Below are 278,648 nucleotides of genomic sequence, written 5' to 3' on the forward strand. Positions count from 1 at the left end.
GCCACAAGGTTGGTTAATATCCCCTCTCTCCTGTATTTTCACCCTCTAAGCATCTGCTAGCTATGTCGCTGCAGCCTGAGTCTATTATAGCTTTCAGAAAAACAAATCAAACCAAGAAATCCAACTTCCCTCTGGCCTCCATCCCTGCTCCCTTTAGTCAAGCTTCTCAAGCTTATTGTTTGAGAGATACATCTCCTCAATCTTCATATCCCACTCACTCCCTAGGCCACTGGAACCAGGCTTCTGCCGCTCTCACACCACACTAAAGGGACCCTGGCATAGGCAACCTGGGACTTCCTAATGGCCTAGTCCAACTTACTCCTTAGTCTTCATCTGTCTTGATCCCTCTGCAGCACTCAACATCGTGAACCTCTCCCTCCTGGGAACTCTCTCTTCTCTCTTTGCTTCTTCTGCCAGACCACACTCTCCCAGTCATCTTTCTAAGTTGGGAGTTTTTGTTCTCAATATCCTTGGTGGGTTCCTCTTCCTCTACCTATCCCAACAATGATAATCTTCCCCCAAGATTCTATCTTGGCCCTTTTTTTCCCTCTACAACTGGCTAACAACCTGTAGATGCCAGGCAAGTAATATAAATGAGTAATGCGAGGATGGTAGATGTGTGACAATGTAGCATGTGCTGAAATTCACAAAGAAATATGCTCTCTCCTTTTTTTGGCGGGGGAGGGGGACAGTAACCCTTTTCACTATCTTTTCATTTTCCACTTTCAATAGAGTCATGGATACAAAAAATATTTGACCATCCTCTTTACTATTTACAAAAACAGAGTAAACATGATAAAAGACAACTGATATTTGGTCTCAGCATTGGGGATACAGTCCGGAGAAGTGGCCTCTGAAGGTGGCAGCTGCCAATCAGTTCTGGCCAATTGTCGCCACACAGGGCATCTAATTCCAGACTTTTTAAGAGAAGTCAGAAATATGGCTTTTATGTAAAAAGCTTTTGGTTAAGTGTTTACGTCTAATATTTTAAAAATTAACATAATGTGAAGGTCAAATAAACACGCATTCAAGCCAGTTCTAATCATCAAGGCCAATGATTTTCAACCTTGGCTCAGCACATTGTGCAACGAGCCTTGGTGAGACCTCTGCCCTCTGTACTCCTTGGCGATCAGATTCAGCGTCAGTGATTTCAACTACCACTCACAGGCTGGTATCTCCAGCCTGTGTCTTTATCTCTCCAGTCCAGACCTCTGTCCTGAGCCTCAAGCACAAATATCTAACTGAACACATTACTGGATATCTCCACCAGCATGTTCCTTATGCCTGCGCTTTTCAAACATGAAGGCGCATGTGACTCATGTGGGGGTCTTGTTAAAATGGAGATTCTAATTCAGTAGGTCTGGGAGACTGCCCAAGACTGTGCATTTCTAACAAGCTTCCAGCTGATGCCAGTGCTGCTAGTGCATGAAGCACACTTCAAGACACAACCGCCATCTGAATACAAGGTCCTTTCTGCAAGTTTGCTCTGCCGCCTGTATACCTCCTCTTGGAGGATGATATACCATCTACCCACTCATCCAAGCACGGGTTTGGGGCATAGATTGGATGCAGAGAGAATGGGAGAAGTTGAGGAGGAATCCTAAGCCCTGTACCATCCAACTCCTTGACATATATCATATTCATCCCTGTATTTACGTCCTCACTATCACAACCTTGATTTACGGTAAGGCTCCTCACTGGCGTGCCTGCTCCGGTATCCACCCCTCCAATGCATCCTCAGTGCTCCTATCAGCACGATACTTCTAAAAAACAAAATGACCTCATGTAAAGCCTGGGCTCTGGATCCAGACTTCTGGGTTTAAATCCCAGCTCTGCCTCATACTAAATGTGTGACTTTGGGCAAGTAACTTAACCTCTCTGTGTATCAGTTTCCTCATCTATAAAAAGAGGATGATAATAGAACCTAATTCATTGTGAGAGATAAATGAGGCAATATGTGCAAAGTGTTTGTAACACTCAATTAATACACATGTTAGCTGTGATGTTGGCCATGTCACTCCTAGCTTCAGGGTAGTTGGAGTGTTGAGGGTAAGGAGGAAATAGAAAGATAAAGCTGGACAGGTAGGCTGAGGCCAGATCATGAAAGGTTAGAGCCTTAGGTTGGGTTCCCTGGGAAAACAGACTCTGTGATGGAGGTTAGTACATTGGAAGTTTATTGGGGAGTGCTCTTGGGTTCTACACCTGAAGGGTGAGGCAAGGAAGCAGGCTAGGGCAGAGAGAGAAGTTGAGCTGCAATGTAGTCACAGCACACCCTCAGTCAAGCCCACAAGGAGCTCTGAGGCTGGGATGGCCCCACAGAGTCTGCCCCACAGACCACCTGCCTCACAGTGTTTTATGAAGAGTACCTGAGTTAGCTAACCACTGAAAAGAAATGATAATTATGTGATGTGATAGAGGGGCTAATTATTGCTACAATGGCAACTATATTACAATATATAAATGTATCAAATTAACATGTACACCTTAAATTTATGCGAAGTTATATGCCAAATATATTTCAATAAAAAAAAGAGTACATGTGTTATTCCATCCAAAGGGTTTGGAACATTGCCTGGCACATAAGTGATCAAGCAATGTTGTTATTAGTACCATGATTCGATTCCAACTCCCAGCAACCCTGTGTACAGCAGAGAGGACCCCTGCCTGGCCTTTTCATGCCATCCTCTCACCTTCCGGGGCTGTATCAGACAATGCTCCACTGCTATTCATAGGGTTTTCATGGCCAATTTTTTTGGAAGTCCGTGGCCAGGTCCTTCTTCCTAGTCTGTCTAAGTCTGGAAGCTCCACTGAAACCTGCCCACCATGGGTGACCCTGCTGGTATTTGAAATACCAATGGCATAACTTTCAGCATGACAGCAACACGCAGCTGCCAGTGTATGACAACCAACAGACAGACGAGTGGTGTGGTTTCCTGACCACCAGGGCTCGCTCAAACAATGTTAGCTATTACTAAAGATGCAGATTCTCAGGCTTTACCTTAGACCTACTGGATCAGAATCTTTAGGGGTTGATCCCAGGAATAGACATTTTAATAAGTACCCTCCCCCCTCCCCAGATTATTCTGATCCTCACTAAAGTTTGAGAACCACTAGTTTCCCTAGAAAACTCATCGCTTCTTTGTCCACCTGGTGAACATTTTTAAGACTCAGCTCAAATGTCACCTGTATGAACCCTTCTAGATCAGACCTCCCATCCCTCCTTTGCCTACCTCCCCCTTACCATGGGCAGACCACGATCACAGCATCTATAACCTTTTGGCTTTCTGTCTCCCCTTACTAAGCAGTGAGATCCTGCCTTGCTAGCATCTACCACAGAGCCTAGCACAGAGTAGGAGCTCAAGAGAGGATGGTCAGGTGGATGTAGATGGGCAGGCCCCTTTTGAGTCTCTTTAAAATCTCAGCACCAAATGCTGCCTACTCTAGTCTCTGAAATGGAAAATGTGGAATCCATACACTTCTATTATTTAAGACATAGTTGGAAATTTTGGAGTTTTGTTTTTTATCCTTTAAAAGTTTGAACTTTGTATTGCTTTTCACAATAATAAAAGTAATTTATGCTCACTGCATAAAAAAGAAAGCAAAAATTACCCATAATCTCACAACCCAGAGATAACTGTTAGTAACTTTTATGTATACTTCCTTCACATTTTTTCTGTGCATACCTATTTAACATAATGAGATTCTGTATTCAAATCAGTTCAAGTCCATGAATATTTATTGAGCACCTACTATATGCCAGCCAGTGTTCTAAGAACAGGGGATACAGCAGTGAGGGAAATAGACAAAATCTCTGTTCTCATGTAGCTTATATTCAAGTTGGAGGAGATAACCAAAAAAGTGAGTAAATGACATTGTATATTAGGAAGCAGGAACTGTGATGGGGAAAAACAAAGCTGAGAAGGGGGACGAAGAGTGGGGGAGGGTGTTTCAAGATTTGGAAGCAGTGAAGGAATGATCCATGAGGATATCCGGGAAGAGCATTCCAGCAAAAGGAATCATAAGTACAGAGGCCCTGGGCTGGAAATATGCCTGGTTTTCGAGGGCCAGCAAGAAGGCCACTATGGCTGGGGTAGAGTGACCAGGGAAGGAAGTGGGAATTGAGGTCCTAAGGTGCTAAAGATAAGGGTAGGGTGGGGCAGTGCAAATCCTGTAGGGCCTTGTAGGCTCCTATAAGGACACTGGGCTTTTACTCCAGGTGAGGTGGGGAGCATCTTTGGATACTTAGATGGTTTCCAGTTTTTTGCTACCATATATCGTGCTTTGTGATTTTTCTATACAAATCTCTGTTCACATCTCTGAGTACTTCTCTAGGAAAAATTTCTAGAAGTTAAATTCCTTAGTCACAGGCTACAAATAATTTGAGAATCTTGTTGCATATTGCTGAAAGGGCTTTCTAGAAAGCCTTACAATAAAAGCCCTATCCACTTACAATATAATTTAATTCAACAAATACTTACTGAGTGCCTACTATGTGGCAGACATGGTCTAGGGGCTTGAAATACATCAGTGAATGAAACGAATCTTTCATTCTAGCAATTTCACTCTTGCCAGTATTGTGGCAGAGTGCTTGTCTTGCTGTGTGCTTGCCAACACGAAGTGTTTCCATTCTTAAAAAGCTTCAAGAAACAAAAGGCAAAAAAGAACGCTCCAGTAATTTGAATGATGAAAAATGGTACATTGTTATTATGTCCCTTTGGATTTATTTGATTACTAGCGAGGTTGAATTGCTTCCCACACATTTTCTAGCTAATCAGCCAATTGTCCTATTTTTCTTTAAAAGCTCTTTAAAACCTTTGAAAATAATTTAAAGGAGGCAGGAAGTTTGGAAACATTAAAAGACAATATATATGTTGGGAAATACAGTAAGTAGTCCACAGGTCAAGTACATAGGCTTTAGAAATTGATTTGAGAGCCAGCCCTGATGGCTTAGGGGTTAAACTTTGGTGCTCACCACTCTGGCTGCCTGGGTTCATTTCCCAGTCCTGGAACCATCCCACCCGTCTGTCAGTTGCCATGCTGTGGTGGCAGCTCACGTAGAAGAACTAGAAGGACCTACAACTATGATACACAACCATGCACTGGGGCTTTGGGGAGGAAAAGCAAAGATGAAGATTGGCAACAGATGTTAGCTCAGGGTGACTCTTTCCCAGCAAAAGAAAGAAAGAAATTGATTTGAAGCCAAACAGTGGATATAATGCAACTCTCATTTTCTGGAGAGGGCTTTTTAGTCAGGAGCACATTTCTTATTTCTAGAGAACTTGAGAACTGCCCTTCTGGACAAGACCTTTCCACCAAGTATTGTGACATGAACCAGAATGGTGGGAGGCTTTTCTTCAATAATCTCAACATTCCAGTGCTACCTAAGAGCCCAGTTTATTTAACATCAAATCTGGTTTGAAAGCATTTATATTTTCAAGCTGTATCACTTCTTGAGGTTTTTTTTTTTTTTTTTTTTGCAGGGAAAGATTTGCCCCGAGCTAACATCTGTTGCCAATCTTCCTCTTTTTTTTTCTTCTCCCCAAAGCCCCAGTAAATGGTTGTATATCCTAGTTGTAAGTTCTTCTATGTGAGCCGCCACAAAAGCATGGCAACTGACAGATGGGTGGTGTGGTTCCACGACCGGGAAACAAACCCAGGCCACCAAAGTGGTGAGGGCACTGAACTTTAACCACTAGGCCATCAGGGCTGGCTCTTGAGGTTTTAAATTGCACAAATTTCCTACCCTCTGTGTGAAGCAGGACTTCCTTTAATCCATTACCCCTCCAAGGTACTGTACTCCAAGGGAGTACAGATGTGTAACAGGAAGGACACTGGACTGTGATAACAGAAAAATTATAAATCCCCCCAGCCCTCCATAAAAACATTTCCCCCACTTTTTAAAACTGAGATATGTGACATATAGCATTGTGTAAGTTGAGGGTGAACAACATATTGATTTGATACATTTATATTGCATTATGATAGCCATTGTTGTGTTAACTAACACCTGTGTTGCATCACACAATTATCATTTCTTCTAGTGGTGGGAACAATTAAGATCTGGTCTCTTAATAAGGTTAATATTTATAACACAGTTTTGTTGTCTATAATCACTATACCATGCATTAGATCTCCAGGACTTATTTATCTACGGGTTGGAAGTATATACCCTTAGACAACATCTCTCTCATTTCCCCACCCCTCAGCCCCTGGTAACCACCACTTCACTCTCTAGTTTTTCAAGTTCAGGGTTTTTTTTTTAGATTCCACATATAAGAAATATCATACAGTATTTGTCTTTCTCTTTCTGACATTTACCTTACTTATAATAGTGGTTAACTTTGAGGAGAGAGAATCAGGGGTGACGAGAGGGCATTTAATTTACCTTTTGTATCTTTCCATAGTTTGAATTTTATAACCTTAAACAAATATGACTTTTAAAACGTTCCAACAGAGGTTATCTGGGTGGGAGCTAATGGCTTGTTATTATTTTTCACTGTATCTCTCTTTATTAGAAAAAAATTGATGAATCATTTATTATTTTAAAATTTCCCCAGTTTTGTAAAGCAAAAATCTATGTGTGTGTGTGCGTTTCACGTCTGCAAGAATATCAAGCAAACTGCTAATGTGTGGGCCCTATTTAAAAACTGCTTGGGGTGCTGGGAGAGGGAGAAATGAGTTTCATTTTTTTACTTTATATACTTACATATTGTTTAAGTTCAGTATGATGAACATGTCATGTATTACCACTCTACATTTTTTCAGACAAGAAATAATAAACCATTTTTTTCCCTGAGGCTAAAAGCGAGATGTGCTTATTGTGGAAAATGTAGGAAAGGATAAAGAAAAAACTAGCAATCATAACAGTCAACATTTTAGCATGCTTCCTTGCACGCATTTTTTTTCACATAGTTGAGTTCATACACTGTATAGTTCTGTATCCTGTTTTTCTCTCAAGACTAAAACATAAGCATTTTCCTATGTCATGATAATGTCTGAATGGCTGCATCATACACCATTTTATGGCTTTGTCACAATTCAAGTGGAATAATTAGCTATTTCTGAAAGTTGAACATTTATGTTGTTTCCAGTTTTTCCACATTACAAATGATTCTCTGATGAGCAACTTAGTCATGAAATTTTTGTTTGCATTTCTAAGAGTTTCCTTGGGATAGATTCCTAGAGGTGGAATGACTGGACCAAAGAGTAGATTTCTAAAAGTGGGATTAATGGATAGAAAATATTTTTATGGACCACAAAAGGTTATACCAAGTTCTACTCCCCCCAAGAGTGTACAAGAGTCTCACCCCTCGCTTGCCAGCATTGTATATCATCCTTTTTTTCCTTTTATCTTTCCTATAGGAAAGTGGTAGGCCCCAGTGGTCTCTCCATTTTTCATTGAGAGCGAGACTGAACAGTTTTCATATGCTTATTCACCATTGGTATCACCTTTTCTGTGAACTACCTATTTCTATTTTTGCCCATTTATTGACTAGAATTGTACAGATTTTCTTATCAGTCAAAACGAGCTCTTAAAAGATATTAACACTTTGTCATATTAATTGCAAATGAAAATATTTTTTCACAAGTTTTTGGTTTTTAAAAATGTCTTGACCATACACATTTTTTTAAAGATAATTAGATTCTAACTACAGCCAAGTGCCCTCAGTTTGAGCCTGTTTCCCCTTGATTAAATTGAAGAGGTTTGACAAAGGATCTGGAAGGGCCATTTCAGCTAATCCTAAATTTAGATCTGTGAAAAAAAAATGTGTGGGCCCGATTTAAAGTTTGTTCAGCTCATACGCACTTTTAAATGATTTAAGAAGATGGGGTTGGGGGCAGGGATGGAAGCAGTTTGTGCCAGAAATTTTTAGAATTCTGAAGTAAGAAGCCAATTCTCTCGAGTCTCCTGCATGTTGGGAGGGGGAGTATATTATGCGCAAGCGAACAGAACTCTTGATGGAAAAGTACTGCTCTGGGCTGCAGATGTGTGCATGGCTTGGTTTTAATTATTTTTTCTCCTTCTCTCTGTCCTTGCTTCCGCTCCCCTCCCTTGCCACAATAAAGAGGGCGGCCAGATTAGGACTCTAAAGGGTATAGACAGCCGTTCCTCGGTCAGCACATCAAAGCCCAGATGAAATACCTAGGAGAGGAAAGGAGCAAATCTAGGATCCTTCCAAACTCCTGCCTTCGTCTGGGCTCTGGCACAGGGTTATTGTGACTGCCAAGGGTAGCTCGATAGACTTCAAATAGAAGAATGCTGCCAAAGAAACTTTGGTTATTATTCTGAGGCAAAAAAAAAAAAAAAAAAAGCACAGCAGAACGTTGCTTGCTGATGCCTTGGGACTGAGCAAATCAGTGATTGCAAAAGGGTTTAGTTTTCCGAGTATGAACCCAAAGTAAATCGGGCGATCCGATCTGTTTCCCCAGATATGGGGAGGGTTGTCAGACGGGGGCCTGTGCACTGACTGTAGCTATCCCGGGAGTATCTGCCCCACAGTATCTGGGGATTAGAGAAGGGTGGTCAAGGAGAGCGAATGGGGGTTTCCAAGGTGAAAATGGGTAGTCTGGGTCTCTAAGGTGGAAAAAGGAGCTCGAGGAGTGAGTTTCCTGTCTCCTAAGACAGCCTCGTGGTCCCGAAGGATGGCCAGGAAAAGAGGAGGCTTCGGAATGGAAGGCGGGGGAGAAGTCTGAAGAGAAATGGAGTCGGTGTTTGGCGCGCATCAGGTGGCGGAGGGGGCCTCAGACAGTGCCCGGCAAAGCCAAGGCTCTCGGAGCGGGTCGGTGTGCGGGGAGCAAGCGCGGGTGAGGAGGAAGGCCGCGCGCTGCGTTGCTGTTAGCCAAAGGATGGCGTGAGCATGGCGTGAGGTGGGGGCGGGGGCCTCGCAGGTAGAGCTGAGGAGCTGACTCCGCTCTCGCGGCGGCGGCGGAGGCGGGACCCGGGGGGGGGGGGAGGGGAGCCACGATCCCGAAGCAAGTTGGGGGGCCTGAGGTGGGCGAGGCGGGACTGAGCACCGCCGGGCGCATGGGCGGCTTCAGAGGAGGCGGGGCTGGGAGGCCCCGCCCACTTAGGCCCCGCCTCTGTCCCGCCTGGCCCCGCCTCCGCCCCTGGCTAGTCCCTTGTCCGCCGAGCCCTGCGCGCCACTAGCTCGCTGAGAGGGAGGAGAAAGCAGTTAGTTCCGGAGCCCTCCCGAGCGCGGCCCAACCTTTGCTTCAGAGATCATGGCTGCCGAGGATGTGGCGGCGACAGGCGCCGACCCGAGCGAGCTGGAGGGCGGCGGGTTGCTGCACGAGATTTTCACATCGCCGCTCAACCTGCTGCTGCTCGGCCTCTGCATCTTTCTGCTCTACAAGATAGTGCGCGGGGACCAGCCAGCGGCCGGTGGCGACAGCGACGACGACGAGCCGCCCCCTCTGCCCCGCCTTAAGCGGCGCGATTTCACCCCTGCGGAGCTGCGGCGCTTCGACGGCGTCCAGGACCCGCGCATACTCATGGCCATCAACGGCAAGGTGTTCGACGTGACCAAAGGCCGCAAGTTCTACGGGCCCGGTAAGGCGGCCGGCCAGCGGGGCGCCGAGACAAAAGAGGGGGCGCCCGCGCGGGGCTGGATCTGGGAGAGGCGAGGGGGGATCGGGGCGCCCCCGAGGGGAAGAATGGCGGCGAGCCAGGGAGGGCGGGCAGGCGGCGAGCCAGGCGGTCGTGGCAGGGCGGCTCCCCGGGTGGGCAAGGGGCACAGGGCGCTCTAGAAGGGCTGCGGGCCAGTGGGGAACGCAGATTCCCGGCCCGCGCCGCCAGCGCCGGGATGGGGGGTGGTGGAAGAGGGCTGAAGCGCTTAAGCCGCGGGTGGGTGGGTGAGATCGCTAGGCTGGAAGCGGGGTGGGCACAGCAGAGCACAGTATTATGGGAGTTTCGAAGGTATCGGGTTTGGGGGTTCCTGGAAGGAGGAGGAGGTGGTATCGGGCTGGAGAAAGGAAATGAAGGTGTCTCGAGGGAGGGCAGGAGGAGGCAGGGCCAGCCTTGGAGAAGACGAGAAGGCCGATGACGCCAAGAGTAGCCATGGTGGAATGTGAGGGTGTGGGAGAAAGAAAGCAGAGTTGGGATTAGCAGCAGGTAGAAGCATTTTGCGTGGTGGTGAGTGAGGGATGTATGTGTGCGTATTCGGTGTATGTGGCTTGTCAGGCGTGTGTGTGTGTGTGCGTGCGCGCGCGTGCGCTTGGAATGTGGCATGTGTCAGGTATGTGTGTGGCATGTGTTTGGTATGTGTGTGTGCGTGCTGTGTGTGCCAGACGGGGAAAAGCTGGAAGGTGAACAGGGGAGGTTCCATGAGGGGAAGGGAGCTTATTGAGGGAGGAATGAAGGCTGAATGTAGCGGACAATGGGAATGTGACAAGATGAGAAGGTAATACGTATTTTAGTCTATAGCAGGAGAGAAAGGACTAGAAGGCAAAAAAAAAAATTAAAAATGGAGGGAGGGATAAGTGGGAGGATCCTGAGAAACAAAAGGGGTAGGGCTATGGAGGCTGCTGGGTGTGGGGATTTCAGGAAAAGCCAACCAGAGGGGAAATGAGGGGTGGATGACTGCTGAGCTGTTGGAGGGGGCAGGCTTGAAGTGGCCTGGGAGATGAGGCTTTTCCAAGCCTGGTTGCAGATCAGAATCACCTGATGCGCTTAAGGAAAAATACAGATTCCAGGCCTAATCACCATAACCAGGGAAGAGTCTCTGTGGGGGAGGTCCAGGAATATGCATTTTAACAGGCTCCTCCAGGCGAATTTGAGAAGCGGCCAGGTTTGGAAAGTCCTGCTTTCTAGAATATTTGGAGAGGAGGAGGAAGAGATTTTAGCTTCTCCAATATGGACTCCTCTAAAACAGGGAGCTCAGGGAGTGTGTCCACATCGATGGTGCCCTCTCCCCGCTGGTCTGGAGAGAGGGACGAGTATATAGAAGGCAGCAATCTGGTCATCCTCACTCCTACTTTGTTTTGCTCTCCCAGTCCAACTAATCAAAATCAGATATGTGAAGGTTCTTAAGGAACTCTCCCACTTAGTAGTTTTTCCTTGTGGACGATTTAGAAGACCTACTTTCTGTAGGCATGTAACTGTCAAAATAATTTGAAAACCACACCTATATTATTTGTCACTTATAGTGGCACACCTAGAGGCATTATCAATAAACATATTCATGTAAATACCTGTTATTAGTGAGCTACACCATAAAGTAGTCAAAACATGTGCATGGGCCACCATCATATGATTGTAGTTTGCAGAGTCATTGAGAGGAATGTAAGCCTGTGCACAGAGCACAAAACTAGGGGTCAGGCAACCTGGATTCTAGTCTGGTTGGATCACTGACCTGCTGTGTACCTGGTGCAAAGCATTGTTCTCTCTGGGCCTTAACTGTTCCTCTGAAAAATGATAAGGATGGCCCTTTGTGAGATCTCTAAGTCTCTACCCTGCACTGTCATCCAGTGAGCCCATGAATATGTGACATCATATGTAAATGATACTTCATGTTATAAGGGATTCCTAAAAATTATTCATTCACGTGCCTATTATTCTATGCATGGCACTTTTTTAGGTGCCGGGAAGATAGCAGTGAACAGACAGGCACAAATCTCTGGTCATGGAGCTTACGTTCTAGTGAATATACATTCTGGTGAATAATATATATTCTCCAAAGACTTAATGCTCCCCTCAGACTATGTTTAAGTATTCTCTGACCATAATTTCTGAAATGGTGAAGTCCAAACCAGTATAAGTGGCCTATTTTCAAGTACTAGATGCTACCATTTCCATTAGCGGTGTACATTTGTGAAAACTGTGAAAGTTTTTTTTTGCCTTCTTTAGTGGAAATGGTAGCATGTAATGATGATCAAAAACAACCGTTATTCTTTGGAATCTTATTTGCATTTAAAGATTGATCATCAATTTTGCCTAATTTGTAAAAAAAAAAAAAAAAATCCTAGTGGATTGAGGTTTCAGGTGACCAGGCCATACCCTATTGAAACTTGATCCATTCTCATACTTGGCCTAGTGGTTACCTACAAACTTTTTAATGTAAGGGTTACTACTCAGTCTACCTTTGGGGAAACAACACATTGTTTAAAGTACACTGGATTCTTTTCGTTTACTTGTGCGATATTTAAACATGTCTAAACATCCACTTTAAGTACCTACAAAACGATTCACCTCTCAGACAAAAGTTCAGTATAATAGTATATATAATAGCATTCTAATGTTTTATAGAATTATTTTGGGGTATTGATTCAGCCTTCTTTTCCATGAAAGTTTTAGTATTTTCACAGTCTTCTCTTCAAACCCACCAAAAACAGTGACAGCTGATCTCTCTGGTATCTCTTTGTTATTGACAGTGAAGATTATGTAACATGTGGATAGATTTCTGAACCACTGATACTCTTATAAAATGATTTCTTCTGCAGAGGCCACATGTTTAATCTTTAATACAGTGTCACAACCAAAGATCTTGATAAGATACTTTCGACTCATCAAAACACATCAGAATACATTTATAAAGAAATGTTTTCATTTACTAAAGCCTTAGTGTTTATTATCTTAAGAAAACATAACTTTCACTGGTGTAGCTTAACTGCCTAGAACAGAGCCAGGCTCCAGGTTCAATGTCCTAAAGTTGAATTCTGATCCATGAATTCAGTATTATTATCCTGGATCATTCCCTACCACTTCCCCAGGAGATAATCATTTATGACTTTTTTATTAGCTATTTGAAAATCACAGGAAATGGATGATAATGTTTAACATTTTGATTTAGTTTGAGTTATTTAAAAGTTTAATGACAACAGGTCTTTCAGTGTCCACTACATAAAGATCAAAGTATCATCATCACTTATGGTTTCTGAATAGAATTTGATATTCAAAAAGGGGGCTTTGTTTGTGGGTGGGTAAAGAAGCCATTTTCTCTGTATTAACCACAGAGAAATGGACTGTCTAATAAAGAATCGGTCTTTGGTTTTGTTTTGTTTTTAAAGAGGGGCCGTATGGGGTCTTTGCCGGAAGAGATGCATCCAGGGGCCTTGCCACGTTCTGCCTGGATAAGGAAGCGCTGAAGGACGAGTACGATGACCTTTCTGACCTCACTCCTGCCCAGCAGGAGACCCTGAGTGACTGGGACTCTCAGTTCACTTGTAAGCGTTTTTTAAATTGTGCCTGGGTCAAATTTCTACCAGTAACGGGATTCAGGGCAGTACAATAGTTATTACCAGCCTGAAAGCAGCCTGAAACTGGGGAGCATTCTGATAGGCTCCTGAATCTTGGACGGATCAAGTTCATGGCTAGAAGTAATTGCAGCAGTGCTGAGTCACTTGCTGTGATTGCATACCAATTTTTAGCTAGTTCTCTGTGGAAACTTGGGTCTCTGTTTTTTTAAATTTTTGAGAGGTTTGCATAGATTCCACACTAGGATTTGGTGCATGGTGTGTAGAGGAAAGGAGAGTGGCCATCTTGGCTACAGAAACAGGGGTTTTCATAAGCCCTCACTTGTAGAGCTTGCCGTTTAAAAGCAGCCCACATTTCTGTTGAAGAATGGGAGACTTGTATTCTACAAAACAGCTTCTCTTTGAATCTAATTGAGCCTAACTATAGGCCTCATCTACAAATGATGCTTATAATCTGCCCAGCAACAATGGTGTCTGCATTTTTAAAAAGAAAGGAAAAAGGAGACACTTGTTTCCTGGCTTATGCTATGGGCCGAGGTCTTTGAGGGAAAGTAAGGATGGGGGTTAAGTTCAATTTTGAGAATTGAGGAATTGGCTTTTGTCAAACCTAAGTGTTTATCACTTTAGCAACATTTCACTGCTAAGAATGTGAATAATAATCTTTCCCAGCTTTGAAACAGTTTATAAAGACCATGACCATCTCTTTGAGGAAGACTTTTCTTTAAAATATAGTTTTCTATTTGTTGTTCTCTATAATCAGTTCAATATTACTGGCTCCTTTGGCTAAATCCAACCATTTTGTTTGAAAATAATGCTGACTTAGAGAAAGTTCTGGGTTAATAATTAGCCTGATACGGCTCTACCTTTAGAGTTTGGATCCCAAGCAGTCTAAGTATAGCTTTCATGTCTAGAGGCAAGTCTTTGTACTTTGAAAACATAATTCAACTATCTAACATAGTCCTTCATTTTTTGCATCCTAAGCATGCCTTTGTAACAATAGATTCTTCTATATGAAACCAATGAGTTGTGATTTATAACTAACAGACCTCTATTTTCTAGGGCTTGCCTTCATCAATAGGGTAAAAGTGTGATTCTCCCCCCCCCCCCCCGTTAAACTAGGCCTAGCCCCAAATACTTTTGTGACACTTCCACTACACTCAAAGCTGGTGTGGATTCCCCTTAAGGCAGGTTTCTCAGGCGCCACCCAGCTTTTGTCTCTCGCAGTCCCAGGCACCCTAGGGACCTTTGTAATATGTTCACATAGGGAAGTTCCGATTGTTCCTGATGATCATTTCACACAAAAGCAGCTCTGGTTACCTGGTTCAACAGGTTGATTACTCCTCCAATTCCTACCCATATTCAGAAAGAGGAGAGGAGGCCCTCTTGGCCTTGGACACTGAGATGATTAACTCTGCATGAGTTTGGCCGCAACTATGCAGCCATTGTGGTGGTGGTTGCTGACTCCCTCCCTTCTCAAGTCTTTTGCATCTGGTTTGCACTCTTAAATCTGTTTTCTTCAACACCTCCAGTGCTCTCCTGTCTCCTTTATCACTTCCTTTAACTACATAGAGCTTTTCCCCTATGTTGAGGGAAAATTCTGCCTCCCGATACCCTCTCCATCCACTAGACTTATCACTCCTTCCCTTCGCTGTCAAACAACTAATAAGTGGATGTCCCTAATCACTGCTTCATTTCCTCTCTCTACCTCCTTACTCCCTACAGTATGGTTTCTATCCCTACAATTCAATTGAACTTTCTTTCTCAAAGATTTCCAGCGACCTGCTTCTTGCCAATACTAACTTCACTTCTCCAGTCCTTGTTGTAAGTCTCCTGTCGTGTGCCCCCCTCCATAGTGGCTTCCTCTCCAGAGTCCCCATTTCGGCCCATGGAATCTCCAGTTTTCACTTCATTAACTCATGTTTCCAGTTTTCCTCTAAAGCATCTCATATCCTTCCCTTTCCATTCCCATGGAAACCCCCCCTACTCCTGGCTCTTGTTCCTTCACATGTGAATCTAATGGCTAGCCTCCTGGTCACCCTGTTCCTGGTCTCACCATACTATAACCTGCCCTATACACCACAATGATACCATTGTTGCCAAAGCACAATTTTACCGTGTCATTCCTTTGTCATAAACTTCAGTGCCCTTTGTCACCTATAGGATAAGTCCAAATTCCTCAGGCTGGCTTTTCACATCCTTCATATTTCCCCACACTGCTTAGCAAACCTTACTCCTACTCTACTCCTGCCAACGTGGTCTCTTTATTGCTCCCCAGATACATTCAGTCTCACCTGCATGCCTTTGTATGTGGTATTTTCATTTCCTGGAAATCCCTCCTTCCCCAAATCCTTCTAAACATTTTCCAAAGCATATTCTTCCTCCATGAATTGTTCTGCAACCCTTCTAACTCAGAATGAGCCCTTGCTCTTCTAAACACTCTTACACGCAAACACAACTCATTTTGACATTACCTGGCACACTCATTGTCAGACATCGCTACCCATTTTATATTTCTGTCTTCTGAACAAAACTCTTAATTCCTTGTTGGCAAGGACTGTGGTACAAACCACCTTTGTATCCTTCAAGAAGCCCAGAAAACACATTGCTGTGTAGATTGTAGGCCTCTAATAAATGCTTTAAAATGAAATGTGATTTTCTAGAGAGCATGAGAATGACTATTTGTTTTCTTCTCTATCTCCAGTCAAGTATCATCATGTGGGCAAACTGCTGAAGGAGGGGGAGGAGCCCACCGTGTACTCAGACGAGGAAGAACCAAAAGATGAGAATGCTCGGAAAAATGATTAAAGCATTCAGTGGAAGCATATCTATTTTTGTATTTTGCAGAATCATTTGTAACATTCCAGTCTGTCTTTAAAACATGGTGATTTCAATATTTAGAGAAGTTTTGAACTTGCTGTAAATTTTTTTAATTAACATCACTAGTGACACTGATGAAATTAACTTCTGTCTTAGAATGAATGCATGATATGTTTGTGTGTCACTGATCCAGAAAGTGAACTGCAGTGCTGTAATACAAATATTATTACTGTTCTTGTTTTATCTGTAGTTAGTACAGGCTGAATTTAAATTTGTTTTTCCTGAGAGACAGGTAAGACTTGGGTATTTCCCCCAAACACGTAGAAATGTTAAATGTGCAAAGTCCTTCAAGCGCCAAGAACAAAGGATCAACTTTTAGTCATGATGTTCTATAAAGACAGCCAATCCCTTATCTCTCAATTGACTTAACTGCATGATTTCTATTTTATCTACCTCTAAAGCAAATCTGCAGTGTTCCCAAGGTTTTGGTATTGATTACAGAGAGCTGGCCAGGAACAAAATGACATCTCAAAGCTGGGCTCAGTTGGAGGAAATATATTTACTGTGTTTCTAGACATCATCATGTCCTCTTCCTCCTTTGCACACTCAGACGCCCTCACTAACACGGTCATCTACAATGAGGATTAAAACAGGACCTGAACATTCAAAAGAAAGCTTTGGAAAAAATCAGCTTGCTTGCCTAAAAACCTAAATACATGAAGATTGTAGGACTATCTTCCCAGTCCCCATGTTCACTGTGGGGCAACAGTTATTTTACGCAATTTGACGTGAGAGAGGGGCATGCAGAACAGGAACAGGTGTTTGCGCTCCTAAGAGCCTTCACACCCAGCCCTGAAGAATGAGGAAACTACACATCAGTAGCCAAGTGGTTTTTAAAGTATATTCATAAGGAAAAATGATTCTCCTGTTGTTACAAAACTATAGCCACTGCAAGAGTAGTAGTCAAGTGTCTAGGTCTTTGATATTGGTCTTTTGGTTAACAATAAACTTAGCTTAAGTAGACTGTACAGTTGTATGAATTTGTAAAAGTATTATATGAACAACTAGTGAGGTTTCAAACTCTTGTGATTGTAGTTGAATAGTCATTGTGTTTTCTTGTGAACTGTGTTTAATGGGTTTACCTCAAATCAGAAAACAAAATGAAGTGCTTTGGTCAGTTAATAAAATGGTTTTACCCAGTATAATGTGGTGTTTTTTTTTTTTAACCTTAATCTAAAGAACCAGATTAATCACTTTACTTTAGCTTAATACTCAGAGTTTGACTTTTGAGTGATTTTTTTTTGGATTCCAAAAGAAACAAGGGGCAAAACTTCATAGAGGCCTCACACCACAAACCAAATACCAGCTTGTCTTGTTAAGAAATAGTGAAATGATGGCCAGCCGGGTGGCGTAGTGGTTAAGTTCACACGCTCTGCTTCAGTGGCCCCAGGGTTCTCAGGTTTGGATCCTGGGTGAGGACCTACACACCACTTATCAAGCCATGCTGTGGCAGGTGTCCCACATCTAAAGTAGAGGAAGATGGGCACACATGTTAGCCCAAGGCCAATCTTCATCAGCAAAAAGCAGAGGATTGGCAACAGATGTTAGCTCAGGGCTAATCTTCCTCACCAAAAAAAGAAATAGTGAAATGAATTGATTTTTTGTGACTTGTCAAATTCTGCCTCTTTAAGTCAGAACTTGCTAAACTCTCAAAGGCAGACCTCTGCCTTGAGGTCTATAGCAAGGTTATTGAGGGGTAACTTTACTGAAGGCGTTGGTACCAAGTGCCAAGGCAGAGTTTTGTTGTTAGTGTTTTAATGTGTCATCTGATCAAGAAAGTATTCAGGAATCCTTATAGTAGCAAAGTTAATTCACCTCATGTCAAAAGAAGGATATCAGATTTGCATATGCGGTTGGTTGTATAAGCACAGACAACCTATTACTCTATTAGTATTTTGCCATTTTAATGTTAAAATTGGCAGAGTTTTCTTACAAGGGATGTACTCCCTGAACCAAAGAGGGCTCACAGCTTTCCATTTTTTATGTTATCAAACCATATTGCCTGTTTTCGTTGTTTTTAAATGTGCCCTTTTCCTCTACTAGGTTTCATTCAACAAATAATTTGAATTGCCTATTGTGCCAAGCAAGCCTGGTACACCATATGCTTTGAGGAAGGGAGGGGAGAGAGAAGTTGGGTCACCTTTGCAGCCTGAAATCTCATTTAGATGTGAAGATTAGGCTATTGCTTCTACAAAGTTAAACAGGTTTGTCTGATGCCAAGAGAAAAACATCAAGAGCCTGGTGAAAGCTTCAACCCCAAATAGCCTGATTCCTCTCCATTCAGAACTAAATCAACATTGTGTTGATTACATGTAAAGGGATATTACTATACGACAGGACTTTGACCTAAACACTTCTCAAATCCAGCTAGCATATTCGTAAGCCGTATTATGAAAAAGGCGCCATTCAAGAGGACGAGGGAGTGCTTGTTACAACCACCACGTCTGTGGGGAGGTGTCAGGTGAACATCTGCTCTCCACCCGCTTTCCTCCAACTCCTGGCAGAGATACTGTTCTTAGTACCAGCATCTATGGTTCATAAGCAGCATTGGCTACGTGTTTTCAGTATCTCTCCATATCTGTGGCTTCTCTGCATAACGTCACATTCACCCTACCTCAGAAGGCCAAACTTTCACAAATCCTAGATTCAGAACAAGCATCCATACAACCCTTGCTGTTTCAGAAAGAGCTCTTGGAATCCAACAAGGACCGTTTCAGCTCTAAAGTGCCTAGACTGCACTCTAAGGTACAGTCTGCCTTTGTTAGATAATACTTAGAGGCAGTTTGCTGTACATTTCATGTGAAAATACAGTTAACTCTTGAATGGTCCCAGACTGATTACTGAGGCCCCTGCCTTCTCTGACTAGACTCCCCAGCCCACACCCACACTGGGTTTTGGATACTGTATAACTTGAACACTTCCACCAAGTGCTGAAGGAATGAGATGAAATTCCAGAGTCCATTTTGCTACTTTTTAACAGCACTGATAAAACCTTTGCTGAAGGGAGGATAGTCTTAAGTCCAAATGCCATGATTTCAATTTATCCAAAATGAAAATAAAACTGGTTTCACAAGCTCTGACAGAGCCAATTCCCATAAATGAGCATCATAAAGGGAAAAGTTGCATAGAAACAGTATTGAAACTAGACGTGTATATTTTCATAGAAAATGTTATCATAGATGTGCAACATTCTAGCCAATACATGTGGCAAATGAACAAAGACTCTTCACTATGACAATTTTATTTTTAATATATCTGAAAATTAAATATGTGTTATTTCTCTAACAATGCAAATGAGAAAAAGGAACAGCAACATTAGTGCAAAGCAGCATACTACAGGTAGAAACTTCCCCCCCAAAGAGGAATTATCAGCATTTATTTAAAAGTTAACATTTTTTAAACAGTCTTGCAACAAATAAAAATGCATTTATTTGGTTCTTATTTTCAAAATTACCAGGTTACATGGCTTTCTACCTGAGAAATTCAAACAAATTGAACAGAAACACATTGACAGATGTTCAGTTTCTTAAAGCACTATCAGTACATACAAGGAAAAACCTGAAAACATCCATTTAAAAAGACGAAGTTTAAAGTTCAGGCCTTTACTTAATAGGACATAGAAGATATGAGAAAATACTTTTGCACCACTTAAATAACAGTACAACAAGGAATAACAATGCTAATTAATAGAAAGTGATTACAATATTTTCGGTTCTTTTCATTCCTTACTAAGCCATTCAACTGAAATTACAAGATCAGTTGTTCTCTTCCTTGTCAAAAGTCTACACCAAAAAGAGGTTTACTCAAACCTAGAATGCGTTACCACAAGTCATAAAAATCCAAGGTTGTACAGAAAGTAAACATAAAACCAGTATTTTTACTTTCTTCTAGGTCCCAGGATGGTATTTAGCAAACAAAACAAAAGACAAAGATATTTTATAGAAGTGACTTAGCACCAGTTATATTATTTAAAAAAAAATTGCACATGCTGTATTCTGCAATTTCTTTTTTATGTCTGGTTACTGAGCAGCAAATTGGTTTCATGCCTAAAATCTCTGCAAAGAAAAATTATGGAAGAAATTGAGATTTTTTTTTTCAAAACCAGCATAGCTGCTTTCCATTACAAACCCGTAATGTTCTTTGTTTTAATGGCATGAAACATGAAAAAATAAGGAGGGAGGGTCTCATTGAAGGAGAATAATATCTACTTACCAAAAGTTGTCTGACAAAATACAAGCTGTTAGTAGTTTACAAGGCTACTCTGGACAACAGTACTTGGAACATTAATGGTCACTGCTAGTCCTCGGAGGAGAAAAGGCACTCGCCCCATGAGTGATTTTTCAGATTTGACAAGCCAAACCTAGTTTCGATGGCAGAGTCAGCGGCTTGAAAGTGGAATTGAATACAAGAGAGCCAACAAATCATTCATTGGTTATTATCTTATTAATAATAAACATAATCTGCTATGGTGCATTCATTTCTGAACTTTTGTACGTACTAGCATACCTCTATTAAATGTGATTAGAAGAGATCAGTGAAACCACTTGTGGCTCCTACTTTAGATAAATTAGAAGATTCTGCAGCCCCTACAGATATCAGGTTGCTCAAGAGGCTGGTTATGAGCACACATCATGCCTCGTCATTCTGGGCAACCACAAGGACTGGCATCCCACCTTGGCTCTACCAGCTGGTGCTTTTCTACAGAATATCAAGTTAAGACTGTCTGAAATGAATCATGGCATATGAAAATGTTGCCTTCCACTACTTCTGTGGATTAAAATCACCTTTTCCTGCTGCAGGCAGTCTAATCTCATTGATGTCTTCAATTGCCAAGTCAGGCATAGCTTTGTTGGGGAAAAAAAAAAAGGTCATCTACTGCCCCTGAGGTCCTAAATCCAATATAAGGTGGAATGAATCAGCCAAGCTTTCAACAAAACATGCACTGCATTAAGATGTAAGTCTTTAGGAATCTATAAAATATCTCAATTTAAAAACATATTCAAGAAGTCCAAAACCAGGAGGTAAAAAGATAAATTGCTTATGTTACGAGTTTACAAATCCTGCACACATACAATTTTTTCCCAACTAGAAAACTATGGGCTTTGCCCTTGACTCTTCCTAACTCGATGGCATTATTGAGGATTGAGGAGGCACTTGTTTCTGTTTTATAAAAGTCAGTTTGGGGATATTCAGTGGCTTTTTACAAACTGATGTCACCCAACCCTGAGTGAAAGGATTACATAACCTGAAATGGAATACTGTCATGTCCTCTCTTCCCAAGTGCCATTACTGGTGCTCCAGGATCTTTCAATATTTTCTTTTGCAAATCCCACTGGTTGCATCACTTCAATCCTGTTGCTTTTCTAGGATGGAATGACATGGGGTTCTTCAAAAAACAACTCTGCTAATGGTCCACTATCCATTTAAGCCTCAAAGGACAATCTGAGCCCCTTTTAGATTCTTCCAAGACTTTGTTTCTAAAGAGACAACTCTTCGAGTACTATGAACATATTGATAAGATTAATTTCCTTCTGGTGGGTGCTTGTGAAACCCTCTAACGTCACGGAGAAGTCTATTATATGCCCTGGCTGTCATCTCCTTTTATCTATGGTTATTTCTAGATAAAAATCAGCAAAGTTTGTTGCTGCATGTGGTGTTTCTGACCAAATCAAAGAACATGTGAAAAGATCCTTATTTGTTCACTGTTCTCCCCTTTGAAGATAAATGGTACTAAATGACATTACGACAGCTAAAGAGCCATAGAGGGCTATCTCAACTCCTCTCAATGTTAATTTGCTCCTTTGCTGGCACCAAATTAAAGTTGCAGTTGAACTGTAGAAACGTCTGTCCTTGGATAAAGAAGTTTTGCAAGCACATTGGTTTACCAAGCTTCAGAATCTGGATGTTTTGTATTTCCAAATCTTGCTAACACACCTGCAGTCATTTTGATCTATGTTTTATACTTTGGCAAGGGAAACAAGGTTTTGTATTTGACCTTGCTCAAGCTTTTAAATGTCACTCTCTTGCTCTGTAATTCCTAACTACATAGCTATATTTGGTTTTAAATTTTCTTGCAAATTGTTTATTGTGAATAAGGGTGTCCTGATCTAAGAGACCATCAAAACATTTGAAAATATAAAGAACTAGTGTAGTTGTTTCCTAAATAGCTTCCATAGTCAATGTGCCCCTGACTGCTCTGTCTAATATAATAATTATCAGAATTCAGCATGAAATCTTGAGAATTCTCATATCTTTTAAACCTTCTTGCATCCTGGTTATATTCTGACTTCCATGGAGTCTCTCTTCTTTTAGGAATATTGCCCAAATAGAAAGAATTAGCATTTTTTGGTGATGTTATTGGCACATAAGAGGGCCTATAGTTCACTTTCTGGTCAAATGTGCTATTACTAAACCTCCTCCTCTTCCTTGTGATGTCATCTAATAGCCCAGTGGAACTGGATTGGCGGTAATAGCCTTCATCAAACAAGTATTTGGGGGCTAGTATCTCCCTCTTTACGCTGTTGCTCTCCCAGTCTCTAATGGAATTGTTTTCACTCTCAAGCCATGAATATCTCACTTCATACTTGGACCTTTTGCCTGGTCTTTGAAGCTTGTATTTAGAGTATTTTTCTTCCCCATCATGTTTCCACTTTGAATACAAGGTTTGCTGACTTGACCTAATTTCTCGATTGCAAGTGACAATTTCATCAGCATCAAGAGAAGCTTTTTCTGGGAAGCTATCATATGTGGCCACAGATTTCTCTTTCTCCTCTTTGTTTATGCTAAAGGTTTCACTAAAGCATTCAGAATCACTACTAATTTCCTCTAAGAAATCTGTCAACTCCAAATCTAAGTCTGCTGACCTGTTGGGTGAAGAAGCTCGGCTTTGACTTGCGGATTTGGACTCTTTGACCTGGTCAGCATGAGTCTTTTCCAAAAGATGGCTTTTTCCATCAGTTGGGGACAGCTGATCACCAGTTTCACTGGCTGTGTCCTTGCAATGATTTTTAACCTCCTTAGTACATTCTTTGGCATAATCTACTTTTCCTCTCTTTTGTGGTTTATGCTCAAGACCATGAGTACAAATCTTTGCCCAGTAATCATCTTCTTGAACCTGTTGTCTCCTTTCCAGGTTTTGCATTTGGCTCAAACTGGCTGAGTGAGGCTTACATTTTCTCAAATTGATTTGAAATCCATTTCCCTTAGTATGGACAGCCCTCTGCCACTGACACGTGCTTGTTATGTGACTTGGTTGTAAGCAGATACGGGAATATTTTGGAGTTTGGTAATAGTTTAGTAGATAGTCAATAAATTCATCTGTTTCATAGATTTTCTGTTTCCTCCCATGGTCTCTCTCAGACAATCTGGAAGAATAGGATGTATTAAAACTGTGGTGGTCTTCTTTCTCCAGAGACCGACCTTGAATCATTGCAATCTGCAAGGCATTATGGTCAGAGACAAAACTGTGATTGTATTCATAGATTAACACTTTTCCAGTTCTTTCTTTTCTAGCTGAATATCTTATCTTTTTTCCCCCAAAGTGGTGGGAAGATTTACGTAAGCGAGCCCTAATTCTTTTCTTCATTTTGTGTTTTCGTTTATTGTCTGACTTGGCAACCTGATATTTTGGCATTTCCTCTTGATTTTGAAGATACTGAGCATTTAACTCTTCTTTCTTCAGAGTTCCCACTGTGTTCCTCGGGGCATGACTAGCTTCTGGGCCTGCAACGTCTACCTCCTGTGGATTAAACTGTGTGGATCCCTTCAAAGAAAAAGGTTAAAAATTTCACATGAAAAACTAAACAGATTAAACATTTCAAAGCAAATTGGGCTTTTGGACATTGTTCTGAAGAGCTTTCTAATAACATCTAGAATAGATCCAAATTAGGACAATATTGCACTGAGGAAATAGGAGGTACAAAATTAAATGTCAGTCTAATATGAGCCACTTTTACTAGGTCTGTGCCCATCCTTACGTTAGAAGGCACCACAGTTTACATACCTTCAAAGTACAAGACCCTGTTTTCATTTGTTCACAAATTGATGAGTCTACTTACTGTTCCAAGTACTGTGCTAGGGACTGGGGATATGAAGAGGAGTAAGAAATGTTCTACAGCCCTCCCAGAAAATCCTAGAACAAGAAAAGACTTGTTCTAGTCTTTTGGTGGTGAAATGTGTGTCTAAAAGGGTCAAGTGGCTTAAAAGATAAACTATCTTTCTTTCATTCCGGCCTCTTCCTATGCATTGCAGGTGATGGTGCCTCTGAGCCGCCCCCTCTTGCCTGCCTTAGTCAGAAGCAAGATGCAACTGGAAAATGTGGCCGTGACAATGGTTCTGTCTGTGGTGCTCTCTGCTCTGCACAACCGCAGGGCAGGTGAAAGGTGCTCCCCACAGGCCCCACCCTGCTGGAAGTTTGTACCGTGCTCCCACTGACACCTGGCACAAATCAGGGCACGACGCTTACCCATTAGCTGGGATTAGAACCTGGGGACTGCGTAATCAGTATAAGGTGTTAATGGGGCCAAGAATTAGGTACCACACACATTTAAAAAGATAGAATCTTAAAAAGGAGTCACGCTACGCGGTCACTAAGGTAAACTAAAAAATATCCAGCTAGCCTTATTATAAATGTAAATGTGAGATTTTTCTGATTCTGATTTCATTAAGTTTCACTGTCTACACTAATGAGAAAAAGGTTGAGACTGCAAAAATTAACTCAAACACTAATGCCATTTACTCTTTGTATTTAAAAACAGTGAATGTGGATTTTTAAATTAACACTTTGGGAGCCTGTCTGGCCTTTACTTTGGGACATCTGCTGAGTCTGGTTATCTTTAGGATGTCAGTAAGTGGGGCGAAAAAAAACCTTCCCAAACTGAAACTCTCCAAACAAAACAACTGCCCTGTGACGTGAGAAATTCCTTAGCAAATAGTTTAAGATGAGACTAACAGGAGCTTGCTACACAAAGGTCTCTGTTCAAGGCTCTCCCTTCTCACCCCAACCTGCTGCAGACGAACGGACAAGCAAAGTTAATGGAAGGCTACAAACCCAACACCCACACCATGCATTTCTGCCCCCTGGCATTTTCTGCTACATCCATTAGGAACTCAGAAAAGTACATACATTAGCTACATCACCCTGGGTAAAATCATCCTGAAGTTTAGAAACACAAGGTATTTGTGCCAGATGGCAGGGGTGAGACACAACTCCTTTAGAGGATCTGGGTACCCCTTCTGTAAATCCACAAGTGGGGTTATTAGAGACCAGCCTGTGGAAAACAATCCCCAGTGAATGCAATGAGTCTTCCATAGAGTCAACTTTAAATAGGCCGCTGCTTAAATGTAAACGTTGTGTCTCAGAAAGGTCAGTACCTACCAAGACTGCAGAACGACCGGGAAAGAGCCTTGCTGCAATTTTCCTCAGGAGCACCCGTAGCAACTGAAGGGCCTCCACCCGCCTCTGAGCCAGCAGGTACTTCCTCTCCTCCCACTCCTCGGAAGAGTCGGGCTCCGGAGGCGCCTCAGCTTTGGCTCCGTCCTTGTGTTTCCTGTGCCGGTGTCTGTCCCTTTCCTTTAGGGCTCGCCTCCTGACCCTGGCCTTCTTCCTCTTTTCCTGGGCTTTCCTCTCCTCCTCTTTTCTTTTTCTGGACAATGATTAAGATTCAACCATTCAGAAGGTGTTTATTAGGCATTTGCTCTCTTCCCTGCTCCTGCCCCCCTGCCAGGGGAGGACAGATCATTTAGGTTTCCAGGAATCTCTCACTGCTAACCCCAGGGCCTGACAGACACAACTGATGATAAAAGACTCTGTGACACACCAGTCTAAGGGAAAAAACACATAACTGAGTGGGGCAATTAGAAGCAGGTACAGAAGACCTTATGCAGAGACAGAGTATCAAAAAAAGGTGGCTACAGGGCCAGCCCTGATGGCCTAGTGGTTCAAGTTTGGTGCGCTCCGCTCTGGCGGCCCAGGTTCGGTTCCCGGGTGTGGAACTACATCATTCGTTTGTCAATTGCCATGCTGTAGTGACAGCTCACATAAGAACTAGAAGGACTTACAACTGAAATATACAACTATGTACTGGGGCTTTGGGGAGGGAAAAAAGAGGAAGATTGGCAACAGATGTTGTTAGCTCAAGGCAAATCTTTCCCAGCAAAACAAAACAAAGGTGGCTACAGAATTCAAAGGAGTGGCCTCTAGCCCCCAATTTCTCAAACCACAAGCAGGGACTACTGGATCCAGCTTTCACACTGATGATTTCATTTCTCTTGGGATCACAACCTTCCATGACCTGGTTTCACATAGGCAAATAAAGGTAAGTCGATCTTAAGGGTGACAACTGGTCCTTGGTACATATTACTTAACATGGTACACTGTCATAAAAACATACTGGCTTAGAAGATTATGGGCTTTTTTTACTGCTGTTTTCTGAAAATTTAAACTGTTTTGGTTAGGCCCTTACAGAAATGTGGGGAAGGGGAAAGAAGGGACAATTACCTGAGTGAGGATTTAGCCCAAAGCTGGAGGATTATCTAAACTGCATGTTCAGCCTGGAAATTTGGGGGGGGATAATTCCCTTGACTGGGTTCAACTTCTGGACAAGTTTCACAGATGTGAACTCAAGGAGCTCCTATCACCCTGCCAGCCAGAAAAGCAGAGGCATATGGAAGGGTACTCTTTGTCTCCTTTTTTGAATGGCTATAATTTACAGGAAAGACTGGGAGAATAAACATGCAAGGGGAGGGGCCAGGAGGTAATACTGGTTGTCAGAGCCTTGTAGTTCTGGCACATTCGTACCTTCTTGGCAAACCTTTGGCAATCAATAGCCCTTTCTAGTTTCAAGCTCCTAAATTGGGAAACGATAAGCCCCAAAGAAATAAGTATGGAAGCTCCTTAAGTTCACAAAGAACTTAGGCCAACAAGAAATATAGTCCCAACAAATCCACACCTTCTTGTCTATGGGTTAGTTTGATTATTGATAATTTTATGGAAGAAAACCTCTTCTAGACCTACAAAGAATTTTTTAAAATTTTAAATTGGTAGGTGAGATAAAATTTGATAAACTTTAGGTAAATTGGTAAAAGTTTTAATTTGTTAGGCTAGGATTTTCACTATAAAAGTTCCTGGCCCTATTTTTTTTCAATCATTTCTTCCCAGATATTTTAATCTGGCTAGTCCCATTATTCCTCATTACTTGTTCTCCCTAACAAACATACTTTCTTTTTAAGTCTCTTGTTTTCAACTGTTTTGTCATTTTGGTTTTATAACAGCACAGTTGAAAGACTGTAGGCTTTCATGGAGTTCTCCAATCTGTACCAATTCTTGCCGCCCCTCACCTCAATGGTACCTATCAAGTCTAGCCATTCACCCAAAGGGATAAATCCATATATCAAAAATAAAAAACCCGCTTCATTAAAGTTGGTCTCCTCACCTTTCAGCCTCTTCCTCTTCTCTCTTCTTTTCTTTTTTCCTTTCTTCCTCTAGCTCTAGTAATTTTAGCCTTTCTTGATTTCTCCTTCTTATAGCTCCTTCGCTGAAGTGTTTGGTTGTATCAAACATAACCTGCCCCCAAACAATTCAAAGTTTCATTAGAAAAGTTTGCCAGTGGCTGGGGGTATCCCAGGCCAGAGAGATAAAACTAATATGTACACGGCAATTCAAAACCAAATGAATTAAAAATATACTCTCTGAATCCCAGTACCCATACTGTCCACTGCTTCTCAGTCACTTGTCAAACAGTCCTTGTGGGCTCCAGAATTTTCTTTGGTAGAACCCTTGGGAAGCTCGCTTTACAGTCATAGGCGGCATCACAGTGCCATCATGGGCACAGGCTCTCAGAGAGGTGAGTATTTTACCTCTGGTTTGTCATAAAAATCAACCGAGTTAATGTATTTTTTTTAATCACCAGAGACAAAAATAGTCAAAAAGTGTGTCGGGGGGGAGCAAAGATGCAGGAAAATTGACCTAATGAGATACAAGATCTGACAATAGTGATTATTAAACTACTTTGCAAATCTCAAAATAAAGTGCAAGTCTGATCAAGGCACTACAAATAGATCTTCTTCAAAAATAAAAGAAGTAGCTATTCAAATATGCACAAGAATGATAAATTCACAATCATGGTTACCTTTAAGGGGAGGGAGGGAAATGTGAGGGAAGATGGGTACACAGAGGGGGGTGGTTTCTCATCTCACTGGTAACATTTTATTTTTTAAGCTGGGCAATGGTATATGGGTGGTCATTATAGTATTTGCTATATCTTTTGTCTGAATAGCTTATAATTTTAAAATGTACATTTTAACCTAAGTAGCTTCACACATAACACATATCACACACACACACACACACACACACACACACTCATACACAGGAAGCTACTTGAGCTGAAAATCCAAATGCATGCTAAAGACTGATTGAGAGAAAAAGGAAGGTTTAGCCACACCTTTTCCTCTGCTGGATTAAGACTTCAAGAAGGAGATGATCAAGCATTCAGACATCAATGAGGCGACATGATTGTATAGACAGGCTGATTTTGAAAGGAAGGGATCCAAGTTTGTTGAGATTATGATTTAGCAATTTACCTGACAGACATCCTGAAACTGTAAGTTGTGACCCCAAGAGTAAAAAGGGAGTAAACTGCTATCCTTATGGTTTCAAACTGTGTGTATTCCTCTCTCTCAGCAACTTGTCAAATAGAATAAGCATATGACATAGTTCCACAAGGGCCATGAAGAATCCTTTAACGCCCTCAAGAAGCTAGGGCAGAGCCCCAGATTTTACCAACCATCTCTTTAAAACCACAGCTGGCGACATGCCTGATAGTAGAAGAATGTTCAAATCAGGATTATTTTTCTTCCTAAATGTCCATGTATTAATGACAACACAATCTTTACATTAGCTATTGATCAGAGCCGAGTAGGGTCTAAGGAACTTTATTCTAGATGCTTTCTTCTAGCTTTTACTTAGGACCACCTGAAGAGCGGGAAATAAAAGAAACTCTGGCTACTTCTTACCTTAATGTTACATGCCAGAGCCTTCCCATCATCTCCTTTAAGCATCAGCTTCATCCCTCGAAGGGACTCCATGGCTTTTATGAAGTCAGTTGACTCTTGGTACTGGATAAAGGCCTCGAATGTCTGCAAGCCAAAGCTAAAACTCCCAAAGCTCCCACCAGTCATCACTTCTCTGTAGGGGTCAAGCATAGGGATATCCACATTCTTGATCTTCCCAAAACTTTCAAAGACCACCCGAAGGATCTCTTCACATGGCTTCTCCCCGCTGGAACCTTTCGGTGCAAACCACTTGCAGGGCAGGCCTTCGAAATATATGGAATCTGGGCTATTATCATGGTCCTGATCTTCAGCCCCATCACTCGAGGGAGCCTCCTTTTCCTTGGGGAAGTGTTCCCACTCTCCCTGGGCATCTGTAGCCACTACTTTTAAGTCTGTTTTCAAACCATTTAGCTTGATGATCTTCCCATGTAACTTTGCCTTCAGGATCTGAACCAAACTTCGTGTTTCAGCCTCACCCTCAAATAGGATGAAGTCCTTTGTACTCTTGGAGAGCCGAACTGTGGTGAACTGGTCAGGGCAAATCAGGCTCTTCAGCTGGTCAAGAACTTCCCAGTTAGAGAAGGGCCTCAGAGGTTCTGTACTCTCTGGGAGTAATACGTTGATCATCAATTTTGCTATGGGCTTGAGGTAGAGGTGCTGAGCTGCACAGAGCTCTGTTGCCTCAGAGTTATCATACACCACTGTGACCGTCATGGTATCCTCAGGAAACCTTAGAGGGTGAGAGAGAGCATTTTGATACAAATGGGGCAAAACACAGATTTGGATTCTGAATGGTGGACCTAGGTCAAATTGATAGAGGAAAGTATACTATGGAGAGAATTAAGACAGTAGCTTACATTTGTTTAATGTGTTTTAGAGGTTTCCAAGAGTTTCCATATACTACTGTGTCTCCGTTTCCTTAAATGCAAAATAGAGATAATAGGATTGCCAGGAGGATTAAATGAGTGAATGCATGTGAAATCCTTAGAAGAGTGCCTGGCACACAGGAAGTTCTCAATAAACACAAGTTATGACTATTCTTTATTAGTGGTAGTTTTACTTTATCTCATTTGATTCATGAAGCAACCTGTGAGTAGGTATTCTATGCCTGTTTTACAGATGGAGAAATTCAGATGGATTCAGGAAAATTAAATGACTTGCCCATACATTGAGACCCCAAGATTCCAAATCTCCAATCTGTTGTACAATTGATCTCAAACGTAAAGTCCCATAAAAACCTGCTGGAGGTGGCACAGAAACAGGACAAGGTTAAATACGTATATCACATTCATGAACATGCACCCAGCCACTAGTTGTAACCCATGCACCTGACTTAGCCTCCTTCGTCCAGGTTGGTTTCTAAGTCTTACATGGACATATCTACTCTTATTTTTCCAGTCTATTGACTTGAACTAAACTGAACTCTGAGTTCAAGTGAAGAGGAGACAATCTCTTCTAATGAGTGACAAAGGGACCAGAAAAACCCCAAAACATGAATGCTTGCTGGCATTTCATATTAACAAACTCGCGCAAGCTGTCCCCAGGTGAATGAGATCACTAATACTGGAATTAGGGATTTCCGCTCCTATTTGCTGACTTCAAATAGCACTTCCCAATAAAGGAGTTTTTTCTAAAAGTGGATGTATCGGAGTCTATATCTTCTGAGTTTCTCATCAATGTCAACTTCAGAGAGATTTAGACCCAAACATACATGGCCAGATGATGGAAATTCTAACACAAAATTGACTACTAAATCTTGGTTAACTTTATAGGTACATATTTCTTATAATAACTGTCCCTGAAGGACAATCCAAGTGAACTCCCTTAGGAGATAAAATTTATATAAACTATTTTTTTAAAGGCCACCAAAAGCAGTATCTAAGACATTAGGTTCTAGAAATCCTTATGATAGCAACGCTGAACTGGGATGATTTGAGAATAAACATGTTCTTTTTCTCCAAAAACATTATCTGAATAGCAAAATGAAGAAAAAATCCAGTTAGTTTGCTGCAATTTGCAACATAAATAAGAATCAACAGTAAGCTCCTTTAGGAGAAAAATTTAATTTGGTGTTAAGATATACTGAACCCCCAAATTTATCTAAAGTCAGTATTTATTTATACAACCAAATTTAAAGCAATGCTTTTAAAAAATAGTCCAGAAAAAATACACACAAAATAGTTGATCACTGCAAAGTAATCAGGTTTGTCATGCTCTCCATTTATTCCAGTGATACAGTCTTTGTTTTAAACATTTTAGAATGCTTATCTTGGATTGATTTCAAAGTGTGGGTTACATTCTTTTAAATAGCCTTGATGGAGGTCAATTTTGAAATTCTTTTATCATGGATTTGGTATTTAGGAATCACAAAAAATTACCTAGAACCAAGAATGTTGGATAAAATGGATGACTATAAAGAACAAACTGATTTTCTTAATTGGCTGATAACTCCCCTTAGAAGGAGAGTCCAAGAAAGGTTCTAGTTATTATTTTTTAATTAGTGGGTACATCGTTGGAATGTGTACAGGGCTTTTAAAGACAACAACGTTGAAGGACAACATTCATTTGAATGTTGCGGTATAACGGTTGCAAAAAGGATCCCGATTTTCCACCTCTCCGTGTCTACACCCGTTGTAATGTGACTTTGAGTTATTGCCATCAAGAGAGAGAGTCTGTTTTTTCCCAGCCCTTGAATGTGAGCTGGCCGTTTTTTGTTTTTTTTTTGCCAATAGAATGTGGCAGAAGTGACTGAGTGCCAGTTCTAAGCATAGGCGTCAAGTGGCCCTTACTCTCCTGGAACCCTACCATGCCATGAGGACAAACCTGGGCAAATCTGTTAGAGGATGAGAGGCCACGAAGAAGAGCTCACTTGTGACAGATGAGCCATCCTAGATTAGCCAGCCCACAGCCAGCCCACCAACTGACCACTGACACCTGAGCAAGCCCAGCCGAGATCAGCTGAAGCCATCACAGACGAGCAGAGCAGCCCTGCCCACCTACAGACTGCGAGAAATAATAAAGGATTGTTGTTCAAGCCATTAAGATTTAGGATAGTTTGTTATACAACAACAGCTAACTGATGACACAAACTTCTAAATTTTAATTAGTTCCAAGATACACAATTCCTTTTAATAGTTTTTACACAAATAAATAAAAATTATAAAAACCCATTCTGGGGAAAGTTTTGGGAAGAAAGAAAAAACAGGCACCTTCATGTCTTGCTAGAGATAATGTAAATAAGTTACATCTTTTTCTAGAATAATTCGGCAAAACAAACTAAGAATCATGTAAATGCTCATCCCCTTTGATCCAGGAACCTGCTCTAGAAACATCCGAGGAAAATAATTAAAAATAAGAAAAGAATATGTTCAAAGCTGCTTATTACAGTGTAATTTTGAGTGCAATTTTGTCAAAATTATACATCGAAATGAAACTCAGAAATTATGTTATGATTTTTTTGCAGTTTTAAAAAAACTTTTTACTGATTTAATCAAACTTTTAATAGATGCATTTTTAATCATTCATTTAAAATTATGACCAATATAAATAGATTTTATTTAAAATTTCATTTGCCTCTTCTACTTAAGATTAAATTCACAAAGACATTAAAAATCATCCACTTTTTGAGATTAAATATATGCTTCATATCCTTCGCAAGGGTAATTTCTACACAATAAAAGAAGTTTCTATATTTTAGCCAGGTCTCTGTGCTTTCCTGAAGTGTAATAAAGGTTCTTGTCAAATTTGGAGAGAAAGAAGTCAAATATTATTTTATAGTTTGGTGTACTGTATTTTTGCCATTTTTTTAAAGACTGGCTATCACTTCCATCTCACACCGAAGCAAAACTAAGCAGTAAACTTGACAGCAGAGGTTACAACTCGGATGACTACAGTGAACAGCAAGATGGTCTCAGTGAGCAAAGAACACTGAGCAGAGACTGAGGAAGGTGCTCGACCTAAAGGGGCGGCTGCTACTCAGCTGCAGCTGCCCTGAGGGAAGGGGCGGCCTAGGGGGGCCAGATACTCCCCTTCTTCCAGAGAGGCCAGAAATCTAGGTCCTTATGTGAAATCTGACTTTCAGATGTTGGCAATCAATTAAAACAATTTAAAAGCACTGTGAAGTGCAAGTAAACATACCCTCAGGCCTCATTGGCTTGCCAGCCCATGACCTCTGCTCTAGAATCTGTCTTTTCACAGCTGTTTCTCTAGTGGTAGGACTTTACACCTCAATTGGGAAGCATTTAAGTTCTTTTCTGACTTTCCCAAGAAGACCCAGTTACTTTTAAAAATAAAAAAACTGGCCTCCTTAAAAATCCTCAACTCAAATTCCTGTTTCCCAACAACAGCAACAAGAACAAATTAGACATTTGTTCATCTCATATCTCCCCCAGTTGTTCACAGGCTTCAGATCTTAAAGGTTTATGAATATTTCATCTGGAAACTAGACTTCTGGTGGTGAACATGATGCAGTCTATACAGAAGTCAAAATATAATGATGTACACCTGAAACTTATATAATGTTATAAACCAATGTGACCTCAATAAAAAAAAAATACTCTCCCAGAATAGAGAGGTAATCTTCCAATCCTACTTTAAAAAAATATTGAGGACCTAGTGTGTACCAAGAAGTAGGCTTTTTACATATGTCACAGCTTCAATGCTACAGCAATGTCATTGGCAACTTCTGCCAGATCACTAAAAATTAATTAGACAGTGCCTGGCACATAGGTGCACAATAATGATTAATTCCTGTTGTGATGCTTTTCCTTAAGGAGACCTCAGGCCAAAAACTAACAAAAAATGAAGAAGAAGAAGGAGGAGGAAGAGGAGGAGGAGGAGGAGGAGGAGGAGAGGTAGGAGGGGGAGACGGAGGAGGGAGAGGAGGAGAGGAGAAGGAAGGAAGAAAAGAAGGAAGGAAAGGAGGGAGGGAGAGAAGGAGGGGTCGATCTGTACTTACTGACATGGAAGAATACCCATGATACTTTTTAGAGGAAAAAATAAAAAGGAAGTTGCAGAATAATAATGCGCAATATGATCTTGTTTTTGTAAAAGTAATACAATAAAGTAATAAAAGCAATATAAACACACATGCATGGGCACGCACATGCGCACACACTCCTCCGTATATAAAGTCTGGAAAGATGTACATCAAATTGTTAACAATATTTCCCCTGGGAAATGGACTGGGAGTATAGGAAAGGAATGGACTTCCCTTTTTGCTTTGTACACTTCTTATTGCTTGAATTTTTGATTGTTTACAATAAGCATGTGTTAATTTTATATTAAGTTTTTTTAATTAAAAAGAGGAAACTCACATGATGATAAGAAACTATTAAAAGGAAGCAATTCACAACTACTGATACAAACTTGCCCAAAAAAGGGTCAAAATAGAGTAATACAGGGGCCGGCCTGGTGGTGTAGGGGTTAAGTTCGTGTGCTCCACTTCAGGTTTGGATCCCGGGCGCGGACCTATGCACCGCTTATCAACCCATGCTGTGGCAGGCGTCCCACATATAAAGTAGAGGAAGATGGGCACGGATGTTAGTCCAGGGCCAATCTGCCTCAGCAAAAAGCTCAGGACTAATCTTCCTCCCAGACATACACAAAAACCAGAGTAATACAATAGCAACTCCCTTGCCCCATCAAAGACACCCCTTTATCTGCCATCACTGTAAATGCCCATAAGAATCTGAACCCATAACCAAAGTTTGTGTGATTCATGACTGAAGCCTGGGAGATTAGAATAGGACTGTGGACAATGAAGGAGCCCTTGGCCACTTCAGTACTAGCTACACCATAGGATGCAGAAGTTATTTTTAAAAATTGCTTTATTGAAGCATAATTGACATAGGATAAGCCACACATTTCATAACATAATAAACTGCACATGTATCAAAAGTGTACATTTTGATGAGTTTTGACTTATGTATACACACCTATGAAACCATCACCACAGTCAATATTGTGACAATGCCCGTCACCCCCAAATGTTTCCTCCTGCCCCTTCGTAATCCTTCCCTCGCCCCCAGCAACAACTGATCTGGCTGCAGAATGTTTAAGTCATAACTGATTTATTTTATAGCAAAAACAGACAGATGTTTCTGGAAAATACTCATAGTTACATCCAATACTCAACTGTAACAGGTGTTTTCTTCTAAATCAGGAAACTTTCTCAACTCCAAGCTTAAATGTGCCAAATTCTTGAATCTAGTTAAAGCTGTATAGGGCCCTACTTTGCTCTTGAAAATAGGTCCAAAAACACTTGTGCTTTTCTCCCCATATAATCCCTGTTTTTAACCTCATTTAAACCAAATAAACATATTTTTAAATAATCTATTTTAAATTAGATATATTATTTAGTACATATAGTTATTTTATGAATATTTATATATATTAATAAAAATATATCTACCAAAACAGGTAGAATCACTGAGATCAAGTTCTTAGGCTATAACCTAAAATTGATCCTTTAGAACAACCTAATTTGCCCTCTAAATTCCCTTTTAATATGTCTGTTCTTCAATTGACAGTAATGGTAGAATTCAGTAACAATTTTCCCATCATTTTCACCATCACTGTCATATGCATAGATTACTTTATTCAACAAAAGTTTAAGAGCCTAGTATAAACCAAGCCCTGACAATAAGGAATGCCATAATTATGGCCTCCATGAATTATCAAAAAGTCAAGTTTTAATAAAGATTTTTAACTATTCACATGTTCTATTATGTTCCACTGTGACCTCCCTAATCCCCCCACACATACACACATCTCTCTTCTAGCAACACTACTGAACTCACTTATTCTTTAACTCCTTCGCAGAGGCAAGTGAGAGCTCCTCTAACCTTAAAAAATTATAGTTATTCAATAATGTTTACACAGTGGGCATTCCAGCAGTATCTTGTGTACATAGCTTTACCAAAGCATTTCACTCAACATGCTCCCAATGCCAGAACGTTTCTAGCAGATTCTCAGAGAACGTGGCTTCTTTCTCTAGTCATCTGTCCACCTCTTCTTCCTTGCCTCTATACCTAGTAGCAAAGCTGACTGAATAACAGTAGAATAAGAGAAGAGAGAAAAGAAATGGTCTTGAGACATTCTCTCAAGCCTAAAATGGTTGTTTTAACCTGCAATGAAAATTCAAGAAATTCTGCAGGGTCTGCATCCAAAGTCACTCCAATACCTTCTTTCATTTCAGAAGATACTAGAGAGATTCCTCCGATATATTTCAGGTTTTTTAGATCAGAAATATAACTTTAAAACTTTAAAAGCACTTGAGTCATAAGTAAAGTATCCATCATTCACTCTCTCTCGCTTTTTCTCACTCTCATAAATATTTGCTGTCAGAGTGCCAGCAAGGCCATTTGAATGAGGCACGTTTTTTTAAAAACAGTGAAAAAAATAGGACCATCTGTGCAACTCAATATCCTCTTTCAAAGTAGTTCTTTGCTTTCTTTTTTCTCCAGACTTTTGAACCTTCAAGTTAGTCATTTTAAAAACATTTAAGATGTATAAAATTATATCATAATATTTATGGTCAGCAGGGCAGCCAAAATGCAGTTGGGTCAAATCAACTAGCCAATTTCCAATTTCCTGGCTCTGCAGAATCCCAGTAAGTCTTGACCAGATAGAAATATTCCCTGGCTCTTTAGTCAAGAGGTCAGGGATGAACGTTCATGTGTTCGGACACATCATTAACCCAAACAACATTTTTAAAACTGAAGCTGACCGTATGCTCTGATCCTGAAAAATTTAAAAACCACATCACTGAAATGAGCAGCACTCAGTGTTACAATAGTAGAAATACAGCCAATATAGGATCCTCCAAGTGACTACATTCCCCAATTAAGGTGGTCCTAAAGGGCTTATTGGGGCACTGGGGGTGTTCAGGACAGAAAGGAAGGGGCTTTTGGAGACCTACAGCCATTCTGCAATGATACATTTGCAACCAGGAAATATTGGAGTTGTACTGAAAGAGAACGTCTCCTACCACCACTTAAAGAAAATCTGTTCTCAGGTAGGGTCTAGTACGGGAAATTTTGATCTTGAAATGAAGAAAACTGGATTTATGTTAATTTGTCTCTTTGGGCAACTTAATTTCCTGTTTTTGTTTCCCTATTTTAAAAGATCATACTAATGTTTCCCTTATGTGATAACGTCTGTGAAAGCAAAGTGTTTCTGAGGCTAACAAAAATAAATTAACCTAGAGCCAGCCCTGATGGTCTAGCAGTTACAGTTCAGTCCGCTCCGATTCAGCAGCCCAGGTTCAGTTCCAGGGCATGGAATCACACCACTCATCTGTCAGTAGCCATGCTGTGGCGGCGGCTCACACAGAAGAACTAGAAAGACTTAAAACTAAAATATACAACTATGTACTAGGGCTTTGGGGAGGGGAAAAAAAGAGAAAAATTGGCAATGGATGCTAGCTCAGATGGCATCTTTCCCAGCAAAAATAAATAAATAAAAGTAAAAATAAAATAAATTATCCTAAGAAAAGGTTTGCCTTGGGCCTTTCTATGCAGATTTATTTACATAATGTCTGCTAGTGAGTACAGGAGTCACTCCATGATTGGAAGGGAGGGAGCTATTTTTTAAAATATGCACAGAGCAGTTGGCAGACCTGTCTGACCAGTTTTTTGGTCTTTTTGGCCCTTCTTTAGCACCAGGAACACTTGTGGTGTAGAACACCTCTCTCTAGACACTTCCAGTCAGGAATATCACTTTACACCTTGGATTAATTTACTATAATGCTACTAAAGTAGACTCGTTGCATTCTCTTCTTCATATTAAAAAAAAAGCTATCAGGGATTTAAAGGAACGTGGCTGAGTATCTTCCGTACTTTTGCCTCACTCATTGAATAGTCAGAGTATTATTTGTGGGAGACCCATATCATGAAGTCACCGTGTTTTGCTTCTCAGTTTTATCTCCACAGACTGAAAATTACCAGCAAAATTCCTGCCCACAAGTCGCCACCTACAGGGGAAAAGTAACCTTTACAAGGGACTGTGCTTTGCACTACTAAGCAGTTTCTGAGAGCAGCAGTATTTCCCAACCTTTTTAGAATCCCAAGATAAATTTATTTGAATACAAGTCCTGCGGAATAGGATATTACTCAATACCTTATGACGAAAATGTGATCAAGGGAGGAAAGGTTGGAGAAGCCACAATTCATGTGAACTCTTCATGGTGGCCCACTGTGCGGTGGCATCCTGACCAGGGAGTACTGCCAGAGAGAAAGAGGTACAAAGTCACAAGTGGATGAAAAGTTAAACAAATAAGACAACCGTATATTTACAATTTTCAGCATGAACAGCATGTGAGATTTACACAGTTGTACTTATGGACCGTCATGATCTGGTTTTTGCACCTGTTTTAAAACAATTCTAGACATTAACATAGTCAATACATTTCTCATTTTTCATGCTTTTAGCAAATTTCTGTAGAAATTCTACATATAGAGAAATTCTACATATAGAGAAATTCTATAGAAACTCTATAGAGAGTTACTACATATTTGGTTAAATATACCCCCTCCCTGGGGACTTGTGTTTTCCAATTTTTTCTTTTTCTTTTTGCTGAAGAAGATTCACCCTGAGCTAATATCTGTCACCAATCTTCTTCTTTTTTTTACGTGAGCCACCACCACAGTATGGCCACTGACAGACAAGTGGTGTGGCTCTGCGCCCGGGAACCAAACCTGGGCTGCTACAGTGGAGCATGCTGAACTTTAACCACTAGGCCACCGGGGCTGGCCCCCACTTATTTTTTTTTTGAAAGAGCACTACTCTATACTACTAGTATGAGAAAGAGCATCACTATGAAAATCTTTATACAAATCTCTCAAAAAATTATTTCCTCAAACTATATTACCACGTCAAAGGGTAGGAATAAATTTATATGGCTCAATACATATTGTCAAATTGTTCTCCTGAAAGATTGTCAATTTATTCAGCATAGCAGGCTTCGAAACTCCAGCCCAGAGGAAAGGTACCACCTATGGAAAATGCTCAGTCTCTGGCCATCAGCCCATCCCCAGTGATGTCCACAGCATCCCTGTGTGTTAAGATTATTTGCATTTCACAGAGTCGGTTCTACTGCATGTCCAACAATTCCCTAATTACACAGTAAGACAAGAAGCTAACCCTGAACGAGAATCTTCCTGAGTGAGGGTTTATTTCTCTAGAGTAGGGGTCTGGGGCCTACAGGGCCAGGTAGGTCCCAGGACTGGGGGGAAGGGCGGGGGGACATGGAGCACTCAGACCCCAGCTAAAGGAGTCAGCACTGCCCAGCTCTGCCTTCCGCAGGTGAAACACAGACCAGGCCTTCTGGCATTGCAAGAGAAGCTGGAAATCCTGATTTTTATCGAGATCTTTTGGTTTTTCAATGTTGACCCCTAATTGCTAAAATAGAGCCTTTTACAATACTGTGCAGGCTGCAGCATATCCATCTCAGGCTGAATTTGACCCAGGGCCTCTCTTCTAGCTGGCTCCTTCTGCGCACTGAACCCAGGAATCTATTTAATCACATGCACCTGGTGCTCCCCAAGGGTTCAGGAAATTCAAAAGCAAGAGTTAAATATGCTGACAACTGGGCGAGGTTCTCGAGAAAGAGTGAGACGGGAACAGGCTCAGGGACCCAGGTAGGGCACACCAAGTGATTAGTACCGGTTTTGCTATGCCCTTCCTTTGCTCAAAAATTCTCAACATGTCCCTATTTCTCCTGCATCAAATCACAAGTTCCTTTCAAGGCTCTCCAAAACACGCCCCTACCCCACCTCACCAGCCTTATATTTCCTCATGCCCCTGAGTCCATCCCCCATTCTAGTTGGGCCAGTCTTCCTTGAGTTCCTTCAAACCTGTTGATCCCCTCAACCAAATGTCCTGTCTCCCTACCCACCCTTCAAAGCCTTGCTCACAGCCTCCCTCTTTTGTGAAATCTTCTCTGTGACAGCAAAAAGTAAAATGCTTTCAAGCTCAAGGGCTGCTGTCAAGCAGATCTGAGTTCAAATCCCACCTCTGCCATTGACCAGCTGGGTGATTTACCTAACCTCTTTGAGCTTTAGAAGATGATAACAGCGCCTACCTTACAGAATTTTTAAAAGGATTAAGAGAAGTGATGCAAGTAAAGTACTCAACCCCCGGGAAGTGATAAATGTGAGCTCTTATTATTATTATGGCAGACCTTCCTCTCCTCCTGTAAGCGGTCCAGCCCCTACACTGTCTCTTCTGAGCATGCGCACCACTGGATTCCATGTGGTCCACATTTGTTCAGACTGTGCCCCAGGCATTAGTCTACCTCAGCCCCCAGCATGGCTTTAAAGCTTCTTAAAGTTCCAGGAGCAAGTTGGATATAACATAGTACTCATATAGACCAGGGTGGACACTAAATCAGAGAGTTGCACAAGTTAGCACCGCCCTGTCTCTGAAACAACTCAGCAAAAGTCCCTGTCTCGAGCAAAGGCAGGAATGCATGCTGGGAAGATAGACATGTAGCCAGTCTCTGTGGCAGAGAGCTGCTTCGACATTTGAAACAAGTCTCTCTCTCACACACACACCCCCCACAACTGCCACCACCGTTACCTTCACATTCCCAAATCTCTGCACCTCACCCTTCCTTCTGATGACACATGAACCCGTCAAAGGCCACTCCCTTCCCCTGAGTTTATGATGCAGAAGACAAACAGGCCACACTGCAGGTGTGATCTTTGGCTGGAACTAAGTGGAAAGCCCATGACCCATCACAGGAGCCAAGATGGCCTCTGCAGGCCCTGTCCCCACCCCCCAGTGTTACACCACCTCAAGTCAGCCCCACCCACCCTCTGATATGCATGATAGCCAGGATCCCTGGGCACCAGTGCCAGCAGGCCTATTCCACTTGTCACCTTTCTCTGTGCTTAGCAAGAGTCGAGGCAAAAATATCTTTACGCAAGTTACTCCGTGCTTTGAGCTACTCCCTCCCAAACAAAAAAAGAGGGCATAGAAAAATGTGACTACTGGAATGCTACATTCTTATAAAGCAAACAACAAAACCAAAACTTGAGAGGTCCCAACTACACTATCCCAGTGTGGTTTTCTCAGCATGAAGACTTAGCCCTAGCAATCGTGCTGCACAAGTTTACACTCTTCCAACAGCATAAAGTTCCAAAGGTAGATCAGAGGCAGGCAGAAAAACAACATAAAATGGGCATGATTTTTGGAACCTTATTCTCAATCTAGAAAAGACACAGAGGAGATGAACAGGCCCACAGGATAACCAGGCCTCATGCTGGAACCCAGTTTTCCAATACAAGTCACTCCTCCGAGTTAGCAGCATTCAAAAGTTCTCTGGTACCGCTTGGTTTTAAATAAAACTGCAAAAAGCGGGAGAGGAAACGTAAACAAGTCAGCGGGTCCCAATGACCAAGACTACATGATTCCTTGGGACCAGCCCGGTGGCGCAGCGGTTAAGTGCGCGCGCTCCGCTGCGGCGGCCCAGGGTTCGCGGGTTCCGATCCCCGGCTGGCACCGACGCACCGCTTATAAAGCCATTCTGTGGCAGCGTCCCATATAAAGTAGAGGAAGATGGGCACGGATGTTAGCCCAGGGCCAATCTTCCTCAACAAAAAGAGGAGGATTGGCATCGGATGTTAGCTCAGGGCTGATCTTCCTCACAAAAAAAAAAAAAAAAATAAGAAAGGCTACATGATTTCTCCACGTTCGGGGATGGCAGTTTCTCCCACTGCATGGGCCTCTTCAACTTGCTTCTTCCACTCGCCCTGCTGCTCCCCAATCCAAGCTCAGGACCCCGCGTCCCGTGCCTTGTGGGTGAGCCTGCTTTCCCAGTCAGATTGGAAACGGTCTTATTCCACCCGCGCTGGAAACCTCAAGCGAGACTCTAGACAAGTCTCTGAAACCAAGAACCGGGTTATCAGGAGGAGCGGGGCGGTGGAGCCCTGATAATGATTAATTGAATGAGCGCAGCCGGAGCAGGGAGGAAGCCAAGTGTCCAGGCCCTTGGTGTGTGGATCGAACAGGAGAGGGTACCTTCAGTTCCCATTAGCGGGATGCCACTGCCAGCGTACCCCAGGGGAGTGCCTCAAGTGACCTCGGCTGGAGCAGCGACCGGAGCGAGCCCTTGAGTGGGTGCCAGGGCGCCCCCTAGTGCGGCCCCAGGGCAGCAAGGTCTAGGGAGAAAGGAAAGAACCAGGGGAAGAGCCTAGGCGCATCTCTGGAAAATCCGACTCTGCAGGGGCAGGTGGGGCGACTCAGGTCTCCTGCGCATCCCCTCCCCAATCCCCACCGAGGGTCCCGCGTGGCCCTGTCTGCGAGGCACCACAGCTCCCATAGGCCAGCGCAGCCAGCCGGCCCAGACGCAGCGGGACGTGGCTGCCTTCTCTGCGAGGAGAGCAGAGGGCATTTACCGGGAGCCTGAGGAGCCGCTGCGTCTCCACTCGGGCCTCCGCCGGGGTAGCTGGACTACAGCCGCCGCCGCCGCCGCTGCCGCTTTCCAGCCGCCGCAGTCGCAACCGTTAATGCTCCCAGCCGCTCGCTGCCACTGTGGCCCGCGAGGCCAGCTGTTGAATGGCTCGCGTCGAGCGCGCGGGGAGCAGAAGCGTCTCCGCCGCATCCAAGTCAGCGACGCAGGCGCGTGCCCCGGTGCCAACGCCCCGCGCGCCCCTCGCCCCGCTGCGGCCCTGGCGAGCTCGCCGCAGCCGCCTCCCGGCTCCGGCCTTCCGGCTCCCGGCCGCGGGCTCGCCGGCCTGCCCGCCCGCTCCCCTCGGTGGGCTCTCGCCAAGCCAATTGCCTCCCCTCGCGGGCTCCGCCCCCTTGCTGCCATCCCTCAACTTGCCCGCAGGACCAATGGCAACCATGGCCTAGTCCCGCCCCTTCGATTCCCCCAGGGCCAATCGCCTTCTCCAGAGGACCCATTCAAGGAACCCCGCCCCTCTCGTGCGGCAAAGCTGGAGCCAAAGTTTATCCCACTGCGCGGTTGCTCCTGACGATTGCAAGGCTTTGCCTGGCCTCCCCCACTCCCAACCCCGGCACAAAGGTTCAGTGATTTAGAGGCTGCAACTTACCCCGTCTGCCGACCTCCACGCAACCTATTTGCTTTGAATAAACGAGTATAAGTAAGCTAACGAGAGAGATACTGTTGTCCTCTTCATTCCCGAGGCAGGACTGCTGAGAAATGTGCACCCGCTTGGCCAGAACTTATCACAGGGTCAGCAAGAACCTCGAAGGTCATCGACTGACTATCCCCGCACTGGCTGTTTTTGTTTTGGGGTTTGTTTGTTTTGTCCCATGTACAGGGTCCCTGCCCTCTAGTCTGGACAACTTCCAGTGCGAGGACTCACAGGCTCCGCGGACCGCCGCTTGGGTCTCCGCCTCATGGCTTCGGGCTGAGTGAAATTGGCCCCCTGGTAACTTCTGCCCCCTCGAGGCCAAGCAGAGCCAGCTTTGCCCTTCTTCCACATGGTGGTCCAACAATTTGAAGACAAATCTTCTGGCCCCACAGTTCTTCCAGAATCTATTGCTCCAAAGACTTGGGTTCAAGTCTGTTCTTTGAGTTTACACCAATTCTTTTATATTTTTTGAAAGTGGAAGGCGAAAACTGAGTCTATCCTTCTCCCCCATTCCCCCAACCCCAGGACACAGACCCTTCTGCACAGAGCAGACCAGGGCGGTCTCGTCTCTTGTCCAGACACTAGACTTCTCTGCTCCAGCTCCCTAAGATGGCATTCGCTGTCTGGACTGCCATATCACGTGGCTGATGCATATTAAATTTACTATCAACTCACCCCTGGGCCGTTTCTCACTGCTGCTGCTATCACAAGGCTCAGTTTTCCACTTGATTAGTGGGTTAAATGTCATTGGGTTTTGTTTGGAGGAGGGGTGCTAATTTCACTCCCTTCTATCAATACCTCTGCCCGCTTATTCTGTCCTAAATATCTCTCCATCTCTGCTTGCTACCACTGCCTTGCTCAGGCTGTCATCCTGTTTGCACAACTGCCAAAGAGCCTCCTAAGCAGGCACCTTGCCTCTAGGCTTGCACCCTCCTGGCTGGCCTCCCAAGGCTCCTCTCCTCATCCATTTTACACCAGAAGCCAGTTGTCTCTAGAACACAAATACAATCATGTCAACACACCCCAACCTAAAAGCCCACCCCAGCTTCAAATGCTTTTCTACTCCCTTTCTGCCCACCCGCTTCACTTTTAGGATAAGATCCAAAATCCACGGCATAGCATATAAAACCCTTGGTGATCCGGCCTCACCTGCCCAGCCTCGTTTCTAGCTGTGCCACCTCCACCACAGAGCGCTCCCTACTTCAGGTCAACTGAACTTCCTGTTGTTTCTCAAAGGCGCCATGCTCTCTGACACTTATATGCCCTTTTTTCCTCCCCAAAGCCCCAGTGTATGGTTGTATATCCTAGTTGTAAGTCCTTCTAGTTCTACGTGAGCTGCAGCCACAGCGTGGCAACTGACAGATGGGTCGTGTGATTCTGCCACCGGGAAACAAACCCAGGCTGCTGAAGCGGTGAGAGCTCCAAACTTTAACCACTATGCAATCAGGGCTGGCTCGACACTTCTATGCCTTTCATACAAAGTCTGGAATAACGTGCTCCTTACCCTCCTAGTCCTGACCTACAATACACTTACGTATTTTATTCATTCGTTGAATACATATATCCGGAGCACCTACTATGTATCAAGTACTGGGGGTATAAAAAATGATTTTTTTTAAAAATTTGATTTGATCCATCCATCAGGTGCTTCGGAGTAAAGCCTAATGATTCTACTTCCGTTCACATTGCCACACAGACATCAGGCAGCTAACTGGAATAATTGGTTTGAACTTCAGATTCATCCAAATACCGAGACTGGGATTTTCTTCCTTGCAGAGTATCATTAAATAATATTCAAACTCTTTCCTTTTAGGTTGGCAGTTTGAAGGCCAGAGGTTGGTGCTTTTCTTTCATGTTCACTTTAACTTACAAAAACCCCAACTTGTTCAAGTGTTCTGTGTGTGTGTGAGTATGTGCTTATTGTGTGCGAGTGTTGGGTCCTTTTTCCTTTTTATTTTTCTTTTTAAAGATAAGGATCAATCAAACCAACACGTTGTACACCTCAAACTTACACAATGTTATATGTCAGTTATATCTCAATAAAAAATACATAAACAATAAGATCAGGATAGCAATTTGTAACATACTATAGATGTTAATGTTTCTGGATCTGAAGAGAAAGCACATGAACAGGACTGTATATTGTAAAAATGAATCAACTGGCATCACACAATTACAAAACTTCGGTGTCAGAAGGGACTTTTAAGTTAATTTAATCAAACCCCACCTTAGTTGCTAGAACTACTATGTGGGCAGTTTTTCAGATTCTTCACAAAGTTCTTAGCTCCCTGATCTCTGAAAGCATGCTTTGTTCTTACTGTTAAAATATATGGCTTGACTTGGTTAAGTGATTTGAAGGGCACCTGGAATGTTTCTCTGTCCAGTTTTTTCCTCTAGGGTTAGATGTGGCCTCAGGACCTCCTCTTTCAAAATGCAAATCTCACTTGTAAGAGCCACATGCCAACACTTATTAGTTATTAACACCTAGCATAAGGAAAGCAGCATATCTTAATAGAAAAAAAAATTTAGGGTACCTGTACCAAGTTGCAGTTTTCAAAGTGTTTTCACTTATTTTGTCATATTTGATTCCCATAGTAACCTGACTGAATATCTTGATTTCCACTTTACAAGGGAGGAAGCTAAGACTCATCTAGGTATTTGATGTCCAGCTCTGCCATTAACCTTGGGTAAGTGACCATGCCACTCTAGGCCTCAGTCTCCCCATCGATAAAATCAAATGAGATGCTTTCCAAGGTTCCTTTCAGCTCTGTCTATAACCCCTCCACTCCTTGCTGGCTGAGATTAGGGCACTGGGGGCCTGGGCATTTTCATGGTGGCAGGAAATAATTTTGGCACCAGAGGTACTTGTTGGAAAGGACAAGCTCTGGTGGAAGGCCAAAGCAGACAGCATAAGAGTAGTGAATATTAGAAGGAAGAAAATCTGAGCAAGGAAAGACAAGAAGCCCTGAATTCCAACCTTGCCTATTCCCTAGGTCTATAATATGACCACTTCAATTCAAATTTTGAGTTAAAAATTCCAACTTGTTTGCTTTAAGGATAAAAGAATCTTCTATGCAAACCTTAATTAAAATCTGCTTTGGCAAACTATTTTATCATATTCAAGCGATAATTACCACAATAAATTACATAAAGAAATCCATTGTGGGGGCCAGCCCCGTGGCTTAGTGGTTAAGTGCGCGCGCTCCGCTGCTGGCGGCCCGGGTTCGGATCCCGGGCGTGCACCAACGCACAGCTTGTCCGGCCATGCTGAGGCTGCGTCCCACATACAGCAACTAGAAGGATGTGCAACTATGACATACAACTATCTACTGGGGCTTTGGGGAGAAAAAGGAGGAGGATTGGCAATAGATGTTAGCTCAGGGCCGGTCTTGCTCAGCAAAAAGAGGATTAGCATGGATGTTAGCTCAGGGCTGATCTTCCTCACAAAAAAAAAAAAAAAAACAAAATCCATTGTGCATCCCCTGCTTATTGCATATAGCAAAAGGTCAGCTAAGCTAATGACTATGTATGTGCTTAATCATACTAAGCCAATACAGGCTTTACGCTTAACGTAAAAGGAATTTAAGATGCCAGGTGAGAAGTGGTGATCTTTAAACTGGTTACGCAAGAAACTGAAAGCTAATTCCTAAGATGACAAGCCTACTTAATAGTCTGTCCTTTTTGGACTGATTAAAAACATGCTTAATTACAGTAGAATCAGTTTTGGTTCACAGACATCTAATCACTCTTTCAGTAAATGGCTCTAAAGTCAGAATAAATAACACTAACCTACTTTGCTGAGTTTGTACAAGGATTAATTAATTGATTTTAAAGAGTTTTAAAAGTTTTAGAAAACAGCGGCCTAGGAATCAGGAGACCTAGATTTAGTCCAGACTCTGTCTTCAGTAGCTGCATGGCCTATAGTGATTTATTTTAATTCTCTGGGGCTCAGTTTTTCCATCTGTAAAATGAGGGGGAATTGGGCTAAATAATCTCTAACATTTTAATACTCTAGAGCACACCATCATTATATCCTTTTTAAAAATACCTTAAAACAACAATAAAAATTTTGGTTTTCCTAAAATTGGATTCCTAGAAAATTTTCCAAAATGCCCTTTGTTCCCAAACCCAGCCACTTAGGCATACTGACCCCAACAAAACTGTCCAAATATGAATAGAGCAAAATATAATAAAGATACACAAAGAGGGAAAATAATAGAATCTAGACTTTCACATTCATGAACAAGCAAATTGAAGCCATTTCGTCGTCATAGCGGACCCGTACTTTCCTCTTCCCATCTTTTTTCCATGTTTTTCTTTTCCAAGGATTTTATTACTCTGCCTCTTCTCTAAAACGAATCTGGGGCCCTCATTACTGGCTCTAAAAACACTATGACTATTTATAAGAGGACTTGGGAAGAGATGTTTTAAAAGGAAAATGGCATTATACGGAGAGGAAGAAAAGCAGAATGCAAAATTGTGCATATCATATAATCTCAACTGGGCTTGAAAATAGTGCATATCCTAAAGACTGGATGGCCACACATGGAAAGGTTAATAGGCTGGGCTCTGGCTGGCAGGATTGAGGGTTAGATTTTCCCCTTCTCTTTAGCATGTTGGTGTTTTTTTTTTTTTTTTTTTTTTACACTTAATGAGCATGTATTGTGTTGGTTATTGTGTCTTACCATGTGTGACCTTGGCCAAGTTATTCAACCCCTTTGAGACTCAGTTTCCCGTCTATAAGATGGGAGTAATACTACCAAAGGACCTACCTCATCGAGTTATTTTCCAGATTAAATAAACTACTCCATGTAAGTGTTAGAACAATGTCTGGCACATTATAAGCTCTCACTATTAGCCGTTATTTAAAATGTTAAACATTTATTGTAAATATAATGTATGCATGTGGTAAAAAAATTACAGAAGACTTTAAAATAAAAAGTAAAATGAAAAGGTAGAAATATGTTTCCCCCTGTTTAATCCGCAGGCTCATTCCTAGAAGTAACCACTGTTAACAGCTTTTTATGTATCTTTCCAGAAGTTTTAAAGGCAAACACAAATGTGCACCCTCTTTTAAGCACACACACAAGAGCAGGCACACATAGAATCATAGTATATGTGCTATTTTTCACCTTGTTTTTTCATTTATGATCTCTTTCCATAGCAGAACATCTAGATTTCTCTTTTTTTATTGTGGCAAAAACACATAACATAAAATTTACCATCTTAATCATTTTTAAGTGTACAGTTCAATAGTGTTAAGTATATTCACATTGTTGGTGAAACAGATCTCCAGAACTTTTTCATCTTGCAAATCTGAAACACTATACTCGTTAAATAATTCCTCTTTTCCCTCTCCCTCAGCCCCTGATTATCACCATTCTGCTTTCTATTTCTATGAATTTGACTAGTTCAGATATCTCATGTAAGTGGAATCATACAGTATTTGTCTTTTTGAGACTGGTTTATTTCACTTAGCATAATGTACTCAAGGTTCATCCATGTTGTAGCATGTGACAGGATTTCCTTCTTTTTTTTTTTTTTTGGTGAGGAAGACTGGCCCTGAGCTAATATCTGTGCCAGTCTTCCTCTACTTTCTACATGGGACGCCACCACAGCGTGAGTCGATGAGCGGTGCATAGGTCCGGGCCTGGGATCTGAACCTGCGAACCCCGGGCCACGGAAGCAGAGCGCGCAAACTTAACTACTACGCCTCGGTGCCGGCCCAGGATTTCCTTTCTTTCTAAGGCTGAATGATATGTCATTGTACGTACATAGCACATTTTGTTTATCCACTCATCTATCGATGGACATTTGGGTTGCTTCCATCTCCTGACTATTGTTAACAGTGCTGCTATGAATATGGGTGTACAAATATCTCTTCAAGACCCTGCTTTCAATTATTTTGAATATATACCCAGAAATGGGATTGCTAGATCATATGGTAGTTCTATTTTTAATTTTTCTTGAGAAACCTCTATACTGTTTTCCATAGCAGCTGCATCATTTTACATTTCCACCAACGCTGTTCAGTGTTCCAATTTCGCCACGTCCTCGACAACACTTGTTATTTTCTGTTTATTTTCTTTAATAGTAGCCGTTCTAATGGGTGGGAGATGATTCACTCCTTACTTTTAACAGCTACATAGTGTTTCAAGATATACAGAAACCTCAATCAACGGACAGTTTGTTTGAGCCTGGTCTTCAGCTGTTTCAAATAATACTGCAGTGAATGAACATCCATGCATCTTTATATAAACGTCGAGTACTTTTTAGCAAAGGAATTGCCAGGACAAAGTGTATGCGCTTTTTTTTGGTAGCTTTTTATTATAAAATAATTTCAGATGTACAGAAAAGTTGTAAGAACATCCCCGTTCCTTTCAACAACTGAGGAAATTGAGTTTCCTCAATTGTTAACAGTTTGTTAATTTGCTTTATCATTTCCTTTCAATGTATGTGCATACTCCGTTCTTTTCTGAACCATTTGGGAGTAAATTTTAGCCATGATGTTCCTTTAGCCCTAAATACTTCAGCACGTATCTTTCAGAACAAAATACTTCTCTTACATAAGCACAGTGCAAATATTAAAATCAGGAAATTAATATTGATAAAATATTATCTAAGCTCCAGACCATACTCCAGGATGTAATTCAGGATCAGACATTGCCTTTCATGACTGTGACATTCTTTTTATTACTTATTATTATTATTTTTATTTTAAAGCAGTCACAAAATTACAGAAAAATTGGAAGTACAAAACAGAATGTCCTGGATTTTTCTTCATGAACTATTTGAGACTAAGTTACCAATCTGATGCCCCATTATCCCTGAATAATTTAGTGGTGTTTTTTTGGCCATCAAGTGTATTTTCCTATCTGACTATGACACAATCACCAAAATCGGGAAATTAACATTAATAGATTACTAACATCTAACCCTCAGGTCCCATTCAATTTTCATCAGTTGTCTCCAAATAGTCTATTACAGCAAAAAGATCCAGTTCAGAACCATAGGGTGCTTTTAGTTGTCACATCTCCTTCATCTCCTTCAGTCTGGAATATTTCCTTGGTCTTTCATTGACTTGCAAGACCTTGGCACTTTTGAAGACTACAGGCTAGTTGTTTTGGAAAATGTCCCTCAACTTGGGTTTGTCTGATATTTCCTCATGATGAGATTCAGGTTACCCATCATTGACAGGACTATCACAGAAGTGACACTGTACTCTGCATTCTGTCAGATGGAGCGTGATTTCAATGCGTCCTATTACGATGATGCTCACTTGGATCACTTGACTAAAGTGGTGGGTGCCAGGCTTCTCCACTGTGAAGATATTCTTTGTAATTAATAAACACTTTGTGAGGAAGTACTTTGAAACTGTATAAATCTTCCATTTCTAATCAAACTTTCAATTTATTCATTTGTTTATTTATATCAGTATAGACTTATGGTTTCCTATTTTATTGAGTGGGTTATAATCCGTTACTATCATTGTTTACTTTGATGCTCAAGTTGTCCTATATTTGGCCACTGGGGCCCCTTCAAGCTGTCTTCTGTGTCCCTTTGATGTGTCCCCATCATTCTTTGAGCACTTCCTTACTTTTTGGCACAAGATGTTCCAGGCTTACCTTGTGCTCTCACTTATTCAGTCCTGAAATCACCCATTTTTCTGAGATGCCCTGGTTCCTTTTAGTGGAAAATAGTATTTAGAAGCCAAATTTGGGCACTAGGTGTAGATATTACTATTGGTGTGTTGCTGCTCCCTCACCTTCTCACAGGCTTCACTTATACACTTTTACTCACATGCTTACACACACACAACACACACGCTCACACATTTTATATCTATATCTATCTATCTATCTATCCATGAGTTCACTCTGATATATACCATCCAACACCACAGAGTTTGTTCTAGTTTTCTCTCTTTCTGTATTTTTAACCATTTATGACAATGAGAAAACTAATTTCCATTATTCTTAATGTATCCACTCATTTTATCAATCCCCCTGTATGTAACTGTGCTAGGAGGTTTATTTTTCTTTTTTAATAGTAACTACCATTTATTGGTTGCTTATCATATGCCAAGCACTGTTCTGTCTGCTTCACATCCAAAATTTCATTTAGTTCTCAGTATACCCTATGAGAAGGGCATGATTATCCCCATTTTAGAGAAGAAATTGAGACATAGAGAGGATAATTTGCTCAAGGTAGGATAGCTAGTTAAAATGGAGCCTGGTTCAAAGAAAGGTCTAAATTACCTCCTAAGCACTGGGCTATTCTTTTTTTCTTCTTTTTTTTTTATTGTAGTAAGAACAATTAACACGAGATCTATTCTCTCAACAGATTTTTAAGTGTACAATACAGTATTGTACAGCAGATCGCTAGAACTTATTCATCATCTTACATAACTGAAACTTTATACCCTTGAATGGCAACTCAACATTACCCCCTCAGCCAAACCCCTGGCAACCATCATTCGATTCTCTGTTTCCATGAATTTGACTATTTTAGATGCCTTATGTAAGTGGAATTATGCAGTATTTGTCCTTCTGTGACTGGCTTATTTCACTTAGTATAATGTCCTCAAGGTTCATCCGTGTTGTCACATATGGCGGGATTTCATTAATTTTTAAGGCTGAATAAATAATCCATTGTATATCCATACCACATTTTCTTTATCCATTCATCTGTCGATGGACACTTACTTTGTTTCCATAGCTTGGCTATTGTGAATAGTGCTGCAACAAACATGGGAATACAGATATCTCATTGAGATCTTTATTTCAATTCTTTTGGATATATACCCAGAAGTGGAATTGCTATATCATGTGGTAGTTCTATTTTTAATTTTTTGAGGTAACTCCATACTGTTTCCCATAGTGGCTGCACTATTTTACATTCCCATCAACAGTGCACAAGGGTTCCAATTTCTCCACATTCTCACCAGCACTTATCTGTTGTCTTTTTTTTTGATAATAGCCTTCCTAACAGATGTGAGGTGATTTTGATTTGCATTTCCCTTATGACAAGTGATAATAAACACTTTTTCATATACCCGTTGGCCATTCGTATTTCTTCTTTGAAGAAATGTCTATTCAAGTCCTTTGCCCATTTTTTAATTGGGTTGTTTGATTTTTTGCTATTGAGTTGTACGAGTTTCTTATATATTTTGCATATTAACCCCTTATCAGACATATGGTTTGCAAATATTTTCTCCCGTTCTGTAAGCTGACTTTTCACTCTGCTAATTGCTTCCTTTGCCGTGCAGAAGCCTTTTAGTTTGATGTAGTCTCATTTGTATATTTTTGCTTTTGTTGCCTGTGCTTTTAGTGTCATAGCCATGAAATCATTGCCAAGACCAATGTCATGAAGCTTTCCCCCTATGGTTTCTTCTAGGAGTTCTACTGTTTCTGGTCTTCCATGTAAATCCTTAATCCATTTTGAGTTGATTCTTGTGCATGCTGTAAGATAAGGGTCCAATTTCATTCTTTTGTATGTGGATATCTAGTTTTCCCAGCACCATTTGTTGAAGAGACTATCCTTTCCCCATTGTGTATTTTTGGCACGATCGTTGACTCTACACGTGTGGGTTTATTTCTGGGTTCTCTATACTGTTCCATTGGTCTATATGTCTGTTTTTACACCAGTACCATACTATTTTAGTTACTGTTGCTTTGTAATATATTTTGAAATTGGGTAGTGTGATGCTTCCAACTTTTTTCCTCTTTCTCAAGATTGCTTTGGCTATTCGGCGTCTTTTGTGGTTCCATATGCATTTTAGGATTCTTTTTTCTATTTCTATAAAAAAGTGCCTTTGGGATTTTGATAGGGATCACATTGAATCTGTAGATCACTTTGAGTAGTATGGACCCTTTTTCCAAGATGTCCCTCAGCAACCCCTGCCTAGTGGTATCCGTCCACTTGTGTAATCACCTCCCCTTGAGTGTGAGCCAGATCTAGTGAATCAATTCTAATGATAGAATTCGACAAAATTATAGGATGTCACCTCCAAGATTAGGTTACAGGAAGACTCTGGTTTCTGTCTAATTTACCTTCTCTTGCTCTCTTGTGCTCTCTCTCTCTCACTTGCTCTCAGGGAATCTCGCTGCCCTGTGGAGAGGCCCATGTGGCATGGAGCTGAGGGAGGCTTCTGGCTGACAGCCATGGAGGAACTGAGGCCCTAAGTCAACAGCCTGTGAGGAACTAAATCCTAACAACATCACTGAATGTGCCTGGAAGCAGATCTTCCCTCAGTTAATCCTTTGGATTGTAGCTTTGTGAGAGACTAAGCCAGAGGCACCCAGCTAGACTGCGCCCAGATTCCCAACACACAAAAACTGAGATAAATGTTTGTTGTTCTAAGTCACTGAGTTTTGAAGTAAATTGTTACACAGAAACAGATAATACAGTAATCAATCTCCCATTTCCATTGCCACCATCCCTGACACTAAGTCTGCTCTCCCTGCTTGGGGCCTCTCATTCCCCATCACTGGCTGCCCCTCTTCATAGACTCCCTCCCCACCCCGCTCAGACCCTGACACCTCGTGCCATGCCACTCCATTGTGGGATGCCCTTGTCAGCCCTCTCAAGCTCTGAGTCCCCACACCAGGCTGCCCTTCCACGAGGACACCTGCCTCTGCCTGCTCGGACTCTGATCCCTCATACCAGGCTGCCCTCCACAGAGATACCCTCCTCACCCTGCTGGGTCTCTGACCTCCTGATCTGGGCCTCCTACACTCCCCACCATGAATGCCTACTTTGCCCTGCCTCACCTAAGGGCTTTAGGACTGAATTTTTCGGGAAGGTGAAACAGAAGGACAGGGTATGTGCATTTTGATTTTTAACATATATATTGCTAACTTACCCTCCAAAAATCTTACATCAATTTACAATCTAGTCTCCCTCCCTCACCCCTTCCTTTCCTTGTTTCACAGGGTGCTGGTTGGTTTTTCCTGCCTAATGCTGTTTCTAGGTCTCAGCCCAATGAAATGTCAAATGGTCCAATTCTCTTTAAAAACGTCTACTAGGTTTCTCTATACTGGCATATCTAAATAGAGAGCATTTTCTCCTTAAAAGGCAAATCCTCTGACAGTTATGGGCTTATATCCTTGGTCGGTGGGTTGTAATGCAGAGAACTATAAAGGGGAAAAAAGAAAGTAAGAGTAGTATCCTTTCCAACAGTTAGTGACAAGGATGGACATTTAAATTGCAGACCTACGAGAATTTTTTCAAAAAGTGTTACCTTGCCCTTTGTTAAGTTCTGAATTAATATACATCTAGCCTGCAATTTGTGCACATATGTATATTTACCCTACCTGGAGCTCTAGCTATGCTGGTTTGAGGTCTCTGTCCCTTTGGGTAATAATAATTAACATTTATAAAGCACTTCATGAAAAGCTGTTAATTCATCTAGTCCCTACACCAGCATTATGAGTTTGATATTTCTGCCTCTATTTAACACATGAGGAAAAACTGAACCTCTAATGGTGTGACTTAACCAAGGTCGCACAGCTAGTTAGTGACAAAACTGGGGCTGGAACTCAAGTCATCTGACTCCAGACACTGAAGTCTTTCTACTCCATCGTAGATGGAGTTCTCTCTGGGTTCTCGGGCATGGACCTACACCACTCTTCGGTGGCCATGCTGTGGTGGTGGATCACGTACAAAATGGAGGAGAATTGGCACAGATGTTAGCTCAGGGCGAATCTTCCTCAGCAAAAAAATAAAAAATACAATTAAAAAAAATGTCTTGGGGATACTGAGATTATTACTCTTACCAAAAAATACAAATAAAAATAAATTGATATATTAAGCAAAAAAAAAAAAAATCCAAAACCTTCATCAGTAACACTATGTTGGGGGCTGGTTTTGCTCTTCAGTAGTATACTTTACTTTAAGAATATAGGCTAGATGCCACTGAGAGAAATTAAATGTCCTTCAAAGGGGACAGGTTAAATAAATTGCGATACAAGGGAATACTATATAGACATTAAAAAAGAAAGCAGATCAATATAAGAAGTGATTTCCAAGCTTTATTGTTAAGTGAAAACAAATACAGACAAAAAGCAATGTGAATGGTATCCTATCATTTGTGAGATATATATATGTATATATATGTGTATATATATATATCCATATGTGTGTATATATATATTTGTATATGCATAGAATAATAGACTATCTCTGGAGGGATAAACAAAAAATTGAAATAGTGGATGTTTCTGTGAAGGACAAATGAGTGACAAAAGTGGGAAGGAGATTTACCTTTCACTGTCTATCCTTTTACACCATTTCTTTATGCCATCTGAATTTTTACCATGTGCCTGTTATATTTTTAGTTATACAGCACTTTACAATTTTAAAGATATTTTTACATATATGATTTTATTTAATATACATGCAACCCAAAGTAGTAAATCTGGTACCTTTCTCATAGAGACCTTCAAACTGGTTCCTGCCTTCAGCCTACTTTTCAGCTTCCCCTCTCTCCACTCCCCGCATGCTCCAGCCACACCTTAGAGAAGACTGATCTACACTTTCCCTCCAGCCAGCAGGGCCTCCAGCTCCACTCTCTCACTCCCTGCCAATTAATGTAACTAGGCATTGTGTTCCATAATTACAGGGTCTGTCAGCGAAATCAATAGTTGCCTCCCTTGCGACAATGACATTTTAGCTCCATCAATCTCCCCGGAGCCCGGCAGCTTCTCTGAGCCAACAAAACTCCCCAGATTACTAACACGTCCCTTTGCTCTCACTCATTTTCTTGCACGCAAGTAAATGAGTAGATTCTCAATTCACGTGATTTCATACACCCTATCCATGATTATTTGGAGATAAAATGACAAGCAAATGTATTTGCCCAGCTAAATCTAAAGATTTGATGATGGAGGAGGGGCTTGGGTTGAGGGTGGGTCTAGAGAACAGAGAGAAAATATAGGCTTTCATTCAAGATCCTTCTGGGTGATTTTTTTCTTAGTATTTAGCACAATTAACCAAGAAGATAGGTCCTTTTCTGTCCACAGAAGGACCTTATGGTTACCAGTCATAGTATCTATCATTATTATTATTACTCTTATTGATATTGCGTTTTCTCCAGCATATGTTAGCAAGATGTGAAGGTGGTATGAAACAGTAGCAGATGAAACCACATAGGCACTGCTTCTTGCTTTTGTCAAAAATTACGCTAAAATTAGCCTCTATTCCCCACGGATTTGAACCAGGGAAAGCAATTTAGCTTCTCATCTTGTTTTTCTAGCAACCAGTCTGTAATAATTAAACAACTGGTGATAAAGAGAGAAGTACACTTTATTTTATCGTGTGACCAAAACTGAAATCGTTCTTTATCATCAATTATAGTGGCGCTTGGTGTCACCATAGTAGGAGGGACCAGGCCAACAACATTTTGAGGTACTGAATACGGCATTCTGAACTTAATGAGAAAACTCGAAAATGTCCAGATTGACATGGAATCACTGTCAACTATTTTCCTACTTTTTATTAGAAATCATACTTCCCCCTTAAAAAATCACCTTTTCCTCCAGTAATTCCCATCTAAGAATGTATCCTAAGAAAAAGCAGAGATTTATGTACAAAGATATTCATCACAATTTTTTTATGAGTGAAATATTAGAAGTAATTAGAAGCAATTAGATGTGATTAAATAAAATATGATAATCCCATAAAAGGGAATTTTAGGTAGCCATTAAAATCACCTTTTCAAATATTTTTTTTCATTTTTAACAGCTTTACTGAGACATAAATTATATACCACAAAGTTTATTGTTTTGAAGTGTAAATTCAAAGCTTTTTAGTGTATTTACAGAGTTGTGGAACTATCACTGTAATCTAATTTTAGAACACTTTCATCATCCCAAAAAGAAACCTTGCACTTATTAGCAGTCACTCTCCATATCCCCATCCCATAAATTGTTGAGAAAAATACAAATGACTCAAAAGAGGATTGCACAAAGGAAAGAAAATCACAGAAGATTACATGCAGATGAATAATATGCATATGAAAAGATGTTCAATTGTACAAGTGATAAAGGAAATGGAAATTAACACAATGAGATACCACTTTACCCCATCAGATGGGCAAAAAAGAAAAAGATTGATAACATCTGGTACTAGTAAGCATGTGGGGAAACAGGCATTCTCAGACATAGTTGGTAGGAGTATAAATTGTTATGACCTTTTTTGGAAAATAATCTGGCACCATTTACTTACTTTTTTAAAGCACATACCACCGGGGCCAGCAACTCCACTTTGGAAGTCTATCCTGTAGCAATTTAAGGACCAGTATGTGAGGATATATGTAGAAAACTGATTTCTGCAGGGATGGCAAATTGCAGAGCAGTATGCATAGTATGATCCCATCTTTGTGCCAGGCACTGCTCTTGGCATAAAAAAATACATGCCTGTCTTCGGTCCTCCCAGCAACCCCATGATTGCAGATAATATTCTTGCTCTCCAGGGGAGAAACTGGGGCTCAGAGAAGTGAAGTGACTTGTTTTGGGTCTTACATGAAGCTGCCAAGTGACAGAGCCAACATTCATATCCAGGTCCATCTGGCCCCTAAACCAAGATATCTGCCAAGAATAATAACTTTCTGGTTGGAATACCTGAAACTCCCTCAGTGGGGGTGGGGCTAATCTTTTGGGACATTGTTTTTAAGAGGCAAAGTGCACTCCTGTCTCAATGAAAGGAGTGGAAGTTTGTGGTGCCAGAATTGGGTGAGAGAATAGTTAGTGGGAAACTGGGTTGGGGAGAACATGTAAAATTCATTTATTCATTATTCAACAAAAATTTATTAGCACTTATTATGTGACAGGCACTGTTTAAAGTACTAGGGGATGCATCAATGAATAAAACAGAGAAAAGTCTCTGCCCTTAGGAATTTACATTTGGGGGGGTGAGGCAGACAATTAACAAATTATATATATAAAATTAAGCAGGGAAGGGAAATGGGGGTGTTGAAGGGGGCGTTGCAATTTTAGAAATGGTGGCCAGAAAAGGACTCATTGAGAAAGAAACATTTAAGTAAGGATCTGAAGGATGTGAGACAGCAGCCATGCAGATATCTGGTGGAAGAGCATTCTAGCAGGGGGAACAGTAAGTGCAAAGGACCTGAGGTAAGAGCTTATCTGGCATGTTCGAGGACGAGCAAGAAGGCCTGTGGGACTGAGACTGAGGGAGGGAGAGGAAGGGTAGTAGATGATGAGGTCAGCGAGGGACCTGGGAGCCAGACTGTGTAGAGGCATGCGGGCCATGGTTTTACCTTATTTTCAGAATAAGATGAGGAACCTTTGAAGAGTTGCAAGAAGGACATGATCTGAAGTACATTTTAAGAGGGTCAGTGTGGCTGCTGTGTTGGAACTAAACTGAAGGGAGGAGGAAGACCAAATAGGAGGCTAATGCAATGATTAAGGAGAAAAATGATGGTGGCCTAGACCAGGGTGGTAGCAATGGAGGTCTAAGAAATGGTTAGGTTCTGAATATACGTTGCAGGTAGAGTCAATAGGATTTGCTGATGACTTAGATGTTGGATGTGAGAAGAAAGTTTTGCATGAGAAACTGGAAAATTGGACTCGCTCTTACTGAGATGGAGAGGCCTTTGGGAGGGGCAAACGGGGGGCGGGGGTTGGAGACCAAGGGCCTGGTTGACTTGTCTGAGCTCACAGTGACAGGACACTTCAAAACACCCAGCAGCTTCATTCCTTGAATTCTATTGTGAATCGGACCTAGATATCTCAGGACTGAAAGGAGCCCTCCTAGGGTGTGCTAGATTACGTTCAGGGATAGAGATTCTACCACTGAAGACTGAGAAAGTCCCTTTCATCCTGAGATGCATCTGACTAAAAGCAAAACAGAAAAACAACAAATTCAAAAGCCGCAAGTTTCTTATATACTGTACAGTGAATATAAACAGAAAGCTGAGAGCCTTGCATTATGTGAGATGCCACAGGGAAAGATGTCTATGGATGATTGAGAGAAACGGCCTCTCCAGGGTACAGTGGTGGGAAATCGTGGTAGGCAGAATAATTGCCCCCTCAAAGATGTCGACGTCTTAATCCCCGTGGCTTGCTTTCAAGCTAAGACTTAAAGATCTTGAGCCTTCACCAATTTTTCCAGGGGAAGGAGGGCTCATTCCCTTTCCCGGGCAGTTGTCCCTTTTCCTTTCTTCATCACTCAGTGTCACTTTTACAGCTTCTTCTGGAGACCTCCTATGATTCCTGCCCTCATATTTTCAATTTATGTTGATGCTTGTGTCATATGTGAAAATCTTTTAGAAATTCCAACATATTATACAATTGCAAAGCATTATTACTGCCTGCCCGCTGGGTGGGCACGGTCTTGTGTGATGTGCTGACTCAATTGCCCACTGGTAGCATACATCTAATAGGAGTATAACAAACGTTAACACAGAGAAACACATGATAAGAGCCACAAGAACAATATAGAAAATAGGTTATGAATTCAGATCTGCATCACTGTCATCTTCCAGGAATCAACAGGCCAGGCAGGAGCCAAGGGCTTTGCTAGAGAGCCTTTTCAAACCTTGCACTAGCATTTGCCATCATGTCTGTATTTATTTCCCTTTGCTACTCTGACAAATTACCACAAACTTAGTGGCTTAAAACAACACAGATTTATCATCTTACAGTTCTGGAGGTCACAAGTCCTACAGTCAGAGTACCAGCAGGGCAGCGTTCCTTCCAGAGGCTCGAGGGGAGAATCTGTTTCCTTGCCTTTTCCAACTTCCAGAGGCTGCCAGCATTCCTTTCCTTATGACCCCTTACTCCATCTTCAGAGCACATCACTGCAACCTCTGCTTCTATCTTCACATCTCTTCCTCTGACTTGAGCCCTCTTGTCTCCACCTTATAAGGACCCCTGTGATTATATTGGGCTCACTTGGGTAATCCAGGAGAATCTTCTTATCTCAGGATCCTTAACTTAATCACACCTGCAAAGTCTCTTTTGCCAGGTAATATAACACATTCGTAGGTTCCAGGGGTTTGCTGTAGATGCTCTCTATTGAGTTGAGGAAGTTCCTCTCTATTCCTAGTGAACTGAGAGTTTTAATTCTGAATGGATGTTGTATTTTGTTAAAAAGCTTTTTCTGCATCAATTGATATGATCATGTAAGTTTTCTTCTGTAGCTGGTTAACTGATTGATTTTTGAATATTGAATTAGCCTTGCAACCCTGGAATAAACCCCACTTGGTCGTAGTGTATGATTCTTTTTATACATGGCTAAAATATTTGCTAATATCTTGTTAAAGATTTTTGCGTCTATATTCATAAGGGGTATTGGCATATACTTTTCTTTATTGTATGATATCTCTGTCTGGTTTTGATATCAGGTTAATACTAGTTTCATAAAATGAATTGAGAAATATTCCCTCCTCTTCCATTTTCTGGAAGAGATTGGTAGAATTAGTATAAATCTTTCTTTACAAGTTTCATACAATTCTCCAGTGCAGCTATCTGGGCCTGGAGATTTCTTTTTTGAGAGTTTTTAAATTATAAATTCAATTTCTTTAATAGTTATAGGGTTATTGGAATAATCTATTTCATATTGGGTGAGTTGTGGTAGTTTGTGTTTTTCAAGGAATGGGTCCATTCCATCTAAGTTGTCAAATTTATATGTGTGAAGTTTTTCATTGTATTCTTTTATTATCCTTTCCATGTCTGCAGGGTCTGTAGTGCGATCCCCTGTTTGATTCTGGCTATTGGTAACTTGTGTCTTCTCTCTTTTCTTTCTTTGCCAGTGTTACTAGAAGTTTGTCATATTATTGATCTTTTCAAAGAACCAGCTCTTTGTTTCATTGCTTTTCTCTATTGTTTTACTGTTTCCAATTTCATTGATTTCTGCTTTTATCATTTTTGTTTTCTTCCTTCTGCTTACTTTGAGTTTATTTTACTCTTGTTTTTCTAGGTTCTTGAGGTGACAACTTAGATTATTGATTTGAGACTTTTCCTCTTTTCTAATGTTTGCATTTAGTGCTGTAAGTTTTCCTCTTGACGCTGCTTTAGCTGCATACCACAAATTTTGATATGTTGTATTTTCATTCTCATTCAGTTCAGGGTATTTTTTGTTTCCCTTGAGACTTTCTGTTTGACCCATGGATTATTTAGAAGTACGTTTTTTAGCTTCTAAGTGTTTGGAGATTTTTCTGTTATCTTTTTGTTATTGATTTCTACTTTGATTCCATTGTGATCAGAAAACACAATTATTTTAATTTTTTTCAGGTTTGTTTTATGGCCACGATATGGTCCATCTTGGTATATGTTCTGTAGGCACTTGAAAAGAATGTGTATCCTGTTGTTGGGTGGAGTGTCCTAGAAATGTCTATTAGATCTTGTTAGTTGATGTCATTGTTGAGTTCTATATCCTCACTGATTTTCTGTCTAGTTGTTCTCTTAATTGTTGAGAAAGGGTTATTGATGTGTCCAACTATAATTGTGGAGTTATCTATTTCTAGATTTTGCTTCACATATTTTGTAGCTTTTTTTTTGGTGCATATACATTCAGTATTGCTATGTCTTTTTAGTGGATTTTGACACTTTTATCATAATATAATGTTCCTCTCTGTCACTGATAATTTTTTTTACTCTGAAGTCTATTTGATCTGATGTTAATATAGCCACTTCTGCTTTCTCTTAATGTTTGCATGATATATATCTCTCCATCCTTTTATTTTATAACCTGGGGTGTCACTATATTTGAAGTGAGTTTCTTGTAGACAGTGTATAGTTGGTCCTGTATTTTAATCCACTCTGCCAATTTCTGTCTCTTAATTGTTGTATTTATAGTTTTTACATTTAACATAATTGCTGATATATTAGAGCTTAAGTCTGCCATTTATTTTTTTTATTTTCTGTTTGTTGTCTCTGTTTTTCATTTGTTGTTTTCTTTCTACAGCCTTCCTATGGGTTTCTTGGATATTTTTTAAAAATCTATTCTTGGGCTGGCCCCGTGGCATAGTGGTTAAGTGCGCGCACTCCGCTGCTGGCGGCCCGGGTTTGGATCCCGGGCAAGCACCGACGCACCGCTTCTCCAACCATGCTGAGGCTGCATCCCACATGCAGCAACTGGAAGGATGTGCAGCTATGACATACAACTATCTACTGGGACTTTGGGGGTAAAATAAATAAATAAATAAAATTATAAAAAAAAAGATCTAACCTTTAAAAATAAATAAATAAATAAAAATAAAAATCTATTCTTATTTATCCATAGTGATTTTTAGTATATTTCTTTGCATAGGTTTTTTTAGTGGTTTCTCTAGGTATTACATTATATATATACACAACTTATGGCAGTCTACTGGTGTTATCAATTTGCCAGGCTGAGTGAAATATAGAAATCTTACCTCCCTTTATGTTCCTTTTTCCTCTGCCATTTATAATATAATTGTCTTAAATATTTCCTCTACATATATTTAGAACTACATCAGACAGTGTTATAATTATGGCTTCAACCATCAAATGTAATTTAGAAAACTCAAGAGGAGAAAGAAAGCCTATTTTATTTTCCTACATTTTTGCTTTCTGTGTTATTTCTTCCTTCCTGATGTTCCAAGATTTCTTCTCATCGTATCCTTTCTGTTTAGAGCAATTCCATTAGCTGTTCTTTTAGGGTTGGTCTGATGGTGACAAATTCTCTTAGTTTTCCCCCATCTGAGAATATCTTGATTTTACCTTCATTCCTGAAGGGTGTTTTCACTAGGTATAGGATTCTGGATTGACAGTTCTTTTCTTTCAGCATTTAAAAAATATTGTGCCAAAAAAAAAAAATATTGTGCCACTTCCTTCTGGCTTCCATGGTTTCTGATGTGAAGTCTTCTGTCATTCAAATTGCTTTTTCCTGTATAAATAAAATGTCATTTTTTTTCTGGCTGCTTTCAAGACTTTTTTCCTTATATTTAGTTTTCAGAGTAATTATGATGTGCCTTGGTATGGATTTCTTTGGGTATATCCTGTTTAGAATTTGCTCAGGTTCATGAATCTGTAGGTTTGTGTCTCTGGCCAAATTTGGGGAAATTTCGGTCATTATATCTTTAAGTACTTTCTAAGCCTTGCCCTCTTTCTCCTCACCTTCTGAGACTTTAACAACACAAATGTTAAATCTTTTGTTATAGTCCCACATGTTCCTGAGGCTTTGTTCATTTTTTAAAATCTATTTTCTCTCTCTTTTGCTCAGATTGGGTCATTTCTACTGTTCTACCTTCCAGTTTATTGAGTCTTTCCTTTGTCACCTCCATTCTGCTGTTGAGCCCATCCACTAACCTTTATATCTCAGTGATTGTATTTTTCACTTTTAAAATATTCATTTTGTGCTTCTTTGTATTTTCTATTTCTAATTTGTTTCTACTTTTTCATTTGTTTCAAGTGTATTCATAAGAGTTTGTTGAAGCATTTTTATCACAGCAGCTTTAAGTATTTGTTAGATAATTCTAACATTTCTGCCATCTCAGTGTGGCAACTGTTACAGGTTTAATTGTGTCCCCAAAACACAAAGATATGTTGATATCCTAATCCCCCGGTACCTGTGAATGTGTCTTCGGTAATAGGGTCTTTGCAGATGTAATCAAGTTAAGATGAGGTCATTAGGGTGGGCCCTGATCAAATATGACTGGTAGGTATCCTTATAAGAAGAGGTAAAGTTGGACACAAACACACAGGGAGAATGCTACATGATGACAGGCAAAGAGATTGGAGTGAGCCAAGGAATTGACAGCTACTACCAGAAGCTAGGAAGAGCAAAGCAGGATTCTCCCCTATGGGTTTCAGAGGGTGTGTGGCCCTGCCAACACCTTGATTTCAGACTTCTAGGCTCCAGAAGTGTGAGACAATAAATTTCTGTTGTTTTTAAGACACTCAGTTTGTAGTACTATGTTATGACAGCCCTGAGAAACTAATACAGCATGTATTGATTGTCTTTGTCAATCGGTTTGAGATCTTCCTGGTTCTTGGTATGATAAGTGATTTTTGGTTGAAATATTGACACTTTGGGTATTACATTATGAGACTCTGTATCCTATTTAAACCTTCTGTTTTAGCTGGCTTCCTATGAAACTGGGGGGAAAGGAGATGCTGCCATGCTACTGCCAGAAGGTAGTGGAAGTCCAGGTTACCCTCTGGGCCTCCTTTCACACCTGAGGAAGGGCTGCTGAGTGGGGCTGGGCTGCTGAGTGGGGCTGGGAGTTCCGGCTTTTCACTCAGGCTCCAGTGATACATCCCTGGCTGAGAGTTGTAGATGCTTTGTTACTGGTCTCCACATAGCTTCCACTGACACCATGAGGGAAGGTGGCCTCATTACTGCTCAGCAGTGCTGAAAGTCTTGACTCTACTCCAAGCCTCCTCTGACACTACTCTGGCAGGGGGTTTGGGTCCCTTGTAAGGGTGGAAATCTAGGCTTCCCACTTGGCATTTGCTGGAGTGGGTGGGGATGGGGCCGCATTTTTTTCTATAGTGCTTGGATGGAGTAAAGCAATTATGGTCTAAACTTTTTCTGTCATTCTAGGTTGTCCTTTTTCTGGTCCTTGGCTAAAGAGAGCAGGCTTTTCTTGTTTTTTTTTTTTGGTGAGGAAGATTGGCCCTGAGCTAACATCTGTTGCCAATCTTCCTCTTTTTGTTGAGGAAGATTGGCCCTGAGCTAACATCTGTGCCAGTCTGCCTCTATTTTGTATATGGGACACTGCCACTTCATGGCTTGATGAGCAGTGTGTAGGTCCATACCCAGGATCTGAACCCGTGAACCCCGGGCCACCAAAGCAGACCACATGAACTTAAGCATTACGCCATGGGGCCGGCCCTCTTGGGGCTTTTTTTTTTGCCTATATTCATTGGCAGTTCCAAGTTGCTGGCCTCTGCAGTTCTGGGTTGTCACCTTCTTCACCTCCATATGAGGCAAAAAAGAAATCACTACTGTATGGCTCCTTGAGATGTAAGATCCCTAGATGGTCTTCCTTCTTCTCTCCACCTTTCAGAGTCTTTATATTTTTGTTTTATGTACAATGTCAAGGGTTTTTAGTTGTAGTTCATTGGAGAAATAGCAAAAAGCATGTGTATTCCATCTTCTAGAAAGCAGAAGCCCTGGACTTCTTTTTAAAATAATGCAAACAATATAGATGAAAGGTAAAAATACTTTTCCACTTTCAGTCTCATTCAGAATCAAGAAAATGGGCATCCTCGGGGCCTGGGAATCTCTCTCTAAAGAAATATTACCTTTGGCTTTACTATCCCTTAGTCAGTTGGGAAACTCAAAATACACACTTTTAAAAGAGTGTTTTGAGCTGCTTGTGTTTATTCCTATTCATCAGTTTTATTCAACTTGAGCTCCACAGAGCAATTTCCTCAGAATTACCTTGAGATGCTTATAAAAAAGGCATTCAGACCTGCTGAATCAGAGCCCAGGATTGGAGACTTGGAATCTACATTTTAACAAGCATCCCCTGCCCCTAAGAGATTCTGAGATACCCTAACATTTGAGAACCACTGATCTAAGCCAGCGATAAAGTTGCTGAAACAGACCAGGCTAAGGATGAAGCCTTATAACAGGCCTGGAGACTATCCTTTGGGAGATATTAATCAATCAGGGCCCTCTGAGCAGACCGGATCAACCAGCTACTAATCCCCCTCATTGTCTTCACAGCCAGTCACTATTGTGCTGCTTTGCACAAATAATATCTCAAAAAGTCCTCAGCTAATGCTTTGCTAAATTTCACTTGCTCTCTATCTACTGCACTGCACTGATGTATCATTCTAGTAAACCTACCAAAGATAATGAAACTAATCTGACAGGTTTTGTTCTCAGTGAAATCACACTCGGTCCAGTGAACAGAAACCATTCTGTTAAAATAATCCATTTTAGATTGTCTCCTGGAATCAATATCAAGCTTGCTGACCTGTCTGCTTACACTTCCTCTGTTACTTCTTTTTTTGAAACCCAGAATCACATTTGCTTGTCTTCAGGCTTCTAGCACCTCTCCTAGTCTCCACATTGATGAAAATGAACATATCCTCAAGAGCAGTTTAGAGGTCTGATTTGCCAGCACTCCCAATGCTCTGAGAGATGCAATTTGTCCAGACCAGAGATTTGAATCTGGTTAAAGCGATGAGATACTCTTAACAACTATTTTACCCATCCTGGACTTTTTTTTTTTTTAACCAGTGTTTGGTTTAGACTCTTGCTACACAAAGTATGGTTGGAGGACCAGCTGCATCAGCACCACCTGGGAGCTTGTTAGAAATGCAGATTCTTGGGCCCCACCCAGACCTACCAAATCAGAATCTCCATTTTAACAAAATCCCCGAGGTGATGCATATGCACATTAAAGTTTGAAAAGCAACTGGGCTAGACTTTTCAGTATGAAAATTTCTCCTTGACAGAAAACATAGGTACAAAGTGAGAGCAGAGGAAGTCTGCCCTATCTTTATTATCCATTAGTATGTCATTGTCAATTTTATCCCTTTCCTAATTGTCTTCTTGCTCTTAACAATACTTTTAAAAAGCTCTTTATGTTGCCTTTACCATTCCTTGAAGGTCTCAGGTCTACATCTAGTGTTTAGCCTTTTTTTTTTTTCAATTATTTTATTGAGGTCATATTGGTTTATAACATTGTGTAATTTCAGGTGTACATTATTATATATCAGTTTCTGTATAGATTGCATTGTGCTCACCATCAATAGTCTAATTTTCATCCGTCACCATATATATGTGCCCCTTCTCCTCTGGTAACCACCAATCTGTTCTCCTTAGCCATGTGTTTGTTTATTTTCCACATTTGAGTGAAATCATACAGTGTTTGTCTTTGTCTGGCTTATTACATCTAGTGTTCAGTCTTTTGAACACTGTTTATGCGGGTCTATCCCAGCCTCCTCCCTCGCGCATTTACCTTTGGGCTTATAGAGCTCCTTTACAAACTTTTTTTTTCCCTGAGGTGTAATTGACATATAACGTTATATTAGTTTCAGATGTACAACATAATGATTCGATATTTGTTTACATTGCAAAATGATCACCACACTAAGTCTAATTAACATCCATCACTACACTTAGTTGCAAAACACTTTTCTTCTTGTGATGAGAACTTTTAATATCTACTCTCTTATCAACTTTCAAACATGGAATACAGTATTTTTAACTATAGTCACCATGCTGCACATTACATCCCAATGACCTATGTATTCTATAACTGGAATTTTGTACCTTTTGATCCCCTTCACCCATTTTGCCCACCCCTCACCCCCCACCTCTGGCAACTACCAATCTGTTCTCTGAATCTATGATCTTGGTTTTTGGGGGGGAGGTTTGTCTTTTTTTTAGAATCCATACATAAGTGAGAATATACAGTATTTGTCTTTGTCTGACTTATTTCACTTAGCATAATGCCCTCAATGTCCTTCTATGTTGTCGCAAATGGCAAGATTTCATTCTTTTTTATGGCTGAATAATATTCCACTGTAAAAATATACTGCATATTTTTTATCCATTCATCCATTGATGGACACTTAGGTTGTTTCCATATCTTGGCTATTGTAAATAATGCTGCCATGAACATGGGGGTGAATATGAATGTGAATACGAATATCTTTTCGAGTTAATGTTTTCATTTGCTTTTCCAAATTTAAACTGCTAAGAATTGAAGGGAAGGGACCTTTCTTCATCACCAATCAACAAAGCACAATAATTCTCGGTACAGAGAAATCTATTGGAGTCCAGGCAACAAACCAATCAGAAGGAGTTACCATATCCCTCTCTCTTTGCATAGACCCTCAAATAACCCTAGATTATCAAGAGGGCCCCTAAGACTGGCCCCTGGAGGATCTTGTTACTTAATCTGGAAAAGTAGACCATTCCACCTTTTGCCCTCTGTAAGTTATATATGCTTATTAAGTAATCATCTGTGTAATAGCAAGACCACACACCACTTTAAAGTGCTCCGCCCTATACCACTTATTTCTGGGAGTCCCACCTTATTTTTCCTATACCATTCTGGCTTCCAATTCTCCATGTCTTCTTTTTTTTTTTTAAATTTTTTGTTTATTGCAGTAACATTGGTTTATAACATTGTATAAATTTCAGGTGTACATCATTATACTTCTATTTCTGCATAGATTACATCATGTTCACCACCCAAATACTAATTACAACCCATCACCACACACATGTGCGGAATTATCCCTTTCGCCCTCCTCCCTCCCCCCTTCCCCTCTGGTAACCACCAATCCAATCTCTGTCTCTATGTGTTTGTTTATTGTTGTTGTTATCCATGTCTTCTCCTTGCAAAGCTACTTATAGAAATTTGACTGCTTACTGTTCATAATGAGATACCAGTGTCCATGCTAACAGTGCTTTCTGTAGCTCCTCCCAAAGCTTGCAATCCTTGGGGTGCCCAAATGGTTCTGGATTAGAAGGGTATCCTCCCCAACTCTGTGTCATGCTCAGTCACCTGGGACTCAAAACAGCTCTGATTTTGCTCAGTCTCTCAAAGTCTCCCTTCGGCCATCCAGCAACTCATGATTCTCATTTGCTTAACCATAGAAGTTACAGGTCCAGAAAAGGAATCCACAGCATATTATCCTCTTAGAGCTCCTCCTATCTTTTTCTTCCCCTTCTCACTACCAAAAACCCTTTTATTCTCTCATGGCTACAAAGCAAATGACTCCACATATATGAATGTATGCAAACAGACACTGACGCGTGTTTAGGGGAAAGGAAGGAGGAAGAGAGATTGTGTACTTTAGTAGTGACTGACCTCCAGTTAAATCAGTCAAAAGTGCCCAGTTATCACTGCATTTGATTAATTTCCAAACATTTGGGGAATTTCTCAGATATCTTTCCAATTTTTGATTTCTAATTTAATTCTTTTATTGTCAGTGAACATACTCTGTATTATTTTCATCCTTTTAAATTTATTGACACTTTCTTTATGGTCCAGCATGGTTTCTCATGGTGATTGTTCCTCATGTACTTGAAAAGAATGTGTATTCTGCTGTTGTTGCGCAGAGAGAGCTATAAACGTCAATGAGGACAAGTTAATTGATGGTGTCTTAATGATTATTTGTTCTATTGATTACTGACAGAGGAGTGTTAAAGTCTCCAAATATAATTGTGAGTTTGTCTATTTCTCCTTTAAATTCTACAAATTTTTCCTTCATCTATTTTGCAACTCGGTTATTAGGTACATACACATTTAGAGTTATGTCTTCTTATAAATTGACCCTTTCATTATTATGAAATATCTCTCCATATCTCTGGTAATATGCCTGTCTTAAAATATATTATCTGATGTTAGTATGGTCACTAGATTTCTTGTGATTAGTGTTTGTGTAGTATATATTTTTCTGTCCTTTTACTTTAACCTAAGTATTTAAACTGGGTTTCTTATAGGGAGCCTTTTTTTCCCCCAGTCTGACCACTTCTGCCTTTTATTTGGAGCATTTACTGTAATTATAGATTACAACAATTATGGTTGTTTCTAAGTCTCCCATCTTGGTATTTTTTTCTATTTATCTCATCTATTCTTTGTTCTTTTGTTCCTCCTTTTCTCCCTTCCTTGACATTTCTTGAGTATTTTTAGTATCCTATTTTGGCTTTTTAGCCACATTTATGATTTTATTTTTTAGTAGTTGATCTGGGGATTACAAAATGTATCCATAACTTATCACCGTGTGCATTGAATTAATATTGTACTAATACACATATAATGTAAGAACCTTATAAATAGTACACTTCCTTCCTTTTACTGCACTCATTCCCATTGTACTATTGTTTTCATGCATTTTTACTTCTATATAGATTATAGACCCCACAATACACTGTTATTCTTTTTGCTTTAAGCAGTCCATTGTGTTTTCAGTATACTAAGAAATGAAAAAACAAATCTTTTGTATTTACACTGATATTTACCATTTCCAGCACTTTTCATTTCTTCATGTAGGTCTGAATTTCCAGTTGGTATAATTTTCCTTACGCCTGAAGAATTTCCCTTAATATTTCTTGTAGAGTAAGTCTACTGACTAGGAATTACAGTTTATTCTCATTATTTGAGGTAGTTATGTTCTATAAAGTCACCACGAAAACTGAGCTAACAGATACCGAACCACTGGTCCTAGGGGAAATACAGGATTAGGTTCCTATGAGCCTCTGGTCAAAACATTTTCATCAACTGATCAATAAGTAACTTTTTTTATGTTTCTATTTAAAGACACCTTATTTAATATACAGTCATGCGTTGCTTAACAATGGAGATACCTTCTGAGAAATGCATTGTTAGGGGATTTCATCATGGTGTGGACATCAGAGTGTACTTACACAAACCTAGATGGCATAGCCTACTACACACCTACACTGTGTGGTACTAATCTTATGGGACCGCCATCGTATATGTGGTCTGCCATTGACTGAAACATCCTTATGCGGCGCATGACTGTATATTATTGATTCACAAACATTGAACTCGTGGCCAAAAATCTAATCTAACACTTGTATTTTCTCTGTAAAGCATATCACAGCCTTCTTGCACTTAGGAACACTAGACAGCACTTCATCACTTACCCCTGGGTCATTTTAAATAGCAAAACCACGAAGGAAAATGTGGCACTAAATAGGCCATGGAAATGATACTTGTTTACCCCATGAGAGCTGAAACAAGAAGGCATTGCTTTGCTTGATTTTGGGGTTACAGATAAATTTTAGCCAGCAGGTGAATTTTCAAATATGGAATCCGTGAATAATGAGATTATCTTATTATTTTATCTTATCTTTCTAGAATTTGTTGTCATCCTTTAAAGAGTGTTGGGCTTTGTTCTGGCAGGCTGTCACTTGCCCAATGCCTGAAAATAGTTGTTCTGTATATTTTGTTTACTTATATTTGTATAAGTTTACAGCCAGAAAGTAAGTCTGATGCCCATTACTCCCTCATGTCCAAACTATCTCTGCATTTGGAAGGGAAGGCATAAACACAATATTCATTCAGTCTCCTAACAGGTATTGTGTGGACGTGAATGAGGAGGGGTCCAGGGGTGACTTTGCAAAATCTGGTCATTGTATAAAGGACTACTTCCTAGCGTTGTGCTAGGTGTTATGAGAAATAAAAGAGAAGGAGAAACCTAACTCTTCTTCCTAAGGAGTTTATGTTTCAGAAGACAAGATGTCACACATGAAACATCAACGTTTCTCTTATTTCAATCCCCACCTCAGGCCCTAACCCTGTTCCCCTATAAGTCCTCCCCACAAAGCTTATATAGAGATGTCTTCAGGCTGAGGGGCCAAGGAAAAATCTCCATTATACACAATATCCTCAAGTTGCTCTATTTCACTTGGGTCCTACATTTGCCATTTAGGGTGACCAATTCATCCTGCTTTGATCAGAACTTTCCCAGGAAAGTCCCATGTTCCAGAAACTCCATCAGTCTCAGGAAACTGGAATGGTTAGCCACCCTAGCCCATGTTGCTCACAGCATTTCCACTGTTTAGGCACTAATTCTAAACAGGTAGGATGTAATATGTGGAGCACAGAGGAATGGTCTCTAACCCTCATATACGTTTTTCACCTGGATTTCCACAGGGCTTAAAATTCCATTAGAAATAATTACTCTGGATTTGAGGCATTCTATCTTTTGGAATTTTTTGTTAGAATGCAAGTATTTCTGGACGACGTGACATTAAATCATTACCAATTATTAATATCTGATGGGAATTTAACAGATCAGCTGGTAGAGAGCAAGAGCATGAGAGAATGTGATATGGGAAAGATAACTTCTGGTACAGGGTACAACAGGTTTATAGAAAGCTGCCAGGCTTGAATAGGGTGTAACACCTCCTTTGCCCAAGTGTTGGGCAAGACAAGTAGTGGTTCTCTGAAAAGGGTTACACAAATGGATGAGCTTAGGCACCTGTGGAAACATCTCACCTAGGAATTGATTTGTAAGATCCCAACCTAGACCTGGTACTTTAAGCTGGTTGACCCATGTCGGGGGAAGAGGGAGAATCACCCTCTGCCCTTTCCCTTAAGGTTCTTCTGGCTGGCCAAATAATCAACAAGACAGGTTAGCAGGAGAAAATAATACCAAGTTTAATAACATGTATACATGGGAGAAAGCAGGAACACTGCGTTTTTCTACACAATAGCAGAAATTCTCGTCTTAAATATCATTTTTAGCCAATGACAAAGGAGGATTTTGGGGGTGGGGGGAGTCAGTTATAGGAGATTACCACTAAAGCACATTAAACAAGAGTAAGGTTATTATGTAGCTCAAGGCCTCACCTTCCACATTGATAAGTCACTAGAAATGAGCTCATCCCCCTCTCTTCTCCAAACAGAGAGGGAAATACCTTTACAAATGGAGATTTCTCTTATAAATGTAAATGATTGTCTGGCAACTCTTCGCAGGGTCATCCAGAGAATGTGGCCAGAGAGACAGAACTTCTGATAAGAGGGGCTTGTTGGTGCCTTTCTTATTGTAACATTTACCCTACGTTATCTTTACAGCCATCATGATAGATCTGTTCCAGGGAGGAGCTACCATGTCAAATTTTTTAGGCAGTTAGTGGGGGAGGTCAAATGTCTCTAGAGAAAACAACCAAGGTAAAGAGATAGATTTCAGGGTGGCCAAATCTTGATCTCTCACAGTCCCGCCTTTGAAACTATAAGTTTCACAATCTTTTTGAAACTTAAAGAAGTTTCATAGTCTAGAAGCTGAGTTGGTAGATTGTTTCATCTCACTGAACACATTTTTTTTGTCCTGATAATAGATCAGTTCAATTAAGTTCATTTTGGAAGGTGGTGATGCAGGTGGGCTCTCAAGGTTACGCCTATATTATGGAAGCAGGCAATCAAGTATTTAATAGAAGCATTTCTATGGAAACAAAAGAAAAACAAGGTTAATGGTTGGAGCAAGTTGTAAAGCAGTTTCTGAGTTTAGAGGACAGCCAGTTAAGGTTTTAGATGTCAGTGTCAAAGCATCTTTTGCAGTTTAAAATGTCTCTGATGGCGTCGTCAGGTTACCTCTTAAGTTTATATCAAGTTCATCAGCTTCAGTTTGTAAGGCTTCAGGAAAAAGGGCAGGTTTAGTTTTTAGTGATTTTAAATGAAAATGATGGAAAAAATCAAAAACGTTAGTTTCGACATCTGTAGCCAGATATTTCAGGAGACTAGAAGAAATCAGGATCCAGTCCCGTCAACAGATATAAAACAAAAACCTTAAAAGACAATTAACAAAACTAGGATCTAATATCCGCAAATTTATACTGAAATAGTTTTTACTGAAATATAATTTTTCTCTCTAAAATCACCCTCATTTTTACCAAAGATAGCCAAATTAAAACTAACTAGTTTGCAAAATAAGTCTAGTTCCAATAGAGTTGGCCCAATTATTTACATAAGTACAGCAAGAATAGCAATTGATCACATAGGCTCTTTTAAATCTGCTTTGCTGGAACTTTTTATAAGGAATCTCAGATTGAACTTTAAAGGCCTCTCGAGGCCAGGAAAGCCAAGCCAAGGATTTTGTCATCAGAGTTTGCCTGTAATATCTATAGATTTGGGTGAATTTTTTTTTCTGAGGTTTTCCCAAAATATTTCGAGGTTCCTTGTGCCTGTCAGATAAGTGACATTCTTTACTTATCCTGGTAAGTGCTGTTTGGAACATAAGGTACCAGGCCAATAGTTCCACGTGGCTTTATTTTATAAAGTCCAATCTTCATTTCTCAAAAGCTGTATGGTTATATCGCAAATATGATGTTCCAGTCACAACCTTGGTAATAGACCCAGTGTTTTCAATTGCGTCTTGTTATAAGGAGAACAGATTTTTATTGAACTTATGTAAATAACTATATTGCCATGAAAACAACAATACTCACTTACTAAGAGTTTTTAAATTTGAGGGATCAGGTAGAGAGAAAAAGATAAATATTTTAATTTTATTTACAAAAATATCATTTACCAAATTGTTATAAGTCATAGCTATCTTGGGAGAAAAGAGAAAAAGTTTTCTTTAAATTTGAAAAAACAAAACATTAAAAATTCAGCAGTACTTTAAATGAAAAATCATAAAAATTATAATCAGTTCATTCAGTCCTGTGTAATCTATTTTTGATCTCAATCTTTTTGTTAGTAGCTTCATGAAGTCAGTTTTTTTTATCAGATTTCTGTAACTTTTTTTTACCAAGTTCAGTTTTATGATCAGAAAGTTTGTCAGAAACTTGTATTCTAGTGTAAATATCAGAGTCTTTTCTATGAATTTTTCTGAAGTTGAAACATATTTTGTAAAAGCATTAGAGCAAAGAAATGTCTGTAAACAAGACCTCAAAATGGCAATTGACAAAGAAATTTGGTTAATTTTGTGACATATAACACTTTAAAATAATAATAACCAGAATTATGACTGATAACCAGGACAGATCAGAATTTCAGTAATGTTATACAATTTTAAAACACCTATGTCAATAACATTTGCCCACAAAATACCACCTTAGCAGGCTTATCATCACTTGTCTGACAATGTTTTCTATGTAATTTACCATACTGAATAAGCCTAATAAGTTTAGTATCTTTTTTCTTATAGGAAGAGAGCAAATTTTTTTGAGAAGTTCCAGGGCCCTTTGAAAATTCTCAAAGAAAAAAAAGACTTTATTTAAGATATGAATTTTGGGGAGCTTGTCAAAAATATAAAAAGTCAGAGCAAACATAGTATTAACAGTCTAAAAAGCCTTAATAGAGAGACCTCAGTCTTTTGAACACAGGAAATTATTTTAACAGTTTTTTTTTTTAGGTAGACTTATTCAAAGGTAAAGAAAAATCTTTTATAACCTCTTTATCAAAGTTTAAGCAAATTATATTTTTATGAGAAATTTTAATTTTGCACCAGTTTACTTCTGCTATTAAAACTCATTTACTTAATTAAATTCATTTTAATCTTAGCCAACTTGACCATGCAAAAACTCCTTTTCCAGAATTCTTCTTCCACAAACATTTTATAACTTTCTTTTTACATTCAGAATTTGTCCCATGTCTTTCTTTTCCCTTCTAGTACTTGAGGACAAATTTATCTTTCTTAATCAACCAAACAAAATATTTCCATTCTTTGCACCTTCTTTATACATCTTATTTTCCTTGTACACAGACATATTTTTTTTAATATTTAGTAGCTACAATCACATATATTAATTAGAAATTTTAACCCTTAGAAACATTAATTTGTAAGTAAAAACTAAACAATTATAAACTTTCTTTTACATTAGTATCTTGTGGCTTGGAAAATTTATAAACACTTCCTAACTTCTAGAAACATGTTACTTTATAGTACACTCTTTTAATAAAACACATATTTACCAATAGACCCAAAACACCTTTTAGTTTTCCTGTAATGAAAAGCCAAAAGTAGACAAACGTACATTTAGCAATCAATGTCTAATATCTTATCTTATTTGGAAATGATGATACTCAGAGAATTTTTTTATCATAAATTTTAGCAAAACTCTAAAAGTTTTAAGTCACCAAAAAGAGTTTGGAAGCTGTAACCACCATAACACACAATTATTGTTTAAAGTTCATCCAACATTTATCTTTTTCACAACTATTCACTTGCTCCCAATAATTATTTAGATTGCCCGTAAGACTTCATAAGACATTAGATAAAATTAGCCATCATTTAAATTACCATTTTTGTTAACCAGTTCTGCAATAGAAATAACATCAGTTTTTTTTCTACAAAATTTCATGTAAATTTTATCACCTCTTATACCTTTAAACATAGTTATCATTAAGATTTTTATCAATAGGTCTTGGTCTTCTAATTTTGGGCCAGGGGAGCATTCCCAGTCAGACATTTTAAAACATACTCAGGCAAGGTTGATGTAACCTCTTTATATAAAATTAGCTCAAACATTCCAACCTTTATAATCTTATCAACACTTACACTTTTACATGTTTTCAATTCAATTGTAACCTGAGTCAAGGTCTTAAGGTTAGTCAAATTTTTTCCTTCCCTTTTTTTGGCCTTTTCTTAGGTACCAAATAAATAATTATGTGAGAGCTCTCAAAACAATTTTTTTCCCCTAATTTAGAAGTTTTTCCAATTCAAAGGATCCGTCGTCTGGCCATTGACGAGTAGGATCTTCATTTGTATATTTATTCCAATAGTGACTCGAACCAATAAGCCTTTTTAAGGAAAGACCCTGAGGTAACTTTCCACGCTTAGAATAAATCTACCATGGATGCAAGAGGCGTCCCTGGTGAGGGCGCAGATGATGTAGCCCCCATGATCCACAGAATTCACTCCCAAAGATATTCAGAGACAGTAAAGACCTTCGTTGCACAGGCGGTAAGGATGGTGTCTCCGGTCTCCCACAATAGTGTGGGATGCCTCCAGTCACAGACCCGCTAATCTGTGACACCGGGCAGGCGATACTGGAATGGGATTTTTCCAGCACTAACAAGCAACGATGGTTAAGACGACAAAAGCCCTTATGGACTGGGCCTTTTATGACAAACTCCCCTGAGAGCTTGGCACAGCCGGACAAAGAGACAGTTCGGAACCCCAGTCTACTCGACTGGCCACCAACGTGCACCCCGGTAAATGCACCTTCCGTATGGTGGAGACCAAGGAGAATATTCTCACTGGTCACAAAGCCAAGTTTTCTCAGGACACAGAACAAGACAGAGACTACTCTGGGAGGAAAAGGGATCAAGATCAAAACCAAGAGTACTCTACCAAATTTAAACCAAGAGTCACTAAAAGCCCAAGAAACTAATTTCCCAAATATTTTCTCCTGCCAATCTAAATTTAGAAAGAGAAAAAATTCTCACCATTTCCTTCCGCCGGACTCCGCAGATAGAGATTCTGGGAGGCTGACATGGTAAGAAGTCTTACCTTTTTGCCGGCTTTCGTCAGGCGTTCCCGTATCTCATCATCTGCAGTAGTCCAGGGAGAAGGCAGGTCTTCCAGCCAGAGAAGGCACCTTGCCAGCCAGTGTGGATCCTGCCGACTACGCCAAAACTGTCGGGGGAAGAGGGAGAATCACCCTCTGCCCTTTCCCTTAAGGTTCTTCTGGCTGGCCAAATAATCAACAAGACAGGTTAGCAGGAGAAAATAATACCAAGTTTAATAACATGTATACATGGGAGAAAGCAGGAACACTGCGTTTTTCCACACAATAGCAGAAATTCTCATCTTAAATATCATTTTTAGCCAATGACAAAGGAGGATTTTGGGGGTGGGGGGAGTCAGTTACAGGAGATTACCACTAAAGCACAGTAAACAAGAGTAAGGTTATTATGTAGCTCAAGGCCTCACCTTCCACATTGATAAGTCACTAGAAATGAGCTCATCCCCCTCTCTTCTCCAAACAGAGAGGGAAATACCTTTACAAATGGAGATTTCTCTTATAAATGTAAATGATTGTCTGGCAACTCTTCGCAGGGTCATCCAGAGAATGTGGCCAGAGAGACAGAACTTCTGAAAAGAGGGGCTTGTTGGTGCCTTTCCTATTGTAACATTTACCCTACGTTATCTTTACAGCCATCATGATAGATCTGTTCCAGGAAGGAGCTACCATGTCAAATTCTTTATGCAGTTAGTGGGGGAGGTCAAATGTCCCTAGAGAAAACAACCAAGGTAAAGAGATAGATTTCAGGGTGGCCAAATCTTGATCTCCCACACCCACAACCAGCACCAAAAAATATGGAGCTTCTGACACTCCACCTGGTGAGTGACCTCAATCCTAGATGATTTCACCTTTCTCTGCTTCATACTCTGTTTTACGACCTCTTGCTTTTTATCCTATTTCTTCAGTTCATAGCTAGGTGTCATTTCTCTGGTCCCAAATTTGGCTCAACTTGTCAGGCACAATTTGCATTCACTCTTCAGGTCATACTTGCTTTGGGCGCCATCAGGGAACAGCATCTCTGGGCTTCCTAGTGCTGATTGTTTTGCCCTACAGAAAGGATTAGCCTTTCACACCAGACAGCAGTGGTTCTAGGAGTACCTCTGTTATTACTGCAAGTCCAGGAACAATTAGCAGACATTATGGCAGTATATGCCTAGGACCAGCCTAGGACCATCCCCTCCAGACAGGACCACCAAAATAAATAAGTAAATCACAGTAATAGGAGCTACTCTTTATTGAGTGTGGACTCTGGTCCAGGGAGTGTTGGAAGGACTTTATAGAGATAATCTCATGAAATCCTCACCACCACTCTATGATGTAGGGACCATTGCTATAGATGAGGAAACAGAGCCAGGGAAAGGTTAAAAAATTTATTACAGGTCACAGTGTTATAGTAGAATTCGAAATCAGGTTTCATTGACTTTGCAGCCCTAAATTTTTTTACTTTCAACTTTTTACTATGAAAAATTTCAAACGTATACAGTCATGCATCACTTAAAGACAGGGACAAGTTCTGAGAAATGCATCGTTAGGCGATTTTGTCATTGTACAAACATCATAGAGTGTACTTACACAAACCTAGATGGTATAGCCTACTATACACCTAGGCTATATGTTATAGCCTATTGCTCCTAGGCTACAAACCTGTACAGCATGTTACTAGACTGAATATTGTAGGCAATTGCAGCACAATGGGAAGTATTTGTGTATCTAAACATAGAAAAGTTATAGCAAAAATACAGTATAAAAGATAAAAAATGGTACACCTGTATAAGCCACTTGCTTGAATGGAGCTTGCAGGACTAGAAGTTGCTCTGGGTGAGTCAGTGAGTGAGTGGTGAGTGAATGTGAAGGCCTAGGACATTACCGTACACTACTGTAGACTTTATAAACATTGCACACTTCGGCTACACTAAATTTATTAAAAAATAATTTTCTTTCTTCAATAATAAATTAACATCAGCTTACTGTAACTTTTTTACTTTATAAACTTTTAAATTTTTAAACTTTTTGACTCTTTTGTAATAACGCTTAGCTTAAAATACAAACACATGGTACAGCTATACAAAAATATTTTCTTTCTTTATATCATTATTCTACAAGATTTTTTCTATTTTTAAAATTTTAAATTTTTTTTACTTTTTAAACTTTTTTGTTAAAAACTAAGACACAAACACACACATTAGCCTAGGCCTACGCAGGGTCAGGACCATCAATATCACTGTCTTGCACCTCCACATTTTGTCCCACTGGAAGGTCTTCCAGGGCAACAACACTCATGGCTGTCATCTCCTATGTTAACATGCCTTCCTCTGGAATACCTCCTCAAGGACCTATCCGAAGCTTCTCTTAAGGAAGTGTCACTGTTTTCAGAAATAGGTCTACTTTGGTTTGCTTAGTTTGTTTCTTTTTTTCATCACAGATTTGCTTGTAAGCAGATAATGCACCACAAACATTTCTTTCTATTAATGAAAACTTTTCAGTATTGGGGTCCATGTTTTAAGGAGCTTGTGGAGGCCTGCAAAAGCTTCTGCTAAACCCTTCACTGAATTTTCTTGGGGGTGGTTTTTCAATTTTTTCTTCTTCTATAGTTTCCTTTTCTCTCACCTCTTCTTCATCTCTCCATTCCTGTTCTAGTTCCAACAACTCCTCATTAGTCAGTTCCTCAGGAGCCACCCAGGTTAAAGTTGTTTGTTGTCTCATCCACAGCCTTGTTGATTTTTGCAACCTCCTCATCTTTGGCAAATCCTTTGAAGTCATGGATGAACCTCTGAATGTCTTCTTCCAGATGCCATTCATACACTCCTTGGTGACATCACCCCAGGCCCAAGCAAGGTTATTTGGTGCGGGGGGGTGGCGGTTAAGTAACAGAAATTTGTTTCTCATGGTTCTGGGGGATGGAATTCTGAGATCAAGGTGTCAGCAGAGTTGGTTTCTCCTGAGGCCTCTCTCCTTGGCCTGTAGATGGCTGTCTTCTCCTTGTGTCCTCATATAGTCTTCTCTCTGTGCATGTCTGTGTCCTAATCTCCTCTTCTTATAAGGACACCAGTCCCATTGGATTAGGGCCCACCCTAGTGACCTAATTTTACCTTAATTACCTCCTTTAGGCTCTATCTCCAAATTCAGTCACATTCTGAGGTACTGGGGGTTAGGGCTTCAACATATGAATTTGGAGGGGGCCACAGTTCACTCCAATAACACATTCTCTGCTGGCGTGGGCGTGTATGTGGCTTTCCAACAGTTCTTTCTGTCTCCAGATACAAGAACCAGCTCCTCCTTCCACCTCTCCAAGCATAAGGGTGTGACAAGTAACCCTCTGACCTTGTTACAGCCTCAAGCACACTCTCATTATCTAATCCCAGGAGACCGATGGAGAAACGCCAGCCTCCAGGAAAAGAGGCTGTTCACAGCCATCAACCAAAGCCAAATCCATCTCTGGCTAATTTGAAAGCAAGGTTCTTGATGCAGTCATAGATATTGTAATCCTTCCAGAATTGCATCAGTGTCTTCCTCAGTTGTAGCAATAGCCTAGACAAAGGTCCTCCTCAGGTAGTAGGCCTTAAAGGCTGCTATAACTCCTTGATCCATTGGTTGGATCAAAGAGGTGGTGTTTGGAGGGAGAAACACTGCTTTGATATTGGTATGAAGATCAACAATAAAATGAGGATGTCTGTGAGCATTATCAACAACAAGCAAAATCTTGAAAGGCAAGTTATGTCTCCAAACAGTACTTCTCCATTTTGCTGACATAGCAATTCAGGAGACCATCTTCGGAAAGGAACTCAGTCATCTATGACTTCTTATTGCTCCCGTAGTACACTGACAGTGTGTGCTTACTGATACGCTTGAAGGCCCTGGAGTTCTCACTGTGCCAGATCACAAAGGGTTTCAATCTGTACGTTGCAACATTGCCCCCAGGCAAGATTGTTTTCCTCTCCTTAAAAACCTTGAAACCTGGCATTGAGTTGGCCTCATTGTGGATGAAGGCCCTTTCCAGCATCCGTTTCCAGAATAGGGAGGTTTCATCCATATTGACTATTTACTCTGGCAAGTAATTTTCCTCCACAATCAGCTTATCTAGAGTTTCTAAAACTTCTTCAGCTGCCTTAACATCAGTACTCGCAGACTCACCATTCACTTTCACAATATGTAATGAATAAAAATTCTTGAATCACTTAAACCACCCAGAGCTGGTAGTAAATTCAACATCATAGTAGTGTCCAGCATTTTCTTTCAACATCACAAAAAGTCTTTTGCTTTGGCTGTGACCATCATGGTGCTGAGAGGGACATGCCTGACTGGTGAGCAATAACCATCACTGATTTTTAACCTTCATAGTCTTTAATCACTTTTAATTTCGTTTCTAGGTCAATCACTTGACATGGCCTCTTACTGGCAACATTAGCAGTGGATTTTGTATGCCTAAGGGTCATGATGAACAAAACAACATGAGATTAAATCAAGCACAAAAGAAAATGACACAGTCAAAAGACACAGTAAGCACGAGATGTATGAGGCTGCTGTCCGTGTAACACGGCATACTGTTTTACAGTAAAATTTTATTATAAGTAGAAAGAGTACACTCTAAAATAATGTTAAAAGTATATATAGTAAATACATAAACCAGTAACACAGTCATTTATTATCATTATCAAGTATTATGTACTGTACATAATTGTATGTGCTATACTGTCACCTACTAACTAACTGCCCCAAGTAACTCAAAGGAGGTTTTGAAAGCGCTTAATTGTTTCTCAAACTTGTTTTTCAGTTATGTTAAGAGATGCAATCACCAACCACCCTGAACCAGTCCAAACTCCACTGCAAGAGTGACGTCTGCTCAGATGGTCCGAGAAGTGTCCAAAAGTTACCTTTGATTCATTTTAATGTTAAGATCTCCACTCCAGGAGATCCATGTTACCATAACATGCAATATATGTGGAAGCATGTTTTCAAACCATGCCTGCACGAGCAAATACCTACTTCTACATGTAACGATGAAAATTCTTTTGAATATTCATTCCCTACCAAAAATAAAAGGCATCTGTTTTCCCTTGGTTGGAGAGCCATGGCTTTGGAAGTGATTCCTTGTGGTCTCCTTATTTGCTGCAAATAAAATTTAATTTGTGTGACAACTACTTCTGGTGAAGGTTTTGATTTCAACTCCCCAAGATGTGAACTCACGTTGGTTCAATAACAATATTTTTATACAACTGGCAGTGCAGCACGTTTGTTTACACCAGAATCACTACAAACACGTGAGTAATACATTGTGCTATGATATTATGATGGCTATGACGTCACTGGGCAACAGGAATTTTTCAGCTCCATTATAATCTTATGGAACCACTGTCATATATGTAGTCCATTGTTGACCAAAACATCATTATGAGGGGCACAACTGTACAAAAATAGATAGTCTTAAGAACCCCCCCATGGGGCCGGCCCGGTGGCACAAGCAGTTAAGTGTGTGCGCTCTGCTGTGGCTGCCCGGGTTTCGTCGGTTCAGATCCCGGGCGCGCACCGATACACCACTTGGGAAGCCATGCTGTGGCGGCGTCCCACATAAAGTGGAGGAAGATGGGCACAGATGTTAGCCCAGGGCTAGTCTTCCTCAGCAAAAAAAGAGGAGGATTAGCAGATGTTAGCACAGGGCTGATCTCCTCACCAAAAAAAAAAATTAAGAACGCCCTAGTACTAATCCCACAGCTTGAACAACTATCAATTTGAGGTCAATCTTGTTGCATCTATACCCACATTCATTTCTCCTCCATTGGATATTTTGAAGCAAATGCCAGATATCATATTATTTTATCCATAAATATTTCAGTATATTTCTCTAAAGGACTCATTTTTAAAGCATAACCATAATATTGTTATCATACCTAAAATATTAGTAATAATTCCTTAATATTATCAAAGATTCAGTCAGTATTCAAATATCCCTGATGGTTTTATAAATTTTTACAAAAATTTTTTGTTCATATCAGCATCCACATAAGATCCACATATTGCAATTGGTTGATATACCTTTTAAGTCTATTTTAATCTATACATCCTTCCACCATTTCTTTTTTTTTCCATTGGAATTTATTAATGCAGACGTTTTGTCCTGTAGAATTTCCCACTGTCTATGGATTTTAGTGATTACATCCCAGTAGTGTCTTCCAAGTAAATTGGTAGTTATATCTAGAGACTTGTTGAGATTCAGATTTGATTTTTTGTTAAGACAACTTAATAGGTGGTGCTCTGTACTTTCATCAGAGGTACATAATAATATCTGGTTGTCTCTCTTCTTGTGATGCTAATAGCCATTTATGATCATTGCCTAGATCCATTATTTCATTAAAGATTGCCAAATGGTGATATTCTATCACTCCTTCTTCACTTATTAGCTGAAGTACTTCTATAAAGAAAAACTTCCCATCGTCAAGTTTTTAGTTATATCAAAGTATAATTTGTATAGAAAAGGCTGCAGTGACAACCTTACTAGTATAGATCTCCATATGCAACTCAGGTTGGGCTCCAAAATGTTTACAGTCACACCTTCAGCCTTTCTTTCCAAAGCATACCTTTCATGTTAGTGTGTCTGGGTCCAGCCTTGACCGCAGAGAAATTGGAAAAATGATTTTAAAATGTATGAAATATCAATCCAGCAGAGTCAACATCCATTTATATGGAATTTCATAAAGAAAGAAAAACAAGAGAGGGGAAGAAGTAATAAAAAACAGAAGAAAATTTCTCATAACTGAAGGACTTCCGTTTGAAAAAACCACTGAGTGGTAAGTAGGATGAAAGAAAAAAGACTTGCATCTAAACACATACTCATGAAATTTTAGGATATAGAGAATAAAGGGCAGATCCTTAAAGCTTCTAGAGAGAAAAAAAGTCTACCTACAAAGAAATATGAAATCTCATTACCAGCACTAGATGCAAAACACAAAACAAACAAAAACACACTGGAATACTACGTGTAAAGTCTGAGGGAAAATGACTTTGAATCTATGATTCTATATGTTGAATATAAAAACATAGACACTTTTAGGCATGAAATAACTCAAAAATTTTACCTCCTAGTTATCTTCTCTGAAAAAATTACTTGAGGATGCAGTCCAACGATGAAAAAAAGAGATCCAAAAAAGATGAAGACCTGGGATCTAAGAAGCAGAGACGCTAACCCAGGAATGCAGTGAAAAAAAACCCTAAGATGACAACTATGGATTGTAATTAGTCTTTGGGTGGTGAACATGATGCAATCTATGCAGAAATAGAAGTATAATTATGTACACCTGAAATTTATATAACATTATAAACCAAGGTGTCCACTATAAAAAAATAAATAAAATCCCACAGTTAGCTCATGCCCCTTTGTAATCTCTCCCTTGCACCTCTCTCTTCCCCACACCATCCCCAGGTAACCACTGATCTGCTTTTTGTCACTATAGATTAGTTTGCTTTTTCTAGAATTTTGTATAAATGGAATCATAAAGTATGTACTCTTTTTTTCCAACTTCTTTTACTTAGCATAATTATGTTAAGATTCATCCATATTGTTGCATGTAGTATTTCATTGTATAGATACACCACAATTTATCCATTTGCCTATTGATGGATATTTGGGTTGTTTCTAGTTTTTGGCTATTATAAATAAAGCTGCTGAAACATTCATGCACAAGTCTAGGCCCATAGGATTTTATTTCTATTGGGTAAATACCTAAGAGTGGAATGGTTAGAACATATGGTAAGTGTATGTTTAACATTTTTTGTTGTTGTTAGTGCTGTCAAGTCAATTCCAACTCCCAATGACCCTGTGTACAGCAGAGCAGAACCCTGCCTGGTCTTTTTGCTCCACCCTCTCACCTTCTGGCACTATATCAGACAATACTCTACTGCTATTCATAGGGTTTCCACGGCCAATTTTTTCAGAAGTGGGTGGCCAGGGCCTTCTCCCAAGTCTGTCTTAGTCTGGAAGCTCTGCTGAAACCTGTCTACCAGGGGTGACCCTACTGGTATTTGAAATACTGGTGACATAGCTTTAAGCATCACAGCAACACACAGTTGCCACAGTATGACAACTGACAGAAGGGTGATGTGGTTTCCTGACTGGAACACAAACCTAGGCCGTGGTTGTGAGAGCACCAGATCTTAACCACTAGACCTTAACATTTTTAGAAAGTTAAAATCATGTATTTCCACATCTACCAAATTTATTGGGTGCTGATTTGTATCTCTTGCTTCTTAATGCATGAAACCTAAAGATGGTCCCCTTCCTAGTGCCTCCCCTCCCATCATTCCTGTCCCTTTTGGGGTTTAGCCAAGAACTCTGGAAGCTGGACACTTTGAGCTGCATACAGTGTTGGTATTCTGACATATTTGCCAAGAGTCATACACAGTGCCACATTTTTCACTAATTCTTTTTTGTTTTGGAAAAGACAATTATTTTCATTAAAATATTTTGTTTATAGGGTGATGTCAGCATCATGGCAGAGTGAGCCTTCCCCCTTAGACTATCCTCCCCTAAGATACAACAAAAAAGACATTCATATACCAACAGAGGACATTGACACAACACAAAAGACATCTGAGAGACACACACAGCCTTACATCTGAAAGTGGAGGTGCTGGAAACCCCAGAGGAAGTGGAAGGAGGTAAGGAGAACTCCTCTCCTTCACCAGTGACAGCGACCCTGGGAGCAGGACCATGTGGCTCTCAGAGAGAGAGCGCGGGGGGGCAGACATCCACAGGAAAATTGTCACTCTCCAAGTTCTCTCACAGCCAGTGGGAAATTCCTACATGGAGGGGGCTGAACTGTTGTGGGTGTGTCTTCATCAAGGTAGCACCCCAGGAGAGCAGATACCGAGGGAAGAACAAGAAGCCCCTGGGATCAGGTAGGTGAAAGAAAGAGCCCCTCCCCCGGCCCAGCACTCCAGCACAGCTCTAGCACAGCCAGTCGACCAGAGTGCCCACAGATCACGGTGGGATCAGAACAGACAGCTCTTGACCACCACCCAGTGGCAGCAGGTGGAAGCTGAGACCAGATATTTTCAGCATGAGGGAAAATAAGCCCACACCCTCAAGCAGTATGCAAAAATATATTAAATCTCCAGACCAGAAGGAAAATGACAAGCACCCAAAAATCAATCCTAAAGGTGCAGAAGTTTATAACTTAAACGACAGAGAATTCAAAATAGCTATCATAAAAAAGCTCAAAGAATTACAAGAAAATACAGTTAGACAATTCAATGAAATTAGGAATTTCTTCACAAAAGAGACTGAAACTGTAAAGAAAAACCAATCAGAAATATTGGAGATGAAAAACACAATGGAGGAGATAAAGAATAATGTGGAATCTGTAAATAACAGAGCTGATAATATGGAGGAAAGAATTAGCATTATTGAGGATAGGAATGAGTAATGTTCCAGATGGAGGAGGAGAGAGAACTAAGACTAAAAAGAAATGAAGAAATTCTCTGAGAAATATCCATCTCAACTAGGAAATGCAACATAAGAATTGTAGGTATTCCAGAGGGAGAAGAGAGGGAAAAAGGAGCAGAGAGAGCTTGTTCAAAGAAATAATAGCTGAGAATTTCCCAAACCTGGGGAAGGAGCTGGAAATACAAGTGAATGAAGTCAATAGATCTCCTAAATATATCAACATGAATAGACCTTCTCCAAGGCATATAGCAGTAAAGCTGGCAAAAGCCAATAACAAAGAAAAATATTAAGGGCAGCAAGACAAAAAAAATAACATACAAAGGAAGTCCTATCAGGCTCTCAGCTGATGTGTCAGCAGAAACTTTACATGCTAGGAGAAAGTGAAATGATGTATTCAAAATTCTGAAAGACAAAAATTTTCAGCCAAGAATACTCTATCCAGTGAAAATATCCTTCAGATATTATGGAGAAATAATAACTATCCCAAATAAACAAAAGCTAAGGGAGTTCATTGCCACAAGACACCCACTACAAGAAATGCTCAAGAAGGCCCTCATGTCTGAAAAAAAAAGAGAAAGGGGATACAAAGCTTTGAGAAAGGAGAAAAACAGGTAGACAAAATCAGAAAAATTGCACCTCTCTATCAGAATAGGTTAGCAAACACTTAATTATAACATCAAAGATTAAGGGAAGGAAAACACCAAAAATAAATATGACCTCATCACTTTAAACACAAACTTACAACATAAGATGGAATAAGTTGTGACAATAATAACTTAGAAGGGGAAGAGGAAAGGAATAGAATCGACTTAGTCTAAGGAAGTAAGAGGCTATCAGAAAATGGACTATCTCATCTACGGGATTTTTTATACAAACATCATGGTAACCACTAAACAAATAATCAGAACAGGGACACATGTGATAAATAAAGAGAAAACTAAGAAAACCATCATACAGAACTACCAAACTGAATTGATAGTCTAAAACACACAGGACTAGAAACAAAGCAAATGCAAAAGAACCAGAAAATGTGTGACAAAATAGCAACATTAAGCTCTCATATATCAATAATCACTCTAAATGTAAATGGATTGAATTCTTCAATCAAAAGACACAGAGTGGGGGCTGGCCCTGTGGCACAGCAGTTAAGTGCATGCGCTCCACTTCAGTGGCCCGGGGTCCGGGTTTGGATCCCAGGTGTGCACTGATGCACCGCTTGTCAAGCCACAGTGTGGCGGTGTCCCATATAAAGTAGAGGAAGATGGGCATGGATGTTAGCCTAAGGCCAATCTTTCTCAGCGAAAAAGAGGAGGATTGGCATTGGCTGTTAGCTCAGGGCTAGTCTTTCTCACAAAAACAAAAAAACAAACAAACAAAAGACACAGAGTGGCAGGATGGATTAAAAAACAAGATCCAACAATATGCTGCCTCCAGGAAACACATCTCAGCTCTAAAGACAAACACAGGCTCAGAGTGAAAGGATGGAAGACAATACTCCAAGCTAATGGCAAACAAAAGAAAGCAGATGTTGCCATACTTATATCAGACAAAGTTGACTTCAAGATAAAACAGGTGATGAGAGACAAACAGGGGCAATATATAATGATAAAAGGGAGACTCCACCATGAAGTCAGATCACTTATAAATATATATGCACCCAACACAGGAGCACCAAAGTACATGAAGCAACTATTAACAAACCTAAAAGGAGATATTAACAACAGCACAATAGTAGTAGGGGATCTTAACACCCCACTTACATCAATGGATAGATCATCAAGACAGAAAGTAAATAAGGAAATAGTGGACTTAAATGAAAAACCAGACAAGATGGACTTAATAGATATGTAGAGAGCACTCCATCCAAACACAACACATTACACATTCTTCTCAAGTGCACATGGAACATTCTCAAGTATAGACCATATGTTGGGAAACAAGGCAAACCTCTATAAATTTAAGGAGATTGAAATCATAACAAGTATCTTTTCCAACCATAATGCTATGAAACTAGAAATTAACTACATGAAAAAAACTGGGAAAGTAACAGAGATGTGGAAACTAAACAACATGCTACTGAACAACCAATGGATCATTGACGAAATTAAAGGAGAAATCGAAAAATATCTGGAGACAAATGAAAATGAAAGTACACCATACCAACTCATATGGGACGCAGCAAAAGTGGTCCTGAGAGGGAAACTCATAGCAATACAGGCCCACCTTAACAAACAAGAAAAATCCCAAATAAGCAACCTCAAACCACAACTAACAGAATTAGAAAAAGAAGAACAAACAAAGCCCAAAGTCAGTAGAAGGAGGGAAATAATAAAAATGAGAGCAGAAATAAATGAAATTGAAACCAAAAAATCAGTAGAAAGGATCAATGAAACAAGGAGCTGGTTCTTTGAGAAGATAAAGAAAATTGACAAACCCTTAGCCACACTCACTAAGAAAAAAAGAGAGAAGGCTCAAATAAATAAAGTTAGAAATGAAAGAGGAGAAATTACAATGGATACTACAGAAATACAAAGGATTATAAGAGAATACTATATGCTAACTAATTGGACTATCTAGAAGAAAGGGATAAATTCTTAGAGTCATACAACCTTCCAAAATTGAATCAAGAAGAAATGGAGGATCTGAATAGACCAATCACAAGTAAAGAGATTTAAACTGTAATCAAAAACCTCCCAAAAAATAAAAGTCCAGGACCTGATGTCTTCTTTGGGGAATTTTACCAAACGTTCAAAGAAGATTTAATACCTATCCTTCTCAAACTATTCCAAAAAATAGAGGAAGAAGGAACACTTCCTAACACATTCTATGAGGCCAACATCACCCTGATACCAAAGCCAGACAAGGACAATGCAAAGAAGGACAATTACAGGCCCATATTGCTGATGAACATAGATGCAAAAATCCTCAACAAAAGGGGCCGGCCCGGTGGCGCAAGCGGTTAAGTGCACGCGCTCCGCTGCAGCGGCCCGGGGTTCGCTGGTTCGGATCCCGGGCGCGCACCAACGCACTGCTTGGTAAGCCATGCTGTGGCGGCGTCCCATATAAAGTGGAGGAAGATAGGCACCGATGTTAGCCCAGGGCCGTCTTCCTCAGCAAAAAAGGAGGAGGATTGGCAGATGTTAGCTCAGGGCTGATCTCCTCACAAAAAAAAAAAAAAAAAAAATCCTCAACAAAATATTGGCAAACCGAATACAGCAATACATTAAAAAGATCGTATGTCATGATCAAGTGAGATTTATACCAAGGACACAGGGATGGCTCAATATTTGCTAATCAATCAATGTGATACACCACGTTAACAAAATGAGAAATAAAAACCATATGATCATCTCAATAGATGCAGAGGAGGCATTTGACAAGATCCAACATCCATTTACGACAAAAACTCTCAACAAAATGGGTGTAGGAGGAAAGTACCTCAACATAATAAAGGCCATATATGACAAACCCACAGCCAACATCATACTCAACAGGGAAAAACTGAAAGTCACTCCTCTGAGAACAGGAAAAATACAAGGGTGCCCACTCTCTTATTCAACATAGTACTGGAAAAATCAGAAAAGCCACAAATACGTGGAGATTAAACAAAATGCTACTGAACAACGACTGGGTCAACAAGAAAATCAAAGAAGAAATCAAAAAATACCTGGAGACAAATGAAAATGAAAATACGACATGCCAGAATTTATGGGATACAGCAAAAGCAGTTCTAAGAGGGAAGTTTATAGCGGTACAGGCCTATCTCAACAAACAAGAAAAATCTCAAATAAACAATCTAACAATGCACCTAAAGGAACTGGAAAAAGAAGAACAAACCAAGCCCAAAATCAGTAGAAGAAGGGAAATAATAAAAATCAGAGCAGAAATAAATGAAATAGAGACCAAAAAAACAATAGAAAAAATTAATAAAACCAAGAGCTGGTTCTTTGAAAAGATCAACAAAATTGACAAATCTTTAGCTGGACTCACCAAGAAAAAAAGAGAGAAGGCTCAAATAAATAAAGTTAGAAATGTAAGAGGAGAAATTACAATGGATACTACAGAAATACAAAAGATTATAAGAGAATACTATGAAAAGCTATATGCCAACCAATTCGACAATCTGGAAGAAATGGATAAATTCTTAGAATCATACAACCTTCCAAAACTGGATCAAGAAGAAGTAGAGAATTTGAATAGACCAATCACCAGTAAGGAGATCGAAACAGTAATCACAAACCTCCCCAAAAATAAAAGTCCAGGACCAGACGGCTTCCCTGGTGAATTCTACCAAACATTCAAAGAAGACTTGATACCTATCCTTCTCAAACTCTTCCAAAAATTGAGGAGTGGGGGAAGCTCCCTAACTCATTCTATGAAGCTGACATTACCCTGATACCAAAACCAGACAAGGACAGCACAAAAAAAAGAAAACTACAGGCCAATATCACTGATGAACATCGATGCAAAAATCCTCAACAAAATACTAGCAAATCGCATACAACAATACGTTAAAAAGATTATACACCATGATCAAGTGGGATTTATTCCAGGGATGCAGGGATGGTTTAACATTCACAAATCAATCAACGTAATACACCACATTAATAAAATGAAGAATAAAAATCACATGATCATCTCAATAGATGCAGAGAAAGCATTTGACAAGATACAGCATCCATTTATGATAAAAACTCTGAATAAAATGGGTATAGAAGGAAAGTATCTCAACATAATAAAGACCATATATGAGAAACCCACAGCTAATATCATCCTCAATGGTGAAAAACTGAAAGCCATCTCTCTAAGAACAGGAACCAGACAAGGATGCCCACTGTCAGCACTCCTATTTAACATAGTACTGGAAGTCCTAGCCAGAGCAATCAGGCAAGAGAAAGAAATAAAAGGGATCCAAATTGGAAAGGAAGAAGTGAAACTGTCACTATTTGCAGATGACATGATTTTATATATAGAAAACCCTAAATAATCCACCAGAAAACTTTTAGAAGTAATAAACGAATACGGTAAAGTTGCAGGATACAAAATCAACATACAAAAATCAGTTGCATTTCTGTACACTAACAACGAATTAGCAGAAAGAGAAATTAAGAATACTATCCCATTTACAATTGCAACAAAAAGAATAAAATACCTAGGAATAAACTTAACCAAAGAGGTGAAAGAGCTGTACACCGAAAACTATAAAACATTTCTGAAAGAAATTGAAGAAGACACAAAGAAATGGAAAGATATTCCGTGCTCTTGGATTGGAAGAATTAACATAGTTAAGATGTCCATACTTCCTAAAGCAATCTACAGATTCAATGCAATCCCTATCAAAGTTCCAACAACATTTTTCACAGAAATAGAACAAAGAATCCTAAAATTTATATGGAACAACAAAAGACCCTGAATAGCTAAAGGAATCCTGAGAAAAAAGAACAAAGCTGGAGGTATCACACTCCCTGATTTCAAAATATACTACAAAGCTATAGTAACCAAAACAGCATGGTACTGGCACAAAAACAGACACACAGATCAATGGAATAGAATCGAAAGCCCAGAAATAAACCCACACACCTATGGACAGCTAATCTTTGACAAAGGAGCCAAGAACATACAATGGGGAAAAGAAAGTCTCTTCAACAAATGGTGTTGGGAAAACTGGATAGCCACATGCAAAAAAATGAAAGTAGACCCTTACCTTACACCATACACAAAAATTAACTCCAAATGGATTAAAGACTTGAATGTAAGACCTGAAACTGTGAAACTTCTAGAAGAAAACGTAGGCAGTACGCTCTTCGACATCGGTCTTAGCAACATCTTTTCAAACACCACGTCTGACCGGGCAAGAGAAACAATAGAAAAAATAAACAGATGGGACTACATCAAACCAAAAAGCTTCTGCACAGCAAAGGAAACCATCAACAAAACGAAAAGACAACCTAACAATTGGGAGAAGATATTTGCAAACCATACTTCTGATAAGGGCTTAATCTCCAAAATATATAAAGAACTCATGCATCTCAACAATAAAAAAACTACCAACCCAATTAAAAAATGGGCAAAAGACCTGAACAGACATTTCTCCAAAGAAGATATACAGATGGCCAACAGACACATGAAAAGATGTTCAAAATCAGTAACTATCAGGGAAATGCAAATCAAAACTACAATCAGATATCACCTCACGCCCATCAGAATGGCTATAATTAACAAGACAGGAAACATGTGTTGGAGAGGATGTGGAGAGAAGGGAACTCTCATACACTGCTGGTGGGAGTGCAAACTGGTGCAGCCACTATGGAAAACAGTATGGAGATTCCTCAAAAAACCAAGGATAGAACTACCATATGATCCAGCTATTCCACTGTTGGGTATTTATCCAAAGAACTTGAAAACACCAATTTGTAAAGGTACATGTACCCCTGTGTTCATTGCAGCATTATTCACAATAGCCAAGACTTGGAAGCAACCTAAGTGCCCATCAAGGGATGAATGGATAAAGAAGCTGTGGTATATATACACAATGGAATACTACTCAGCCATAAGAAACGATGAAATCCAGCCATTTGTGACAACATGGATGGACATTGAGGGTATAATGCAAAGTGAAATAAGTCAGAGGGAGAAGGTCAAATACCGTATGATTTCCTTCATTAAGTAGTAGATAATAATAACAATAAACAAACACATAGGGACAGAGATTGGATTGGTGGTTACCAGAGGGGAAGGGGGGAGGGAGGAGGGTGAAAGGGATAATTTGGTACATGTGTGTGGTGATGGGTTGTAATTAGTATTTTGGTGGTGAACATGATGTAATCTATGCAGAAATAGAAGTACAATGATGTACACCTGAAATTTTTACAATGTCATAAACCAATGTTACTGCAATAAACAAAAAATTAAAAAAAAAACATAGTACTGGAGGGGCCAGCCTAGTGGCTTAGTGGTTAAGTGCGCACGTTCTGCTACTGGCGGCCTGGGTTCGGATCCCGGGCGCGCACCAACACACCACTTCTCCGGCCATGCTGAGGCCGCGTCCCACATACAGCAACTAGAAGGATGTGCAACTATGAAATACAACTATCTACTGGGGCTTTGGGGCAGAAAACAAAGGAGGAAGATTGGCAATAGATGTTAGCTCAGAGCCGGTTTTCCTCAGCAAAAAGAGGAGGATTAGCATGGATGTTAGCTCAGGGCTGATCTTCCTCACAGAAAAGCAAAAAAAACAAAAAATAACATAGTACTGGAGGTTTTGGCCTGAGCAATTAGGCAAGAAAAATGAATAAAAGGAATCCAAATAGGCAATGAAGAAGTGAAACTCTCACTGTTTGCAGATGACATGATTTTATATATAGAAAACTCTAAACAATCCATTGGAAAACTATTAGAAATAATCAACAACCACAGCAAAGTTTCAGGGTACAAAATCAACTTACAAAAATCAGTTGCATTTCTATACTCTAATAATCAACTAACAGAAAGAGAACTCAAGAAGACAATCCCATTTACAATCGCAAGAAAAAGAATAAAATGTCTAGGAATAAATTTAACCAAGGAGGTGAAAGACCTATGCAATGAAAATTATGAGACATTATTGAAAGAAATTGATGACATAAAGAAATGGAAAGATATCCCATGTGCATGGATTGAAAGAATAAACATAGTTAAAATGTCCATACTACCTAAAGCAATCTACAGATCCAATGCAATCCCAATCAGAATCCCAATGACATTCTTCATGGAAATAGAACAAAGAATCTTAAAATTCATATGGGGCAACAAAAGACCCCAAATAGCTAAAGCAATCCTGAGAAAAAAGAACAAAGCTGGAGGCATCACAATCTCTGGCTTCAAAATATACTGCAAAGCTATAATAATCAAAACAGCATGGTACTGGTACAAAAACAGACACACAGATCAATGGAACAGAATTGAAAGCCCAGAAATAAAACCACACATCTACAGACAGCTAATTTTCAACAAAGGAGCTAAGAACATACAACGGAGAAAGGAAAGTCTCTTCAATAAATGGTGTTGGGAAAACTGGACAGCCACATGCAAAAGAATGAAAGTAGACCATTATCTTTTGCCATACACAAAAATTAACTCAAAATGGATCAAAGACTTGAAGGTAAGACATGAAACTATAAAACTCCTGGAAGAAAATATAGGCAGTACACTCTTTGACATTGGTCATAGAGGGATCTTTTTGAATTCCATGTCTACTCGGACAAGGGAAACAAAAGAAAAAACAAACAAGTGGGACTTCAGCAGACTAAAGAGCTTCTGCAAGGCAAAGGAAACCAGGATCAAAATGAAAAGACAACCCACCAGCTGGGAGAAAATATTTGCAAATCATATAACCAAAATGGGGTTAATCTCCATAATATATAAAGAACTCACACAACTGAACAACAAAAAAACAAACAACCCAATCAAAAAATGGGCAGAGGATATGAAGAGACATTTTCCCAAGGAAGATATACAGATGGCCAATAGGTACATGAAAAGATGTTCCACATCACTAATCATCAGGGAAATGCAAATCAAAACTACAATAAGTTATCACCTTACACTCGTTAGAATGTATATAATCACCAAGACAAAAAATAATAAATGTCAGAGAAGTTATGGAGAAACGGGAACCCTCATTCACTGCTGGTGGGAATGCAAACTGGTGCAGCCTTTAGGGAAAACAGTATGGAGATTCCTCAAAAAATTAAAAATAGAAATACCTTATGATCCAGCTATCCCACCTCTGGGTATTTATCCAAAGAACCTGAAATCAACAATCCAAAGAGGCTTATGCACCCCTATGTTCACTGCAACATTATTCACTGTGGGTAAGAAGTGGAAGCAACCCAAGTGTCCCTCAACTGATGATTGGATAAAGAAGATGTGGTATATTTATACAATGGAATACTACTCAGCCATAAAAAAAGACAAAATCGTCCTATTTGCAACAACATGGATGGACCTGGAGGGTATTATGTTAAGCGAAATAAGCCAGACAGAGAAAGACAAACACTGTATGATTTCACTCATATGTGGAAGATAAACTAACACACAGACAGAGAGAACAGTTCGGTGGTTACCAGGGGGAAGGGGGTTGAGGGGTGGGCACAAGGGGTGAAGGGACGCATTTATATGGTGACTAACAAATAATAATGTACAATTAAAATTTCACAATGTTATAAACTATTATGACATCAATAAAAAATGTTATTTATATTAACATGTAATGAATGTATTTTTAAATTAAATATTTTTTGACTTCTCAGTTTGAATCTCTAATATAGTAGATATCAATAGATATAACCCATATAAACAAATGTTCTTTAGGTTCCTCAATAATTTTATAAACGTAAAAGGGTCCCAAGACCAAAAAGTTTGAGAACCGCTCTGCAGCTATGAAAACTAGCAACTATCGCTACTCACAACATCTATATATTTCACATAGAGTGAAAGAAGCCAGACACAAAAGCATACATACTGTATATTCTATTTATATAAAGTCCTGAAACAGGAGAAACAATTTATGAAGTTAGAGATCAGGATGGTGGTTACTCTGGGGGAAGCAGGAGGGGTACAGTGGTGTGGAAAGGAGGTATGAGGGGTTCTGGGATGCTGTCACTGGGCTGTTCCTTGGCCTAAGTGCTAGTTACACGAGTATTTTAAACTGATACAATATGGGGCCAGCCCGGTGGCACAAGCAGTTAAGCGCGCGCGCTCTGCTTTGGTGGCCCGGGGTTCGCAGGTTTGGATCCCGGGCACGCACCAACACATGGCTTGTCAAAGCCATCCTATAGCGGCGTCCCATACAAAGTGGAGGAAGACGGCCATGGATGTTAGCTCAGGGCCAACCTTCCTCAGCAAAAAAAAGAGGAGGATTGGCAACAGGTGTTAGCTCAGGGCTGATCTTCCTCACAAAAAAAAAACAAAACTGGTGATAATTCACTGGTGTTTCATGTGTGGGAGATCAGAATTGGCCACCTCAAAAATATGTCTCTTTACCTTGATTATTTTCTCTGAAGGACGTTTGACCTTCCCCCAAACTGCCTAAAAGCGATAGACTTGGAGGGTCCTTGCTAAGCCCATTCTTATCAAAGTTATGTTTATGGGAAATCTCCATTTGTAAAGGTATCTCACTCTCTGTACCAGGAAGAAGAGGGGATGAACTTATCTCTAGAAACTTATCAGTGTGGAAGGCGAGGACTTAAATCTGCATGCTCTTGATTACTGTGCCTTTCTGGTAATCTCCCATAGCTGACTCCCCCACCCCCAACACCTCCTTTGTCTACCTGAATATGCTATTTAAGGTGAAAACCTCCGCCACTTGTCGAGAAACTCAGTTTCCCTGGTTTCTCCCATGTATACATGTTATAAAGCTTTGTTTGATTTTCTCCTGCTATTCGGTCTCACGTCAATTTAATTTGTAGCCTAGCCAGAAAGGACCCAGAATGGGTAGAGGATAGTCTACCCCCCCTCACCTGCATTTTTCTATACATATGTTTTGCTTTGCTTTTTTAGAAGTCAAAAAAAAAATCCCCCTCTCCATCTTAGCTCTGCCATTTTCTAGTCATGAATTGGAAAAGTTACTTGGCCTCTCTTCATGTATTCAACAAACAATTCTTGAGGACCTACTCAGTGCCAGGCAGGCTGTTACACAGAAGGCATAGTAGCAGCACATAATACATAGTCCCAGCTTTGTCTAGTGCAGTGCAGGAGAGACAACCATTAAAAACATCATGACAGGGGTGCTAATTCTTACTACAGAAGAGGAACAGGGTGCTATAGAGTGTATAACAGGAGACTTAACCTTGCCCAGTGAGTCCAGGATGAGGATGTGACACTTAGCTGAGCTGTGACAAATAAGTAGTAGGCCATAAAAGGAATGGTGAAGATCGCCACTTGACATCTCTGCTTGGCTGTCTAATAGGCATCACAAACTTAACATGGTCAAGCTGAATTCTCGATCTTCCCCTCCCTACCCCACTGCCACTTGACCATCCTGCTCCTCCTGCAGTCTTTACCACATCAGTAACAGCAACTTCATCCTTCTGATTCCTCAAGTCAAAAACTTTGGCATCATACTGAACATCTCTCTTCCTGTCACACCCCACATCCAGTGCCAGCTTTACTTGAAGCTAATGAAGTTTTAGCTTCAGGGAATCTTATATTCCTAGCCCCTGGAAACGTCCCTAGGATGGTGTTACATTGTCATATATTTTAGTAAAATTTGGAAAGTTAAGATATTTTAACTGTAGTCAGTTAAGACCACTGTCTCTTTCCATTCCAACTTTCCTTCCAACACATTTCCCCTTGTGTTGAGTGGTGTTGGAGAGACCAGGGACATTTTTGGGGATCCTGCTTAGGTGAAGTTGAGTGAGCTGGGCTTTGGCGAGATACACATATGTAGTTTGCAGTCACTTTCAGTTGTCATGACAGAACAGTAGAGGACCATAAGTCATATTGTGGTAGGAATCTGTCCTATGGTACTTGGCACTGGAAGTATACAGGTAGTAGAGGTGACACAAGGTTTGAAATGTACGTGGCCAGAAGCTAGACTGTGGAAAATTCTCCCAAAGTGTAGAATTGTATGCAGAGGATTTGGTTCTTATTGATGCCCAAAAATGGAATTTCTCTCTTGTTAAAAATATACTCAATAATGCAGCACAGACAATTATTAAGTGCAGCCTACTCTTTTTTCCTTCTTTTTTGTTGGGAATCTCCTTAAGTAGAATTGATCAGAATCCCTGTGTTTTTAGACACAAGCCTGTAGCAGTACTATAAGCACTGAGTATGTGTGTGAAGTCACGTGCTTGCTTGATGAATCCCAGCATGTCAAATCATGTCTTAGGGTATCTGACCCATCTTGTCCTGACAAAGTCTGCCTGATCTTTCTGATTTTTTTCTCACTTTAAATACATACTCACTTCTGTACTTAATTTTGTATTCTTTTATTTTAACCAAGGCTCCACAAATTATATAAGCTTCAGGCCCTACATATGCAGTATGGCCTTGCTCACACTCTACATCCAACCAGCAAGTCTAGATGGCTATACTGTCAAAATATATCCATAATCCAACCCCTACTCACCACCTCGATTGCCACTACTCTAGCCCAAGCCGCCATCATCTCTCACTTGGATTATTGCAATAGCCTCCCGACTGGTCTCCCTGCTTCCTCCCCATCATTTTCTATCTACAGTCTATTCTCAACATAGCAGATAAAAGGATTTTTTCATAAAATAAATTAGATTATGTAACTCTTCTGCTCAAAACTCTCCAATAGCTTCACATCTCGCTCAGAGAAAAAAACCAACCTACCTGCTCCTTCATGATCTAGCCTCTAGCAGCCAATTTGGCACCATCTCCTACCATGCTTCCCCTCGCTCACTCCACTCCAGCCATACCATCCTCCTTGCTGTTCCTCAAACACACCCCGCAAGAGTACCCCTCACAAGTTTGCATTGGCTTCTTCCACTCGGCTAGAAAGTTCTTCCTTCAGACATCCACATGGCTTTTTCTCTCACCTCCTTCAAGTCTTTGCTTAAATATTACCCTCTCAATGAGGCTCACCTTGATCTCCCCATTAAAAATTTCACTCAGCTACCCACCCTCCTCTGCACTCTTGATCCCACATACCTTGTGCTCTACTTTTTCTTTTTTCCCACAGCCCCTATCACTTTCTAAAACACTAGGGAGTTACTTATTTATTAAATTTATTATTTTTCATCTCTCTCCTCCTTCTGGAATGCAAGTTAACAGCACAGGAATCTTTATTTTACTCACTGCTGTATCCTTAATAGTTAGAATAGTGTCTGGCACCTCGTAGGCACTCAATAAATATTTGTTGAATGAACGAATAAATGAATCAAGAGTAGTCCAGACAGAGGGAAGAGCATGTGCAAAGATCCTGAGATGAAAGAGTATGTGGCTTATTTAAGGAACGCAAAGGAGTCTCAAGGAGAAAGATCAAAAAGGAGAGTGGCTTAAGCTGAGTCTGGCAAGGGCGGCAGGAACCAGAGGGTGAAGGGCTCTGTAGGCCAGAGTAAGGATACCGAACTTCCGAGCAAGCAAAAGCCATTGAGGAGATACAATCAAGGGAGTGTGTGATCATAGTTTGAGAGATCATTGGCAATTGTATAGGAAATGGATCAGTGTGGCGGGGGGGGGGGGGGGGTAAGGACTGGAGGCAAAGAGACCAGTTAAGAGGCTGGCTATTGGAGTCCAGGCAAGAGGTGATGGTGTCTCAGACTAATTTGGGTGGTGACAGTGGATATGAGAGAAGTGCAAAGATATTTTATTTAGGAAGTAGAATCAGAAAGCTCTGATGGTGAACCAAAGGAAGAAAGGGTTCTGATAAGAAGGATGTGGTCATCTCTGCTGATTGCTGCTAGAAGGTCAAGCCAACCAGGACTGAAAAGTGTCTATTGGAATTTAGGGACAGGGAAGTAATTGACGATCTCCTCAAGAGCATTTTCCATGAAATGGAGATGGTGAAAGTCAGCCCGGAGTGCACTGACAAATGAGTGAGGTCTGAGGAAGTAGAGGCCACTTTACATATCTACAAAGCATCTGACACCTAGTAGGCCCTCAATATATGCCTCTTTCTCCCTCCCTTCCCTGTATTAAAGATATTGCATAACTGCAACAGTATGGCTAATTAAACAAACTCTAGGCAAAGAAAAAATGTTAAATTAAAACAATTTCATAAGTAGTTAAATATTTACTATTCCTTTGGTATCAGATTTCTTAAGGTAAAATATTAAATTCAAATATTAATGAGGAAAACAGCTGCTACTGAATATTTAAGCTCCCAGAGGAACACATTAATGACTCATTTTTAAAGCTGGACAGCTTCACATTTAATCTGTTCAAGGAATAGGAACACAGTCATTTCTCAATTATCATTTTATAAGATGAATATAAATTTCTGATTAGTCTGTTCCCAAAATGGAAACGGCCTTTTAACATTACAATAATAAATGTTTGTTGTAAGAAATTTAGGCATTAATTTAGTGTATAAAGAAGAAGGGGGACAGAGTTTCAGTTTTGCAAGATAAAAAATGTTCTGTGGATGATAGTGGTGATAGTTGCATAACAGTATGAATGTACTTAATGCCAATCAACTGTACACTTAAAAATGGTTAAAATGGTCAATTTTATGCTATGTGTATTTTACCACAAATTTTTTTTTTTTTTTTTTTTTTGTGAGGAGATCAGCCCTGTGCTAACATCCGCCTATCCTCCTCTTTTTTTGCTGAGGAAGACGGCCCTGGGCTAACATCTGTGCCCATCTTCCTCCACTTTATATGGGACTCCGCCACACCATGGCCTGCCAAAGAAGTGCGTCGGTGCGCGCCCGGGATCCGAACCAGCGAACCCCGGGCCGCCGCAGCGGAGCGCGCGCACCCAACCGCTTGCGCCACCGGGCCGGCCCCCACAAATTTTTTTTAAAAAAAGAAAAGATCACTGTTTAATCCCATTGCTTAAGTTAGCATATAGGATTCGTTCTTCATTCATTCACTCATTCAACAGATATTCATTGAATGCCTGCTATATGCCAAGCACATGTCTAGGTGCTGAGAATACATTAGTGAACTAAACAAAGTCGTTCCCCTTATGGAGCTTACTTCTAGTGGAGGAGAAAAAAATAAACAGGGAAATATGTATTATGTCACATGGTGATAAATGACATAGAGAAAAATAAGGCCGAGAAGGGAGATAATGAGTGATGGCGAGGCTCTAATTTTATACAAAGAAGGCCTCACTGATAAGGTGACATTAGAGCAGAGACCTGAAAGAAATGAGGGAGCAAGTCATGCAGATATCTGGAAGAAGAGCTTTTCAGGCAGAGGGAGTAGCCAAGGCCAAGGTCCCAAGGTGGAAGGATGTTTGGCATGTTCAAGGAACAACACAAAAGCCAGGGTGGCTGGAATGGAGTAAACTGGGGGAGAGGAATAGGAAAGGAGGTCAGGAAGGCATAGAGGAGCACAGACCACGTAGGTCTCAGAAGGCCATAAAAAGGGCTGAGTGAGGGTGGAAACCACTGGAGTTTTGAGCAGAGGAGGGACCTGATATGACTTCAGTTTAAAAGGATCGCTCTGGCTGCTGCATTGAGATTAGACTGAAAGAGGGCAAGGCAAGAGGCAGGGAGAAAAACTAGGAGGCTATCGCAATAATCCAAGTGGAAAATGGTGGTGGCTAAGACCAGGGTGGTGGCAGTGCAGATGATGAGAAGTGCTCAGATTCTGCACAGATGTGGCAGGCAGAGCCAACGGCATTTGCTGAAAGACTGGATATAGGCAGGGGTAGATCTAGGCTTTGTGTGGCCTGAAGATTATACAATTTGGGGGGTTCTCTGTTAGGAAAAAGATACAAAATTCGTACAAAGGTGAATATTTATTTAAAATCAGAAAAGAAATATATCACAAATTTATAAAAGCTTACAAATACTACAAACATCAGAAAATCTAGAAAATAACCTAATATTAACTTCCTGACACACCCGTATAAGGCTTTTTTCCTATATTGTTGGTTACATACTGTTTATTCACCTGTTCATATGATGATTTTATAATATTTTCTGTAAAAGAATAGAAAGATAATTCTCTCCTCTAGCATAGTCGAACAAAATTTGTGTTTTATTAATGATATTTTTATGTCATTTTTATCATTGATAGAGTTTTTAATTGCCATTGTGATCATTATAAGACAGGTTTTGACAAGCTAGTCTTCTTTCTTTCAGTTTACGTATTTAGATTCCTTCCTATATTTAAATTTCTATCCCTCAAAAATTCTGGAAAAAACACAAAATGGATCTGAAAATAAGGCATTTATATGAGCAATTTGAGTATATTTAAAAATTGACACTGCATTGTATTGAGTTACATAATTATATAATCAAATCACTCTTAATATTCCATACATTGAGTTATTGATTAATATGTTCAGGCTTTTTGTGACTGGAACACTTGTTTCCTCAGGCTAGTTTGCTATATCCATGACACTTTCATGTGCCATTTCATCTGAAACTGCCAGTCTTCACCAAAACAAAATATGTCAGATACGCTAAAACATGGTCCAATATGTTAAGATGCATAAAATATGCAAATTCATACATAGACAAAATTATAATTTGTAGTACTGCTACAGGTTTGTGCTCTGCAAGCATAAGATTTCTGATAAATTCTATTTCACAAGTTTCCCGTAAAAATGTGAAGCCACTATGAAAAACAGTATGGAGTTTCCTCAAAAAAATAAAAATAGAACTACCAACACAATCCAGCAATCCTGCTCCTGGATATATATCCAAAAGAATTAAAGTCAGGATCTCGAAGAGATATCTGCACTCCCACATTCATTGCAGCATTATTCACAATAGCCAAGATATGGAAACAACCTAGATGCCCGTTGATAGGTGAAAGGATAAACAAAATGTGATATATACATACAACGGAATATTATTCAGCCTTTAAAAAGAAAGACATCTGGGGCTGGCCCAGTGGCGCGGTGGTTAAGTTTACGTGTTCCACTTCAGCAGCCCAGGGTTCACAGGTTCAGATCCCGGGTGCAGATTTATGCAGCGCTCATCAAGCCATGCTGTGGCAGACGTCCAGGAGGATTGGCAACAGATGTTAGCTCAGGGCTAACCTTCCTCACAAAAAAAAGAAAGAAAGAAATCCTTTCACATGCTACAACATGGATGAACCTTGAGGACATTGTGCTAAGTGAAATAAACCAATCACAAAAAGACTAATACTGCATGTTTCCACTTATGGGTATCTAAAATAGTCAAACTCAGAAGCAGAGAATAGAATAGCGGTTGAGAGGAGCAGGGAGCAGGGGGAGGTGGGTAATGGAGAGTTGCATTCAATGGATATAAAGTTTCAGTTATGGAAGATGGCTAAGTCTAGAGATCTGCTGTACAAGGTAGTACCTATAGTCAACAATAATGTATTGCACACTTAAAAATTTGTTAAGAGGGTAGAGCTCATGTTAAGTGTTCTTACCACAATTAAAAAATGGATGGTGCATTTATAGCTGAGTATGCTGCATTATTGAGTGTATAAGTGACAGAAGAAAACTCCCATTCTGACTAGGCAGTACTGAGATCTCCATATATAGTTTTACATGTCCAGTGAATGAAAGAATTTTCCACAGGCTAGTTTCTGGCTTTGTACATTCCAAACCTTATTTCTCCTCAACTACACATATTTCCAATGCTGGGTACTGTCGGACACATTAGTACTGAGATACAATCTTTGGCCCTACACCATTAGTCAGCATAGCATGAGGTAAGAGTATTCCTGGAAGCCGTTTATACGCCAGAATGGCTAGCAATGACATAGAAGTGACTGCAAGCTGGGCAAATATATCTGATCAAACTCAAAATAAATGTAAACCCAATTCAACTTCTCCTTTGTATGACCCCAAAATGTCCACAGCCACCCAGTGCCAACCCCAGCACGAGGGGAAGAATGACAAAGGGCAAGTTGGAGTGGAAAAAGACAGCTATCTTAACTGATTGCAATTAAATATTTTACATTTGAAAATTTTACAAAAGCATATAGCCATGTTATTCCCCTGTTAGGGCCTTGTAAGGAGCTGCTGCAAGGGAGGGTCTATGATGCTTAAGCTTCGTTATTTTCAAAGTAAAATTTGGTGTTAGATTTGGAGTGTGTGTGGGGGTCGGGGTCAAGGATGACGCCCAGGTTTTTGGCCTGAGCAACTGGGTGAATGGAGTTGCCATTTACTGAGATATAGAAGATTAGGAGAAGAGAAGGTTTCGGGGGGAAAATCGGAAGTTCAGTTTGGGACAGGAAAAGTTTAAGATGTCTATTAGACACCTAAGAGGAGATGTCAGATAGGCAGTTGGCTATAAGTCTGGAATTCACAGGAGAGGGTTGGCTGAAGTAGTAAATTAGGGAGACAATAGCACATGGAATGTATTTGAAGCCATGACATTGGATATGGAGGGAGGAGAGAGAAAGAAAAAAGGTGGACCAGGATGGAGCCCTGGGAAACTTTATCATTGGGGAAGTCAGGGAAAGGAAGAGGGGTGAATAAAAGAGACTGAGAAAGGAGCAATGGGCAGAAAGAACCCAGGAGAGTGTGGGGTCCTGGAAGTCAAGTGAAAAAAGTGTTTCAACATGGCAGGAGTGATCAACTATTTCAAAAATGTGAGGACTGAGAATTAAACATTAGACCTGAGATTGAACCTTAGCATCATTGAGGTCAAGGGTAATGGAGGGCCAGCCCGGTGGCGCAAGCGGTTAAGTGCGCGCGCTCTGCTGCGGCAGCCCGGGGTTCGTAGGTTCAGATCCCGGGCGCGCACCGACGCACCGCTTCTCTGGCCATGCTGAGGCCACGTCCCACATACAGCAACTAGAAGGATGTGCCACTATGACATACAACTATCTGCTGGGGCTTTGGGGGAAAAAAGGAGGACGATTGGCAATAGATGTTAGCTCAGAGCTGGTCTTCCTCAGCAAAAAGAGGAGGATTGGCATGTTAGCTCAGGGCTGATCTTCCTCACAAAAAAAAAAAAAGGGTAATGGAGAACTTGCCAAGAATTGGTTGGAGTGAGTCAGAGAGAATGGAAGGAGTAGAACTACAAAGGGTGATCAGACTTGGTGCTTCTGGACCTGCTTTTCTCAGTAAAAGCTCTTGGGATTGTTCCTTATCAGCACATATAGATCTACGTCATTATTTTAAAAAGTTGTTTAGTGTAAGGATTACTATAATTTATTTATCCAGTTCCCTTTTGATGGATATTTAGGCTCTTAATTTTGGTGATTATAAATAATGCTGCAATGAATATCTTTGAATATACATTTTTGTGCACATGCAAAATATGCCTCTAAGATAGATTTCTGAATTCTGAAATTACTAAATAAAGAGTATGCACATTTTCAGTTTTGACACATATTGTCAAATTGCCCTCAATTGACTTTCTCCTCAGTAATATGTAAAATTCTCAGTAATGAGAATTGCCCTTTACCCACACTTTTTTAACCATTGGATACTAATAATCTTTTAATCTTTGTCACCCTGATAGGTTTTTTAAATACCAATGTTATTTTAGTTTGCATGTCTTTGATCACCAGTAAAGCAGAACAGCTTTTAATGTTTATTTCCTTTTGTATTACAACTGAGGCCTTTGCTGATTTTTCTATTAGAGCATGTGTCTTCTTTTTATTTTAATCAGTTTGTTAGAAACATGTCATATATGTTGCAAATATTTTTTCCCAAAATTTTGTTTAACTTGCAACATTATGGTGTTTTTGCAGAGATTTTTAAAAATGTGGTCTAAGCTTTCATTATTTTCTTTTAATGGTTTTTGCCTTCAATGTCACATCTGATTGTTTTTTAACAAGAGCCACAGAAATAGATTTTAAGATTATTAATCCAAAGCTTACAGAGAACACGTTCTCTTTTCATAGCTAATCAGACATCTGCAATGGGGACAAAATTGCTCCTCCCCACCCCCAACTTTAATCAAGACATTTCTCTTTATATCATTGGCAAAAAGTACTGCCTAATTGAGACTTCTGTGTATGCAATAAATGCTTCTGGGTATTTTGCCTCACAATGCCCAGGGGTTAATAGGACCATGTGCTTTCTCTAACAAACCTGAGAACAAACATGAGTAAGACAGCCTATTATGGGCTTTTTCAGCCCTTTTGTAAAATATAACATTTTCAGCATGCAAATTACATAAAATGGTAGCAACGCAGTTTTCTAGGTTTGAATGCCTTTCAGTTCATTCCCTTTATAAAGCAGACTTGAAATAAAGTAATTCCATTCCAAAATATTTTTTTTTTGTGAGGAAGATCAGCCCTGAGCTAACATCCATGCTAATCTTCCTCTTTTTGCTGAGGAAGACCAGCTCTGAGCTAACATCTATTGCCAATCCCCCTCCTTTTTTCCCCAAAGCCCCAGTAGATAGTTGTATGTCATAGTTGCACATCCTTCTACTTGCTGTATGTGGGATGCAGCCTCAGCATGGCTGGAGACGCGGTGCATTGGTGCGCGCCCAGGATCCGAACCCGGGCCACCAGCAGCGGAGCGTGCGCACTTAACCGCTAAGCCACGGGGCTGGCCCCAAAATATTTTTTAATCATGAGTTTTCTTAAAGCTCTTTAGGTCAGATGTTTTTGCCTTGCATGGGGTTAGAAACCACTGGTCCATTAAATGAAGTGGCTTCCACAGTATTTAAACACTGCAAGTTGAACTTTCTTTAAACCTAAAAGCTGACACAAAAGAGTTTCAGTATCAACTGAAGTGTTAAAGTAATTTTCTTAATGATTAACAAGTCAATTTCAAAAATAAATGCTGTCAACTACACACAGAATAAAGAGTTCCCAATTTTGTTTCTTACCCAAAGTAGTCCAGGTGTTTTAGACACAAATTTTGAATTCAGTAAGTGTCCAAAGTAAAGAAGGAAAACCAAATAAAGCATCCAGATTTCAATTATTGAAAAAAAAAGTTTAAAAAATCTTTCAGATCACAAGAAACTGTGAAGTTGTTAAAAGAGCAGAATCCAGAAACAGATACTTCAAGCATTCCTGATAGGGAAACAAAACCAGGAAAAAGAATATTCTCTATTTAAATTCTTTCCTCACATTTATCTGAGATGGCTGGTTATGAGATTGTCATATAAAATCGATAACCAGTTACAACTAATAAGAGAAGAAATTATCCCATTCACAATAGGAATAAAACCCATATCTAGGACTAAACAAGAAATGAGCAGGAGGACCTCTATAAAGAAAGTAGAAAACTCTCATGGGACATAAAATAAGACATGAATAAGTGGAGAAATATTTTATTCTTACATAGGGAGACTTGACATTATAACAATGTTAGTTCTCCATCAATTGATCTAGAAATCCAACATACACCCAACCAAAATTCTAGAAAGAAATTCTCTGAAGGAAGAGATGAGGAACTTGACAAAATCATCATAAAACACATTAAAATCTGGAAAAGAAGGGTAATAAGTAGAAATTAATCTTATGAGATAGTAATGTGTATTATAAAGCCACAGTCATTAAAAGAGTGTGGTACAGAATTGACAGCTCAATGGATCATAATGGATTATAGAAACAGACTCAAATATATGGGAGAACATAGTACCATATGATAAAGTGGACACTCATTCATTCATTCAACAAATATTTATTGAGCCATATCTGATGTAGACATGCAACACTCAAAATTTCTGCCTTAAGTGCAGTTTCAGTTCTCATGGAGGAAACAAACACAATAAATAAAATATATAGTACATTAGACAGTGCTCAGTGCTACTGAGAAAACTCAGACAGGAAAGAGAGATGGGAGTTGGAGGCATTGTGATTTTAAATAGAGCAGTCATCTCTAAGAAGGTGACATTTCGGCAACGACTAGGAGGTTAAGGCATGAGCCATATGCAGGTATCTGGGGAAAGAGTAGACCAGATAGGGCAGGGTTTCTCAACCTGGGCAATATTGACAGTTTGGGTCAGGTAATTCTTTGTTGTAGGGAAGTCTGTCCTGTGCATTGCAGGATGTTTAGCAGCATCCCTGGCCTCTACCCACTAGATGCCAGTAGCACCCTCCCCCTGCTTGTGACAATCAAAAATGTCTCCAGACATTTTTCGAAAGAAGATATACAGATGGCCAACAGGCACATGGAAAGATGTTCAACATCACTAATTACTAGGGAAATGCAAATCAAAACTACAATGAGATATCACCTCACACCTGTCAGAATGGCTACTATTAAAAAGACAAGAAATAAGTGTTGGAGAGGATGTGGAGAAAAGGAAACCCTCATACACTGCTGGTGGGAATGCAAATTGCTGCAGACACAATGGAAAACAGTATGGAGATTTCTCAAAAAATAAAAAAAATAGAACTACTACATGATCCAGCTATTCCACTTCTGGGTATTTATCCAAAGAACATGAAAATACTAATTTGAAAATATATATGCACCCCTATGTTCACTGCAGCATTATTCACAATAGCCAAAACTTGGAAGCAACCCAAATGCCCATCAATGGATGAATGGATAAAGAAGATACTACTCAGCCATTAAAAAAGACAAAATCATGCCATTTGCAACAACATGGATGGACCTTGAGGGTATTATGCTAAGTGAAACAAGTCAGACAGAGAAAGACAAATCCCATATGATTTCACTCATATGTGGAAGATAAACAAAGAAACACACGGATAAGGAGAATAGATTGGTGGTTGCCAGAGGGGAAGGGGGTGGGGGGAGGGCAAAAGGGGTAAAGGGGCACATATGTATGGTGATGGATGGAAACTAGACTATTGGTGGTGAACATGATGCAGTCTATACAGAAGTCAAAATACAACGATGTACACCTGAAATTTATACAATGTTATCAACCAATGTGACCTCAATAAAATAATTTTTAAAAAATGTCTCCACACATTGCCAGATGTCACCTGGGGAGCAAAATGGCCCCCGAATGAGAACCTCTGAATTAGAGAGAATAGTGAGAGTAAATGTTCTGAGTGGCTGAGGAGAGCGGCTGGCATGTTAAGGGAACAGCAAGGGAGCCATTGTGACTAGAGTGGAGGAACAATGAGTCAAGGATTCAGGTGGAGGGGGAGCTGAGAGAAGAACTAGTAGAATACGAGATAATACAGGAGTTGTGGCAGATCATACAGGGCCTTGTAAGACATTGTGATGACTTTGTATTTGTGCAGGATGAGATGAAAAGCCATTGGAGGATTTTGAGAAGAGAAGTAATTTGATGTCTTATATTTTCAAAGAACTACTCAGTCTGCCATGTTGAGAGTATATTGTAGGGGAGCAAGGAGAATATGCAGGGAGACCAGTTATTGCAATAAGCCAGATAAGAGGTGACAGTGGCTTCAAAAAAACTTGGACTAGGATGATAGTAGTGGACGTGGGGAGAAGTGGTAGGTTCTGGATATATTTTGGTGGTAGAGTCAAAAGGATTTGCTGACAGCTGTGAATACAAGAGGGTAATTAAGAATGATTCCCAAGATCTTAGCCTAAGCAACTGAGGGATAGAGTTGACATTTACTGTTATGGGAACACTTCAGAGGTTGCAAATTTTGAGAGAAGTTTAGGAGTCAGGTTTTGGACATGTTGAATTTGAGTGATCTTTTGAACATCAAAGTGGAGGGGATGTGGTCAGTTGGATATGTGACTCTGGATTTCATGGGAGAGGTCAGGGTTGGAAATATAAATTTGAGGTCATTCGCATAGAGGTGGTATTTAAGCCATGAGACTAGATGAGATCACCATGGGAGTAAATTCAGACAGAGAAAGGTCTAAGAAATGAGACCTGAGATGGCCCAATGTTAAGAGGTCAGGTGTGGGGAGAATGGAGTGGGAAGGGGTGAGTAGCTGGTAAAAGAAACTGAAAAGGCAGGTCAAGAGAGATGGAAGAAAACCAGGAAAGTGTGTCCTGGAAGCCAAGTGGAGAAAATGCTTCAAGAAGGGAGGAGTAATCAATTATGTCAAATGTCACTGATAGGTTTTTGGATTTAGCAACAGGGAAGTAATTAGTGACCTTTGTAACAGCAGTTTGAGCAGAGTGGGGAGAGTGAAAGAATGGCTGGAGTGGGATCAAGAGAGAATGGGAAGAAAGGATTAGAGACAACAAGAACAGGCAACTTTTTTGAGGAACTTTGTTTAAGAGTGGAGCAGAGAAAGAGCAAGTAACTAGAGGAGGAAGTGAGTTCAAGAGAAAGTTTAAGATGGGGAATAGAAATAACATCTTTGTATGCTGATAGGAATGATGCAGTGGAGAGGGAAAAGCTGATGATGCAGGAGAGAGAAGGGAACTGCTGGAGTAAGGTCCTTAAGAGTAGGAGAAAGGGGATGGAATCTAGTGCACACGTAGAGGGATGGGCCATACATAGAATCATGGTCGGTTGGTTTATAGCAACAGGAGGGAGAGCAGTGAATAGAGACACAGTTGCAGGTAACAGACTAGGCTGTGAAGGTGAGAGCTTGTGGAAGTTCTCTTTTGATTGCTCTTATCTTCTCAGTGAAACAGGAAGCAAGGTTAGCCGCTGAGAGTGAAGATCAGGGGGTGTGGAGGGGCAGTGCACAGAGGCCTGAGAAGAGAGGAAAAAGCGTGTGTTTTGTGAGGTTAATTCCAGCAGGTCTGGAATTAGCTTGAGCTGTTTTACTAAAGCTGCTGCATGGCACTGACCTCTCATTAAGGCAAGAAGCATACTGATTAATGGTGTTGCTTTGTAACCGCCGGTCTGAGGAGAGCCAAGGTGATTTGGAGCAGCTGGTCAACATTGTGTATAACAGTGAGACTGATGATTTGCACCCGGTCTCAGTGTGACATCTGATCCTCCCCCCAGGGCTCTACTGTTGAGGCTGGAATATGCCTATGCGACTGGCAAAATATAAAAAACCCCAAACGAGACTCCATTTTAGACCCTCGTTCTGAGGTATTCTATGCACAGTCAGTGGTTCCTGGTCCTAATGAGAAAGTGTCCTGCCACGGCCCTTACAGAGAAAGGCAATAGGACCCCTTGCTGTATTCCTTTCCTGTAATAAACTGTACATTTGTAAGCATTGCCCTTTGGGTCCTGTGAGTCTCCTCTAGCAATTGAACCCTGTTCACCTGCCACTGTGAGTGCAGTGTGAAACAGACGTCCAGGAGAGTGGAAAAGACCATCAGCGAGGATAAGATACATTGTTCAAATATGGTGCTGAGACAAATGGTGTAGTAGATGTGTCTGCCAGGTCACAATGATTCCTCCTAGAGAACTTCTACCCTCTCTATCTTCTCCATTCCAATCCATAGAGTTTCAGGATTGAGTTCCCAAGAGTCATGTTTATATGACCCATGTTCATATATGACCCATGTCCCCTAGTCATAACTGATTGGATCAGAGGTGAACCCCTGACCCAAGCTGAACTAATCAGAGTCTCTTCCAGTCTTAAGGGTTGGCATCTTGAAGGGAGGAGAGCTAAAACCTTAGTCGAGTTTTGGTATGGCCATCCTCCACTAACAGAACCAAGAAGCAAAGAAAGCCCATCCACAGAAGAGATTAATGAAGCCAAGAGAGCAGCAGAGATGAGAAACGGAAACTACTCTTTGCATTCCTGACACATTTTCGTTCCCAGATTCCAGCCCTTTTGGAGATTAAATTCCATCCCAAACCTAGGGTTTCAGGGAAATAGTTCATATTCCCATAATAAATTCCCTTTTTTCCTCATCAAGCTAGTTTGAGTTAGCTCCTTTACTAGCAGCTAAAGATCCTTAATTCATTAGACCTGGAGAAACATAGAACACCAGATCCCTATCTCACCTCCTACACAAAAATACATTCCAGATGGAGTTCAGATTTCAATTTAAAAATAAAACAATACAAGGAGTAAAATAAAATACAAGAATATTTTTATAATCTTGGAATCCAGAAACCAAAAAGGAAAAAGATTTAAACATTTGGCTAGATAAAATTTTAAAATGTGTTAACAGCCAAAACATACCAGAAACAAAGCCAAAATGCATAAAATTGGAGAAATATTTTTAACAAATATGAAAAGTAAATGACTAATATTAGTAATACACAAAGGGCTGTTATAAATCAAATAAGACAAAAAAAGGGGTAGACAAATTGGCAAACTATAAAAATTGGTAATCACTGAAGACAAGTTGTAAATGGCCAAAAAATATATGAAAAGATGCTCAACCTGACCCTTAATTCAGAAATAGATGAAAACTATAGATCAGCAAATATCAAAAAGAGTAATAACCCTAGTGTCGATGAGGTTTTGAAAAAGCATGCACTCTCTTTTACCATTGGTAAAAACTTTTTGGGGTGCAATTTTGCAACATCAATAAAAATTTTAAATACATGGTACCTTTCGACACGAGCAATTCCACTGCTAGGAATTTATCCTACAAAAAATATTCACATAATTTGTGTAACACTATATTATAAAGATGTTTATTATAAAATGGTTTATAATACTAAAATTTGGACACACTCAAATATCTATTATAGGGCATTGCATTTTTTAAAAAAATATGATATATCCGCAGAGCGTAATGCGCTACAGCAATTAAAAGAGATTGAGGCAGCATTGTACGTGCTGACACTAAAAGTTACTGAGGAGATATTTTAAATCGAAAAAGCAAGTTGCAGATCACACAAAAAATATGATCTTATTTTTTTAAGGAGCCAGCCCTGATGGCCTAGTGGTTAAAAGTTCAGTGCACACCACTTTGGCAGCCCAGGTTCGCTTCCCAGTCGCAGAACCACCCCACCTGTCTGTCAGTAGCCCTGCTGTGGTAGCGGCTCACATAGAAAAACTGGAAGGACTTACAACTAGAATATACAACCATGTACTGGGGCTTTGGGGAGGAAAAAAGAAAGAGGAAGATTGGCAACAGATCTTAGCTCAGGGTAAATCTGTCCCGCAAAAAAAAATAAAATAAAATAAAATAAAGAAATGCATTGCAAACTATTTTAAAATAAAAAGAAGGCAGAGGGGAGACTAAAGTACCATGACCTGATTACAGTGGTTACCTACGGGCAGTGGGAATGGGGCAGGAGAAGGAGACAAACAGCTTTTAGTTTTTACTTTACACAATTCTGAGTGGTTTAAAGTTTCTACAACAGACATTTATAAATTTTGTAATAATTTTTAAATAAAATATTTTTAGAAACCTCAGAAAAAACTTAAATAGAAAGACATACCATATTTTTGATTGGAAGACACAACATCAAAATATGTCAATTCTTTCTAAGTTAATTTATAGATTTAACATGATCCCAGTAAAACTACCTATTTTGGGGACGAAGGAAGCTTATCTAATGATCATATGGAAAAATAAGCAAGGAAGAGCAAGCAAACTACTGAAAAGGGAAAATAATAGGGCAAGGGGGTCTAGTCTTACTACTAATAAAACATACGGAACATATATAAATAGCAAGGATGTTTATTGCAGCAATGTTTGTATTAGAGACAGACTGTAGACCACTGAAATGCCTCCCAATATAGGACTAGTTAAATGAAATATGGTATGTCCATGTTATGGAGTACTAAGTGGTCATCAAAAATAATGAAATTGATGTACTGACGTGGAAAGATGTTCATGATATGTTGCTAAATCTAAAAAAAAACAAACTGCAAAACAATAAGCATAATGTAATCCCACTTATGGAGGAAAGACATATGCATGCATGAACACACTTATGCTGCACGTATGTAAATGTATGGAAAGTAGATGGGAATTATGCCCACTGAACTGATAACAGTGGTTATCTCCAAGGAGGGGACTGGGATTCAGATGGTGGGAGGGAGGGTAATAAAGACTTTTGTTCTGTATACTTCTAGAATGTTTGAAACTTTTATGATGATTACACATGTATTACCTGTGTAATGTTTGAAACTTTTGTGATGATTACACATGTATTACCTGTGTAATGTTTTTTAAAAAGTAGCTCATAACTTTAATACAAGAGTAGTTTCAACCTGCTTTCTTGTGAATTGTTGGGCATATTGGACCACGAGCAAAGTTTACAAATGAGTCTTCAGCAATTCATTCAATCACATGTTCATTTCTTCATTCATTCAACAAATATTTCTTAAGTTTGCTATGTGCCAGGCACTTGGTGCCCTTGGTGACTAACAGACACTGCTCTGATCAAGGCAGCTCACTCATCTGGGTGATTGCTGAAGCCAGCTGTCAGATGAAGTGACTGAACCACAGGAGCAGTTGATATGGCCCTTTAGAAGCCACATAGATCTATTGTGTATGATTAACTACTACTAATAAAATAATAAGTTAAAGCCTATTACAAGGAAGTCCAAAAGTGAGAGAGAACATGACAGAGTCAGAAAATTTGAATCTAATGATGCAAAAAGGGAAAGCAAGCAACGTTGGAAAAAAATCCAACATGTCTCTTGTAAAACTTTTGCCTAAAGCCTTTCTAGTTCTTGGAACCGATGATGGAATTGACTTTGCCCTCACTTGTACTTTTTGGGCTGCCAAAATGGAAACCCACCCATGGAACTCTGCATTTTCCTTCTGTATCATCACAGACTCAAGGAGTAGAGAGGGGCAGGGTATTGCCAGGGCAGCTATGGGGACCTCAGGATCCATAGATTTGTGGCTAAATATCTGAATCCTCCCTTCCTGGGGAGGACTGGGTTTTATGGGGCCAGAGCCAGAGTGCGAGGCTTCTACTAGAGGTAGCACAGGCTGCCAAGAACGTGAAGATCAGGTCAAGTCAAAGCCTTAAGGAGAAAGCTGAGGTCTGATCACCAGGATGCCCTGGTGCAGGCCCAAATCCAAAGTCAGAGGCAAGATCCAGACTGAGCCAAGAATTTGGCGCTGTGTCTCCTCTCAGCCTGCCTGCCCCCATCTCTCTAAGTTACTCAATTCCCTCCTCACATTCCCGTTTCTGTTCTCCCACATTCTTTGGACTCAATTCATGATGTTGGCTTTCCTGTTAGAACCTTGGCTCTTCACATAGCGCCTGGCTCTCTGCCTCAGGCTGCCAAAAAGTCCTGGGACAACTCAGCCCCTGGGACCCTGCTGCCTAGAAGTTAAGCCTATGGCCAGTACTCCCACCACATTTGCCCTAGTCCCTTTGGTGGGGGCAGACCAGGACCCAGATCATGGGCATTAGAATCTCATTAAAGGCGCCCTGGCAAGCTGAGCCTTTCTGAGCAGCTCTCCCTTTCCAATATTGCTACCTTGGCAATACTTGCCGCACTTGGCATGCATATTTCTCGGTATAAAATCCCAAATTAGTATTCTGGATTAGCAATCAACCACTTGTAAATTTAAACAGGGGAATTCTGACCCTAGACCTGAACACTCCTGGGGAAGCCAAGAAGACAAAGTTTCTGAATCCTCGAATTTCAGAAACAGACCCAAGGTCCTTTCAGAAAGAGATCCTAGGCCCTTGGGAGGCCCTGCTCATACAGCCAGCTAGTTTCTTTACCACCTCATCATGGCAACAAGCGGAGGCCAAGGGATGATTCTGAAATGTAAGATCCTCTCTGCAAAGTTGGGCTTAAGGAAGGCCTCCAGGAGGGTCCTTGGGCAAAAGATACAGGGTGTGCAAGCATATGGTAGTAGGGAGGGGTCAGTGGCAAGAAGGAAGACCTAGAGTAGAAAAGTAGCTAAGAATGAGTGCTCTGCCTGTGTTTGTATCTCAGCCTGGCCATTTACAACCTGTGAGACTCTGGGCAAGTTAATTAACCTATCTGAGGCTCAGTTTCCTCATTTGTAAAATGGGATCATATAGCACTTACTGCTATGTTATGAAAATTAAATGAGACAGTACCACAGAAGACTTAGCACAATGCTGAGCACATAGGAAGCACTCAGTAAATGTCACCTGTTCCTAGGGGAGAAAGTAAGGCTAAGGAGGTTCCAACAGGGAGGAAGAGGGACGTGAAAGAGAGGTGAGAAAGATTCAGATAAACTTGGCCTAATTCCCATTTTTTTCCTAGGGCCAGCCTTGAATATTTCAGGTGTTTACCCAGAAACATATTTGCATGCTTTGTACATTTCCCTGTCATTACTGACTACCAGTCCCAACTCTGTCCTTGTCTAGCTGTGTGGCCTTCGGCAAGTCTCTTAGTCTTCCTATGCCTTGGTTGCTCCAAATGTAAAACTAGGTGGTTATTGTAGAAAAATGTTAAGGTCATTCCTAAGACTCTGGTTCCACCTTACATTCTTGTCTTTTTCTTTGGAAAAGTGTTATGGGTTGAATGTTGTCCCTAAAAAAGGTATGTTGAAGTCCGAACTCCTGGTACCTGTGAATGTGGCCTTATTTGGAGATAATGACAGATGTAATCAAGTTAAGATGAAGTCATTAGGCTGGGCCCTAATCCAATATGACTGGTGTCCTTATAAGAATAGAAAACATATAGAAACACACAGGGAAACATTCAGCTTTGGGAAAACAGGCCAACAAGCACATAAAAGAAGCAATGCATTCCATTTTCACACTCACAATCATGCTATTAGAGACAACCGTCTTAAGCATCAAATAAAGTTCACATGCAGATCATGTCATCCAAAATACTTCAAACAACTCGATATACCTTTTAAACTATGTATATCTGTGCCATGAATTAACATTTCTACCCTGAAATTTGCACGAACTTAAGAAAATAATCTTCAACAAATTCTTTAGCCTTATTTATCTGACTTCTCGGGTATTTGATAGCAATTTCAAGTATTATGAAACATTCTAAAGTATTTTACAGCAGCCTGCAAATTTTGACTTTCTACTCCTTATTCATAAAAGAAACTTTCTAATAGACTTTAATGAACTTTGTATTAATACAGTAGTATGTATATAAAATCACACTGTTTCTTGAATTTAGGCTGCTGAGCTGAAAGTAGAGTTACCAAATGTTAAATATAGTGTATTTAATTCTTTCATGCAATATACAACCCACATCAGGGCGTCTAGAAGGCAGTCTTTGTCCATATGCTTTTTTCTGAAATAGTACTAAGGGCAGTCAAAAATTATAACTTCAAGGAAACCATAAAGTTTACAGTGCCTCAATTGTTTTTTCTTTTTTTGCTGGGAAAGATTCTCCCTGAACTACATCTGTTGCCGATCTTCCTCTCTTTTTTTTCCCCCTCCCCAAAGCCCCAGTACATAGTTGTATATTATAGTTGTAAGTCCTTCTAGTTCTTCTACGTGAGCCACTACCACAGCATGGCTACTGACAGACAAATGCTGTGGTTCTGCACCTGGAACCAAACCCAGGCTGCCGAAGCGGAACATGCCCAACTTTAACCACTAGGCCATCAGGGCTGGCTCTAGAGTGTCTTGATTTTTAACATTTCCAATGAAATGGTTTAATCCATGCTTTTGTTTAATAAAATAGAGAAAGGAAGGAAGGAAGGGAGGGAGGGAGGGAGGGAGGAGGGAAGGGAGACACAGGGAGAAGATGGCCATGTGATGATAGAGGCAAAGACTGGACCAATGTGTCTACAAGCCAAGGAGCACCAACGATTGTCAGCAAACAAGAGAAGCTAGGAAAGAGGGAAGGAAGGATTCTTCTCTACAGATTTCAGAAGGAGCATGGCCCTGCTGACACTTTGATTTCAGACTTCTAGCCTCCAGAACTGTGAGAATAAATTTCAGTTGTCTTGAGCCACCCAGTTAGTGGTACTTTGTTTTGGCAGCTCTAGGAAACTAATCCAGAAAGTTTTCCCCAAAGCATGTCTATCTTGTGCTATCAAACCGTTGTTTCCAAGGGTCCTGCCTGCTTTCAGATGTCCATTTCTAATTAAAGAAAGATTTAGCACAGCATTCTAAATTCCTGATATAGTAATTTCATTAAATGATAAAAATTAATGCATGATATACCAGATATTCAGAAAATGTAAATTGCTAGATTGTTATAGCAACATCCATGCCAGTTAACATGCTTTAAGAAAGGCCATGCATGTTTATCAACTAATTAGAATCATACAATCAGAAGAATAAAGAGTGGTTCCATGGGGGATATAAAATAAATAAATAACTACAATATTTTCATTAGATAGTTGGCAATGGTCCTTTGAACCTATTTGAATGTTAGAAATTGATGTATAAATTAAATGGTTTTATAGTTTAGATTTGCTATTTAGAAGACACTTAGACTATTAGAGAAAATTGTTTTAAAATGTATCATATGTTTGAAAACTGCTGACACTTAGGATGCTATGTGAAGAAAATGAGTGTAACTCATTTCAAACCTTGAAAAGAATGTTTTAGAGATTCATTTCCATATTCTCATGAGGCAAATTCTCAAAAGTTCAGAGGGTTTGATTAAAAAATGCACCAATTCCTAGATCAAGTGTTGCCACCCAAAACCCATAGGGCAAGTCCACCCCACCACTGGTTTTTGTACAGCCCACCAGCTAAGAATGGTTTTCATGTATTTAAATAGTTGAAAAAACAAAAGAAGAATGATATTTTATGACACATGAAACTCATAGGAAATTCAAATTTCAGCAACCGTATATAAAGTTTTCTTGAAACACAGCCTCCCCTTCTCGTTCATTTACATATTGTCTACGGCTACTTGTACTCATTTCTTGTTGTGCCACAAATTGTCACAAACTTAGTGTCTTAAAACAACACAAATTTATTACCCCACAGTGTCTGTAGGTCAGAAGTCTGGGCAGGACTTAGTTGGTTCTCTGTCCAGGGTCTCATCAGGCTGAAATGAAAATGTCAGCTGGGGCAGTAGTCTCATCTGAGGCTCGAAGCCCTCTATCAAGCTTACATAGTTGTTGGCACAATTCAGCTCCTTACGGTTGTAAGACCGAGGCCTCCTTTCTCTTACTGGCCATCAGTTCAGGCCTGCTTTCAGCTCCTAGAGGCCACCCACCTTCCTTGCTACATGGCACCTCCATCTTCAAAGCCAGCAACAGAGAATCTCCCACACATTGAATCCCCTTAACACTTTGAATCTCTCTTACTGGGAAGAGCCTCATCACTTTTAAAGGCTCACTTGATTAGGTTAAGCCAACCAAGGATAGTCTTATGGTCAACTGATTTGGGACCTTAATTATATCTCCAAAATCCCTTCACAGCAGCACTTAGATTAGTGTTTAATTGAATAACTGGGATAAAGTGTGTGTACATGAGGGGCCAGGAATCTTGAGGACCAACTCAGAGTTCTGCCTGCCACATTGCTTTTGAGCTACAATGGCAGACCCACGTAGTTGCGGCAGCGACCATATGGCCCACAAAGCTGAAAAATATTTACTATCCGGCCCCTTACAGAAAAAGTTTGCTGACTCCTGTCCCAAATTAAGCTGAGTTTCAAGCTCAATGCATGACCCCCATTCAGCAAATAACTCTAAATCTGGGACAGTGTAAACAGAAAGAAGATGCCATGAGAGTGGGAAAATAGTAGCATTATCAAACTGTTTTAAGTTCTTCACTCATGCACACACAAGTAGACGAGACTGAACTAATGGTACTTTCTTCAAATGAATCATTTCAAACACACACTAAGGGAATAATAAAATAATTATTCATGATATTATCACTACCCATCTTTGTCAAATCTTAACATATTTGCTTCTTTTTAAAGTAATAAAACAGGGGTCGGCTCGGTGGCGCAAGCAGTTAGGTGCATGCGCTCTGCTGCAGCGGCCTTGGGTTCACTGGTTCGGATCCCGGGCACGCACCAACACACCGCTTGTCAAGCCATGCTGTGGCGTCGTCCCATATAAAGTGGAGGAAGATGGGCATGGATGTTAGCCCAGGGCCAGTCTTCCTCAGCAAAAAGAGGAAGGATTGGCAGATGTTAGCTCAGGGCTGATCTTCCTCACACACACACAAAAAAAGGTAATAAAACACATACAATTGAAGCCCACTGTTGTACCCTCCTCTATTCCCATGTCACTCCCTCCCCCTCCAGAGGTAACCACTACCCTTGACCACATGTTCATCTATCCATAGATAACATACGGCACAGTTTATCATGTTTTGAAACTTTACATAAATGGAATTATACAGCATGTATTCTGAAATTTGCTTCTTTTCTCAGTGTATTTATGAGATTCATCTACATCGATGTGCATAGTTATAAATTGTTCGTTTTTACTGCTGTATAGTATCTCATTTTATGAATCTACCATAGTTTGTCTATTCTACTGGTGATATACATTTGGGCTATAGTCAGTTGTTTGTTATTACAAACAATGCTGTTATGAGCATTCTTGTGTAGTCTCTTGGCCCAAATATGAAAAAATATCTCTAGGATATTAACCTGGGAATAGAATTTCTGGGTATTAGGGTATGTGCCTGTTTATCATTGTTAGATATTACCAAATTATTCTCCAACATAGTTGTACCAATTTATACTCACTAACAGTGAACAGAATTCCCTTTCCCTAAATCCTTCCCAACAATTGGCATTATCAGGCTTTTAATTTTTGCCAATCTCTTGATTGCGAAGTGGTGCTTTATTATTGTTTAATTTTGCATTTTCCTGATCACAAATGATATTAAATATCTTTTCATATTTTTATTGTCCCTTTAGGTTTCCTCTTCTGTGAACTGTCTGTTCATAGCCCTTAGCAATTTTCCTATTGAACCATTTGTTCAAAGTTTTCTAGTTGATCTGTAGTTCTTTATATACTCTGAATACTAATCCTTTATCACTTATATTCATTTCTTCATTCATTCAATAAGTATTCATTAGTATATACTATGTGCTAGACATCGTTTGAGGGCTGAGAAATATGGCAGCCAGCCAAACAAAGTTCCCTGCTCTCAAAGAGCTCAAATTCTAGTGGAGAGATGGGCAATAAATAAATGAGCAAATAGACATAGAATGTCAGATAATAATAAGTGCTATGAAGAGAAAACAGAGAAGAAGATGGAGTCACAGAGGTGTTATTTTCAAAAGAGTGGTCAAGGAGGGCCTCCCTGTGGAGGTGACTTTTGGACAGAGACATTACTGAATTGAAGGAGAGAGCCAAATGTATATTTGGATGAAGATTGTCCCAGGCAGAGGAAGAGCAGGTGTCAAGGATCAGAGGAAGGAGCAAGCATGTTACAAATAACTTTTCCTAGTCTGTGGCTTGTTTTTTCATTTTGTTCATGATTTATTTTCTCGTACACAAATTTAAAATTTTTAATGTAGTAAAAATTGTCAAGCTTTTACTTATGGTTTATCTATTTGTATTTTGTTTCAGAAATCCTTCCCTACCACAAAGTCATACAGATATTTGTCTATGTTATCCTCCAAAAGTTTTCAAGTACTTTTCACATTTAGGTCATAAAACCACTTTGAATTTGTTTTTGTATACAATGTGCAGTCAGGATCTAATTTTAATTTTTTCCATATGGATAATCAATGGTTCTAGTAACATTTGTTAAATAATTCTTCCTTTCCGCACTGGTCATGTATCAAGTTTCCATTTATCTGTGGGTCTGTTCTGGGCTCTCTATGTTGTTCCACTGGTCTATTTATTTTTCTCTGCACTGTCCTAATTACTACAGCTTATAAGAAGTTTTGACGTCTGGTAGGGTATATTGTGTTGCTTTAATATTGTCTTAGCTATTCTTGGTCCTGTTTAGAAGTTTAATTGGAATCTCATTAAATATCTAAACGAATTTAAGGAGTCTTGACATCATTACTTGTTGACTTTTCCTATACATGAACACATTTTACTCCTCCATTAACTTAGGTTTTCTTTAACGTAATTCAACAAAGATTTATACTTTTCTGCATACAGGTCTTACATATCTTTTGTTAGATTTATTCCTGAGTGTCTTTTAGCTTTTGTTGCTACTGGAAGCTCTATTACTATTCTTACTATTTATTTATTTATCCTTACTTTTTCTCACTATTCTGATTGGGACCCACAGTACAAGGTTGAATAGAAGTACTAGTTTTGCTCTTTTATTCTATTATTATGGTGATTTAATATTACTGAGATAAATGCAACTTGGCCATAAGGTACTTTTATACCGTACATTATTGTTTCTGATTGCTGTATTTTATTTTGGAATTTTGTATGCATGTTCATAGGTGAAGTTAGCCTGTAATTTTCCTTTCTCGTAATAGCCTTGCCTGGTTTGGCATCAAGATTACGCTAGCCTTATAAAATGAGTCGGAGAGGATTTACTGCAACAGTTTATATAGTACTATATTGAGATTATCTGTTCCTTGAATGTTTGATGGAACTCGTCTGTACAACCAACTATCTAGGGGGTGCATGGTGAGTTGTGTGTTTGCTTGTTTGTTGGTTGTATTGGTTGGTTGGTATATTTTAACCACTGCTTCAATTGCATCAATAATCATAAGTCTGCTCAGTTTTTCCGTTTCTTCTTGAGTTGATTTTGGTAAACTGCAGTTTCATATGAAATGATCCATTTTATTTAAGTTTTCAAATTTATTGGCACAAAAATGTTCATAAAGTTCTCTTATTATTGTTTCAATGTCCTTTCTACTGTATTAGCTTCTTACACCTATTCTCATTCTCATTCTTTTTTTTTTTTTTTTTGGTGAGGAAGATTGGCCCTGAGCTAACATCTGTTGCCAATCTTCCTCTTTTTGCCCAAGGAAGACTGTCCCTGAGCTAACATCCGTGCCCATCCTCCTCCATCTTATATATAGGACGCTGGCCACAGCACGGCTTGACGAGCTGTGTGTAGGTCTGCACCTGGGATCCGAACCCACAAACCCCAGGTCGCCAAAGAGGAGCAAGGGAACTTAACCACTATGCCACTGGGCCGGCCCCCCTATTCTCATTCTTATTGTTTATTTGTGCCTTCTTGCCTTTTTTCCAAAGAGTTGTCTGTTTTATTCATCTTTTTCAAACAACCAGGTTTTCATTGTATTTCTTTTTCTGATTTGTGAATGCACTTACAGGATAGACTTACAAAGGCTAAGTCACATTTAACTTTCTATTTAATCAATAATGTTTATTAGAAAGAATAAAATTACATGAGAAGAAATACAAACTTTAACAACAATAATTATCTGTTAACACAATGGTTGAATCCGTATGAGATCAAGCCCATCCTGGTGTATCTAGAATGTATATTTGTCATCTTTATGTTCATATAAAAATCTAGCATTTTATTTTGTTGTTGCTCTTGATTTGGCTTGGTGTTCTTTTTATTAATTTCTGCTCTTACCTTTTTGAAATTCCTTCCTTCTACTTTCCAGCTGTTTTATTTCTAACTTCTTGAGTTACTTTTTAGCCTTTCATCTTTTCTAATATAAAAATTTAAACCTCTATATGTTCCCCTAAGTATCAACTTTGAGATTTTGGTTGGGCCTCTTGTCAATTTCTGTTACACAGAGAGCCTAAGAGCCTAGGGTCAGTATCAGCACCAGTTTTCTTTTGGTTATATTTCCTGGGCATATTTATTCTATCTTTTTACTTTCAAACTTTCTGTGTCCTTATATCTTAGATATATCTCTTATAAACAGTGTATGTTGGATTTAAAAAAATACAATTTGTCAATATATGTTGTTTGGTTTGTAAGTTTTATCTGTTTACACTTGTCATTGCTAGTTTATTGGATCTCTTTCTACCAGCTGAATTTGTGCTTTCTATTTACCATACTTTTTCTTTTTCTTTTTTTTTCCTTTTTTGTTATTCATTTGTGCTTGAAGTATTATCCTTATTTTTTTGTGTGTGAGGAAGATTAGCCCTGAGTTAATATCTGTTGCCAATCCTCCTCTTTTTGCTGAGGAAGACTGGCCCTGGGCTAACATCCGTGCCCATCTTCCTCTACTTTATATGTGGGATGCCTGCCACAGCATGGCTTGATAAGTGGTATATAGGTCCACGCCTGGGATCTGAACCTGTGAACCCCGGGCCAATGAAGTAGAGCGCACGAACTTAACCACTATGCCACCAGACCAGCCCTTATTACCATTGTTTTTAATCTATGGATGGGTTTGTGACGAGGTTGAGCAGAAGGGTATTTATTTATTTGTTTGTTTGTTTGTTTTATAGGAATCTTTTTAATCCATTCTTACATTTTGTAAGGGTTAGTTTAATTAAAACCAGATCAGATTCATGAATTCACTTAAGTTGGCATAGTAAAGGGCAAAATCTTGCAATACACTAGAAGTGATAGAATGAGTATGGTACCACTGCCAAACCCTCTGTGTTCTGCGACTCCTACTCATCTTTCAGGATACCTTGTATCCTGTGTCTGACACCGTCAGCCATAAGACTAAGTGAGCATGCCCATGATGTCAATCTATATATTAAATACCAATATCTTACTTTTGGTTTAAAAATATAAATAGATATTTTCTAATATTTTTATCCCCCTCCTCAAAAGGGTTGGTGTTATGGGTTGAATTATACCCCCAAAAAAGATATGTTGAAGTCCTAACCCCCATCCCCACCCCGTACTTCAGAATGTGACCTTATTTGGAAATAGGGCCTTTACAGGGGTAATTGTGTTAAAATGAGGTCATTAGGGTGGGCCCTAATCCAATGTAACTTGTGTCCTTTAAAAACGGGAAATTTGGACACAGAGACAGAGACACAGGGAGAACGCCATGTGAGGATGAAGGCAGAGATTGGAGCAATGCATCTACAAGCCAAGGATAACCAAAAATTGCCAGCAAATCACCAGAAGCTAGGAGAGAAGCCTAGAACAGATTGTCTCTCACAGCCCTCAGAAGAAACCAACCCTGCTGATGACAACATGATCTCAGATTTCTAGCCCCCAGGACTGTGAGACAATAAATGTCTGTACCCAGTCTGTGGTATTTTGTTTTTGCTGCTGTGTTAGTGATATTAATTCATATTAATATTAATGTTGCTGATGCAGTTGGGAAACATCGACCTTGACCACAATATTACTGAAACTAGATGTCCTTAAGGGCACTTCTTTATTTCTCTAATCTACATTTTTAAATGCTTTTATTCAATAATAGAAGACAGTATGTTGTTGGAAATATTTTTAATTCATTTCTTTTTCTTTTTCTCCCCAAAGCCCCAGGGCATGGTTGCGTATCCTAGTTGTAAGTCTCGCTAGTTCTTCTATGTGAGCCGCCACCACAGCTTGGCACCTGATAGATAGGTGGTGTAGTTCCACAACTGGGAAGCGAACCTGGGCTGCCAGAGCGGAGAGCACAGGGTTCTAACCACTAGGCAATCAGGGCTGGCTCATAATTCACTTCTTCATTCAATACATATTGAACACTTACTACATGGCATTTGCTGGGGATACAGCAGGGAACGAAACAGACAAGCTTCTATCCTCATGGAGCTCACATGCTAATGAGGGAGACAGACATGAAACAAATATATAGGGACAAACTTTTTAAATGATAAGAAATTTTCACATATTGAGGTATATGGGGTAGCTATTCTGGTTTAAACCTGATTTGGCCTGAACTAAAGAAGCCTGACTTATCGCCTGTCAGACATACATTGTACATCTGCTTTAACCATTAAAGAATGCATTAAACATTATCTCAAAGTAAAAGAATGAACTCTTTGAAGATAAGGATGCATACTTCCTTTCCTATGATGCCAGTATCAGTGCTCCTTTGAAGATGTTTCCTTTCCCGGATGTCAGGGTCATGTTGACCTGCTAATCTGTAACTAAATATCTCTTTGAATAATGTATCCTGGACATGTTTGATGTATGTTCTTTGTTCTAAAAAGGTATAAAACTGTCCTGAAAACCATGCTTCTCCAGAACACTTTCTTCCTTTGTGGAGACTGCATTCCCGGGCTAGTCCTCAGATTGGCTCAAGTAAAACTTACCTTATCTCTCTTATCTATAGAATGGTTATTGGTTATTTGTGTCGACATAAGTGGTATTAAGGAAATACAGGGTGCTACGAGAGAGTATAAGATAGTGCTAGAAGTCCTCGCTGAGAGTTAAGCTGAGAATTGAAGGGGAAGGATTCCCATGTAAAGACAAGGAGATCATTTCAGGCAGAGGAAACTGCATGTGAAAATACCATGGCATGTTTGAAGAACAGAAAAGACATCAGAACTTGCTAATGCACTGGATATGTATGGGAAATGATGGAGAGGAAGCAATGATGACTAACTTGGAAACTAGGTGAATGGTGGTAGCTATTTACTGAGGTAAGGAAGACTCTAGGGAGAACAGATTGGGTCAGGGTGGGAAGCAAGAGTTCAGTTTTGGACAAGTTGAATTGGAAATCTAATAAATCTTCCAGTGAAGATGTCAAGTGGGCAATTAAATATATAAGTTTGGAGCACAAGGGAAGGGTCTGGGTTGGATCTTTATTTCTTTCTTTTTTTTTGGAGTCATCAGTATAGGTGGTATTTAAAGCCATGGGACTGGAAGGGATCATCAAGGGAGTAAGTGTAGCTAGAGAAGAGAAGAGGGCCAAAGACTGAGGCCTGGAGCATTCTGACATTTAGAGATTAGACTTTGTCAGGTCTGCATTATAGTCTAAGAGTCTCCCTTCCCTATACTGCTGTCCATTCCCTTTCTGCTCAAAAGTATCAGGTCTGCATCATGGTCTGAGGCATTTCCTGCTCAATCCTGTTTCCTCCCCCTTTGTACTTCACAGGCAATACCCCCAATAAACCTCTTGAACTCCTAACTCTGTCTCAGTGTCTGCTTCCCAGAGGATCTGAACCAACACAACTGGTACTAGGATTGGTCTGAGAAAGCAGAGGTAAGGTGAGGCTTTGGGACTGGATCACTTACTACCTGAAATGAAATTAGGACCTCATCCCAAGGTGGTATGTGGGCCAAGGATAGTCTCTGGTACAAGATGGTGGTCCAATTGCTAAAACTTTCAGTGGTAGTGAGTTGGGAGAATGTTCTGGTGAAAGAAAACGCTCTGGCAGGTGCAATGAAAAGTAGAAGTGGATAATATTGATTACAAGGACAGTGGAATTGGCTGGCTGTTATTAAGTTGCATTGACACCCTGTGGAGGGATAATAAAACTGCTGAGGGCAATTAACAATAGAAAACTAAGTGTAAAGACCAGAGAGCCTCTTTGGTAGTTCACGAAGAAGTCCCTATCTCCTTCAATGCGAGAGCAGAAAAACATCAAGACCAAACCCAGAAGTTAATAATAAGAGTCACCAAGCTTCAAAGATGACCACTCATCCAAGGCAGGTCTGTTATCCCAAGGTCAGGGCTCTAGTTGGGAAAACCCAGGATCCTGGCACATGGCATGGGAACATCTAAGTGGATATCCCCAAAGATTTTTGGCTCCCTAGACTGCTCTGAACCCTATGAGCATGCAGAGGTAACCCACCTCTCCCTATTAAGGGCTAGCACTCACCCCACCCCTTAAGGGAAGACATTACAAAGGCCTCTCCCCTATAAGGCAACAAGATCTGCCTCCACCTCTTCTCCTGGCTACCAGGCCAGTAACTGGCTTAAGTCAGGGTATAACCTAGCCAGGGATGTGCTGGGCTTGGTAAGAAAGAAAAGGGTCTATTCTGCAAAGGAGCTGCAAGACCTAACCAACATATACTGGAAGGAGTCAGAGAGATCTCATGGATGGGATTTCGACGGTGTTTGATCAATGGGGCCAGAACATAAGACTGGATAACGGAGGGTTTATTGTGGGGCATTCTCTTGGGATATAGGACTTAACACTCTGGCAAGGACCCCAGGGATTGGTGCTAACTCACTGTTATGGTGTCTGCTAGAAGCCTGGAGAAAGTTATGACCCACAGTGTGTGAGGTTGAAATGCCTGAACTGCCACAAGATGGTAAAGAAAGGAATTAAAATGCTCGGGGAAGTGAGCATGCTGGAGTGGATATGTCACCTAAGGCCAGAAGACCCACCAGAGAATTATGTTGCATGGAAGGGCTCAGGAGACACACCATTCACCAAGGCCAAAAGGAATGCACTGGTGAGGGGGTGCCAGCATCACCAAGAAGTTCTGTGGTGGCTCTTCTCTGCAGGTCAGGAGATATGGTAGGAGAGGCAATCACAGAATTGGTATCATTAATAGAGGCCAAAGTAACAAGGACCAGGTGGCTGTGTTTAACTGCCCAAAGCCAGAAGGCCACAATAACCATAAATGACTGGAAAGTCAGAGGGGCAGCCAAGGGGGACCCTCAGGGAGTCAAGAGGGTTAATAGAATATGGTATCCCTAGGGGCAAAATAGATGAACAGCCAGTAAGGATATTGTCTAATTATACAATTTTTTTTTTCTGTGAGGAAGATCAGCCCTGAGCTAACAACCATGCCAATCCTCCTCTTTTTGCCAAGGAAGACTGGCCCTGGGCTAACATCCTTGCCCATCTTCCTCCACTTTATATGGGACGCCGCCACAGCATGGCCTGACAAGTGGTGCGTCGGTGCAGGCCCGGGATCTGGACCCAGGCTGCCAGCAGCAGAGCACGCGCACTTAACCGCTATGCCACGGGGCCGGCCCCCTGGGTATGGTTTTGCCTTTCCTGCCCATAGAACCTCAGCCAGCACCACTATCCAAGGACTTAAGGAGTGCCTGGTCCATACCATGGAATCTGACACAGCATAGCATCTGACCAAGGGACTTACTTCAAAGCAAAGAAAGTGTGGGTGTATGCTCGTGACCAAAGGATCCCCTGTGCATGTCACATTCCATACCATTCAGAAGTAGCTGGCCTGATAAAGCAATGGAATTGCCTGCTGAAGGTGTAGCTGAAGTGGCAGCTCAAGAGGAAAAATACATGGGTGTAGGAACCAAGGGGTGGGAGCAGGAGTGACCCCATAGACCATCATTCCCAACAACCTACTAGTAGGGAGACATGGTGCTTTCGATCTCCAAAATTTTGAGCTCTGCAGTGTAAGAGGTACTTGCTCCCAAAGCGAGCACACTCTTGCCAGGGGCACAGCAAGAATCCCATTGGACTATAAGCTGTAGCTGCCACCAGAGCACTTTGGAGGCCAGAGAGATGGGGGCTAGGAATCGGAAATACTCTGTTATAAGATACCTGCACTACACATGAAGCACTATAGCATTATTTGAAGGTGGATTTAGATTAGTTAAAAATGTATATTATAAATTCTAGGGAAACCACTGTAATTGATATACTAAGAGCGGAAATAAAATGGAATCATAAAAAGCTCAATTAAAACCATAAAAGACAGAAAAAGTGGGTGGGGAGGAAACAAAGAACAAATGCAACAAATAGAAAACAGTTACAAAGATGGTAGATATTAATCATTTTAAATGATTAAATGCACCAATGATTAAATGGTCTAGATGCACCAATTAAAAGACAGAGTTTTTTGGAGTAGATAAAAAAACAAGACCCAACTATATGTTGTCTATAACAAACCCACTTTAAATATAAAGACACAGGTAGGTTAAAAATAAAAAGGATAGACACAAATATACCAAGAAATCACTAACCAAAAGAAAGCTGAAATAGCTGTATTTCTATCAGACAAAGTAGGCTTTAGAATAAGGAATGCTATCAAGAATAAAGAGGAGCATTACATAATGATAAAGGGGTCAATTCTCAAGAAGACATAACAATCCTAAATGCACGTGCACTTAATAACAGAGCATCAAAATAAGTGAGGCAAAAACCGATAGAACTGCAAGGAGAAATACATATACCCCCACTATTATAATTGGAGACCTCAAGACCCCTTTGCCCGTAATTGATAGATCAAATAGGTAAAAAATCAGTATGAACATAGAATGGATAGTGGAGAAGGGAGAAGATGAGAACCAGTGGTAGCCCTGAGACCAACTGCAGCAAGGTGGGCTGTAGTTCTTCCCACTAACCTCCTCTTCTACATTTCCCCTCAGGAAGAGAGGCCCACAGGAACACTGAACAGATTTGGAGAAATGAATCCATGCAGCCCAAAGGGTGGACTGCGGCAGACATGGAGGTGCACTACTTAGATCTCCTTTCGAGAAAAAAATTGCCATATATCTGTAAGGAGTGCAGTTAGCTGGCTGCCTCCAACTGCAGCACCTTCCAAGATCAGTTGCAGCAGTCTTGACGAGGCCATGCTTTCCCTTGGAAGACTCCAGCCAACGACCGAGCATGGTGGCAATACTAGGGCCTGGCCGTTTCCACCCAACATGGGACTGTTCTAACAGGCCTTCTTTCCTCCAGAACTCTCCATTGGGTTGACCAAGACTTTGTCACATCTGCTCACAGTCTAAGGCAATTCTGCCCAATTCCCCTTCTTCTCTCCACCCTTTCACATGTGTCAGATGGCATTATAGTCTAAGGGCTTTCCCTGCCCAATCTTGCTCCCTGCCTTCTTATCTTTCACAGGCATTATCCCCAATCAACATCTTGCATTTCTAACTCCATATTAGCATCTGCTTCCTGGAGGACCCAAATTGGTGCAATTAGCCACGCACCACTGCCATCCACTTTGGAGAAATTCTGCAGAAGACACTTAATCAAGTACTTCAAGAGTCTCTTCATTATAATCAAAATGTTTGCAGCAAGTTCCTCAGTTGAATTCACAACTAGGTAATTCAGACAATGAAAATCACTTAATACCCCAAACTCGCTATCTTCATCAAGGTATATGTGCTGCAGCTACAGTTTTTTGCAATCTCTGCATTCAGTTTCTCTTGCACGGTACAACACTGACGAAGCTTGTCATAAAAGCATAAATTTGGGTTGTTCAAAGTCAATCCTAGTGATGCTTATGATCACTCAGATTGAAGGGCTTTTTTTCCAGAAAGACACAGATTTTTCCTGAAAGTCAAATAGTCAAGTGAGGACTTTTCCTTATGAAAGTCAGTGACTTTCTTGAGCAAAAGTAGTTATTTATAATCATTGCCCACCTCTTTATAAAGATGAGAAAAAAATCCTTAACATAACTGACAAGCATTAAGTGCTTCTCTTAAATCTTCATGTATAGCTCAGGTGGAGAGGGCTTTCCTCTGGACAACAGTGTGTAGATGTGTTAGTCAGGGTAGGTTAGACTCTGTTGTGATAACAAATAAATGCTGACATTTCAGTGGCTTAACACAAAGGTTTATTTCTCACTCACACAAAGTCCCGTGAGATGGCTCCTGTCTGAATAACTCTCCTAGACAGGTTTCCTCTGAGTGGTGAACTCAGGGATCCAGGTTCCTTGCATTGCACTCTGCCATTTCAGAGTCCTTTGCTTCCAGCTGCACCAACAGCAGACAGATCCAGCATGAAAAATTGTGAGGGCTATTGTATGGGACGGGCCTGCAGTGGCAGTTATCAATCCCACCCACATTCTATTGGCCAGAACAAAACCACACGGCCCCACTTGGCTCAAAGGAAAGCTGGGAAATATAGAGGAGCACATGGATATTGGTGTACAGTCTCTGCCATAATAGGCTTTGTTTTTGGTGTAACCACTTGAATAAATGAAACAAGCCCTCAAGTTGAATTTACCATAGCTTTAACAGCCTTCATACTTTCTCCTTGTACATCACTTTCAGTCTAAACTATTCTCATGAAGTCATCAATAAGCTTAAAGTTCTTCCCTATCTCAGGTAATTGCATCACCATCCACCCATTTACTCAAGTCCAAAATTTAGAAGTTATCCTTGTTTCCTCTACATGGAAACTAGAAAAGAGGGAGCCAAAGAGCTCAACGCAGGGGTGATTGCAAAGCAGCTTCCATGAATATTACAGTCCAAGAGGAAGGCACAGTCCTACAAAGAAGATGGGTTGATAGCATTACTTATCAAGAATATCCCAATATTTCCCTAACTTCTCATTGTAGTGTGATAGCCCATTAAGACTCCCCTAAATGGAATAGGGTGCCCTGAATATCCAACGTGAGTATTCAGGTCCGCCTAGCAGTCATATTTCTCACAGTCAATTAATAAACAGACATTCTGATTCATATATCAGTACCTTATGAGTTGGATCATTCATTAATTCATATATTCAACAAATACTTATTGAGTGCCTACTAGCCTACTATGTGCCATGGCACTGTACTAAGTGCCAGAAATACAGAAGTCTACAAAACAGACAAAACTCCTGTCCTCATGGAGCTTATATGCTAGTGGGCTAAAGAGAGACAGATTTTTTAAGGAAAATATATAGTACATCAGATAGTGATAAATTCCACAGAGAAAAACAAAGCAGGGAAGGGAGCAATGGTAAAAGCAGAAAGACCTGTTAGGAGGAAATTCCAATAATGTAGGTGAGAGATGATAAATTTTAAAGATAAAAATGGGTGTCAGGCATCACTACAAGATTTTTGGCCTGAGTTACCAAAAGAACCAAGTTTCCATTTACTGAGATGGGGAAGAATAGGAGGGGGCAGATGTGGTGGAGAAGACTAGAGGTTTGGTTTGAGACACATTAGGCTTGAGATGCCCATTAGATGTCTAAGTAGAGCTCCTAAGGAGGCATCTGGGTACGAGAATCTGGAGTTCAGGGGAGAATTCCAGGCTGGGAATACATATTTGAGAGTCATCAGGACATAGATGGTATTTAAAGCCTCAAGACTAGATGAGATCACCATGGAAATCAGTTTAAACAGAGAAGAGGCTCAAGGACTGAACCTTGAGCACTCCAATATTTAGAGGTTGTGGAGATGAGGAAGATTCAGCAAAGGAGACTGAGAAGGAGTGACCAATAGTTATCAAGAGTCAGCCTCCTGAACCAGCTCACTGCAGGGTATACTGATAAAGTTGAATTTCTGGATCCGCAAAGCTAAGGAATAGATAGCAGGGCCCCCCACCAAAGTACTACTCTCTTGTGAAGTCTGGCTAAGTAGTCAGTCAGCCTTTCCCTTTGACATCTTTTAAATGCAACAAACCTCCTGCAAATTCTATGCAAAATAGCAGCAGCATGGCAATATTGTGGTAGATACGGCTAGTCTCTGGTTGGGGACATTAAACGCCAGAACTATGCACGCCACACTTGCAAGAGGAGCTCAGCCCTGTGAGCTCCAACCAGGCCTTATCTTGGAGAACATCCAGAAGAGACACTGAAAACCATTCCCAGTGCCCCAATAGCAAAGGGCTTGCAGCCGGCTGCTGCTACTTTCGTTGCTGCTGCCAACACCAGATGACCTAGAAGTAAAAGAACACCTCACACCACAACAGCTGGACCTTACCAGCAGGGTAGAGTGAGGACGAGGGTTAAGTTAGGGTTAGGGTTGGGTTAAGGTTAGAACTCTCAGTCTGTGATGGGCTAAGTCCCAATAGCCTCGAACTTCTCCTCAGGATGTTCCCTCCACATTCTGCTGTAACTGAAACTTTTGCTGTCTGCTGGCCCCTCTAAAGTGCAAGCTGTTTATTCTCTCATCTCCCCACAGCTAAATGCCTTAGAGAGTGCCAAGAGGTGGAGTTGGAGCTCTCCTTGCTCCCCAAGGCCGCTTTCTGATCTTTCCTCCTCCCCACTCTTGAGAAACCTCTGGCTCCTCCTCGGCTCACACCATCCTGTTATTTCATCCTCTCCCCATCCTGGTGGTAGTCTTCCGTCACCTCCCTGGTCACCGCCCTCCTTCATAAGGGCTTTAGCTCTTGACTTACTTTCTGTCCTCTTCGTCCCAACTTCTCCCATGATTCTCAGTGATTTCAACACTCACATGGCCAACCACCCAGCACTTTGGCCTCTTCTTTCCTCAATCTACCCATTGCCAATGATCACTGCCATTTGGGGAAGCACTTCACAACCCAGAGCACCGGTATGGGGCCTTGTATCACGAAGGTCAATGTACATCAATGAACTCTTTTCACTGGTACATCAACACATGATTTCCAGAAGTTGACAAACCTTTAGTACAGGAAGTATGTAAAAGCATGTATAACTTTTATTAGGAATTAGGCCTGTGCTTAATTCTTTTCTGTTTTGTTTTCTGTTGAACTCACCATGGGTCATGGGATTTTAAAATTTAACAGTGGATGGAGATAAACTCTCAACAATACAAAAATACATATGCAAAGGTCATTCCTTGCAACTACAAAATATTGTATATATAACTACAAAATATTGGAAACAATCTAAATGGCTATATGTGGGAGTGTGATTGAATAAACTATGGTACATTAATACAATAGAATTCTATGTGGCTGTAAAGAAGAGTGAGAAAAATCTCTATGAACTGAGCTGGAGTGACTCCCAGGATATAGTATACAGTGAAAACAGCGAAGTGCCAAAGATATATCTATAGACTGTTACCTTTTATGGAATAAAGAAAGGGACATATTTTCTTTCATATAAACACCAATATACAAATGTTCATAGCAGCTTTATTCATAATAGCCAAAAACTGGAATCAGTCCATATGTCCACCAATGGATGAATGGATAACCAAATTGTGGTACATCTACAAAATGGAAAACTACTCAGCAATAAAAAAGAAGAAACTATTGATGAACACAACAACATGGATGAATTTTAAAGACATGATGCTAAGAGAAAGAAGCCAGTCTCAAAAGGTTACATGCTATATGTTCCCACTGATATGACATTCTCAAAGGGCAAAACTATAGAGACAGAGAAAAGATTGGTAGTTGCCCGGGGCTGGGGGTAGGGGAGGCCTTAACTGTAAAGGGACAGCCTGGGAGAATTCTGGGGGCTGACGGAGCAGTTCTGTATCCTGATTGTGATGGTGGTCACACAGATCTATATATGTGTTAAAACTCCTAGAACTCCACACCAAAACAAGGTAATTTTACTGTACATAAATTGCAAAAAGTGTAGAGGTAGAGTGATTAAAATGTGACCAATTTAGACCTATACAATAAAAACTATAAGACATTATTGAAATAAATTGATGATGACATAAGGAAATGGAAAGATATCCCATGCACATAGATTGGAAGAATAAACATAGTTAAAATGTCCATACTACCTAAAGCAATCTATAGATTCGATGCAATCCCAATCAGAATCCCAATGACATTCTTCATGGAAATAGAACAAAGAATCTTAAAATTCATATGGGGCAACAAAAGACCCCAAATAGCTAAAGCAATCCTGAGAAAAAAGAACAAAGCTGGAGGCATCACAATCTCTGGCTTCAAAATATACTGCAAAGCTATAATAATCAAAACAGCATGGTACTGGTACAAAAACAGACACACAGATCAATGGAACAGAATTGAAAGCCCAGAAATAAAACCACACATCTACAGACAGCTAATTTTCAACAAAGGAGCTAAGAACATACAACGGAGAAAGGAAAGTCTCTTCAATAAATGGTGTTGGGAAAACTGGACAGCCACATGCAAAAGAATGAAAGTAGACCATTATCTTTTGCCATACACAAAAATTAACTCAAAATGGATCAAAGACTTGAAGGTAAGACATGAAACTATAAAACTCCTGGAAGAAAATATAGGCAGTACACTCTTTGACATTGGTCATAGAGGGATCTTTTTGAATTCCATGTCTACTCGGACAAGGGAAACAAAAGAAAAAACAAACAAGTGGGACTTCAGCAGACTAAAGAGCTTCTGCAAGGCAAAGGAAACCAGGATCAAAATGAAAAGACAACCCACCAGCTGGGAGAAAATATTTGCAAATCATATAACCAAAATGGGGTTAATCTCCATAATATATAAAGAACTCACACAACTGAACAACAAAAAAACAAACAACCCAATCAAAAAATGGGCAGAGGATATGAAGAGACATTTTCCCAAGGAAGATATACAGATGGCCAATAGGTACATGAAAAGATGTTCCACATCACTAATCATCAGGGAAATGCAAATCAAAACTACAATAAGTTATCACCTTACACTCGTTAGAATGTATATAATCACCAAGACAAAAAATAATAAATGTCAGAGAAGTTATGGAGAAACGGGAACCCTCATTCACTGCTGGTGGGAATGCAAACTGGTGCAGCCTTTAGGGAAAACAGTATGGAGATTCCTCAAAAAATTAAAAATAGAAATACCTTATGATCCAGCTATCCCACCTCTGGGTATTTATCCAAAGAACCTGAAATCAACAATCCAAAGAGGCTTATGCACCCCTACATTCATTGCAGCATTATTCACTATAGCCAAGTGTTATCAGCAACAAAGAAACCAAAAGTATCGTGTGACTACCATGAAAAACCATTGAAATTTGGATTACTGTGACCCGGTAATAGGAGGAAATTAAATTCCATTATGTGACATACGTATTCCCAGCATAGTTCCCGATATAAAGTATTCAATAAATATTTGTGAAATGAATAAATTAGAGAGTGAATGAATGAATGAATGAAAAGCCTCATACATTTTGATATGAAACCTTCCTGCTTCAAACATCATCAAAAATTTTGAAGCAGAATGGAAGGACATTCAAGCATTGCCTAATGTTAAGTACAGCGTGCCAAGGGATAAAAATGCGTAAGCTGTGGAAGCCACACTTTATAGTGTCGTATTTAACTCCAAAGGTTAGAGCTGCTGAAGTCATTGTTGACACACTTGCCAAAACGGCTGCTAAATGATGATTGGGAAGAAAGCAAGTATCTATATCAAATATCACAGTTCACCTTAGAATTACAGATGTGCTGGAAATTTAAAATGGCAAATATCCAAAGGAGAACAGATTGGTGGTTACCAGAGGGGAACAGGGTGGGGGGAGGGTGAAAGGGGTAAAGGGGCACATATGTATGGTGACAGATGGAAACTAGACTATTGGTGGGGAACACGATGCAGTCTATACAGAAAATGAAATATAGTGATGTACGCCTGAAATTTACACAATGTTATAAGCCGCTATGACCTCAATAAAAAATAAAATAATTTAAAAATATAAAGTTTATTGAAAAACAACAAAATAATGGCAAATATCCAATTTCCAACAAGGCTAATATTATTCACTGTGCATTGATGAATCCACCAATCTTACAAATTTGGCTAATCTTTTGCTATTATCATATATGACCTAAATAAATACTTTCATGAAGACGTTATGTTCTGCTAATCTCTTTCAACTTGTAGAACTGAAGAAGAGATTTCTTTCCTTCCTTCTTTCTTTCCTTCTATCTCTTCTCCCTTCTTTCTTTCCTTTCTTCCTTCTATCCTTCCTTCATTCATCTAACTAATGATCACTAAGCACTATGTACCAGCCAGTGTTCCAGGAACAGGAGACACAGCTATGAACAGAGACAAGATCCCTTTCCTCAGGGATCTTACATTCTGGTAGGTGGAAACAGATAATAAACCAAGAAAAGAAAAATAGCAGATAGGGATAAATGCTATACAGAGAATTGAAATGGGGCGATATGGTAGAGGGAATGGGGGCTCTGTAGATTGGGTGGTTAGGCCAGCCCTCTGAGAGGAGATAACATTTCAGTTGAGCTCTGAACGACAAGAAGGAACCAGCTCTGCAAATATCTGAGGAAAGAACTTTCCAAGCAGAAGGAGCAGCTAGAGCAGTGGTTCTCGAAAGGAATGGCACTGCTTCCTAGGAGGCATTTTGGAAACTGGAGGAGGGGGTTGCCACAATGATTGGGGGACTCTACTAGCATTTAATGGGCAAGAGCCAGGGATGCCACACATCTGCAATGCACAAGACTGCCCCACTTCCTTCACGGCTTTCCAAGATCCCACCAGACATCCGCGTAGGTGGAAAAGCTGTTTATGATTATCAGAGTCGAGAACTTAACTCTGCTTTACTCAGAAAGACAAAACATTTTTTGCACAGTGTTTATGTACACGGAATTTCCCAGGAATGTAAGTACCATGTAAATAGAAGGCAGATTGTATTTTGTTTCACTCAGAACCTCACCAAGAGTTATTCATCATTTCAAAACCAACACCTCCCCAATGGCAAGGCCATGTCACAGAAAATACTGCCCCTAATGGGATGCTTCAGAGAAAATCGATGATGGAGGAGAGATTGTTTTTAATTGATAATACACATCCATGGTAAAGAGAAAAGAGGGGGAAAGCAAACAGTACAAAAGAGCACATAGTCAAAAGTCAACCCCCTTCCACCAGTTTTTTGGATATTCTTCCAGAGGAATTATCTCATTTTTGTTTAAAGGCAAGTCTGGCAGGCAGGAAGGAAGGGAGGGAGGGAGGGAGGAAAGAAGGAAAGAAGGAAGGGAGGGAGAGAGGGAAGAAGGGAGGGAGGAAGAAAGCAAGGGAGAGAGAGAAAAGAAAAAACTCATATAAATGAATATTTGTTTGAGCATGAAAAAAAATGCAAGGAAGGATGCACGCCCACACACCAAGCTCTTAATGTTGGTGACCTCAGAGCACGAGCAGGGGGACTTAATTTCCTTTAATACACTTCTGCACTCTTTGTCTTGGTACAACGGGTATATGGTACTTTTGTAATTCACAAAATTCCATAAGGTTAAAGAATAAAAGACAAATTAAGAGAGCAGGAATCAACCAACATTGATATAAAGATAGCAAGATAAACTATAATCTGAGAAACATCAGCAAGTTCAACTAAGGTAATGGACTGAGAGAAGACTGCACTTAGTGAGAAGACAAACTAAAAATGAGAGTTGGAGAATTACAAACTGTTAGCATCTCCCCGGACCCGACTAGGGTGACAGGAGGCTGCCTACTGGCTCGAATCAGCTAGTCACCTTTCTCCTTATGGTACAACACTACTTCTAAGATTTTTTTTTACTGATTGCCTCTTTCCTTTTATTTTTTTAGTTATCATACAGGTATTTTTAACATAGAACCCCAGTTTCACATCATGTGCCTTTTCCAAAGTTGGAGATCCTTAACCTGCTGTCAAGTCACAATTTAAACACAGGACACTCTCAAGAATTGATTTATGTTTAAGATGAATATACAGCACGTTCCCAACGCTTAGCAAATGCATGAGACTCTGGCTGAGTAAGATATTAACATATGTTATGTTAGCAGATTATCATGAAAAGACAGAAGGCAGCAAATACATATTTTGCTGTTACTCATTTTACTCTTTGATGTACCTGCATTGAAAAAATATACATTTTTATTTTCTAGGTTAAAATAGACCGTCAGCTCACCATCTCTCCTGGCCCACTGCTATGGAGACTAAAATGGCTCTTCTCGCCTCTGGCTCACTTGAACATCTTATTCGTGCTGAAGACAAAAAGAAGGGCAGCACTAAAGAAAAGTGTATACCTGGTTCCCAAGGTGGGTGCAGCTGAAGCTCTCACAGAAGTGGCCTTAAAACAAAAGGAAAACAGCACAACTCAGTTGAGCCAATCTCCACACAACGGGGTTATTGCTTCAACCGTTCCGTTCCCAGGCAGAGCTCCCTGAAGCGGCTTTAGGATCCAGTGCTGCTGTCCAACAAGAGTGCTTTAGGACAGAACTGGCACCTGGAGGTTTCCTTATTGTAGTCCCCAAGTTCCAGTTCAAGGCCTCTTAAAGTTCAGTGTCCTCTGGTCTTCACAGTCACAAACCTACTTTCTCCAACCTCCCACAGCCGTGAAATTAGCTGGCAGCAAGAGAGGAGGATTCACAAAACAGGAAAAATAAGCATTCCCCAATCGTTGAGAGCAGAGCCAGGCTTCTGCAACTAGAACAAGTCCTCTCAATCTAAACCCTGCAGTGCCATTTAGAAAAGCTTCCTTGATCATCCTGTGTGTTAGTAAATGTAGAAAAGAACTATAGAAGCCTGAAAGCAACCGTGTACCTGGGATGTCTTATAGTGACAGACTGCTGACTGCCCCTTTCATTTCATTATTATTATTGATGTGGCTTTTTAAAAAGAGAGACAGGGAGAAATCTGAAATATTTTATCGTATCAAATTCCTTCTTGGATTCTGGCCAAGTCACTCTTCTTTGCCTCTATTGTCCCCTTAGCTGAAAATGTCCCTACTCGAGTTATACTCTGCAGTCATAGTGGATGTGTAGTGTAGCTGTCAATGGATGTTGGCATAAAACTGACCTAGATTTGAATCCTGACTGCCTGGTAGTAGCTAAGTGACCTTGAGCAAGTCAATATTTCTGTCTTGGTTTCCTCCTCTATAAAATAATATCTAATCATAGCTAACACATATATAGTGCTTTCCTGTATCATTGTTCATTTATCCTTACAACAACTCCCAGAGGAAGAAACTATACATTAAGCAACTGAGGCACAGAGAGGTTGAATGACTTCCCCAAGGTCACACAGCTTGGTAAGCTACAGAGCCAAGATTCTAAAGCAGGTTCCAGAGCCCAGGCTCTAACCACCACACCTACAACCTCTCCAAATAATGAGGACATACCTACTAAGGGCTGTTTTGAGGATTAAATGAGATAATGTCTGTAAAGCCCAGTACTTACAATTGTTTGATAGGTAGCTGCTGTTTATGTCATAGAAGGTTTTCCCCTTTGCACTGGGAAATCGGCAAGGCTTTTCCTTGGGGCAGTGATAAATAAATGACAAGCAATAGGATATATTGGAGTATATGAGGAAGCAATTTTGGTTAAAACTAATTCGGTCAGCCTGATCTTGTTTCTCCAAAAGGGCCTGACGTGGCCTATTGAGCATGCATTGTACATCTGCTTTAAACATTTACTGCGTCCCAAAGACAAGAAAGATGCCCTTAAAGATAGGGATGTAACTTCCCCCCATAACGGCATTTCTTTAAGGATAAGCATCTCTTCCTGAGAACTAACGATTAGTTACCCACCAGCTGCGCTCACCTTGTGACCACTGACCTGCTGTGCCAGCTAAGCATCTCCTGACAATTGTAAATGTGACATTCCCATCATATGTGATGTATGCTCTTTGCTCCAAGGTGGTATATAACCACTCTTGTACACCCCACTTCTTTGGTGCCCTGCCTTCCTTGGGGAGGGAAGGCCCTGGGCTAGTCCTCAGATCTAGCTCACAATAAACTCGCCCCAATTTTTATTTATAGATTAATTATGGATTATTTGCGTCGACAGCAGGAAAAAAAACAGGTTGGAGGGAAGAGGAGAGGCAAGCGGAGGAAGGGGGCGAGGTGGCAGGTGGAAAGGGAGAAAAGAGGTAAACAGGAAGAGAGGCAGAGGCAGCGCCGACTGCTTGGGAAACAAGAAGTCTAGCTGGCTAGGCCTTGGGACAACGCAGGGACTCTTTCTCAACTTCAAACAGAAACTTGCCAACTGCAGAGCAGACAAGAGATCGGCCAGGCCTCAGTGCCCGGGGCGGCCTCCTCAACCCCACCCCCGGCCCCGAGGCCGCCCAGGGCGGGGACCGGCTTCCCGTCCGGGCCGCGGGGCCGCCCTGCGCCGGGCGGGGCCTGGCCCGCCCCCTCCGCCGGTCGCCCGGGAGCCCCAGGCCCGAGGCACGCGGTCTCCGGGCCCGGGCTCGGGCGGGCCGCGATGGTGACTTGGCGGCGGGACGGCCGGCTGACGGGCGGCCAGCGGTTGCTGTGCGCGGGGCTGGCGGGGGCGCTGAGTCTCAGCCTCACGGCGCCGCTGGAGCTCGCCACCGTGCTGGCCCAGGTCGGCGCCGCGCGGGGCCGCGCCCGGGGGCCGTGGGCCGCGGGGCTCCGGGTGTGGCGGGCCGAGGGGCCCCGCGCCCTGTGGAAGGGGAACGCGGTGGCGTGCCTGCGCCTCGTCCCCTGCAGCGCCGTGCAGCTCGCCGCCTACCGCAAGTAAGAGCCGGGCGCCGCGGGCGGGCGGGCGGGGCCCGGGAGCCGGGAGGCCGGCGCGGCGGGGCTGCGGGGGGTCCGCGGGGTCCCGCGGCCCGACGCCGCCCTGGCGCCCGCGGTCGGGGCCCTGCCGTGGGCCCCAGCCCCCCTCCGGATCGCGTGGGAGCCCCTCAGGGCAGTTTGGCCCAAAGGCAACATCCACGGCCCCCAAAGCGCAGTCTCCATGTTTTTTCACTTTGTCTCGGGATTCCTGCCCTGCTAAGTGCAGTTACGGGGGGCGCAGCCCTGGCCCAGAGAGGGGTTGGCCTCGGGGTTGGACGAGCGAGGAGATGGAATGGGGCAGAAGGAGATTTGGGGGGAAGGAGTGAAGATATCTCCAGAGAGATGGCTCCTAACCATTCCCACCGGCCACCAACTTGGAAAATTTTGATTTGCCTGGCTCAGGAGAGAGCCTTTTGAAGGTGTGATTATGCAAGTGTGTCTATGTGACTGAAACCCCCAGAAGAAAGTGCTTGGTAGGGGGTTGAGGGCCCAATGCATTGCCACAAAAAGGCCACAGATTCCCCCCCACCCCACCCCATCTAAGTGAAGCTTGCCTTTAGGGTCCAACAGACGCTGCAGCTTCAAGCCCCCCCCCCCAAGCTGCAAACCGTCCCGTCTGCCTATTGACTCACCCTACCCTTGCTGCCCACTGGCCTCATTCTTTGGGCTTTTTTCATTTTCTTCCACAACAACACTTGCTTCTCAGGAAAAGATCTAAAGATGTAAATGCTGGATGAGTCTTAAAGCTTTCTCAGAGCTCAGAAATATCTGCATTTTAACTGAAAACAAAGCCTAAAAGAATGAAATGGTAGTGATGGAATTTCAGGAAGAGGTGTTTCTATATTCGAGAGGATGGTCCCTGTGTTCCTCATTCGGTGGGCACAGTGCCAACGCTGAAGAATGGCCTTAGCTCTGAACTAGTCAAACAGCCCCGTCTTGACCACCTATCTAGTTCAGCCTTGGAGGCTAACAAAGGATTTTGCCTTTGGCTCTGGGAGGCCAGAGCTGGAAGGCTCACCTGGTGGCTGACAGGCCAGATATAATCATCCTTATTACTGAGTCCTCTAGACCAGGCCGCAGTTCACCTATACCTGGCATAGAGTTACCTTCTCTTCCTCTGGAGAGGGCAGGTAGTGAGATCTGGGGCATTTCTGTCAAGGCTCTCTTCCCTCCCCAGCCTCGCCTTGCCCTCAGCAGCATCAGGCCTGCAGTCTGTAAACAGTTCTCCTCTGCATTTTAATGACTCAATTTCTCCTCGCTTCACTCTATTCTTCACCAAGTGGTGTGGAAATCTTCCTCTGGATTGTGTACCAAGGGGAGGGAGGCAGAACTTCAAAGGCTAGTTTAAGTATTGTGGCTTGCTAACCACCTTGTATATATACATCACTGGATTTTTTTGACAGCTTTATTGAGATATCATTGACATATAAAAATTGTATATATTTAAGGTGTACAACCTGATGTTTTGAAATGATCACTGCAATCAAGCTAATTACCATATCCATCCCCTCTACATAGTTATCATTTTGTGTGTGTGTGTGTGTACATGATTGGATTTTTACAACTCCTGCCTCCTGGCCTGTAAGGTCCACAGTGCAGGAAGTATTATGCCCATTTTACAGATGCAGAATTGGGCTCACACTGCCCACACCACTCATCAGTGACAGAGCTGAGCTCCACCCCCTGGCCTTCTGACTCCAAATCCCATACTCTATGACGTCACACTGCCTTTCTCTCTGCATTCATTTGACATTAATTTAGTGAGGCTTCATTAAGTACCCACTGTATGCATGATGCTGGGGACGATGCAAGGATGAAAGGGGCATGGTCCGTGTGCCCCAAGAGCTTACAGAGTAATAGAAGAATAAGACTAGTGTGTCCATAGCGTGTGATTGCCATGGATAAAGTGCTATAGAAATTCACACTTCTGATGAGGGATGAGGAGGAAAAGGTGTGAAGACTTCACAGAGGAGGAAAGCCATGGAATTTGGTCTTGGGAGAATGAGTAGGAGTTTGTTGGGCAAAGATGGGGAGAAAGATATTGCAGGTTAATGTCATGAGCAAAGGCACAGAGGTGGGAAGGCATGCAGCTTGACTGCAACATAAGGTATGTCTACAGCAGTATGGGAAATATAGCCAGAAAAGCAGGTTTGAATGAGATCTTGGAGGGCCAGGTTAAGGAGTTTGAACTTGACTTAGTATGTAAGGGTAGCTGTGGGAGATTTGGGGAAGTGCTGTGATTAAAGCAATTTGACAGGAATTATTGGTGGTGGCAGGGTACGCCGACTAGAGAGGAGGAAGACGGGGGTGGCAGGACCAGTTAGGAACCTGTTGCACTAGTCCATGCGGCAGCTGAGGGCACCTGAAATAGGCTGGCAACAGTGGGAGTGGAGAAGAGAGGCTGTGTGGAAGAGGAAGAACAGATAGTTACACAGGCTGGGTTTGTTAATAATTTTTTCCTGCAAGATTATTTTCTTTCTGGAAACTAATAGGAAGTATTTCAGTCAATGGCTAGGCATAGAAAGCAAAGTGGTTGATTAATCGTGGTGCCATCCTTTCTACATAAAGATGATACCTTTGGTCCATCATTATACTGATTCATCTCTACTCTTTCCTGACCATGAATTTGCAAAACAGTTGGCTGGAGGTAATGGTCCAGCCTACGATCATGGGTTTGAACAAAGCATACACATCCAGAATGTTCAGGGAATGGAGTGGTTACATGACTTGTCCACAAACACAATTAATGGCAGAGCTAGAGGTTGAAAGCAGGTCTTCTGGCTCCTTAGTCCAGGGCTCTGCCCACCATTGCATAGCTGAAATGCCTGTGTACTTGGATTTACAGTCAAAAGAGTCCGCTCAGTAGAGTTATTAGGAGCTAGGGTCTTGTAAAAACAAACAATCCGTAACACCATGGATGGCTTTCAAATGCATCAAATAGTAGACCCTCACCCACCTTTACTCCACGACTGCTTGTCTAGCTGTATAAACATTGGTTTGGGTCCCTGCAGCTCTGAGAGTGTTCATAACCAACACCATTTCCTTATTGTGTAACCACTTCATGAGCTTGTGTTTGGCTGCTGACATGTTCGGTTGAAGTGTTGGCAGTTCTAATTACGTATATCCAGAGTGTGTGTAATATCCGTGTGGCTGAAAGGAAGGGGTTACTGCTGTTCACCATTTTATCCGGTGTGGCTGGAGAAAGCTTTTGTGCATGTGGGGGTGGGAGGAAGAGCAGAAATGGGAATACTGCTGCCCCAGCCAATCAGACAAGAACTTTAGATGTGGGGACCAGAATGACATCATTCATGGCCTATCAGCGTTGCCTGCCTTGACTGTGATTCTAAGGGGAAGGATTGGTGGTCCTTACCTCTGTATCAGATGGTAAGAGTCTGAGAAGAAAAGACTTCTTTTGGTTCTTTTTAATTTTGTATATTTGATAGTAAGACCCTATTTTATAAAACAATCTGATATAAGACAGAGTTCCTCTTCCTAGTTCATCGAGTCATTCATTCAGTGAACCAACGGCCTACTTCCTCTCCTGTTGCCCTTCCAGTCATTTCTTTGGCAGGACTGTGGAACTCTCATGATCTAAGCTGAGTGCTAGCACAGTGTCTGGCACATTGTAGATGTTCAGTGAATAGGTAATAAATTAATTAATGCCCTGGAAGTGGCCAAGTGGGATGGGGAATGAGTGAAGCAATGAGAATGAATGGTGTTTCTTTTGGCACTTCAAACTCCACCTTCTAGGTTGTTCCAGCTTGCTGTAGACCAACCCTCCAGGCAAGCATTTCCACCTCCTCTGTCTCCCCTGCCCCTCCTAAGGTTCCCCTCCAACTTGACTAGCCAAGGGAGAGAGGAGGGAGGAACAAGGAAGTGTGCAGGCAGTGAAACTGAGGCAAATGGCCCGTTGGTGAATGCCGGCTTTAGTTACCTGCATCTTTAAAAGGTAGCTGGTTAACTCAAATGACTGTTTCAGTTGGTGCAGTTAAGGGAGGTTGAAAAACTAAAGTCAAGACTTTCCTACAGCTGGAAGATGTTTTAAATCAATGAGAGTTTACTCGGGAGCAAAGGAGCTGTCCTAGAACCCCTTAAATGCTTTCGTCTGAACACCTACTCGTCTTATTTATCACGCAGAGGCCCCTGGCCTGCTGCCAAACTGAAGGAGCAGAAGACACACCTCTTCACTGGTGGTTTGTGAAGCCGAAGAACTGGAGATGCTCTCATTTTTAAAAAGATGCTATACTTTTATTTTAACCTAGCTCTGTTCACTTTCCTTTTATTCAAACCCTTGCTATCCCTCTCCCTCTCTCCCTACCCCACTCTCTGGCAGAAAATATTATTATTTTTCCTTGTTTCCAAGCCCTTTTTGATTTTTCCCTTATCAGCAAGAAGAAATAAAATTCCTTTGCTTCCTGGCCAGGGAATGGGTACAGTGTAAAAGTCCCCTCGTAATGATTTCTGCCGAGAGAGGCCCTCATGATGGGATGCACTGCTTCCAAAAAGAGGAGTGGTAACAGAGTGGCCTTCTATTTTCCATTTGGAAAAGTCCACCCAAAGCCATTTTTGACTAAATTATAAAACTGCAGAGAAACACAAAGAATAGTCTAGCAAACACTCATATACCCATCATCCAGAATTGACAGCATGAAAGATAGTAGTATAAAAGATACTTCAAGTATCTTTTGTGTGTGTGTGTGTGTGTGTGTGAGAAAGATTAACCCTGAGCTAACATCTGATGCCAATCCTCCTCCTTTTGCTGAGGAAGATTGGCCCTGGGCTAACACCCATGCCCATCTTTCTCTACTTTATTTGGGACGCCGCCACAGCATGGCTTGACAAGCGGTGCATCGGTGACCGCCCAGGATCCAAACCTGCGAACTCCAGGCTTCCAAAGGGGAGTGCGCACACTTAACCGCTACACCACTGGGCCGGCCCCTCGAGTATCTTTTTTGTTTTTTTTTGTGAGGAGGACTAGCCCTGAGCTAACATCCTATGCCAATCCTCCCCTTTTTTCTTGAGGAAGAGTGGCCCTGGGCTAACATCCGTACCCATCTTCCTCTACTTTTTATATGGGGCGCCACCACAGCATGGCTTAACAAGTAGTGCACTGGTGCACGCCTGGGATCAGAACCTGTGAACCCCGGGCTGCCGAAGCGGAGCGCAGCACTTAACTGCTTGCACCACTGGGCCGGCCCCTCAAGTATCTTTTTTTAATACAAGAAATAAAATATTACAGGTAAAGCTGAAGTCCTCTTCAGTCTCATTCCCAGTCCCATCCCCTCTCCACCTTCCTGAAGGTCTATTTTACACTTTTTAATACCTATCTGTATCTATCCATGAATAATATGGGGTATGGTTTTGTAGATGTGTTTCTTAATTTAAATAGATGGTTATTATACACTATAGGTCACTCTGCAACTCACTTTTTTCACCCAACTTTATGCTTTTATGATTTATCCATGTTAATACATAGTTCTAAGCTCATTCATTTTAGCTATAGTAACCATTGTATGACTGCACTACAATTTATCCATTCCCCTACCAATGGACATTTAGGTTGTTCGACTTTTTCACACTTATAAACAATGCTGTATGTGTCTTCACATGTACAATGTCCCTGTCCAAGATGGAATTGCTGGGGCAAAGTAGGCATTCTTTAATTTTACTAGATACTGCCAAGTGGCCATACCAATTTACACTTCTACCAGCAGTGGTGAGAGTTCCCCCCATGTCCTCACCATCACCTGACATTATCAGACTTTTTAATCTTTGCCAATCTGCTGGGTGAGAAATGGTATCTTGTTATTGTTTTTATTTTATTTCCTGACAACTAGTGGGACGGTGCATCTTCTCTTATAATCATTAAGCCAGTATATATTTAAAACTCGATTACTGGGGATGCTCAAAGTCATCATTTCAAGCAATTTCATTTCTTTTAAGTTTCAACAGAACCAAAGGAGCACATTTCAGTTCAGTATTTACACATAGTTCTGTTCATTTATACGCCACAGGCAAGCCAGAGTTGACAGTTATGCAGATAAAAGGGGAAAATGCTTAAAATGAAGGGGGAAGGACTTAGGGTAGATGAAAATAAGAGCGTTGGGCATCTCTTCCTTATAGCTAACTAGAATTGTATAAATATAGTAGAAATGAATGTGTTATTCATTAATCCTTATAGATGAGTATAGTTATTTTCACTTTGTAAAGCTTTTGCAAATCCTGGAAAGTGTTGCAAGTAGTATAGAGCACTCTAGCACAATCCATGGCTGATTCCCTTGGGCTTTTCCCCCTATTTTCTCCCAGGTTTGTTGTGCTGTTCACAGATGACCTGGGTCATATTTCCCAGTGGAGTTCCATCATGGCTGGGAGTCTCGCAGGCATGGTTTCCACCATTGTGACATATCCTACAGACCTCATCAAAACCCGATTGATTGTGCAGAATATGCTGGAACCATCTTACAGGGGGATCCTCCACGCTTTTTCTACTGTTTATCAACAGGAAGGGTTCCTGGCCCTTTATCGAGGGGTTTCCCTTACTGTTTTAGGTAAGATGGAACTTTTCACCTTGTCCAAGAAAAGGCTGCATTCTTTGACATATATGAATGTATTGTATACCTTTGTTTGTAACTAATTAAGTCTGTTTTACAGTCAAAGTCAGAGTCATATGGATTCAATCCATATAGAGTCAGTTAGCTGCATTCTATTCCATAGCCATGCACCTCACTCCTAACTTTGGCCTGTCACATCCCAGGGAGGGGAGTAGGACAGAGAGTGGAGGTGGCTCAGCACAAACCCATAGGAAGACAATCCCACACACTCCCCATCTGACTGTGGGAAGGAGTCTCAGTGTGCATGCATATGCTCATGAGCACCGCCAGGGTAGCAACTGTGTCTTCTGTGGTCTTTGTAACCTTTGCCAGGGCTACACACACACAGGTCACCTGTGACCCCCAGTTGCCAAATCCAGTAGACTTTCGCTCTTTATCTGACCTTTGTTACAGCATTTGATGAGATTGATCACCCTTTCTTCTGGAACCTTGGCTTCTATGACCCCACCGTCTCCTGGAGGCCTTTCCCACCTCTCTTTCTTATCTGACTCATCTGGTTCATCTGACACTGCCAGCCCCCTACATATCGCTATTCCCCAGGCTCCTTCTTTAGCTTTCTTCTCACCCTCCACACCCTCCCTAGGTGGCCTCATCTAAGCTAGTGGCTTGAACAAGCATCATTATACTCTGATACTCCCAATCTCATCTCTATAACAACAACGACTAATAGTGGTGCTTACTAAGTGCCAGGCACTGTGCTAAATGCTTTGCATAGTTTCTCATTTAAGCCTCATTTTACAGATGAGGAAATAGGTGCTTACGCAAGCTAAGTGACTTGCCCAAGTTCATATAGATAGAAAGTGAAAGAACCTAGCAGTGTAACCCCAGAGCCCTGTCTCTTAACCACTGACTGCTGCCAATTCCCAGTGGCAGTACGAGTACCTACTATGGGACACCTTCACCTGACGCTCCCATGGTGCATCAAACTCAGGACTAAACTTGATGTCCTCAGTCTCACACCTGCTTTCATCCTGTGTTCCCTGATGAATGAGAGCGCCTTCCTCTCACCCAGTGGCCCAAGCCAGAAGAATCCTCGACTCCCTTCAACGCCTCCTCTCACGCCACTTTTGCTTCAGTCACCAAGTGCTGTCTATTTGACCCCTTAACTCTCAAGTCTGTCCCCTTCTCCATCTGCATCTCTTCTGCCTCATGCTCTCATCATCTTTCCCACAGACACTTACAAAAGGCCCCTCCTTGGTCCCAGTCTTGGGTCTCTGCTGCTCCAGTCCACCCTGTGCACTGCTGCCAGGGTGTGGTGATCTTTCTAAATGCAGGTTGATTATTTCACCATCCCCATTCCACGGCCCGCCCTAAAAGCCTTCACTGACTCCTGAGCTACAGGGAAAAGCCCCAATTCCTTATGACATACCAGATCCTTCAGACCTAGCCCCAGCCAGCCCATCCTACCTCACCTCCTACCATGCCTCCACCTGCATTCATGCTCCAGCCATTCAGAAATACCTGCATTTCCTGGAAATACCACTCCCTTTGTACATGTTGTTCCCTCTGCCTGGACTGCCTGTCCACTCTCTCAATGTCTGATGAACTCCTACTCATTCCTCAAGACCCAGTTGAAAAGTTCTCTCTTCTGTGAAGTCCTTCCTGATTCCCCCAGGCAAAATTAATCCCTCCAATCCTTGTGTGCCTAAAGCACTTTGTATAGCCCCCATTATGGCATATGTCAGCTGTCTCCTCCATTAGATGGTGAGCATCTCCGGGAATTAGCCTACTCTTTGTATTCCTGGCACCTGGCATAGGGCCCAGCATATAGCATGAGCCCCACAAATGTTTTCTGAGTGAAGGTTAATGAGAGGTTGGTGCATCATTTTTACCGTGTTTTTTAAATAAATATTATATTTTTCTAAAGATGAGCAACTCCACTTGTATTATCTCCTCTTCTAAATCTCATTTTGAGGGGGAAATTCACTCCCTCTGTGAACTTAAGGTGGCTCCCAAAGTTTCTGGAAGTTTATGCAAGTACCACCTACTGCACTACTTGCTCGCCATCTTTTCTCGGAAAGGTGAGGATGCCGCACAGTGCAGGGTGCCCGCTGGGCCCTGATGTAGCCATGTCATTCCCAAAGGCAAGATCTAGTAACCTCCCTCACCACTACAGTCTCACTTTCCAGTTTTCACAGAATGTTTCCTTCTCAGCTAGAGATCAGTCCCTCGTAGCCTCCAAAACTTGATGAAGTGCCGCCCACTAACTTATTTTTTGTGTGTGTGAGGAACATCAGCCCTGAGCTAACATCCATGCTAATCCTCCTCTTTTTGCTGAGGAAGACCGGCCCTGAGCTAACATCTATTGCCAATCCTCCTCCCTTTTTTCCCCAAAGCCCCAGTAGATAGTTGTATGTCATAGTTGCACATCCTTCTAATTGCTGCATGTGGGACGCGGCCTCAGCATGGCCAGACGAGCGGTGCGTCGGTGCGCGCCTGGATCCGAACCCGGGCCGCCAGTAGCAGAGCGCGCGCACTTAACTGCTAAGCCATGGAGCTGGCCCCCACTAACTTATTTTTTATGGGAGTGATTTTTTCCAACATTTTATTTTTTTACATTTCGAACACCCAGAAAACTTCAAAGAATTGGAAACATCCATGTACATGGTATAGCATCTAGAAGCTACAATTAACATTTTCCTTTATCACATATCTATCCATCCCTCTGGCCATTCATCGGTCCATCTTATATATTTTTTGATGATTTCCATGTAAGTTGCAAACATCAATACACTTTATCCGTCAACCCTTCAACACGTGTATCATTAACAGAGTTCAATATTTGTTTACGGTTCTTTTTAAAGTAAAATTTACGTACAGTAAAGTGCATAAAGCTTTAGGGAACCATTTGCTGCATTTTGACAAGTGACACAACCCCTATCAAAATCTAGCACATTATCATCACCCAGGAGACTTCCTTCCTGCTCCTTCAATTGGAGTGATGTTAACAAGCCCAGAGCCAGCCCTGTTTACTTTCCTGGATTCCCCAGATGCATTGATGTTCTCAAGCCAGTGTTTCCTGAGCCATCAGCAGCCTTTCCCGGCCTTGTTTTGCAGGTGCTCTCCCGTTCTCTGCTGGCTCCCTTCTAGTGTACATGAACCTGGAGAAAATCTGGAATGGACCCCGAGATCGGTTCTCTCTCCTCCAGAACTTTGCCAATGTCTGCCTGGCCGCTGCCGTGACCCAGACCCTCTCTTTTCCCTTCGACACGGTGAAGAGAAAGATGCAGGTGAGGAGTTATGTTGGAGGTAGTGTCGGGGTGGGGGGGATGCCTCGAAGTGTTTGTAGTGGGTAACAACAGCAGAGAACAGCGACCCTGAGTGATGCCAGGTTTCCAAGGAGCTTGTGACTGCTCACACAAATACTATGCAAACCCCTACTCCATGGCATTTCTGCTGCTAACCTCCGGGCTATGCGCTCAAGCATAAGCCACCTCCCGTCCCCATACTCTGCTGTTCTGAGTCTTTTCTGAAGGCTCCAGACGAGGCCCATTTTTCTTTCCTCTCTTCCTCATAGCTGCCACCACCCGTTATGTCAATGCAGCCTCCTAACCTTCCCTCTCTCTGCAGCTCCCACAGCGAGGACACGGCACTTTTTTGCTTTCATAGCCACTCCTTATGTCAGTGAAACAGACTGGGAAGAATCAAAATAAGCCAGGAACTATCGATAACAATGGTCCCGTAGTCCCTGACTCCCTTGCTAAGGAAGTGACTGCATTTGAAATGGGTCGGTGTCATAGTGGGATTGGCCCTGCCTTTTCCTAATTGTCACCTGGGAAAACTCACATTTTCTCCACAGACCACAGAGGCAAAAAAGCCTGCTATCAGAGGTCCCAAAGTCAGTAATTGGCTTAACCTAGAATCAGCCAATTTTGATCAAAGAAAAATCAGAGTGGTCTAAGTAAGATTGGGGTTACAGGCCGGTCGGCACAGTGGGGCAGGCTCCGAATCAACCAGGGCTGAGGCTTCACATCTGCCCATGGTCCTGCTCACTCTCCACTAGCCTCCCTTAACACTCCCCTCCCCAGGCTTGCCTGCCTCCCAGCCTCTTCTGGGCAAATCTTGATTATACAACTGATATATTCCTGAAGAGCTGCTTGGATATTAATTTGGGGTCAGTTGAATCCAATTTTAAGTGATCAGTCTCAGCTGAGTTTGTTTTTCTGCATGTCTCTAACTTGTCCCTCTGCTGCTCAGTGGCCCCCAGCTTCCTCTCTGTGGCTTTCTTGGCTGGGCTGGGCCTCACTTACATCAGCACTAAAAATCGTGAAAGTACAGTCTGGCCCTCCGTATCTGTGGGTTCAGCAGCCGGGGGTTCTGCATCCGGGGATTCAGCCAACCATGGACCAAAAGGCCTATGATGGTTGCATCTGTAATGAACTTGTACAGACTTTTTTTTCGTGTCATTATTCCATAAATAATACAGTATAACAACTATTTACATAGCATTACATTGTATTAGGTATTATAAGTAATCTAGAGATGATTTAAAGTATACGGGAGGATGTGCTCAGGTTATATGCAAATACTATGCCATTTTATTTATATAATAAATAACTTGAGCATCTGCGGATTTTGGTATCCCCGGGGGTCCTGGAACCCATCCCCCATGGATACCGAGGGGCAACTGTACTTACCTCAACCTATGAAGAAAAGCTGCCTTCAGAATAATACACATCACGATCACACCCAATTCTACGGCTCCAATCTATCAAACTTTTCACTGTCTGGGTTGTGTTCCTTTCCTGTCCTTTGTCCAAACAAATAAATAATTGTCACATTATTGTAATTGTAATGTAGATGCCAGTTTAGAGCCTGCTTAGTGCATGCTTATTTATAAAAACCATTATTCCTAATTCTGAAAAGTAATGCATATACACTTAAAAATGGTTAAAATGGACAATTTTATGTTATATGTGTTTTACAACAATAAAACAGTAATGCACAGATTGTAGAAAATTTGGGAAATACAAAAAAGTACGAAAAATATAATGACCTATAAACCCAACACCTATAATGATTACTAGTTTTACTCCTCTGTATGTTCATATGTGTATGCATATATGTAGACATGTGCATAAATACAAATATATATAACATGTATATGGAAGGTTATTTTTTACAAAATTGCATTCCTATTGTGTACAAAAATTATTATCCTGCTTTTTTCACTTATTATATAATGGATACTGCCCCAGGCCATCAAGTATTGAGAACATCTTTTTTAATTATCACATAATATTCTACCAGCTGGATGTGCCATAAATATTTTTTTTTTAAAACAACAAAGATTTATTCTTTCAAAGTTCTGGAGGCTAGAAGTTTACTCTCAAGGTGTCGAGGTGTCGGCAGGGCCATGCCCCTTTCGAAGGCTCTAGGGGAGGCTCCTTCCTTGTCTCTTTCAGCTTCTGGCAGCATCACTTCAGTCTCTGCCTCCATTGTGCCATAAATAACTTCTCAGTCTTTGAATATTTAGGCTGTTTCTAATTCTTCGGTAATGATAACATTGCAGTCAAAACTCTGGTATTTTTTACATCTGTGATGACACCCTTCGGCTACATTCTTAGAAATCGACTTACACGTTGCAAGATAAAAATAGTTCTAAGGCTCTTAGTGAAGTTTGCACCCTAGAAAGGTTGTAAGTTTACACTTGCACCAGCAGTGAGAGTGGTTCAGCTCCTCAACTCTCATCGTTAATTACTGTCACTTTTTAAATCCTTGTGAACCTAATAGCTGACAAGTGCTATCACATTGCTTTAATTTGAATTTCATTGATTATAAGCAAATTGCACGTTTTTCATATATCAGTTGGTCCTTTGTGTTTCCTTGTAAATTTTCTATTTATGCCCATTGCCTATTTTTCTGGGATATTCAACTTTTTCTACGGATCAGTAAGAAGTCTTTATATGTTGAAGATATTAACCCTCTGTCGTACATTGCATATATTTTTCCTAGTTTGACATTTGGCTTCTAGTGCTGTTTATGTGTTGTTGTTTTTATTGTACATATTTTTTAAATTTTCTGCAGTTATATCTATTACTAATTTTTTGTTTCTAGCTTTGCTTTTTCTGGTGTAAAAGACCTACCCCATCCCACAATCGTATGACTATTCACTTATAGAGTTCTTTAAATACTTTTTTGTTATAATTTTTACACTTAACACTTTAATATACTTAGAATTTACTGGAGTATGATGTGAGGTAATAATCTAATTTTTTCAAAAAAATAGTTTACCAATTGTTGAAGCATCACTGTTGGAATAATCTTGTTTTCCACCCTACTTTGTGATGCGACTTTTACCACCTCCTAGATGTTCACATGCTCTAGGGTCTGTCTCGGAGCTCTGTATTCTGCTCCGTTATCTGTCCATCTGTTCTTGTGCCAGGACCACACTATTTCAATTCCTGTGGCTTGATAGTACCTTTTCGTATATGGCAGGGCATCTCCCTCCTCATTCCTCTTCTTTGCAACATTTCCTTGAGTATTCTCAGTCATTTGTTCTTCCTGATGAACTTGAGCATTACCTTGTGATTATGATTAGAATTATGTATATAATTATATTAAACCTATAAACTTGGAATAATCTATGTAAAATATTCTGTCTTTTATTCGGGAATACAGTATATCTCACCTTTAGTTTCAGTCTTCTTGAAGAAGAACCATATGAAATTGCCAACATTCTATGTATGTCCTTTTGACATACTCAAACAGCAATTTCATGTGGTTCAACCCTTAGAACAGTTGATTTCTTTGTATGGCAATTATGCTTTTTCTAAAAATTATATCTTCTTTAAAAAAAAGTCAGGGAGAGGTTGAGTGGGAAGGAGGTATGATATACTACAAGCTTTTTATTCAGTTTTTGTGTGTGTGTGTGAGGAAGACTAGCCCTGAGCTAACATCCGATGCCAATCCTCCTCTTTTTGCCAAGGAAGATTGGCCCTGGGCTAAAATCCGTGCCCATCTTCCTCTACTTTATATGGAACACCACCACAGCATGGCTTGACAAGCCGTGCGTCCGTCCGCGTCCCGGATCTGAACCCGAGAACCCTGGGCCACCACAGCGGAGCACACGAACTTAACCACTACGCCACTGGCCAGCCCTTTTATTCATTTTTTAAAATCTGGGGCCTAAGAATTTCTCTTACTGTCAGGAGTGAGAAGAGGCTCTCGCTGTTGATCATCAGATGATGGATGAAACAAAGGCTACTTAGATCACTGGCTTCCATGCTTTGAGGATCAGTTTTTGAAATAGAGCCAGAGGCATCTCTCCAGCACTTTCTGGCACCTCTTATAATTTAGTGTTCCTTATGCGTAGTTCAAGGTTTGGTGAGCTCAGCTTCCTCCCCATACCAGGCCTGCCCAAAACCGGGGCCTTGAACCTGGGGGTTGAGGTAGTCAGTAAAATAAGGGTAAGATTCTGGGACGAATTCTGATGTGTGAGTTTCATCATGCAATTGGGTTTCACACCAAGGAATTCTCCAACACCAGCTGGGTGTCCTACAATTTAACTCAATTCTGACACTATCTATGGGGAGATAGTATCAGATTCCACAGGTTAAGGGCTCAGTCCCACAAGACTGCCCCCCACTTCAGGTGCCAATTGAAAAGTCCAAGTTGTTACCTGTGCTTCTGACCAACTGGCTATAAATCAGAGGTTCCCACAACCGCCTCCTCAGGTTCGATTAATTTGCTAGAGCAGCTCACAGAACTCAGGAAATCAGTTTACTCACTAGATTACCAGTTTATTAGAAAGAATATTAAAGGATATGAATCAACAGCCAGGTGAAGAGATACATAGGGCGAGGTCCTGAACAAAGGAACTTCTGCCCCATGGAGTTTGGGACCTGGCGTTGTGGCACATGGATGCGTTCTGGTTCACCAACCTGGAAGCTGTTCAAACCCGGCACTTTTGGGTCTTTATAGAGGCTTCCTTACATAGGCATGATTGATTAAATCATTGGCCGCTGGGGATGGGTTCAACCTCCAGCCCATCTCCCCTCCCAGGAGGCCAGGAAGGCGGGAGTGAAAGTTCCAGCCCTCTAATCACGTGGTTGGTTCCCCTGGCAACCAGCCCCATCCTTAAGTGCTTTCCAAAAGTCATCGCATTAACATAAACTCAGGTGTGGTTGAAAGGGGCTTGTTATGAATATCAAGACACCTTTATCACTCTTATCACTTAGGAAATTCCAAGGGTTTTCCTTGCCAGAAATGAGGACGAAGACCAAATATATATTTCTCATTATAAATCACAGTATCACAAAGGGTTTCAGATGAAATTCAGTGACATCTAAATGTGGGGTTGGGGGTTTTAGTCCTCTCCATAAACTTTTAGCTTTCCTTTCTCCACTTAAGAGCTAGAACAATGACCTCTTCAGAGGGAATCTAGCCACCGCTACCTTCTACTCTAGAATATATACTTACCACAACAATCTACTATAAACTGGGGTAAGATACACTAGAAGTAGATATTTAGGGGTAAACTTAATAATCTTTTCCCTTGTATGGAAACCTTCTGGATCATGCATACACAGAGCTTCAATAAGAAGCTTTAAAATAAATGCAAAGTCATGATGGTTGTAAAAGAAAATCCAAAGAGGTAATTGTGTGGTTTTCATAAAATATGATCAGCATCCAGTTATGAATAACATCATAAATATCATCCAGAGGTATAGGAAGTAAATTCTTAGGGTTGCCATCAAAGTATTATTTTATAGCGGTTAATAAACATAACACCTTGTCCACCCTGTTTTAAAAAAAAAATGAACCCCCAACACAGAACCACAGGCTGCTTTTAAATGCAAACATGCATTGCTCTCTCTGGCCTTTAGATGTCGCTGCAGTAAATGGAGCGTATCTGAGCTCTATCTGAGGGTATTAGAGCTTTGCAGCTAGCGATCTCTGTCCAGTTAACGACCTGCTAATCCTTGCTGGAAATACATCTTCGATTTGGAGGACAAGGACCCTAGAAACAACAGGCTAACCCTAAATTCTGTTGTAGTTGTTTTTTCCTACAAAGCACACAATCCAAATTCTTTGCAAAGAGAATCCTAACAACAGTCACCCCCCATGGGAGCAGACAGGGTTTGCCGGCAGAATTTATAATGAGGGAGCTTTGCAGGGCAGCCAGGCTGCTCTGACCTGAACACACTTAATGGTAACATTTGCATTCCGTTGACTTTCCTCAGTGCACTGCCTGTCAGGAAGCAAATGGACGTCGGGTGTCTATTAGATAACCAGCTGGACAGGGAATTTTCTCAACCCCCACACTGACTGGCCACTTTGTCTGAATGTCTCGTTCTCCTAATATGCTTTTATCCAGACCCATACACACATACAATCTGCCCATTTAATGCCACATCGGGTTAGAACTCTCCTGAACATTAATGATAATAATCAGAAGTCTTGTTTAACCAGCTGAGCCCTTCCTTCACCATGCTTACACTCATTTTATTCCTTTCTCTTTTTCTTGCCCTGGCTCCTGGCTGGCATGCTAGAGAATGGAGAGGTAAATAAATTATGCACGTGCATGTTTTGATGGAAAGGTTTCTGGTGGGAAGGGGTGTGGGTCGGCTGTCTGCACAAATGGAATGAGGTGCCCCCCACCTGGTGTGCTTTCATGGACCCCCAGGACCACCCTGCCTGAAATCCCCTTCACGACACTTCAGTGCATTTTAGCTCAAGCTCTTCCAGGTACCACCTGGCCTTTTCACCTTTGTATCTATCTCCCACACCTGGCCCAGAGCCTGGGCCTAAAGAAGCTGGCAGCACTGAGTGTATTGAGAGAACAGGTAGGAAGGGTAAAATATTGATGGAGATTAATTTGTCTGATTCATCCGTGGGCCCCTAAGAAGGACTAGGGAGTCCTGAGCAAATGGATCTCTGGACAGGTGCGTGTGGAACAGAGAGGGAGCTAAGATGCCCTGAAAATCCAGGGAGCAGCTGAGAAGGTGGGAGCCTTGGAACCTGGTGGGCCTTCTGAGAGGATCAGGAGGGAGGCACCAGGCATAAGCCTGGCACCCCCACAGCTCTGCCTGACACCCTCCTCTCTTGCGCATATTAGTTGTCTCCATTTCAGCAAACATAAAACCAAGTGTCAGTCTGTTGCTTTATACCCCAGAGGACTTTGACCCCATCAAGGCTCACAAGGCAAGCAGGATCCAGCCAGGTCAGCATTTGAACTGAAAGCGCAGAAGATGAAGGACAAAGGTGTATCCAAGGGCCACAGCTGACTGAGCAGAATACACATGGTCGGTCCGTAAGGGAAGAGAGGCCCCAGCCTGTTCAAACAGAGGTGCTGAACACCTCGGGCTGCCTTTGCTGAACTAGACACTTGCTTCATCCCTTTCCCCCCAGAGCCCCCCTCCCCTCTTGAGGTTTCTCCTGCTCAAATCCACATCTTCAGCCCTGACCCACATTTCCCAAGCCCTGGTCCCACATTTCTCACTGCCTGCTGGACATTACCATTTGGCTGTCCCCTCTCCACTGTCACCTCTAACTTAATGTGTATCAACCTGACTTCTCCTTCCGCTGAAACTTTCTTCCCAGAGCTTTCCATTTCAATGCCATCAGTCCCCCAGTTACCCAGGCTGGAAATCCGGAAGTTGGCTTTGACTCTTCCTCTTCCCCCTCCTCCAGTCAACCTTGAGCCAGTTGGTTATTCATTCCTAAGACCCCCACATTGGTCTTTCTTTTTGTCATTGTCCCTGCCCTAATCTGGGACCTTATCAGCTCAGACCTAGGCTATTATAGCAATAATCCTCAACTGGTCTCCAGAATCCACTAAAAATGACCATCAGCCTCCAGCACTAATGTACCAGTCACTGTGCTAAGGGCTTTGTGCTCCTTATCTCATCTAATCCTTACAGCAGCCCTAAGAGGTGGGTACTGTTCCCATCAAGCCCATTTTACAGATGAGAAAACCAAGGCACCAAAAGATTCTGTAGCCTGCCCAAGTTCACTCATGCAGGAACTAAGCTGAGATTTAAAACCAGGTAGCTTATCTCCAGGGTCAATATTCATTTCAGTTCCCTCCAGTCCAGCTTATGGGCTTCTGCCAGACTAATTTTCTTCAAGTCTGCTGGTGTTGTGTTCTTTATTGCCCTTAGAGAATAAAGCTGACCCTCTTGGCCTGGCATGCTGCCCTTACCGACTTTGCTGCTCTTGTTGCACAGAGACCCTCTATATCAGAAGTTGCGAAATCAGATGCCAGTAGGAACTTGGAAGTAACACGAAAAAGAGAAAGTAGGGAAACCCAGATAACATACACTAACCCCCTAAAGAATACGCTTTCAACTGCATTCTGAGCCACCGTGGCTTTCAAAGCATTCTGGAGCGCTAACTGCACTGTGCTTACAAAATGTGATTAGCATCTAAATATGAATAGCAGCGACGCAGCGGAGGCTGTGGCAGTTCCTCTTCTGCAAAGGATGGATGCCATTTAGAAATGTGGGCCCAGTTTTCAAGGGAGCCTAAAATCCAGATTTTTATGTAAAATCTCCCAGTTTTTCAAAATCGGCAAATAAAAATTGTTAAATCCTGCCTGGACTGAACAAAACACACCTTTTTTTGACCTCTGCTCTATTCAAGCCTCCAATTCAATCAAAATGATCTTAATCCCCCGCCCCCATCCCCCTAAAGAGTAAGTGTATTTCGCATTCCAGTCACCTCCACCTGGAGTGTCTATCTCCATCTCCTTAAAGGCTCAACCGAGATTTGCCTCAGTGGTGGCTGTCTCTTCTGACCGACAATAGCACATATCTGCTGCTTTTATTTGATAAATTGTTGGCTTTTCCCACCCCTAAAACAGCTAACGTTATCTTAATGGATAAAGGCAGGTGTTTCACCTTGTAGAACCACAATGGGGGGTGTTCTAGACCACTTTGGAGAGGATTCGGGGGCAGGAGAATCCATATTAACTAACAATGTTCTCCGTCAATTATTGCAGATGCGCTGTTTTCACTGTTACCCCCACCCCATGCCCAAGGGCATAGTTATTTTTTTCCAAGAGCTTTATGGGTGAATAACTCCTTTTAAATGATGCTGTTAGCCTATATGTGCCCTCTGATCCAGCCAGTTTATTTTCCATAGCATTTCTCTACATGTCCCACCTTCTCCCATCTCTATACCCTTGCTCTGCATCTCCACCCCGTCAAAGCCACCTCCTGGAGTCTTCTCTCACTTCCTCAAGCAGAAGGAGTCTTCTTGTTCTGAATGCCCTTGGCTCACTCTCGCTGTAGCTCTCTTATGCCCATGTCACATGCTTCCTTGCGTCATAATCTTCTGTGTCCATTATTTCCTCTAGACTGCGCGCTCTCTGCCTTTGGGGTGTATGTATTACACATTCGTATATCCCCACAGCATGTAGCCTCATGTAGCAGGCACTTGATACTTGTTAAAAAATGAATGAAGTTCAGGGCTGCCTTATGAGATCTCACTGTGACTACAGACTTGAACCTTAGCCGCCAACGGGTGAGCTCCAAGTCTGTGCCTGTCCTTACCCATGTTGCAGGTAAGATCAGCCTGCTCTAAGGAAACCTCTGCTTGTCCCCTATCTACAACGGCCTCTAATCCTCGCTCTGATAACGTACTATCTTCCATCTCCTATCTTAACAGTTGGGTTCTGTGTATCTCAGTGCTAACAGCTGTTAACATTTCAAGATAAGTAAATATGCTGAAAGGATGAGTAAAACAGTCTTGACACCGTTTTTGGTGTGCACCCCCTCTTCATTGCAACCTCCCACCACTTTGGATGGTGCCTGGAAGTGCTTGACGAATCGTAGCGTCATAGAATTTGTATTTGTTAGTTTGTCAATTTCAGTAAATCTGACTGATGTAAATGAATGGATCTAAATCTGTGCTCTCCTTCGGTGGGAAGGCTTTTGTCAGGGGTCAGGATGGGGACAAAATATGTCAGGAGGAGGTAACAAAAGGAAAGCCTTCCCTGGAATTAAGAAATTGTAATAATATGATAATAATTACCATTTATTGGTCATTTAATATGGACAAGGCCATTTGTTTTCCCATTTCATCCTTTTTATAGACCCTATGAAGTAAGTACTGTTATTATTCCTGTTTTCTAGATGAGGAAATGAGGCACAAGTAACTTGCTCAACAGTCACATAGCTAGCCAGGGGTGGGGCTGGGATCAAACCCAGGTCTCTCTTTCTTCAGGCCCATGCTTTACGCTCCAGGAGTACTGGGGCGTGTTCCCAGGTGCTAGGTGATTGCTTAATTTTTTTTTTTCAGTTCCCTTGCCCCAGGTGTGGGAGTAGACGATGAGGGAGAGGGAGTCGGAACCTTGAGAATTGGGAGCTCACAGTCTCAGTGCAAGAGCAGTTGAAAAAAACAATAGTGTGCAAGCTCAGAAACAGGCAAGAGCCCAGCTTTGGCTGGGGAAAAAAATCTCTGGAAAACGAGGCTGTCCCGGGGCTCGCTTTAGTCCCTGGCAGCCTGACAATGGAAGACTTGAAGCCAGCCGATTGGAATGAGGAGCATAGATCATTCGGCAGCCACAGACCTTTGGCCAGCAATAAGCTGACCACAACCTGACCACTGCTGCTCAGAGAGATGGGGAAGAAAGCCCTGCTGGCTCTCTGAGCCCCTGGGAGAGCAGCCACAAAGCCTCAGGAGAGGAAAGTCAATTGTCATCACCACACCTGCTAGGAAGTGCAAACAGAGTTTCAGCCTAGTTCAACATTTCTTGCTTGACACAGCCTCGATTCTCAGTAGGAACAGAGCTCTGTTTCCCAACAGAGCCAGCTTACCTGTCCTGAAGTCCAAACACTGCTGGCTTCTAAGCTCTCAGGGTAGCAGGAGAGGAAGGGAACATTACCTTTACTTTGTTGCATTGTCAACTCGCTGCTTTCTGTCGTCTTTGGGGTCTCCCCTTGGGGACTAACTTCTGCCTAAGTCAGTAGCATTGCCTTGGCAGTCTGAGAAAAAAGGACGCTTTTCAGATCCAGGTAGCTGGACATCCCTTAGGTGACGAGGCTTTGTCTGAGCATCATTGTTGAGGTGTGGGGACAGAAAACTCTCCCCTTTGTTTTTTCAAAGGTATAAAGTGCCCTAAATACTTCAGGGATTCCAGTTGTTGATCATGGAAATGAGACTGTCGCTAGAGGGGAGGCGAAGAGGGAGGAGGGAGGAGCCTTCCTAATTCCACTCCTTGTAAGATTGCTCTGCCCTTTTTCTCCTGACCTGAGCTGGCTTACTCCTTCGCAGAGATCAAGTCTGGGAATCAAAATGGCCACCCTGTGCTAAGCAGGCTTCTGAGCTCCAGCTAAACAGTAACAGCAGCTAAGAGAGGAGCTCCCTGCTCCCCACGCCCACCACACCTCCAGAGTGGGGGTGAAGAGAGAGGTAGGGGAAAGGGAAAGAAAGGTTCCAGAAAAGGCCTGCTGTCAGCCAGCAAAGTCACCTGCAGCTCCTGCTGTCCGGAGGAGGTGAAGACTGGGGTCTCCACACCCCTCCGCTGGCCTCCAGCTGGCTTTAGAAACACAGCACCAATTTTCACCTCCTTTTTCCCACATAACTGTGGCGTGTTTGTTTTTGACAACTGCGTTCATCTTAAAGCTTTAATGGGCAGACTAGCTTAGCGGTCAGGAGTGTGGGCTTTGGGCACCAGCCCTGCCCCTTAAGAGTGCATGAACTTGAGTGAGCCGTGGGGCCTCTGTGAGCCTCGTCTTCCTCATCTGTAAAACATGGGGACAAGCATAGCGCCTAGCTCATATACCTGTATAGAAAATTGAATTGGGTTAATGCAGTTGCAGAGCTGGGCACATGATAAATACTCCATAAAGGCGAGGTGCTATTTTTATTGTTCTTGAAGCATCTCTTCAGAATCTATGCATGGCATTGAAGGCCTGATTAGAACTATAAAAGCCAGTCCAGGTGTGTTTCTGTGTTTCCTATGATTGCTGTAAACATACAAATGAGCTAGCATCACAAAACCTCAAAAGACCCTCGATCTCTATAGATAATGGTGAGCAGGGATGGTAGGAGAGTTAATTATTCATTTGTTGGGTTAGTTTAACAAGCATTTACCTAGAGGCCACCATATACAAGGACTGCATATATATCTGTATATTCCCAGCCTTCTGAAAACTGTCATCTTACGAATCTTTTTCCTCGCCCTTCCTACGCAATCTCACTCCCGATCAAGGTGACGCTAAAAGTTGGCTCCTCCAGCTGCTGCTGCTCTGCATGTACTCCCATGGCCCCGGTGGCCTCGGCAGCTCTGCTCACTTGCATCTCAATTGCTTTTTCTAGTCTGGCCCGGCTGCACTTTCGTTTCCCCACCCCCAATGGGCACACAGGAACTGACTGTTTTTCTTCTCTCTTTCCAAGCAGAATACTAACCTGCTGTCCGTGTGCTCGCTTCCCCCACCATTACCTTAGCAGGCTTTCTGAGCAGCTAGTCGGTCCTCTGGCCAGCTGCCGAAATGTGAGGCTTGCACTGCAGCCGGGATGGAGGGTAGTTTGTAGGCGTGCCATGCTGGGGGCAGCTGCCTACACCCACTTGTGCCAAGATCCCCACTGCAGAGCCAGGGTGCTTCCCAGCTGTATGAGGACAGCTCTTGGGGACCTGGTTCTGCCAAGAGAAACTTGGGCCATGGGGTTCACATAAGGACATAACGTAAAGTAAAGAGACATAAAGATCCTTTTACTCCAGTACCATTGGCTTTTTTTGTTTGATCATTGGGGATTTGCCAAAAGACAAAAGCCTTGTACCACAACTGCCGTCCACACATATATGTCCTCAGATGGTTTGGGAATTGGACAGCTTAGTCTCCAGGTTGTGTCCTATATAGTCTATAGAAGATAAAAGTCATTTCCAAACAACAAGCAAAAGGTTCTGAGCTCTTGTTCGCTCCAGCTAACAGACTCTTTTATTTCCTTTTCTTTCTTTTGTCTCTCCTTTTAAATCCCCTTTTTTAAAATAGACTTTATTTTTTAGAGCAGTTTTAGGTTCACAGTAGTATTGAGCAGAAATTACAGAGATTTCCCATACACTCCCTGCCCCCACACATGCACAACCTCCCCCATTATCAACATCCCCACCAGAGTGGCACATTTGTTACAATTGGTGAACTACATTGACACAACATAATCACCCACAGTCCATAGTTTACATTAGGGTTCACTCTTGGTGTTGTACAGTCTACAGGTTTGGACAAATGGATAATGACATGTATCTGTCATTATAGTGTCATGCAGAGTATTTTCACTGCCCTAAGAATCCTCTGTGCTCCACCTATTCATCCCTTCCCCAGACCCCCAACTTCTGGCAACCACTGATCTTTTTACTGTCTCCATAGTTTTGCCTTTTCCAGAATGTCATATAGTTGGAATCATACAGTATGTAGCCTTTCAGATTGGCTTCTTTCACTTAATAATATGCATTTAAAAGATTCTTCCATGTCTTCTCATGGCTTGATAGCTCATTTCTTTTTAGCACTAAATAATACTCCATTGTCTGGATGTACCAGTTTATTTCCATTCACCTACTAAAGGACATCTTCGTTGCTTCCAAGTTTTGGCAATTATGAATAAAGCTGCTGTAAACATCTGTGTGCAGGTTTTTGTGTGGACATAAGTTCTCAACTCCTTTGGGTAAATACCAGCAAGCAGAGTTGCTAGATCATATGGTAAGAGTACATCTAGTTTTGTAAGAAACTGCTAAACTCTCTTCCAACATGGCTGTACAATTTGCCTTCCCACCAGCAATGGGTAAGAGTTCCTGTTGTGGGCTGGCCCCGTGGCTTAGCGGTTAAGTGCGTGCGCTCCGCTGCTGGCGGCCCGGGTTCGGATCCCGGGCTTGCACCAACACACTGCTTCTCCGGCCATGCTGAGGCCGCGTCCCGCATACAGCAACTAGAAGGATGTGCAGCTATGACATACAACTATCTACTGGGGCTTTGGGGGAAAAAATAAATAAATAAAATTATAATAAAAAAAAGAATTTAGAAAATCCTCTTTAAAAAAAAAAAAAAAAGAGTTCCTGTTGCTCCACATCCTCATCAGCATTTGGTGTTGTCAGTGTTCTGGACTTTAGCCATTCTAATAGGTGTGTGACGGTATCTCATTGTTACTTTAGTTTGCATGTCCCAGATAACATGTGATGTGGAGCATCTTTTCATATGCTTATCTGCCATCTGTCTATCTTCTTTGGTGAGGTGTCAATGTCTTTGGCCCATTTTGTAATCAGGTTGGTGTGTTTTCTTATTGTTGAGTTTTAAGAGTTCTTTGTATATTTTGGATAACAGTCAGATGTGTCTTTAGCAAACATTTTCTCCCAGTCTATGGCTTGTCTTCTCGTTTTCTTGATTAATGCTCTTTTTAAATTAAATATTCTACTTTTGCATAGATAACACATGCACATGATACAACATCCAAAAGGTTCAAAGAGTATATACATTGAAAAATAAGTGTTGGGGGCTGGCCCCATGGCTCAGCAGTTAAGTGCGCACGCTCCACTACTGGTGGCCCGGGTTCAGATCCCGGGTGCACACCAATGTACCGCTTGTCCAGCCATGCTGAGGCGGCGTCCCACATACAGCAACCAGAAGGATGTACAACTTGGGCCGGCCCCATGGCTTAGCAGTTAAGCGCACGCGCTCTGCTGCTGGCGGCCCGGGTTCGGATACCGGGCGCGCACCAACGCACCGTTTCTCCGGCCATGCTGAGGCCGCATCCCACATACGGCAACTAGAAGGATGTGCAGCTATGACACACAACTATCTACTGGGGCTTTGGGGGGAAAAAATAAAAATAAAAAAATAATAAAGAAGTATGTACAACTATGACATACAACTACCTACTGGGGGTTTTGGGGAGAAAAAGGGAAAAAAAGGAGGAGGATTGGCAATAGATGTTAGCTCAGGGCTGGTCTTCCTCAGCAAAAAGAGGAGGATTGGCATGGATGTTAGCTCAGGGCTGATCTTCCTCACGAAAAAAAAAAAAGAAAGAAAGAAAAAGAAAAGAAAAGTAAGTCTGCCCCAACCTTTGTCCCTTGGCCTCCCAGTTCTGTACAGAGATAACACTGTTGTTTCCAGTTTCTCACCTGTATCTTTCCAAAGATGGTCTATGCAAAGATACACATAAACATGTGCATTTGTGTTCTTTTTGTTTTTAGATAATCAACATATACTACATATACTCTTAGCACCATTTTTTTCACCTAAAAATGTATCTTGGAGATGGCACCATATCAGTCCAGATGGAGCTGCCATGTATTTTTAAATGCTGACATAGTATTCCATAGTATGATGTATGATTTCTTTAACTAGCCCCCTATTGATAGACATTTAGATTATTTCCAATTGTCTGCTGTTACTAATAATGCTGCAATAAAAATCCTTAGAACATACATCGTTTCCTACATGGGGAAATATATCTATAGCATAAATTCCTAGAAGTAGGATTGCTTTGGCCAAAGGGTATATGAGTTTTACATCTTTATACATATTGTTTAATTATTTCAGTCCTCATGCAAAGAATGAACAGCCTACAGTGTTGCCACTGTTGGAAGGTCTGTGTGGAGTTTATCGTAGAAACAATCAAGTGCTTTGCTTTGAGGTATTTCTCTTTCATTTTCACCTCCTGCAAATTTATTCCTTCTTTCCTTCAGTACGTATTAAGCACATACTGTGTGCCAGGCATGTTGGTAGGCTTTCGGGTAAAACCACAAAGAAGACAGACATAGTCACTGCCCTCATGGTATTTACAGTCCGGGAGGTGGGGTGTGTCAGGGAGAGCACACGTAATTATACATTAAATCATTACAAACTGTGTCACATGCCATGAAGGAGAAGTACAGGGTGACCGAAAGTGTTTACTAGGCTCCTGACTTAGTCTAGGGATCTGAGAAGACTTCGTGAGGGAGTGATGTTTATTCTGATCGCTAAGAGAGACTTAGCTGGGCAGGTTTGAAGTCCTGGAGGCAGGAAGGAGCATGGAGTAGGACCAGCAGCCTGGATTATGGGAGCAAGAAAGAGCCTTCAAGGTCGTTTAGTTCCAATCTCCTCACTTGACATGCGAGGCAACTAAGGTTCAGAGGACTGAAGAACTTGGTCAAGGTTATACAGATAGTGGCAGAGCCAGGACGAGGATGTGGCTTCTGTGATTTTTTTCAGATGATGCCATGCTACAAAATGCCCATCCTGGGAGCTCAACAGCTACGGCACAGTTGCCTGGGTTTGTGTGGAGGGAGGATTTGAGTTCAGGTCCTTGTGACTAGCAGCCTGACATGTTTTGTTTCTCTTTACTAGTAAGATACAGTTTGGGCAAATGGTAGTCTAGCATCCCACTCTAGTGGGTTGGTTTAGTCTTCAGCATACTAGTCTCTTCTCCAAGTTTAGATAATAAATAATAATGATATTAATAATGGTGGTTACTTATATAGTGCTTGCTATGTGTCAAATGCTGTTCTAAGCACTTTACATGTATTTCATTTAATCTTGACAACAATCCTATAAGGTAGGTATTATTATTGCCCCAGATTACAGATGAAGACATTGAGGCTCAGAAAGGTCAAGGCATTTGCCCAAGGTCACAGAGCCAGTGAGAGACAGAGTGGGGACTCAGTCCAAGCAGTCTGCCTTCAGGATCCATGTGCTTTCCCCAGGCACTCTCAGTGGCAGCATCAGGGTGGTGGACTCAGGTCTGAGCCCTGAGCTGTCTTGTGCTGTGGAGGGCCTTCAGCAGTGATCCTCAACCCTGCCTGCACACAGAACCACCTGAGGAGCTTGCCAAAAATGCTGATATCCAGACCTCACCCTAGGTCAGTTCCATCACAATCTCTAGGGGTAGATCCCAATGACTGATGGTTTTGAAAAGCTCCCCTGGTTAGTCTAACATGCAGCTAAGGGTTGAGGAGCACTGGTATATAGCCTTACCATTCCTTCTTCCTTTGGGGGTACCTTAGTTCAAGCTGCTATAACAGAATACCACAGACTGAGTGGCTTAAGCAATAAACACTTATTTCTCATAGTTCTGGAGGCTGGAAAGTCCAAGATCAAGGTGCCAGCAGATTCAGTGTCTGTGAGAACCTACTTCCTGGTTTTCAGATGGCCACCTTCTGGCTGTATCCTCACATGGTGGAGTGAGAGAGATCATCTCTCGTGTGTTCTGTCATTCTAAGAGTACTAAACCCATTCATGAGGGCTCCACCATCATGACTTAATCACCTCCCAAAGGCCCACCTCCAAATACCATACACTGGGAGTTAGGGCTTCAGCATGAATTTTAGGGGCTCACAAACATTCAGTCCATAGCAGGGGCCTATACGTGCTTGCCTTTGTGTTCTGGATATCTGTTTAGTATGACACTTGGAGAGGCATTTATTCATACCACACCATGAGCACATCTTCGCATAAAGAATTTATTCAGTGTACATGCTGTGGCAGCCACATTCAATGATGATGTGTGGTAACAAGTTTGTCGAGGGCTAAGATAGTATTATTAGTCCTGGGCATCAGGAGACAGTGTAGCTTAGTGGGGTAGAGCTTGATTCTGAGTCAAACAGACCCAGGTTCAAGTTGATGCTTTGTCTCTTATGTTCTGTGATTTTGGAGATTTTTTTGGAGTCCTTTCGCAGACTCCACTTTGTGACCTATAAAATAGGGCTAATAAGATAATACAGATCTTCCTAGATTTACAACGAGGTTATGTCCCAATAAACTCATCCTAAGTTGAAAATATCATAAGTTGAAAATGCATTTAACTAACTTATCGAACATCATAGCTTAGCCTAGCCTACCTTTTTTTTTTTTTTTAAAGATTTTATTTATTTTTTTCTCCCCAAAGCCCCAGTAGATAGTTGTATGTCATAGCTGCACATCCTTTTAGTTGCTGTATGTGGGACTCGGCCTCAGGATGGACGGAGAAGTGGTGCCTCGGTGCGCGCCCGGGATCCGAACCCGGGCCACCAGCATCGGAGCACGCGCACTTAACCACCAAGCCACGGGGCCAGCCCAGCCTAGCCTACCTTAAACATGCTCAGAACACTTACATTAGCCTACAGCTGGGCAAAATCATCTAACGCAAAGCCTATTTTATAATGAAGTGTTGAATATCTCATGTAATTTATTGAATACTGTACCGAAAGTGAACAACAGAATGGTTGTGTGGGTACAGAATGGTTGTCAGTGTGTCTATTGGTCATTTACCCTTGTGACCACGGGGCTGACTGGGAGCTGTGCTCGCTGCCACTGCCCAGCATCACGAGAGAGTATTGTACACACATCGCTAGCCCGGGAAAAGAGCAAAATTCAAAACTCGAAGTACAGTTTCCACTGAATGCATATCACTTTCACACCATCATCAAGTCAAAAAATCGTTAAGTCAAAACATTGTGAGTCAGGGACTGTGTGTACTATCTATTTCATGAGGCTTTTGTGAGGATTAAATGAGATGTTATATGTAAAGTACTCAGTGTAATGCCTGACACCTAGGACTCAGTAAATATTGGCCATTTTTTCACTTCATGACCATCCATGTGGCTTATTTGAGCCTGGTCACAAGTAAACAGTTGTATTTGGGAAAAGCTACTAGTGACACTGATACTGAGGGGAATTTTGTTTGACATTGAATGAGTGCCTTCTGTGTGCAGTGAAGGGTGTTAGACCCTGAAGAGCTAGAACAGTGAGGAAAGCCTAGTGCCCGTCCCATCAGCTTGCCGGCTGCCAGCCCAGATAGTGCCCCCAGGTAACTCACACCAGATAGACTGTGCCTAGCAGAGGTCTAAACAAATAGCTAAGGGAGCGCAAGACAGGGAAAGAACCTCGATTCAAACAAAGAAGCCATAAAATAGTTATAAGGCAATCAAGGAAATGTGAACACTGACTGGATATGTGATGATATTAAGGAATTATAAATTTTTAGGTGTGATAATGGTATTATATATATTTTATGTTTTTATATATATAATATATTTTATATTTTAGAAGAGAAGCCATTATATTTTAGAAACATAATTAAATACTTACTGTTGAATTGAAGTGATGTGGGGCCAGAGATGAAGAAAGATTGGCCATGCATTGCTCATTGTTGAAGCTGGGTGACGGAAATTTGTGATCGTTTTACTATACTGTCTGCTTTTGTATATGTTTGAAATTTTCCACAATAAGAAGATTTTTAAAAAGAGAGAGTGATGTAAATTTTAAGAAAAGAGGGGAAAAAGGAAAGGAGAGAGAGAAAGAAGGGAAGAGGGAGCAAGGCAACAGGCAGGTCCAATTAGGGAATCAAAAAAAGCTTCAAGATGAGGTGGTAGCTGACCTGGCCCTGGGTGACAAGGATTTTGGCCATCAGAAAGTACACATAGTGTTCAGGAAATAACAAGTGTGACTGGATGTCAGGTTCCTGGGGTGGGGTTAGGTATTAGTCAGAGTTCTCCAGAAAAAAAGAGCCCATAGGATGTGTATAGTCATCCCTCGGTATCCACGGGGGATTGGTTCCAGGACCCCCGCAGATACCAAAATCCACGGATGCTCAAGTCCCATATATAAAATGGCATAGTATTTATGTATAACCTATCCACATCCTCCTGTATACTTTAAATCATCTCTAGATTACTTATAATACTGAATACAGGGGCCGGCCCTGTGGCGTAGCGGTTAAGTGCGTGCGCTCCACTGCTGGTGGCCAGGGTTCGGATCCCGGGTGAGCACCGACACACTGCTTGTCAGGCCGTGCTATGGCAGCGTCCTATATACAGTAGAGGAGGATGGGCATGGATGTTAGCCCAGGGCCAATCTTCCTCAGCAAAAAGAGGACGATTGGCATATGTTAGCTCAGGGCTGATCTTCCTCACAAAAAAAAAATACTGAATAAAATGGAAATGCAATGTAAATAGTTGTTATACTATATTGTTTAGGGAAAGATGACAAGAAAAAAGAAGTCTGTACATGTTTATACAGACAGAAAAAGTCTGTCCATGTTCAGTACAGACACAACCATCACAAGACTTTAGATCCGTGGTTGGTTGAATCTGGGGATGCTGAACCTGCGGATATGGAGGGCCGACTGTACAAATGTAGAGAAAGAAAGAGGTTTGTTTTAACGAATTGGATCACACAATTATGGGGGCTGGCATGTCTGAAATCTGCAGCGTAGCCTGGCAGGCTGGAGATGTTGCAGTTCAAGTTGATGTTACAGTTCAAATCCACATGCTGACTACTGGCAGAATTCCCTCTTCCTCGGGGGACCTCCGTCTTTTTTCTCTTAAAGCCTTCAACTAATTGGATGAGGCCCACCCACATTGTGAAAGATAATTTGCTTTACTCAAAATCTAGTGATTTAATGTACAACCAAAATTTCACAATGTTATAAACTATTAAGGCATCAATTAAAATTTTTTTTTAAATAAATAACTAAGGGCCGGCCCCGTGGCTTAGCAGTTAAGTGCGCGCACTCCGCTACCGGCAGCCCAGGTTCGGATCCCAGGCGCGCACCAACGCACTGCTTCTCCTGCCATGCTGACGCCACGTCCCATATACAGCAACTAGAAGGCTGTGCAACTATGACATACAACTATCTACTGGGGCTTTGGGGGGAAAAAAAGGAGGAGGATTGGCAATAGATGTTAGCTTAGAGCCAATCTTCCTCAGCAAAATGAGGAGGATTAGCATGGATGTTAGCTCAGGGCTGATCTTCCTCACATAAATAAATAGATAGATAGATAGATAGATAGATAGATAGATAGATAGATAGATAGATAGATAAATCCTGGGGAGGTAATGTACAGCATGGTGACTATAGTTAATAATGCTGTACTGTATATTTGAAAGTTGCTAAGAGAATAAATCTTAAAAGTTCTCATCAGAAAAAAAAAATCTAGTGATTTAAATGTTAATCTCGTCTTAAAAAAACCATCACAGTAACATCTAGACTAATATTTGACCAAATATCTGGGTACTGTGGCCTAGCCAAGTTGACACATGAAATTAACCATCATGAGGTGATTAATGGGAAATAATACTGGAAAGAAAAGTGGATGCCAAATTGTAGAGGGTTTTGAGTTCTGTTAAGTTTTTCTTTTGAAAACTTTTCTTCTGGAAGTTTTTTAGAAAATTGGGAGTAGGTGAAGGTTTCTGAGCAAAGCAATGACAGCATCCAATGAATTTGGAGTGGTACCTGGCTACAATGTGGAGGATGGGTGGAAAGAACAGAAACTGGAGGTGAGGGGCTGGATAAGGAAACTGTGGTCCTCACTCAAGAGAGAGATGATGCAAGGTACTGGCAGTGGAACTGAAAAGTATCTGAAGCATAGAATACAATGCAGGAAGTAGTAAGAGATCAGACTGAGAAGTAGGCAGAGGCCAGGTCATGGAGGGCCTGGTAAGCCAGATGAAAGAGTCTGGACTTTATCCTGAGGGCAATGAAGAGTTAAAGTCAAGGGAGTAACCTGATCAGATCATTCTGACTGCTATGTGGGGAATAAGGGCAGGTAGACTGGCTAGACACAGTTGTTGTAGTGAAAGTGAAAGATGCTGGTGGCTTGGACTAGGATGATGATAGTGGAAAGAAAGAAAAGTGGACAGATTTGGGGCATGTTTGGAGGCACTGGAACTAGCTGGAGATAGATGAGATAATAGAAGGTGAGGGACAGAGAGAACTAAAGGGCGACTCAGGTTTTTGGCCTAAGCAAATAGGTCAATGGCAATGCCATTTACTGACATGAGAACAACTAGAGGACAGTCAGGGTTGGGGTGGAGTTCTGATTGGGATGTACACAGCTTGAGATGTTTATTAGACTTCCTAGTGGAGATGTCAAGTAGGGAGTTGGTTACACAATCCTGTGGCTCAGAGGAGAGATTGAGGCTGGAGATAGAAATTTGGAAATCATCAAGCAGAGGAGAACAGAAAAAAGGCCAGTGCAGTTGAAATGTAGCATGTGAGCAAGAGTGACACAAGGTGAAGTTGAAAAGGTGTGCAGGGGCAGATCACGTAGGGCCTGTAGCCTTCAAGTGGTGTGCTAGAGCCAGCTGTTTTGGCTCCTGTAACTCCAAGCTGGAGACTCAGCTTGTCCATTTCTTTTTTTTTTTTTTTTAAGATTTATTTATTTATTTTTCCCCCAAAGCCCCAGTAGATGGTTGTATGTCATAGCTGCACATCCTTCCAGTTGCTGTACGTGGGACTCAGCCTCAGCATGGCCGGAGAAGCAGTGCATCAGCGCGCGCCCAGGATCCGAACCCGGGCCGCCAGCAGCGGAGCGCGCGCACTTAACCACTAAGCCATGAGGCCGGCCCTCAGCTTGTCCATTTCATGTTCTGTTTCTTATACTCTGGTCTGTGCTTGGTTGTTACTGTGCCTCAAAGGGAAGGTCTAACCCACAAGTTTACCCTTCACCTTGATGGAGGACAAAAATCCCTTTTCCCACAGAGCTGAAATTCTAGTTGGGGGTAGGAGCAGACAAATAAAGAAAATAAATAATTATACCAAATATTAAAAGGCAATGAGTACTCTGAAGAAAATCAAGGCAGGGAAAAGATATAGGCCTGGCCAGAATCAGTGAAGCAGAGTAATGGAGACAGATGTTGGATGGCAATGAGTAGAGCAGTGAGTGGGAAGGGAGGAAGTGGAGTTGGCCAGAATAGACAGCTATTTCAGGAAGTGCAAATGAAAAGAGAAAGAGATTTCCATCAACAGGAGAATGGATAACCAAATTGTGGTACATCCATGCGGTGGAATACTACTCAGCAATGAAAAGGAAGAAACTATTGATGAACACCACAACATGGATGAATCTCAGAGACATCGTGCTGAGTGACAGAGGCAGTCTCAAAAGGTTACATGCTGTATGTTCCCATTTATATGACATTAGCAAAGGGCAAATCTATAGGGACAGAGAACAGATTAGTAGTTCCCCAGGGCGTGGGGTGGGAGAGGCTGTGACTACAAAGGAGCAGCACAGAATTCTGGGGGCTGATGGAGCAGTTCTGTATCCTGATTGTGGTGGTGGTCACACAGATCTATGTGTGTTAAAATTCCTAGAACTCCACACCAAAACAAGGTAATTTTACTATGTGTTAATTTGGGCAGTATCTGAAGTGCAAAGTTAAGATTGGAGGAAGGAGTTGTTTTTAAGACGAGAGGGACTTGAGTTTATTCACGTGCTAAGGGGGGAAGTCAGGTCTCTTGAGAAAGGTGCCCAAGAGGAGTTCAAAAGTGTGAGATCCAGGGCATTGGTGGGAAAAAAAGATGTTTATGCAAGGAAGCAAAAGTTGAGGCGCTGTATAATCTGTTTTCCCTATGAACTAGGAGGTGAGGTCACCCGCCTAAAGTGGACGAAATGAGTGTGGGGTGCAGGGCGTTGTGTGGGGTGCAGGGCGTTGAGGGGTGTGGGAGGGAAAAGCCAGCGTGAGGAATGAGAAAGGACGCTTTGAAGGCTTGCTTCACAGTATGAGGGTCTAGCCAAGGTTAGAGACCTCAAAGCTTCAGTGGTACCAATCTGCCCCTTTGTGGATTCATCTTCAGTGGCTTGAAGCAGAGAAGGGGTTTATGGGGGGGAAGGGGTATCAGCTGAAGGACAAGGGGCAAGGATTTTGAGAGTAGGAACAAAAAAAGGACCTGCGAGGATGAAAAAGGAGGCCTGCGAAGCCAGTAGGGAACTGGTGGCCTGGGAGATAAAGGAGAGGGCAAGTGACTAGAGGGGTTAATGATCTGAATGATTCTGACTAATAGGAATCAGGGAGTGGGGAGCTAGATGGATGAGGACACTGGTCCGAGCAGTTCTGAGGTGTAAGATTTCAGAAATGGATATGGAGGACTCATAAGTTAGGTAAGGAATGTGGTTGATATTTAGAATACTTTCTCCATGATAGTAATAGCAATGCTAGCTCATATTTACTGATCCTGGCTATGTGCCTGGCACTGCAGACTGCTTTACATGCCCACCCCGTTTAATTGTCACAACAGCCCCATGAAGCAGGTACTATTCCCATTTTCTAAATAAGGAGACTGAAGCTCAAGAAGGTTAGGTAAGCTGCCCAGGGTCAGACGGCCAGTAAGTGAAGCAGCCAGCCTAGACCCCGACTTGCCCGCCTCCAGAGTTTCTGCTCTTCTGACTGGTGTCCTATACTGCCTCTCCCACACGGAAAATCTGGGTTCCACTGCAACTAGACATTTCAGAAACAACCCAAAGTATGTGCATAACTTAATGTGAACTTGACACCATTTCTGAAAACCAGCTATGGGGGCTGGTTTTCTCATAGTGGACAAGTAGTGTTAATTTTCTATCTAGATAGTATATTGAAAGTCATTTAATCTGATCATAAAATTGTTTTTCTAAAGGGGAACAAAAGGACAAAAAAGTTACTTTCAGAGAGAAGGCATTTTGTGATTGGTCAGGATAGTTCTGGGGGTGGTGATAAAGTACATGGCGTGGCCAAAGAGGTGTAGAGGTGAGGATCACTGCAGTCAAGGTCCAGAAACTGTGTATGGGATGGGTTGTCTTTATAGATGCCCACATCCCCTGAGATGGTGGTGAATCTGGGAGACGGGGAGCCAACAGATGTCACAGTCTTCAGTGAATGTGGAAGAGTGGCCAGGAGGTCAGTAGATGAGAGCAGCGACAAAGAACATGGTTCAGTGACATGAGCCCCAGCTGAGAGCTTCTGGCATGAGAGGGAAGGAGTCAGAGTCTGGGAACAGCAAGAGGGAGCTAGAAGAATGCCACCATCACTCTGCTCCCCACCCTGGGACATCTGTGAAGTGGGGAAATGAGCAGCCCCCACTTGAGAGCTTCACAGAGAAGGGATCAGTTAAGACAGGGAAGCAAGAGGGCACTTTAAAAAGGGTAAGGACATGGGAGTGTGTTTATCATGTCCAGAGGGCATAGGTTGGAAAGCAAGCTAAGTGTGAAGTTGACTCTGTCCCAAATGGCTGCTTCCTTCTAAGCACAATAAACCACAAGTATGTGAACAGAGCATCATGACTTGACTGCTTATTAATATTCGTTCTAAGCCCATGGAACAAGAAGAGCCCTGTGGCAGCCATTCTTTGCCATCATCTTGGCCAGGACATTGCATCTGGAGTCCAGACTTGAGACCCTGGCTACTTTCACTAGAACATTTATTTCCTGGTGACTAAATCACCTCATCCCATCTTCTATTTCCTGCCAGGCTCAGAGCCCCTACCTTCCCCACTGTGGAGGAGTCGACGTCCATTTCTCAGGAGCAGTGGACTGCTTCCGGCAGATAGTGAAGGCCCAAGGGGTACTGGGGCTCTGGAATGGATTGACAGCCAACTTGCTGAAGGTGAGAGGAGTGGTCAGTCTCTACTGCTTCTCTGTGTCTCCCAATTCTACCCTGTTCCTTTGCCGCTCCCCCTACAGTTTGCATGGAAACGCCCCCTCCAGCACTGATGGTAGCACAAGGCCCATGACTTCAGGCTGGCAGTCAGCCCTGAAGAGAGGAGACCTTGTGCGGTGTTGGGCATCTGATACCGCATCCCAGAGGAGCTGAGCATTTAGTGTAGGGGTTCCTAACATGGGGGGTTCATGGACTCCTAAGGAGAATCTAACCCCTCATCCTAAAATCATATGGCAAAATGTGTATGTATGTGCATACATGCATCTTTCTGGGGAGAGGATCCATAGCTTTCATCATATTCCCAAAGAACTCCAGGACCAAAAACTAAGGTTAAGAACTCTGGACTAACCTTGCACTAGTTGACGCATGAATGATTCCAGTCAAGACAAGCATATGTTGACAGGCAGTGTGAGATTGTCTACATGCATATTAATCTAGACCCATGCTTCCCCGGGGCATGCCCTTCCATCACTCGGCCATGCTTCTCCCCTACTCACACTGTGCCAGCTTTCATTCTGCCATCTTCCCTGATTCCAAAAAGAATTCTGTTGTGTTGTCCGCAGACTTTGTCTCAGTTTACCCTGATCCAATTGATTGCAGACTCATTGACGTTTTCTTTTTAGGATTTTAACATGAGTTTCATTTTCTTTCTAAACAGATAGTTCCATATTTTGGAGTTATGTTTGGCACCTTTGAGTTCTGCAAGAGAATCTGTCTTTACCAAAATGGTTACATTATGTCTCCTCTGACCTATAAATTGACCCCAGGGGTGGATCAGAGTTTGAAGCCCCAGGAATTACGCGAATTAAAGAAGTTCTTCAAAACTGGTCGACTAAAGTCTAAAAAGCCAACTCTTTAAAACTGAATGGAACTAGAAGTGCACTGACTGAAGGTGTGTTGTAATCACAGATAAATGTAGCCTCATAATTGTGCACGTGTGGAGCGATGAGAAATGCTGCTCTTGGAAATGAGAAGATGCAGCTGTGCACCCCCTCTGAGCTCCAGACTGATGTCCCTGTGAACACCTGCACCATGGGAAGGTTTCCCAACGTGACCGTCTCATGATGGCATCCACCAGATTTTATAACAGATTTTATAGCACTAATGGAATGTGCAATTTACACTCTGAATGTAAACGTGCAATTTACACGGCACCAAAGAAAGGGCATTGCCATGACACCTCAAAGCAACATGCAGTTGAAGTGGCTGAGCAGATACCACGTCAGGAGCTCAGCCACAGGGTCACAGCTTACAGTAACCCACGTCAGCCTAGTTTCACTCAATTTGACCCAAGGCTTCCCAATACAGTTGTTCTAGAACTCATAATTTTTCCTGACTTCTGAGTGTACACACCACAATGTAAAGTATGCCTTATCAGAAACTAAATGAAAACATTTAACATTTAAAAGTTATCACTATCATTGTAGAACCGTCCTTCTTTATTTAAATTTGAAGCATCCCAGCCTTAGAATCTTGTGTTTCAGGAAGGCAGTATTTACCATGACTGCTTAATTATGCTCCGAAAGACCTTCCACTTGAAGTCGTGTACAGTTCAGGTGGCCTGAATTCTCTGCCTTTTTAACTTGCTTGCAAGCCTACCCTGAAAATAAATTATTTAGTCAACTTAAGTTATTCTCACCAGATATCCCGGTTGCCTACAAAGGATCAAATAGAACATTTAGCACACATACCAAAAAAAATGTAACTGAAAAACACTTCAGTCAGGCTAATCATCTCTACTAGATTTTTAAAAAATCAAATTGCAGATTGTTCCACCTTGGGGATTCTATGTCAAGTTTATATAACTATACTTTTGAGTAGTGCCTATCTATGCATTAAAAAAACAGTATCCAATATTAAGTTGTTAATTTATGTATATATATACACACACACACACACAGAAGCTTTCAATATGTTGAAAGTATTTTTCCCCATTAAATTTATTTTCCAAAGAAAAATGATGCATTAGTCATTTATCACTAATATGAGTTATAAAACTATGGTTAAATATATACTGGCCAAAATCTTTAAACTCGCAGAACCTCTCAGAGTTGAAATATACCAAAATCACTCATTTTTCCAACTGCTGTGGCAGACTGCGTTTTATGGGGAATAGCAGTTAATACCCATGTGAAAATCTCATCTGTGGCCCAATGTGTTTGTTAGAGTTTGGAGGGTGGCAAATTCTTTACCCAGAGTGAATATTTCATATTTGTTACTGTTTTCCTTGAGGTGAACAACTTTTTAAAAAGTTCTGAAATCTGAAAAAAAAAAAATTTATTTTTTTACTAAATCTAAATCCTAACTTCAGTTTACTTACATCATGTTAATATCTTCTGTGTATTCTTCCCCAACTATTATGAGATAGATAGCTAAGCTCTTGCTACTGCCACACACAGGAATGTTTTCTGAGCTGCAGTTTTTATTTTTTTCAATAAATTGAATGGGGGAAAGAATATGCCTCATTTTTCTAATTTCAGAACAACTCTTTAAAACTCTAGTTCTGTTCCTAAAATAAACTCCCAGCTATGTTCATTTTCTCAGAGGTAAGAAGGGTGTGTTCTGCTTTTCTACTTTATGGCTGGCAGTCTGCACCAAACTGGACTAAGTACTTTAGGAGAATTGTAATAAAGAAATGTGAGGCAATATTGACCCAGGAGTCACTTACAGTCTTAAGGAACAAAACATGCCTGCATACATGAAATGACTATAATTACAAAGCAAACACAAGCAAAGGCATGATAATGTGGTAAGAACTGTTCACAAGATTGCCAAGGGCCTCAATATATACTTACTGAATCAATGATTAAGGGGATCATCATAGTTGAGAAGGGCCAGAAATGAGCAGGGGGTTTTGGAGGTAATGAGTCTTGAACTACGTTTGGAAGGAAGTGAGAGGATGTTAGTTGGTCAAGAATAGGTTGGGGCCGGCCCCATGGCTTAGCGGTTAAGTGCGCGCTCCTCTGCTGGCGGCCCAGGTTCAGATCCCAGGCGCGCACCAACGCGCTGCTTCTCTGGCCGTGCTGAGGCTGCGTCCCACATACAGCAACTAGAAGGATGTGCAGCTGTGACATACAACTATCTACTGGGGCTTTGGGGGAAAAATAAATAAATTAAAATTAAAAAAAAAGAATAGGTTGGAGCATTGCAGGTGGAATGCAGGGCATGTGCAGTGTCACAGAGGTGGAAGCAAGCACAAGGTGTTTGGAATAGAGTTCATGCATTTATTCAACAACTGCTGGGCATGCTGGGCACTCTGGACACAGTGGGACATGAGGCAGATAAGGTCCTTGCCCTCATGGAGCTTACATTCTAGTGAGGGTGGCAGTCAATACAAAAGTAGACTAATCAATAAGCTAGGTGATTACAGATTGTAATGTTATGAAGGGGATAAACCGGGTGCTTTATTAGAGAATTATGTGAGAGTGAGGGAAATATTTTAAATCAGGGAGCCAGGGAAGGCCACTCTGAGAGGTGACCTTTGAGATGAGTCCTATAAGATGAGAATGAGCCAACCATGCAAAGAACTAGGGAGAAGAGCACTCCTGGCAGAGGGAACAGAAAGTGCAGAAGTGGTACTGGTGGTGGGGAAGACTCAGTGAACAGCAAAGAGATGAGTGTAGCCAGAGTGGTGAGTGAATGAGCGAGTGTAGGAGACGAGGTTGGATAGAGGGCCAGATCAGACGGCCATTTGGGCCATAGTAAGAAGTTAGATTTTATTCTAAATGCAGTGGGGAGTCACTGATGGTTTTTATGCAGAGAAGGAATAAAATCTGATTTTCATTTTTAAAATATCCCTCTGGTTGCTGCGTGGATAATAGATTGGAGGGAAGCAAGGCTGTGAGTGGGAAGACCAGTTAAGAGATTATTACAAAGTCCAGGTAAGAAATGATGGCTTGGACTAGAATGGCGGCAATAAAGATGAAGAGGAGAATGGGTTCAAGACATATTTAGGAGTTGGACTCAGCAGGATTTGCTGAGCAATTGAATGTAGGAAATAAAAGGAAGGCACCTAGGTTTTTGGCTTTTGACTTGAGTAACAAGGGAGATAATGTTGCCATTTGCTGATGTGGAGAAGACTGGTGAGGGCCAGAGTTTTGGTAGGGAAGGAATTAAAAGTTCTCTTTTGGGGCCGGCGCCGTGGCCGAGCAGTTAAGTGCACGCGCTCCGCTGCTGGCGGCCCAGGTTCGGATCCCGGGCGCACACCGATGCACCGCTTCTCTGGCCATGCTGAGGCCGTGTCCCACATACAGCAACTAGAAGGATGTGCAACTATGACATACAACTATCTACTGGGGCTTTGGGGGGAAAAAAAGGAGGAGGATTGGCAGTGGATGTTAGCTCAGAGCCGGTCTTCCTGAGCAAAAAGAGGATTAGCGTGGACGTTAGCTCAGGGCTGATCTTCCTCAAAAAGAAAAAATGCCCATGGAGACATCCAAGTAGAGAAGTCAAGTAGACCATTGGCTCAAGCATAGGCTGTCTGTGTAATTGTCCAAACCAGTTGTGGTAGACAGAATAATGACCCCTCCAAGGGTGGCCACATCCTAGTCCCTAGAACCTGTGCGTATTTGCCTTAAATGGCAAAAAGACTTTGCAGATGTGATTAAGGTTAAGGACATTGAGACAGAGAGATTATCATGGCTTATATGGGTGGGCCCAATCTAATCACACAAGTCCTTAAAAGTGGAAGAGTGGGTCAGAGAGACTCAAGGATGGAACAAGAGGCAGAAGAAATGAGGCATAAGAAGGACTTGATTCATTGTTGCTGGCTTTGAAGACAAAGGTGCCCAGGAGCCAAGGAATGGAGGTGGCCTCTAGAAGCTGAGAATAACCCTCAGCTGACTGCCGGCAAGAAAATGGGAACTTCAGTCCTACAACCACAGGAATTCAATTCAGCCAACAACCTGAATGAGCCAGGAAATGGACTTTCCCCTATAGCCTCCAGAAAGGGACCTGTTTATGTCCCATCATTCAGAAAGTGTCCTGCTAGACACCTAGATTTTAGCACAGTGAGACCCACATCAGACTTTTGACCTCCAGAACTATAAGATAATACATTTGTGTTGCTTAAACCGCTGAGTTTGCAGTAATTTGTTACAGCAGCAATAGGAAACTAATACACCAGAACACTATTAATAATTGTGTCAGGATAATAAGCATAAACCAGGACCGTGTGGCCAAACCAGGATAAGTCTGGGGTTCAGGGGAGAACGGTGGCTGCAGATAGAAATGTGGGTGTTGTCAGCAGATGGATGATGTTTAAAGCCAAGAGACTGAACGAGACCACCAAAGGAGTGGATGGGAAGAAACTCCTGGAGGAGGGGAAGCAAGGAAAAATGACACTGAGGAGATGGTGGCTAAAGAAAGGCCTCAAGATGTGGAGGAACTGGAACTCTTATACCCTGCAGTTGGGGATGTAAAATGGTACAGTCATTTTTGAAAACAGTCTGGCAATTCCTCAAATAGTTCGACATAGAGTTACCATATGACCCAGCAATTCCACTCCTAGGTATATATCCCAGAGAAATGAAAACATATGTCCACATAAAGAGTTGCACAGGAATGTTTATAGCAGCATCATTCATAATAGGTAAAAAGTGGAAATGACCCAAACATCTATCAACTGATGAAAAGGTAAACAAAATGTGATATATCCATACAATGGAACTACTTAGCAATAGAAAGGAATTGACTATACACGAAAAAGCATGACTGAATTTCAAAATATATATATCAAGTGAAAGAAGCCAGACCCCTCCAAAAAAAAGGTACATACTATATGATTCCATTTATATGAAATTCTAGGAAATGCAAACTACTCTGTAGTGACAGCAGATCAGTGGTTGCTTGGGGAGAGAGAGAGGGATTACAATGGAGCATGAGAAAATTTAGTGTGGTGATGGATATGTTCACTATCTTAATTGTGGTGATAGTTTCATAGGTGTATACATATGTGAAAAACTTACCAAGTTGTACACTTTAAATATGTACAGTTTTATTGTCTGATAATTATACTGCAGCAATAAGACTTGTTTTGTTTTGCTGTAAGCAGTTACCCAGGGCTGGAATCCATCTAATGCTTTCTAAGCCTGCCCAGAGGGGCCAGAAATAAAATCCTTGGGTGAGAAAGGCTTCAAATGCTAAGCTGAGGCGTTTAGGTCTGAGCCACTAAGCAAAGGAGAGTCACCGGTTTCTTCAGCAACGTAGGTGATGTGACAAAAACTGGATGAGAGCTCGATTGTTCCAGAAGCTGAAATAGTAATGAGAGACAGGAAGACTGGCCCACAAACGATGAGCGTTGTTTTCTCCTCAGTAATTTCACTGCAAACACAAGTGTGATATTACAGTCTTCCGTATTGCAAATACAAGCCAGGTCTGAAAACTGAGAGTGCTTTTTCTGGGTACCTGTTAGAGATTCAAACTCTGCTTATATGGTCTCTGATATGGTTACCAAATTATAGGTAGGGTCCTTACCTGGGAGGGAGCACTGGCTTAAGCAGGGGTGGAGTGATTTGTTCATTAAAACTCAAGGGTTGGTGAACCTAAGTTAGTATTTTTCTTAGTATTAATCAAATCTAACATGTATTGAAATGCTTACTATGTACCAGACTGTTCATTCATACATTATCTCATTTAATTGTCCCTACAGTCCTTCAAGGTATAGGTACTATTATTATTCCCACTTTACACCTGAAGTTGTTGAAGTTTGGAGAGGTTAAGCAACTTACCCAAGGCCTGACAGCAAGTGGCAGAGCCAGTGCTTGAACTCAAGCAGTGTGGCTCCAGGGCCCACCCACTTGACCACTGAGCTAAATTACCTCTCTCTGTCTATTTTGTCCCAGCTTCCCAAACTCAGATGCTCAAATCTATTTAATCTTATAGATTCAAAAGCATCGGGCCACAGAATCTTAGAATTGGAAGGGTGTAGAACTCTCCCCAGCCAAGACAGAAATCTCCTCAACAGTGTCCCTAACAGGTGACTATTCTGCCTCAACTCTTAACATTTCCAGCGACAAGAAGTTCCCTACCTCATAAAGCAACCCATTCCACCTTTAAGTAGCTCATATTTTAGCAAGTTATTTCTTGTTCAGCTGAAGTCTACCTTCGTGAAACTTCTAGCAGCTGGTGTTGATCCCATATAGAACGTCTAATTCTCTTCTACCCGACAGTACTTCAATTATGAAGACACTTATGATGTCCTTCCTTCACCCAAAGCTCTTTTCCAGTTCAATAGCTCTAATTCATTCAGCCATTTCTCATATGACATGATTAACAGGCACTTCACTTTCCTGACTGCCTTCTTTGAATATGTTCCAGTCTGTTAATGTCCTCTTAAACATGGCATCCAGAAATGAGCACAAAGCTCTATGGGCTGGCCAGCCCAGAGTGGCCCAAGTGGGACTGAAAGTCCCCCTGATCTGTTCACCACCATCCTCTTGGTCCAACTCAAGACTCCTTAGCATTACCAAAAATGACTAATGACTCATAGTCACTGTGAGTGACTGCCAACTCACGGTCAATTAAGACCCCCCGTTCTTTCTCACACATGCTACCGTTAAGCTCCAGCTCCTTGTCCTTAAATGTCCTGCACTAAACAAAGCCTTAGAACCCTTTACTGTGGTCCTTCCCATTGTATAAGCCTGGGTTTATTCTGGACTTTACCCCTTCTGATTCAGTTCCTACAAGTTTGTGATACTCTTTGGTCTTTGTCTTTGGAAGCCTAGCCCTCCTGTCGTCTATACATGTACTTTTAAAATCTGAGCTCATCAGAGAATAATCTGTAAGGATCCTTTAGTTTATTAGATATCTCTCCCCTTTTAATTTCTCATTGGAATGTTTCCAAATCATACAGGTCTGAATTTATCTTAGCAATCTGTTGCCCTCTTGAGCGATCTTTCTCTTTTGATGTCTGGCCAGGAGAGCATACTTATCTTTTCTCTGATCCTTTTGAAGTTTACCACACACACACATTAGTTAACCTATCTGACCATGCCTAGCATTCTTTTGCTTAACAGATGCACGTGGCATGGTCAGTTTCCCCAAGATTCTTGTCACTTTCACTTCGCTAACCAGATCTTCCTTATTTATTGTCAGAATTAAGCCCAGTTGAGCAATTTACTTCACTGCTTCTTCAGTCTTCTGAGAACTGGAATTATCAGCAAGAGAGTCAAAAATGTATCCAGTGTGTTGCTATCAGAATAATGCAAGTTCCAGCAGATATTCAGATGGTTTATGTCTCTGATTGCCATTTCTCGCCTATGTGACGGTTTTATGAAGTACTACTAGTAGCTTTAATCTCTCTAGGCAGTCTCTCGTATACTTCCACAGCTACAATCACTTTCATTTTCACTGAATGCTTTTCACCCTCTAGCCAATGAATTACTGGTTATACCTTCTTGATATGTTACTACTCTGCTCTCCTTCTAGATGGTAGCTTTCTGAACCAGGTTTACCCTTCCTTTTCCAGATGTCAGTCAGAAGTCCCATTCTACCAAGTTTGAATGATACCTATAAAATCGTGTCTTCATGCTTGTATCAACATTTTACATTCACTTTATTACCCATATTCTGGGTGTGTTGGTACATAAATAACTGAGGCCTCAAGTATCATTTCTGACCTTCTTCCTCGTTTTTTCTTGAGAATTACTAGGCACTGCCTTAGCTTTAGTTCCTCTTTCTTAATTATACATGTATTCTACATAGTTTCCAGGAACACAGTAGTTACTAACACTTAGCCCCCACCATGCCTCACTGGAGGAATTTGTTTTTAATAAATTGACCAGCCATGTATCATTATCGACATCATCATCATTATCATTAACATTAGTCTCTATTTTCTTGGGTTCTTGCTCCTGGTTTCTTCTTATTTTTCTTCTTTCTTTACTTTTTTTTTTAACTTGCAGACATAAAAATGTTGCCCAAAAAAACCAGTATAAAGAATTTCCATATATCCTTCACTCAGCTTCTCCAAATGTTAACATCTGACATAACCACTGTAACTAAGAATAGCATTGGTAGAATACTATTCACTAATCTACAGATATTCAAATTTCACCAGTAGTACCACCAATGTCCTTTTTATGGTCCAGGATCGAATCCGGGATCACACATTGCATTAAACTGTCATTTTCCTTAGTCTCCTTTAATCTGTGACAGTGCCTCAGTCTTTCTTTGTCTTTCATGACCTTGACACTTTTGAGAACATCTGACTCCTTGAAGTACACCTGGCGATAGGCAAGTAGGAGAGCTCCAGCTCACAGCGGATTGAGCAAAATACCAAGTCATGGCATGAAGTTGCTTTGAAATGACCCAACTTTTATTTCATCTTCAATAAAACTACACTTAGGCACCCAGAGACTGAGAAGGGACAAATTCTATGTAATTATTTGATCATCTTTTTGTGGAGAGATAGAAATCTGACAGAACAGTAAATGTGGAAGTGCTTGAAACAGTAAGAGCTTTGGAATAGAATACAGTAGGGACATCGTGCTCAAAGGGAATAGCAGATGTGGTCAGCGAACGGTAGAAAAAGGGTACATAAGTGATGGCCAGGCGTATCAAAGAGAAATAAACATTTGAATGAAAATGCATTAATCAGAATGTCAACAGTTTGAACTAGAAAGGCTTTAAATTTTATTTTGAAATGCATTCTAAAAACCACCTCTCTCTAAATAAAATGCTCTGTAGATTTTTACTTTAGCTCTTAATTCTTTCACTAGTAGAGGGAGAGGAGTGACTATCACTTTCAGAGAATATACTCTTTCATTCTCTGAAACTGTACGCAAGGTCATTTCTGTATCCAGCTGCATCACTGTCATAATCAGCTAACAAGAAAAGTAGCAGCCTCTCATTAACACAGGTCAAAGATATCCCCCAGGAGCAACAAAGCTGGATTCAAAATTGCTCTTCTTTGAACACTTGCAGGGTGTGCCCATCACTTCGGATTGCTGGGGTTCTCTGGAAGACTTAGCAGATTGCAAAGTATAACTGAGAGGAAGGCGGACAATCTGGAGGAACCCTAGAACTGGGTCCTTTAACAGGCAGATCTGACAGCCCCAGTAGTCTAGTGGTTAAGATTTGGCGCTCTCACCGTCACGTTCCGGGTTTGTTTCCCGGTCAGGGAACCACATCACCAGTCTGTTGGTTGTCATACTGTGGTGGCTGCGTGTTGCTGGGATGCTGAAAGCTATGCCACCAGTATTTCAAATACCAGTAGAGTCACCCATGGTGGACAGGTTTCAGCAGAACTTCCAGACTAAGACAGACTAGGAAGGATGACCTGGCCACCCACTTCCCCAAAAATTGGTCATGAAAATCCCATGAAGAGCAGCAGAGCATTGTCTGATGCAGGCCTGGAAGGTGAGGGGTCCAGGCAGGGGTCCACTCTGCTGTACACAGGGTCACTAGGAGTCGGAATCCACTTGAGGGCACTAACAACAATAACAGGCAGATCTGGAGAAGGTGGGAAAGGGCAAGAAAGTAAAGTGAGGGATAAGCCCTGGATGTGTTCAGCATGCTAGGCACCTAGGGTTCAGCTGCAATTGCAGTTTTCAACAGCTATCCTTATTTTTATAAACATTGTTGTGATTACTTAGAATTTGTGATTACACTCTAGGCTCCTGTTCTGAACCTGAGGGAGTGCACTCAAGCTAACAAGTAGGTTTTAAAGAACCTGCGTAGCAAATGATTAAGGGGCTCAGTAAGCACATGTCAATTGACACAATGGCTGTCAATCTAATTCTATTTATTCCTCTAAACGTTTCTCGAATTCAGGAATCTACTACATCCAAGAGCACTTTACCTGGGGTCCAGGGAGCCAAATGCCAGCCTAGTTCACACAGCCTCTGAACCTTCCTGGCACAACCTCTATACTTGGCTTCTGGCTGAAATAATTTCCCCACCCCCAGCCAAGTCCTTTGGCCCCTCCTCTGCCAATGCCTGCGAGATCATTGTTTCACTGTATTTGTTTAATATTTTGTTAAACTGCAAACGAGTCTGGAGCATGCTGACAGTGTCCCAACTCTGCTGTTCTCCCAATTTCCTCTAGCTTCATGGTGAAGCTCCAGGGCAGTGCCAGGTCTCAGGGGAGGAGAGTGAGGCACTTCCCTTGGCGCAAAATTTAAGGGGGAGCTAAACAATTCAGTAATCAAGATAAATGATTTTATTTTTTTTTAAATATTTTTTAAAGATTTTATTTATTTATTTATTTTCCCCCCCAAAGCCCCAGTAGATAGTTGTATGTCATAGCTGCACATCCTTCTAGTTGCTGTATGTGGGACACGGCCTCAGCATGGCCGGAGAAGCAGTGCGTCGGTGCGCGCCCGGGATCTGAACCTGTGCCGCCAGCAGTGGAGCACGCGCACTTAACCACTAAGCCACGGGGCCGGCCCAGATAAATGATTTTATAATGTACTATTTTCAAAACTCCAAAGTAATGCAAAAAAACATAGTGAGCAAATTATCAAAATTTATAAAATAAAGACAGGATCCCACCCTGCACTTGAATGACCCTGCCTCACGTGCCCCAGACCTGGAGCTCCAATCCTACTTTACTTACAAAAACAGGCGACCGGCCAGCGGGCTGTAGTTTGCCTACATGAATTTTTTAAATATTGCATTAAAGATTATCTATCTTGATTACCGAGGGTTTTTTGGCATTCCCTTAAATCCTGCGCTTCCCCCTTGTCCCAGCCATGTTCCAGAGATTTCTGTCCAGGCACACCGTGACCTCCCCCTCCTTCCTCACTCCCAGGCCTCTCCCAGGATCCCGCGTCCAGGTCCTGGGTATTCCAGGGGGCCGCCCCCTCCTCCGGCCAGGTCAGGCGCCGCGGGCGAGCCAGGGCGGCACGGACGGCGGCCCCGGGAGCGACTCCGTGGCTCCTCCCACCGCGCGCTGAGCCAATCAGCGGCCCCGCCGCCCCGCGCTCTGGGGCTCGGCGCCTGTCCTGGCCCGCCTCCGACGCCGGCCGCCCTGGCGCCGGCTCCCCGTATATAAATCGGCCATTTGCTTCGCTCCGCCCCAGAGCCCCGGAGTCGAAGCCGGTTTCTGAGTCAGTCCTGTAGTCGCCCGCCTCATCTTTCCTTTCACTATGACAGATGCCGCCGTGTCCTTCGCCAAGGACTTCCTGGCAGGTGGAGTGGCCGCGGCCATCTCCAAGACCGCGGTAGCGCCCATCGAGCGTGTCAAGCTGCTGCTGCAGGTACGTCCCGGGATCGGAGAGCCCGACCAGGAAGTGGGGGGAGGGGGGCGCGCAGAAATCAGTGTCTCAGAGATGGAGGAGATAGAACCCTTTGGAGATGTCCAGAGAAGTGGCAGCTTGGGGCAGGGGTGGCCACAGAGTCTGACCAAAAGGCAGACTTGAGGGAGGTGCTTTAGTGACCTGAGGTTTTGGATTCAGTAAGGGGTCTGGGGCGGAGGGAGGTGAGGAAGACCAGGGCCTTGGCATCCCGGAGGCAGCGAACCCGGGCTCTCCGGGAGTGGCTGTTTCTCCGAGCCTTGGAGTCAAAGGCGAAGCCTGAACGCCGGCGCTAGAAAGAGGAACACCTGTCTTTACCGACGACCTCAAGGTCGCGACAAGGAAATAACAGCCTTGCGGACGCCATGCGGCCGGTTGAGCGGCCACGCAGCCAGCGGCCGCGCTTAAACCTCGCCGGGCCGGAAGCCGGCGCCGGGAAGCGCGTGTGCCTTCTGCGGCCGCCCCCGCGCGCCCGCCGGCGCGTCCCCGCGGCCTGCCTTCCCGCGCGGCGCGCTCTCCCGCTCCGGCTCTAGAGGGCGCCCCCGCACGGGCGTAAGGGTGGTGGCCCATGGGTCACCTCTAGGAGAGTAGTGGGGGCGGAGCAGGAGGGAAGCAGCTCCAGAGGCCTAGGCCACTGTCACCAAGGTGACCGCGCCCTACATGGGACTCGCCCTAATGCTTTGGCACCTGAGTCTAAGGTAGTGACCTTTCTCCCAGGTCTAAAGGTCGTGGATCCGCTTGAATGTGCCCCCTCCCCACCCAAAGGGGTGGCGGCTTAATGCCTCTAGTGGTGCAGATCACCTGTGACAAAGCTAGAAGGGTCCAGCCTGTGTGATATAGAAGACTAGATTTGGGGAAAAGTGGGAGCGTTAATTGAGATAATATAGTCTCTTCCCTTTTCCTTTCTCCGTGGTTGTAACTCTCCCTGTTGGCCTCCTTCTTGTCGGTCAGGTGCAGCATGCCAGCAAGCAAATCACCGCAGAGAAGCAATACAAGGGCATTATAGACTGTGTGGTTCGGATCCCCAAGGAGCAGGGAGTCCTGTCCTTCTGGCGTGGTAACCTGGCCAATGTCATCAGATACTTCCCCACCCAGGCGCTCAACTTTGCCTTCAAAGATAAATACAAGCAGATCTTCCTGGGTGGTGTGGACAAGAGGACCCAGTTTTGGCGCTACTTTGCAGGGAATCTGGCCTCAGGGGGTGCCGCTGGGGCCACCTCCTTGTGTTTTGTGTATCCTCTTGATTTTGCCCGTACCCGTCTAGCGGCTGATGTGGGCAAAGCTGGAGCTGAAAGGGAATTCAGAGGCCTCGGTGACTGCCTGGTTAAGATCTACAAATCTGATGGGATTAAGGGCCTGTACCAAGGCTTTAACGTGTCTGTGCAGGGTATTATCATCTACCGAGCTGCCTACTTCGGTATCTATGACACCGCAAAGGGTAAGTTTGCTCTGTGCTTTGAAGCTATGTTCTTATGAGACAGTTTAAAAGGTCATGCTATCCTAATTTTCCAGGAGCCAGAGATTTTTTGTAATTGCTGAAGGAAGCCAAGGTCATCCAGTACAAGCCTTGTGTGCAGATGCAATTTGGAGGGAGGTGGAAAACAAGAAGTCAGTTAAACTCTGCTTTCTGGTAAAAGTGTCTCTTTCCTGTTCTCAGGAATGCTTCCAGATCCCAAGAATACTCACATCTTCATCAGCTGGATGATCGCACAGTCCGTCACGGCGGTTGCTGGGTTGACTTCCTATCCATTTGACACTGTTCGTCGCCGCATGATGATGCAGTCAGGGCGCAAAGCGAGTAAGTTTGAGCAGAAGATAAAGACACGGGCGTGGGGCATGGACACAAGCTAGCGATGGGTGACTTTAAACACAGCAGTCTGTTCAGTTCACAGGATGGGGTTGGTTGGTCTGTGTCTGCTGCACAGTTGCCTTTGAGCAGGCCCTTCGCATGCCTGTGAATGAGGGTGCTTAAATGGTATTAGAGGTTAAGACTGATGGGTACTCTACATATGCCTGTTGTTCTCTAGTCACAGCATTAATATTTCAGTATTGGCCACGCTAACATGTAAGTGTCAGGTTTTTGAAAACTGACATTAGCTCTTAGAAGTGGGGCTCTGGTTTAGTCTCACAAATCTTAGGACTTTCATCAGCCTTCGGTCACCAACTCCGTGTCTTTATTCTTCGCAGCTGATATCATGTACACAGGCACGCTTGACTGCTGGAGGAAGATTGCTCGTGACGAAGGACCCAAAGCTTTTTTCAAGGGTGCATGGTCCAATGTTCTCAGAGGCATGGGTGGTGCTTTTGTGCTTGTCTTGTATGATGAAATCAAGAAGTTTACATAAGTTATTTCCTACTTTTCCCCCGCTGTGAACAGGCATGTTGTATTATATAACATATCTTGAGCATTCTTGGCAGACTGTTGGCTGTCTATTTATCAATGGCAACTATTTACTGGTTGAAAATGGGAAGCAATAATATTCATCTGACCAGGTTTCTCTTAAAGCCATTTCCATGATGATGATGGGACTCAATTATATTTTGTATTTCAGTCACTCCTGATAACAAATTTGAAGAAATAAAAAATATCTGAAATATAATTTTGTTTGTGGTTTATTTTCATATAAAAATATATTTTGTGATTTTAGTAAGTGCTGCATTTGAGTAAATGCTACATGTTCAATAAATGTAATATCTCCTAAAGTGAAGAGCTTTCTTTTAAAACCAATCTTCAGAGCCAGCCCTGATGGCCTAGTGGTTAAAGTTCGGTGCTCACCGGTTCGGTGTCCCGGGTTCGCATCCCGGTTGTGGAACCACACCACATGTCTGTCAGTAGGCAGGCTGTGGCGGCAGCTCACATAGAAGAACTGGAATGACCTACAACTAGCATATACAACTATATACTGGGGCTTTGGAGAGGAAAAATAAATTAAAAAAATTAAAACCAATCTTCAGCCATCCACTTACCAGAGAATAGCTTTGAAGTTCAGGCCCAGTGCATCCAAAACCATTAGTCCATTGCCTGTGGGTGGTCATAGCTGAATGAGCTTTCCCCCAAAGTACTATGTACCCACCTTTCCTAGTCCTCTGGTTATTAATCAAGAAATATAAGCTGAATTATTCACTTTAAAATAGTTTGCTATACGAATTTCATCTCATTGAAACAAAAAACAGTAAAATATAAGATACTAATAGTTACCAATTTTCGTCCTGTCGCCTTCCCTCATCCATCTTCGCCTGGCTCAGGCCATTTTAATTTAATCCCGTTCAAAGCAGAGGATTAGAGCTGACACAGTGCTGAGATTGCAGTGCTGTTAAAGATTATGGCGAGAGCTAGACAACTGCCACGACTTCAAAACTCATTTTAGAAAGAGGAAACAGCATCTGCATTTTGCCTAACGTTAATAAGCCCAGTCAATGGAGGACATTTATGTTTCTTTTGGATAAGCCCTTATTTGGGATCCACATGAGAATGTGTGTGATTTCTGTAGCTCTTGGTTAGGCCTCAGAAATCCAGTGGATTTTGTCTGTAACACGAGATTTGTATGAATGAATAAAGCACGAGGGCTGTCAAGCCACAACGTTAAAAGTGGAAAATAATAGGCTAGGTGATCCACATGCACAGGTAAAACATGTTTCAGAGGAATATCGCACACACTGGCATGTTTAAGGGCTGCTCATAGACGGGCCTGCATGGCTTGCATTAATGCCCAGGGGATCCCAGGGGATTTTCTTGCATGCCCCCTGGCCAAGCACCTGAATTGTAGTACAGCTTAGCTGTTACGAACTCTTCACAATGTATACATATATCAAAACATCAAGTTGTACACCTTAATATATATAATTTTTATATGTTAAAGATATCTTAGTAAAGTTGTTTAAAAAGACCAAAACTAGGGGCTGGCCCGGTGGCGCAAGTGGTTAAGTGTGCACGTTCTGCTGCGGCGGTCCGGGGTTCGCCGGTTCGGATCCCTGGTGCGCACTGACGCACTGCTTATCAAGCCATGCTGTGGCGGCATCCCACATAAAGTAGAGGAAGATGGGCATGGATGTTAGCCCAGGGCCAATCTTCCTCAGCAAAAAGAGGAGGATTGGCAATGGATGTTAGCCCAGGGCCAGTCTTCCTCAGCAAAAAAGAGGAGGATTGGCACCGGATGTTAGCTCAGAGCTGATCTTCCTCAGGAAAAAAAAAAATTCTGTTCTGGTATCAAAGAGGCCTGGATTCTTCCACTTAACTGTGCTGTTGGGCAAGTTATTTTCTCTAAGCCTCAGTTTTCCTCATCTATAAAATGAGGATAATAATAATACTTGCCTCAGAGGGCGTTGCAAGGATTAAATAATTTATGCAAAGCATCTACCATAGACCATACATAATAAGCACTCTGTGAATGGTGACTATGATCATTATTAAGAGGCAGTTAAGATTTCGGGAGCTCCAGAAACAGAAGCACCTGGAACTGAATCCTAGCTCTGCTGCTGGCTTAGCTGTATGACCTTGCACGAGTCACTTCATCTGGAGTCCCAGTTTCCTCATCTGTAAAATGAGGATATCATAGTGCTAGCTGTGTTTCCTAGGGGTGTCGTGAGTGAGGGTTAAGTCATACAAAGCATGTAGAGCAATAAATATGACGCCTGGCATCTAGCAAGCACGCCAATGTGAGTTTCTTATAATTAGGCATCCATTTTGTTGAATGGCGATCTGCCCAAGCAGAGCACTACTTAAGAATGAATTCAAGGGCCGGCCCCGTGACTTAGAGATTAAGTGCACGCGCTCCGCTACTGGCGGCCTGGGTTCGGATCCGGCACACTGACGCACTGCTTCTCCGGCCATGTTGAGGCCGCGTCCCACATACAGCAACTAGAAGGATGTGCAGCTATGACATACAACTATCTACTGGGGCTTTGGGGAAAAAAAAAAAAGGAGGAGGACTGGCAATAGATGTTAGCTCAGAGCCGGTCTTCCTCAGCAAAAAGAAGAGGATTAGCACAGATGTCAGCTCAGGGCTGATCTTCCTCACAAAAAAAAAAAGAATGAATTCAAGCCCACCTTTCTTTTTCTGCAACAGCCTAGACGCACTATATTGTGTAGAATTTATGTAAAACAAACTTCAGCTTAGGTCTTTTCAGTTATAGATTTTACTCCTGAAAGGGGCTAAGAGGCTGTCCACTCAGGGCTGTAAACTACAATACAAGAGAACCCGAGCCCCCTTTATGGTTGTTACAATGGATGTGGACTCACTGAGCTGGCAGCTATTAAAATAAACCTAGGACCAGGCATTAATGATCAGAAAGCAAGAAGTGGTGTCGCCTACAATTGGGTGGCTGACATAGATGAGGTGTTTTGTTTTGTTTTGTTTTTTGTTCTTTCTATTCTTGTTATTCAATGATTTTTGAAATTTAATTTAAAGACAAAGTGGTTTTAATCTCTCCAAGCTGTGCAGGATGGTGCTATAGAATTCATTATGTCCATTATGCTCACGCGAACATTGATGGTACACAATCTTAGCAACACCCTAATTTATGCCGTTGTTTTGTTACCATTGAATGCATAACAGGATCGGTGAAGCCTGATTCCAGGTGAGAGAGCCAGAATACAGGTCAGCTCTCGCACAGCCGCGCTTCCCATTCCAGGGGCCTCTCCACTCGGTCACTGGAGGCGGTGTGCTGCGGGTGCTCCGGCCGGACCGCCGGAGAAAGAAACCAGGGGTATCTCCCCGCAGGGGCTGTTGTCGTGGATGGTAAGTCATTTAAGCCATTATTTTCATATTAAAAGAAATGCAGATATGTTAGAAAGCCTATCGCACAATTTGAATGCATTCTAAAAACATAAGCTGCAAAGAGAGTTCTTGTATACAGATGACCATTTCTGGCACTGCCCCCAGACCCCAGGAGGAACCCATTCAGCCTCCTCTGCCGTTACGGATACTTTGGTAGAAAATTTTTAAAAGTAATGCTGTACTAGATAATAGATTTTCAAGCGTCAGTGCTACTGGGATAAATTTCATTTCTCCTGTGAAGTTTGTGAGCATAGTATTTCTAATTTGTTTTTTAGGTTTTTAACACAGTTGTTAATATCTGTACATGGTAATCTGTCAAATAGTAAAGAAAAGATATAAAATGAAAAGCAAATATCTCCCTGTCCTGCCTCTCCCATCCCTTGTCCCCCTCCTCAAAAGTAACTGTTATGAACAGTTTCTTGTATAGCCGTGCAAAAAGAATTAATGCATATTGTAATAGTAGCAGATTTGTTTTTATCTGAATCATATTCTGATCACTTGGATTCAAAATGGCATGATTCTTTTAGACCAGTGTCAGACTGTGGGGCACCAGGACTCAGACGTTGTTGGGGGCAGGAGGGTGGAGAAGGGGTAGCTTCTGGACTCGGAGCAAGGGTTTCTAAGTGTGACACTTTATTAAAACCCTAAACCAGTACTTTCCTTTCGGGTTTTAGCTTGGTCGCTGAGTGATGTGGGGGCAAGTCACTTCTAACATCAGAGCCTTAGTTTCTCCTCTCAAGTCCCCTCCAGTTTAGATGTTCTCTAGGTGCATCATTTTTACATAAAGCAGAATCTGTGAAAGGACCGGGATTAGGTGATTTAATCCTTTCAGGGAACATTTTTAAATATCTAACACAGTCGTAAGTGAATAGTCTCTGACTCAGAGCAGTCATTTGCAGACTGTGTGGGTGGGTTGGCATTGGCAAGTTAAATTACAAATGTAAAGATTTACATTAATTTCGGGACCAAGAAGCTGAGCGACAAAATTACAGCTCGGAGTTTGGGTCAAAGGTGATCTGATTTACCTCAAAATAATTAACATCTGCCTTTTCAAAGCCTCATCTTATTATGTGTAATGTGCACTTCGGTATGCAGGTGGAGATTTATTTGAACAACAAATATTGGATGCTGCAATTTCTGGACACAAAAAATGCCTTGTGTTCCACTCAAAATGTTTGGAGGAGCTTTCCCATCATTTCAGCCATTATTTGCTTTACGTGAAGGTGAACAAGTTCAGATGCATGGTGTTGTTCTTAGCCAAAGGTTTAAAAGAGCCTTTGGTATCCCAGCAACAAATATAAACCATGTTCAAGTGACAGATTGGGTTCTTGTTTTCACTGGACCCTCTTTGGAGACAAAACTGAGTTAAATTAAAGAAGTCTATTAGTCCATGGCTTTTCCACGCCTGTCAATGCAGGAGACAGTGAAGACAGGTCTTATTTTGATGATGAGCATCCATCCTGGGATTTCATTTCCTTGGGCAACTTTTGTAACACAGGGAGGAAATTTAGCACTGTCGAGATTTAAGAGAACGTGCCGAATCTGATCACATGACACATTTCACTACCTCTAATGTTTTCAGTCCCAGGACGGAGATGGTTGTGGCCCTAAAGACATAACCAGAGCAAAGTCTGTGCTAAATTGCTGTTGACAGATCAACTTCCAAGGTCTTCGTGTCTGGGAGTGAAAAGGAAAACTCTTCTGTCTAAATGAGCTTCCAGTGCCCTGCTCGGCGACTGGAACAGAGATATCTAATGGGCAGAGGCAGGTGTACTGTGAAGCTAACGATCTTCAAGCTGCAGGGCCACCCCCTGCACGGGCCCCTTCCCGGCCCTGGGAGGTGCCGTAGCAATGTATTCATTTGGTCGTACGGTTTTGTAAAATTTTCAAAAGTAAGGTATGTTTGTGTTTTTTTAAAGAGGGCACCAAAATTATATAAGTCGCTCCCCCTACTCCTGCTCGTGGAGCTGGAGGAGATGAAGGAATTTGGAGCCAGCCCCATACATCAGGGCAGAGGTGGGACCTAGGTCTGGGACTTCCTCATCGCCTGATCTAGCCACTGCTCTCCATCTTCCCCCTCAGGACTCGCTGGTGAGAATCTTTTGTGCTAGAGGTCTCATTTTCCAATACCGACCTTTCTCATTTGACAACTATCCAACTTTTACTTACCTGCTTTGTGCTTCAGTTTCCCCACCTGACATATATGGCTAAGAATAGGACCTACCTCGTAGGAGTAGTGTGAAGATCAAAGGGGTTAATATGTGTAGAGTGCTTAGAATAATGCCGGGCACCTGCTTTACACAATTTTGCTATTATTATGACTATTATCATTTTATTGGAATGCTTTCAATTATTTTAACTTCATTTATGGGAGATTGTTGTGATGGCTTTATCACTGACCTACAGATTTTCTAAAACAGTCTCAAGAAAATGCCACACTTACTATAGAAAATGAATCAAACACACACACATGCACACTCACACACACAGAAAGAAAGAAAAGGACCTTTTGGAAGGGACTGAATAGGAACACGTGGTGGTAGTGATGGTCCCAAGCATGAACTCAGAGCACTTATTTTACAACTCTGATTATGAAAGGGAACAAAGGCCAAAAATAAATCCGTCTTGCCTCACACCCAGACCCCACCGCCCTGCTGGCCGAGGGGGCACCGTGTGGTCATCAGGGTTTCCTCTGGTCTTGTAGTATTTCAAGGAGCCATGAGGTCCCAGCCTGATTACCCAGCCCTGTGACTTCACTCCCTAGGGAAAGGAGCTGCTGGGCGGAGGCAATGAACGGAGACCTCTGGAAGCAAAGGAGCTCCTTTCGCTTTTGCAGTTAAGCTCAGGGCTCAGGAGTCCATTTGTTATAAAAGAGCCTCGTAGTGGGTTTACCCTAGAAGTGAAGGTCAGGGGTAAAGGTGCTTGGGCTTCTGGGTAAAAGCATGCCATTTGTCAGTTAGGATAGAAAGCTGGGAGTCTGGCCACTGAGATGGTAACCCCACTTCAGCTCCGTGCTTCTCTGTCTGGCTTGGGTCACATCTCGCCTTGTTGTGGGTTTGTACGTACTTCAGTTTGTCCACCAGGACAATTGGAAATCAACTTTTCTTGTTAGAGTTACAATATCATTTCCTAAGTTTTCTACCAGGGGTTGTGGCTCTTTTCGAAATTTCTAGAGCTAGACAGATTGGATTAAGTTAAACCTGCTTCTGCTGATTAAACAATCCATACAACCAAGTACCAGTGAGTTCTCAAAAACTAGAGAATCAGGATCATAGCTCATTACTTTGACCTCTTATATGCCAGATGTTGAGCTAAACACTTTACATAGATTAACTCTCCTCATCCTCGCCACAGCCCTGAGAGGTGGGTATTATTATTAACTCCGTTTTACAGCTGATGAAACCGAGGCTTAGAGAGGTGAGGTAACGTACTCTGAGCTGACTGCCTTGACAGAAGCTTTCAAAGAGAACTTCAACGTGATCCTGTCCAACTACTTATTTTGGGTCATGAAATAAAATATGAAAGCCGGCTAGTTTCAATACCAACAGACAAAATCCACTTGACAAATATTAAATAGAAATTGTCATAACCAAACCACTGTTTACAGAGTCCATTTTGAGAGTATGAGTTATTTTCTATTTTCAGCCAATTTAAGAATTATTATTGTAAAAACTTTCTTGAACCAAAAGCTCTGGAGTTAAATTTGGTTTTATTCAATTTTCGTTAGCTTTTTCAGGACAGACCTTCCTTTCAAATGAAGTCTCTTAGCAAGGAATGCTGAGCCCCCTCTAAGGTTAATGCCTGAGGCTGGGGTATTAGGCCATTGGGTAAGGTCCAAGCCAACTCACATGGCCACATGACCAGGTGGTGTTTGGCGCCCTCTCACCTCTCACCAGGGTTAGGAGTCTCAGAAAAACGCTGAGACCTGGGCTTTGCTCTATTTTATCTGATTGCCCCTTATATGGAGAGACAGTAACACGCACCTCTTGTCCTGCTACTCCTTCCACACATGCTCCACAGTCCCAAACCAAGCCACTTGTCAATCCCTCTCCGTGCCATTCACTTTCATAGTTCCAAGCTTTGTTGTACTATCACTTCCCTGAGCCTGCCCTTGCCTGCCTGTCTGCCAGGGCATGGTCCTTCAAGACCCAGCTGAGGTCACACCTCCTCTGTGAGCCTTCCCAAACCCCACCAGCCAGTGCTCGCTGCCCTCTCCTTCGAACTGCTAAAGTAGTCTTGGGCCGGCCCCGTGGCTTAGCGGTTAAATGCGCACGCTCCGCTACTGGCAGCCCGGGCCCGGATCCCAGGCGCGCACCGACGCCCCGCTGCTCCGGCCATGCTGAGGCCGCGTCCCACGTACAGCAACTAGAAGGATGTGCACCTATGACATACAACTATCTACTGGGGCTTTGGGGGAAAAAAAAGGAGGAGGATTGGCAATAGATGTTAGCTCAGAGCCAGTCTTCCTCAGCAAAAAGAGGAGGATTAGCATGGATGTTAGCTCAGGGCTGATCTTCCTCACACACAAAAAATAAAATAAAAAAAAAATAAAGTAGTCTTATTATGTCAGCTCTCTGAGCACAGGGATTTTGTCTGTTTAATTCATGGTTGTATCCCCAGTGCCTAGAACAGTGCCTGGCACATAGTAGGTATTCAAAAAGTAATTGTTAAGTGAATTAATTATAATGTTTATTTCATGGTATGGTAACTGTTTACTTGTCTGTTTCCATTAGGGGCTATGTCTTTCCTCTTTACATTTCCAACACCAAGCATAGAACCTAACACATAATGAATGTGTGGTGAATGTCCACTGGAGGGAGAAATTAATGAGAGAATGAATGAATGGACGACATGTACAATTTGTTCCTTTGGTCATCAAATGGCATGAATTGATTTGGCTGGATCCAGCCCCTTGCTACCTGGGACCAGTTCTGCACTAATAAATTGCACAGGGCCTTCCTGACTTGGATCTGTTGTTTGCCCAGCTCACGGGCTTAGAGGGAGGATCTGGATACAGCAGGGGTTTGGAAATCACCTGGTTCCTGTACTGCCGCTATATAGTCCGTGCTAGAGAACGAGAGAGCCAGGGCCTTGGAACACCTCCCTCCCCAAATCTGTGTGGAAAACAGGTATGACTCCACATCAAGTGCTCCTACCATCCTGTGAACGTATGCTACCCATTTGATATGAACCCCTAGCACGGAGCCCTCCGCATAGTAAGTACTTGATGGGTATCTGTTTGTGATGGCGACAATGCTTAACACTGCCTGTCACACAAGATGACTCAGGCCACTCCAAAGGGAGAGGAACAGACGTGTTACTGGGGCACTTGAGGACGCTGCCATCAGAGCTGTACCAACTGCACACCCACGTGACTTATTAGGGCTGATTAGACCAGACATACTCCCACACCTGGGCCTAATGTTCCCAGCAGCTAGGACAGCCCCGGCCACTGAAAGCCAGTGAGAACCCTAGAGTGAATGTGACCCTCTTTGATCTGCTCTGAAAGCAAGTGAGTCTGTTCTCTCTCTCTCTTTTTCTCTCTCGCAGGTGAGTGGGAAGACCCTAGGGGTACTCCAGGGGCTTGGTCTCTTCCTGCTCACCCGTTGTCACCTCTTGAGCTTTCTCCTGTGGCTCAGGCACTCTTCTAATTGTGTATGGATCCTCTCATTTAGTCCTTTCAGCAGCTTTATGATGCAGGTGCAGCGATGACCATTTTCCAGGTCAGGATAATTGAGGCACCTGGCAAGCCACATATAGCACCTGCTGCTAAAAACCCTGAAAGCAGAGGCCCCATACTTAGAGAGGGCCCGGAAGCAGCGCAGGATGCTGTGGCGCCTGGAAAATGACCAGGGAGACCCGAGGAAGCGGAGCGGTTCAGGCTGGGGTGGGGACTGACCCAACGCCAGCAGCGTCAGGAGAGGCGCTTGGTGTCGTCGTGAAGAGCGCGACTCTGCCGCTTTCCAGCTGTGAGCCCGTGGGCGAGGTACTAAGCTCACAAGGCCTCAGCTTGCTCAGCTGTAAAATGGGATGAAGAACAGCACTGTAGTGCAGATTAAATGAGTTAGTACTTGCGAGGCGCATGCGGCAGAGCTTGGCACAGAATACGAGCTTAAGTGTTAAATGACCGCCGGGCTCTCAGAGGCCAGCCTCTTCCCTTTCGGTGCCGTCTTTTTCAAGGGAAACTTCCTAGGGGGCGCTCTCAGCGTGTCGGCTACAATAGTCCCTGCTGCGCACGGGGAGAGTAGCAGAGGGAAATGCCCCCGCCCGCCACGGGTGGAACTGAAGACAACTAACTAGGAGAGAGGAGGGCTGGGCACACCCTGAGGGGAAAACGCCGCTGTTGTGGGTCTAATGGCGACTAAAGACGCTGGAGTGCACGGCTGGAGGAGAGACATAGGCTGAGAAAGCCGCGGCGCACCGGCAGCCGCAGCAGCCAACTCGCGCCCGCCGCTCGGGGCCGGCTCCAGGCGCCTTCTCGAAGCTGCCTGCAGAGGGCGCGCTCCTTCTCGCCTGGGCCTGGGCGCTGCCGCCCGCTCTGCTGTGAGCGCTGCGCCCTCCACGCCGGCTGCTCTCCGCCTATCGTGGGCCAACCCACCTCCTCCAAGAAGCCTCCTCCGACCACTGCAGGGACAGTCTTCCTCCTCTGATTCCCCAAGCATCATCCGCGCTTGCATAACCTAGAACTTGGGTGTGCTGGCTGGTTCGCTAAGAGTGTGGATGTATAGGACAAGTCTTGGCTCCACAACAATATCATACCTTGTATTTCTCCCCGCATCACACAGGGCCCCTGGCACACCGGCAGCCCCGTAGCGGGTACCTCACAAACACTTGAATTGCCTCTATGAGGTCTCGCTGTAGTGACTCCCAAAGGAAGCCCTCAGGGTCCCTGATGTCACAGAGCCCAGGAGTGGCAGAAGGGGCACCTAGCAGGATGCCTGCACGGCCTCGGTTGCCACTTTGAGCCTTTACTAACCAGGTGGGATGGGTATAGCCCGCCTCAGGAGGCAATGCCTTGGTGCAGAGGAAAACTGTCTGTAGGGAAGTCCATTGATATGGGAACATTTGCTGAGCCCCAGCTTCTGTGCAGAGCCCTGTGCTGGGCACCTGGGATACAGAGAGGTATAAACAGGGTCCTTGCCCTCATGGGAGGCAGCGTGGAAAAACGGAAACGACAAGAGATTTAGAGTCAGAAAATTCCCACACGCACTAGCTGTGTGACCTTAAGTGACACACCATGTCACTTCTCTGAGCCTCAGTTTCCTCATCTGTATCTCTGAGGGGGGTGGGGTGGGGTGGGGTAGGGATGGTCAAAGAATACTGTAGCCAGATCTATAATGTTTTCACTTTCATGAGAACATATTTATCTATTAAGTAATTTAAATTATATTTTATTTTATTTGTGTGTGTGTGTGAGGAAGATCAGCCCTGTGCTAACATCTGCCAATCCTCCTCTTTTTTTTGCTGAGGAAGACTGGCCCTGGACTAACAGCCGTACCCATCTTCCTCCACTTTATATGGGACACCGCCACAGCACGGCCTGGCAAGCGGTGCATGGGTGCGCGCCCTGGGTCCGAACCCAGGCTGCCGCAGTGGAGCACATGCACTTAACCACTACGCCACAGGGCCGGCCCCTAAATTATATTTTAAAGTTGAAAAATAAAATGGAAGTGGTAGTGTTTTGTGACAATCAGATGATAAAATATTTATGAAATCTCTTTGTTAACTCAAAGAGACCCCACAAAGGTTCCTCACTTTTTCCATTGCTAAAACGCATAGTAGGCACTTGGTAAATGCTTCTTGAGGAGAATGAAAATGTTTTCTGGGTGGTGAGGTGAAAGGCAAGTTAAGGTGACAGGATCCACATATAAATGTGAAAGTTAAGGATGTAAGAACGTCTGACATGTGCCAAATGACTCGTCCAGACACTTGAGTTGTCTAGATGGCAAGTGTTGAATGAATTCAGAGGCGGGAGCAGTCACTGTGGGTGGTGGAGGCTCCAGCACGGAGGTGGCTCGAGATGAGCCGTGAGGGCTGGATTGGATGTGGGTAAAGAGGCACAGGGCGGACCATCGAGACAGAGGGAATGCACGAGGAAAGGTGCAGAGGCAGGAAGGCATGAATGGTCGGGAACTGCAAGTGCCGAAGGGAAGACCTCTGTTTTCGCTCACTATCACATCCCCAGTGACTAGCACAGTCCTTGGCACGTAGTAGGTTTTCAGTAAGTGTTTGTGGAATGAATGAATGAATGAATTTGGCCAAGTTGAAATCAAAGCTTCCCACAAATCGCGAGAGTCAGGACAAGCAGACAAACAGAAACTAGAAGGACAAAGATGCTTGAAGCAAGAACATTGTCTCCCCCACCAAACTGGAAGCTCCAAGAAGGAGGGCCAGAGCCATTCCTGGCTTGTTCATTGCTGTATCCTTAGCACCAAGAACAGTAACCAGCACAGAGAAAAAGCTCTACAAATATTGGTAGAAAAGTGAGGGAGTGGACGAACGTGGCAGTTGCGGGAAAGGCATGGACTGTGGATCAGAGAGCCCTGGGTTTGTGTCCTGGCTCTGCCAGTCATTGCCTGGGTGACCTGGGGCAAGCTGCCTAACATCTCTGAGACTCATTTTCCCTTCTGATAATAACGCCGACCTCACAGGGTTGTCCTGAAGAGTAAATGACATAAAGTGTATAAAGTGCCTGCCTGCAACCCGCAAAGACAGTCGGTAGCCATTGTGATCACATCCCTTCGGCTGGAGCAGATTTTTGAGGAGTGCTTTGTAAACAGTAGGCGTCAGTCGGTATTTTTGGCTGAGAGGAAGGTTGGGGGCCTTGAACTTGTCTCCCTGTAGGCAGCAGGGAGGCTCATATGCAAAGTAGGGAGTTGGCTGATTAGCGTGGACGTGGTGTGAGGCATGGGCTGCAGGCGAGGAGGGGAGGCAGTGCAGGTGCGGAGGCTGCTGTCACTGTGAGGGGATTAGGACAGGCTAGGGTGACGGCAGTGGAGATGGAAAGAAAGGGATGATGGGAAAAGGAGAAGCTGAGGGGAGGTGACTGCAAACTGAAAAGGGAGACAGGTCTAAGCTCAGAAAGAGGCAGAGACCTGACGAGTGGGTTTTACTGCCAAAGAGCAAGGAGCTGAGCGCTGCATGGAGCCCCCAGTCAAAGAGTAGAAGAACCCAGAAGACTCACAAGGGGCTCTGCTGTCCCTGGTCAATGAAAGTCACAGTGGCCAATTCCCAGACCCTGCAAGATTTTCAGGCAATGGTATTTTTCCGGGAATTTTAGAGACTGGGTGTACTTTCTTCTCCTTCTCTCCCAAAATGTCAGAAAAGCACAGTCCACAAGGGGGCAGAGGATATCTGGCAGAGTCCAATTTCCATGGAAATGCGGTGATATTAAAAGGCGATCTTCCCTCATAGATGCTCCAGCTGTCGGAACAAGCACGAACAGGATATTGGTGTCATTCATTTCCCCTGGCTCATTGGCAGGAGCTGCACTGCCAGCGGTGTGCAAGCCATGATGTGGCCACGAGGCGACCACTGGGAAGCTGCAGAGCCCATGCCTGACTGCAGGGGACATGGCTGATTGCTCAAACTTGGCGCTGCCTCCTGCTTCTCGCTCCTGGCCTCCTGCCCTTTGCATCTCCCTAGCAGGGCCGAGGAGGAGCAGAGAGTCTGATGCCCAGCTGACCTGATGGTGCGAGCACAGCTCCTGCAAACTGAGACCAATCAGGCAAGTGCCCACTCCAAGCAGAGCCCAGGATTGGGTGTCAGGATGTGGAAATCCAGAAGAAATCAAATATTCCTTTAACGAACTGAATCTAATGGAAGAGAAAAGGCAAACCCACACTGGTTCAGAGAGTGGCTCTGGGATCAGAGAGACCTGAGTTCAGAACCCAACTCTACCACTTCTTAGCTCTATATCCTAGGGCAAGCCAGTTAACGTCCCCAAGCCTCAGTTTCCTCATATGGAAAATGGGGAGAGTACTAACAGCACCCACCTCACAGGGTGGTTGTGGGGTTTCAATGAGATAATGTGTAAGTGAGATAGTGCCTGGCAAAGAGCACTCAATACATGGTAGCTGGAATCCTTGCTATTGTTAGTAGCAACAATAAGGCAATACTGAATATAGAAAAAACTTGGAAGACACAGTGGCAGGTGAGTAGGAGGTAGGATTTACCCTGAATTGTTGAAGGTGAAGAGGCCGGAGTTGTGAGAGCAGAGTGGGGAGGGCATTCCAGGTAGAGGGAAAGAGGGATGTCTTCAGGGTTGTCAGGTGACTGCACTTGGCTGGCCCGCTGGGTCTGCACTGGCAAGGACGGAGGCTGCTGCAGGGGACTGAGTGGCTGCAGGACTTCCCGGGCCAGGCACGGGAGGCTGCTTAGCTCCCCATCTCAGCATTAAGAAGCCAGGGAAGTGATATGAGGGAAAGAGCATCTCAGGTGATAGAGAAGTCTCTTGGTCTCCAGGCTCAGCATTTTAGACGAGGAAGGCAAATCCATGAGAGCAAGCATATTAGTCAGACTTCTCCAGAGAAAGAGAACCAATAGGAGATATACATATATATATAGCGAGAGAGAGAGAGAGTAGACTTATTATAGGAATTGGCTCATGCGACTATGGAGGCCAAGAAGTCCCCAGATCTGCCATCTGCAAGCTGGAGAGCCAGGAAAGCTGGTAGTAACTCAGTCTGAGTCTGAAGGCCTGAGAACCAGGAGCACCAATGTCCGAGGGTGGGAGAGATGGATGGCCCAGCTCAAGCAAGGGGAGCAAATTCTCCTTTCCTCCACCCTTTCATTCTATTGGGGCCCTCCACAGATTGGATGATGCCCACCTGCATTGGTGAGGGCGATCTGCTTTACTCAGTCTACCGATTCAAATGCTAATCTCTTCCAGAGACACTGTCACAGACACATCCAGAAATAATGTTTTACCGGCTACCTGGGCATCCTTTATCCTAAAATCAACCCTCACAGCAAGCTAAGGAAGATAAGATTCCCAGGACTCTCTGCAGGTGTAGACTCAGGGGGAATAAACTGAGAACACGGAATAAGGGAGTCGGAAAGTTTCTTTGTTATGGGCCCCACACTAGTATCTAGAATTCCGAGATGATGACCCAGTGGGACCTAGACGTCAGCGTCTACCCACAAAGCCCTCAGCTATCAGCTGCAAAATGCTCATCCCCAGGCCAGTGCCCTCCCCACCCCCACCCCGGGGGCAGTAAACTGAAGGAGGTTCTTGACGTTTTTAACCCCAGGGCCTGGTCTACGGTTTTCATTTCCATGCTGATTTTCTAGGTTGAACTTTCCCTGTTAGCAGATCTTTTAGGGCCCTGACTTGGGGCCAGCACAGCTGGGCTCATTTCCTGTCTGCTCAGATGGTGTGCACCCATATGACCTTTGGTTATACAGGCCCTTGGAGGGAAGCCTCGGCCTAAATAGCCCCACACGAGAGATAATAGACGAGCCTTTTATATTTAGCTTTAGGATATCATAAGTGATTTCTTGGCAGCACATTTCCCTTCCTAAATAGGTGTGGATTAGACTAATATTTAAACTTTATGAGAGGCAGTATAGCAGAGTGGTTAAAAGCCTTTATAGCATAGGGGTTATGGGTTCATAACCACACAATCCGGTTTCCAACCCAGTCACCATCGCTACTAGCTGTGTATTGCTCTGAAGCTGTTTCTTCATCTGTAAAACGAAGGTGGCCAGAGTACCTTCCTCATTGGGTGTTTGTGAGGACTGCATGAAATACAATGCATGTAAAGCACTGAGCCCCGTGCCTGGCCTGTGGAAGCATTCCACAAAGGGTGGTAATCATGACGAGCATCACGTTATTATTATTTCCCCAGCAGACCTGCTGGGCTTCGGAGAAAGGAGGCCTGAAGGTAGCCTGTGGGGAGGGGCATGCGAGGGAAATTCAACCCAGGATTGAAGACTGCCAGCACACAATCCAGAACAGTCTTGTCCACTAGAACATTTCCTTGTCCACTTGTGATCCTGAAAACCGCCAGAACCTACTTTCTCAGCCTAGGCTCGTGCTGGTCCTCAACAGGTTTAGGCTAGAGCGAGCAGGTCACACTGGCCTGCCACCAGCTGGACACAGAACCTGTCAGGAAACACTTCTCTGTGCCAGGGGGCAGGCCCGGCTGGGGATGGGCGTGTGTCTGCAAGGTGAGTGATTGTTAGCACACAGTCACCTTTGTCCATGAAGGGGGGAGGGAGGACGCCAGAGCCCGTAGAAGGACAAAATCCCTTCTGCCTCAGGCAGGGCTCACCCTCCTCCGCATTTGTGTCAGGTTATCAGTTTCCTCTGTGACGTCTTTGGAAAAAAGACTAGAAAACACACGCTTTTTTTCTAACCAGGACACAGTAAAAAGACCTCTTAGAAATAACTGTCATGGCTAAGGCCTGAACTCTGTTACAAGCAGGGAAGACAAATTGGTAAATTTGGTCTTTCTGTCCTGATTCCTCCATCCTTGTCAACCACCCTAGCACTTTGAACACACCCGTGTGTGCTCTTCTGCGCTTCGCTTCTCCGGTTACACATCCATGTATTTACCTCTCCTTCTTACCTCATTTCTTTTTGCCTAGGGAATATATAGGGAATACGTCCTCTGACACCAAATTCACAAGGCATGAAGGGTTTGCAGTGACAACTCAGTCTCCCTCCCACTGCCATTTCCTAACCACCCACAGGCAATCTCTCTTACCACATTCTGCTCCTCCCCTCCCGAGATCATCCCTGCATGTGCAAGCGCGTATTATGTTAGCGCAAATGGCAGCATTCTTACTCATATTTGTAGTCCCAGTGCCTAGTAGAGTGCCAAACACATTGACCTTCAAAACAAGTTTATTGGTCGAATGTTTGCTCCAAAATTTGTTGCTCTCATCTCAGCCCCGGGTGTCTGCACCGTCTAGTTGAAATTTCCACAGGCATATCCAAGTGTCACCTATTCGGGCTTGCAGCTCCGCCGGTACTTTCTCAGGCCTGAGATTTACAGAGGCCACTGGGGCCTTGCTTACTGTAGACAACTCATTATCTTTCACGATAGCACTCTGATGCACTCATATTCTTCCCTGCCCTGCTCAGCATCAAGCCAAAGCTTAGCTCCTGCCGCTCTTTGTGGGGTGGTTGTTGCCTGAGGCTAGGGTTAAAGAGATTTTGATGCCACGCTCATCTTCGGGGAGTTTCTAAGCACACTCGGCTCAGAATTTTGGCTCAGGAAATAAAACGCAGGAGGTTCTGAACCACTGCGGTATGCCTCAGCCTCTGCCAGAACTGGCTTTTCCAGAAGCATCCAGGCAATGCGCTCATTCTCATTCATTCTCTTTCTCTCTGCTCTCCCTACATGTGACTAGGGGACAGGCTGGACTCCTGCACTTGATTAAAATAAAAGGGCCCAAAGGAAGAAAGGAAAGGGAGGAGTGTGAGGGTCGCCCCTTGTCCTGCTCTGCGCTTACAAGACTTGCAAACCCAGGGAGGCAGCAGGGCAGGAAAGTAAAGAGAACAGAGTCTGGGATCACACTACCTGGGCTGGAGTCCTGACTCTTGCCATTTATCAGCTGTGTGACTTTAGGCAAGTTATTTAACCTCTCTGTGCCTCAGTTTCTTCAACTGTAAAATGGGGATGATGACTCTACCTACTTTAAAAGATTGTTATGAGAATTTAATGAGTTAACAGACTGTAAAGCATTTAAAATAGTGCCTGGCACATGGTATATGCTATATAAGTGCTTTTGAAATAAAAATAAAACTTATAATGTTAGTGGTTCCTGTGTTAGATCCATTTCCCCCTATTCCCTGGCTGTAAGTTTCAGGGCTTCACTTACTGATCTGGGGCTCCTTGGTGCATTTTTTTCCTATTGGGAAAAAACTGAATGCTGTTATATGGTACATCTATTACACAGAGAGGAAGATCTGAAAAATAGCCTATATCTAGGCTAAAAGTCTTGTATAGGGCAGGATTTTGCCAGCTAAAGTCCTTACTACACTGACTTTTGCCTGGGGCTGCTCTTGGGGCCCCACTCCACCTCCAGAGGGCTGAGAAGAGCCCTCCCCAGAGCCTCCCCAGCCAGTGCCTCCTGAGAAGAGTTGCTCTGGCTGCCGAGCTGGGCGAAGCGCTCAGCCTCCCCAAAGATGTATATAGGGCTACGGCAACGGGCCTGGGCCCTGCGGGGCTGCAGAGCAAGACACCAGCCTGGAATCCAGGTCCAGATCTCGGTGGTCATCAGAGGTCATTTTGCCAGATTGGCAGGCTGTGCTCCAGGCAACAGAGGTGTCCTGTGCCTTTCAAAGGGCTGGGTTGTCTGCCCAGCTCCTCTTAGGCCTTCTCTCCAGGCCTCTCCTCATTCTGCATTATTCCGACACAAGCAGCGTGCCTTCCAAGTGACCTAGCACTGGAAAGACTTCCGAAGTCAGCTCACTCAGGCCAGGCGGCTAGCTAGGCCGGGGCTCCTGGGAGGTTCCATGGGAGGAGCCAGGGACTGTCATCTAGGGAGGCTTTAGAGCCTCAGGGTGGATCCTGGACAGCCCTGAGTCGCCCTTGGGGACTCACTCAGGGTTTGGCATCCCTCAGTGACAGGACCCTAATGATCCTGACCGCATGCACCTGTATTCCCCATGCCGTGTGCTCAGGCAGGGCTGGGCCCAGCTCTGCCAGAACAGCGGGAGTTCAAAGGGCACGCCACCTGGTTCCCAGCGTTGCCCACGCAGAGTTTAGTGCAGTTCCGTGGAAAGGGAAAAAAAACGCGTATCCTTGACAACCAGTATACACATACAGACTCAGTCAGCACACCTTTGTTGAGTGCCGGTTATGAAGGCCCTGCGCCAAGTACAGAGGGGAGGGGAAGAGGATACAGACACGAATTAAGTGCGGTCCTCGCCCTTGAGCACTTTATCCTCTACCAGAGAAGCCAGCCACATATATAACTAGCTATCATGAGGCCAAACTCGTCCACTGATTTGACATTTGCTGAACACACACTCTGTGCGGCACTACGCTAGATGAGGGCATACCCAGCAGAGAAGAGAGAACAAGTCCTACCCTTATGTCCCAGGGAGGGACACAGAGAAGTAAGAAGACAATTACAATATAGTGTGACAAGGTGCTGCTAGGGGTCAGCAGACAGAGCTTTGGGAGCGAAGGGCAGGAATGCCCAACCGATACTTGGGGAATCTGGGAGAGCTTCCGAGAGGAAGTTCCATCTGAACCAAGACCCATGGCTGCCACATGGCATGGCTACAACATGAATGGCGCCCCCTGGAGTTGTGCATCACCATTTGTGGGAGCCCAGGCTGAAGGATGAATAGGAGCTAGCCAAGAGTATTTAGCAGGTGTGGAGAACCGAAAGTGGCTCAAAATGGCTAGAGTTCAAGGGCCAGCTGGTAAATGTGGATGGAGGGCAGTGGGAGTTGGAACCTCGTCACTTTGCGAGTATCATCGTAAAGACCAGATGGCACAAGAATTATCAATGGGTGCTAAATCTCATGGAGATTTTAATGAGAAGCAGTATATTCGTGTGGTCTTAAAGTGTACCCCTACAGACCTCTTATTATGTGCAAGGGAGAAACAAATGTAGCTATAGAGTAGAGAAATCGGGCACCACCTTGAACTGGTGATCAAAAGTAACATCACCATGAGAGACAGACATACACTGAGCGCCTCCAGACACTACACCATATTACCTACACAGTGCGCCAGCAGAGATGCATATCCCCAATCAAATCATGGGGAAACATTGGGCAAACACAACTCGAGGAGCATTCTGTTAAAAATGTTAGCAAGAGGGGGCATGTGTTCTTCCAAAATAGCAGGGTCATTGCAAAGACGCAAAAAATGCTGTGGAATGTTCCAGATTAATGAAGGCTAAATAGAAAGAACAACTCAATGCAATACCTGACCCTAGAGTAGCTCCTGTACTAGAGGGGAAGCAATGTTCTAAAGGACATTGGTGTGTCAACGGATGAAACTGCAATGTGGTCGGTAGATTAGATGAACGTATTGCAGCAGTGTTCCATTTATGAGACTGATAGCTGTACTGTGGCCGTGGAAAAGGCCTGCCCTGTGCTTGGGAAATCACGCTGATATGCAGGGGTGAGGGATCATGATGCATACAACCTACTCTCAAATGGCTCAGAAAAAAGTGTATACAAAATGTATGTACATAATGCGTGTATATAATGTGTGTATATATGTGTATGTGTGTACATATATAATGTATATACATAAAATGTGCATATGTGTATGTGTGTGTGTATATATATATATATATATATAGAGAGAGAGAGAGAGAGAGAAAGAACCCAAATGATAAAGGAAATGGGATAAAATGTTAATAATATGTGACTCTGGGCAAAGGGTATACAAATGTTCCCAGTGCTATTTTTATTTTTGCAATGTTTTGTAAATTTGAAATTATTTCCAAATAAAAAGTTAAAAAATGATGACCAGGTGTCAGGTACAAAGGATTGGGAGGGGGGTAGTGGTGAGAAATGAAAGCAGCAGCCAGATCCTCTTTTTTCCCAGCTTTACTGGGACGTAATGGACATATTAGGTTGTGTCCGTTTAAGTTGTACCACGTGGTGATTTGACCCACTTATATATGGCAAACTGATGACCACCATAGTGTGAGCTACGTCACATAATGACTATCACATCCATCACCTCACATAATTATCATTTCTTTTTTGTGTTGAGAACATTTAAGATCCACGCTCTTGGCAGCTTTCAAGTATATAATACAATATTCATAACTATAATCACCACGCTGTACATCTTAGAGCTGGAAGTTTGTACCCTTTGACCAACATCTCCCCATTTAGCAGCAGCCAGATCTTGAAGAGACTTCCACATTGTGGTCGGAATCTGGACTCTATCCTGAGGACAATGAGATACACACTACAGAGATATTTAGAAAAAAAGAGCTTGCACCACAATGCTGACTCGTTTTGTTTTCTAATTTGTACCTTTTGGTAGTTTACAGATTCAGGACCATGGTCACATACAGTGTATTACAGCGCTGGGAGGGGGCGGCAAAAGGTATGTTGTCAACAGAGCGCAGGGAAAGGGGTTGGCCTCGGAGGAGAAAAGGTGAGCACGTTGCAGGCCGAGCAGAGAGAGGCATAGTGGTAATTTTCTGAGCACCTCTTATGTTGGGTGACATTTCACACTACAGGTACACAGATGAGTGAGACACAGTGGTCCCTTCCTAAGAAGTCCGGTGGTGTCACCATCCTGGAGGATTGGTCGGGTAGTGTCCTGTCTTTGTCAGAGGCAGCCACGAGAGATCTTAGGCTTCAACCTGGCCTTGCAGGACTGCAGAGGGGCTGGCAGGAGCTGTAGCTATGGGGGGGCTATCTCTCCAGAGGATGGAGTTTGGGAAGAGATACTTGTGTTTTGTAAGGAATGACCATGTAAGGGGAAAAGCCTCCTTCAAACTCCCGGGAGGATCAGGGCCCACTCACCCAGAGTAGAAACGTGGGGCTCTGTCACCTGTTCAGGTCAGAGGTCTCAGGGGGGAGAATGGGTGCTGCTTCTCCAGCCCCACCCTCAATTCCCTCTCCCCAGTTGCTCCTTCCCTTCTGGAAGGAAGCCCAGACCGCATTCTGGGAGATCTTAGCATGCTGCCTCTGAGCAATCTTCACTGGCTCCCGCCCCAGAGAGACCCTGGGAGGGAAGCACAGTCAGCAGTCACCCAGTCACCGCAGGAGCTGGCCGGCTGAGACCTCTCCCTTCCCCAAGGCGGCGCCTTCCTCAGCGCCGGCTTTCTTCTGGGCGGTGCCTTCAGGACCCAGCCCACTCCTTTTCTGGAAGCCACTTCCCCCAAATCCTGGGAATCCTCTCTGGCTCTGTGGACATGCGCATTACCCTACTCTGGGCCTCCTCCTGACTTCCTCATTGGTGTCAAAACTTCCTTTTCATGTCACATTCCTTCCTTTCTGCCCAGGAAAATTCAGTGCCAGTAGGATAAATCAGACAAGCTGGATTCTGCTCAAGAGTGAGCTAGCTAATATCACAGCATGTGTTCCCAGAATTGACCAAAATAAGGGGAACTTCAGGCACCTACAACTTGGGGAGAAAGACATGTTTGGTCAGGCGGGCCTTCTTCCTGCTGCCTTGGGCACGTTATTTGGGACTGGCTTCTGGCAGGGGTTGAGAATGGACTGGGGGGTGGGGTAGAGATGGTGGGGGAACTAGAGGCAAGAAAGCACATCAAGAGGCTGTTGCTGCACTTAGAGGAGGCGGTGGCCTGACCTGACATCTTGCCAGGACGTGCAGGGCTAGGTTGATGAAGCGCAAATGTGAAGTCTAGAAAAGGCCTGACTTGGTGACCAGCTGTAAGGAGATGTGAAATGAGGGAGTGCCCAGGTTTCCTGTTTGGCCAAGTAGGTGAGTGGCAGTGCCATTTATTGAGAAAGGGATCATTGGGCAGGACAGATTGTGGGTTTGAGGGGGAAGGAAAGTATGATAAGTGTGGTTGGGTATGTCAAATCTGAGTTGCCTGTGGGACACCCAAGTGGGGCTGTCCAGGAGGCATTTGGATTGGGGGAGGAGGGATCTGGAGCACAGGAACAAAATCTGGCCTAGAAAAGAAAGTTTTAGTATTCTAACACACACACACACACACACACACACACACACAGTCGCGGACACCAGAACTTCCAGCTCTGTACACTCACGGGGTCATTCAGCCCAGGGCCTGTTGACAGAGAAGGTGGGGAGGTCCTCCTTGGAGACAGGCATGAAAAGTTCCCACACAGTGGTTTTACGATGCCTCCTTAACAGTCATTATGCATAATCATAAGGACAAGAGTCATCTGGGCCTGGAGACATTTTACTACTGCAACTCCATGGTCATGCCTCTCTGCAGGCTCCATAGTAGGGCCCCCTCTTTCCCAACCCCCTGTGAACGGTGTTGGCAGAAGGCATTTGCTGGAGGATGTGTGGGAATGGTGGGGTGTGTGTGCTGGGCGGGGCGTGGGGCTCGCCGGGAGTGGAGCCCTCGTAAATCTGTCGAGTTGGGTCCCTCCCATTCCGGAGTGTATTGAGCCCTTAGTCCTCACCCTGGTCAATCCCATCCCGTGTACTACAGGGAGGCAGCGCCACCCTCTCAGCTGCACAGGATGTTCTCAGGCCGATGCCAGGAGCAAATCACTCCCAGTCAGCACTTCCGCCAGCCTCAGTAGGCATGGGGTGGAGCAGTGTGCCTGGGGGTGGGGGGTAGAGGTAACTTTTCTCATAGGTTGGGAGAAAACCAATTGGCATCTGAACTTCCTGGTTATAGAACATCTGGCTAGTAAAAACCTGTGTGTGCACAGGGGTGAAGATTGGGGAGTTTCCCCTCCCCTCAAGTGTTAGCAGTAAAAAAGGACACTCCTTGCACAAGATGACAAGATGACAGCTCCCACACAGGACTCCACACGGGCTTCTGTTTCACCAGGAAGAAATCTTGACTGTCAGCCAGGCTTGTACTCATTGATTCATTCAGTCACTGCGGGCTGGTCTTTGTACTGAGTGCTGGGTGGGGTAGGGCTGGGGACTGTGCCCTTGGAGAGCTGCCAGCCTAGGTGCAAACACAGAACACTCATTCATGCAGTGACATCAGAGCAGTACATCCCAACATGGCCCCAACTGCAGCAGAGCAGCTGTGCCTGCTAAGATGCCCGAAGGTGACCTGAGAAGCGGAGACAAGTGCATGCGGCCCAGAAGGAGACAGGGTTCATTGGTGGCCTGCGCACAGAGGATGGCCCAGAATGCTGGGCAGGCTTTCCACCAGAGAGGGTCACATTCCAAAGCAGACTGAGCCAGTCGGCAAGAGGCCCAAGCACAGACCCGAAGTCCCACTGCCACTCTCTCCTTCCGCTGAAAAGGAAACAAGGCCCAAATGTAGACTCAAAAGGCAGACAGCGGGTCACCCCCAGGAGGACCTTCCAGGGCGCTGGCCAACATCCAAGAGGCAAGAGAGAAGCATTTGGCCCCCCTCCCCAACTTACAGTCTCTGGTGGCACCAGCCTTTCTAGAAAGCCTTCAACAATAAATTACAGCCCAGCCAGGAGCAAGGCTGAGTAGCCAGAGGGTGAGCCAGAGCTCCATTGCCCTCACTCCTTCATGCTTCCTCCTCCCCTTAGTCTTGAGTGCTTGCCAGATGTACCTTTCAGAGTCACTGCAAGTGTCCCTGGCTCTCTTCCACTCCGGCTTTTTTCAGGCAGAAAAAGGCCACCCACCCATGGAAAAACCACTGTTGTCAATCTGTCCTCAGGGCCCTTGTTCAAGGTGGCAGCTAGGATTAGCTCTAGAATCCAGGAGCTTCCCATCCACGGCGGTGGGCTGTGGGGTCCTGAGTTAATGGCAAAGGGGAGTGGGAGCAATGACAAGGGTCGTTCAGGACCTGGAAATATAGTTAGGCCCAGAGGTGCGCTGGAGCTGGCTCCTTCCGGCCCATGAAAGCCAAATGCTACAGTTTCAAAAATGTGAAACACTGCTATTGTTTAAAAATATATATACTTACAATGACATAAATTCTATTAAAAACTAAAGTAATAAATACCCCAAAACTCATCACTTCCTAATCATTTTCCTATATTTTACTATTATCTGTGCACTTGAGGTTATCTATCATATCTGTATGCTTGAAATACTGTACAATAGTGTGCAATTGCACATCTCTTTCCAACATCACAGTGAAGTTGGCAGCCTGAAATCAGCCACCGTGGGAGTATTTACAACTTAGAAATCAGTAAATGCTATAAATCAGGGTTTGATTTATTGTTTTGTTGATTACCTAGACCTAAACAAGTGAGGGAAAAAATGTTAATACGGCAGATAAAACTCAAGTGTGAGCTATGTCTGTAGTTTTTACATTGTGAATAATACCAAAAAATGAGGAAATAATCTTCCAGTGTTTGAAAAGCACTATCCTCTTCAGCAAAGAAGTCACTCACAGTATTGATGAATTAATGGAGTTCTGACATACGTCTTTGTTGTTTCACACATAAATGAAAATATCAACCAACAGTCATGTCACAACTATATTCTTTCATCAAATGCAACCATAGGTTGGCTACAGATACAAAAATGAAAGCATTCTGTGAGAATCAGTTGGCTACTGATTAATAAATAAGGTTAATATTATTGATTAATATTAATAAATAATATTTATTAATAATATTGTGTATTTTATTGTTATATGTAATTTGTGTGGCATGCATACTTTATATCAGTAAAATTGATAATTGACTTATGTACATATATACACGCATACACTTCCTTCCAGAGAGCTGGTTGTTAAACATTTACCAACACTCCCCTGGTTTAGCCCAAGGTTCAGAACTACTTTGGCACCAGAAACACAAGGCTCAAAGGTCCGAGAGGTACTGCAACCCTGACCAAAAACCGGTAGAGGACAGACTCGTGACTAAATAAATCTATGTGTTTAAAAAAAGACAAAACAAACAAATAAAAGCCTGTTTTGGCTCTCACTAGGCTATAAACTCCATGAAGGTGGGGACTTGGCCTCTCTCTTTCACAGTGGTATCCTTGGCGCCTAATCAGCACCTGGCACGCAGAAGGTGCTCAGTCAACTCTTCTTGAAAAAAATGAATGGTTCTTCTATGCCAACTAACTTGGACTAACTTCCTCACAGTGTCACCCAGAGGTGGCCCTGACTGGAGCCCAGGCCTGTACCCCTTAGGCTAGAAATTCCCCTCGCCACAGGTTCCTTGCTTCACCCTCAGTCAGGCTCTGAAAGGACGCCTGCTGCAGCACGCCATGCTGGTGCCTGACAGGAAGGCCCACTGCTTTCCTTTCTGGACGCTGGCTCTCCAGAGGTTGGCCTGGGCTACCTTGGTGCCTCCACCACTGACAAACCACTTTGCTCTAGCTGCCAACTGTGCCTGTATGGACAGAATGAATAGAAATTGGGAGGTGGCAGAGGGGAGTAGGGGCAATGACGGAAGCGCGGAAAAGTACAACCCAAAGGGGAAGCCATTTGGCTTGGGGGAGAAAAAGCATAGACCAGTCTCCAGACTAGAACCCTATGGAGATTTCCAGTTCTACCTACCACTTAGTAGTTGTGAGATCTTCGCCAAGTCACTTCACCTCTCTGATCCTCAGTCTGCGTAGGTGGAAAATGATCTAAAGGGACTGTTCTAGAAGATCTCCTTCACCAGCTTTGCTGGTGCTGGGGGCTACTGCTGACACAGACCCCTGCAGTCTGAGACGAGGGGAGGGAATTCGGATATACCAGAAGAAGGGCACCACTTGAAGCTTGGGAGAGGTGTGTTTTTAAGAAAAGAATTTCTCTTGAGAAGGAAGCAAAATGCGTGGAAAACATCCCAGTTGGTGAGGCAGGCTGAAAAGAAATCCTGCAGCTTCCAAAAGGCTCGGATAAATTCACAGCTGACAGTTTACTAAAGGACTCAACGATGATGTTTGGGACTTCGCATCCCATGATGCCCTTGTCTGAGTCAGAGGAATCGGGGCCCACAGTGAGGCATTTTATACTCTTGTGTTCTCCTCTCCTTCAAATGCCCTGGCCCAAGTCCTTGCTGCTGCACACGCATGCCCACACCTCCTTCCCACAGCCTCAAACCACTGCCCAAGACAGGCAGGTGATCTGCAAAATGAAGCCCAACAGCTTCCGGAGAGCTGACAGGAGGCTTCTTCTCGGCCCCTCCTCCCCACTGCTACTTCCTGTCCCCAACTGCAATGTGCGTTCAACTCCTGACGAGCGTTAGTCCTAGGCCTCTTGCTCGGCCTGTATTTTATGAAGCTCAGAATAACCCTGTGGGAATGATAAGGCTAGCCTTTTTCAATCCTGCCTCCACACTGCAGGTATAAGGGGAGCCTTCCCTAAAAGTGTTTTCCTCCTGCTATTCTTTTGTTCAGAATGCCTCCAACTGCCTGCTATTTTGAGTCCAAATTCATGCCCTGACCTTCAAAGAGAAGTTATCATTCATTCAGCACTTACTATGTGCCTGGCCTTGCATCTAACCGTGTATCCCCCGAACCTAGTAGTAAGTCTAGGCTAGGCCCTCTGCTATTTGCCAAATGAATGAGTGAATAAATCCTCAGAACAACCTTGAAAAGCAGGTATTACTACTCCTCGTTCCACCAGTTAGGAGACTGAGGCTTAGGAAAGTTAAGTAACTTGCCCAAGGTCATGGTTAATAAGAGGAAGAGTCGGGATTCAAACCCAGGTCCATCTGATTCCAAATCCTGAGGATGCTATATATACGGCTCTTCAAGTCTCCGCCATCCTCAACCTCCTTCACCCAGGAAGGTTCCGGCCTAGCAGACACAGCCTTGTAATGTTTTTGATTCCAGTTCTTCCTGTGGAGATGGCTGCAGCCTTCCAGACAGAGGGCACATATGCCAGCTGCCCCATCCACAGGCACTGCCCGCCACAAATGGCTCATTATACCTGGAGGTTTAGCCATATAATAAGGCAGCTGCCCCTGGGAACTTCCACAGCCTTCCCAGGATAAGCACGCCCTTGGCCAGTCACAACCTCTGCTACGTCACTGGAGGGGCACTTCCTGGAAGTTCTGGTGGCAGAAGGATTTCCTTTTAGGGAGCTGCCGTGCAGCCAGGAACCAGGGCTGCTATCACAGAGGCCAGCTCCACCTCGCACTGTGTGGGCCTCTTCCAGGTACCCCACTCTGCTCCTACGGAACCTACTGACCTCTTGTGGGCAGAGTGTAAATGTGCTGTGGCCGGAGAGCCTCAGAGGGCCTGGGCCCTCAGCCAGTTGCCCTTCTAGAAGCTGTGCTCCTACATTTTCCTCTTCACTGGAAGCCAGCTACCCTTACCAGGTTTGATTTGCCTCTGACAGTGCTGTAGCGGATAAGTCTCGACCTCGCTGCGCCTCCGTTTCTTCACCTGTAAAACGGGGATAACCAAGGACCTCTGCCATGCTTGAAAACAGGAGAAAAAGCTTTAATTGGGGGGAAACCTGTAAGTAAATTCAAGATGCCAAGGCCCCAGGGGGGCACTCACGACATTCTTGATACCTGACCAGAATTATTAGACATTATTTAGCAATGTTAATCAACCTTTCCTGATGCAGAGAGGTGAAGAGATCACAGCCACCCCACAGACCTCTGGGCAGAAGCAGATTGCATTTGGGGATAATCTGGGTCTGTCAGAGCCCCAAGACAGGGTGTCTAGCCAGAGCAAAATTGCGCGTCTGCCTTCTGTCTTCCCTCAAGCAGCTTGTTCTCCTTTCTCCTCCTGATACCCACTCACACCTCATCGACTCATTCATCCTAAAAGCCCTTAATGAGTGGCAAGCAAGTGCCAAACCCCATGCCACGTACTGGGATTACAGATGGAACTGCTGGCTTCAAGAAAGGCAGTCTGGTAGAAAGAAAGACATAGAAAGAGAGGCGCTGAATAAGGCGCGATGAGTCCAATGGAGGTCTGTGAAGAGAAGGGAAAGTGCAAGAGCCTAAGACAGCCTCAGAGAGGCGGGCAAGTTTGCAAGGACACTTGAAGAATAAATGGGGGGTGGGGGAGGGAAGAATAACCGGGAGTCACAAGGCAGCTTTCCAGAGAGAAGGACAGGGACAAAGGAGGCATTGAGACGTGGGAGAATGAGGCATGTTCAAAGCACTTCAAGTAGTCCAGTTGTGCTAGAATATAAAGTGCTGGATGGGGGTAGGGTGGAGGGCGATGAGCCAGGCAGGCAGGAGCCAGATCAGAGAGGGGCCAATGAAAGGAGTTTTTACTTCATTCTAAAGGTTATAGGGGCATTTTTGACAGGGGAGCGCCACGATCCAAATGACTTTTCAGAAACACTGTTCTGGCCGTAGAGGGAAGGGCAGAGAGTCGAGGCAGGGAGACTGCTGAGAAGGCTGCTGCCGTCATTTGCGTTATATGGATTCAAAGCCCAAACTAGGACATCGTCAGGGGCGGGATGAAGAGGAGGGATTTGAGAACCCTTAAATAAGCAGAATCAACAGAATGTGGTGGTTGTGGGGAAGTAGGTGATAAGGGAGAGAGGTTGTGCCAAGAGAAGTGCCAGCTTTCTGGCTGGAGGAACTGGGTACGTGGTGGTGCCATTCACTGAGATCGGGACCACAGGGAGGACCCAGGCTGGGGCAGGACCCAGAGAGCCATTGTGGATAGGCAGGGTTTGAGATACTCGTGGGACACTGAGGTGGGGATGTCTAATAGCCGCTTGGATATAAAAAGTGTTATGACTCAGCAGCAAGATCTGGGCTGGAGATACAGAATTGGGGCATCTTCAGCATGCAGGGGGTAGTGGAAGCCACGGTCATGAATGAGATGATGGATAAGAAGAGAAGAGGGCTGAGGATGGAGCTCTGGAGATCACAGCATTTAAGGAATGTTAAGAAAGTGGGAGAGAGCCAAGTGTCCTAGAAATGAAGGGAGGAGAGAACGGCCATCAGAGCCAGGCGCACCGGAGAAGTAAAGTCAGATAGAGCTGAACCAGGAGGAGAGACATTTCAGCAGAGTGGTGGAGGCAGAAGCCAGACTGCAGTGGGCTGGTTCCAGAAGCTTAGACTGTGAAGGGGAAGACACAACAGAAGCTAGGAGGGGGCTCTGTGTCAAAGGAGGTTTTTGTTGAGGGTATTTGTTCAAATTTCCATGCTGAGAGGAAGAGATGGAGAGAGAGGGGGAGGTTGAAGCTACAGGAAAGAGAGGGCATCAGTGATGGAGCAAGAAGAGCAAGGGGGGCTGGACCAGAGCACACGGGGGAGGTGGGTCTCAGCCTCGGGCGGGAGGAGGGGGTTGGGGGTGGGAGAAGGGGGTGTTGCAGGTTGGGTTTGCTGAGAAGCTGACTCTGAGCTAGAGATCAGCATGCAGGAGGTTTGCTAGGCAGTGCTCTTGGGCTCTGCACCCGTGGAAGGGAAGGAATGGGAGCAGGATTGGAAGAGGGAGATGTTGGGCTGCAACGCAGGCTCCATGAAGGCCTCAGCCAGCCCCCTGGGAACCTCCGAAGCTAGGAGTTGGGACCAGGGGGCAGGCCTTTCTACCCCTGCATCAGTTATTCATTGGATGCAGGCTGCCCTGGCACGCCCTTGGGCAAAGCAGCTCTCTTCAGCTGAGGCCATCCCCAAAGGGGTCTGACAGCTGAGGGCCGTCTGCTGTAGGCACTGAGTCCTGCAGTCCTGAAGGGGGTCAGGGAAGCACATACAGTGCTCACTGCAGAGAGGAAGGGGGCGCTATTGCACTTGAGTTGAGTCTGTGGGCCAGTGGGCATAAGGCTGAAAGAGTTCACACTGTTGGCCTGAATTTTGCTCTGCGAAAATGGACACAAGTCTTTCTGCCGACAAGGGGAGCTGGTCAGGGTTTGGGGCTGGAGGAAAGTGGAATGGCCATGGGATGGCTGCTTCAGGACGCTGAAGAGGAGCTGACCAGGCACGTGCGACAGGACTGCCAGGTGGTGGTGGGGTCTTAGTTGAAACTGGAGAGTGAATCATTGTGGCAGGCCCAAATAGTGTTCAGATTTCAAGGCCCTCATCCTTGGCCACGTGAATCTGTCCTCTTTCCCTTGGATTTAGTTAGTTTGTACCAGGAAACGTCTATATTATTTTGAGAAGAACATTTTGCAACACCATGTCCCTACATTCCCAAACTTTTACCTAAACAAGACCTAAATGCAAGGACTTCAGCAGATAACCATTATTTTTGTTATGATAATAGTTACTTATGCTAATGGCAACAGTCTGGCTAATAACAAATAAAACTGTGTGGATATTAAACATTATAAACCGATCAGAAAACTATTTCAGAGTTGACAATAAAGAAAATAAACACTTGTCTATGAGCAGGAGAATAAAAATTACAGGAGTCAGGATTAAACCTAATTAGCAGGCAAATACAAAATGTAGAAATTTACAAAGGAAAACTAATTATGAAGCAACAAAGGAAAAACTGCTGCTATACTGACGAAGTATAGAACAGGTGGCTTACCAGGTACTAGAGTGACAAAAGCTAAGTACACTGCCCAATTAAACGAGCTTTTTAAATCCATACAGGAATTATACGGATGATCATTCAAACACAATGCCTTGCTGTTCTGAGAAGAAAGGGTCCCCGCACGAGGAGGAGTGGGCAGAATGAGAACTCTTGAGGCTTAAAGCGGGGGCTAGGCAGCCAACTGTGCCTCGCACGGGAAACCAGCTTGTTGTCCATGAGTAACTATGAGCAAATAGTGATAACTTTTATAACTGACAGTAGCAATATGGTTCCTAGGAAAAAAATGAAATATCCAATTCTAGAACAAAGTCAACATTTGTGTTGGAGGCTCACCCTGCTTCCCTGCACAGATCTGCCCCTGAGTGTACGTTTTAACAAAGGCTTTGTCGCCCAAGCTGTGAGTGACTCTAATTGCTGAAATTTTAGGACACAGAGAATGGCAGACCTGTAGGGGAGCTATTTAAGAGGCATCAGGCTGCACCCTAAAGTCATTCTAGATACAAGGTGAGTAAGGCTTGCTTCCAGCTGTACCTTAGAGGAGACATGGGGTTCCCCACAGTTTCCAGGGGTGGATCGCTCCCAGCAAATATCATCTTATAGCTCTTTCCACTAGCCTGCCAGAGCACTAGGCACGAATTTCAAGAGCTCCAACTACTGTTCCCCGTCCCTTACCCCCAATCTCAGAAACACATGTGCACACACACGCACACAAACATACACGCACAAAGTACAGGTGATCTGAATCCCCATTGATAACGTCTACTTTACCAAGTTCCAGACAGCTTACTAAGGGCTTTGCACGCGTTTCCTCATTTTTTCCTCTCAAGAACCCTAGAAGTAGGTACTGCTGTTATCTCCACTTTAGCGATGAGGACACTGATGCACAAAGAGGTGAAGAGACTTGCCCAAGGTCACAAGCAGTACATGACAGAGCTGGCACATAAACGCAGGCAATCTGATGGTAAGGTTGTGTGTTTCCCATAATGCTATGACACCTCCTACATTTTGAGGACCAGACCAATGATTCCTCACCATTCTTTCTTCACTGGCCCCTCTGAAAATCCGGTGAAATCAATGAATCCTCTTTGCATAAAAATGCCCATCTGCTCACACACACAAAAAAAACATATTTAATTCCAAGGAGATCAGCGACTCTCTGAAGCTCAACCTGAATGCTGTGAAGTCTAGGTTAAGCTTTGCTGGAGGCTAGTCCACTCCCAGGAAGCAAGTTGGCCAGGATTCCACCTGGCTCATTGTGCCCCTAGCTTCCTCTGGGAGAGCTCATGTCCGTTGCCTGGGGCCTCTCTCACAGCTGAAGTTCAGAATGCTCTGGCTTTGTAACCCGACACTTGGGACCTCACATTTTCCCCAGCATTCCAAGCCTGTGCTATCTCCTGCTGCATCAGGATGACGTTTCTGTGGGCTAGCCCAGCCCTGGCCCAGAGAAGATAAGAAAGCTCTAAGACTTTTCACAGAGACCAAGGCATGGTGCTCCAACTACCAAATCGAGAGGGAGGCAAATCAAGATCCCGGAGAGAGCAAATGAAAACTCTGATGCCAAGGGTGCCCTGAGCACGGCTACAGGTCAAAAGTGGAAATAGTCAGGAAAGGACACAAGAGGACACGGATGGAAACTTGCTCTCAGAGCATCTAGGGTGGGTGCTGTGGTCTGGCCTCCACCACCAGAAATGCAGTAGATTTTAGCTGTCACAGAACTCAAAGGGCTCTGCAGCAAAGAGACGGAGGCTTCACATTTGAGCTCCAGAGAGATGGGGATAAGCACATTTGTAGTTCAACTATTCAAGCCACAGGTAGTATTTCGCACTTGTTTATTTACTAGGCACTTATCATATGCCAGGTACTGTTCTAAGCACTTTACAAATATTAACTCACTTAACTCTCATGACACCACGATGAGATGGGTGCTACCATCATCTCCATTTTACAGATGGGGAACCTGGAGCACAACAGAGAGTAAGTGACTTGCCTGAAGTTATACAGCTAGTAAGTGGCAGAGCTGGGATTCAAACTCAGGCAGCCTGGCCTACGGCACCCATGCTCTGCACCACTATGGTCTGCATAGAGTGCAGTCCAGGTACTGGGCTAGTGACTGGACACAGAGCAGTAGGCAGCGCAGACATGGTCCCTGCTTTCAAGGTGCTTACACTCTAGCGTGGCCCCAGAGCAGTCAACAGGCAATTACAACACATTATGATGAGTTTCTCAATCAGGATGGGGAGGCTATGACTGTGCTTCAGAGCAGGCCAAGGGTCCGGACCCCAGAGCAGCAGCCAACAGGTTGCAGGGACTCCTTTCTCTGGCCCAGGATCAAAGGGGCCAAACAGAAGGAGGGTAACCATTTCTGGTTGCAGGGCCTCCTGTTCAGCTCCCACTGTGAAGCCTGGAAACCAAACAGCTGTGAGTGAGGCTCCCATCAGGAACCGCAGGAGCTCAGGAACCAAGCAAGTGTCTTCACTCCCGTCTGGGGTTCAGAACAGGGGATTCCCACAGACCTGTTTCCTTGTCGCTTTCTCCTGCGAGCTCCTCGAGGGCAAGACCTAGGGCTTGTGTCTTTCTCCATCACACCCTCAGTGCCCAGCACAGGCTGGCACCTAGTCAGCACTCAGTAAATGTTTATTTCATTCCTTCAGTCAACCAATATTTATTGAGCATCTACTATGTTACCAGGAACTCTGCTAGGCTCTGGGATACAACAGTGACCAGGAAAAAAATCCCTGTCCTCAATGAGTTTATAGTACAGTGGGAGTGCCAGACAATAAACAAAATGAGCAATAAAAATATATAGGGTCTCAGGGGAAAAATAAAGCACGGAAGGAAGATAGGAAGTATGGGGAGGTGATGAAATTTTAGACAGAAGGGACAGCCAAGTTCTCTCTGAGAAAATGAAATTTAAGTCAAGAACTGAAGCCTGTGAGGGAGCGGGCCATACAGATACCTGAGGTAAGAGGGTTCCAGGCAGAGGGAAGAGCAAATGCAAAGGCTTCAGGGCGGGAATGTGCCTGGTGTGTTTGAGGGCCAGGGAGACCATTGTGGCTGAAGGGGTAGGAGCTGAGGAGGATCGTAGTAGAAGTTGAGGTCAGAATGAATGAATAAGTAGTGGAGAGTGTGTCTGCTGCCTAGGAGCAGGGGAACCAAACCAGTTCCACAGCCTGGAAGGCTCCAAATCCTGCTGGGACTCACCGGGGAGAGAGAGGAGAGGCCCCACAGAAACGCCTTTTAATAACTCACTCTCTCTAGCTCCATTCCAAAGGCATGACCGGATTCTCCACTCCACCCCCAATCACCAGCCTTGGGAGGACAGGCTGGGGCTTCCTTGAATCTCCTCCTCCTCAGTCTGGGATTAGGGCTGAGCTGGCAGGAGCAAACTGATATTAAGTATTGAACTTTAGAGTTTACACAGTCCATCCTTCTACCTCCAGAGAGTCTGTACTCCACTCACTTGATCTTTGAGATATGACAATGGAGGGCATGATGGGCTGTGGCCACCTGTTCCCTCTAGTTCTTCTGAGAGAAAAAAACTCTCAATTAGGGTCATTGGACAGCAGATTCCCTTTCAAAATCCCACTTTCTCTCCCTCCTGCAGTGTCTCCAAAGAGTCCAAAGTCAAACCCTCTATTATCTAAAAGATGATGTGTAGTTCTGTAGATATTTTGGATATGAGCTTCATAATTTTCTGTATTACAAATATCTTTGCCCACTCTGTGGCTTGCTTTTTCATTCTCTTAATAGCGTCTTTTGATGAACAGAAGTTCTTAATTTTAATGTAGTCAAATGTATCCATCTTTTCTTCTATGGTTAGTGCTTTTGTGTTTTGATTAAAAGGTCTTTCATTTCCCAAAGATAATAAAAATATTTTGCTATATTATGTTTTCTAGAAGTTTTATTATTTTACCTTGCACATTTAGATCTATGATTTAGCTGGAGTTGATTTTTGTGGATGATATGAGGTAGTAGTCAAGTTTTCTTTTTGCCATATGGATAGACAATTGTCCTAGCAAGGTTTATTGAAAAAAAATCATTTCCCCACTGAAGAGCAGTGGCACCTTTGTTGTATATCTGTTATATCTGTGTGCATCTGTTTCTAGACTCTATTCTGTTTCATTGGTCTATTTGTCTATCACTGGGCCAATATCACATTGTTTTAATTACTTTCATTATATAATAAGACAATATCTAGTAGAACAAGTCTTCCCACCTAGTTCTTCAAGAGTGCCTTAACTATTCTCGGACTTTTTCATTTCCATACAACTTAAATTAGCTGGTCAAGTCTCCCCACATGCAGACACAACTGTTGGGATTTTGAACGTGGTCTCGTTGAATCTATAAATCAGTTTGTAAAGAATTGACATCTTAAAGCTATTGAGTCTTCCGATCCATGAACATGGTATATCAGTTCCATTTATTTAGGTTTAAATTTGTCTCAATAATATTTTATAGTTTTCTACATAAAGGCCCTCCACATGTTTTCCTAGATTTATCTCTAGGTATTTTTATGCTATTGTAATGACTTAATATTTATATATTTTAAATTTCCAACTGCTTGTTGCTTATATACAGAAATACAATTGATTTTCGATATTGATCACATGTCCAGCAATCTTTCTAAATTCATTTTTCAATTCAAATGTTTACCCTTCAATTATTTTGGATATTCTATGTACACAATTGTGTTTTCTACAAATAATGACAGTGTTATTTCTTCCTTTCCAAATCTTTAAACTTTTTGTTTCTTTTTCTTTTCTTAATGCACTGGCTAGGATTTCCAATACAATGGTAATAAAGGGAATCCTTGTTTCATTTCCAATTTCAGGAGGCAAGCTTTTTTGTTTGTTTGTTTGTTTTTTGTTTATTGTGGTAACATTGGTTTATAACATTGTATAAATTTCAGGTGTACATCATTATACTTCTATTTCTGCATGGATTACATCATGTTCTCATGTTCACCACTCAAATACTAATTACAATCCATCACCACACACATGTGCCTAATTATCCCTTTCACCCTCCTCTCTCTCCTCTTCCCCTCTGGTAACCACCACTCCAATCTCTGTCTCTATGTGTTTGTTTGTTGTTGTTATTATCTACTACTTAATGAGTGAGATCATATGGTATTTGACCTTCTCTCTCCGACTTATTCCACTTTGCATAATACCCTCAATGTCCATCCATGTTGTCACGGAGGCAAGCTTTTAAGTATGATACTTGCTGTAGGATTTTTTTATAGATACTTTTTATCATAATTAAGAAATTTTCTTCTATTCCTAGTTCCTTATTCCCATGTGTATGCTTACAATAAATCCCTATCATTTAAGATAACTTGAGTATCTATTCCTAACATCCAAAAGAGCCTAATTAAAGCAATAATTTTTTCATTTTCTTTTAAATATTTATACCTCCCAATTTTATTAATTTAGTAAGGTAGAACTTCCAGAATAATATTGAGTAATAGTAATGATGGCAAGCATCCTAGTCTTGTTCCTGACATTAATGATCATCTGGATTCTATTTGATATTTTATTTAGTACTTTTACATCTATATTCAGGATTTTTATATCTATGTTTATAGGTGACATTGGTCCATATATTTCTTTTTCCTGCTATCACTGTCAGGTTTGGCATTAGTTATCCTATTTTCATATAAAGAATTGGGGAAAGTTATCTTTTTCTATTCTTTAATACAGTTTAAGAACTATCTGTTCATTGAAGTTCTGCTAGAACTCAATGACACATTCTCATTACCCAGAGACCATCACTATTAATATCTTAATGCATACCCTTCCAGATCTTTATGTGTATGGGTGTGTTTGTATGTATGTGTGTACATACGAACAGATATATAATAACCAAATAAAATCACTGTACATACTATTCTGCAAACTGCTTTTTTCAGCCAACAATGTCTACCATTTTAATAAATTTTCATCTCATCTAATACCACATATTTATATTTTCCCAACTGACTCCAAAATGACCCTTACATTTGGTTTGTCCAAATCATAACCCAATACAGAACAAGGCACTAATTGCTTCTGGTTGTTTTGAAAAGGAAAATTTTTCTAACAATTATATCTGTCTTAAAATGGAAATAGCTGCTTTGGAAAATTGTAAGTTTACCATCACTGGATACTTTCAAGCAAAGCCTGGACCAATAGGTGTCTGGGAGGCTGCACAGGGAGTTCCTGCATATGGGAGGTGAGAGCACAGGATTTTTTTGTGTGTGTGTAAGGAAGATCAGCCCTGAGCTAACATCCATGCCAATCCTCCTCTTTTTGCTGAGGAAGACCGGTCCTGAGCTAACATCCATTGCCAATCCCCCTCCTTTTTTTCCCTTTTTCTCCCCAAGGCCCCAGTATATAGTTGGATGTCATAGTTGCACATCCTTCTAGTTGCTGTATGTGGGACGCTGCCTCAGCATAGCCAGATAAGCGGTGCATCGGTGCACGCCCGGGATCCGAACCCGGAGCCGCCAGTAGCAGAGGCAGAGCGCGCACACTTAACTGCTAAGCCACGGGGCTGGCCCCGAGAGCACATGATTTTTAAGGTCTTTTCCAAACTTGAGTGATGAAGATTCTATGACTGACTTTCTATAAATCCTATTATTGTACCACTTCTGCACTAGATCTCATCCTTTCCTGCCTACTCAAGTACACTGCTTCAGTAATCCTCCTCTCTCTCTTGCATTATCAATTTTTGCTTCTCTCTTGGCTTTTTCCCCATCAGCATTCAAATATGCTGTTATCTCTCCCATCTTCAAAATACCTACTGTCAATCTTACTTCCCACTCCACATACCACTTCATTTCTCTCCTTTCCTTTTACAGGAGAACTCCAAAAAAAAAAAAATAATAAGAAGTTGTCTGTATTCACTGCCTCCAGTTCCTCTTTCCCCATTCTCTCTTGAGCTCACTCCTATCATGCTTTTGCTCACACCACTCTATTGAACTGCTCTTGTCAAGGTCACCAAAGACTTCCACATTGCTAAATGCAAGTCATTTCTTTCTTTCTTTCTTTTTTTTTTGTGAGGAAGATCAGCCCTGAGCTAACATCCAAAGCCAATCCTCCACTTTTTTTTTTTTTTTTTTTTTTTTTTTGCTGAGGAAGGTTTGCCCTGAGCTAACATCTGTGCCCATCTTCCTCCACTTTATATGGGACGCCACCACAGCATGGCTTTGACAAGCGGTGCATCAGTGCACCCCTGGGATCCAAACCAGTGACCCTCAGGCCACCAAAGTGGAGCACGGGCACTTAACCGGGCCAGCCGCAATAGTCATTTCTAAGTCCTCATCTCAGTTAAATGTGTTGGTCATTTGCCTATTTGCCCTCAGAGCCATTCCTCCTCTTTTCCTGCTCTGCTGTGTAGAGCAGACAACTACCTTTCCCAGGCACCTTTCCTCTCTGACTTCCTGATAGGCTTGGCCAATGGGAATCATTGGCTGAAGACTGGAGAGCAGAAGAAGCCAGGGTATTCCCCTTCCTTTCTCTCTGTTTTGAGTGTCATCTCTAGCAGTGACTGTGTCTCCTCTATGGCTCCCACTGGATAGGCCGTCCCTCCATGGACCAAGCTCCTGCTGGGCCAGTCTTCCTGCTTTTGCTGGGTGGTCCCTGATCCTGGACTTGGGTCAGGGACTCAAGTTTTACCTCCAATAAAACTTCTACTTTTACCTCCAGTAGAAGTGAAACAGCTAGAAGCCCTAGAGGTGATGCAGCTTCCTGCTGTTGCTAAATTTCTGGGTAACCATCCTCTCTTTGGTTTCTCAGCAATTCCTGAGAAGAACAGCTCTCACCTGAGTAACCCACGCCTCACATTAAATTCTTTCTGTTTAAAATTCTGAACGTGGTTGCTGTTTTCTAACTGGCTGCTGACTGATATAAAACACTCACTTCTCTTAGCTTTCAGGATATTTCTCTGTTTTCCTCCAATGTTACCAGCCATTTCTACTCAGTCTTCTTTGCGGATTTCCCCTCATCTCTTGACCATTAAATGATGGAGTGCCCCAGAATTCAAGCCTTGGACCTATTCTCTTTGTTATTTACACTTACGTCTTTGGGAATCTCATCCCGTCTCCTGGCTTTGAATAACATCTATACACTGAAAACTCCCAAATTTATATCTCTAGCTGGACCTCCCCAATTGAGCTCCAGACTGCATATCCAACTATCTCCCTGACATCTCCACTTTGATAGCCACCAGGCATTTCAAACATAACATGTCCAAAACAGAGCACTTGGCTTTCCCCAGAAAGCTGTTCCCCCCCATCTCGGTAAAGAGCACTTCAATTCACTCACTTATTCTGGCCACAAATTGAGAAGTTGCCCTTGATTTCCCTCTTCCCTTCACTTCCCACATCCAATCTATCAGCTAGTCCTAATAACAAAGCCTCCAAAACACATCTCCGCTCACTTTCTCCAACTCCTCCATTACTACCCTGGTCCAACCACGCTCATCTCTCCCCTGGACTACTCAACTGTCTCCTGACTGGTCTCCCTGCTTCTTCCATTCTCGCCTCCCAACAAGCCATTCTCCATGTAGCAGTGAGAATGATTTTAACACACAGATCATGCTACTCCTCTGCTTAAAAGTCTCCAATAACTTCCCACTGTACTTTAAAGATCCAAAATCCTTATTTGGGCCCACAAGGCTATACGTGGCCTGGCTTCTGCTCACTCCTCTGACTTCACCTCTTGCAGCTTGTTCATTCTCTCTTGCTCAATACAGTCTAGTCACATTGGCCTTCTCTCTGTTTCCCAACATGCTAAGCTTACCCCTTCTTGGGCCCTTGTCTTTTTTACTGCCATCACCTGGAATGCTTTCCCCCAGATCTTTACCTGGCTGCCTCATTCTCATCCTTCAGGTCTTGTATGACTCAAATGGCTCCTCCTCAGGGTCCATCCCTGACCACCCATCACTCTCTATCACATCATACTATTTTAACTGATCACTTTCTTGTCCACTTGTTTGTCCCCCCAACCCCCAGAATGGGAGCTGCTTTGTTCTCCACTATGTCCCCAGCTCTTAGGGCAACATTTAGCACATAATAGATACTTAATATATATCAGTTGAATGAATAAAAGGTTGTGGATTAGCCTTAAGCAGGAAGAAGGCCACCTCTTCCTCTGAGACTGAAAAGAGAAAAGGATGGGAGCAGATGCAACTAAGTGTGCCCCTATGTTCTTGGTGCTTGGGGGAGAGAAGTCATCTGCTGAGAGAGGGCTTGCAGGCAGAGAGGTTTGGGGAAAGCGGTGAAGGCTCTAAACTGTTCCTGAGGGAAACAGGAGGGTTGCTGACCCAAAGCACATAGTAGAAGGATCGACTAGTAAAGAACCCATCTGACATCAGAACCATAAATTCACGATGTCAACCTCCATTCATTTATAAGATGTGGACACTCATCTATTTGGGTAAAAGATCAGAGAAAGCAGATTGCAGGACTGATTCTAAATTGGGAGCTTGCAGGGCAGATGTTATAATATTAAAAGGAGGTAGGATTTATCTATCTATTTATTTTTTCAGTTGAGCATGGGTGCTGTAATAGAAATCAAGTTCAGAGTGTTAATCAAAATGTTTGATAATTAGGAATCATTGGCAGTGGCTTAAAATATTTGGGCAGAAGACTGTTACCCTACAGATTTGTGTAAAATGTTATTTAAAAAGAACTATAGGGCCGGCCCCGTGGCTTAGCGGTTAAGTGCGTGCACTCCGATGCTGGCGGCATGGGTTCGGATGCCAGGCGCACACCGACGCACTGCTTCTCTGGCCATGCTGAGGCCGTGTCCCGCATACAGCAACTAGAAGGATGTGCAGCTATGACATACAACTATCTACTGGGGCTTTGGGGGAAAAATAAATAAATAAAATTATATAAAAAAAAAAGAACTATAGGCCTGGCCTGTGTACACCTACCTGTAATCACTGTCACTCTAAGGAAGTGTCGTTGCCTCTCCACCCACTTCCCAGACCTGCTGCAATTCCAGACTGACTTACCTGGAGACCTTTGAACCAAGAGATAATGCATCTCCTTGACATTGCCACAAGTATGTAATATGAAGTTTCTTTATGGCCCAAAAGGTCCTGCAGCTATTTACCAGAGTTAGTGTCAACTAGAAAAAAGCAATACTCATGCACTGGCTCTGGAGAGCCAGAATGCCACTGTGAGAGGAGTCAGAGTGGGGGCTTAAGGCATGGGGTCAGGAGATGAATGGAATTTCCGCCTGAGCATTTATCAGAATAGGCCTAGTGATTTTGCAAATATACCTTGAGATTATTTCCCTTGTTTAAAAGAAGGTTTACAGTAGCACCAGAAAAAATGAAGTATTTAGGTATAAATGTAAACAAAATATTCGCAGGATCTGTACAGGAAAAACTATGAAACACTGATGAAAGAAATCAAAGATCTAAATAAATGGAGAGATCTACCATGTTCATGGGTTGAAGGATGCAATTATCACTAAGATATCAATTCTCCCCAAATTGATCTTTAGATTTTACACAATTCCAATCAAAATCCCAGCAAGAGGGGCCAGCCCCGTGGCTTAGTGGTTAAGTGCACATGCTCCGCTACTGGCGGCCCAGGGTTCGGATCCCGGGCGCGCACCGACGCACCGCTTCTCCGGCCATGCTGAGGCCGCGTCCCACATACAGCAACTAGAAGGATGTGCAACTATGACATACAACTATCCACTGGGGCTTTGGGGGAAAAAAAAAGGAGGAGGATTGGCAATAGATGTTAGCTCAGAGCCGGTCTTTCTCAGCAAAAAAAAAAAAAAAAAAAAAGAGGAGGATTAGCATGGATGTTAGCTCAGGGCTGATCTTCCTCACACACACACACACAAAATCCCAGCAAGAATTATGGAGATACCAACAAGCTGATTCTAAAATTTGTATGGGAAGGCAAAGGAACTAGAATAACCAAAACAATTCTAAAAAAGAACAAAGTTAGAAGAATTATACTACCTGATTTCAAGACTTACTATAAAACTACAATAATCAAATCAAGATAGTGTGGACTTGGTGCAAGGATAGACAACAGACAGAAGAGAAAGTCCAAAAATACAGTCAACTGATTTTTGACAAAAGTACAAAGACAATTGAATGGAGAAAGGAAAGTCTTTTCAACAAATGGTGCTGGGACAACTGGACATCTGTATACAAAAAAAATGAACCTCAACACATGCCTCACACCTTATACAAAAATTAATTCAGAATGGATCGTAGACCTAAATGTAAAATATAGAACTTCTAGAATAAAATCTGCATGATCCTGGGTTATGAAAGGCAGTACACTATTAAGAGAATGAAAAGCCAACCCACAGACTAGGAGATGTTACAAATCACATATCTGATAGAAGACTCATATCCAGACTATATAAAATAGACCTCTTAAAACTCATCAATAGGGCCGGCTCCGTGGCTTAGCGGTTAAGTGTGCGCGCTCCGCTGCTGGCGGCCCGGGTTCGGATCCCGGGCGAGCATGAGGCACTGCTTCTCTGGCCGTGCAGAGGCCGCGTCCCACATACAGCAACTAGAAGGATGTGTAGCTATGACATACAACTATCTACTGGGGCTTTGGAGGGAAAAAAAATAAATAAATAAAATCTTTAAAAAAAAAAAAAAACTCAACAATAAAAAAACCCCAGTTTAAAAATAGGCAAAAAATCTGAACAGATGCTTCACCAAGCAAGATATACAGATGGAAAATTAGCAAATAAAAATATGTTCACAACAACAAAAAATCAAATAACCCAATTAAAAAATGGGCGAAGGACTTAGACACTTCTCCAAAGCTAATATACAAATGGCCAACGGGCATATGAAAAGTTGTTCAACATCACTAATCGTTAGAGAAATGCAAATCACAACCACAAAATATTACCTCATATCTATTAGGATGCCTACTATAAAAAAATAGAAAATAGGAAGTGTTGGTGAGGCTGTGGAGAAATTGGAGCCCTGTACATTACTGATGGGAATGTAAAATGGTGCAGCCGCTGTGGAAAACAGTATGGCGGTTCCTCAAAAAATTAAACAGAGAATTACCATAGGACCCAGCAATCCCATTTCTGGGTATATATCCAAAAGAGCTAAAAGCAGGGTCTCAAAGAGATACTTATACCCCCATGTTCACAGCAGCACTGTTCACAAAAGCCAAGAGGTGGAAGCAACCTGAATATCCATCAACAGATAAATGGATAAACAAAATGTGGTAAATACATACAATGGAATATTATTCAGCCTTAGAAAAGAAGGAAATTCTGTCACATGCTACACCGTGGATGATACGGTGGAAATAAGCTACACCGCTTATTTCACTTAGAACATTATTCTAAGTGAAATAAGCCAGGCACGAAAAGACAAATACTGTATGATTCCACCTATAAGAAGTATCTAAAGTAGTAAAATCCATAGAAACAAGTAGAATGTTGGTTACCAGGGGGCTAGGAGAGGGTGAAAGGGGGAGTTACTGTTTAATGGGTATAGAGTTTCAGATTTACAAGATGAAAAAGTTACGGAGATCTGTTTCACAACATTGTGAATATACTTAACACTACTGAACTGTGCATTTAAAAATGCTTAAAATGGTAAATTTGTTTTTTTACCATAATAAAAAAAGAAGAAAAATATGTTCAATATCATCTGTCATTAGGGAAATGCAAATTAAAAGCATGAGATACCACTGAGAAACTGTCATAGATCAGAGAAGACTAAAGAGCCATGACAGCTAAACGCAATGCAGGATCCTGGAACAGAAAGAGGACATAGTGGAAAACTGGTGAAATCCAAATGAAGCTTGTAGCTTGATGTTATTGTACCAATGTTAATTTCTTAGTTTTGACCAATGTACTATGGTTTTATATATATATATTAGTCTGCTATAACAAAATACCATAGACTGGGTGGCTTAAAAAACAGTCATTTATTTCTCACAGTTCTGGAGACTGGGAAGTCCAAGATCAAAGTGCTGGCTGATTCGGTTCCTGGTGAGAGCCCTCTTCCTGGCTTCTAGATGGCCGCCTTCTTGCTACATCCTCACATGGTAGAGAGAGATGTGGAGAGAAAGAAAGAGAAAGTGCGAGCTCTCTGGTCTCTCCTTATAAGGGCACTAATCTAAACCTAATTACCTCCCAAAGGCCCACCTCCAAATTCCATTACATTGGGGTTTAGGGTTTCCACATATGAATTTTGGAGGGGGACACAATTCAGCCCATAGCATTATATAAGATGTTAATATTAGGGGAACCAGAGTGAAGAGTATAGGAACTCTCCGTACTGTCTTTGGAATTTTTCTATAAATCTAAAATTATTTGAAGATTTTTTTAAAGTTTTAAAAAAATCAAAGTTAAGAAGAGTTAAAGGTGCTGGTGAGAGGAATTCAGATCATCAATCACAGGATCAGTCTGGGTCAAAAGGAAGAGAGATGGCGGCAGAACCACAACTCTGGGAGAAAATGGGAGGATCAAGGTTCTATGAAGTTTAAAAACAGGGTTAGTTCACCAAAAGTGATGCTTCTTGTTTTCCTGGAGGAATATAAAATACTAAAACCTCAAGTATAATGGACTGTGCTTTGTTAAAAATGAGTGAAAAGAGGAGGAGTCAGGTGAAGAAGAAGTGGAATAAAACATCAAAGAAACAAAAAAGGGAAGATTTTTCCTTAAGAAAAAGAGGTGGTCCACAGTGGCAAGGATCCTAAAATGGTCAACACAAGCTAATATTTAAAAAGCTTTTCATGGGCTGGCCTGGTGGTTAAGTGCGCGCGCTCCGCTGCTGGCGGCCCGGGTTCGGACCCCGGGCGCGCACCGACGCACCGCTTCTCCGGCCATGCTGAGGCCGCGTCCCACATACAGCAACTAGAAGGATGTGCAGCTATGACATACAACTATCTACTGGGGCTTTGGGGGAAAAAATAAATAAAATTTAAAAAAAATTAAATAAAAAGCTTTTCAATTTCTCCTAAACAATAAAATTACACTTCCAAATGTCATCAGTTATTCCACCAGAAACATTTTACATTTTATATTTTATCAGTTGATAATTTGCAAAAATAAAAAAATAGAATAAGACTTTCCAAAATTTCAATATGGCTCTTTCTACTAACATTAAAACACTGTATTTGCTGCTGAAATACCATAAGTAAATAAACAGAATACAGACACTATGTCATGTTAGTTTAATAATTATTTCAATGAAAGAATAAAACATAATGAAGAGCACATGCTTGCTTGGTGCTAACAATATAACAATTTGCAGTCTTAAAGATTAAGCAAAATGCATAATTTGAACCAGATGTTGAAATGGTTTAGGATTAGTATCTAAGGACAGATATTTCAGAAAATATGTAGACAGGTAACCACACATTTGCTTCAGGGAATCCTCTAGGCAAGTGTCGACATTGCACTTCAGTTGATTTCTCAAAATGAAATTGCAATCTGTTCTCAATAATATATTTTTTAAAATCCCACAGGAGAAGCAGTTCAGCATAGTTCTACAGTCATATTTCTGGCTTCATCACTTACTGGCTATGGGATCTTGGGAAACTTATTAAACTCTCAGAGCTTCAGAGTACTCATCTGTAAAATGAGAATGACAATAGTTAAACCTATTTCATAGGATTACCGTCTTGTGTAGAGTAAGATAATACTTACAGGTATAGTGCTGCTCATGGCACCTGACACATAGTAAGTACTTAATAAAAAGTAGCTAGTATTAGTATCATTATTACTACTACTATCTTTGATTCTTACTACTAATAAAATAATCACCCTTCAAATCTAAAAACAAAACAAAACAGGTTTAGTGAAAGTGAGAGTATGAAAGTAGCTACGATAGGAGGTTGTGGTTGGGGAATAGAACATTGGATTTCAGAGGTGGCGGAGATGACATCCAGGCTGTGGTCAGGGGAATTTGTGGCTAAAGTGGAGTGAAGGTAAAGGCCATTGCTTGGAGTTGAGGTCAAGGAACTGTGAGGAGGTTATGGTTGGTTATCACATGATGCCTAATTATTTCTCTGAATGAGGACAGGAAACGAGGTGGAGAGGAAGACTCAGTTGCAAAGACTTCACTGGATGCAGGAGAATAACTGGGAAGATGGTAACACAGCCCCACTCCAGGCTTTCCCAGGACCCCCACCCCTCTTTCTCCCAGCTTGCTAGCTCACATCTACCCCCACTCCAACCTACTTTTCCTTCCAAACAGAGAAATCAGGGGAAAAAAACAAAGAAAAACGCTCTGCTATTTCCCAACAGCACCTCACATACACACCTTGGGCACCTACTAAGTACAACCTGCTGTAGATAATACAAGGAGGTTGAAACACTCTTCCTGCCCCAATACCTTGTCATACAGTTGAAGAGATAAAAACATGGATGCAAACACTGCATATTGATATCACTGCAGCAGCGTGACACTAAATATTTACATATAACACTCCCCCACAAATAGCAAATGTGAAATAAAAGATACCCAACAGATACTTTTGTTTACCTCAGTCTCATTTCTTACTCTATACTGTCTCCTTGCCATGCGTCCACACATGAAGCAGCACTCTCAGCTGCTTGAGAGGATGACACCTCCCCAGGGTTGCTTATCGAGACCCCATTTTCATTGAGATCTCAGCTACGTGACTGGCTCACCTACAGCTTTAATATTTGAAGTAAAGGAAGCTTTATGCAGATTCTGGCTTTTTATGAATTTTCTCTGACAGTAGAGAGATTCAAACCATAGCCAATACCTGCTAGTCTAAGGATAAAGACAGAGTCACTTAAAAGGATCTGACTTGCTGTAACTTTAAATATAATTCAGGGTGCTTTTTTCTATGACACATCATAATATTTTTTTCAAAAATCTTTAAACATTTTATTAACTTTGAAGAAGAATAAGAACAGCTACTTTAGAAACTAGAGACACTCAAGCACTGATCTATTCTTAGGGTTTATACGCAGCTGAAGAAGTTTACATCAAATGGACAAAAAATAGTACAGAAGACCTATATACAGAAAGATTTAGAAAAACCCATCTCTAGAAAGCAGGTCAGATGGACTCAAAGACCTCACTGAATGTAGGAAAATCAATGGGAAGCAACGTAAAGCCTTCTGCTAGGGCATAAAGGTAGGGACCAGTCCATGTAGTCAAGAAAAAAGTTCTTTTTCCTCTCGATCTAAATGCTTGCCTCCAGTCTGTGTTCAGAGAAAGGTCCTGATCATTTGAACTGGTTGTCAATCAAGGTCCCCTTCATTTTCGCTTTCTTGGCTTCCAGTTCAGCCTGGAGAGGAAGAAAAGTATATGTCCTGATACATGACACAAAATTCTCATTTTCCTTCTTTATTCTAAGTGCACAAACCCTATTCCTTGATGCTTATTTAGTATACAAACTAGAATAGTGGTTCTAAAATTGTTATGAATCTCTAGCCATTGTTTTCCAATCTTTCTGATGTTATGGCACACACAGAAAATGATATTATCTGTACGGCAAAATGGGGTAAATACACAAGGCTGTGGCCAAAGGCAATCAGTACAGGGATTCCACAGCCCCAGGACCCCTAAAGGGCCAAGGGAGTCAATATCATGGCATACCAGTATCCTATTCTTGGCAGAACAGGAAGTAAAACACTGTTCTAGAACAGTGCTACTTAAAGTTCTGTGGACCATGCAAGATATGCACAAAAATTGAGAGTAAGCATTTAGGAATTTTTATAGTAATTTGACAGAGTAACAATAAAATAAAATAATTTAATAAGGAGAATTGAGGCAAATTTCTTTTTATTGCATTTTATAAATTACAAATCTGTTCTTGACAAATTGGAAATTTAAAGAAAAAAAGAAAGCACTGCTCCTTCACCTCGGAAAATTTGACGAGCCCTGCTCTAGTCCACTATGGCGAGGTAAAGTAGCTCCCAAGATCCACCACCTCTGTCAGCAAAAAAATCCTCCACAGTCATTAGCATAGACTGGTATCCCTTTTGATGAGGCACCAATGAAGTGATGTCTGATATTCAAGAAATATCATAATTATCATAAAGAAAAGAAAAACGTAGGCACCATCATATAGAGATGTGCATGCTCTATGATGAGCCCATGAATAACGTAGAAATTGGTGGTGGTGCCAGTGCTTTAAGAGGCAATGACCAGCCCCAATCCTGGTCCTGCCAACGTAGCTCTATCGTATGCCATCACATCCTGCGAGAGCAGCCTTGAACCTCAATGTTTAACTCCTGAAGTTGGACCACAAATAGCAGATTTAAATACCATTCTAGTTAGGGCTAGCTAACAAGTACTATAATTTTGGGCCTGGATCCTGTGGTCACTACTCCAGAGCAGGGCATAACAACAATCACAGCCCAGGGTTTGATGCCTGGCAGCCAACTACACCAGCAACCCGACAGACCTCCTACAGGATTTTCCTGACTGCTGGAGGGTCTTTCACACCAAGAAACCCAAATAGTCAAGCCTAGCACCTTGCCACCCCATGCTACTCACCAGCTCTTGCAGCCGCCTTTTGCTCATGCCTTTGCGCTCCAGCTGTTTTTCAATAACTTTGGCATTCTGTGCATACGAGTCAGCAACTTCCCTCTGAGGGAACAAAGAAGTGCCCTTAAACCAGCAGTCTCATCAGTGAGTAACAACAGAGACCTTAAGTAGCAATTTATACAACTCGATTACGAAATTATTACTGAAATGGCAGGACTCTGTTCCCATTCAACTCTTCAGCTTTTCAATAATCCAGGAGAGTTCAGGTTTTGACCAAAACCATTTTTAAAATAACAGATAACACCTCTCTGTAAACATCATTATACTGAAGTACCATAAAGGTAATTGCTGCCACTGCTAAGGACAGACTCACAAACCATCAGAGCTGGACTGGAAGGGACCTGAAATCGTTGAGTCCAATAGTTTTTTTTTTTTTTTTAACTTCTTTTTTTTGTGTGTGAAGAAGATCAGCCCTGAGCTAACATCCATGCCAATCCTCCTCTTTTTGCTGAGGAAGACCGGCCCTGAGCTAACATCTGAGTCCAATAGTTTTTAAACTGAAAAGGGATGAGGGATTTGCCCCCCTAAGGCATCTCAAAAAACAGTTTGAAAAAAGTCACCGATCTAGTCCAACTCCCTGGTCCTCATTTTACAGATGTCCCTGAGATCCAGGGACACAGGAACTAGCCCGGTGCCAGTTTCTTACTAGCACAGTAAGGTCTACAAGCAAAGTTTCTAATTATTCTGCTACTCAGACACTCTAGCTCTAAAGTCCCCTTTCCTTTTGGCCCCCACCCCCCCCAAATCCAATCCCCTTGAGAGCAGAAGCACTTACAGCCTCAATCTCCTCTTCTTCTTCATCGATAGTAGACACAGTGACAGAGCTGAACTTGCCCATGTCTTTGGTCCGTTTGGTCATCATCACCTGGAGTCGCAGGAAGAGGAATCAGTCTAGTTCAGCACAGAAGGCTCCGTGAGCCGTGTGTCTGTGTGTGGGGGGCAGTGTGAGGGGACATGCCTGGGTGCTGGGGGGTGGGGAGGAGAGGGGTTGTTGGACGGGACACCCACCTCTTTGGGACAGGCTGGCCTATCTAAAAGTGCCAATGTTTTCATTTGCATTATATTTTTCTAGCATTTTCCATCAAGAGTTTTTAAAGTATATTTAAAAATTAGCCTGATTCATTCTATTTTTAGTTGTTCACGCTGGAAAAAGAAGAAATTTCAAAGGAAATAAATGTGAATAAAAACCATACAATTTCTAACTTTATTCATAGGGCAGCTGTAGGAAAGAAAAAAGAACACATAATAGACGTTACAATCCCGTAACATCTGCTTATACACAAAATGGCATTCTCTTAATAAAGAATGCATCCAATAAAAGGCAGTTTCTCGTGTACTATAACCTTATTTTAAAAGTTAGGGCTAAATCTGTTAACCAGTCTGTCTCCTTCAATGATAATTACCTTCTTAGGAGGCTCTTGTTTCTGAGTATATATATTTGTTTTCCCAAAACCCTGGCCAAACTTGACTACTGCTCCATCCACAATGAAGGTCACGGGAGCATTCTTCGGCTGGGACTGGTAGAAGAGTGGCAGTCCACACCTGCGAACAGCAGAGTCAACCTCCGGGAGGCCTCAGAAGCCAAATCCCCAAAACAGTGATTGGCAAAGCATGCTTGGACTCTGGGCATATTTGTGTTTGTGGCACAAACGAATGATTAGCTCCTCCCAGTGTTTCCCAAAACTACTTGATAAGAATCACTGAGGGTGCTTGTTGAAACTGTTGATCAGATTGCAAGGTGCCCCCCCAGAAGATCTTGATTCAGCAAATCCGGGGGTGAGGTCTGGGAATCTGTCCTTTTACTTAGTATCCCAAGTGATTCTTATCATTAGACAAGTTTGAGAAACGCTGGCTCCTGCTACTGACTGCTTTCCAGTTAAAACTGCTGCCATTCTTCCCAGACATCTGGGTAACTGGTTGGGGGGTTTTGTCTAGTTTTGTGTTGTTTTGTTTTTGCAGTGTCAAGAGGCAGTGTAAAGACTCCACTGCAGCGCTCGGCATACTACTCCCTGCGGTAATCGCCATAATTTCTTTGGTTGGTCATTTTTACTATACTTTTTCAGCTAAATGAAGTAGACCATAAGATGTGATAAAACTAATTTAACTAATCCAGTGTGGCTGTGAAGTAAAATGCCTTCTTAGCCATTTCCCTGCTTTAATTCTCCCAGTCTGAGTCTTCTGAGAGCCAAGACATAACCGTAGTTACATCAACAAGATTAAATTTACTATAGCTTAATATTCTCACTATTAATAAGCTAAGGCTAGAAATATATATATTGCTTTATATATTGCAATATATATACTGCTTTAAATAATGCTCTCTAAAGTTCTTGGGTCTGTGGTCCTATAAGAGGCTTTATAAATAGGTCTGGATTAAATTACACAATGTTACATTGACCAGATGACCCAGCAATCCCACTCCAAGAGAAAACACATGTTCCCACCAAGATTTATACTAGAATGTTCAGCAGCTTTATTTATAATAGCCCAAACTGGAAACAACTCAAATGCCTTTCACAGGGTGAATGGTTCAACAAACTGTGGTGCAATGGACTAGTATTCAGCAACAAAGAGGAACAAGCAATTGAGATACATAACAACTTGGATGAAGCCCAAAAGCATTATGCTAAGAAACCAAACATAAAATATACATACATAGTAGAACACAGAGTGGAGAACTTAATAAATTTTAGAAAAGGCAAAACCATAGTGACAGAAGGCAGATCAGTGATTGCCAGGGGTGAGGAAGGGGACAGACTGCAAAGGGCAAGTGGGGTACTGGAAATGTTCTTTATCATGGGAGTGGTGGTGTTACTTGACTGTATGCTTCTGTCAAGACTCATCAAATTATACACTTAGGAAGGGAAAATTTTATTATATATAAATTACAGCCCAATTTAAAAAATTATACTATGTTGGGGCCGGCCCTGTGGCATAATGGTTAAGTTCGGCATGCTCCACTCCAGCAGCCCAAGTTTGCATGTTTGGATCCTGGGCGCAGACCTATACCACTCGTCAGCCATGCTGTGGTGGCGACCCACATACAAAATAGAGGAAGACTGGCACAGATGTTAGCACAGGGCCAGCTGGTCAGAGATGTAACGTTGACTATTCTGTTCGAGGAGCATATTGGTATTTGTGTAGTTGAAGTTTGAAGGCAGTTGAGATTATAAGGATAAAGACATAACAGAGAATTGTATCTAAATAATTCTTTTCCTAACACATTATTGCCTCTACTTGCTTATGCTCAGAGAAACCTACATTGATAATACTTACTTTGCACACTTCTTCCTGTACTGTCGTTCAATGCCTTCAGGCCTGCGCAGAAAACAGAAGTTAAAAAAAAAAAGATATGAACAAATCTCATAACTTACCAACCTCATTATCTCTTTTCTTTCAAATGCTAAAAGGGCATTTCCAAGTTTTCATTTCATAGATCAATTGGTTAGTTTCAATATGTATTAATTTTAAAGCATTCTTTCCTTCCACAAACATTTACTGAGCCCCTACATGGGTCAGGCATCTCCCTGACGGAGGAGGAGGAGCAGCAGTAGTTACGGTCACAGTAACAACAGTAACATCAACAATAATAATAGTAGTGGCAACCACTTGTATAGCTTGTATTATGTGCCAGGAGCTGTTCTAAAGTGTACATGTATTAACTCATTAATCCTTACAACAACCCTGTGAAGGAGGTCAGATTATCTTCCCATATTACAGATGAGGGCTCCTAAGGACAAAGCAATTACATGATTGGCCCAAGGTCATAGAGCTAGGAAGTAGAATAGGTTGAAGTCAACCCCAGGTTGAATTCAAGCTCAAGAGCCCACACAGCCTTAGATAAACAACACAGGGATCAAGACTCTTCCACCATTCCAGTTGCTTAACAGAAACCTGGGACTCATCCTGATTCTTCTCTCTCACTCATCTCCCACACCTACTTCATCAGCAAATCCTGCCGGTTTTATCTCCAAAAACAGATCTTGAAAGTGTCCACTTTTCTCCACCTTCCTGCCACCATCTTGGCCCAGGCCACCAGAATCTCTTCCCTGGACTGCTGTCACAGCTTTCTGACGGGTCTCTTCACTTCCTCTCCCCTTGTTTGTTTTAATTTTTTTTAATAAGTGATATATGCACATGGTATACATAAGAGTATAAAATGAAAAGTCAATATCTTCCCCATTCATCCTCCATCCACCCTTTTCTCTTCCCCAGAGGCAAATACTGTTTCTGGTTTCTTCTGCTCCTCTCAGAGATAGTTGGTGCATATACAAAGAATTCTTATTGGTATATAAAGAAAATATGTATTTTTCTTTTCCTATTTAGACAAATTAAGCATAACTTAACACTGTTCTCTACTTTTTTGTTCACTTAAAAATGTATCTTGGTTAAAATATATATATATGTGATCCTTCCCAATCAATTGATAAGGAGTTGCTTCGTTTTGTATAAGGGCTGCATTGTATTCCTTTGTATGGATGAACCAAAATGTCTTTTATCTGTTGGATGAATTCCTAGAAGCGTATCCACTTTAAATTCTGATAGATACTGCCAAATTACTCTCTAGAGAAGTTGGACCAATTTACACTCCTACCACCAATGAGACGGTTCCAGTTCCCCTATGGTCTCACCAACACAGTATGTTATTAAAATGCATTATTGCCAATTTGGCACATGAAAAATGTGATCTCATAATTGGCATTTGTTTTTTTAAAGAGTGAAGATAGGCATCTTTTTATATATTTAATAGGCATTTGTATTTTCTTTTTTTGTAAACTGTCAGTTCAGACTCTTTATCTAATGAGATGTCTTTTTATTTTATATTAAGGAGATTTGCAAATGTTAAGGGGCCTTGCAAATATTTCTTCCCCAGCTTGACATTTGTCTTTGACTTTTTCCCCCATGTGAAAATTTTAGATTTTGAAGTGGTCAAATCAGTCGTGTTTGTGTGTGTGATACTTAGTTAGGCCTTCCCCATTCTAAATTCGTATCTAAAATAAAAATCCTGACTGCTTGTTCTAGAATCTGCTTCCACTACTCTCTCACTCCAAATCATTCTCGAAATAGAGGCAAGAGTGGCTTTCCAAGACAGCAAGAATAAAATTCAAAGTCCCTACCATGGCCTTCCTAGCACTGACTAGGTCCCTGCCTCAGCACATACATTCCCTCCCCTCCCTCACTATGCACTAGCCACACCTGTCTTCTCTCTGTACTGTGAACAAACAAGTGCCTTCCCACCTCTGACCTTTCACACACACACTTCTCTTTGCCTGGAATGCTCTTCTCACAACTTTGCCAAGGCTGTCCCATTCTTGTCTTTTTTGGTCTCAGTTCAAATATCACCTAGTCACAGAGGCATTCCCTGACCAGCTTTTCAAAGAGGTCCTCATGTGATTCTGTATGAGCCCTTTGCTTCATTCATATGACTTTCCAGAATCATAATTACTTTATTTTTCTGTCATCTCACTAGACTGTAAGGTCCATGAGATCAGAGGTCAGCAGAGACCATGTCTGTCTCACCACTTTATCCCCAGAGCTGAGCAAAGTACTGGAAACAAAGTAGACATGTAATAAATATTGGCTGAATGAATTCTTAAAAGAATTTAAGTTTAGTGAGGAAAATTATAACCATGGAGGTAAGTTCTTAAATGGAGGAATGTATACAATGTAATGGTAACACAGAGGTGGAAGCACCAAGTCTGTCTGAGGCAGTCGTGGAAGGCTTCATGAGGAGGTGATGTTCAAGCCAACAGTTCTGATAGAAAATGGTATTTCAGGCAGAGGGAATACTACGTGCAAAGGCAAAACAGCACAGCATATTCAGAGAATCACAAATAGTCTAATGTTATTAGGACCTAAAAAATCAAGGGAGTGCTACCAATCTCACACACATAAAAACAGTTATAAGATTATACTACGAACGATTGCATACCAACACATTAAATAAGCTAGATGAAATAGACAAATTCCTAAAACAACAGAATGACACTACCAAAACTCACTGGAAAAGAAATAGAAAATCTGGGGGCTGGCCTGGTGACATAGTGATTAAGTTCGCACACTCCACTTCAGCGGCCCAGGGTTCACGGGTTCGGATCCCAGGTGTGGACCTACACATCGCTCATCAAGCTGTGCTGTGGCAGTGTCCCACATACAAAATAGAGGAAGACTGGCACAGCTGTTAGCTCACGGACAATCTTCCTCAAGCAAAAAGAGGAGAACTGGCAATAGATGTTAGCTCAGGGCCAATCTTCCTCCCAAAACAAACAAACAAAAAGAAATAGAAAATCTGAATAGACTATAACAAGGAAAAAGATTGAATTAGTAATCAAAAAACTTTGCACAAAGAAAAGACCAGGACCAGTGCCTTCACTGGTGACTGCTACCAAAAGTTGAAAGAATTAATACCAATACTTCACCAACTTTTCAAAAGAGTAAGGAACATCCCAACTCATCCTATGAGGCCAGTATTACCCTGATAACAACACCAGACAAAGATATCACAACAACGACAAACTCGAGATCAATATTGCTTAAGAATATATAGGCAAAAACTCTCAAAAAAATACTGGAAAACCAAATCCAGCAGCATATAAAAATGATTATACAACATGACCAAGTGGAATTAATCCCAGGAATGCAAGACTGGTGCAATATACAAAAAAAAATCAATCAATGCAATACATCGTATCATAGAATAAAAGAGAAAAAACACACGATCATCTCAATAGATGCAATAAAAAGCATTTGACAAAATTCAAAGCCCTTTCAATATACTAGGAATAGAAGGAACTTCCTCTACCTGATAAAGGACATCTACGAAAAATCCACATCTGCTAACCCACATAAACTAACATCACACTTAATGGTGAAAGACTGAAAGCTTTCTCCCTAAGATCAGAAACAAGACAAGGATATTCACTCTCAACACTTCTATTTAACATTGTACTAAAAGTTCTAGCTAGGTCAATTAGGCAAGAAAAAGAATTAAAAGGCATCCAGATTTGAAAGGAAAAAGTAAAACTATATTTGCAGATGACATGATCTTATATATGGAAACCCTAAAGAATCCACACACACACAAAAAAAACTATTAGAGCCAATAAATGACTTTAGCAAGACTGCAGGATACAAGATCGATATACAAAAATTAATGATAGTCCTATACACTAGAAATGAACAATCCAAAAACAGAGTTAAGTAAACAATTCCAGTTACAATATCATGAAAAAGAATAAAATATTTAGGAATTTAACAAAAGAAGTACAAGACTTGTGCATTGAAAACTACAAAACACTGCTGAAAGAAATTAAAAGAACGCCTAAATAAATGGAACAACATCTCATGTTCATGGATTGAAGACTTAATATTGTTAAGATGGCAATACTCCTTAAATGAATCTACAGCTTCAACATAATCCCTATCGAAATACCAGCTGTTTTTTTTTAAGGCTTTTTTTTTTTTTGGAGGAAGATTGGCCCAGAGCTAACATCTGTTGCCAATCTTTCTCTTTTTTTCTCCCCAAAGCCCCAGCACGTAGTTGTATATCCTAGTTGTAGGTCCTTCTAGTTCTTCTATGTGGGACTCCGTCTCAGCATGGCTTGATGTGCGGTGAGTAGGTCCACGCCCAGGATCCAAACCAGCAAACCCTGGGCCACCAAAGCAGAAAACACGAACTTAACCGCTATGCCACCAGGCCCCCAGCTGGCTTTTTTGCAGAAATTGACAAGCTACTCCTAAAATTCACATGGAATTGCAAAGAATCCAGAGTAGCAAAAGCAATCTTGAAAAAGAAGAACAAAGTTGGAGGATTCACACTTCCCAGTTTCAAAACTTACTACAAAGGTACAGTAATCAAGACAGGGTGGTACTGGCCTAAGGATAGACATATAGATCAATGGACTAGAAGTGAGAGTCCACAATAAACCCATACATATATGGTTAACTGATTCTGACAAGGGTGCCAAGACCACCCAATGGGGAAAGAATAGTCTTTCAATAAATGGTGCTGGGACAATTGGATAGCCACATGCAAAATGATGAATTTAGATACCTGCCTCACACCATATACAAACATTAACTCAAAATGGATGAAAGACTTAAATGTAAGAACTAAAACTATAAAACTCTTAGAAGAAAATATAGGCATAAATCTTCCAGACTTTGGATTAGGCAATGGTTCCTTAGATATGACACCTAAAGCACAAGCAATCAAAGAAAAAATAGATAAATGGGACTTTACTAAAGTCAAAAACTTCTGTGCTTCCAGGAATACCATCAAGAAAGTAAAAAGGCAACCCAAAGAATGAGAGAAAATATTTACAAATTATGTATCTGATAAGGGACTACTATCTATAACATATAAAGAATTCTTACAGCTCAACAATAAGGCAATTACTCCAATTAAAAAATGGGCAAAGAATTTAAATAGACATTTATCCAAAGAAGATACACAAATGACCAATGAGCACACGAAAAGAGGCTCAACATCATTTGCCATCTGGGAACTGCAAATCAAAACCACAATGAGGCACCACTTCACACACACTAGGATAGCTATAATCAAAAAGACAGACAATAACAACTATTGACAAGAATGCGGAGAAATTGGAACCCTCATATATTACCAGCAAGAATGTAAAATGGTGCAACCACTTTTGAAAACACTCTGCCAGTTCCTCAAAAGGTTAAACATAGAGCTACCATATGACCCAGCAATTCTTAAGTATACACCCATGAGAACTGAAAACACGTTCACACAAAAACTTGTACACAAAGGTTTACAGCAGTATTACTCATAACAGTAAAAAAATAGAAACAGCTCAAATGTCCATCAACTGAAGAATGGATAAACAAAATGTGGTGCATCCATACAATGGAATATTATTCAGCCATAAAAAGGAATAAAGTACTGAGTCCTTCTACAACATGGATGAACCTTGAAAACATACTAAATGAAAGATGCCAGACACAAAATGCTACATATTTATGGTTCCATTTTAATGCAATATCTAGAATACGCAAATCCATCGAGACAGAAAGTAGATTAGTGGCTGCCAGGGGCTGGGGTAAAAGGAAACGGGGAGTGACTGCTAATAAGTACAAGGTTAATTTGGGTGGTGGTGAAAATGTTTGGGAATTAGATAGTGATGATGATTGCACAACCTTGTGAATATACTAAAACCACTGAATAGTATACTTTTAAATGGTGAGTTTTATGCTATATGAATTATATCTCAATTAAAAATACTAAATCTCTGAGGGTGGAGCTAAGGCATTGGTACTTTTTAAAAAACTCTTCCAGATGGTTCTAACACAGCCAGGGTTGAGAATCACTTCGTAAGGGTGCATTGAAGAGTAGAATAGCTGAGACATACATTATGCACATCTTTAGCTGTACTGGATATTGCCAAAGGGCCTTCCAAAGTCATTCTAACTCTTTATGCTCCTTCTGGTACTGGAGGAGACTCCCAGCTGCTCCCTGACAACACATGGTTATTATTTTTACAGTTGAGGGATAAGGAAACTGGGGCACAAAAAGGTTAGGTGACTTGCCCAAAGTCACAAAGTGGTGCTGCTTGGGGTCTAACTCCAAAGTCTGTGCTCTCCACCATCTTTAACATTCTGCCTCTCCACTTACAAGTATTGCTTATGTCAAATGTGCTCCAAGTCACTAACATCACTGGACTGGGGCACTAGCCATATTTTCAGTTCTGTGTACCCACATCTAGTTCCTATTAGGACTCTAAATCCAACCTCAGCCTGAAGGGAGAGATTCACCATACAACTGACTTCTAGAATCCTGAGGTCAGGCAATCTCATAAGCCCAAGCTTTGAAAGCACAAGAATATCAAATAAAGAGGGCTGTATATTTCCCAATGAGTTAATCTTCAAACACCAATGAGAAATGGGATTTTGTCAAGTTTACAAAAATGTATCTATTCCTAACTATGCACCAAGAATTGGGCAAGATGTCCTAAGGGTTTCAGAAGTATAAGGTAGGGTTCCTGCTCTCAAAAACTTCATCTTCTTAAGATATTGTGACTCTACTGTAAATGAGACAAGGCTTTTAAGTGCTATGATTATAAAGCAGTGATTATTATGAGCTAGATATTTGGACTACCTGACCTTGGTTTTCTTTCCTACCCTTAATCTCCAGGATATGTGAGATAGGGAAGGCCAAAAACAAAAGAAAACATTCTCCCTGGTTGTGGTAGCCAGCCTCTAAGATGGCCCCCAAGGATCCTTGCCCCCTGCTATTGACACCCTTGTACAGTCCCCTCCCACAATGAATAGGGTTGACCTGTGACACTTACAGGACACTGCAGAAATGATGGTGTGTGACTTCTGAGTCTTGGTCATAAAAGATATTGTGGCTTCCGCCTTGTTCTCTCTTGGATTACTCACACTGTGGGAAGCCAGCTGCCATGTCACAAGGATACTCAAGCAGCCCTATGGAAGATCCTTGTGGGGAGGAACTGCGGCTTGTCCCCAACAGTGAGCACTCAGCTGCTAATCATGTGAGTGAACCACCTTGGAAGTGGAACCTCCCACCCTAATCAAGACTTCAGGGCCGGACCCGTGGCTTAGCGGTTGGGTGCGCGCGCTCCACTGCTGGCGGCCCGGGTTCGGATCCCGGGCGTGCACCAAGGCGCCGCTTCTCTGGCCATGCTGAGGCCGTGTCCCACATACAGCAACTGGAAGGATGTGCAACCATGACATACAACTATCTACTAGGGCTTTGGGGGAAAAAATAAATTAATTTAAAAAAAAGACTTCAAATGACTGCACCCATGGTGGACCTCTTAACCAGAGCCTCACGAGAGAGCAGAACCACCCAGCTAAGCTGCTCTTGAATTCCTGACCCACAGAAACTATATGAGCTGATAAATGTTTGTTGTTTAAAAAAAAAATCAGGGGAGTACCAGGAGATGAGGATGAACAGGTATGCCAAGGCCAGAGCCTTCAGGCTTGCATTTTATCCTGCTAACCAGGATTTTTTAAATGAAATCGGATAGGGGAAGGGGAGGAGTCCTTAATGGATTGGGCTCCATTCTTCCCCAATCAGAGAAGCTTATTTATATTTCTGGTAAGAATTTAATTTAAAGAAAGGATTCACTGTCGAAAAATGTTTGAAAGGCACTGCTATAGGTGATGAAGAGTCATGGAAAGCAGGAGACTGACATAATGTGCATTTGAGATCATTCAGGCAGTAGACAACAGACTGGAGGAGAACAAAACTAGAGGCAAAGGACCAGGTAAGAGGCCACTTCAACAGCACAAGCAAGTGATGTTGGGTACCAGAACGATGGCAGTGTAGCAGGGCTGAACAGAAGGAGTCAGCCACGAGAGAGACTAGAAGGTAGAATTGACAGTACGTGGTGAGTGACTGGATGTGTGTAGGGGATGGTGGGGACAGGGATGGATGAGATGAAGACTGGCTTCCAGATTTCTGCTTTGGGCCACTGCATGAATGGTGGTGTCATCGTAGAAGGAGGAAAAAGAATTGTGTTTGGCTGACAGTTAGAGACTTGATTGCAGTGGCTTCAACATGAGAGCTTGTTCTCATGTAAAAGAAGTCTAGGGGAAGATGGTGCCTGGCCATGGTTAAGACCCAAGGATAACATGGCAAAAGCTCTGCAGTTCTTGTGGCTTTTCCTTCCCAGTCCCAGGATGGCGGCTGGTGCTCCAATTATCACGTCCATTTCTTTTTCTTTCCTTTTTTTTTTTTTTGGTGAGGAAGATTGGCCCTGAGCTAACATCCGTTGCCAATCTTCCTCTTTTTACTTGAGGAAGACTGTCGCTGAGCTAACATCTGTGCCAATCTTCCTCTATTTTGTATGTGGGATGCTGCCACAGCATGGCTTGATGAGCAGTGTGTAGGTCTGTGCCTGGGATCCAAACCCGCGAACCCCAGGCTGCTGAAGCAGAGCGTGGGAACTTAACTGCTACGCCACCAGGCTAGCCCCTATCATGTCCATTTTCCAAAATGCAGGAAGAAATAAGAATAGAAGAGTCAAAAGGGCTTTTCCTTGGAAGCCCCACCCAACAACTTCTACTTCCATCCCTTTTACTTGGCAAAAGCTAAGTCATATTCAGAATCTTAGAGTTTTTTTTTTTTTGGAGGGGAGCTGGAACATGTACTCTAACTTTATAGACACTAGTATATAGGCGGGTATAATAGAAGAGTGTTCAAGTGGTGCTGAGCAAACCCATCTGCTGAATTTTCCACATTAGAGAAATGATGAGTTTGGCCTTAGTCCTGCTGGATCTGAGGTGGAACATCAGGTGAAGAGGTAGAATAGGCAGTTAGATATACAGTTCTGGGCACAGGAGAGAAACGTAGGCAGATCTAGATTTTGTGAGTCATCAGCATATAAGTGTAACTGATGCCAAGAAAGGTGGTAAGAATGTCCAAGGGGAGTATAAAGAGAGAGGGGATAAAATCAAGGTCAAAATCAAAATCCCTAGAGAACACCAACATTTAAGGGGCAGGCAGAAGAAGAATCCAGAAGACTGAGAAAGCCAAAGAAGTAGAAGGAAAGTCACAAGAGTAGCTTCACAGAAATCAAGGGAGGAGACAGCATCAAGGGAGACATGGTCAACAAAGATACGGACAGAAAAGCACCCACTGGAGTAACAACTGGGGGAGTGGTGGATGAGGGAAAGAGGGTACTGGGAAACAACAGTGTCAAAGGAGAGGTACTTTAGAATGGAAGACTTGGAGGTGGAAAGTGATGGGCTCCAGGGCATGTGTTGGGCAGACTGCTGTATTTTCAGTAACTGGTGCTGCTACACTCAGCTGGCTAAAGACGAAGGGTAAGAGCAGACTGAAATTCCACCCTGGCCAGCAGGGGAGCACCCTAGAGTGGGCCCTTGGAAAGACTGTTCATGATTAATGCAGGAGCTATGTCAACCAAAGGGGAAGTTCACCATGCCTTGTTGGTCAACTAAGAACTCTGTGGCCCAAGATAGCTATCTGGCCAAAGGCCAGGCCACTGGCCTAGGCAATACCCGGCACTAAGGCTGGGCCTGAAGCTGCCTCACTTCCAGGATCAGGCCAGTTAGATTCCAGGGTTTCTACTTCAGGTTAGGGCCACCCAGTTTTCTGGCCTAGAGGTGGGGGCATCTGCCTTAGAGTGCCATAGAAGCCTGTGGCCTAGTTGTGTTGTTAGCTTACTTTCTGTATTAACTGAACAATATATGTTCATTTAATGTATGTAATATATAATAGTACATACGTATACATACAATAATACATATTGTATATATAATATATACAATAATATAAAATAAATATTTTAGTAATCCTAAAGATAGTAAGTTGATAATTTTCAAAACCAGAAACCTTAATAAAGGTTAATGAAAGGAGAAAAAGTACAAGAGAATGGATTAGCTTTAGATAGGGCACATTATTTCTAAACCTTCCTATACACCATAACAGAGTGCTTCCCCGATGTTTCCTGAAGGGCCTTCCTTTGTGAATTTTGTAAGTTTCCATAAGAACCAGTGTTGTATCTTGTATCTAACCAATTTTCTCTTCAACTGCATAATTCTAGAAGCCCAGTTGTCACAGTGGTGCTTGATGCCTGATTTGCTACTGAATGTCACCTAGCAGCAGTTTCTAACTCTTTTCATTAGTGTGAGCTGATGACAGTTTGGTTTCTTAAATAAACACAGCTGGATGTTAGCCTGTACCTTTTTCCAGTTCAACATAAGAATATAAGCTCCATCAGGGCAGGGTTCTTTACTTGTTTACTGGTTGTACTGGGTTGGAGCATGTCCCTTAAAAAGTCATGTGCTTCTGGGAACCTCAGAATGTGACCTTATTTGAAAAGAGGGTCGTTGCAGATATAATTAGTTAAGATGAGGTCACGATGGGCCTGCCCCATGGCTTAGTGGTTAAGTGAGCACACTCCACTGCTGGCGGCCAGGGTTCGGATCCCGGGCGCGCACTGACGCACTGCTTCTCTGGCCATGCTGAGGCCGCATCCCACATACAGCAACTAGAAGGATGTGCAGCTATGACATACAACTATCTACTGGGGCTTTGGGGGAAATAAATAAATAAATAAATTTAAAAAAATAAAAAATAAAAAGATGAGGTCATGGAGATGAGTAAAATGTGCCCTTAATCCAATATGACTGATGTCCTTATAAGAAGAAGAGAAGAAACACAGAGATGGAGACACAGGGGGAAGGCCATATGATGATGCGGACAGAGGCGAGAGTGATTGCATCTACAAGCCAAGAAATGCCAAGGATTGCCGGCAAACACCAGAAGCTAGGAAGGGACAAGGAAGGATCCTCCCCTAGAGCCTTCAGAGGGAGCATGGCCCTACCGACACCTTAATTTCAGACTTCTAGCCTCCAGAACTGTGAGACAATTAAGTTCTGTTGTTTAAGCCACCCAGTCTGTGGTACTTTGTTATAGCAGCCCTAGCAAACTAATACACTAGTATATCCCAGGCTTCTAGGACAGTACCTGGCACGTAGTAGGAGCTCAATAAACGAAATATTTGCTGAATGAATGGATGGACTTTTAATTCCCTAGGATTGACCTCTCTGCAGCATTTGGCACCTGTTGATGATCACCTCCCCCGCCACACACACTTCTTGAAACTTTCTCCTCTCCTGTTTTCCACATCACCAGGTTCTCCTGGTTCTGTTCCAATGATCTTGTCTGATTTTTAAACGTCAATGTTTCCCAGGATTGTATCTTCAGTCCTCTCTTCTTGTTCCACACTCTATGTAATTTTACCCCTTCCCAGGTTTCAATTACCCATATATACCAAAGACTCCCAAATCTAAAACAGAGGGGGGCCGGCCTGGTGGCACAGCAGTTAAGCGCGCGTGCTCCGCTACTGCTGGCCCAGGTTCGGATCCCGGGCGCGCACCAATGCACCACTTGTCAAGCCATGCTGTGGCGGTGTCCCACATAAAGTGGAGGAAGATGGGCATGGATGTTAGCCCAGGGCCAGTCTTCCTCAGCAAAAAGAGGAGGATTGGCAGATGTTAGCTCAGGGCTGATCTTCCTCACAAAAAAAAAAAAACAATTACCCAAATCTAAAACAGATCTAACCATGTCACTTCTCTGCTTAAAAAAAGGAGAAGTCTATTGCCTACAGATAAAGTCCAAACTTGTCTATTTCAGCATTCTACTCTGTCCTCACCCCAGGATGCATGAACCCCTTCCCATAAAGTAACCTGGGCTCTAGCCACAAAGGACTATTCAAATTTCCCAAGCACACCATACTTGATGCTTTTAATGCTTACATATTCCCTCCACCTGGCACACTCCTCATTCCCCTCACCCACTTGGTGAAATCCTAGTTCAAGGCCAAACACAAATGTCACCATCTCTTGGTGCCTTTCCTGACCATCATTCAGGCGGGATGACCCACTTCCATCTGTCTTCCCATAGCCTTCTGTTCACCACACCAGTATTTTATCATATCACAATGGGTAGCCTGTTCCCTCACTGAGCCACGAGCTCTTTAATGGTAAGGGCAGTAACTTATTCACCTTCACAGATCCAGTTCCTAGCTCAGTGCCTGGCCCATAGTATGCTCCAAGAGATTACAAGTTGAATGAACTCACTTTACTCACAAAAAAAAAATCCTACAGCTATCAAATGGCAATAGAATCACACCTCAGCAACATTTCAACAAAGCACAATAAAGATATTGCTGTATGAACAGAAGTTAGAGAACGACCACAAATGTCAAAGTATTGGGCCCAAATGGATGACCTGTTCGCTGGGGTCTTTATATTCCTCAGAACTAGACCGCAATATAATAAAGAAATCCTAGACAGAGAACATCAACCTCTTACCTCCGAAGATACATAGTCTCCTCATCTTCTGTGTTACAAAACTTGTGGGCATGTTTGGCAGCATCAATCACACGGGACCGATCCCGGGGCCTCATGGGCAATTTCTCTAACTGACAGTCTGAAGGAATGGAGAAAGATTTGGTCACCAGAGCCAATGAAAAATACCTGAGGCCATCAGAAGTTTCCAGTGGGGCCCTTAGCACTGTAATTTTTACTATAATTACTATGCTTATGGAAGCCTATTATTGAATTTTCCAACTAAAAATGACTTGGTGTCTGGAGACCTGGATTTTAGTTCCAGCCTTACTACTCTGGTGATCTTTGGCAAATCACTTCCTCTTTTGGGGATCTTTTTCCTTATCTGAAGAGTGAGTAGATTATATTATCTCAAAAGTCCTCCCCAGCACTGCAATTCAAGTTTTCTATGAGCATTTCTGTAATCGTAGTACACTTGGTTCGTGTTATAATGCACTAGAATCAGAAGAGACAATCCAGTGTCCTGTGACGCCTATAAGGAAGGTGTTAGGAAAGTGGATATGTGCTTAGAAAAGGAGAGAGAGGGTGGGTGGTATGCTACACATAGTATGCAAATGACCCATTCCACTTAGAGGCATTTTAATCCAAGAACAATAAAAACATACAGGAAATAAATTAGGTACAATTATAAAGCAGATGGCAAATTGAAATAATACTAATTAAGTACCTAAAGGATCACAGAGAAGTCAAGTGATCAGAGTGACTGGAGATTAATGGAGGAGGTAGAGAGGGAGCTGGAGAACAGCAGGCAGTTCATACATTAGCTCATTACTCTTCACAATGACCTGCTGGGGGAGACATTTATTATTCCTAGTTTAAACATGAGGACATTGAGGCTTAGGAAGGGAAGCATAAGAGATCTGCCACACATTTCATAAGAAGCAGAACAAGAATTCAAATCCAACTCTAGGTGATCAAAAGAGAATTCACTTACTCCATAAATATGGGCCCTCCATGTACCAGGCACAGTTCAAACATCGTGCTGGGGATTTGGCAAAGAACAAAGCAAACAAAGTCCCTGACCTGATGAAGTTTACAGTTTAGTGGAGGAGGCAGAAAATTTAAAAATAATAATTATTTAATATGATCTTAGACAACTATAAGTGCTAATAAAAAATTAGGATATTAAGAGGATGAACAGTGATTCAGATAGTGAGAGGTACTCCCAAGAAAAATGAGGCAGGGTAAGAGGACAAAGTGTGACAGGGGTGCTCTTTTAGATAAGGTAGTCAGGGAAGAGTTTTCTAAGGAAGCGACATTTCAGCAGAGTCCTGAATGAAATAAGGAAGCACTAAGGGAAGAGTGTTTGAGGCAGAAGAAATGCCAATCCAAAAGGCTCTGGGGGCAGGAACATTTTGACATGATGGAGAAAAATCGAGAAGGCCACTGTAGCTTCAGCGCAGTGAGCACGGGGAAGAGTGTTAAGAGATGAAGTCTGAGAGGTAGCTGTGGGTCTGATCACACAGGGTCTTGGTAGAGACTTTGGTTTTATTCTCGGTGTTATAGAAAAACACTGGTTTGGAACAAGACTCTGGCTGCTGTGTGGTGAATAGACCAGTGGGGGCAAAGAGTGGAGAGCAAGAAACTATTGTGGCAATTCAGGTGAGGGATGCTGGTGGCCTGGACTAGAGTGGCAGAAATGGAGGTGGTAAGGATCAGATTCTGGATTGATTTTCAAGGAAGCACCTGCAGAATTTGTTGATGGACTGGATGGAGAAGTCAGGAATGATTCTGAGATACTGACTGACAGTGGTACCACTGACTTCGATAGGGCAGACTGAGGAGAATGGTGGAGAGCAGGGAGTAGGGGGTCGTCAAGTTAATTTTGAACATGATCTCTTTGAGAGGCCCATTAGACATCCAAGTGGAGAGGCTGAATAGGCAGTTGGAGTTTGAGGAGAGGTGTAGGTTAAAGATGAACACCCTCGAGAGTCATCAGCATATAGATGGTATTTAAAGCTTGGTAATGGTTGAGATCACCTAGGGAGTGAGTACAGACTGAGAACAGGTGACAGAACTGAGCCCTAGGGCCGCGCAATGCCTAAAAGTCTGCGACAGAAAGAGGAGCCAGACACTGAGAAGTGGCAAAATCGAGGTAAGAGGAAAATCAGGAGAGTGTGGACTCTTGGATGCAAATGAAAGTGTTTCAAGAAGGATGGAGTGGTCATCTCTGGCAAACGCCACTGAGAGCTGGATTAAAGTGAGCATTGATAATTGACCACTGGAACTGGGAACATGTTCAGTTAATAATCTTGACAAATATGATTTAGATGGTGAGGAGAGAAGGGAAGCCTGCCTGAAGTCAGGTCAAGAAGGAACGGGAAGTGAGGATGCAGAGACAGCCAATATAGGCAGCTCTTTTTAGAAGTTTTGCTATAAAAGACGCAAAGAAATGAAGTTATAGCTAGAGGAGAATGTAGGCTCAAGGAAGAGTTTTATTTTCGCTTAAGATAAAAGCTATTACAGCATCCTTGTATCCAGCAGAAAGATCACAAAGTTTCTAGAGGCGGAGTGGGATGAGAGGGAGATACAGTGTATTTTTTCTGAAGGAGAAAGTTCGTTTTGCGGGAGGTCTGGATACATAGTTACAAGGTAAAACAAAAAAAAAGCTGCCCTAGAGTCGGGCGTAGATGCGTAGGGAGGATTTTGACGGAGAGGGAAAGCCCACCAATCTTCACTGAGACGTGGCTCCCAGACCACAGCCAGAGGAAATTCGCCCAAGAGAACGCGAAGCTTCGCTCCTCGCAGACGCCCCGCAGTTCCCGACTACTCACCCAGCACCAGGACCATTTGGCCGCACAAACAGTAGTAGACGTGGAGGGGCTTCTCGCCATCATCATATTCCTCCCGGTCCCGGGTGTCGGAGCAAACTACCGACCGCGACACTACTTTAGGCATAGTTCAGACGAGCAGCCTGCAAACTCAACGCCAAAATCAAGGGTCGCGCAGAAATGACGTCACAGACCTGCGCAGAGCCTTTCCCCTGCGTTTCTCAGGTCACATGTCAGTAGTAGTCATGTGGACTTCCGGGCGGTCCCATTAGGCTAAGATGCGCGGGGGCCGCCCTGAGCCTCCCAGACTCTGCTTTGCCTTAGCCTGAGTTAGCTGGGACCCCTTTGCCTGGGACACTCTTAATATTATTTAAATTATTCATTTATATTTCTATACACATATGCATGTGTATATGCATATACATATACACACATATATGTAAAACCAGATATAACAAGAGACTATATTGACACATTATATGTGTAATACAGATTTTAGGTATGCCTCTAAATATGATTTCAATTTTAATGGCTGTATTCAGGATGAGTACCTGATGAAGTAGAGGCATCTTTTTAAAGTTGAGATATAATTCACATAACATAAAATTCACCCTTTTAAAGTGTATAATTCAGTGGTTTTTAGTATACTTACAAAGTTGTGCAACCATCACCACTATCTAATTCCAGAACATTTTCATCATCCTCCCCAAAAATTCCATATCTTTAGCAGTCACTCCCCACCTCTTTTCTAGCTTCTGGCAACCACTAATCTACTTTCTGTCTCTATGGATTTGCCTCTTTGGGACATTTCATATGAACGAAATCATATGATATGTGGCTATTGGTATCTGGCTTCTTTCACTTAGTATAATGTTTGCAAGGTTCATCCATGTTGTGGTGTGAATCAGTAAAAAGTAGTAACGAATCAATAAAAAGGAATTTCATTCCTTTTATGGCTGAATAATATTCTGTTGTATGGATATACCACATTTTGTTCATTCATCAGTTGATGGACATTTGAGTTGCATCCACTTTTTGGATATAATGACTAATGCTACTGTGAACGTTGGCGTACAGGTTTTTGTGAGGACATATGTTTTTAGGTCTCTTGGGTGTAAAATTAGGACTGGAATTGCTGGGTCACGTGGGAACTTTATGTTTAACCTTTTGAGGCACTGCCAAGAGTGTTTTCCAAAGTGGCTTTACCATTTTACATTCCCACCAGGAAAGTGTGGGGGGGTTCTGATTTCTTCACATCCTCACCAATAATTATCATTGTCTGTTTTTTTATTTTAGCCATCCTGGTGAGTGTGAAGTGGTATCTCATTGTGGTTTTGATTTGCCTTTCCCTGATGGTTAATGATGTCGAGCACCTTTTCACATGATTATTGGTCATTTCTATATTTTCTTTGGAGAAGTGTCTATCCAAATCCTTTGCCCATTTTTAATTGGATTTTTTGACATTTTGTTGTTGAATTGTGAGAAGACAATTCGTTATATATTCTGGATACTAGACTCTAATCACGTAAATGATTTGCAAATAGAGGCATCTTAATTATCTTGTTTGCCGCAGGTATAAGAGAACATCTTCCACCCTTCCTTCCCCAACCCAGAAACTCTCCCAGATGCTCTTTGTGGAGGACAGGAGCCTGGAGCAATCCAGAGTATGAACATGAGACAGTTTACATTGGATCACTTTAATAATCCAAGTGATGACGCCAAAATAGCAGATTTTTTAACAGAGAACTTACTGAAGATAGCAGGAGCTTGTGACTAGAAAATTGACAGGTTGGCTGGAAGAAGTGTAGTGTTCAACATACACAAGATGTAAACCAGTGAGAATTTAAAGCCATCTGCTAGCCCTTGAATGAACATGAGTTAAATAAGGTATAAAAGAAATATCAATTCAAGTCTTAAAGAATCATAGTGTTTAGGGCCGGCCCCGTGGCTTAGCAGTTAAGTGCGCGCGCTCCGCTACTGGCAGCCCAGGTTCGGATGGCGAGCGCACACCGACGCACCGCTTCTCCGGCCATGCTGAGGCCACGTCCCACATACAGCAACTAGAAGGATATGCAACTATGACATACAACTATCTACTGGGGCTTTGGGGAAAAAAAGGAGGAGCATTGGCAATAGATGTTAGCTCAGAGCCAGTCTTCCTCAGCAAAAAGAGGAGGATTAGCATGGATGTTAGCTCAGGGCTGATCTTCCAAAAAAAAAAAAAAAAAAAAAGAATCACAGAGTTTGCTCCTTAGGTCTTAGTCCAATGTCATCTTTATGGGTCTATGTTATTCAGTATTTATTGATCTTCCACTGTGTGTCAGGCACTGTGCTATACAGTGGTTGTATAGTGATCAATTATAAATAGTCTCCCCCCCCATGTGGCTTAGTCTAATGCAAGGGTGGGTAAATTTTTCTGTAAAGGGCTAGAGAGTAACTGTTTTAGACTTGGAGGGCTAAGAGGCAAAATCAAGAACATTATGTAGGTACTTATATAATAAGAGAGAAAAATTTCAACAAATGTTTTATTGATGAAATTCAAAATATAATAATAATTGAGTGTAAGTTTTTGTAATGCAGGTCTACTAATGAGAAGAATGGCATTGTTTTATGAAGAGGGATGACATTTCACTTGATTAGGGTTCAGTGTGAGTGTTCCGTATCATCCAAATCAGCTGCAATCTTAATACACCTTTAAAAGTTTTTAAATGGTTTCATATCTGGTCAAGTTCAGATTTTTAAGAACCTCATTTTTAATTTGTAATAAAAGTTTACAACTTGATTTTTTCAAGAGTCAACAAACTGCAAGAAACTGTTAATAAAGCTCTTAATTAAAAAAATCAGTTGCAAATATTCATCTGTTAATGCTTATCTGTAATGAGATTTTATGTATTTCATCTCTGAAAAAAATTTTAACACAGATAAGTACTGCAAAATACTGATATCAATCCACAAACATCTGATTTTAATTGAGCATATTCATCTCTTAGAAGGCATTTATAGAATTCAATTAGATTCTTCTCTTGGGCCGGCCCCGTGGCTTAGCGGTTAAGTAAGCGTGCTCCGCTGCTGGCAGCCGGGGTTCGGATCCCAGGTGCGCACTGACGCACTGCTTCTCCAGCCATGCTGAGGCCACGTCCCACATACAGCAACTAGAAGGATGTGCAGCTATGACATACAACTATCTACTGGGGCTTTGGGGGGAAAATAAATAAATAAAAATCTTTAAGATTCTTCTCTTGATATTTGCCTTTTAGCATTTCATTACATTGCAGAATAATCACTTTCAATTGAAGTCCAGGTGGAAGCTCCTCGATTGCACAGTTAAATTGATTTTGAATATAGAAATTTCCTTTGCACTTTGCATCAAGGTTCAAAAAATGCCACTGGAACTGTAATTTGAGCTCAGAAAACATATCCACTGCAAATTTGTGTGGGAACGCAAATCTTGATTTTCATCTTAACTTTTGACAGCACAGCAAGCAATTAAAGTAACTTGACATTACTTGTGATTCAAACAATGTTAGTTGTCATCAGAATGAGTTTACTGCGGTATGTTTCACATGTAAGCAGTGTTTTGCCTTGTAATTTTAGGTTAAATTCATTAAGCAACATTATCAAGTCTAGAGCAAAAGCTAATTTCAAAAATCATTCAGTATTCAACAATAGTGGTTGAGGGTGGTTATTATTGTTTAGAAAATTTTCAATCTCAGCCCTGAGCTCAAAGAAAAAAATTAAAACCCTCAAAAAAACTTTACCACTGCTAAGCTGTTGAACTGCTGTTGGTAGGGCAAGTTAGAACATTCAGCTTCTATTTCTGACAAAAATTCATGAAACCAACAATGGTTTTAGTCCACTTCATTGAGAGTGAATGAAGTTCACTGTTAACACTAATGGTTGAATAACACAAGATAGAGTCAAATATTTTTCTGCAAAGTACCTGCTGTTTAATAATACAATGAATGACCGTAGGATTTAAACAACTTACATTTTCACAAGCTTTGTACATTTATTCAACTGAGCCTTTTCTGCTCCATACATATTTGTAATGCATCTTAGTGGATTCTACTTCAGGTTATATTGAGTTAGTGTTCCCTTACTCCTTTGAAAATATCCTCATCTGCAGTTGTTCCACACAGCCGTCCATACAGGCCAATTCTTCCATCACTTGAAACTCAGCATTGACTCTTTGAGTAAACAACAACACAGCAGTATTGGTAACATCTTCAACTCGTCAAGAGCCAGGGAAGACCACTTGAAATAATTTGCCCTGTGTTTATTTATTTATTTACTTAGTGAGGAAGATCAGCCCTGAGCTAACATCCATGCAAATCCTCCTCTTTTTGCTGAGGAAGACTGGCTCTGGGCTAAGATCTGTGCCCATCTTCCACCACTTTATATGGGACGCCGCCACAGCATGGCCTGATAAGTGGTGCGTCGGTGCGCACCTGGGATCCGAACCCAGGTCGCCAGCAGCGGAGCGCGCACACTTAACTGCTATGCCACGAGGCCGGCCCCTGCCCTGTTTTTAAAATGACTATTGATGTTGCTTCCAATGTTCTCAACTCTTTGAGCCACTGTTCTTGCTGAAAGGCTGGTCGTCTTGAAAAAGTTTATTTTCCCTGGACACATTTCTTTGGCTTCTGCAATCAAACACAATTTAATTAACTCACCATCAGTAAACGGCTTTCCTTGCTTGGCTAACAAATGAGCCACTCAGAAACTCTGGCCGCAGGCTCATTTGCATTTTTTATTTTTGTGAAGAATTCTGCTATGATAAGATGTTCCATTTTAAACTTTCTAATTTTTCTATCCATTGCTTTCCTGTGAGTTGGGAACATTGTGATGAGCGCTTAGGTTGTTAATGTCAATGTATATCGTGTTCTTTTAGCAATGCTACAGTGTCATTGTGTAATAAAAACAATGCTTTGACATCTAATTTGATAAACAAGTGATTTACACTCCACTGTGCCTTAAAAGTATGACATTCAAAATCCACTTTTATTTTCTTGTTTTGACATAAGAGCTATGCACTTGTAATAAAAAAAAAAACAAAATGTCACAATATGGTGATACACGTGGCACTCAAAACACTGTCGAGTCAGAACTGTACCACTGCGATTTGTAGTGCACTGACCAACAGTGTGAAGTGATGAGAGCACCACATATGGTCTCTGTCACAGCTGTTAACTCTGGCACTGTAGCACAAAAGCAGCCACAGACAATACATAAATGAAAGCGTGTAGCTGTGTCCCAATGAAACTTTATTCATAGACACTGAAATTTGAATTTCATATCATCTCCATGTGTCATGAAATATTATTAAATATTATTCTTCTTTTGAGTATTTCAACTATTTAAAAATATAGAAAACCATTCTTAGCTTGCAGGCCATAGGAAAAAGGATGGCAGGCTGGATTTGGTTGTAGTTTGCTGGTGGATGTGGCTGCTTTGATTGAATTTCCATGTGTAACACTGTAGCCATGTGTATTAGTTTCCTATTGCTGCTGTAACAAACTACCATAAATTTAGTGGCTTAAGAAAATACAAATTTATTACCTTTCAGTTCTGGAGATCAGAAGTCCAAAATCAATCTCACTGGTCTAAAGTCCAGATGTCAGTAGGGCTGGTTACTCCTAGAGTCTCCATGGGAGAATCCATTCTTTGCCTCTTTTAGCTTCTGAGACTGCCAGCATCCCCTGGCTCCTTGGCTGGTGACTGTATCATTCCAATCTCTGCTTCCATCATCACAAGGCCTTCTCTCTGAACTTGGACTCCTCCTTCCCTCTTATAAAGGACATCAGGCCTACCCATTCAATCCTGGATAATCTCCCCATTTCAAGATTCTTAATTTAACCACATCTGCAAAGTTCCTTCTGCCATATAAAGTAACATATTCACAGGTTCCAGAGATTAGGACATGGAGATCTTGCGGGCAGAGAAGCGGGGTGGGAGCATTATTCAGCCTGCCATGCCATGCTTTGGTTTCCCTTGATTCAGCAATTCAGCCAGTACTGAAATCCTATGTTTGTGGACCTCATTTCCCCGTTTCTCTGAACTTCACTATTTTCCCCTCCTCTCTCTTCCTCCTCCTCATCCACCTCCTCCTTCTTCTTTTTCATCTCTCTCTCTCTCTCTCCACCCCCATTTCTCTCCTTATGTTGTAGGGGCTATAGATGGACAGCATACTACTACTTTTATTGCCAAAAGCATGCACTGTGACAACTGTTGTTTCCTATAAGTGATTGTCTTCACTTGTCTTCTGAGATTATTGGAGTCAAGCAAAACCTTTTGATTTTATTTTCTGTTATTTCTTAGTCGATGTTTGTATTAAATTTTATCAATAGAAGTGGAAATTATAGGAAAATAAAATTCCTTTGCCTTCAACAGAAATACAAACTCACAGCCTCATAAGGCAGGAAAGGATAGTTTATTCAGTCTCTCCTTCCAATCCAAAATAGTTCCGGAAAATCATAATCTATTCTGCATTTTGAAATCTTCATGAATGAAATCCCATGGTTTCCCTAGTCGTATAGTCCCACATTTCACAGTCCTTCCTTTTAGGAAAACTCTCAAATCCTTGCCTGTGGACAATTTGGAATTTTTTATCTTCCCTGCAGCTGCATCGCCAGCACACTTTTATTTAAATTGAAAAAGACTTCTAGTTCCTTGACCCCTGCTCTTGGTGGTGGGGGTGGGGATGCTTGGCTTTGAAGAGGGTATTTCTTCAAGATGGCAAGGTGAGAAGGGGGTGGAAGGAGTGCTTGGCCAACTCTGCTATAGTTAGTACGTTCTAGCCTGATAATCATCTGTGCTGGAGAACAATCTTCTGTGTCGCTTCTTGCTATGACAACCCTGCTTCTGGTGAGGAATGAGGGGGCACAGTGTTCCTGCAATGCAATTCCATTGTGCAGTCAGGGAATGCTCTCCCCATACCCTGGTGCCATGGGGCTTCCAGACTGCTTGGGTTCATGCTCCTGAGTTTTCTTGAGTAGGTAGTCCAAGGAAGGAAGGGCAAAGGAGTTTCAGAAAACACTCAAGCCCATAACAAACTCATCTACATTTCTGGCCTTCAATGAATTGCAGACATTTCTATCCGGTGGCAGGAGCTTCGCAGTCTCTTTCGCACTCCCCAGTACAGTAGATGCTGCTCCTCAGTAGGATGTTTCCAATACATTTCTCTCAGGCTCAAAGGCATATAAAAGCTGCCTGTCAAGCCTAAATTCCTCATCCTTGCCCTTGAGGGTATTTAATCCACTTCTGTCACCCTCCCTTTTCTAAGCAGAGGTCTCATGATTCTCCACTAGCCACGCTAATCTGCTCACTCTGTCCCCAGAACATGCTTTAGCTCCCTGTCCTTGTTTGTGCTGTTGCCCTCATAGAAACTGCTTGAGTTCTCCCCAAGCCCTGCTTTCATCTCTTTGGAAACAAAACTGAAATAGCCCCCTTCCAGGAAGCTTGTTCTAACCCCACCAGACTGATGATTCCCTCATGCTATGCGGTCCCTCAGCATTTGTGGCTTCACATGCTTCTGCTATATATCTTGCTGCTGCTCTGGTAGGCAGAATTCTAAGATGCCACCCTCTTCCTCAAGATTCCTGGCTACTGATGTATACACACCTTCCTGTTACTCAATCAAACACTAACCTAAGTTCTACTGTGGGGGAAATTTGCAGATGTAATTAAAGTCCCAAATCAGACGATTTTAAGACAGGGAGATTATCGGAGTGGGCCTGACATAATCACATAAGCCCTTAAAGTGAACCTGGCTCTTTCTAAAGAAAGAGATTCAAAGCATAAAAGGAATTTGATGGGAGAGAAATTTTCTGTTGCTGGCTTTGAAGATGGAGTAGGCCATGTGGCAAGGAATGTGGGTGACCTCTAGGAGATGAGAATGGCTCCCAGCTGGCAGCCAGTGAGGAAATGGGGACCCCAGTCCTACAAGTGCAAGGAACTGAACTTGGCCAACAACTTGTGGCAATTTGTTAAGCAGCTAAAGAAAACTAACGCACTTGCTTTGGTAGATCTTGGGTTTATTGATTTCATATGTGTGTATTAGTGACTGCAAGTTCCTAGATGAGAGGAAAAAGAGGTTTCTTGTTCATTTTTGTATGTCCTTCCCACCATGGCCATAATGTGATGCTATTAGGGAGACCTGCCTTAACAGATATGTTGGAGTTAATAAGAGATATAAATCCTTGGCCATGGAGGTACCTGTTGTTAAGCAGCAGCTAGAATTACTGCCATCGTCAAGTGCCTCTTGCTTCCATGTTAGACACAAATTTCTGCACATCTGATGTCTTCCAGACATCTTCACAAGGATGTCTTGCCAGTCCCATAAACTTAGTAAGTCCCAAAATTTCCTCTCCCCAAATTGTCCCTCCCCCTCTACTCCCTAATTCTGTTAATGGCACCTTCAAACAACCAGTTATCTTAAAACTCCAAGTATTGTTGATTCCTTGATTCCTTCGTCTCTCTCGCCCCCACATTCAATCTGTTTCCAAGTCCTCTCCATTCATCCCCTCTTTTCTACTTTTATTGTCACTGCTTGGTTCAGTATCTTTCACCTAGAATACTTCAAGAGTTTCCTAGCTTCTCTCCTGGGACCAATCTCTGATTAGCACAGCTCTAATCATGTCGCTTCTCTGCTCAACCACCTTCCAAGGAATCCACTACCTTAGCATTCAAAACTCTCCATGACTTAACTCAAAGCTACTTTTCTCATATTTTCAAAAATTCTTAAATGAGTATATTGCCTACCTTCTAAGTTATTTTGGGTTGACCTTTAAAAATTATTCTTTAAAACTATTATTGCTTTTGCAGGTCCGTATACTAACTGTGACTCTTCCTGCAACCTGCAGCTTTTGCACGTGAATCTTACCGTTACCTTTACTTCAGACTCACTGCCCCTCCGGTTCTCCGCAGTTGGATATTCTCATCCCTTGGACTCTTCTGAACATATTGTAGCCGCTTGGCTTGTTGAACCGCCAAGGGGAAATGTGGTTCCAGAGGCAAATTGTGAGTGCCCAGAGCTAAAACCTCCTTCTGCTTGCCTTAAGCTCTCATTCTCTCCCCCAGGACACACACTACCATTTTATTCTGCTTTGGGGTTATCATAGGCCTAAATGTTGATATTCATTCCCTGGAAAAGGGATTCACAGCCCCCTTTCATAGTGGAGGCCGATTTATTCTTTTGACATTCAGTGATTTTAATCAGTCACACACACCCCTCCCTGGTCTCCTGTGTCCGCAGGGCGTGTGCACCCTCGAGTTCCCGCTTTTTGAGAACCGGTTTTGCCTCCGCCCACTCCCTCCTCCTCTAGTTTGGGACTTCCATCCCACTCCCACCATCCACAGTGGGCACTTGAATAAGTGATTTGGTGTCAAAAAAAAAAAGAAAGAAAGAAAAGAAAAAAGATAGGAAAAGAAACCAGAAAAAGCTTCCAAGGGTTCGTCTTAGAATTGGCAGGTGGAGATGGACCCATTCCACCACTAAATCCTAGTGAATTCCAGACTTTCTCGTTCGCCCCGCCGCTTGCGTCTCACCCCTCGACCGCCCGGCGCTCCCCGCCTCCCGCTGGGGTTTAATGACCTCAGCAACATTCCTCCTCCCCCCCCCCCCCGCCTCGTCTTGGTACGGCCTGTCCGGCGTTCGGCGTTCACCCCCTCCCTTTCCTTCCAGGTTGGTTCAGCCCCCGTCTACTCCGGGGTGGTGCTTAGCCGGCGCCAGACCGACCCTCGACTTCGGAGAGGCAGTGCTGTTCCTCTGGGTGCTTCCTCGTCGGCTTCTTCGGCTTCTTCATCCTCTTCGGCCTCCTTAGCCGCCGCGGGGAGCCGAGATCTCGGTGTATGCCCCACCCCTGACCCCGCTAGAGATATGTCCACCCCGGCTCGGCGGCGCCTCATGCGGGACTTCAAGAGGTAAACTGACAGGGACGGCCCCGAGGCCGGGGGCTGCCGGCCGGGGCGCAGGGCGGGGCCGGGGCGGGCCGGGTGGGGCGGGGGCGGCCCGGAGCGGCCGCGAGTGCCGGATCGCGGGGCCCCTGTGTGTGTCTCTGAAGGTTGCAGGAGGATCCTCCGGCTGGAGTCAGCGGGGCTCCGTCTGAGAACAACATCATGGTTTGGAACGCGGTCATTTTCGGGTGAGTCTGCGTTCCCGGCGGTGGCGAGAGATGGGGGCCGCGGGCTGGCTCAGCATGCCCTCCGGGACGAGCCCCGGGCGGAGGCGGAGGGGGAGAGGGAAGATGTTTGGGTCTGGCTGGGCCTAGGCGCCTCCCCGGAGCCTGTGCCTCGATTAGCTCAGTTCCCGCTGCCAGGGGAACCGTTTGGGGTTCTTAGGGGGGCGGGGCGGGGAGTGGTGGCGGTTAGGCGCGGCGGCCTGTGCTGTGTGCCTGAGCCCGAAACACCTATTTGTAGTGGCTTTGCGACCCGAGAGAGGGTGGTTTACCATATGTGGAGTTGGCAGAGCTTGGAATAGCCATCTCCTAAGATGAACCGGGGAGATGGGAGCCCCGTAAGCGGGCACTGACTCTTTTTCTCTGTTGCAGGCCTGAAGGGACCCCGTTTGAGGATGGTAAGAGAGTTTCTTTACCCACCTTTGGGGAGCCTTATCAGCTGGGGAAACGGTTTTGTCATCCGGGAAGTGCCTCCTACTTAGGAACCTGCTTCTCGCTAGCCTCAGCCTACTAAAGGCTTGAGTGGAATCCAATATATGGCAGGTTGTTCTGGCGATTGTCCGCTTGACTAGAACTGCACCCTTTTTCTTGCTTGCTTCTTTTTAAAAAAAATCTGGGTAAGGCAGTCACGTTTTAAAAGGCGCATCATAGCACCGATGTTAAGGGTTTTGGGGGTTTGAGCTGTGATCCTGCTTAATTCAGCCCCCCATCGAGATACTGAGTTAGTATCAACCCAACCACTTGCTGATAGACTTAGAGACCCCAGAGACCATCTGGTTCAGAATTCTACCACAAGGGGAGGGACTGTGTTCAGCAGGTGCTTAATGTGTGTTTGTTGGATGTGGAATGGATGCAAGAATCCCTTGTGCATAACTATCTGGTTTCTGCAATGTGGAATTGAATGCCTGTCAGACTCGCTGCTCTAAGATGGTCTTTAATGGCACCTTTACTGCCCAGTTTGAGTATAATATTGTTTCTTATTTTTAAATGAGTTTTCGGTGGGTGTGTTTATCAAGACTTTACGGTCAGTAATCTCAAAGAAGCTTCAGAATTGAGGATAGCCTTAATGTACTCTCTTGACCAGTGTCCAACCTACTTGAAGCTACTACATGTACCTCGGTATGTGATTTTTAATGAATTTAGATTTAACTTTTAAAAACACACATGTTTATTGCTTTTTAAGGATTTTTAAAAACTTTCTATTTTGAGGTAATTATAGATTCATGTGCAGTTATAATAAATAATAATAATAATGCAGAGAAACCCTGTATACCCTTCACCCACTCCCCCCTCCTTTGGTAACATCTTGAATGACTGTACTACAATATCACAACCAGGAAATTGACACTGATATAGTCTATGTGCATTCAGTTTTGTGTGTGTGTGTGTGTATAGTTAATTGGCTTTGAAAGTTTAATACATTTAAAAGATGATTAAAAGTATTTGAACTACTGATTGACATCTTTAATATCTGAAGTATTTAAAAAAAGAAAAGGATCTTTCTGTTATTTTTTTTCTCAATGACTTGTCTTCCTTTGGTCACATAATACTTGATACACACACACACACACACACACACACACACACACACACACACACATAACTCAGTTTGAAGGAGGGAACAAAAACATTTCTGCAAACTACCAAGTACATTGCTGAGTCGGATTGCTTTTTGATGCTACCAGTCCACAAGATGTTGTGAGGTAGGTTAATATCAGCCAATTCTGCAATTTGTCTCAAATACTCAGATTTCCTTGGGAGACTGTAGACAGTCACCTAAATACTTTTAGCTTTCTCTCTACCTTCAGCCCCTGAGTAAATATCACCACTCTTCAGTGCTGCCATACAAAGAAATGACAGCAGGAGAGAGTGATTCTAAAGACATACCACTTTGGTGCAGTAAATCATTTGAACTGATCCATAGCAAGAGCTAGCTAGACTTAATTTTCTCTGCCTAGATTGGTGCTAGTTCTTCATACCTGAGCTTTCTGTGCAGATTAACTGTGTATTTGCTTTAGCTTTAGCAGGCTTTGTTTTCATTGGCTTCTTTTTCTCCTCCTGATTTTTCTTAGACTGCCTTATGCTGGGCACAGCTTTATTAATAGTACATCACGTTGCTGGGGGTTGGATACCTAAATATTTCAAGAGTGCTTCTGTTGTTTTAAGTGGTATGAATTGAAAAGGTACTTATGGAATCCGTTATCTACCTGCACCTTCCCCCTTGACATTACTGGCTCTATTTCTGATGATGTGTATCTCCATCCTGGCATTACTGAAAGGGAATTATTCAGGCTAAATGAGAGTACCCTTTTCTGCTTCACAGTTGAGCAGTCTGCTATCCATAGACGCTTCCTCAGGTGTCTAGAACACTCACCGTGGCTAAAAAATAATATTTTTGACCATTTGAAAGTACCTCTTATTTACAGTTAGGGAATTTACTGGAAAACACTGATTTAGGGATAAGTGGCATAGTTAATTTTGCTGTTTCCAATGTATTATATATATCAACAGCCTCAAAAGTACTTTGGCTGCTTCCTTGTAAACCATTTGTCATGAAAGCTTCTGGAACAGCCAGGCCCTAGTTAAAGAGAGGAAATCTTAAGAAAAGGGACTCTTAAAGGTATTTTAACTTCACACACTTGAAGTAAGAGGAATATGTTCCCAAGAGCTTACACTACCATTGGGGGGATTGGTATGTATGTTGAATACAAAGGCTATCGAATAAAGTATTCTCCAGCACATCATCTAAAAATTGTTAATAGACACAGTAAGATACTAGTATTTGCTTTCATAATAGGTATATTCTTAAGAATTTGGTGTCTTTTTAAAAATGAATCCCTTAAAATCCACTCAAGGTGTTCTTAAGGTAAATAAATCCTATGATGAAGAGTATTTGGGTATTGTCTTAAAAATCAGAATTTTCAGCATCCAAAAAAAATTTTTAAGTACATGTACTTTGCTTTCTCCTCAGGGGTCACAAACTGGTGACCAAATGGAAGAAAACACCTACAGATGTTTTCTTTGCCAACATATTTTCAAAAATTTGAATTTGTGAATGTCTTTAAGCAGAACATAGACTCTGTGGTTCAACCATATCACTCCCTATTGCCATACACCAGCCATTGAACACATTTATGTAATTTTCCTGGTCCCTATATATAGACAGATTAATTGATACTTTCTTTACAATGTTTTGGCCACCTCAGGAAGATGAACAAAATCAGTACAGGTTGTGCACAACACTGGGGAGCCTTAAGTTTTCAGTTATCTTAAAGCCTAGTCTTTTAAATATTCAGAGGATAAGCTCTAGTCTCAATTGCGTAATATTAATTCTAGGATTTTAAATTTCCTTAACATTTGTTTTGGATCTCAGAAAGTGCATTGAGGGTTATACTAAAGAGGTTCTGATTGTTGAATGTAGCTAAAAGTATGAAATACCCCCTCTTAAATGTGTACTTTGAATAAGATTTGGGTAAGTCCTAATTTACATTCATGTAGACATAGGCAGGTTGTTTCACTTCTCAAGACATTAAATGAGCTGTTTTAAAAGACTTGATTAACTTCTTTGGTAGCTAGGTAACCACCTTGTTGAACTTCTGGGCAAGTATTAGGCAGAAAGCTCAATCAAGGGTTTTGTGAGCCACCAACATGTGTACCCAACTTGCATTTGACTGTGAGTGTTTGATGTAGATCTGAAAGTACTATTTAATACTTGAATTCATTAATTGCATGTTTCTTACTGATAGTGGAGTTTGGATTTTTGGTTTTGCCTCCATCAGCTGGGTCTAGAGATGTGAAACTTTAGAATTATTGTAGCTAAAATATTTATGGAGGACTTATTTTGTGTCACAACCTCACAACATTGTTATGCGATGGGTACTATTGTTAACCCCATTTTACAGATAAGGAACTTGAGGTTTAGTCAAGTCGAGCAGCTTCCCTGAGGTTTCACAACTAGTAAAGAGCAAAGCAAGGATGTGAGCCCAGCTCAATCTGACTGCAGAGCCCGTGCTCGCCCCCGCTGCGCTCCCCTGCCCCCACTTAGGCCTGCCTTATGTGTGGCTTTACCCCCTTTAGGGATCATATTTAATGACGGTTTTAATTTAAAGTACCTAGAATCTCTGTGTGCTATTACGTCTGCCCAATTTTAGCGCAGTTCCTTGATGATAAATCTCTTCCCTATAATTTAATCAGATTTCAACATTGAGCCAAGTGTGTTTACACTTGAGATAGCTGAGGAAGCTCAAAGTTTTAAACTAACACTCATTCCCACTTTTTCTGGCATATTATAATATCAGTAGTACTGAAAAGGAAGAACTGTGCTTTCTTCCTCAAAAAGAGGGAGATTTATGACCAGGTGGTGATGAAGGTGGAGTGTGTTTTGATGGACTCGAGCATGTTTGTCCATTCCCAAACAGTTTACTTTTTCTCCTTAGTTATAATACCTGGTATCTTCAGATCTGGCTTTCGGAGTTTAGGGAGTAACAATAGTTTGGGGAATATGTCTCTATATGTTGCATTTTAAATTATTCTGAAACTTTGGGACACATGTTAATACCAAGGGCAACTTTGTTAGCAAATTGTTTCCTGTGAGCTCACTGGTAGGAAACACACTTTTTGGTATTGTTAGATGTAACACATCTAGCTGTAGAATGATTGTAGTCTTCTCTGTTTGTCTTAAGCGGTGATAAACCTATTAATGGAAGCAAGGGGGAAATAAATTGTTAACTCTGAAGGAATCAGTAACAAATTATACTCTGTCTGAAGGGTGGTCTATTGTATTAGAATAAGTAGTTTAAATGGACGAGAGTAATGTAGTGGAACATGCATCCCCTTATACCAGTTAATAACTGATTCCTTAAGTTTACTTGAGGAGATTTCAGTCAGGAAAAAAACAGTTGCCCAATTGTTTTCTTGAATTTATGAAACTCAATTAAAAATAACATTTTGAAGGAAATAGTCTCCCCAAATCACAACATCCTACCATTCTTGAATAAGATCCAGTTTGTCCATTCCTTATAGCTAAGTCTATAACCTAGCATGCTTTACAGTCTCCCAGTACCTTAGTTGACACATATTCAAGAAAAATAAATTCATTTCAATAGTAGTCTAAACAAACATCAATTAAAAAGATAAATTTGCTGGAGACATGAATGCAATCTAATGTGATTTTTAAATTATTTCTGCCATTAATTCCTTCCATTAGTGTGAATAATTGAGTTGATTTTATAGTGAAGTACCTTGTGAGTCATACTTAAGGGTTTTTGAGAGGGACTATGAAATTTTTTCTGGCTTATATTCAATTATGTTTTCATTATGGAGTCACTTTTACATGAAAAGGAACCATTGAACACTTTTATACTTATTCCCTTCTATTTTAAAAATAATTTGATTATTGATTTGTATTTCTGGCGTTGATTTTTGAACCTTTGTACTCTCATTTTTCTAGTCCATTTAAAAAGCACTGGAGAATTTAAGATGGCAGCTGGTTAAAATAGGCCTTTAAGGTCTTTCAGTCTTCTAAAGGAAGAAGGCCAAATTTTGGCTCTAGTTTCTTGTCATTTTAAGAATGTCTTCAAAATGTACAGTGGCTAAAGTTATCCTGCAGGCAGTAATTTTGAGTTTAAGATGGCTGTGTTTAAGTTTGAGGGAGAATAATGGTAAAACAAAAAACAAATCACCTTTGGGTGGTGGTTCTTACAATTCTGTCCATTTTTAGAGCAGTTCCTGGAGATGTATCTCTTACCTGGTCTCTCTACCCTATATCTTTACATTATTTCATTTAATACTCGAAAAAAGTCACGTAGCATTCAAAACAAAGTACTACTGAACAAGTGATAAATACATTTTCTTAAACCTTTCTTTCTAACTACAGGAACATTTAAGCTGACAATAGAATTCACTGAAGAATATCCAAATAAACCACCTACGGTTAGATTTGTCTCCAAGATGTTTCATCCAAATGGCAAGTATCACTTTTAATACAGTATTTTAAACGACTACACTTTGTATTATAGAGGTATTCCACATTTCCTATTTATTTGTCTGCAGTACCTGAGTATTTGTTGAGGCATCTTGCTGTTTCCTGAAAACTGAACTTGTTCTTGGTAGTCTATTGCTGTCTTGATCTTTAGTCCTGGAACTGAAGCAGTGAAGGTAGCCCTTTGCTTGGAGTCTGAGAGCCTCCTGCTTTTGATGATTTTTATCATTTACTTATTAAAAAAAAATAAGGATGCTCTTGAAGTTTCTTTCCTTTTAATGTTAGGCCAGATTGGGGTAGTCTTGTGTTGTAATTACTTTCACTAGCGTTTAGAACAATAGTTTTCAACTTTGGAGGCAGATCAGAATTACTATGGAACATTTTAAAAATATAGATGCCCTGGCCCCACTCCAGACCTACTGAATGTCAGATTCTGTGGTTGAGGGCCAAGTATACAGTGTATTGGAAAAGCGCCACAGGTGATTATAACTTACATTTTGCCTTATTTTCTAGTAGTAAGCCTAGAACAGCTTGCCTTTTATTCAGGTTAATAAAGCATTTTCCAGTGTATTGGATATTTTTATCTTCATGTCAAAATGAAACCTGTGAGCTCTGAGCTATCTTTTGTTATTTCAGATAGGAGATATAGTTTACAAATTTGGTGGAATGAATTTCCCACAAGTCTATGGATGGCTAGGGACTCTGTTAGAAAATGTGTATATTGGGCCGGCCCCGTGGCTTAGCAGCTAAGTGCGCGTGCTCCGCTGCTGGCAGCCGGGGTTCGGATCCCGGGCGCGCACCGATGCACCACTTCTCCGGCGATGCTGAGGCCGCGTCCCACATACAGCAACTAGAAGGATGTGCAGCTGTGACATACAACTATCTACTGGGGCTTTGGGGGGAAATAAAACAAATAAATGAAAAATCTTTTAAAAAAAGAAAGAAAATGTGTATAATTTCCTGGATAATAGGTCAGTCTTTTCAGAAGAACGAGCACTAAGTATCTTCCAGTTTTATACCAATTACATTTGACATTCTCTGATCATCTTGATTATTTCACTAGTAATGATTATGACTCTTCTTTTTAGGGAGGTAACTGAGAAGCAGCTTAGGAATCTTCTTAAACCTCAAAAGCAAGGTATTCTTGACTATGATGTTAACATCTTAATGGTTATATCATGTTTAACATGCCTACTTCTTTGCTCTTAGTCTATGCAGATGGTAGTATATGTCTGGACATACTTCAGAACCGTTGGAGTCCAACCTATGATGTGTCTTCCATTTTAACATCCATACAGGTGAATTTTCCTTAATGTGACTAACTATGGCCATTGATATGTTTACATTAGTAATTGAATTGTTTTTGAAAGTCATAACTTAAGGTAAAAGGTAGGTTATTAAGACCCAAGCCACCAGAAAACATATGTATTTGCGTAGCCACTAGCAGATTAAAGAAACTCTAGCTTAGTATGCCAAGAGAGCAAATTTAGCTGGTACTTAGGACAATTCAATTGAGTGTTTTGAATATAAATATTTTTTGCCTTGAGGAACTGACCTTTTACAAATTGTTTCTATAGTCTCTATTGGATGAACCCAATCCCAACAGTCCAGCAAACAGCCAGGCTGCTCAGCTGTACCAGGAGAACAAGCGGGAATATGAAAAACGTGTTTCTGCGATAGTAGAACAGAGCTGGCGAGATTGTTGACCCGGTGCAGCAAACGAAGAGGCTGATCATAAGAAAAATATATATTGATGTGTTTGTCTCCTTCCTCTTCCTCAGTGTCATTACATTTACTTTATTAAAAGCAAAATAGCTGTTGTGCTGTTTCCATCTTCCCTTGCCAAGCTTTTCCTACCCCTTCTCCCCTCTCCTTGAACATCAGAGGACACCCTCTATGAGATCAAATGTACTGTACCTGGGTTACGTGCAAAAATTACTAATGCTTAATTCCTTTTCTGTTGTATCTCATCTCCAGTTTTAGGGCAGTATTGTGTTACTGTACTTCACACTGAGCTTTTAAAATGAATTGTTATACAAGTGGTGCTTATGCATAGCTTGATGACCAGGATGTTATTTTTAACAAAATGATTGCTGAAGTGTTTTATCCTGGCTGGTCCTTCACTTGTGTTGGATTGAGAAGTGAATGTTTGGAATATCGCCTATAGAAAAGAGGGAAACAAATCCATATAAACATTTTGGAAGAGCAATGGAAGCTAAAAATGCTAATGATACTAAGATCTAACCAATATGAATTACAAGACGGTTTTTACTGGTAGGAAGGAGACTGTTACAGGACTCAGCCAAAGGAGGGCAGCAGTTGTAGTAACTGACACCTCCTCTCCTTGCAAGAGTCACTGGACACACCCAGGCTGTTTCAGAATACTGAAGTCTTCTGGGTTTTTACTTTTTAAAGAGGTGTGGGAGCAGAGGAATGGAAACAATCATTAGTTTTTAAGCTAGGGAAGGTTGGAGATCCTTTAATCTTTTTAAGGGAACAGTGCTACCCTAGATAAACCTTATAACCCCCATTGTTTTTTAGAGTTTTAATTAACCCAAAGAAGGGAGCATATCTGTGGTAAACTATTTTCCACTCAAATCCTGAGTTACTGCTGCATGCTTTAGTTTCTTCTTCACTTTCAGTATTATAAGAACCTTACAGTCAACGTTTGCAATCTTTCTTTGGATATTTATACTGTTAGATAGACAGTACCTTTAAGTAGCAGTGTGGGACAAGGCTTGTAAATGTTTTGTCTAATGTTCCATTGTCACCTTTTGTGCATTTATCACTCTTCTAAATCTAACTTTGCACAAGTAACCCATGTAAAAAAATGTACATTTTTCAAAACTTGTAAATAAAAATAACCTTAAAATTTTGTAGTCAAGGTATAATTATATTTTAGCTCAGTATGAACTTTTAGTATTAACTTACTAGAATTTCATATCTACTTGTTTTCCCCCTTAAACATTGTGGTAAAAGCAAAAATACAGATTCTGGGAGAGGGAAAAGAGAAGAGTAGATACTGTTGGAGAGGACCTTTTTTCCCTCTTCAGTCATAAGAGTTAATGCTTATTTTTTAAAACATTTTAACAGAATGTAAAACTATTAAGTAAAACAAAGTTACTTCAGCATATATTATGGTCAGTCAAGGGAATGAAATTGTGGTAAGGAGGGAGAATAGAGAAACCTGCATATTTACCAGCACCCTCAGAGACCAAGATCTAACTTGTTGATCCAGAAATTCCATCTCTTAAAGCCCTAGCTTAAAAACAGACAGCACCAAACTACTGAAAGATGGTATTTTAAGTCCCATGTAAAGTTTGGGAGTCTAGGTATCCTCAATCTTATCTTGTTTAAACAATACTCTGCTTTTTTATGAGGAGCAACCTATCTCACTTTAAAGAGACAAGGACAGTGACTTTGTGGAAACTCGCATCTCTTTACTTGTTTGGGCGCTAAGTGAAATTAAACTAAGTCCTTATGGTGTATGTACCTGCTCATCCTTTAAGACATGGCACTTAAAGGAGTCTCAGTGTGGGGGAGTTCATTCGACACTGACCACATTAATTGGTTTGTTTGACCTAGGAGCAACATCCTTCAATATTTTAATATTTTAATTAAATTTAATTCCTTTAAGGAATTAATTTAATTCCTTTAATATTTTCCCTCAAGTCCATTTCTGCTTCAAAGTAGAACCACATTCAATTGGTCTTTATCTGGTAGATGAGTTTTACATTAACTTTTTCATCCTACTGTGGCTGAGTTCCTTAAATATTGACACTGCTAATCATACTTGAAAAAGTTTAAGGTGAAATCAGGAATGTGATTTAATAATTTTTTCTTTTGTACACCTCCTGAGAAACACTATTCCCAATCTCTTTCATGGGATAATCCTTTTAAAACCTTACAACAGAGTCAACAGGCTGACCTCCCAAAGCATCACACCCACGTCAAAGGCACCACAAACCATTCATTCAAATGTTTAATGCTAATTTGCCTTTTCTTTACAGTTTTTTTTCTTTACAAATGGCACAGGCTGCCTGCATATAATAACAATAATAATTATAAAGTGAACTAAAACAGATTTGCGAGGTCCCTTTTCAAATGGCAGTCAGATTTGAACTTGAGTCTTCAGTTCTGCACCTGCTGATGTGGGGAAGGGGGCATGATGAAGAACCAAAGTTGCAATTACAGTCCTTTATTTAGGACCCATCTCCAGCTTCAGAGGTTACTCACATCAAAGTGAATGCATTGTACACTACTAAAAAAAGAATCCCAAGAGAATGCATGAAATTTCCATTCATTTTGCAACCAAAGGGGAGGGAAAAAATCTAAAAAGTAGATCTGTGAGACTCAATGCTACATATGTAACTGAAAGCAGAGTCAGTTCCTCAGTCTAACATGTTTAAGTAATTCAAATAAAACTTGAGACTGCTCATGTACCTGTGCAGTTTTATAGCAAGGTTACTGAGTCAAAAATGACTATTTCAAAGAAAGGGAAAATACAGGAACAAAAAGAGGACAAAATAAAACAGCAAGGTGGTCAGCAGCTCATTCTTGCCAAACCCATTTCTCAACATATTACTGAGCAGACTTAAGTCACTTCACCCTAATTCCATGTCAATACCAAAGCTGATCTAAAAAGTCAGGAAATCGGGACGCTCAAATCCAGGAACCAAATTGGTATATACTTGGCCCAATTATCTGGGAGCCTTCACTATAACTACATTAATATTCTGTTCTGTTGAACTTATCTGAACAAGATTTATATGTAACATTCCCCTACTTTTTCCCCCCAAAAAAAGCATTTTGGGAAGAGGAAAGAAATGTAAAGGGAGAAGTGAGTTTTCGTACTCCTGAATCCCCAAAGCCACTCTT

General features: G+C 42.1%; 6 protein-coding genes across 11 annotated transcripts; 4 read left to right on the forward strand and 2 right to left on the reverse strand.

The window, feature by feature from the left end:
- Positions 1 to 9,148: 9,148 nt before the first annotated feature.
- On the forward strand, positions 9,149 to 17,213 carry PGRMC1 (progesterone receptor membrane component 1). Its single transcript, XM_058536591.1, has 3 exons — positions 9,149 to 9,550; positions 13,006 to 13,161; positions 15,893 to 17,213. Exons 1-3 carry the CDS (start codon positions 9,223 to 9,225, stop codon positions 15,994 to 15,996), a joined length of 588 nt encoding a protein of 195 aa, XP_058392574.1. The 5' UTR covers positions 9,149 to 9,222; the 3' UTR covers positions 15,997 to 17,213.
- Positions 17,214 to 19,408: 2,195 nt separating this feature from the next.
- Positions 19,409 to 162,535, reverse strand: LOC131401366 (A-kinase anchor protein 17B-like). 4 transcript variants are annotated; one of them, XM_058536587.1, is made up of 6 exons: positions 162,000 to 162,535; positions 38,242 to 38,345; positions 29,083 to 29,851; positions 27,501 to 27,631; positions 25,445 to 25,712; positions 19,409 to 23,830 (listed from the first exon to the last, which is right to left on the reverse strand). In XM_058536587.1, exons 2-6 carry the CDS (start codon positions 38,292 to 38,294, stop codon positions 22,187 to 22,189), a joined length of 2,865 nt encoding a protein of 954 aa, XP_058392570.1. In that variant the 5' UTR covers positions 38,295 to 38,345; positions 162,000 to 162,535; the 3' UTR covers positions 19,409 to 22,186. The 4 variants fall into 4 exon arrangements, with proteins under 4 accessions (XP_058392570.1, XP_058392571.1, XP_058392569.1 ...); XM_058536588.1 differs by lacking the exon at positions 162,000 to 162,535 and adding an exon at positions 43,179 to 43,363; XM_058536586.1 differs by lacking the exon at positions 162,000 to 162,535 and adding an exon at positions 42,522 to 42,815.
- Positions 141,205 to 179,016, forward strand: SLC25A43 (solute carrier family 25 member 43). The gene is made up of 5 exons (XM_058536590.1): positions 141,205 to 141,518; positions 147,864 to 148,105; positions 151,226 to 151,398; positions 176,290 to 176,424; positions 177,137 to 179,016. Exons 1-5 carry the CDS (start codon positions 141,244 to 141,246, stop codon positions 177,335 to 177,337), a joined length of 1,026 nt encoding a protein of 341 aa, XP_058392573.1. The 5' UTR covers positions 141,205 to 141,243; the 3' UTR covers positions 177,338 to 179,016.
- A 9,482-nt stretch (positions 179,017 to 188,498) lies between these two features.
- On the forward strand, positions 188,499 to 191,314 carry SLC25A5 (solute carrier family 25 member 5). The gene is made up of 4 exons (XM_058536592.1): positions 188,499 to 188,678; positions 189,666 to 190,152; positions 190,372 to 190,512; positions 190,902 to 191,314. The coding sequence occupies exons 1-4, from the start codon at positions 188,568 to 188,570 to the stop codon at positions 191,057 to 191,059; spliced, it is 897 nt and encodes a 298-aa protein (XP_058392575.1). The 5' UTR covers positions 188,499 to 188,567; the 3' UTR covers positions 191,060 to 191,314.
- Positions 191,315 to 235,603: 44,289 nt separating this feature from the next.
- STEEP1 (STING1 ER exit protein 1) lies at positions 235,604 to 257,790 on the reverse strand. 3 transcript variants are annotated; one of them, XM_058536594.1, is made up of 8 exons: positions 257,619 to 257,707; positions 255,512 to 255,632; positions 254,809 to 254,926; positions 242,251 to 242,292; positions 240,378 to 240,516; positions 239,750 to 239,839; positions 238,924 to 239,016; positions 235,604 to 237,709 (listed from the first exon to the last, which is right to left on the reverse strand). In XM_058536594.1, the coding sequence occupies exons 3-8, from the start codon at positions 254,901 to 254,903 to the stop codon at positions 237,647 to 237,649; spliced, it is 522 nt and encodes a 173-aa protein (XP_058392577.1). In that variant the 5' UTR covers positions 254,904 to 254,926; positions 255,512 to 255,632; positions 257,619 to 257,707; the 3' UTR covers positions 235,604 to 237,646. The 3 variants fall into 3 exon arrangements, with proteins under 3 accessions (XP_058392577.1, XP_058392578.1, XP_058392576.1); XM_058536595.1 differs by having other exon boundaries at positions 255,512 to 255,629; positions 257,619 to 257,704; XM_058536593.1 differs by lacking the exon at positions 255,512 to 255,632 and having other exon boundaries at positions 257,619 to 257,790.
- A 9,525-nt stretch (positions 257,791 to 267,315) lies between these two features.
- UBE2A (ubiquitin conjugating enzyme E2 A) lies at positions 267,316 to 275,591 on the forward strand. The gene is made up of 6 exons (XM_058536596.1): positions 267,316 to 267,536; positions 267,677 to 267,757; positions 268,163 to 268,188; positions 273,666 to 273,755; positions 274,980 to 275,068; positions 275,348 to 275,591. Exons 1-6 carry the CDS (start codon positions 267,493 to 267,495, stop codon positions 275,474 to 275,476), a joined length of 459 nt encoding a protein of 152 aa, XP_058392579.1. The 5' UTR covers positions 267,316 to 267,492; the 3' UTR covers positions 275,477 to 275,591.
- Positions 275,592 to 278,648: the final 3,057 nt, after the last annotated feature.

This window comes from Diceros bicornis, chromosome X (genome assembly GCF_020826845.1).
Source record: "Diceros bicornis minor isolate mBicDic1 chromosome X, mDicBic1.mat.cur, whole genome shotgun sequence".
In the NCBI taxonomy this organism is placed as follows: domain Eukaryota; kingdom Metazoa; phylum Chordata; class Mammalia; order Perissodactyla; family Rhinocerotidae; genus Diceros; species Diceros bicornis.

Excerpts from the sequence above, each read along its gene's own strand:
- PGRMC1 (XM_058536591.1), top strand. The coding sequence starts at position 9,223 with ATGGCTGCCGAGGATGTGGCGGCGACAGGCGCCGACCCGAGCGAGCTG. Across the intron at positions 9,551-13,005 it reads CCGCAAGTTCTACGGGCCCG|AGGGGCCGTATGGGGTCTTT; the intron begins GTAAGGCGGCCG and ends TTGTTTTTAAAG. Across the intron at positions 13,162-15,892 it reads CTGGGACTCTCAGTTCACTT|TCAAGTATCATCATGTGGGC; the intron begins GTAAGCGTTTTT and ends CTCTATCTCCAG.
- LOC131401366 (XM_058536587.1), bottom strand. The coding sequence starts at position 38,294 with ATGAATTGTGGCTTCTCCAACCTTTCCTCCCTTGATCACATTTTCGTC. Across the intron at positions 29,852-38,241 it reads GATCACATTTTCGTCATAAG|GTTTCCTGAGGATACCATGA; the intron begins GTATTGAGTAAT and ends TCACCCTCTAAG. Across the intron at positions 23,831-25,444 it reads CCGGTCGTTCTGCAGTCTTG|GGATCCACACAGTTTAATCC; the intron begins GTAGGTACTGAC and ends TTTTCTTTGAAG.
- SLC25A43 (XM_058536590.1), top strand. The coding sequence starts at position 141,244 with ATGGTGACTTGGCGGCGGGACGGCCGGCTGACGGGCGGCCAGCGGTTG. Across the intron at positions 148,106-151,225 it reads GGTTTCCCTTACTGTTTTAG|GTGCTCTCCCGTTCTCTGCT; the intron begins GTAAGATGGAAC and ends CTTGTTTTGCAG. Across the intron at positions 151,399-176,289 it reads CGGTGAAGAGAAAGATGCAG|GCTCAGAGCCCCTACCTTCC; the intron begins GTGAGGAGTTAT and ends ATTTCCTGCCAG.
- SLC25A5 (XM_058536592.1), top strand. The coding sequence starts at position 188,568 with ATGACAGATGCCGCCGTGTCCTTCGCCAAGGACTTCCTGGCAGGTGGA. Across the intron at positions 190,153-190,371 it reads TATCTATGACACCGCAAAGG|GAATGCTTCCAGATCCCAAG; the intron begins GTAAGTTTGCTC and ends TCCTGTTCTCAG. Across the intron at positions 190,513-190,901 it reads GCAGTCAGGGCGCAAAGCGA|CTGATATCATGTACACAGGC; the intron begins GTAAGTTTGAGC and ends TATTCTTCGCAG.
- STEEP1 (XM_058536593.1), bottom strand. The coding sequence starts at position 257,742 with ATGCCTAAAGTAGTGTCGCGGTCGGTAGTTTGCTCCGACACCCGGGAC. Across the intron at positions 239,017-239,749 it reads AAGAAGAGGAGATTGAGGCT|AGGGAAGTTGCTGACTCGTA; the intron begins GTAAGTGCTTCT and ends TTGTTCCCTCAG. Across the intron at positions 237,710-238,923 it reads AAAGGCGGCTGCAAGAGCTG|GCTGAACTGGAAGCCAAGAA; the intron begins GTGAGTAGCATG and ends CTTCCTCTCCAG.
- UBE2A (XM_058536596.1), top strand. The coding sequence starts at position 267,493 with ATGTCCACCCCGGCTCGGCGGCGCCTCATGCGGGACTTCAAGAG. Across the intron at positions 267,537-267,676 it reads CTCATGCGGGACTTCAAGAG|GTTGCAGGAGGATCCTCCGG; the intron begins GTAAACTGACAG and ends GTGTCTCTGAAG. Across the intron at positions 275,069-275,347 it reads CCATTTTAACATCCATACAG|TCTCTATTGGATGAACCCAA; the intron begins GTGAATTTTCCT and ends TTGTTTCTATAG.